This window comes from Pogoniulus pusillus, chromosome 2 (assembly GCF_015220805.1).
Source record: "Pogoniulus pusillus isolate bPogPus1 chromosome 2, bPogPus1.pri, whole genome shotgun sequence".
NCBI classification, from domain to species: Eukaryota; Metazoa; Chordata; class Aves; order Piciformes; family Lybiidae; genus Pogoniulus; species Pogoniulus pusillus.
The window spans coordinates 25,227,113-25,490,928 of record NC_087265.1 but is presented as its reverse complement, the minus strand read 5'-3'; the positions used below and the strand labels follow the sequence as shown (position 1 = coordinate 25,490,928).

The 263,816-nt window shown below is 44.5% G+C and overlaps 3 protein-coding genes across 5 annotated transcripts; 2 read left to right on the top strand and 1 right to left on the bottom strand.

Annotated features, from left to right (window-relative positions):
- The first annotated feature begins 57,390 nt into the window (after positions 1–57,390).
- Positions 57,391–118,906, top strand: LOC135187771 (signal transducer and activator of transcription 4-like). The gene is given in 30 exon segments (XM_064166788.1): positions 57,391–57,454; positions 60,417–60,545; positions 64,343–64,487; positions 80,708–80,806; positions 81,532–81,624; positions 91,800–91,878; positions 93,458–93,543; positions 95,396–95,547; positions 96,654–96,669; positions 96,671–96,770; positions 96,773–96,812; positions 97,857–97,949; positions 98,840–98,899; positions 100,241–100,258; positions 100,338–100,391; positions 100,393–100,433; positions 101,254–101,297; positions 104,398–104,485; positions 104,751–104,848; positions 108,678–108,813; positions 110,517–110,569; positions 111,868–111,962; positions 112,898–113,034; positions 114,055–114,246; positions 115,354–115,362; positions 116,038–116,064; positions 116,067–116,100; positions 116,567–116,610; positions 116,613–116,674; positions 118,418–118,906. Coding segments are annotated over 29 exon segments (2,250 nt in total). The 5' UTR covers positions 57,391–57,454; position 60,417; the 3' UTR covers positions 118,445–118,906.
- Positions 118,907–124,797: 5,891 nt separating this feature from the next.
- LOC135187326 (signal transducer and activator of transcription 1-alpha/beta-like) lies at positions 124,798–153,508 on the top strand. Its single transcript, XM_064165938.1, is given in 30 exon segments — positions 124,798–124,815; positions 125,665–125,709; positions 125,711–125,738; positions 125,741–125,825; positions 126,425–126,569; positions 128,101–128,171; positions 128,173–128,197; positions 128,369–128,428; positions 128,430–128,465; positions 129,354–129,432; positions 131,888–131,979; positions 132,558–132,709; positions 133,612–133,727; positions 133,730–133,769; positions 134,699–134,791; positions 135,209–135,268; positions 137,899–137,928; positions 138,012–138,105; positions 138,757–138,798; positions 139,272–139,355; positions 140,545–140,643; positions 141,123–141,258; positions 144,142–144,197; positions 145,291–145,385; positions 148,341–148,350; positions 148,352–148,481; positions 148,956–149,137; positions 149,694–149,773; positions 151,073–151,175; positions 151,794–153,508. Coding segments are annotated over 30 exon segments (2,310 nt in total). The 3' UTR covers positions 151,818–153,508.
- Positions 153,509–154,173: 665 nt separating this feature from the next.
- Positions 154,174–242,431, bottom strand: GLS (glutaminase). 3 transcript variants are annotated; one of them, XM_064158253.1, is made up of 18 exons: positions 242,034–242,424; positions 232,312–232,408; positions 231,744–231,865; positions 227,236–227,365; positions 226,276–226,355; positions 224,813–224,976; positions 213,544–213,602; positions 205,442–205,474; positions 204,331–204,389; positions 203,244–203,310; positions 202,666–202,716; positions 199,948–200,124; positions 196,934–197,065; positions 195,459–195,551; positions 161,496–161,557; positions 159,711–159,787; positions 159,540–159,603; positions 154,174–157,599 (listed from the first exon to the last, which is right to left on the bottom strand). In XM_064158253.1, exons 1-18 carry the CDS (start codon positions 242,366–242,368, stop codon positions 157,443–157,445), a joined length of 1,959 nt encoding a protein of 652 aa, XP_064014323.1. In that variant the 5' UTR covers positions 242,369–242,424; the 3' UTR covers positions 154,174–157,442. The 3 variants fall into 3 exon arrangements, with proteins under 3 accessions (XP_064014323.1, XP_064014331.1, XP_064014315.1); XM_064158245.1 differs by lacking the exons at positions 154,174–157,599; positions 159,540–159,603; positions 159,711–159,787; positions 161,496–161,557 and adding an exon at positions 191,445–194,631 and having other exon boundaries at positions 242,034–242,431; XM_064158261.1 differs by lacking the exons at positions 213,544–213,602; positions 224,813–224,976; positions 226,276–226,355; ... (2 more) ...; positions 232,312–232,408; positions 242,034–242,424 and adding exons at positions 207,043–207,092; positions 212,474–212,508.
- Positions 242,432–263,816: the final 21,385 nt, after the last annotated feature.

Below are 263,816 nucleotides of genomic sequence, written 5' to 3'. Positions count from 1 at the left end.
ATAACATCATGACTCTGTCCTTTCACCCCGTTCTCCATGCAAGGTAAGTGCTTTATGTTGGAGGTCGGAGACCGGTGCGGCGAGAGATCGGGGCACTGAGAGTCGACTCTGTGGCTTCTGCGCAGCAGTGCAATTTATTAGGGCGATACAGCGACCTTTATAGCCCCCAAAGGGGGTGTAGACAACCGACTTAGTTCAAGATTGGTACAAGTGGAGGGTACAGATTGGCTCCAGGTTAAGTGTAAGGCAGAGATAGGTTAACTTACAGTAAACACCTTAAGGATCCCACCCAGGGGGGGTGGCCAGAGTCAGCCCCCTGGGCTGTGCCCACCTCAGAGGCGGGCAGATTCCACCCCCTGACAGCTGTGCGTGGGTTGCTCATTGTTGCAGGCTCAGGCCCCTGGGAGCCTCAAGGCTCCAAGGACACTTCTCATCACAGGGTCTGATGTTTACCTTTCATGCTCCGCTGCGGGAGGAAGCTTCCCACAGTACCCCCTTCTTTTCTTTTGAGCAACCCATGTTTGATTTTAAACGAGCTGTGCTCAGTGGGAGCGCAGGTCAATGGTGCTAAAGTAAAGAGAATACATTTGTTAAGAATTTTGCTAGTGACAACAATCTGGCAAACCAGCCACCCAAGCTTAGCTAATGATCCCAAAAGCTATTTCTGCAAGCGACAGTGAGTCAAATGTTCAAAAACCCAAAAGTCCAGACGAACATCACAGCTTCTGGAGGGTGCAAGTCTGTCACGTCTTCATTAGCTCACTGTGGTAGCCGATGTTGTGGGCGAGCGAATTGTTCAGTATCTCTCCATAGCTTTAAGTTCACTTCATACTTCTCAGAGATCTTGATGTTCCCAGTGCAGTCCTCGGCTATGAGCTGCGTCTGACGATTGTGCTTAAGAACTACCAACCCCCAAATATAATACAAGAGTGCGTCTTAGATGTTGCTTTCAGGCTATTCTACTTAGGCCTTTTCCCACAGCTCTTGATTCACTTCAAGAATTTGGAGCAGTGTTTTTTCATCCCTTGCAGGGCCCTTGCAAGAGATAAAGAAATCACTTGCCATCTTATGCCAATTTTAAGTGGGCTCTGGCCTTCACCAAAGGGACCAGACCGAATCTATTCCATTAAGCTACAATCATTGAAGCTCATGAAAATACCCAAATTCATTAGCCAAGATCCAATGCCTTATAATCCAAATACTCATGATCATCATCTCTATGACTCTCCCAAGATCTTACCACAATTCTGCCATCTGAGCAAGATTTTCTGCTCACTTCATGAAAGGACAAATCAATCATATTCAAGTTGGTATCCACCTTAGGGCCTGTACAGACAGGTGATAAAGCATAATACGAACATATTCAATACCTAAGCTGATAAATCCACTGATCTTACTTGTATGATGTCCAAAAAAGGCTGTAGTGTTTCTCCATGCCTCTCTTCTTATTTTACTAGCTCCTCTTCCACCTCGCCCCCTTTTCCTCTTTTTTTTTTTTTTTTTTTTTTTTTTTTTTTTTTTTTTATAAAAGACAAAATTCTACATTTCTATACGTTAAAGAAAAAAAATAATCATATAACTATAATACTGTCTTAACTTACAAGCCTAGTAGAAAAGGAAAAGAAAAAAGGTGTGTGAGTGAGTGTGTAAAAGAGAATATGGTACCATATTATCCTTAGTATAGAAAAAGTGAATAGGGACTTATAAGTATAAAATATGATGCCTTACCATAGTATATCAGTATAATATCTATCAAAAGCTAATTATGTTCTATCATGATTGCCTAAGAATTACTGCATTATTAACATTATCCTAAAAATCCAACATTATTAATAAGTATCAGTACCTTATCTAACAAATGTCCAAAATACAAAATATATTACAATTAAGGTCAAAAACAACGGTAAAGTCCCAGAGTCCAACATAGTTATCAAGACCCCAGTCTATATCTAGAGAAATCAACCAGGCTGTGTTTGCTGTCTATCCGGCTGACTCGGCGGGGAGCTGCCCAGTTAGACTGCAGCGGAAGCAGGGGTTCCGTGGGTTGTTGTCTCGGCAGCCACGATTCCCTGCATCTGCGGATCGCAGTGCTGCCATTACGAGCTGTGTGTGCTTATCTAGAACTTGATCCATTTGGGTTGCAACAAATGTCTGCTGCTGGTTTGTAGGCATTCGAGCAACTTGCTCCAGCATATCATCCACTGAGGCCTCCCTAGGCAAAATGGACAACAGCTGCTTGGTCTTATTATTAGCATTCTCAAAAGCTAGGGTTCGAAAAAAGGCTTGTCTGGTTGCAGCATCTAACTCAGTGGCTGCTTCAACTGCAGCTGCTAGTCTATCAATGAAATGGTTATAGTCCTCACTCAAACCTTGCTTAACAGCGGTATAGCTAGGTGCTTTTGGCTCTGTAGGCACCATATTAAAAGCTGCTCTGGCAGTTGTCATGGATGCATGATGCCACTCAAAGGGATGACGTATCTGGGCATCCAGCGAGCTGAAAGCCCCTTTTCCCAGCAGTATATCTGCTTGAACATTGAGTAAGGGGTCGCCTAGTTGTCGTGGCTGCTCCACCACCTTCCTGCACTCATCGCGCCATGCCCTTTCCCACAACATAAACTGGGATGGTGTTAAAATCAGTCTCGCAACAGTCTCACAATCTGCTGGGCATAGCACATAGGCGGAGAAGATGTAATTCAGCAATTGCTTAGTCGGTTGTGAGTGTAAGCCATGGGAAGATACTGCTGTTTTCAACTGCATAAGCAGTTTCCAATCAAGAGCCGTGTGAGTGGCTCCTGGCTGTCCATCTGCGGTCCGTGCTGCCACAACTGGGAATGCTGCTGCACCTTCCAGAGCAGCAGCTGCCTCCCAATCACCTTGTAACAAGGCGTCGCGAATAACGGCACGCCACCGATGTTGTGGACCAACGGGTGTAAGCTGGAGAGTCTTCCCGGTGATCTCTGTAGCTTGTGGTGCCGCCAGGGGCTGGGCATTGCCAGAAGGCATTATTCTAAGTTTCTGTAAGTCGTCGGCAACATTGTCAATAGTGTCGTCGGCATCGGACTGTGAGGAGTCGCTAGCGTCCGAGTTAATCACAGGCGGCGGTTCCCGGGCTTGAGAGGAAGGACCGGCTTCCGTGGCGGAAGTCCAACTCGGGCCCGCTGCAGCCGGGGGGGCGGGTCGGAATGTAGCAAAAGGAGTTTGCGCCGGACGTGGCGAGATGGCAGCGGAAGCCGGGAGTGGGGAAAACGGACCACTGTAGGGCGGTGGCGCTGGGAGCAGGGGGGCAGACGGCTGCACCGGAACGGCAGGGATGTTTTGGGGAATTGGTGCCGCTGGCATCGGGGGTGCTGGTGGTTGCACTGGAACGGCAGGAACGTCGGGAACGTCTTGAGGCAGCGCAGGGTATAACGAAGGGTCCTGAGCCGGCGGCACCGGCTGCATTGGGACATCCTGCTGAGGCGGCGCTGGCTGCATTGGGACGTCCTGCTGAGGCAGCGCCGGCTGCTGGGGCGCTGCTGGCTGCGTCGGAGCGTTTGAAGTTGGCAGCGCCGGCTGCTGGGGCGCTGCTGGCTGCGTCGGAGCGTTTGAAGTTGGCAGCACCGGTTGCTGGGGCGCTGCTGGCTGCGTCGGAGCGTTTGGAGTTGGTAGCACCGGTTGCTTCGGCACTGCGGACAGCATCGGAACAGTAGATGCACTGGGGAGAGTCATCAAAGGCACCACCGTGCCTGGAGAAATTTTCAGGTCGGAAAAGAGAGAGCTAGCTGGGGTAACCATTGCCTCTAGTGGTCTCTCCCCCCGAGTGTCCAAGCCGTCAGCAAGCCGTGCTGCTGCTGTAGCTGCAAGGGTCTGTTCCAGTCTGTATTTCTTCAAGCAATTGATGACATCACGCCATTGCTTCTGTACGCTTTTGGCTGTTTTGTCACCGTCAATAGCCTGGTCAAAAATAGTATCGCCACAGCGGCGCCATTCAGATTCATCAAAAAGAGAGTCTGAAGTTTGAAAGTGTCCTCTTACTAGTCCATATGCTACTAAGGAAGTCAATTTTTTCTTTGACATGGAAACTCCTCGCTTTTCCAAAAAGTTCAAGAGGAGAGAAATTGCTACTTGTTTATCCAAAAGTGCTTGTGTGGTCGGTTCGCCAGCTCCCCAAAGGGAGTCACCAATACTTTGAAAAAACCGCGGAAGAAGGGAGGGGCGGCTGGGAGGTTCCATGGTAACGGCAAGGTTCCGTAAGCGCGCGGAAGAAGAGAGAAAAAAAGAAAAAGGAAGGAAGGAAGGGGGGGGGGGGGGGGGTGTGGGCGGTGCGTTTGCCTTCCGGCGGCAACTGCCCTGGGGGGATCTGACTATGCACGATCACTGCCCCCAGAAGTGCCCATCTATATGGTCACACCTGTCGTCACACCAGTTGCCGTTATTAAAATTTTTGCCCCCATATTTATGGGCGGCGACTCTTCTTTTTTTTTTTTTTTTTTTTCTTTTTTAATAAACGCCTATCTATATAGGCCGTCCGTATCGGCAGACACCTTTCCCTTGGTTAGTAACGGGTTTAACGAGGGGGAAGGAAAAAAGAAAAAAAAGAAAAAAAAAGGAAAAATAGAAAGAAAGAAAAAAAAGGAAAAAAGAGAGAAAAGAAAAAAAAAAGGAGACGTGTTTCCCCAGCAGGGGGTATAGTAGCGTCCGATCTCTTGCGTTTCCACCAGCTCCTTTTATGTGGAAGCCTCTATGTCCTTCGTGGCCGGAGGAGGCGGGGGGGGGGGGGGGGGGGGGAGCGGCCTGGCTGGCGGTAGTCTCGCGGCCCGGCGGTGGGGGGGGGAAGCGGCCTGGCGGTTCTCTCGCGGCCTGGAGGTGGGGGGGGAAGCGGCCCGGCGGTTCTCTCGCGGCCTGGAGGTGGGGGGGGAAGCGGCCTGGCGGTTCTCTTCGCGGCCTGGAGGTGGGGGGGGGAAGCGGCCCGGCGGTTCTCTCGCGGCCTGGAGGTGGGGGGGGAAGCGGCCCGGCGGTTCTCTCGCGGCCTGGAGGTGGGGGGGGAAGCGGCCTGGCGGTTCTCTCGCGGCCTGGAGGTGGGGGGGGAAGCGGCCTGGCGGTTCTCTTCGCGGCCTGGAGGTGGGGGGGGAAGGGGCCCGGCGGTTCTCTCGCGGCCTGGAGGTGGGGGGGGAAGCGGCCCGGCGGTTCTCTCGCGGCCTGGAGGTGGGGGGGGGAAGCGGCCTGGCGGTTCTCTTCGCGGCCTGGAGGTGGTAAGTGGCCCGGGGTGCGGGTCTTCCGTACCTGGAGTTGTCCGGAGGTTCAATCGGTGTGTTCGGGCGCCATCTGTTGGAGGTCGGAGACCGGTGCGGCGAGAGATCGGGGCACTGAGAGTCGACTCTGTGGCTTCTGCGCAGCAGTGCAATTTATTAGGGCGATACAGCGACCTTTATAGCCCCCAAAGGGGGTGTAGACAACCGACTTAGTTCAAGATTGGTACAAGTGGAGGGTACAGATTGGCTCCAGGTTAAGTGTAAGGCAGAGATAGGTTAACTTACAGTAAACACCTTAAGGATCCCACCCAGGGGGGGTGGCCAGAGTCAGCCCCCTGGGCTGTGCCCACCTCAGAGGCGGGCAGATTCCACCCCCTGACAGCTGTGCGTGGGTTGCTCATTGTTGCAGGCTCAGGCCCCTGGGAGCCTCAAGGCTCCAAGGACACTTCTCATCACAGGGTCTGATGTTTACCTTTCATGCTCCGCTGCGGGAGGAAGCTTCCCACACTTTACTCATGACTCAGCTTGTTGTTCCAGGACATAGTTATTGCATTCTTTCCCAACTAATGAAGAGGTCTGGGGGGAGTAATTCCCTTATACTCCAAATCTAAATGAAAACTAAATTCAAGATTTTAGAAGGAAAGCAGGTACTGTTCAGCCAATAATATTTCCCAACCCTGGTCCCAGAGCGGGACATAGCATCTCAAGACTGCAAACATTTAATGGAGAAAGTGTCAATTTCTCTCCACAGAGTGAAATAATCACAACTCATTACATATGACTCTCTACAACTCCCTGGGAGGAGGTTGGAGCCAGGTGTATGTCAGTCTACTCTCCCCAGCAACGAGTGATAGGATGAGAGAAAATAGCCTCACCTTCCACCTGGGGAGGTTTAAATTGCACGTTAGAATTAACTTCTTCACTGAAAGGGTTCTTGAGCACTGCAACAGCCTGCCAGGGAGATGGTTGAATCTTAATCCCTGGAGCTGTTTGAAGATGTAGAGATGTGGTGCTAAGGGACATGGTTTAGCACTGGCTTCAGGAGAGTTAGATAATGGTTGGAGTTGATCATCTTACAGGTCTTTTCCAACTGAAATGATTTTATGATTGCCATGAAAATACAAAATTTTCTACCCTGGGAGTTGAAATTCTGCTGCAAAGAGATGTGTCAACACAGGAATAAAGCAGTGTAACTTTCTTCCTTGGTCCTACAACCGTCTTCAAAAATTTTCATAGACTCATGGAGTGGTTTAGATTGGAAGGGACCTTGAAGATCACCTAGTTCCAACCTGCCTGCCATGGCTAGGGACACATTCCACTAAACCAGGTTGCTCAAGGCCATACTTTTCTCTACATTTACTGGATGGCCAAAATTATTACTGACAAAATCTGCAGTAAATTAAATGAATCTTCTAAAATAACACAAAAGCCATGCCTTGATCAGGCAGATACTGAGAATTTTCTTTCTCCTTTCTTTAAGTAAAATAATATAATCTAGACTACAGAAAGAACCAGGGATAATCAGTATTCATCATTTATTCAGGTCTCTTTTGAACATTAGATATTTAAGGGTAATTTCCAAGTACTAAATCATTCAAGATGCTTTCTTTAGCACATACACATCATGCTGAAAGGACATGACCAGAGGTTTCATTTGGCAACAGCCTACAGCAACTTCAGAGAGATAAAAGCCATGTGGCTGTATCCATCCCAGACTCACAGAAGCACAGACTCACCAGAAGCTCTGGCAGACATCTGCACACATCAGAGCACTTTAGGAACTACTTATTTACTTTTTTTTAAAGTGTTTTCTGCCCCTCCACTCCCTTTTTGTTCCTTAACCTTTCCACAGAGTGGATTTGTAGTTTCTTGATTACAGCCTTAAGGCTTCCTGCAGCATCACAAGCCAAGAAAGCCAGATACAAAACCAATGGTCAAATTAGCTATTGCTGTGACTGCAAGGGCAAAGCTGCTCCTGCTTAGACTGCTAAATGGTGAACCAAACACACAACAGTTCCTGGACTGTCTATGACAGTCCTTAGCAATTAGAGGAGCACTAGTTAATGCCTGGAGGTATCTCTCAGCCAACCTTGCTGAGAAAAGGAGTCAAAGAATAGCTGAGCCAGGCTCTTCAGAAAAGAAATGCAGAACTACTGTGGCCCATAATTTGTAGTGCTTATCAGGATTTGCAGCAAGGTGGGACAGTTGTCAAGCTTCAATTGTATTCATGGCTCTACAACGAGGTTGCCTCACTAGAAATACAGAAATACATCTGACACTGAATGGGAGGTAGAGATGTTCTCAAACACAGTTCATAGATTCACAGAATGGTGTATACTGGAAAGGACCTTGAAGATCATCTAGTTCCAACCACACTACCATGAACAGGGACACCTTCCACTAGACCAGGTTGCTCAAGGCCTCGTCCAACATGGTCCAGTCTCACACCACCCTCACTGTAAAGAATTTCTTCCTAAAATTCAGACTAAGTCTGCCCTCCTCGAGCTTAAAGCCATTGTCCTTTGTCTTATCACTCCAAGGCCTTGTAAAATGTCTCTTCTTGACCTTTGTGTAGACCACTTTCAGGTACTGGAAGGCCACTATAAAGTCTTCCCAGAGCCTCCTCTTCTCCAGGCTGAATAGCCCCAACTATCTCAGCCTGTCACCATAGGGGACATTCTCCATCCCTCTGATCATCTTAGTGGCCCTCATCTGGACCTGTTCCAGCAGCTCTATATCTCTCTTATGCTGGAGGCACCAGAACTGGGCACAGTAGTCCACGTGGAGGTCTCACAAGAGCAGTTAGTTGGCTGAACCATGCATTTAAATATCAGAGTTAACACATTAGTACTTAAACCATGTTGTTATTTGTAACCTAAAATTAGTTTTCAACAGTTTAAAAGAAAAAAAAAAAAAAAGCCAAAGCCAATTCTTGTTTTTCTTAATCTTTCTTCAGACACCAAAGGTAGCCACTGGTTGACATGATTTAATTATTTCATCTTTGTTTGAATATTCGGTTCTCATGTGTGAAGAGATTAATTATGTGAGATCAGACTACTCCTATTCATAAGTGAGAAGATGGACCCAGCAAGAATAACAATTCCCCAAAACTCCCACAAAACAATTCCCTAACAGAGCTGAAAACACACCTTAGATGTCCACTTTTCTAATCTCACAGTTAGCTCAAAGGCTGAGCTTAGCCTTTCTTTCTCTATACTCAGTGTGGAAATTCTGCACGGTCATAAAATGGTGCAGCTATATCTAATAAGGGGACCAAGTGCATACCAGAAGTCGTGGGAATAGACCCTGCAGCAGTTGCAACTGTTTTCCTATTCAAGCAAAAAAAACCCCTGAGTACTCCTAAGACAATGACAGAGAATTCCAGTACCTGAAGTGGGCTACAAGAAAGGCAGGGAGGGACTTTTTACAAGGGCTCGTAGTGGTAGGATGAGAGAGAAAGAACTGAAGCTGGAGGAGGGCAGATTTAGACTGGAGGTTAGGAAGAAATTCTTTACAGTCAGAGAGTTGAGATACTGAAACAAGTTGTCTAAGGAGGTGGTGGATATCTCCTCTCTGGAGGTGTTTGAGGCCGAGTTGGCTGATGCCTTGGGCAACACAGTCTAGTGGAAGGTGTCCCTGCCCAAGGCAGGAGGGCTGGAATTAGATGATCTTTATGGTCCCTTCCAACCTAAACCATTTTATGAATTTTATAGTAGCAGTCTCTGTCTCCTTTTCATAAAAATGGCCACAGGTTTGAGCTCCATCTTCATGCAAAAGAATGATTCAACAAACAAGCTGCCAGTAGTCCAGAGAACTCCAGTTTTGTGACTGGAAAACCAGAAAGCAAAGACTCAATATGAACACAGCTCATCCTTCACCCACTGTGGCAAATTAAACTGCATATAAGTCAGGATGAACAAGCAGTGGCTCTGTAGAGACACAGGCTGGAGTGCTCCTCAGGTGCTTGGGAAAACAGTCAGTGCTGAGACAGCTCAACTGCCTTCTCCCACTGTGGATCTTAGAGAGGATTTGTATTCCCACCTGTCAAAACACAGTTAGCTTTCAATTTTGTTTCCATTTTGCCAAAGAGGGACTTTGTCCTGTTATCCAGAGGCAGCAATATGCTTTCAATTAGCATGGTATTTTCCTCCTGTGCAGTGAAGACCTGCGTAAGATATCCTGAGGGGCTACAGCAAGAATGCAGGAGAAGAGGTCACCTCTTGAGAAATTTCACCCTCTGTGTTGATATTAAGCACAGGACATGGTCTGAGAAGTAGCATTCATTCTTTTCTGACTAATTCAGACTTGAAATCAGTTTGGTGTTCAACACATACTACCAAAGCCCACCAACACAACCCATACCTTTCATGCTAAAGGTCTTGTGACAGGCAAGAAGCCTGTGCTGTGGATATGGCTGAGCTCCAGCCTCCTGCCATCACACACTAGGCTCTAGCTAAAAGCTGAATGCTCTCTAGAGACATCAACATGTTCAGGCCTAGACCCCAGGTCTGAGGAGCAGCTGAGTATACTGGGGTTATTTAATCTGGAGAAGAGAAGGCTTGAGGGAGATCTCACTACCTACAACTCCCTGAAAGGAGGTTGTAGCAAGGTGGGGACATTCTCCCAGGTAATGAGCCATAGGACTAGAGGAAATGGCATCAAGTTGCATCAGGGGAGATTTAGCTTGGACATTATGAACACTTTCTTTATTGAAGGAGTGGTCAAGCACTGGAACAAGCTGCACAGGGAACTGGTGGAACCATCATCCCTGGAAGTGTTAAAAAATTATGTAGATGTGGCACTTAGGGACACAGTTTAGTGATGAATTTGGCAGTGTTGGGTTGATGGTTGGACTTGACAATCCTGGAGGTCTTTTCCAGCCTTAATGGTTCTATGACTCTACAAATTCAGCTTAATTCTTTGCTGGCTATCCACCAGTCTATGAATGGTAGCAACCATGAAAGCAGTATAAATAAGAAGTGCAGGATGGAAAAACTAAAGAACCCACAGAAACTAGATATTTATGGAAGTTCCCTCTTAATAATAAGGTCTGAGAGCCTTCCACTTCTTTTGCTAGCTAAAGAAAAGAGATCAGCTTCTCTAGGGCACACAAGGACACCTTTCCCTTCCAATTTAATTGCAAGAAAAGCCTGTGGAAGGTAACCCAGCAGTGAACAATGTGCATTGCCAGCACAAGGGTTCTTCCTATGTTCCCCAAATGTTAACGACTTCCTGGGGATTGTGCATGTCTAATGCACAGGGAAAGAGCAATTTCTTTGTTCTGCAGCTTCATTACGACATGGAGAACTCTTTAAGAGCACAATTTTTTGCCAACAAGGAGCAAATGATAAACATATGTATGTGGTGTGTTTCTGCTTCGCTCAGAGGTGAAGGCAGGGTTTCTAAGAGATGCTGCCTGCAACTTTCTTGGAGCAGAGCTCTTGAATCCTGTCCCTGCTACACCAGTGTGACCCAACCGCCAGTGTATTGAAAGAAGCAAGGCAACAGTGCTATAACCAGGGCCTCAGACAAACTTTTAGTTCTGTCTGGACAGAAACAGAACAAACAAATAAATGTTAACTTTCCTTTGCATTGCCCTATTAACTCCTCATCAATGCAGTTACTCAAGCTCTTCCATTCCCTGCCTGAATCCAAGAATATACTTCATTAAATGTCACCAGATTAATCACTAGTGTGTCAAAATGTAACTTACTGAACACTTCCAGCATTTACTGAGTGTGTAGTATTTAGCTCTTCACTGTGATTATTACCCTGTGCCATAGCCCAATTTTGTTCCTCAAACAGATGTGCAGGCCTGGGGCTGCGATTCTAACAAACTCTGGGTACTGTGCTCATTTCCAACACAGGGTGAAAGAAGTTACAAGGGAGAAGGACATAAATGAAAACCCTGTGCCAAGCCCTTTTGGGGGTATTACCCAGCAGACCACAACAGGTCTGAAAGCCACATTTCACGTGCATAAACAGAGACATTTCTATCTGACAACCCCTAAGCAAGCAGACTGGCTACTTGCTTTATGCAGCCCTGTACAAATATTAATTGAAACAATCTGTAGGACAAGTTATCTCTGAAGTAACTAAAGATATTCAGTTGACTTTGGACTAAGCTACCCAACAGCTCCCACCCAAAAACCCCACACTCATGAAAGAAAGTGATTTATTGTTATAACATAACATGTAACTAGAAAGGGCTAACACATGGCCTTATGGTTTCTTGATTACTCATTAGGAAAGCACAACTGAGAGAGAAAATAGCTAAGAAGCTGCTGCTTCATCTGTACAAATTGTCTGTGGGCAATGAAGCCCCTGCTTAAGGGATGAATTACTCCTCTTGCCTTAAAAAGTAAATGAAAGGGGTCTGAGAACACATCACTGCCCCAAGAGCCAGTGAGAATTAGATGTATTGTACTAAGTAGAGCACAAGGATTGTTCCTGACATGCATCTTAAAAATATTAGGAAACTGACGAGGGGAAAGGGTGGCTGCTTCTCTTCCTCATCGCATTTGCTTCTTAACACCCAATACAAAAAGGTCCATCGGGTCAGAATTATTTACTGTGTATGAAGTTCAACAAGTCCAAATGTCAGGTCCTGCACCTGGGTCACAATAACTGCCCGGTAAGTAACAGTCTTGGAGATATGTGGTTGAAAAGCTGCAAATGGGAGAGGGACCAGGGGGTATTAGTTGATAGTTGACTGAATATGAGTCAGCAGTTGGCCAAGAAAGCCAGTGGCATCCTGGCTTGTACTAGTAACATTGTGGCCAGCAGGCACAGGGAGGTGATCACCCCCTTGTGGGCAGCACTGGTGAGGCCACACTCAAGTACTGTGTTCAGTTCTGGGTCCCTCACTACAGGAAGGACACTGAGGTGCTGGAGGATGTCCAGAGAAGAGCAATGAGGCTGGTGGAGGGCCTGAAGTACCTGGCCCATGAGGAGTGTCTGAGGGAGCTGCGGTTGTTCAGTCTGGAGAAGAAGAGGCTGAGGGGAGACCTCATTGCTCTCTACAACCTGAAGGGAGGTTGGAGTGAGGAGGGGACAGCCTCTTCTCCTTGGTGACAAGTGACAAGACTAGAAGAAGAAATGGTTTCAAGCTGTGCCAGGGGAGGTTCAGGCTGGATGCTAGGAAACATTTTCTCACTGAAAGAGTTCTCAAACATTGGAATGGCCTGCCCAGGGCAGTGATGGAGTCACCATCTCTAGGCATGTTTAAGCAGCTTGTGGAGCTGGTGCTTAGGGACATGATTTAGTATTCACCCTTCAATGCTGAATCAAGGCTTGGATTAGATGATCATGGAGGTCTCCCCAACCAGATATATTCTGTGATTCTGTGGTGACAAGTCAACGATGTGTCGGCAAGGTCACAGGCTTCAGCAGGCTGATGAAATCCAGGAGCAGCAATGTAAAAAGGCAACAGAGGCAGATACTGCCCCACTTATCATTGTGAGGGAGTTGCTGTGATCTGATGAAAAGATGGACAAGCTGTATTTGCCACGGAGGAAGAATTGCTGTGGTAACTTTATCAAGACAACATACCAGGAAAGATACAAAAGTCTCCCAAAGGCTGGATTTTTTGTTTCAAACAAAGCTGATAGACTTCAAGTAAAACTACGTAGGCTATAATGAATGTTTTTGACTGCAGGGAGAAAAATGCATGGCTCGGTTCCAGAAACTGTCTCTGCCTACATAGAGAAGTAGGTCTGTGGGAGATCCTTATTCAGCACGTTTCCTACAAAAGACATTCATTTACATTTTGTTGTTTGAAGAGCTGGTAACTTGCTCCACGTGAGAAATTCCAACAGGCACAGGCTCCGAGGAATGAATGAAGGCCACGGAGACCACTGCACATTTCATACAGACCGTTACTCCCTTGAGATTTCAAAGCTTCTAAGGAAAAAGAATTGTTGGGAGTGTTCTTTTTTCAGAGCAGAGACTAGGATAGCAACCCTGATAAGTCTGCAGCTGCTCCTGATAGTGCACTATGAGAGGCATGAGGCCTTAATTGAACTTGGACGTAAGGAAGGATCTCTTTTAAAGGCTATCACTGTTAATGAACAACTCAGTCTTGTTCAAACATCCAGGCTGTGATGTGGGAAAGTAGCTGAGTTTATCATGTCCTTAATCTTTTGAACGGCCATATTTTTTTTTTCTAAGCATTGGTCAGGCCAAAAGGAAGGACGTGTTCAAGAAAAGACTGGATGAGGCACTTAATGCCATGGTCTAGTTGACTGGATGGGGCTGGGTGCTAGGTTGGACTGGATGATATTGGAGGTCTCTTCCAACCTGGTTGATTCTATGATTCTATTGACTGCTGGTGGCTGGACTTGAAGTCTGGACTTTAGATAGCAAAACGTTCAGGATTTGATGCAATTTTGCCTCAGGCACCTATGCTGAGCTTTTGACTCCCCTAAATCCAGAGACTAAAGGAAATGGTCCTGGAGTCTCAGTGGAAGACAGAAAGGTTCATTCTCATTGCAAAAGGCTCTTATTTTTTTGCTTCTGCATCTAAAAGCTAAAAAGAGATGCTGAATCTTTGTGCTGAAGATAATTGGACATACAAAGACAATCAGATGTATCAGTGTTAGCTACGGTTTGGCTATTCCTTATTCATTAAGAGCAGATGGTTCCAAATTAGAAGCCACATTGAAAGCCAGAAAATAAATACCACATCAGTTTTAAAAACAAACCTTCAGAAAACCAGTCTGCTCAGCTCATTGATGAGGTGAATTTATATAGGTTCCTTTTATCCTTTATTATTTTTTAATTGTTTTGCCATTGTTTATCCATTATTATTATGCCAGTAGCCTACAGCTGCAATATTGTTGCAAAAAAACATATAGGTGTTAGAGCATCCAGCTCTGGAGCCCTCAACACAGGAAGGACATGGACCAGATGGAGCAGGTCCAGAGAAGAGCCACAAAGGTGATCAGGGGACTGGAGCACCTCTGCTATGAGGACAGGCTAAGGGAGCTGGGATTGTGCAGCCTGGAGAAGAGGCTACAGAGAGACCTAATAGCAGCCTTGGTATTTTGTAGCCCTTTCTATGCTCATCTTTCTATTGCACTTACTTCTTCATAAACTTCAAAGATTCAACTGCAGTAATACTGAAAAAGTCAGTAATACAGATGCTGAGTGAGCCAGACAATAAGAGAGGAGCCTACTGTGCTAGTTTGAAGCAGGCTGGAATGTTTTGGTGACCTTGAATATCTCCAGGGATAGGACCTCAACTACCTCCCTGGGCAACCTGTTGCAGTGTTCCACCACCCTGCTTTTCTCTAATTTCAAACCATTGCCCCTCATCCTGTCACTGCAGACCTTTGGAAACAGTCCTTCTGTAGCCTTCTTGCAGGCCTCTTTCAGGTACTGGAGGGCTGCTATCAGGTCTCCCTGGAGTCTTCTCTAGGCTGAACATCTCAAACTCCCTCAGTCTGTCCTCGAAGGATAGGTGCTCCAGCCCCCTGATCATCTGTGCGGCCCTCCTTAACATAATTCTAAGCAGTTTGTAATTCTAACTAGGGAGCCAATGCTTACCTGTAATCTTCTCTCAAAAAAAAAGCCCAAAACAAAACAAGTAAAGCTAATCACTGATCTCAGATGTCACATTTTTTTCAGTCAGCACTTTAAAAGTAAACAATAAAAAAAGCCCCCTTTTTTTTTTTTTACAGAAAGAGAAATCTTACTCATCTGCTTGTGTCCTTCTAATCACCTGTACTAGGTCATCTTGAGCAGCATCTCTTTCCCCACCTCCACCCCTTCCTTATTAACCTGTTAGCTATTTCAAACATAACAGCAATCTGCAGTCACTCATTCTATTTGCACTAGGGATGTGTTAAATCTTATCCTCTTTCCTCGGTGTACTTGTTCTAAAAAAGAAGCAAACATTTAATATTCCAGCTCCACAGGATGCCAAACACAAACATATCCCCAGCAAACAGAGTAAGTTAGTCAGCAGAATAATTGCAAAGACAAGAATAAGATTACAAGCAAACATCATCTACAGCTGTAAATGCTGGCTCCAAGGCTTAGTATTCACCATCAGGTTTTCATGCTGGGTTTATTCTATTCCTTTCTCAAGGCAAGCAGATATTTTTTCCCAGTTATATGGATCTCTTTAAAATCTTTATCAAAGATCTGAATGAGGGAATTGAGTGCACTTCAGTAAGTTTGCAGATGACACTAAACTGGTGGGAGTGTTGACCTGCTTGAGGGTAGAAAGGCTCTGCAAAGTGATCCAGCCAGCCTGGATCAATGGGTTGAGATCAAGTGTTTGAGGTTTAACAAGGGCAAGTTCTGGGTCCTGCACTTGGGTCACAATGGCCCCATGCAATACTACAGGCTTGGGGCAGAGCGGCTGGAAAGCTGCTCAGCAAAAAAGGACCTGGGGGTGCTGGTTAACAGCCAGCTGAAAGTGAGCCAGCAGTGTGCTCAAGTGGCCAAGAAGGCCATCAGCATCCTGGCCTGGATCAGCAATCATGTGGCCAGCAAAAGTAGGGAAGTGACAACTTCCTCCTCCCAATGGAGCTTATGACCCTAGATTTTAGGTGTGAAGACTTTGATTGCTTCAGGGACCTGCTGGCCAAAGTATCATGGGATGAAGTCCTAGACGGAAGAAGGGCCCAGGACAGCTGGTCAGTATTCAAGGATCACCTCCTCTGTGTCCAGGACCAATGTATACCAACAAAGAGGAAGGCAGGGAAGAATGCTAGGAGGCCTGGCTGGCTGAGGAAATTGCTCCTGGCCACTCTGTCAAACAAAAACAAACTCCACAACAAGTGGAAGACAGGACAGCTGGAATGGGGGGGTATATAAGGAAGATGCCTGAGCAGCCAGAGATCTGCTTAGGAAAGCCAAGGCACAGTTTGAATTGAATCTAGCCAGGGAAGTCAAAATAAACACCAAGAATTTCTACAGGTATATTAATGGTAGAAAGAAGGCTAGGGAAGCTGTGGGACCACTCAGAAAGGAAACAGGTGAAATGGTCACGAGTGACATGGAAAAGGCTGAGGTTCTCAACAACCTGGGCAGCATTGAGTGCAGCCTCAGCAAGTCTGCTGATGACACCAAGCTGTATGGTTCAGCAGACACGCTGGAGGGAAGGGATCCATCCAGAGGGACCTGGACAGGCTGGAGAGGTAGGCACAAGCCAACTTCGTGAGGTTCAACAAGACCAAGTGCAAGGTCTTGCATCTGGGTTGAAGCAATTCCAAGCACAAATACAGGCTGAGCAGAGGGACTTGGGGGTTAGGGTGGATGAGAAGCTCAACATGAGCCAGCAGTGTGCATCTGCAGTCACAGAGGGTCAACTAGATCCTGGGCTGCATCAGGAGAAGTGTGCCCAGCAGGTGACTGTCCTCCTCTACTCCACTCTGCTGAGACCCCACCTGGAGTACTGCATCCAGTTCTGGAGCCCCCATTACAAGAGGGATGTGAACATGCTGGAGCATGTCCAGATAAGGGCCATGAGGATGATCAGAGGGCTGGAGCAGCCCTATGAGGACAGACTGAAAGAGTTGGGGCTGTGCAGGCTGGAGAAGAGGAGGCTCAAAGATGACTTTATTGTGGCCTTCCAGTATCTGAAGAGGGGCTCCAAAAAAGCTGGGGATGGACTTTTTAGGCTATCATGGAGTGACAGGACTAGGGGGAATGGAGCAAAGCTGGAGGTAGGTAGATTCAGACTAGAGGTGAGGAGGAAGTTGTTGAGCCTGAGAGTGGTGAGAGCCTGGAATGGGTTGCCCAGGGAGGTGGTTGAGGCCCCATCCCTGGAGGTGTTTAAGGCCAGGCTGGATGAGGCTCCGGCCAGCCTGATCTAGGGTAGGGTGTCCCTGCCCATGGCAGGGTGCTTGGAACTAGATGATTCTTGTGGTCCCTTCCAACTCTGATTGATTCTATGATTCTAAGTGACCATGCCCCTGTCTTCAGCACTGGTGAGACTGCACCTTGAATACTAGGTTCCATTTTGGGCCCCACACTACAAGGACACTGAGGTACTGGAAGGGCAACAAAGGTGGGGAAGGTATGGAGAACAGGTCTGGTAAGGAGAGGTTGAGGGAACTGGAGTTGTTTAGTCTGGAGAAGAGGAGGCTCAGGGGAGACCTCATTGTTCTCTGCAACTCCCTGGAAGGAGGCTGGAGTGAAGTGGGGGTTACTTCTCTATAGTATCAGATAGAACAAGAGGAAATGGCCTGAAATGCTGCTGGGGAGGTTTAGGAAAAAATTCTTTCCTGCAAGAGTGGTCAGGCATTGGAACAGGCTGCCTAGGGAGGTGGTGGAGTTTATCATCCCTGGAGGTGTTCAAGAAATGTGTGGACATGGCAGTTTGAGACATCGTTTGATGGCCATGGTGGTGTTAAGTTACAGGCTGGACTTGATGATCTCAGAAGTCCTTTCCAACTGAACCAATGTTATGTTTCTATAATTCTGTCTACTATGTACTACTTTTGCAGAGAGGAGAGAATATGAATCTGAAAGCCAGTCAAAACTAACACCAGATTCTGCATTACTTGTTTTAAGGATTGACACCTCCCCCCAAAAAAAAAAAGAAAAAGGACAGAAATCAGATGTGAACAGCCTGGGGAATTTCTGCTTTGGCAGAACTAGAGTAAAGCAGTAGCCAAGCACATTGCTACTGCCAGCCAGTCTTGGAAGTGTTCAGCCAGAAAAATCATAGCTTGCTTCGGTATAATCAAAACAGATGCTCAAAGGAGGCACTGTCAGGCTAAGTGAGGAAATTAGACAAAAAATATTTTAATAATCAATATGTCTTCAGAAGGGACTTTTTACAAGGGCTTGCTGTGATAGGACAGAGGGAATGGCTTTAAGCTTGAGGAGGGCAGATTTAGACTGGTGAGTAAGAAGAAATTATTTTCAATGAGAGTGGTGAGACACTGGAACAGGTTGCCCAGGGAGGTCATGGACGCCCCCTCCCTGGAGGTGTTCAAGGCCAGGTTGGATGAGGCTTTGAGCAGTCTTGTCTAGTGGAAGGTGTCCCTGCCCATGGCAGGGAGGTTGGAACTAGATGATCTTTAAGGTCCCTTCCAACCCAAACCACCCCATAAGCCTACAAATCAGGAGTGGGGAGAAATGGTACTTCTATGCTTTGAAACTAAATTGGGAAAATAAAAAACCCAACAACCCCACACAGTGGTAATTAGATGAGGACTCTCCCCCTTGCCCTAAGCCAGTCAGTTTGGACTAGCTCTGTACATTAAATCATAGGATAATGGATTCTACAGCCCTTCATTTTGCAGCCCTGTGTCTTTTTACAAACACAGAATGGTTTTGCAGAGGGCTGCAAGCCATCAGCCAAGGTCTGCACCAATGCATGCACTGCTATTTTCTTTAGAATGCTCTTTGACATTCTGATGTCATCGCTCAGTGTCGTGGAGGGGTATTCTGCCGCCTATGCCAATTTTGGCGGAGGGGAGAAATTAATTGGGGAGAGATAATATTCTGTAAAAATATATATTTATTAAGCTCAATATTCTGAACTCTCGCCACCCCCAACCACTGTATATTAATATTAAATTGACTCCACATGGTCATGAAAACACTCCAGGACCAATATCCACAGTAACTTGTTAATAACTAGCAAACTGTTCAAACTACAAACAGAGAGAGGATTTCTCCCCGCGGCAAATACTGTCTGGGGTCTATACGCTACTCACCCAGCAGAGTGAGATGGAAACTCTCTCTGCTCCATGGCAGAGACAATAGATACCACAGAGGCACCAAAGCATTCACCCACAACTCCCATTCATTAAGTGTGGGCTGAGATCAGTGGCCCCCTGGCCACCAGAATGACCAATCAGGTTGGCAGTCAGCCCAACCCTACCACAATAGGCAAAAGCCACTTGCCTGGACTTTCCCCAGATATGGGAATCACATGGGCCTACACCAGGCAGACACGAGCAGGGTGTGTGGGGGCCCACACAGCATGCTTACAAACACATTATACAACATAGACCCTAGGCAGACCAGACTTTGTGGCACCAGGCCTATTGTGCCCCTTTTATCCATTTAATGTGTTCACCTCTGATTTAGGCAGAAAAAAACATGTCCAGGCAAGGCAAGGCATAAGTAAGCTCACTTTCAGGCCCACAGGCCCTCCACAACACTCAGATGAGCAGACTTGTCACAAAATGGCAGAAGGATAGTGGCTGGAGGGACCTCTGGGGATCATCTAAAGCAGGGCCAGGGGAGCTCCCTTCAGCCTCCTCTTCTTCAGGCTAAACAACTCCAGTTCCCTCAGCCACTTGTGCTCCAGACCCTTCCCCAGCTGTGTTACCTTTCTCTGGACCCACTCCAGCAACTCTCCGTCCTTCTTGCACTGAGAGCCCCAAAACTGAACCAAATATTCAAGGTGCACCCTCACCAGTGCTGAGTACATGGGGACAATTGCTTCCCTGGTCCTGCTGGCCACACTATTGCTGATCCAGGCCAGGATGCTGTTGGCCCTCTTGGCCAGCTGGGCACACTACTGGTTCATATTAAGCAGGGTACAGTAACACCACCCAGTCTGCAAATCTGGTAGCCAGGCTATCTCTAGTGAGCTCATGGTTCATGAATATATAAGTCCATTAAAGCGCTTTCATTAATCCCTTATGCTTTCACTGTGTTTAAAACACATGCAGCTGAAATACCAAATTACACAACAGGCTTCTGCCAGGACTCCCTCCTGAGCCTCACTGGCTCAGGGAGAGAAAGGAATGACAAATTTGAACAATGTTAGTGAAAACTTTTGAGACAAACTAGGGCTAACTATTTTGGAGGACATGGTTATCATGATTAGCAATTTGAGTGAATAAATGATACAGCATGTTTGGATGCATTAATAAGAGTATGTCAAGCATCTCGAGGGAGGTTCTACTCTCCCTTTACTCATCCCTAATTAGACCACATCTGGAATGCTGTGTACAGTACTGTGCTTCCCAGTTCAAGAGGGAAAGGGAACTACTAAAGAGAGTTCAATGGAGAGCTGTCAGGATGGTTAACAGCCTCTCTTACAAACAAAGACTGAGAAAGCTGAGGCTGTGTAGTCTGGAGAAGAGAAGGCTGAAAAGGGACCTTATCATTGTCTGCAAATATCTGAAGGGTGGCCGTCAAGAGGCTGGAGCCAGTCACTTCAGTGATACTCAGTGATAGGATTAGGGGCAATGGACATAGATGTGCTAGTCTGAAGCTAGCTAGAATGTTTTGGTGAGAAGAACTAGATTACAGCTCTGAAAGGGAAACAACAGTGATGTCTATTTCACCCATAGGCTTGCTGAGAGATAGACGAGCAAGAATCCAAACATAGATAAAGGAGTTGCTCTCTTTCAGGGCTGGGGGCTGCATTTTTCTCTCAACCCTAACAGTAGAGAGGGGTGGGGGAAGGTGGAAGGGCGGTTGGGAGCCCCTCCTGGGGGCTGAAGTTTCTAGGAGGGCTGTTGTGTTTCTGTATTACCTTTCAACTTGTATATTTCTGTATGTAACTGTATATACTGTAAATATCTGCTTGTCTATTGTGCTAAGCTGTAAATATAAAGCTTCATTCAATTTCCAGAGCCAGATGAGTCTAGTCTGGGTGATTTACAAAGTGGGATGGGGGGGGGGGGGGGGGTGGGGAACACTCAAACCATCAGAATAGACTCAATCATAGGAAATTCCATCTCAACATGAGAAAAAAATGGTTTTACTGTGAGGGTGCTGGAGCCTTGGAGCAGGCTGCCCAGAGAGGTTGTGGAGTCTCCTCTGGAGATCTTCAAAACCCATGTGGATGCATTCCCTCAACACCAAGTCTCTGTCTTTCTGAAACACCTCCAGGGATGCAGATTCAACCACCTCTCTGGGCAGCCTATTCTAACATTTCAGAACCCTTTAGTTTCTTCTAATATCCAACCTAGACCTCCCCTGGTGCAACCTGCAGACATTTCCTGTCATCCTGTCACTTGTTATGCTCCTATCTTGTTCTCTCCAACACTGACAATTTTTTTTCCCAAGCTCTACTGAACCTTCAAACAGTGCATCCATGACAGTGAGCCCTGAAGCGTTGTGACAAACATTTACAAGAGCAAAGCCAATACACATTTCTGAATTGTAAAAGCAAGCAAGAAAAAATATTTTTCCTTTTCTAATAGAATCATAAGATGGTTTGGGTTAGAAGGGACTTTAAAGATCTAGTTCCACCTCCCTGTCATGGGCAGGTGTGCTAGTTTGAAGCAGGGTAGAATGTTTTGGTGAGGAGAACTAGATCATAGGCTGTGAAAGGAAAACAATGGTGATGTCTACTCCCCTCAGAGTCTTGCTGAAGAAGAAATGAAAACATTAGATAACACTCTCGCCATTTTGTCGCACTGTGCTTTGGGCTTCTAACTGAGCTGCATCTCCCTAACCTCACCTTTGCTTCTTAACCTCTTGGCCGAACCTCTATTCTTCCGTGCAAATAAGGTTGAGAGGGGCAGGGGGAAGGTGCAGGGTGGTTGAGAGCCCCTCCTGGGGACTCAGGTTTCTGGGAGGGGAGTTGTGTTTTCTGTATTACCTTTTACCTTGTATATTTCTGTCTATAACTGTATATACTGTAAATATCTGCTTGTATATTGTGCTAGCTGTAAATAAATAGCTTCATTTATATTCCCAGAGCCTGACTGAGACTAATCTGGGTGATTTTTAAAGTGGGAGGGGGTGGGTAACACCCAAACCATCACAGCAGGGACACCTCCTACTTGACCAGGCTGCCCAAGGGCTGCATCAAAAGCAGCATGGCCAGCAGGTTCAGAGAGACCATTCTGCTACTCTGCTCTGGCAAGACATCACCTGGATTGCTGTGTCCACCTCTGGAGCCCTCAAACACGAGAGACATGGACCTCCTGGAGTGGGTCCAGAGGAGGGCCACAAAGATGGTCAGAGGGCTAGAGCATCTCTCCTATGAAGACAGGCTGAAAGAATTAGGGTGGTTCAGCCTGGAGAACAGAAGACTCCAGGGATACCCTAATACTAACATTTCAATGTCTGAAGGTGACATATGGGAAGACTGGGGAAGGACTGTTTAGAAGGGTTGTGGTGACAGGATGAGGGGCAATGGTTTGAAACTGGAGCAGGGTGGATTGAGGATGGACATAAGGAAGAAGTTCTTTACAATGAGAGTGGTGAAGTACTGAAAGAGGTTGCCCAGGGATGTGGTTGAGGCCCCATTCTTAGAGATATTCAAGATTGGACTCATTGTGGTCCTGGTCAGCCTGATCTTGATGGAGGTGTCCTGCTGACTGCAGAGGGTTTGGACAATACAATCTTTGAGGGTCTCTTCCAACCCAGTTCAATCTGTGAATCCAACCTGGCTTTCAACACTTCCAGTCTTGGAGTCTCCACAGCTTCTCCAGGCAACTTGTTCAAATGCCTCATCACCTCATGTGGAAGAATTTCCTCCTTATGTCTAAGCCCAGCTTCCTCCAGCTTGAAGCCACAAAAATTAAAAATTCAATTCTTCTATTTTTCTTCCTTATTTTGCAAGATAAGGTTTAAATTATCTGCTCTGCTGGAAATACATCTGAGCATTGTGATGGTTTGGGCTCTTACCCGCCCCCTGTGATGGTTTGGGGGTTACCCCGCCCCCCCACACTTTTGAATTTGCCCCAGCTAACCCAGACGGACCCTGGGAATATAGATGAAGCAATTTATTTACAGCTAGCAGAATTTACAAGCAGCTATTTACAATATATACAGTTATATACAATTGTATACAGAAATATACAAAGGATAAACAATACAAAAGCACAACTCCCCTCCCAGAAACCTGAGTCCCCAGGAGGGGCTCTCAAACCACCCCAACACCTCCCCCCGGCCCTCTCAACCTTACCCCAGTTCTCAGGAAGAAGAGAGGTGCAGCCAAGAGGTTAGGGAGCAAGGTTAGTAGGAGCAGGGTTAATGAGATGTGACCAGGTCTAAGGCAAAAGCAAGAGTGAGAAACAAAATGGAGAAAAAGTCTTTCTTCTTCCCAGAGTTCTCAGCGAGACTGTGAGAGAAGTTGACATCAATTGTTTTTCATCTCACTGCCTGTTATCTAGTTCTGTTACCAAAACATTCCAGCTTGCTTCAAACTAGCACAATCCACCCCTGTCTACTTCGCTCAGAGCATCGCTGAGAATTATCCAATCTAATCTAAACCAATATTTACACTAAAACAATATATACAAGTTCAGTTCACACTTCAATCAGATGTAGGTGATTCAAAAGCTCAGAACAGGGACTCCCAGGTGATGTTGGGTTCGTGCTCACGTGCTGTAGATTCTATTGTAGATTCTCTCAGTGTTGGGCGCCGATGTTACCTAGAACAGAAAACTCCTAACAGCTTGAATTTAAACTCTCTCAGCTAGGGTTAAATTTCTCTGTGGAATACACTGGATTTCACCATTCTCCTGCATTACCCAGTAGGTATGACCAGGACCTTCAGCAGAAACCACCCCTCGGACAGGTTTCCCTTCGCCCGAAGGAGAAAATACCCAAACAGTTTTCCCTAACAGATTCTTCTCACGTACAACAGGAACTTTATCACCATCTACTGTTTGGACCAAATCTGATTGTGCAGGTCCTGCTCTATTTACTGAACCTCTACTATTTACCAACCAGGTAGCTTGTGCTACATGTTTGTCCCAGTTTTTTAGAGTTCCACCCCCCATGGCTTTGAGGGTGGTTTTCAGCAAACCATTGTAGCGTTCAATCTTCCCTGAAGCTGGTGCATAGTAGGGTATGTGATAGATCCATTCAATACCATGCTCTTTGGCCCAGTTTTTCACAAGATTATTCTTGAAATGAGTACCATTGTCTGACTCAATTCTCTCTGGAGTTCCATGTCTCCACAAGATTTGTCTCTCCAAACCAACAATGGTGTTACGTGCAGTAGCATGTGGAACTGGATAGGTTTCCAACCATCCGGTGCTGGCTTCTACCATCGTTAGCACATACTGCTTGCCAGAACGTGATCGAGGTAAAGTGATGTAGTCAATCTGCCAGGCTTCCCCATACTTGCACTTTGACCATCTCTCACCATACCATAAGGGCTTGATTCGCTTAGCCTGCTTAATAGCAGCACAAATGTCACAGTCATAGATGACTTGGGTGATAGCGTCCATGGACAAGTCAATTGACCTATCACGAGCCCATCGGTATGTTCCATCTCTGCCATGATGTCCAGATGAGTCATGGGCCCACCGAGCTAAGAACAGCTCACCTCGGTGTTTCCAATCAAGGTCAATGTCAAGTTCAGAGTTGGTATCAACTTGAGCAATCTTAGCAGCTTGGTCTGCCTTCTGGTTATGTTGATGTTCCTCAGTGGCTCTGCTCTTAGGCATGTGTGCATCTACGTGCCGCACCTTCACTGGAGTTTTCTCCAGCCGTGCATCAATGTCCTGCCATAGATCAGCACACCAAATAGGCTTTCCTTTCCTCTGCCAACCATTCTTCTTCCAGTCCTTCAGCCAACCCCATAGAGCATTGGCTACCATCCACGAGTCGGTGTAGAGGTAAAGGATAGGCCAATTCTCACGTTCAGCCACATCAAGAGCAAGTTGAACAGCTTTTACCTCAGTGAACTGACTGGATTCTCCTTCGCCATCTTTCGTTTCGGTAACTCTCCTGGTTGGACTCCAAACCGCTGACTTCCATATTCGCTTGCTCCCAACAAGACGACAGGAACCGTCTGTGAACAAAGCATAGTTCTTTTCCTGATCAGAGAGATCACCATAGGGAGGAGCTTCCTCAGCACGAGTTATTTTCTCCTCTGGAGGTTTGGAACAGTCTGTGCCTTCCGGCCAGTTGGTGATCACCTCCACCAGACCAGGTCGGTCAAGATTACCCATTCGTGCTCGTTGGGTTATCAAAGCCATCCATTTAGACCAGGTTGCATCTGTGGCATGATGCGGTGATGAACCTTTGCCTTTGAACATCCAGTTAAGAACTGGCAGTCTAGGAGCTAAAAGCAATTGTGACTCAGTTCCAATCACTTCAGAAGCTGCTTTCACTCCCTCATAGGCTGCTAGAATCTCTTTCTCAGTTGCAGTGTAATTTGTCTCTGAACCTCTGTAACAACGTCCCCAGAAACCAAGAGGACGACCACGTGTCTCATTTGGAGCTCTCTGCCAGAGACTCCAAGTTGGACCATTGTCACTGGCAGCCGTGTACAGAATGTTTTTAATGTCTGGACCAGATCTCACAGGTCCCAAGCCCACTGCATGGACTACTTCTCGTTTGATTTGATCAAAGGCTGCTTGCTGTTCAGGTCCCCACTCGAAATTGTTTCTCTTACGAGTCACATCATGCAGAGGTTTGACAATCTGACTGAAACCAGGAATGTGTAGTCTCCAAAATCCCACCACACCAAGAAAAGAAAGTGTGTCCTTCTTACTGGTGGGAACTGCCATAGTAGAGACTTTGTTGATCACATCCTGAGGAATGTAACGGCGACCATCCTGCCACCGCACTCCCAGAAACTGAATTTCTCTGGCAGGTCCTTTGACCTTGTCTCTCTTAATGGCAAAACCTGCTTGCAACAGAATGTCAATGATTTTGTTACCTTTCTCGAAGACTTCCTCAGCAGTTTGGCCCCACACAATGATGTCGTCGATGTACTGGATGTGCTCTGGAGCTTTACCTTTCTCCAGTGCATTGTGAATGACTGAGTGACAGATGGTTGAGCTGTGTTTCCACCCCTGAGGCAAACGATTGAACTGGTACTGGATTCCTCTCCAGGTGAATGCAAACTGAGGCCTGCACTCCTTTGCTATGGGAATAGAGAAGAAAGCATTAGCAATGTCTATGGTTGCATACCATTTAGCCTCCTTCGATTCCAACTCATACTGGAGTTCCAGCATGTCCGGCACAGCTGCACTCATGGGTGGCGTCACCTCGTTGAGGGCACGAAAGTCAACTGTCAGTCTCCAGTCGCCCGTAGGTTTGCGCACAGGCCAGATGGGACTGTTGAAAGGTGAATGAGCTTTCTCAATGACAGCCTGACTCTCCAATTGACGAATCAGCTGATGAATGGGCAACAAAGAGTCACGGTTAGTTCTGTACTGCCTATGATGAACAGTTTGAGTTGCAATTGGCACTTCCAGGTCCTCTATGTCATGATGTCCCACAACTGCAGATTCATCAGAAAGTTCAGGTCTAATAGACAATTTCAATTTATCATCCTCAATCTCTACAGATGCTATTCCAAAAGCCCATTTATGACCCTTAGGATCTTTGAAACAACCTTGTCTCAAAAAGTCAATTCCCAAAATGCAAGGCGCATCAGGACCAGTTACAATAGTATGTGTCTTCCACTCTTTACCAGTTAAACTGATCTCAGCCTGTACCTTAGTTAACTCTTGAGATCCACCAGTGATTCCAAAGATAGATATGGACTCTGTCCCTTTGCAATTAGATGGCAATAAAGTACACTGAGCACCTGTGTCAACTAAAGCCCTGTATTTCCGAACTCTTGAACTGCCAGGCCACCTAATGAATACATTCCAATAGATTCGGTTCTCTCCACTATCCCTTTCCTCCTCCTGGCTGGAGGCAGGGCACCCCTAATGCTGAACATGGCATGTGGGGTGTACACAATGATTGGTGTTGTTGTGAGAGGAACTGCAACTGTTGGAACAATTGCAGTTGCTCTCGGGAGCTGAAGAAGTGACAGCTACTTTCCTGGCATTATTGCCTCTGTTTCTGCCACTCTGCAGATCCCTGACCCTCTTTGAAAGAGCTGAAGTAGGTTTACCATCCCATTTGTTCATGTTCTCACCATATGTGTCACGCAGAAGTATCCACAGTGACGCACGTGATTGCTGCTGTCTGGGTGGAATTTGTCTCCTCCTGGGCTGGAATTGCCTTGCAGGAGGTGGGCGTCTGTTCCTGACTGCAGAAACATGCACCCATTCAGATGATGCAGGAATGGTATCCTTTACCAGATTGGTAATGTTTTTGAGATCCTCCTTCAGTTCTTTCATGGTATCTTTAATCTCTGTGGTCATAGTTTGTATGGCAGAGACTAGGCCAGAATGTGACAAGCTGTCCTCAATCTGCCTGAGCTGATCAGTGAATTCACCAACAGTGAAAGATCTTCCATTATCACTCCTTGCTAGGAACTTACTGGCCAAGATGTTAGCATAGGATGAAGGAGCAAGCTTAATCAGCTTCTTCATGAGACCTGTTCCCAAAGGAATATCGTCAGGCTCATGAGTGCCATGATCTCCATAAAGCACTTCCTTCACAGCAAACTCCTTCAGAAGCTTAATTCCCTGCTCAATGGTGTTCCACTTCTTGGCGGCCCATGGCAAATCATCTCGGGAAGGATATCTCATAGCCACAGCCAACAAAAGGCGTGTCCACAAGCTAACCCTACCAAGAGGACTTGCTAGGTGTTTGTCCACTCCACTCTCCTTAGTGAGTGGTCCCAGCTGCTTGGCAGACTTGTCTCCTACCTCCAGAGCATTAGCACCAATGCCACGGCATCTCACTAGCCAGCTTAGGATTGGCTCACCTGATTCCCTTGTGTATTCCTTCCTAACTTCCCTGACCTCTCTGAGTGGATCGTTGGAACCCTGGATGTCATCTTCCTCCTCCTCTTCCTGTTGTTCTGGTGGTGCCGGGCCTAACACAATCTTCCTCATAGCATTCCTAAACTCATTGGAACCATCCTCTCTCCTGGCAGCCAACCTCCCAGCGCTCCTCTCACTTGAGTATTGTTGTCTCAGCACATCTACAAGGTCTCGCAGACTAACTGCCTCCTCTTCCTCCTCTTGCTGCTGATCACCAGAGGTCCCATCTCTTACATCCTCCTGCGAACCACTCTTTGTCTTAGCTTTTGCCTTAGCAGGTGCCAGAAGGGCCTGAGCAGCAACAGACTTGGATGTGTCTGCTGGAGGATTTGAATCTTTAGGAGTCTGACTTGGAGGGTTTGAATCCTTAGGAGTCTGACCTGGAGCATTTGAATTATTGGAGGTCTGACTTGGAGCATTTGTATCCTTAGGGGTCTGACCTGGAGCTTGTGAGTTCAAATCTGCCTTGCTTTTAACAGGAGGATTTTGGTTCTGGTCTGCTGGCTGGGGGTTTGAATTGGCTGAGCTGGTGTCATTAGGATTTGGACTGACTGGGCTAGCGTTACCAGCACTAGTAGTATTATTAACATTAGTGGGATTATTTGCCTGTCCTCCTGGGATGCCTGCCAACCCTGACTTGTTTTCATTTTTGCTAGGAACATTCTGATTTTGGGTCCCTGCCTGTGCTCCTGAGGCTCCTGCTGAACTCTGCGGCTTGTTTTGGTTATCCTTATCATTGTTTACGTTAGTGGCGGGAACACTGGCTGTGTTCCCAGAACCTACAGAGGAGGGTGGAGAGGCTGGCAAGGGGGAAGCCGATAACTGTGTTCCCTTGTTTTGCTGTGAAAGAGACTGCTTCTGAGACACAGAATTTTCCCTAGCTCTTACAGAAGCTGGTTTTGAATTTTTCACCAATAATGCCAAAATTAATATGAATATCAAAATCATGAGGCAAATATTAAAAATTGTGAGAAGAAAAACAGTTTTACAAGAGCATGTGCCTATGCAAACAGTTGGAATTCCTGTCTTAGGCTGAATAACTCTCATTAGAGCCATATTTAAAGCAGAATTTCCATTGATTGTCACATTATTGACCAGAGCTCCTGTAATGTCCTTGGTAATATTCTCAGAGATATTAAAACCAGCATAACCAAGAATAAAATCACCCCAGCTCCAGAACATATCTGAAACCTTAGCTTTAGCCTTATTATAAGCCAGATCAATGAAATAAGCAACAATTTGACCTTTTAACCAACTAAATGCCAAGAAAACAAAACCAGACCAGAGCAATGCACCAACCAAATACAATAGCTGCTTGATTAGCTTCATCTTAATTCCCAGAGTTAATTTCCACTCACTCCAAAATATCTAGCCCCACGTTGGGAAAGCCAATTAAAAATGTGATGGTTTGGGGGTTACCCCGCCCCCCCACACTTTTGAATTTGCCCCAGCTAACCCAGACGGACCCTGGGAATATAGATGAAGCAATTTATTTACAGCTAGCAGAATTTACAAGCAGCTATTTACAATATATACAGTTATATACAATTGTATACAGAAATATACAAAGGATAAACAATACAAAAGCACAACTCCCCTCACAGAAACCTGAGTCCCCAGGAGGGGCTCTCAAACCACCCCAACACCTCCCCCCGGCCCTCTCAACCTTACCCCAGTTCTCAGGAAGAAGAGAGGTGCAGCCAAGAGGTTAGGGAGCAAGGTTAGTAGGAGCAGGGTTAATGAGATGTGACTAGGTCTAAGGCAAAAGCAAGAGTGAGAAACAAAATGGAGAAAAAGTCTTTCTTCTTCCCAGAGTTCTCAGCGAGACTGTGAGAGAAGTTGACATCAATTGTTTTTCATCTCACTGCCTGTTATCTAGTTCTGTTACCAAAACATTCCAGCTTGCTTCAAACTAGCACACCCCCCCACACTTTGTATTTGCCCCAGCTAACTCAGACGGACCCTGGGAATATAGATGAAGCAATTTATTTACAGCTAGCAGAATTTACAAGCTGCTATTTACAATATATACAGTTATATACAATTATATACAGAAATATACAAAGGATAAACAATACAAAAGCACAACTCCCCTCCCAGAAACCTGAGTCCCCAGGAGGGGCTTTCAAACCACCCCAACACCTCCCCCAGCCCTCTCAACCTTACCCCAGTTCTCAGGAAGAAGAGAGGTGCGGCCAAGAGGTTAGGGAGCAAGGTTAGTAGGAGCAAGGTTAATGAGATGTGACCAGGTCTGAAGGCAAAGGCAGAAGAAAAAAAAAAAAAAATGGAGAAAGTTTACTTCTTCTTCCCAGAGTTCTCAGCGTAACTGTGAGAGAAGGAGACACCATTGTTTTTCATTCCACTGCCTGTTATCAAGTTCTTTTACCAAAACATTCCAGCTTGCTTCTAACTAGCACAATCCACTCCTTGTCTACTTCACTCAGAGTATCGCTGAGAATTATCCAATCTAATCTAAACCAATATTTACACTAAAACAATATATACAAGTTCAGTTCACACATTAATCAGATGTAGGTGATTCAAAAGCTCAGAACAGGGACTCTCAGGTGATGTTGGGTTCGTGCTCACGTACTGTAGATTCTATCGTAGATTCTCTCAGTGTTGGGCACTGATGTTGCCTAGAACAGAAAACTCCTAACAGTTCCTATTACACACTCTGAATTTAAACTCTCTCAGCTAAGGTTAGATTTCTCTGTGGAATACACTGGATTTCACCATTCTCCTGCATTACCCAGTAGGTATGACCAGGACCTTCAGCAGAAACCACCCCTCGGACAGGTTTCCCTTTGCCCGAAGGAGAAAATACCCAAACAGTTTTCCCTAACAGATTCTTCTCATGTACAACAGGAACTTTATCACTGTCTACTGTTTGGACCAAATCTGATTGTGCAGGTCCTGCTCTGTTTACTGAACCTCTACTATTTACCAACCAGGTAGCTTCTGCTAAATGTTTGTCCCAGTTTTTCAGAGTTCCACCCCCCATGGCTTTTAGGGTGGTTTTCAGTAAACCGTTGTAGCGCTCAATCTTCCCTGAAGCTGGTGCATAGTAGGGTATGTGATAGATCCATTCAATACCATGCTCTTTGGCCCAGTTTTTCACAAGATTGTTCTTGAAATGAGTACCATTGTCTGACTCAATTCTCTCTGGAGTTCCATGTCTCCACAAGATTTGTCTCTCCAAACCAACAATGGTGTTACGTGCAGTAGCATGTGGAACTGGATAGGTCTCCAACCATCCAGTGCTGGCTTCTACCATCGTTAGCACATACTGCTTGTCAGAACGTGATCGAGGTAAAGTGATGTAGTCAATCTGCCAGGCTTCACCATACTTGTACTTTGACCATCTCTCACCATACCATAAGGGCTTGATTCGCTTAGCCTGCTTAATAGCAGCACAAATTCACAGTCATAGATGACTTGGGTGATAGCGTCCATGGACAAGTCAATTGACCTATCGCGAGCCCATCGGTATGTTCCATCTCTGCCTTGATGTCCAGATGAGTCATGGGCCCACTGAGCTAAGAACAGCTCACCTCGGTGTTTCCAATCAAGGTCGATGTCAAGATCAGAGTTGGTATCAGCTTGAGCAATCCTAGCAGCTTGGTCTGCCTTCTGGTTATGTTGATGTTCCTCAGTAGCTCTGCTCTTAGGCATGTGTGCATCTACATGCCGCGCCTTCACTGGAATTTTCTCCAGCCGTGCATCAATGTCCTGCCATAGATCAGCACACCAAATAGGCTTTCCTTTCCTCTGCCAACCATTCTTCTTCCAGTCCTTTAGCCAACCCCATAGAGCATTGGCTACCATCCATGAGTCGGTGTAGAGGTGAAGGATAGGCCAATTCTCACGTTCAGCCACATCAAGAGCAAGTTGAAAAGCTTTTACCTCAGCGAACTGACTGGATTCTCCTTCGCCATCTTTCGTTTCGGTAACTCTCCTGGTTGGACTCCAGACTGCTGACGTCCATATTCGCTTGTTCCCAACAAGACGACAGGAACCATCTGTGAACAAAGCATAGTTCTTTTCCTGATCAGAGAGATCACCATAGGGAGGAGCTTCCTCAGCACGAGTTATTTTCTCCTCCGGAGGTTTGGAACAGTCTGTGCCTTCCGGCCAGTTGGTGATCACCTCCACCAGACCAGGTCGATCAAGATTACCCATTCGCGCTCGCTGGGTTATCAAAGCCATCCATTTAGACCAGGTTGCATCTGTGGCATGATGTGGTGATGAACCTTTGCCTCTGAACATCCAGTTAAGAACTGGCAGTCTAGGCGCTAAAAGCAATTGTGACTCAGTTCCAATCACTTCAGAAGCTGCTTTCACTCCCTCATAGGCTGCTAGAATCTCTTTCTCAGTTGCAGTGTAATTTGTCTCTGAACCTCTGTAGCAATGTCCCCAGAAACCAAGTGGACGACCACGTGTCTCATTTGGAGCTCTCTGCCAAAGACTCCAAGTTGGACCATTTTCACTGGCAGACGTGTACAGAATGTTTTTAATGTCCAGACCAGATCTCACAGGTCCCAAGCCCACTGCATGGACTTTCTCGCTTAATTTGATCAAAGGCTGCTTGTTGTTCAAGTCCCCACTCGAAATTGTTTCTCTTTCGAGTCACATCATGCAGAGGTTTGACAATATGACTGAAACCAGGAATGTGTAGTCTCCAAAATCCCACCACACCAAGGAAAGAAAGTGTGTCCTTCTTACTGGTGGGAACTGCCATGGTAGAGACTTTGTTAATCACATCCTGAGGAATGTAACGGCGACCATCCTGCCACCGCACTCCTAGAAACTGAATTTCTTTGGCAGGTCCTTTGACCTTGTCTCTCTTAATGGCAAAACCTGCTTGCAACAGAATGTCGATGATTTTGCTCCTTTCTCGAAGACTTCCTCAGCAGTTTGGCCCCACACAATGATGTCGTCGATGTACTGGATGTGCTCTGGACCTTTACCTTTCTCCAGTGCATTGTGGATGACTGAGTGACAGATGGTTGAGCTGTGTTTCCACCCCTGAGGCAAATGGTTGAACTGGTACTGGATTCCTCTCCAGGTGAATGCAAACTGAGGCCTGCACTCCTTTGCTATGGGAATAGAGAAGAAAGCATTAGCAATGTCTATGGTTGCATACTATTTAGCCTCCTTCGATTCCAGCTCGTACTGGAGTTCCAGCATGTCCGGCACAGCTGCACTCATGGGTGGCGTCACCTCATTGAGCGCACGAAAGTCAACTGTCAGTCTCCAGTCGCCCGTAGGTTTATGCACAGGCCAGATGGGACTGTTGAAAGGTGAATGAGCTTTCTCGATGACAGCCTGACTCTCCAATTGATGAATCAGTTGATGAATGGGCAACAAAGAGTCACGGTTAGTTCTGTACTGCCTATGATGAACAGTTTGAGTTGCAATTGGCACTTCCAGGTCCTCTATGTCATGATGTCCCACAACTGCAGACTCATTAGAAAGTTCAGGTCTAATAGACAATTTCAATTTATCATCCTCAATCTCTACAGATGCTATTCCAAAAGCCCATTTGTGACCCTTAGGATCTTTGAAACAACCTTGTCTCAAAAAGTCAATTCCCAGAATGCAAGGCACATCAGGACCAGTTACAATAGTATGTGTCTTCCACTCTTTACCAGTTAAACTGATCTCAGCCTGTATCTTAGTTAACTCTTGAGATCCACCAGTGATTCCAAAGATAGAAACGGACTCTGTTCCTTTGCAATTAGATGGCAATAAAGTACACTGAGCACCTGTGTCAACTAAAGCCCTGTATTTCCGAACTCTTGAACTGCCAGGCCACCTAATGAATACATTCCAATAGATTCGGTTCTCTCCACTATCCCTTTCCTCCTCCTGGCTGGAGGCAGGGCACCCCTAATGCTGAACATGGCATGTAGGGTGTACACAATGATTGGTGTTGTTGTGAGAGGAACTGCAACTGTTGGAACAATTGCAGTTGCTCTCGGGAGCTGAAGAAGTGACAGCTACTTTCCTGGCATTATTGCCTCTGTTTCTGCCACTCTGCAGATCCCTGACTCTCTTTGAAAGAGCTGAAGTAGGTTTACCATCCCATTTGTTCATATTCTCCCCGTATGTGTCACGCAGAAGTATCCACAGTGACATGTGTGATTGCTGCTGTCTAGGTGGAATTTGTCTCCTCCTGGGCTGGAATTGCCTTGCAGGAGGTGGGTATCTGTTCCTGATCGCAGAAACATACACCCATTCAGATGATGCAGGAACGGTATCTTTTACCAGATTGGTAATGTTTTTGAGATCCTCCTTCAGTTCTTTCATGCTCTCTTTGATGCCATCTCTTATCTCTGTACCTAGAGTTTTTATGGCAGAGACTAGGCCAGATTGTGACAAGCTATCCTCTATCTGCCTGAGCTGGTCAGTGAATTCACCAACAGTGAAAGATCTTCCATTATCACTCCTTGCTAGAAACTTACTGGCCAAGATGTTAGCATAGGATGAAGGAGCAAGTTTAATCAGCTTCTTCATGAGACCTGTTCCCAAAGGAATATTGTCAGGCTCATGAGTACCATGATCTCCATAAAGCACTTCCTCCACAGCAAACTCCTTCAGAAGCTTAATTCCCTGCTCAACGGTGTTCCACTTCTTGGCAGCCCATGGCAAATCATCTTGGGAAGGATATCTCATAGCCACAGCCAACAAAAGGCGTGTCCACAAGCTAACCCTACCAAGAGGACTTGCTAGGTGTTTGTCCACTCCACTCTCCTTAGTGAGTGGTCCCAGCTGCTTGGCAGACTTGTCTCCTACCTCCAGAGCATTAGCACCAATTCCACGGCATCTCACTAGCCAGCTTAAGATTGGCTCACCTGATTCCCTTGTGTGTTCCTTCCTAACTTCCCTGACCTCTCTGAGTGGATCCTTGGAGCCCTGGATGTCATCTTCCACCTCCTCTTCCTGTTGTTGATCTGGTGGTACTGGGCCTAACAGAACCTTCCTCATAGCACTCTTAAACTCATTGGAACCATCCTCTCTCTTGGCAGCCAACCTCACAGCGCTCCTCTCATTTGAGTATTGTTGTCTCAGCACATCTACAAGGTCTCGCAGACTAACTATCTCCTCCTCCTCTCCTTGCTGATCACCAGAGGTCCCCTCTCTTACATCCTCCTGCGAACCACTCTTTGTCTTAGCTTTTGCCTTAGCAGGTGCCAGAAAGGCCTGAACAGCAACAGACTTGGACATATCTGCTGGAGGATTTGAATCATTAGGGGTCTGACCTGGAGCATTTGAATCATTAGGGGTCTGACCTGGAGCTTGTGAGTTCAAATCTGCCTTGCTTTTAACAGGAGGATTTTGGTTCTGGTCTGCTGGCTGGGGGTTCGAATTGGCTGAGCTGGTGTCATTAGGATTTGGACCGACTGAGCTAGCGTTACCAGCATTAGTAGTATTATTAGCATTAGTGGGAGTATTTGCCTGTCCTCCTGGGACTCCTGCCAAACTCTGTGGATTGTTGTCATTTTTGCTAGGAACATTCTGATTTTGGGTACTTGCCTGTCCTCCTGGGGCTCCTGCCAAACTCTGTGGATTGTTTTTGTTATCCTTATCATTGTTTATGTTACCAGCGGGAACACTGGCAGAATTCCCAGAACCTACCGAGGAGGGTGCAGACACTGCCTGGGGGGGAAGAAGATTGCTGAGAAACTGTTACTGAATTTGGTTTTGAGACAGAATTTTTCCTAGTTCTTACAGAAGCTGGTTTTGAATTTTTCACACATAATGCCAAAATTAATATGAAATTTAAAACTACAAGAGCCAGTATAATGCCCAGCAACCCTGCCATGCTCTGTTTCGAGTAGAAATCCTTGCAAGGATTTGGCATTTCAGTTTGGGGCTGGATGACCCTCATGAGAGCAGTAGATAAGGCAGACCCTCGATTGATTGTAACATTGTTGACAAAAACTCTTGGTATATCACTAGTAATATTCTCAGTGACATTAAAACCAGCATAACCAAGAATAAAATCATCCCAGCTCCAGAACATGTTTGAAAGCTTAGCTTTAGCCTTCTTAAAAACTACATGAAGCAAGAAATAACCAATTTGATCTTTGATCCAATTGTACACAAAAAACCAGAAAACAGGCCACACAATAATCCCCACCAAGTACAATAGCTGCTTGATTAGCTTCATCTTAATTCCCAGAGCTAATTTCCAATCACTCCAATATATCTAGCCCCACGTTGGGAAAGCCAATTGAAAATGTGATGGTTTGGGCTCTTACCCGCCCCCCCACACTTTGTATTTGCCCCAGCTAACTCAGACGGACCCTGGGAATATAGATGAAGCAATTTATTTACAGCTAGCAGAATTTACAAGCAGCTATTTACAATATATACAGTTATATACAATTATATACAGAAATATACAAAGGATAAACAATACAAAAGCACAACTCCCCTCCCAGAAACCTCATCCTTCTCATTCAGATTTGAGAGATTAACTCAGTTTCTACACTGTGTCAACAACCAATGGCTTGCAGTTGATGCTCACATGCACATGGAAGATCAGTGTCACTAGAATATCTGGAATAAGAACATTTAGTAAGACCCTGCCCTGCAGAAGTCTGAAATTTGTGTTTGAGATCTGCTGTATCAATTTACAGTTAATCCCAGGCTTACTCTCAGTGGGGCTCAGGTCACATTTTAATGGCCTTCAACAGCTGCACAGACATAACCCTCCCCTCCCCAAACCACCACACAACACACAAGTAGCCAACTATGAGGACAATCTAAACCCTGCTTTACACTCAAAATGCCACATTGAGTTACAAAAGGAAGAGATCACAATTTGTCTTTAACAAAAATAAGTGAAGTGGGAGGGAGCTCTTTCAAACTGGGATTGATGCATTCATCTAGCTATACCAAAGGGTCCTTTTGAGGTCCTGTTCAAATGCTGCTGCCCACATTCCAGAGGATTTGTGCTTTGCAGAGCTCCAGAGTGAGGAGAAGAGAGGGAGAAATCAGAAATCTCTCCAGAGCATCACACTTTGGTTACTGTTTAGTGCTGCTCTTTGTAGACTGATACAACCCTCTGACAGAGGTGTTGTTCCACCAGGAACCACGGGTGAGACAGGTAGGTTGCTGTCTTCTCTGCAGGTCTCTTAAATGTCTCACACTCTTATAAAATTCAGAATTTTGTAAGAGGCTCCTCACTATGCACCTTTTGGCATCTGTTTCCTCAAGAAATTCAGCACGTCTAAACCTTTCAAAGCACATCTCTCTGTTTAAAGGAACATATCATTTTGCAGGAACTCACATTTTCAGCATCTATCCCGAAGTGGAAAGTTACTAGAAGTTATCTTCAGTAAAGCGTATCTGACAATATATGTCAGAATCTCCTTCTGAAAATAACACCCCATGAAGGGTTTACTGCTGTATCTTGACCTGTTAGTTCCTGGACACAAGGATCTGACAAATGTTGGTAAGTCTGAAGGATGAGATGCCATCCAGAGGGACCTGGGCAGGCTGGAGAGATGGGCTGAGGATAACCTCATGAAGTTCAGTAAGGCAAAGTCCTGCACCTAGGTTGGGGCAATCCTTGATATCCGTACAGGCTTGGGGGAGGATGAGATTGAGAGCAGCCCTGCAGAAAAGGGCTTGGGGGTGCTGGTGGATAAGAAGCTGGACATAAGCCAGCAATGCACACTTCCAGCCCAGAAGGCAAATGGCATCCTGCACTGCATCAAAAGCCGAGTGGCCAGCAGGTTGAGAGGGTGATTCTACCACTCTGTTCTGCTCTGGTGAGACCTCACCTGGAACCAGCTCTGGAACCTTCAACACAGGAAGGACATGGACATGATGAAGCAAGTCCAGGGAAGGGCCATGAAAATGATCAGAGGGGTGGAACACTTCTGCTACGAGGACAGGCTAAGGGAGCTGGAGTTGTTCAGTCTGGAGAAGAGAAGGCTCCAGGGAGACCTAATAGCAGTTTTCCAGTACCTGAAGGGGGCTAACAAAAAGGCTGCAGAGGGACTGTTTACAAAGGTCTGCAGTGACAGGATGAGGGACAATGGCTTCAAACTAGAGAAGAGCAGATTTAGATATAGAAACAAGTTCTGCACCATGAGGGTGCAATAGGTTGCCCAGGGAGGTAGTTGAGGCCCCGTACCTGGAGATATTCAAAGTCAGGCTCAAAAGGGCTCTGAGTAACCTGATCTAGTGGAAGATGTCCCTGCTAACTGTAGAGGGTTGGACAAGATGACCTTTGGAAGTCCCTTCCAATCCAAACCATTCTATGATTCTATAATACACTAATTACCTACTGTAAGCACACAAAGCACTGCCTGAGAACTCACTCCATAGGCGTGACTAACCTAATGCACAGAGGAATGGGAGATAAAATCAGTGCTAACAAAATTCCATGGCCCCTGGAGAATGAGCTTTATTTCAGTGTTCATTTCTTAATTGTGTAAGTCAGGAGAGGATTGATGCACACCAGCAGGCAGCTGAGGTAACAGCACTGCAGCATGGTGGAGCTTGGAATAGACTTCTGGACATTATCCAGTCCAACCCACCCTGCTAAAGCAGGGTCACCCATAGCAGGTTGCACCTGACCATGGTGTCCAGGTGGGTTTTGAAAGTCTCCAGAGAAGGAGACTCCACAACCTCTCTGGGCAGCCTGCTACAGTGTTCCATCACCCTCAACAGCAAAGTCTTTCCTTAAGTTCAAGTGAAAACTCCTGCATTCTAGTTTGTGCTTATTGCACCTTGTCTTGTCACTGGGTACCACTGAAAAGAGCCCAGCCCCATCCTCCTGATTTTCACCCTTTAGCTATTGCTCAGCATTGATCAGATCCCCTCTCACCCTGCTATTCTGCATGCACAACATCCTCAGGGGTCTCAGCCTCTCTTTCTCACAAAGATGCTCCAGGTTCCCTCAGCATCTTTGTAGCCTCTGCTGGACTCTTTCTATTGAGTTCTCTGTGACTCTTAACTGGGGATCCCAGAACCTGATCCAGTCCTCCACTAGGGCAATGTAGATGGAAAGGAGAAGCTCCCTTGGCCTGCTGGTCATATTCTCCCTGATGCACCATTGGCCTTCTTTGCCATGAGGGCACAGGGATGTCCACCACAATACCAGGTCCTTCTCTGAAGAGCTGTCTCCCAGCAGGTCAGTCCCTAAACTGTACTGGTGCAGAAAGTTATTCCCCCCTGCGTGCAGGACCCTGCACTTGCCCTTGTTGAACTTCATTAGGTTGCACTCCACTCAGCTTGCCAGCCTGTCCAGGTTGAGATGGCAAGCAACAACTGATGAGTTTTGAAACAAGTATTACAACATTGAAAGGAGTCAGCAAAGCCATCATCACAGCAAGAGTTAAGAGCATTTGCTGTACATTACTGGTGGGAATAGTCTGGGAAACAGAAATAGTAGGCATCAGATCCCTTACAATGACTTCACTTTTTATTACCATATTTTTACAGGATATCCCAGTTAAGCCAGACAGCTTGTTTACAATAGGGCCCTGTTCAAGGACAGCTTAAAACTATTATACAGTACATACAGAAGGACAATACAGCCCCAGTACAAGCTACCAGCAGGCAATAAATCACGTCAAAGCTTCATGTTACACCTGATTAACTGCTTGGCTTCAGCACTACAACCTGTTCCAAGAAAGCTTGCTCCAGTGTAGTTAAGAGTTGTCAGGGAATTTATGTCATCATATGGCAAGTTACATCAAACAGTGCCCCAGTGTAGCACAAGCCGCAAGAGTGTGTGCACTTCACACCTGCAGTAGCCTCTGGAGCCATGTGTTCCTTAAAAAAGGGACTGCGTTTAGATGTCTCATTTACTAGGAGAAAGCAGATCACCTCTGTCCCAACAGGATCACCACTCTCTGAATTATGCTTCAGAAACACATCCAACCCTTTACCACTCAGGGGTCAGGCCATCCTCAACATGGCCACTGCAACTAGACTAAGTTTCCCAACACTTCCCCCTTGCATCTAGATTCTGCAAAATGGCCAATAAAGAAATAACCTTAGAAGACTGTAGGACTTAATTTTTCACTGAGGCTGCCACTGGACCAAACAGTGAAATATTTCTACCACCTGAGCACAAAGGAAACCTTGTTTCTGTGAAGCTCAAATTCAACTCTGGGCCACCAAAGAGGCAAACTGCCTAAGTATCCTAAGGCCCAAACATTGCCTCTCTGTCAAACAGGCAGGGCACTATGAAAGCCAAGCAATAGTCCCTACAGTCTGTGTTTCATACAACCACAGAATACAAGGTCATCTGGTGCAACCTGCCCAGGATGAGCAGGGACATGTTCAATTCAATCAGATTGCTCAGAGCCCCAGATAACCTGACCTGGAATGTTTCTTGGAATGGGGCATCTACCACCTCTCTGGGCGACCTGGGCCACTGTCTCATCACCTTTGGGGTAAAAAAATTCTTCCTTGTATCTAGTCTAAATCTCCCTCTTTTAATTTTAAATCATCAGCCTTTGCCCTGTCACAACAGGTCCTGCTAAAAACTCTGTCCCAGTGTTTCTGATAGGCCCTTTTAAGTCCTGAAAGGCCACAAGAAGGTCTCCTTGGGGCCAACCCAGGCCATTCTATGATTCTATGATTGTGTGATTTCTATATGGTTCTCCACACTTGCCCAGCTGAAGGGTTGTTGATTTTCTTTTTTAAGATTAATTGATTACCACTTTGTTTTTAAAGTATATTCTCATAATTATCTGTTCACTTAGCCAAGGTAAGCAACACTTCAGCTTTACCCTTGATTTCATAACCTAGTGAGCTGGTTTGTACTTCAAGCCAGTAAGGAGGACAATTTCTTGCATTTAGTATATGGCAACACACAGGGTGGACTGAGCACATGGATTCCTCCTCTTGCTTACTGAGCGAGGCAATTTCATATTTTAACAATCATATCACAGAGCACAATAAAACATTTTCTTCTAAAATTGAAGAATGAGCTTAATTAAAATAAGAACAAATCTTCTAAAAAATGGCAGCAGGACAGCAGGGTACACATATCTGGACTGAAAACCTCTTTATGTACTTTTTCTTCTCACTCCTAACAGCATTTCCACAGCTATCACAAGAAGAACGACTAACAAATGGCAAGGCTGATATTCCCTGTTAGAAGGTAATGAAAAGTCCTTCTGATTTTAGCGAGGAGTAAACCCCAAACTAAATACTAAGGCTATGGTGAAACAGACAGGCAAAGTCCTTTAGAAATCTAGATAGGGAAATGCAGATCAACCACCAGCTGCAGGGACTTTTAAAGCAGAGGAGAGCACCAGAACAGTATCCCTGTGGTGGACTTTAGACAAAAGCTCCTGTGGAACTGAGAGGCAAGAAAGAAACCAGATGTTCCCTGGCAAGGTGAAACATGAGCTCCAAGATCAGTGGATAGCAATCTGAAACTGGAACACATACAACAACATCTAGGAAGAACTTCCAGGTGCTGGCAGAAATGTCTAAGGATGGGTTAGCTGAGGCCAGCTTTTCAGAGAACTTCTGTCTCTGAATCTTGAGTGGTATAGGACTTGTCCTTACAGATGGCTCAGCTTCCAAGGACAGGACCAGAGCTGCCATGGTTTTCAATGCAAAGCTCACAGCTCCTTAGCTGGGGAAGGAAAAGAATGAAAAAAGGTGGGTAATAGGGAAGCAGCTCAGCCATCACTGAGCTCAGTGCCTCTAAGAGCCAGCAAGGCTGAACACAAGTGCTCACAGGGGTTAGCAAACTGCTCTCCAAACCTTTGGGAAAGATGTAACCAATGAGTTGTGCTGATATGGCTTGATGCTGCCCTGGGCAGCCTGATCTAGTTGGAGGTGCTCCTGTTAACTGCAGGGTAGTTGGACAAGACAACCTTTGAGAGTCTCTTGCAATCTGTGAATCTATGACACAAATCACTGAGCACAGCATACCAGTTCAGACACAACCTATGAGAACTTCTTTCTGGCTACAAGTCACACTGACTACTTGGCAGAAAGAGTGCTCACACTGCAGAAAGACGGCAAGATCCAGGAAAGTGCTCACCAGTGGCCACTACCATTTAGCTACTATTTGCATCCTGGTGCTGAACATTTTAATCATCTCTGGTCCGTAAACTACAAAATTAAGTAACTTTGCTTTTACTCAACTTGCTCATCTCCAGATAGTTTTATTTAATGGTGAGAAAAATCAGAGGGTCAGTTTTAACTAAGGTTTCAATGAGTTCAGCCCTTCCAAGTTCAAGGTGCAACTGAAAATGAGTGACTCAAGCTAGACATGCCCACTGCCTTACTCAGTTATCTCCAAATGGGTAAGTGGAAGCAGTGGCATCTGCCTGCACAGACCTGGTGACTAAGTGCAGGTATTATAAGTGGTTTTCTTTTCCCAGTCTTGCAAATCTTTGCCCAAGGCATCAAATTCCAGAGCCATGATGTGTTAACACCACCTTTCCTGTTGAGCTCTGCTCTACCATCATTCCATACTAGGTTTCCAAGAAGTTGTGTGCCTCTGGTAATTCAGCTTGCTTACAAGCGTAACACAAAATTGAACAGAAAGTGCTGTATCCCTTTCACATTTCCATGCAGTTCTCAAATGTACTTTCAAAAATGCCCCAGAGATACCCAGGGGAAATAAAGCAGCCCTGTGGATTGCTGCCTGAAATCATCAGTCAGATAGCTCAGGGCATTCAGTATTGTGATGAAAGAAAGGAAACAAGAAAAAGACATCAGCAGGCTTCACAACAATAACATGGTTTAGTAAATCCAACTCTTCCCCTTCTGCAGCAGAAAGTTTGACATCAGAAGGTGTAGAAATGAAGGTTGGGTTTCCTGACTTGGAAGTCCTTGCTGAGAATTTCAATATTATTCAGAATGTATGCCTTTGGCAGAAGGCTACCTGCCGGGTTCCTCAAAGTCCGTGCAGGAGACCAGCATGAGACGCTCACACATCAATATGGGTGGAAGCTGGAGCAGAGGAGGTTCCACATGAACATACGGAAAAAACTTTATGAGTCTGACAGCCCTGGAACAGGCTGCCCAAAGGGGTTGTGGAGCCTCCTTTTCTGGAGACATTCAAAACCCACTTGAATGCATTCCCATGTGACCTACTCTAGGTGATCCTGCACTGGCTGGGGGTTGGACTGAGTGATGAAGCTTCCTTCCAACCCCTAATGTTCTGTGATGCTGTAATTGGTAGGTGAGCATAGCTTGATGAAGCTCTGAAAACCAAGCCTTTGGGTTTCTTACTACTTCCTTTGCATTAAACAGTCACTTGATAGTAATTACACTTGAACAACGTAGCAGTAGGTTTTAGCATGTGCACTGCCATGGCATTGTTACTGCCTGCAGAGAACCAGCAGGATGAGTTATCAGACACTAGTCCTGACTATTATTCTTGTGCTGAAACTACACCTACAGGATTTCAGCATTGCAACAATTTGCACTTGCATCATCTTTTCCCTTATAAGAAAGCAACACAACTTGACCACTGTTTCTCCAAGCAACTCTTGCTCAATTTACATTTTATATATATATATATATATATATATATATATATATATATAAACAGATTTCTGCTACACCCTGTTTTGTCATGGCAGCCCTTAATTCCAGGTGATGAGCATATATGGGTGTCTGCTTATGACTCTCAGCTCCTGTTTTAAATGTGTGTTCCACAGATTCTTTCCATATAGTCCAGGTCAACGGGGAGGAAGCAGGAAAAACTGGATTGTTCACATTTCACAGAAAAGATTAAGGAAGCTATGTACAAGGAAAAAAATTGTGTCACTTCTAATCTTAGCAGGGTCCAAATCCTTCTTTTTCACATATTTGAGTTTTTTAGGGCTTGGAATCTTGAAATCCATGAGAGACCATTACGGGGAAGAAACTACAATGTGAACACTAGAACAATAATAAATAACCTGGAAATTTTCAGAGATTCATAGAATGGGTTGGAAAAAACTTCAAAGATCATCTAGTTCCAATCCCCCTGCCATGGGGGGACACAGTTTAGTACTGGCTTTGGGAGAGTTAGATCGTGGTTGGGCTCAATCATCTTACAGGTCTTTTCCAATCAAAGTGATTCTGTGATTGGCATGAAAATACAAAATTTTCTAGCTTGGGAGTTGAAATTCTCTTCCAAACAGATGCATCAACATAGGAATAAAGCAGTACAACTTTCCTCCATGGTCCTACCACTGCGCTTCAAAAGTTTTCATACTCATGGAATGGTTTAGGTTGGAAAGGACCTTGAAGATCATCTAGTTCCAACCCCCGTGCCATGGACAGAGACACCTTTCACTAGACCAGGTCACTTTCTCCTATTTAAACCAATAAGATGCCTGCCAACATTTCTAGCACTAAACCTGCCTAGTTTCACCTAATAGTCACTTGGTGGAGTCATATCCCCAGTATTTCCTTTGTTACATACCACATGTCTGCTTGTGAAGTCCAACAGAAAGCTGCAGAGTGGGTTGAGAGTAGTTCTGAAGGAAGAGATTTCACAGAATCACAGAATGTTTGGGTATACTGATTGATGAGAAGCTCACCAAGAACTGGCAGTGCCCTTATGCAGCCCAGAAGGCAGCCATGTGCTGGGCTGCATCAAGAGGCATGTGGCCAGCAGGTCAAGAGAGGGATTCTGCCCCTTTACTCCTCTCTTGTGAGACCCTATCTTGAATATTGCATCCAGTTCTGGTGTCTCCATCATAAGGACACAGAGCTGGTGGAGCAAGTCCAGAGGAGGGGCAAAAAGATGATCCATGGGCTGGAGCACCTCTACTACGAGGACAGGCTGAGAGAGCTGGTGTTGTTCAGCCTAGAGAAGAGCAGACTCCAGTGGGATCTCATAGCTGCCTTCCAACACCTGAAGGAAGCCTACAGGGAGGCTGGAGAGGGACTTTTCATAAGGGTGTCTAGTAACAAGACAAGGGGGAATATTTTTAAGCTGAGGGAGAGTAGGTTTAGATGGGATTGTAGGAAGAAAGTTCTTCCATTATGAGAGTGGTGAGACTCTGGAATAGTTTGCCCAGGGAAGTTGTGAATGCCCGCTCCCTGGAGCTGTACAAGGCCAGGTTGCATGAGGCCTTAGGCAACCAATTTTACCTGCCCTGCCCACAGTGGGGAGGTTGGAGTAGATGATCTCTAAGATTCCTTCCAACCTAAGCCATTCTATGATTCTGTAATTCTTTCTGGGATCCATGTGTCAGGGGACTGACAGAGTTGCACAGCTCCCCCTCAGAAAACCAAACCAAACCATCAACAGGGAAACAAACAACAGAACTAAGAAGTAAAGAACAATGACTGAAGTGATTTTTAAAGTCATCTGTACAGTATGAAACTTCCATAAGTCTGGCTACAGGTATGATGGGAAGGAATGATTCCAAGAAGGAAATGTTTAATGTAATAAAGCTCATTACATATTAATCTGATATTTTGGGCTTGCACAAATGATGCACCCCACTACCCTGAAGCATCTGTGTGGTTACCATCATGCATTTTTTCCCTCCAGGTCAAACAAACCTATATAATGGAGAGTAAGATATAAACACGAAAGAAGGAAAAAAAAAAAGGAACCCAAACCAGAAACCATCATGAGAAAAGTCTCCTTAGATATGATACCAAACCAGGAAATCAGATCCTAGAGCTAATGAAACATTTTACTAGAGTGAACAGACACAAACCTGACTGTTGAAGGAAGACCAAAAGGGCTTCAACAGCTTGAATCTTCTGGACTGCCTGCAGTGCCTTTTCCAGCCAGCACTCTCTTTAGCCTGTTTTCCGTATTTGGGAAGAATATTTACAGTTCATGGAAGAAAATACTAACCTCATGTTTTAATGGATAACAGCTCCTTGGATCGTCTGAATGTCAGTGCAAGACAGGACTTGCCCTCCAACATTCTGGAATTTAGCACACCTCATAACAGCTGCTACTTTGGATTAGTTTAAAGAGGTTTTCCATATTCCACCCAGCTGGCAGAAGGAGTGATGATTTCAAACTAAAATGGGGTAGATTTAGGTAAGACATTAGGAAGAAATTCTTCCCCATGAGGGTGGTGAGATGCTGGAACAAGCTGCCCAGGGAAGTTGTAGATAACCCCTTGGCAATGTTAAAGGCCAGGCTGGATGGAGTTTGGAGCAATGTGGTCTAGTGAAACACTCCCCATCCATGGCAGGAGGGTTAGAACTAGATGACCTTTAATATGCCTTCCAACCCAAACCATTCTATGATGCTATACTCTTCCAGTATTCTCTTCCTGTACCATGAGGTAGAGCTCAACTGTTTTTCTCAAGAGGATCTTTCTGAGTGGTAGCACAGTCATAGAATCATAGAATCATAGAATCAACCAGGTTGGAAGAGAACTCCAAGATCATCCAGTCCAACCTATCCCCCAGCCCTATCCAGTCAACTAGACCATGGCATTAAGTGCCTCATCCAGGCTTTTCTTGAACACCTCCAGGGATGGTGACTCCACCACCTCCCTGGGCAGCCCACTCAATGCCAATCACTCTCTCTGTGAAGAACTTCCTCCTAACATCCAGCCTATACTTCCCCCGGCACAACTTGAGTCCCCTTGTTCTGTTGCTGGTTGTCTGGGAGAAGAGACCAACCCCCACCTGGCTACAGCCTCCCTTCAGGTAGTTGTAGACAGCAATGAGGTCACCCCTGAGCCTCCTCTTCTCCAGGCTACACAACCCCAGCTCCCTCAGCCTCTCCTCATAGGGTTTGTGTTCCAGGCCCTTCACCAGCTTTGTTGCCCTTCTCTGGACATGCTCCAGCACCTCAACATCTCTCTTGAATTGAGGAGCCCAGAACTGGACACAGTACTCAAGCTGTGGCCTGACCAGTGTTGAGTACAGTCCTTTTTCTTTTACTCTTAATTTTGGTAATTTCATCAGGATAGCTCTTTTTAGCTTTCTACTTGCTACCTAGAACAACGTTAGCTTTTGGTAAAAAAAGGTACATGATAAAAACAGTCTTTGCTTTGGTGAACTCAAGCAATGAAACTACACTGCTTGAAAAAACGAATGCATTCATGCAACTCAAAACGCAGCCACCTTAGTCACCACACAACTCCTACAACAGCACACAACCTGCTCATTAAACCTATCAACACTTCTATCACTTCAGACTGAGGAAGGAGGAAAGGCTTTGAGACAGTGGCAAACTTTGTTGTCCCCTAGCTATAATCTGCTGAATTTGAGAACTGCCCTCACAACACCACCTATCAGGATTGTTCTTCTCATCAGCTGAGCATGGCCATGTAAGTCTGCACACAGAGATAATCCCTGTTGCTGAATATTCTTTTAATACTAAGAAATGTATTTTTATATTTTCAGACATATGGCTTGTAGTCATCGCTGATGGCACAGGAGCTGCCAAGAGGAGGAGATTCCCCACTTCCTCAGACAGGGCAGTCCTCAGAGATGCACTTAGACTTCTGGCTCCCACGATATCAAGAGATAGGGAGGGACACCTTCACCAGACCAGGTTGCTCAAGGCCTCATCTAACCTGGCCTTGAACACCTCCAGGGAGGGGGAATTCACAGCCTCCCTTTGTCATCCTGTTCCAGTATCTCACCACCCTCACAATTAGGAAGAATTTCTTCCTAATCTCCATTCTAAATCTGCCATCCTCAAACTTCAATCCATTCCCTCTCATCCTATCACTCCAAGCCACTGTAGAAAGCCCCTTCTTGGCTTTCTTGTAGCCCCCCTGCAGGTACTAGAAGGCTGCAATAAGGTCTCTCCAGAGCCTTCTTTCCTCCAGTCTGAAGAGCCCCAACTCTCACATCCTGAGATGTGAGGGAAGGTTCTCCATCCCTCTGATCATCTTTGTCCTCCTCTGGACCTGCTCCAGCAGTTCCATGTCCCTCTTATGCTAGGGGCAGCAGAACTGGATGCAGTACTCCAGGTGTGGTCTCAGGAGAGCAGTCAATCTGCTGGTCACACTGCTTCTGATGCAGCCCTGGTTGGGCAACACCCTTCAGTTGTCTGTTTTCTTTTTAGACCTTCAAGGAAATAAGTTACAAACCAGACCACACACTACAAAACACTACAACTTTCAATGATATCACATTTTTTGCCATCAGTCAAAGCCCTGCACCTACCAGTGCTGTGCCCACTCTGTGCATTCAAATGCAGCTTTATGTTATTTCCTTCCCAGGAAAAACACTTTAAACAACACATCGTGTAGCTTGCAAAACAAAGATAAAAACAATACCACAAGAGATATTAGCATCAGCTGAAGCGAGAATCTCTCGCTGAGTTCTCAGGAGTTGAGAGAACTCAGCAGTTTCTCTTTTGTTTGTTTTCCTTTTTTGGACAAAAGATAACGTTGGTGGTGCAAGTTATCAGCTATTGAAGCAGCACTTCTCAGTCTCTAGGTCACAAGTAGGTTTCAAACCTTCAAGCAGCAGTTTGAAAAACAACAACAGATAAAGTAAGATGGCTTTGAAAGACAGGCATCCATTCTCAGGTATGGAAAGGACTACACAAAATCAGCCCTGGAGAAATGACAATAACTCAGAAGCTTTGCCTCATTTTTGTGGTTGCAGATGGTAAACTACTGTGGCAGCACATCCCAATGCATTTGTTCATCAGTTTTTCCCCCAAACAAGATAAGCTATTCTCAGATCTCTTCCAACAACTTCAGGAGATTATATGACTAAAAAATACCTTGAAAAACACTGGTCTAGATGGCCTCAATAGCAGGGTTTCCTCTCTGAAAATCTCAAAAATTGCGGATTCTCACCAGGCAGATGCTGAACTAGAGATGTTATGATGTCTGGAAGCAGGAATCAAAGTCCAGTAAGAGCTGAGGGACTTTGTGGTTGGGCATAATGTTGCTTTCACTCCTAATCTGGATGAAGTCACACAGTTTTGGCTCTGGGAGAAAGTACTCCTCATCCTCCTTCTGTAATATTCCGAAGCACGATTGCTGGAGTCTGCTGGGAAAGAAAAAGAGACAATGTTTGGGTTCCCTCAGTCTGGTGAGGAAATTACACCAGGTCTTTGTGTCCTAATGAATGTTTTAAATACTGATTTACTGATCTATCTGCAAACCAGAGCATGGATTTTAAGGAGAGGGTGATGTTTCCAGCAGGAAGCCCTCCATGAGACTGGTGTGTGTTCTGTGTTGAAGCTTGTGCTCAGGGTCAGAGTAAAGAACTCCCTGGGTATTTCTGCATTTGCCCTTGTCAGACCTGTGTGTGCTGGGACAACATCCCAGCAAGCAGTCTTGTGTTAGACACAGCAGTGAATGAGTTAAATAAGGGCTTTTTCTCTTCCATCCTAAATGACTGGCAATGCAAATGCTCTAAAATTTAACCCATAAATCACAGAATTGTTTGGGTTGGAGGGGACCTTAAAGATCATCTAGTGCCCCTGCCATGGGAAGGGACACCTCCTATTAGTCCAGCTCACTCAAGGCCCCATTCAACCTGGCTTTCAACACTTCCAGGCTTGGAGCCTCCACAGCTTCTCTGGGCAAACTGTCCCAGTGTCTCACCACCCTCATGGGGAAGAACTTCCTCCTAACATCTATCTAAATAGAACTTCATAGAATCATAGACTCAACCAGGTTGGAAGAGACCTCCAAGATCATCCAGTCCAACCTATCACCCAGCCCTATCCAGTCAACTAGACCATGGCACTAAGTGCCTCATCCAGTCTTTTCTTGAAGACCTCCAGGGACGGTGCCTCCACCACCTCCCTGGGCAGCCCATTCCAATGCCAATCATCTCTGTGTGAAGAACTTCCTCCTAACATCCAGCCTAGACCTACCCTGGCACAACTTGAGACTGTGTCCCTTTGTTCTGTTGCTGGTTGCCTGGGAGAAGAGGCCACCCCCCACCTGGCTGCAATGTCCCTTCAGGTAGTTGTAGACAGTAATAAGATCACTTGTTCTGGTTTGAAACCATAACTCCTTGTCCTATCACTCCATGCCTTTGTAAATAGTCTCTCTCCAGCTCTTCTGTGACCCCCTTAATATACAAGAAGGTCTCTTAGTCAGTGTACAAGTTCGCATGGCAGGACCCCACATGGCACCGGTCTTCTTTCAAGAGAGCTGCACAGGCTTTTTTCTCCTTAAAGGAATACATCATTCCTAGAAAAAAAACACCTCACCAGACTATCCTAATCTTTCCTTTTGAGAGCCAGTATCTCCAAGTTTTCCTAGCATACACATTAAATCATCCCCCACAAAACTGTAAGTATGACATCAAGAGGTAGCACAATAAATAAGGCTTGCAGCAAGGCAACCTACCAGCTTTCCCAAGAGAACAATAACAGAAGTCCTGATGACCCAGCTTAACAGAATAACTTCTCACCTGGATCTTACTATAGAACCATAGAACTATTGAGGTTGGAAAAGGCCTCCAAGATCATCAAGTTCAACAGTTAACCAAGCACTGCCAAGTCACCACTAAAGCATGTCCCTAAGTGTCACAACTATGTGTTTTTTGGAACACTTTCAAAGATCATGATTCCACCATTTCCTGGGCAGCCACTCCAGGGCTTAACCTCTCTTTCAGGTAAGAAATTCTTCCTACTGTCCAGCCTAAACTTCCCCTAGTATAACTTGAGGCCATTTCCCCTCATCTTGTCACTCGTTAGTAGGAAGAAGAGACTGACTTCCAGATCACTACAACCTCCTGTCAGGGAGCTGGTGTTTCCCCAGCCTCATTTCCTCCAGACTAAACAACCCCAGCTCCCTCAGCTGCTCCTCATCAGACTTGTGCTCTATACCCTTCACTAGTTTCATTACTCTTTTTTGGACACTTCTATGAACTGGTACAGAAGTTCCTCTCCCCAGCAGTAGGGATGGCAATGGACATCTTTTAGAATCACGGAGTCTAATAGTTTAGGTTGTTAGGGACATCTTGTCCAATGCCCTCTGCAGCCAGCAGGGACATCCTCCACTACATCAGGTTGCCCAGTGCCTTGTCAAGCCTCACTTTCAATATCTCCAAGGATGAAGCCTCAACTACCTCCTTGGGCAACCTGTTGCAGTGTTCTACTATCCTCATGGTGCAGAACTTGTTCCTAAATCTGCTCTTCACTAATTTCAAAACACTGCTCCTTGTTCTATCCTGCAGACCTTTGTAAACAGTCCCTCTGCAGCCTTCTTGTAGCCCCTGTCAGGTACTGGAAGTCTGCTCTTAGGTTTCCCTGGAGTCTTCTTTTCTCCAGGCTGAACAACTCCAGCTCCCTCAGTCTGTCCTCATAGCAGAAGTGCTCCAACCCCCAATCATTTTCACAACCTTCCTCAGGATCTACTCCATTAGGTCCACGGCCATCCTGTATTGAAGACTACAATTCTGGATGCAGGTCTGGGCATAGGCAGAAGCCACAGCAAAAAGTCTAAGGAGGGATGCCCTCTATCTACAGGGTACTTGTCTAGACCTGCTCCTGCACTGCTGAGTGGTCACTTTACCTGCACCTGCCAAAAAAGCAAAGCTAGAGCCTTTAGTATCATAAGGCCACACTGCCACCAAACCTGAGCCCACCTCAGGGAAGAAAACTTTATTTTCTGTAATTCCTCATTTCTTGTTATTCTCTACATGGCATTTTTCTAGGCAGTACCATTATGAAGTTGGGTGAGATCTATATGGTAACTTCATATGGATGTATACATCTGCACACATGGTTCATTCATTACTGGAAAGGGAAAAAGACTGCTTTGCAGCAATTGAGAATAATCAAAGAGCCAGCCACCATTGCTAAGTCTAACAATCACTCTTAGAGATACACACAAACACAAAGCTGAGAGTTCTTTCCAGAGTTTAGAAGCACTTTGTGGAAACACCTCACTTCAGGACAACATCGCTGTTCCAGTCTTCTTCTCCAGATCCACCCGCACAACTGCTGATTTGTGCCATGCTGACTCAGAGGAACTACACTGTCAGCAAGAAAATTTCTCAGGATTATAGTTTTGGCCTGATTCACTGAGACCAGAAGTCTGTGTTCTGAATGCATGGTACGATGGGTTCAGACACAAGACATGCATAGCATGGACAAGCTCTAAGTCTCCTTTATGTAAAAGGTAGATGACACATACTCTAATCAAAGGCCACTCAGGGAGTAGATTGACTAGATGCCAAGTGTAAGAGATGATAATCTTGATTACAGGTTGGTCAGGCAGATCAAAGTAATAAATTGCCTTGTTGTTCCTAGAAACAACTTTGTGAACTTCTGATGAGATTATTACAATGTCCTGAATTCCCTCTCTATCACCTGAGACTTTTTCTTCCCCTTTAAACAGCCCACACAATTTAGATGTTTGGTTCTTGATCACTTCCTGTGAGCAGTGCTGAACCACTAGGGAAGTGGAATGAAATGGTACACAGTGAAGATTAACCTTGACCTGCCAAATTCAACAGCAGATTGAATTTTTCCTGGCTTGTCCTTATCTGTACTCTCCAGGGTTGCAACTTGCACTCTCATCACAGTGCAGTAACTCAGTGCGGCCGAAGAAACTCCTTCCCCTTCATGGGCTGCCCTAGGCTCTTTACTGCCTTGTCCCCAATTCTGCAAGTGTTGTTTCATCCTGTCCTGCCTTGCCAGTGTGCTTCATTGAACTGCTCCACTGTGAGCCACAACTCCTTGCTCCTAAGCTTCTCCTTTCAGGCCACGCAGCTGCCTACTTCACACACTTCTCACGTGTTAGCTCAGCAGGAATTCACCATGCAGCTATGCTGCATGCCTTAAGCCATCTCCTCAAGGATCCTGTCCATGTAGCCTTCATCCAGAACTTCCTCTTGAACTCACCTAAACCATCTCTTTCTTCTAATCTCACTCTTGCTCCACATCAGTTTCTCTCCAAATATCAGATCTTTCAGTGTGCTAACAGACACGACTGACCCTTCTTCCAAGAACATAGGGCTCAGCCATCCCTGAGCCTCTGGAGGGAACCTCTTAGCCCTTATCACCCAGACAGCATGTGCTGCTGCCCTACACCTTCTTTTCTCCCATGTGTGCTCCCCAAACAGTCTCTCACTCAGGCTGCCTTATCTTCCCATGCACATCTCAGGCCTTTTCACCCTCAGTCATACTTCACCCCCTTTAGCCATTCAACTCCAATGCTTTAGGACCTCCTTATTCTTCTCCTCTAAAGTGTACTTCCTTTCTACAGTCCCAAGTGAGCTTCAGTAAAGCTCCAGGGTTCCCCCCAAGACTCACTCTAACATCACAAGCAGCTCCACTCATTTTCCTGAATCTCTTGTTGTGATGATCACCCCCTGTTCTCCTGTCGCCACAGCCATGGCTTGTATCCAGCATACTGCACCCCCACAGCTGCTCTCCACGGTTCCACAGCTATTCTCCATCCAGCAACTGATCTGCCTTCATTGCTGTACTTTCCAAAAAAGAAGGGGGAGGAAGGAGGGAAGAAGGGAATAGGATCTTCCCAGAAACTGATCTCTGAACCTCAGATGAAGAATGACCTCTGATTACCCCAGGTTTGGGGAATGACACTTAACTGGCTTTTTTTTCCTCAGAGCCTCTTAAAGTAAGCCTGAACAGATATCTGCATCAGATAACAGGATGCATAGTATCATCTTAATAGCAACCACTCTACCACAAAGCCTCTTTTCTAGGTTAAACAGAGAACCAGCAAGTGAAAAGGGGCATTGGAAACCTGTTACTGTCTTATTTTGTTGGGCTGGTAGGAATTCCCTGTCTTCTGATCATTCCAGATGGCAGTGATGTAAGGATGCTCAGAGAAGGTGTACTTAAGCTAAAAAGACAAATAAATAGCCACCAATATTTATTTAAAGGCTATAGGGGAAAAAAGTACAGTGCAACAGTTCCCCCTACTGACAGCACAAAACCAATTTACTAATCAATGTTATTTCCTAGGGGGTCCTCAGATTATTACTTCAATGTCCTGATGCGGTTCTTACACAAGCTTGCCAAATCTGCTGCCTTTGAGAACGATGCAGAATCATCAGACAGTCGAGAAGATAATTTGATAAAACTCTATTTGATCCTTAAGGTTATGTATGGCTTATACAAAATGACAACCTGCAGTTGTGGTGGTGCAGACCCCTTGTGCTTTGTTGTGATGTCATGACCAGCCAACACTGTGTTCTTGTTCTGGCTACAAGTGCAGCAAGTTGGGATATCTGATACTTTCTTCTCCTGGTTGTGGTACAGTGAGTTAGGACAATTAGGCACTCCCTAATTGTACCTGAAATTCCAATTGTCTGGATGGTGGCCTGCCCTGGAAGATGTCAGAACATTCTGACAAGAACTGGAAATGTACTGGCCAAAGTCAATCATGTTGCAGTCCTAAGTGAGACCCTTTGAGCATTCTGGGATTGCAGCAGGCTGTAACCAAAGACCTCCCCTTGAGCTGAGATTCTTGTCAGGGTAGATTTACTTCCAAGAACAGATTTCACAAGGATTTCCATGACCATCCACTGAAGAAAAAAGGGTCAAAGATCTTCTGCTGACAAATGCTGATGAAGGAGAACCACAAGCAACTAACTACAATTACACTTCATGAGGTTTCACAGATCATTTGACACCAATAAATTACTGCAGCTTGCAAGGAGAGAAAAATCTCAATCATAGGCTAACCTCTATGTGTGTGTCTGTTTGTGTGCATGCAATTCTATTTCTTCATGGAGTGTTTTAGGTTGGGAGGGACCTTAAAGATCATCTGGTTCCAATCCCTCTGCCATGACCAGGGACACCTTTCACTAGAGCATCTTGCTCAAAGTGTCATCCAGCCTGGCCTTTAACACCTCCAGGGAGGGCATTCACAACCTCCCTGGGTGACCTGTTCCAGTGTCTCACTATAAAGAGTTTGTCCTTAATAACCAGTCTAAATCTGCCCTCCTCAGGCATAAAGCCATTCCCTCTCATCCTAACACCACAAGCCCCTTTAAAAAATCCTTACCTAGCTTTCTTATACGCCTTCTGCAGGTACTGGAAAGCTGCTCTAAGGTCTCCCCAGAGCCTTCTCTTCTACCAGACTGAACAACTTCACCTTCCTCAGCCTGGAGGCTCTCCAGCCTTCCAATCATCTTCATGACCTCCTCTGGACTCAGTCCAGCAGTTCCATGTCCCTCTTATATGAAGGGCATCAGAGGCATTTAAGAGACTTTGCCATAAGTCTCAGATGACCCTTGTCATTTTCAAGTCTTTATGTTACTGTGTTGAGTACAGAGCGATTCAATAACATTTGCTGATAATTGCCTGGTAAATATTGTGAAGAATCATATAACCTAACCTTGTGCTTTATCATAATAGTGCTAATAAAACTTAACTTGCCACTGCCTCAAAATCCTGTGGGATCCAAAATCACACATTCCTTAACAAACTGGCATAGTGACACGACAGTATCACACTTTGTATCTCATCAATTAAGCATAAACTGTCGACCAAGTCTGAGACTAATATTTGATCTAGACATACCAAAGTTCCACCAGGAGTTTAGAAAGCAAGAGAGGTCTACTCTGAACTTCATAATTCAGCAGAATGTTGCCCTTTACCCTTTTGCATCTCCAGTCTCTGTGTAAATCACAGAATCATAGAAAGGTTTGGCTAGGAAGGGACCTCCAAAGGTCATCTGGCCCAACCAACTTTGCAGTCAGCAGGGACATCCTCCACTACATCAGGTTGCCCAGCACCTTGTCAAGCCTCACCTTGAATATCTCCAAGGGTGGAGCCTCAATTACCTCCTTCTTGCAGCATTCTACCATCCTCATGGTGCAGAACTTGTTCCTAACATACAATCTATATCTGCTCTTCTCTAATTTCAAACCACTGGCCCCTGCCCTATCCTGCAGACCTTTGTAAACAGTCCCTCTGCAGCCTTCTTGTAGCCCCTCTCAGACTGCTACAGGCTGCTATTAGGTCTCCCTGGAGTCTTCTCCAGGCTGAACAATTCCAGCTCCCTCAGTCTGTCCTCATAGCAGAGGTGCTCCAACACCCTGATCACTTTCACAACTCTCCTTTGGACCCTTTCCATCATGTCCACAACCTTTCTGTGTTGAGGGCTCCATTCTAAATCAATTCTAATTCGATTTTCCTTTGTATGTTGCCTTCATGTAGCAAGTAACAGAGCAAATCTTGCAATCCAACTTCGCTAAATTGCACTTACACAAATTTGTATTAAAAACAGTTTTGTTGCTACCTTTGACAGTAATTATTTAAGCGATTTAAAACACTGATTTGTGATAAATTGCTGTAGTCAGCATAACCTAAAGCAAGATTCTGCAACATGTGACATAAGTGATTTGAAATGCTCATCTGTGGCAGCAGCCCTATGCAAAGCTAATAAGATGTGTCTGAGTGCAGGCATTCTGAATGAAACACCAGGACATCCATTGCAAAGCCAGAAATGTAAGTCAAGCACAGCTGGAGAGCTTCCTGTGTTGGCTGAAATCTAAAGGACAGATGGCAGGTCTGAGCGGAGACCTGACAAACTCTCCTTGTATTTGAGGACAAAGTGCAAGTCTGACATTGTCTGGTCCCCAGTTCCCAACACAATGCAGTGAAATATTGTCACTCTGCTCTAGTGTCATTTGATCCCTGAATTAAATCAGAAAGAACAGCTGCTTACAGAAGTAATGAGAATCTCATGAGATTAAATAAGGCCAAGTGCAAGGTCCTGCACCGAGGTCATGGCAATCACAGAATCCTCAATGGGTGATGATGAAGTTGAGAGCAGCCAGTTCTGCATAGAGAGACTTTGGGGTGCTGGTGGATGAGAAGCTGAAGATATGCCAGCAATCACAGAATCATCTAGGCTGGAAAAGTCCTCCAAGATCATGTGCAATTGCAGCCCAGAAGACTACTCACATCCTGGGCTGCATTGAAAGAAGCATGGTCAGCAGGTTGAGAGAGGTGACTCTGCCATTCTGCCCTGTTCTGGCGAGCCTTCACCTGAAGTGCTGTGTCCACCTCTGGAGTCCTCAACACAAGGACATGGATATGTTGGAGCAGGTCCTGAGGAGGGCCACAAGGATGATCAGAGGGCTGGAGAGCACCTCTGTTATAAGGACCCTCTGAGAGAGTCGGATCTGTTCAGCCTGGAAAAGACCCCAGAGAGACCTCACAGCTGCATTTCAGTAGCTGAAGAGGACCAACGAAGGCTGGGGAAGGACTGTTTAGAAGGGCTTGTAGGATGCAGGGCAACGGTTTAGAACTGGAGCAGGGTGGACGCAGGTTGGCCATAAGGAGCAAATTCTTTATAATGAGAGCGGTAAAATGCTGGAACAGGTTGCCCAGAGATGTGGTGGAGACCTCATCTCTGCAGACATTCAAGGCCAACCTTGACTAGGCCCTGACGTATTCGGAGGTGTCCCTGCCGAGTGCCGGGGAGCTGGACAAGAGCTTAGCGGACCACTTCCAGCACAGTGCAGTGCATGATTCTACGTAACAGCCATGACTTGTTTCGCCAACACCACCGCGCAGAGAACCCGGGGTGGGGAGTGAAGCTGACATGGCGCTGGGGTCTGCGCCGAGCCCAGAGCGCGCGCGGGGCGGCGGGGCGCTGCCGAGCCCGGGCTGACGCACAGGAAAGCCGCGGCCGCAGGCCCGGGGGCAGGCCCGGCATAAAGCGCGGGGCGCAGGGCGGGGCAGGAGGCAGCAGGCAGTCGCCGGGCAGCTGGGACCCGCCGCCGGGTGTAGCGTTCGGCCCTCAGCCGTCGGCGCAGGTAAGTGGAGCACATGGGAGAGCGGGGCGGGCCGGCGTTCAGAGAACCGGCGCAGCGGTTCTCTGCGGGAGAAAGGCCTCTTTAACGGTTGGCCAGAGAGAGGCTTGCAGAGTCACACATTGCATCGGTTTAGAAGACACCCTCAAAGGTTATCTTGTGCAACAACCCTGCAGTCAATGAGGACACCTCCAACTAGATCAGGCTGCCCAGGGCTACATCGAGTCTGGTCTTGAATGTCTCCAGGGATGGGGCCTCAACCACATCCCTGGGCAGTCTGTTCCACTATTTCACTACTCTCATCATAAAGAACCTCCTCCTGATGTCCAATCTAAATCTGTCCTGCTCATCTCAAACCGTTGCCCCTTGTCCTTTCACTATATATGCCCTTGTAAAAAGTCTCTTCCCCAGCCTTCCTGTGGGTCTCTTTTAGATACTGAAATGAAGTTCTATGGTCTCAGTGGAGCCTTTTCTTGTCCAGGCTGAAGAGCCCAAATTCTTTCATCCTGTATTTACAGGAGAGGTTCTACAGCACCCTGGTCATTTTTGTGGTCCTCCTCTCTCATGTGTCAGGAGCCGCAGAGCTGGATGTGGCACTGCAGGTGAGGTCTCGGCAGAGCAGAGTGGCAGAATCACCTCTCTCAGTGTGCTGGCCACGTTTCTTTTGTTGCATCACAGGCCCTTATGAGCACTGGCCTTCTGGGCTGCAAGTGCTCATAAGGTCTCTTCCAACCAAGTGATTGTGTGGATGCCAAAATATATCACAGCAAACATGTTGTAAAAATCCAATCTACAAGCCATGCCATGCAAGGATTTGTTTAGGCATGTGAGCATCCCTCCTGCATACACCCCTCATGGGTGCAGCCTGGACTAAATCTTGCTCTGTGGTTTTTCTTTAGATAATCATATAAAGTTTTCTTACTAATCTTTTAAGGATCTCATAGTCACCAGGGTTCACTGAAACTGCAATAATAATAAAAAGGGGAATCCCACTGGAAGTGGACAGGCTTTAAAAAAATGTTCATTTTCTTTATAAGCATGAGTTATTAATGCATTGTTATTTAGTTCCATGTATGCACTTCTAGAAATAAGATCTGTGGTAGTGTCTAACTATCACCATAGCAACAAAGACAGTGAAATTAACTCTTCCTAACTTACGGAAACAAATGTTCAGGCAATATTTTTTCTTCTTCAAATGGAAGCAATAAGGAGGAGAGATGTGTTGCTGGGCACATTTCCACTGACACTGTATGCAGTGTTCTTCATACCACACACAGAATTGTCCCATCCAGCGTTTGTTGAGGAGGAACTAAAACCTGCTGCTTTTACATTAGCATAAGGACTCTGCTACACCTTGAGATACTTCATCCTCTTTCTGTTTTTTTGTTGTGGTTTTTTTTTCCTCTGACTTCAGAAAATGCAGAGTGGACATAAGGAGGAAGTTCTTTACAAAAAGAGTGGTAAAATACTGGAGGAGGTTGCTCAGGGACATGGTTGAGGTGTGGCCCTGGGCAGCCTGCTGTAGTTGGAGGTGACCCTGCTGACTGCAGTGGGGTTGGACAAGATGGCCTTTGAAGGTTCCTTCCAACCTAATGCAATCTGTGAATCTGTGAAAATGGAAGACCACAGCAATAAATATGTGATATGTTCTCTCCTCCACGCTGTTGACATTGTGAAACTATGATTCAGAATTGGAAAAAGAGAAGCTGTTTACAAAAAGGTCAACATTCTGTAGAAATGTTCATTTTGATTTAATCTCTTTTTTTTTTTTTCAGGAAAAATGTCTGTCAGGCATGTTCAAACAGATGTAGTATTTTGACTTACTGCAGTGCAACCTTTAGTCCATAGCTGGATTTTGTGTGGTTTGCTAACACAAACATCCCAGCAAAAGGGAAGACAACCTCTACTACTGGATCATGATGTGGGCAGAGCCCACTTGAGGATGGAGGACCCCAGGATAGAGGGCCTCTTTTCTGTTCATCCAAATGGTCTGTCCTCAACCCTACTACTAACTTCTTATCCGAATGCCCCACCTAGAATTACAGCCTGGTGTAGCCTGCCCTGAGGCAATGTTTTATCTTCAGTCTTTCCTGCACTGAAAAAAGTAAACCACAAGGAGAAGGATATTTTCACCAGCAGGATTAATGGTAGTCTTACAGTGCAGCTCTCAGAAGAGCCATGCTCTAAGTGGAGAGAGAGTCACTCAGGCTGAGATGTCTGCAGAAAGCCTGCTCATCCAAAACAATCTCTTTAGCCCAAGGAGAGGAACAGGTATTCAAAGGCAATTCAGCCCACCTCAAATCAAGAACACCCAAGATTCTAACTCCAGCATCTCAGTCAAAACTTGAGAAAGTTATTTCAGTCAGGATTTCAGAGCCTCTCTCTTGTTTTTCAATGACTTTATACATCTTGTTTTCTTTTTGTACCTCAAATCACAGAATTGCATGACAATTGAAAATGGAAAGCATGTACTAGTTATGTGATCTAGGTTATAAAACAGGTGGCACTCTTAAAACAGAAGATGTGGGCCTCTGGGAACAGCACAATCATCAGTACCTTAAGGTGCAAATGGGAGTGGTATGAATTCACCAAGAGCAGCAATTTTGTTGCTTTCTACTCCTCCTCCTCTCTAAGAGTAGTTTTACTTGGATTTGAAGAGTGCAATCCCAAGCTACTTTTCTGGAAGGAAAGCCTGTGTAGATCTCCCTCTCATACAGTACCCCAAAACATTTGCATTAAGGAAGGATGTTGGCAGGGGTGCCCATTCAAGTAAAAAAAATGAGACTTCTTTTAATGGTCTTGCTCACTTTTCTGCTTCTTCCCTTTGACTTTAGCCAAGACAATAAACAGGAATATTGAAGGCTCTAATAAGAACTACAGTGAAAATAAGTGGTTTATACACTTTGGATTGATTAATTAATGTTCACCTTTCAATGACAATTGTGTTGAATCTTTCCTTTTACAGTATGTCCCAATGGAGTCAAGTTCAGCAACTGGAAATAAAGTTTTTGGAGCAGGTGGACCAGTTCTATGATGATAACTTCCCCATGGAAATCCGCCATCTACTAGCACAATGGATAGAAACCCAGGACTGGTAGGAAAAACTTTTCTTCCCTCTCATTTGATTTCTATCATGAGCAATTCTATCATCTGGCAGATTTTAGGGTCCTTATTTGTCAACTGTGCAGGCACCTACATGGTATTCCACTAGTTATGGATTTAGCCTGTTGAACTGAGTTTAAATTTAAGGAATGCCTGCAGATGAGGTTTCATTTGAACTTACTCCTAAACAGAAATCCAACAAAGCTTGAACACAGAAGGTTTCACCTCAACATGAGGAGAAACTTCTTTATGGTGAGGATGATGGAGCACTGAAACAGGCTGCCCAGAGAGGTTGTGGAGTCTCCTTCTCTGGAGACTTTCAAAACTGGCCTGGATGCATTCCTGTGCAGACTACCCTGTATGATCCTGGCTTGGCAGAGGGGTTGGACTCAATGATCTCTGGAGGTCACTTCCAAGCTCTCATGTTCTATGATTCTGTGAAAAATGGTTGAGTGAAGTAATGGTAATAGAGGTATCTCATAGGAAAAAAAAGAGAAAAAAGCTACTTTTCACTGGAAATGTTACACATTGACCTCTTGCAACATCAAATTATTCAGTTGTCTGAAACTGCACATAAAGCTGGATATATAATTTTGGGGAACAAGCCAGCTAGTTGCAGGAACTGTTCTCTAGAAGGTGAATTTAGGCACAAATTCACTGGAGAGTTATCTTCATAAAATTCAGAACTAAATGCCACTAACAATTTGTGTTAGTCATACCAGGAAGAGGCATCTGAATTTTTCCATCTAAATCCACAAGACTACTAGAGGACAAAACTCCACATTTGCTGAGGAATATAATCTGATATAGTTTCTAACTTAGTGTTTATGGGGCTGTAGCAGCACAAGAATGTTTTTCCCAAATTTAGCAGGAATATCTCAAGCATCTGCCACGTACAGAGCAAGGAAAGATAGTATCCCAAGGACAAGGGTACTGTGCAGTCCAAAGTGATAGAAGTGTTGATAGGTTTAATGAGCAGGTTGTGTGCTGTTGTGGGAGTTGTATGGTGACTAAGAGGTGGCTGCGTTTTGAGTTGCATGAATGCATTAGTTTTTTCAAGCAGTGTAGTTTCATTGCCTGAGTTCACCAAAGCAAAGACTGTTTTTATCATGTACCTTTCTTTACCAAAAGCTAATGTTGTTCTAGGTAGCAAGTAGAAAGCTAAAAAGAGCTATCCTGATGAAATTACCAAAATTAAGAGTAAAAGGAAAAGGACTGTACTCAACACTGGTCAGGCCACAGCTTGAGTACTGTGTCCAGTTCTGGGCTCCTCAATTCAAGAGAGATGTTGAGGTGCTGGAGCATGTCCAGAGAAGGGCAACAAAGCTGGTGAAGGGCCTGGAACACAAACCCTATGAGGAGAGGCTGAGGGAGCTGGGATTGTGTAGCCTGGAGAAGAGGAGGCTCAGGGGTGACCTCATTGCTGTCTACAACTACCTGAAGGGAGGCTGTAGCCAGGTGGGGGTTGGTCTCTTCTCCTAGACAACCAGTAACAGAACATGGGACACAGTGTCAAGTTGTGCCAGGGGAAGTATAGGCTGGATGTTAGGAGGAAGTTCTTCACAGAGAGAGTGATTGGCATTGAGTGGGCTGCCCAGGGAGGTGGTGGAGTCACCATCCCTGGAGGTGTTCAAGAAAAGACTGGATGAGGCATTTAGTGCCATGGTCTAGTTGATTGGATAGGGCTGGGTGATAGGTTGGACTGGATGATCTTGGAGTTCTCTTCCAACCTGGTCAATTCTGTGATTCTATACATACCCTTCACGATTGGCTTCAGAGTCTTCCTGTATTCCCAGATACTTTGGCCAGGCAAGGCTTATCTAGTACCTGTTGTAAGGATATCCATCTGCTGACTGGCCATCTGGCTGTTGCCTCATGGAGCAAGATATTACTGTTATTTTCCTCAGGGAAGACACTGATTTGGAATTCTCTCCTCTGCTAATCTGCCATTTTTGTGCAGTGTCTAAGAACATTCTCTTGTGGAAGTGGAGCCCAATGTCAACTCTGAAACTGGGCAGCAAATTTAGAAATTACATTTGTGACTAACAGCAAGAGGGACAGTCTGCACAAGCCCCATTTCCTCTGAGAAGTTAGCTAAGTTTAAGTTTTCACTGGACCAGAGACTAGAAAACCCTGCTTGTCTCCTCTCTGGCTGGCTCTATAGTCTGTGCTAAGAGCATCCTCACACTGTCTTTATAGATGAGTTCAGCCTGGAGAGGAGAAAGCTGCAGGGACACTGCACAGTAGTCTTCCAGTATTTGAAGGGGACCTACTGGAGAGGTAGGGAGGGACTTAGTACAAAGTCCTTGTAGTGACAGGACAAGGGGTAGTGCCTTCAAACTGGAGGAAGCTCAGTTTAGATTAGATATTGGGAAGAAACTCTTCCCCATGAAGTGCTGAGGCATTGGAACAGGTTAACCAGAGAAGCTGTAGAACCTCCAAGCCTGAAAGTGTTGAAAGGCAGGTTGGATGGGACTTTGAGCAATCTGGTCTAGCAGGAGGCATCCCTGCTCATGGCAGGAGGGTTGGAACTAGATGATCTTTAGGGTCCCTTCAACCCAAACCATTCTGTGGTTTTATGAACCATAGAACTATGAAAGTACCATAAAACTGGGAGGCATGGCTAATACAGCTGAAGGCTGTGTGGCCATCAGTGACACCTGGACAGACTGGAGAGCTGGGCACAGAGGAACCAAATGAGGTTCAACAAGGACAAGTTCATAGTCCTGTTCCTGGGGGGGACTAATAAACTGCACTAGTACAGGCTGGGAGGTGATCTGTTGGAGATCAGCCCTGTGGAGAGGGACCTGGGTGTGCTGGTGGATAACAAGTTATCCATGGGACAGCAATATGCCATTGTGGCCAGGAAGGCCAATAGGATCCTGGGATGCATTGAGAGTGTGTCCAGCAGATCAAGGGAGGTTCTCCTTCCCCTCTACTCTGCCCTGGTGAGATCCCATCTTGAGTACTGCATTCAGTTTTGGGCTTAAGAGAGTCCAATGGAGGTCTGCAAGGATGATTAGGGGACTGGAGCACTGCCTGATGAGGAGAGGCAGAAGGACCTGGGGCTTTCTAGTGTGGAGAGGAGAAGATTGAGAGGGGACTAAATAAATGTTTATAAGTATCTGAGGGCTGGGGGTAAGGAATGGCGGGGACAGGCTCTGCTGACTTGCTCCTTGTGATGGGACAAGGAGCAATGGATATAAGCTGCAGCACAGGAGGTTCCACCTCAACACAAGGGGAACTTCTTTCCTGTAAGGCTCACAGAACACTGGAACAGGCAGCCCAGAGAGGCTGTAGAGTCTCCTTCTCTGGAGCCTTTCAAGGCCTGTCTGGATGTGTTCTTGTGTGACCTGAGCTAGATTGTATGGTCCTGCTCTGGCAGGAGGGTTGGACTCGATGATCTCTTTGGGTTCTTTCCAACCCCTAACATCCTGTAATTATTCATGAACCACCTAACTATATGCATCACCACATCAGAGCATTGTAGAATGATGGAGGTTGGAAGCGATCTCTGGAGATCACCTAGACCAAACCCACTGTTAAAGCAGGCTCACCCAGAGCAGGCTGCAATATCCAGGTGGGTTTGGAATCTCTCCAGAGGAGACCCCACAGCCTGTCTGGGCAGCCTGCACCAGTGCTCCCTCACAGAAAAAGATTTTCCTTATACATTTAAAACCTGGGGTTTGCTATTTAGATTTCTGAATGGATTAGAATTCTCTGTAGAGACAGATTCACACATTTTATGAAATGTTAAACAGATTTGGTTCTCCTTCATTGATTCTTTAGGGAGGCTGCATCCAACAATGAAGCAATGGCAATGATCCTTTTACAGAACCTGCTCATACAAGTGGATGAACACCTAGACCGAGTTTCACAGGAGAAGAACCTTCTCTTAATACACAACCTGAAAAGAATCAGGAAGGTGCTGCAGGTGGGTTGTTACTTCAGGGGACAAATTGTATACTCTGACTGGTTTCTAAAGGTAGTGCTGAGCCTTTGCCAAACACAGTTTTATAAAATCATAGAATCACTTCTGCTGGAAAACACCTTTAAGATGATTGAGTCCAACCATGATCTAACTGCCAAGTTTGGTGCTAAACCATAGAATCTTAGAGTGTTAAAGATTGGAAGGGACGTCTAGAGATCACCAAGCCCAACTCCCCTGCCAAAGCAGGATCACCTAGGGCAGGCTGCACAGGAATGCATCCAGGTGGGTTTTGAAAGTCTCCGGGGGAAGAGACTCCACAACCTCTCTGGACAGTCTGTTCCAGGGCTCTGTCACCCTCACAGCAAAGATGTTTCTCCTCATGTTAAGGTGGAACCTCCTGTATTCCAGCTTGTACCTGCTCCCCCCCGACACTAGATATTTATAGACATTGATAAGGTCCCTTCTCAGCTTCTCTTCTCAAGACTAGACATAGAATCATAGAATGGCTCAGGTTGGAAGGGATCTCAGAGATCATTTTCTCCAACATCCCTGCCATGGACAGACATGCCTCTCAACTAGACTTGGTTGTCCAAGGCTGTGTCCAGTCTGGCCTTAAACACCCGCAGTGAGGAGGCATCCACAACTACTCTGGACACTGGAGACAGTGTCTCACCACTCTCGTACTGAAGAACTTCTTCCTAAGATCCAGTCTAAACCTACTTTTCCTCAGCTTAAAACTATTCCCCTTTGTCCTGTCACTAGACACCCTTATGAAAAGTCCCTCTCTGGCCTTCCTGTAGAGTCCCTTCAGGTATTGCAAGGCAGCTATAAGGTCGTCCCAACCCCAGTTCTCTCAGTCTTTATAGAAGAGATACTCCTTAATCATTCTCACATCCCTCACCACCACATCTCTGCCACTTTTAAAGTGGCAATCAACCACTTCCCTGGGAAACTTGTTCCAGTGGTTAAGAATTCTTTCACTGAAGAATTTTCTTCTAATATCCAACCTAAACCTCCACTGGTGCAACTTGAGGCCATTTCAGCTTGAAGCAGGTTTGTTCCTGTGCACAGCTCAGAGCTGTCTTGATTGCTGTAGACTTAAAGACCAAGCCTTCAACAAGCTAATTCAAAGTAATAATTCTATTACTTTGTGGAGCAATAATTGATGTTTTAATGCACACTGCTCAGATAAAAGCTCTATGACTTTTTAGCTCTGTGTATCTGCACTCTTAAAAATAATATAGATGTTCATGTTTATTACCATTGTAATTACCACCTTGCAGATATTTAATTATGGAGTGAAAAAAACCCACATATTTGTGGTTTAAAAAAAGCACCCTGAAAAAAAGGAAGCCCTGTAAATCACCAGCAAATTTGCTGCTTTATGCTTAGTTGGGATTATTTGTTCTGACAGGCTTAAAGGATTTTCCTTCGGGTTTCTGCAAAATGATATTTGAGTGGTTGAATATTTATGTTAAAAAATATTTATCTAAGGGAAGGATTCTCATAGTGCCACTTCATTAGTCACCTACTTCCTGACATCTCTCCATCTTCTGCACAAAACAGATAGGCATCTGAGTTTAATGAAAGTTTGTGGGGTTTTCTCTTCTTTGGTGGTGTTTTCCAGAAGTACTTCAGTGACAATTATATTCCTTGCAAATATATATATATATATATACACACACATGCACACATACAAGTCTGGAAAACCTTAGCATTACTTTGTTCTCTCTAAGGCTTTGTGTCTTTCTATCTTTATCCATGCTGGTGGCCTCTTAAAAGATACGACAATATTGCCATTTCCCCTTTTTCTTCTGCTGTTAGGCAGACAGTCTCACATGACTTAAAATTAAACCTGCCTTTTTTTTTTTTTATCTTTCTTGGTTTGTGTACCCACAAACTATCCACTACTCATAATTTCAGCACTGCTCCAACAGTAAATTTACTCAACTGCTTTGGGACTGAAGAGCAGAAAGGTTAATCCTGTTATTTCTGTCTTAGTTTTGACACTTTATCACAGTAGGGCTGAGACAGAGCTGTATCTCCTTAGAGAACTCCTTTACTAACAGCAGCACACAAATGGGAAAAGCATTTCAGGGCACTGAAACAAGCAATGCATTGGTGTATTCCTGGCTTAGAATATGGAGTGTTTACACAGAATCACAGTATTAGAAGTTGGAAGGGACCTGGAAATACTATCTAGTCTAACACCCCCTACCAGAGCAGGATCACCTAGAATAGGTTACACAAGAATGTATCCAGGCAGGCTTTGAATGTCTCCAGAGAAGGAGACTCCACCACCTCTCTGGGCAGCCTGTTCCAGGGCTCTGGCACCCTTACAATGAAAAGCTTTTTAGTTATGATCACATGGAACCTCTGCTCCATTGTCCCTTGCCTTATCATTGGGCATCACTGAGCAGAGTCTGTCTCTGTCCTCCTGACACTGCCCTTCACATCTTTATAAACATGAATGAGGTCACTTCTCAGTCTCCTCCAGGCTAAAGAGCCCCAGCTCCCTCAGCCTTTCTTCACAAGGGAGATGTTCCACTGCCTTCAGCATCTTTGTGGCTCTTTGCTGGACTCTTTCAACCAGTTCCCTCAGGTCCTTCTTGAACAGAGTGACCCAGAACTGGTCACAGTATTCCAGATATGGCCTCACAAGTAGATGTATGCTTATAACATCACAGTGTGCATGTGCAGAAGTACTGGGGCAGATTTACATATGGGCACTAGAACTCTCAAGTTTCCCACTTGAAAAGGAAGCTCTGGATGCTCTGTGAGATTTGGCACATGGAGACAAGGAAACAGCTCTTTAGGCACACGGGAGTTTACATAAAACCAGTGTGAAAATGGCCAGAATGAAAACGATTTTCTTTAAGTCTGGACTTGTTTGGAAAATATATTATGATGTGCTTCCTAGGGAGCACAAAAGGAAAGGAGGCTCACTCCAGAAAAGCAGGAGAAGAGGCCTTTTGATCGGCTTCTGATTAAGTGGTTTCTCAGGTGGCAAGAATCTGAGCCATGATTCCAGAGCAAGCTGAAAAGCTTAGGCATCCCCCTTACAGCTGTACAGCTGGTCAATTTACACTGATTACAGCAGCAGAGCTATCACAACAGCTGTTGTTTTATTCCCCTGGACAAAGCAAGAGTAAATTCCATGTGCAGTAGCCCAATCCATCATTTCACTTGACTGCTAACTCTGAAAAGAAGTTGTGAAGTACACTAGCCTACTTTCTCTGGCAGCCTGTTGGGCACTGGAAGGCTCCGACTTAGTAAGCTGTGTGAAGTAGCAAGCTCTCTCTGTTCCCTTGGGTAGCAAGGGTTTGTAGGTTTGCAGTCTAAAGCATTAAGAACTTCTTGAGAGGACATGTGTGATGCTGGAACTAGACTGCTGATTAAAAAGTTTGAAGCTTTACAGTAAAATGTTTCCAGATGAGCAAAAATAACCCCCATATATATATATAAAGAAAGCTGTATTCTTCACTAACCATGTTGGCCTCTCTCCATGATAAAAATACACCAATAACCTGTATTTAGATAAAAAAACTAGTTGTTTAGTTAGAAAACACATGCTCATCACCAGCTGCTGAACAGCACTTGCACTGTTAGAGCTTTCCCTGATCTCTTGTGACCCTCGGCAGTATCACCCACCATGTATTTTCATTTCCTGAGGGATTTCTGTAGGCTGGAGTAGAACTAGACTCTTGCTGTGTCGGGGCTTTTAAAATTATTTTAACTGTTAGAGGAGATCCAGAGGTGGAAATGAAGATGATGAGAGGGCTGAAGCACCTTTGCTTATGAAGACAAGCTGAGAGAGCTGGGGCTGTTGAGCCTGGAGATGAAAAGGTGTGCTGGCTTGAGGCTAATTGGAATACGTTAATGAGAGAAATTAGATCATTGGCTATGAAAATAAAATAATAGTGATGTCCATATTATCCAGGGAGACCTTAGGGCATCCTTCCAGTACCTGAAAGGGGCTACAGGAGAGTGGAGCAGAGATATTTTACAACATTGTAGAGACAGGATGAGTGGAATGGCTTCAAACTCGAAGAAGCTTGATTTCTAAAGAAATTTTTCCCTATGGCGATGATGAGACACTGGAACAAGTTGCTCAGAGAAGTTGTGAGGGCTCCAAGCCTTGAAGTGTTGAAAGTCAGGCTGGATGGGACTTTAAGCAACCTGTTCTAGCAGGAAGTGTCCCTGCCCATGGCAGGAGGGTTGAAACTAGATGTTCCTAAACGTCCCTTTCCAGCCAAACCATTCTGTGGTTCCTTATGGATGGTGTCTGCTGTAGTGTTTTTAATTCTGAGCATGCAAATCCTATTACTATGTGTTTTATTTTTTTAAATGTATGACTGATTGTATTTTATTGCTGAATATGTGAGAAGCTTGTAACTGGACATCCGGCTCCCCACACATAGATGTACTTGCAGATACCTGTTTCAATTTGAGCTACTCTGTGGCAGTTTCATGAGACAATGGCAGAAGAAGATGAGTGATACACACAGGATGGTGCCACAGCCCCTTCCGTCCCAACATACCACCTAGAGAAAGGGAGACTGGAAGAGTACACCATAAAACTAACAAGCTTTTTCACTGTCTAATGGAGGGCTGGGCTTATGAGTAGGAGAGGGAGCTACATCTGTCAACGTGTTTTCTGATGACTCTCTGAACAGTGTTGGTTTGATTAAGTTACCATGGTTGGTTACCATGAGCCCACCTTTATTTCGGCTTTGCTCTTTGGTGCAAGCAGTTCTTTGAAATTACACAACTCACTCCTCTTTCTTCCCCTCTATACCACACAGACCTGCAGACCTATCTACAGCATGCACACAGACACAACAAAAAGATGTTCAACTTCAGCATGTGATTTTGGAACAATGTTTTGTTTGTTCTTTGGAGCCAGATTGTGTTATCAGAGTAGGTGGTGATGGAAAGCAGCATTTCTCACTGAGTATGCAGAGTTGTGGGATAGGTTCCTAAATACTATGACGATAATAAAATCACACTCATTCTGAGCATGGTAGGTGTTGGAGGTGACATCTGGAGATCATCCACTCCAACCTCCCTGCTAAAGCAGGGTCACCCACAGTGGGTTGTCCAGGATCACAATGTCCAAGTGGGTTTGGAATCTCTCCAGAGAAGGAGACTCCACACCTTCTTCTCTGGGCACCCTGCTCCAGGTCTCCAGCACCTTTGCAGGAAAGAATTTTTCCCCTCATGTTTAGGTGGAATTCCCTGTGTTCCAGTTCATGTCCATTGCCTCTTGTCCTGTAGCTGGACACCACTGAAAAGAGCCTGGCCCCATCCTCTGCCCTTCAGCTATTGCTCAGCAATGAGAAAATCCCCTCAGGCTGCTATTCTCCAGGTTAAACATCCCCAAGTCGCTCAGCCTCTCCTCCTTAAAGAAATGCTTCAGGCCCCTAATGCAATTAGTGAACACACAAAAGTCACTGAAAAAGCATTCTGGAGTTCTTGACAAAGGGTAAAACTGGGTGACTAATGTAAGAAATACAACTAGATGGTTAATGAAGAGCAGCTTTAGAAGAGGAAGCTGTGCATATTTTACAAATAGCTTTGGCAGCTGTTTACTGGACAGCAAAGGGCTCATCGGGATCCAGATTCCTGGTGCTTCTACTGAATCTGGAGAGAATGATGCCTGAGTTACCAGCACCACAGTTGAGCACACCTCACCCTGAAAAAATCTCTCTGGGACTCATTTTTGTTATTAAATGGAGAAAATGTCCAAAGCAAGTAGGATGAGGCCCTGAGCACCCTGGTCTAGTGGAAGGTATCCCTGCCCATGGTAGAGGAGTTGGAACTAGATGATCTTTAAGGTCTCTTCCAATCCAAATCATTCTATGATGTTTCTGTGATTCACCTGAAATGTCTTGGCTTAAACATTTTAGTGGCTTCATGAAAATAATGATGGAAATAGTGAAAGAAATGAGAACTTGCCTGCCTCATACTCCCAGTATAAGGTGTTGGACCATCCTAAGTGTTGTGAAGGGCAAAGAGTAGAAGTCTTAACAGAAAGATGGGTCTGCCTTTAAGCCACAGGGATCACCATTAGAGAACTATGAAACACGTCACACTGCTAACATTCCAAAATGTTCTTCAGGGAAAAAGAAACACTAGTCAGCAAATGTACAGTTTGAGAAAGGAGTGCTGAAAAACTTAGTGAGGCAGCTGAGGTTTCTGCTAGCTCTCAGTAATTTGCTTGTCTGTTTCTTGCTTGTCTCTGAAGTATTGCTTCTCAACATGAATCTGATATAAATACACAGGCTATATTAAAATCAGTGGTTTAGGTTAAAATCCTTCATATTTACTTCTTACATGATTATTACTACTTCTCTAATCAGGAAATAGGATTCTTTTTTACAGCAGAACAGACTTTTGTTGCTGTGCTTTTTGATGTGAGACAGGACAGCACAGTCCTTTGCTAAGGTTAAATTCCCTGTCCATCTCACAAAACTCTTGCTTCCCCTAGTAGCAGTTCTAGAAAGGGACGAGGAGGAAAAATGTTTGGAGGGCGTGGGGGAAAAAAAAGGGAGGGAGGAACTGTGTCTGTGGTTCTTTCTCCTGCTTAAAACCTAGATGGAGAAAAGCAGAGGAGATTAGTCACAAGGAGATGGTATGTGCTGTTGCCATGACAACAAAACATAAAGGGCAGATGTTAAGCTCAGAAGAGCTGCCTAGCACTTCTAGGAACCAGACTGCAGATACAACGGTCTGCATGACCTTAGCCCATCAACAGTCACATCTTGGTTTTCAGAAGGAACGGTTGTAAATGATGGCCTGACTGGCCCTGATGTAAGCTCCTCTGCAATACATGAGTACCACAGAATCACAGAATTGTCAGGGTTGGGAGGGACCCCAAGGAGTATCTAGTTTTTACCCCTCCTGCCATGGGTAGGGACACCCTCCACTAGATCAGGTTGCCCAGAGCCACATCCAGCCTGGCCTTGAAAACTTCCAGAGATGGGCCTTCCACAACAGTTGGTGACATAGAGAGACAGGCACTGTTCCTATTTCTGACTGTGGTGGTTTAGGTGTTATCCACCCCCCCACACTTTAAGAAACACCCAGCTAACTCAGTCGGGCTCTGGGAATATAATTGAAGCTATTTATTTACAGCTAGCACAATGTACAAGCAGATATTTACAGTATATACACACAACTCCCCTCCTAGAAACCTGAGTCCCCAGGAGGGGCTCTCAACCACCCCTGCACCTTCCCCCTGCCCCTCTCAACCTTACCCCAGTCCTAAGGAAGAATAGAGGTTCAGCCAAGAGGTTAAGAAGCAAGGTTAGTGGCAGGAGATGTTAGGGAGATGCAGCTCAGTCAAAGCCCAGCCCAAAAGTGAAGACAAAATGGCGAAAGTGTTATCCAATGTTTACTTTCTTATTCCCATACCTCTCAGCGAGAGTGTGAGGGGAGTAGACATCACCATTGTTTTCCTTTTCATAGCCTATGATCTAGTTCTTTTCACCAAAACATTCTAGCCTGCTTCAAACTAGCACACTGACTCACATGCCGTAATCTTTGGTTAGGGGCAGTGTACCAGAAGAGTCAGGGCAGGAGAGGTTCAGAGCAGCCTCAGAATCAGAGATGGCCTCTGCACCTGTGTCCCACTGCTCCAGTTAGGAATGGTGCTGGCAGACAATTGCCTGTGGATTTCTGAGTAATCCAGTGGTGTTCATCTCAGGGATGTTCTTCCCCAAATACTGCAAGCTGGAAATTTGGAGCATTCAGCAGGTACCTTCTAGATGAGATGTAGTTCTGTGGGATTAGAGGCTGGGTTCAGATGAGCTCCCAGGAACTGGAGAGCCACTGGCTGCACCGTGATGGGCACATGACAGCTGTGTCAGGGAAAACACAGAAATTCCCAGAATTGTCCTACTCTCAGATCTTTGAAGCTCTCCTTTCTGCTGTATTCTTAGGATGACTTCTGAAAGCAATCCCTTGTGATTAACGGCAGCTTGCATCTGTGTCACATCCCTGTTCATAGGATTCAGAGGAAAATCTGATTACATCAATCTTCCTTTATAAAAACAAATTAACAGACATGAGGAATCAGAAGGGCTGCTCTGCTCATTTACCACTGAAGCCTGAGTGAATGAGCATAGTGTGTGCTCTGGGGAACAATTTGCTGTGAGTGATGTGTATTTATGATACCTGTTTGATACTCACAGCAGGTGAACTTTACCCATTCACCAGCCCTGCTGGAGCTTAAGATGAAGTGAAAGAGGGCAATGGGGGGTTTTGTGTACACATGTTAATACCTTGAGGTGTGCTTACAAAGGGAGAGGTCAGGCAGAATCACCTGATCTGCTGGGTCCCACCAACCAGTTACATCGAGACAAGATTTTAGAAGCACTGTAGTTACACTGTCGAGTTGGGAAATAATAGTTTAGTTTTGTTTCTTTCTCCTACACATCCCTACATTTTGATGGGGTGATTCACAGACTGCATTGGGTTGGTAGGGACCCTCAAAGGCCATCTTATCCACCGCCTCTGCAGTCAGCAGGGACACCTCCAACTAGAGCAGGCTACCTAGGGCCATATCAAGTCTGATGTTGAATGTCTCCAGGGATGGGGCACATCCCTGGGCAACCTGTTCCAGTATTTCGACATTCTCATTGTAAAGAACTTCCTCCTGATGTCCAACCTAAATCTGCCCTGCTCCATTTTCAAACAGTTGCCCCTCATCCTATCACTAACAGCCCTTCTAAACAGCCCCTCCCCAGCCTCCCTGTAGGTCCCCTTCAGATGCTGAAATGTAGCTATAAGGTCTCCCTGGAACTTTCTCTGAAAAAAAATGGAATAGCATCTGAAAGTGTCTTCTGGCATCTTAATCAACATATACTTCATCATGTCATTTCTTTTCATATGAACTTCACCCTCTTTCTAAGCAGTACAAACAAATAGCATCCTATGTAACACCATGCTCCTTAGGAGAGTCAGCCTGTGGTGCCTTCCTGGATTGTGCTTCAGGTCCTCAGCAAGGTTCCTGGTTATAGTGGCCAGTGTGTTTCCATCTGTAATGAGAACTAAGCCATTTTTGTGATTCTCCAGATAGAAGTAAAATGAACATACAGAACGATCTAAGACAGGCTGCATCAATGAGCTGAGGTCAATCATATAAGGTCCAACAAGTCCAAGTCCTCAATCACATTTGGGGCACAACAACCCTGTGAAAGCTTACAGGCTCGAGGCAGTGTGGTTGAAAAGCTGCCTGGTAGAAAAGGACCTGGGGGTGCCAGTTGACAGCTGGCTGAGCATGAGCCAATGGGTACTCAGGTGGACAAGAAGGCCACCAGCTGGCCTGGATCTGCAATAGTATGACCATCAAGATTAAGGCATGGATCATCCCCCTGCACTGGGCATTGGTGAGGCCACACCCTAAGTACTGGGTTCAGTTCAGGGCCCCTCACTGTAAGACTGACATTGAAGTGCTGGAGTGTGTCCGGAGGAGGGCAACAAAACTGGTGAAGGGTCTGGAGGACAGGTCTGGTGAGGAGCAGCTGAGAGAATCGGGGGTGTTTAGCCTGGAGAAAAGGAGGGTGCTTTACAGCTACCTGATGGGAGGTTGTATCAAGGTTAGGGCCAGTTTCTTCTCCCAGATAATAAGCAACAGAATGAGAAGAAACAGCCTCAAGTTGTGCCAGGGGAGGTTTAAGTATGACATTAGGAAAAAAATCTTCACCGACAGCATTGGAACAGGCTGCTGGGGAATTAGTGGAGTCATCATCCCTGGAAGTGTTCAACAAATGTGTAGATGTAGCACTTAGGGACCTAGTTTTGTGGTGTTGGGTAACAGCTGGACTCCATAATCTTGGAGGTCCTTTCCAACCTTAATGATTCTATGATATAAAGGGTTGGTGTTTTTTCAGATAATTGTTCACATAAGTCACTTACACCTCATGCAAGTACCAGAAAAGTACCTGTGTGAGGGACCCTGAGATTATTTGTTTCAGGACATTAAGGAAAATGGAGCAAATAGCATTAGATCTGAAATACAACATTCCAGCTGGTACTCAAGAAGCAACTCCTAACAAGCACTGTGCTGAGAATCAGTTCAAAGAATGGAAACAGACACATCGATGTTTGAGTTGCAGTTTCCTGTTCAGCATGCAACAGGGTAAGAAAGGAACAAAAGAAAGTTTCTAGTCCACCACAGAAGATCCATTTCAATGCGTTATTTACGTGCATTTAGAGCTCATCCATTTAGAGTTCAACAGGACAGCAAATTACAGCAGGAAATAGGTTTGTAACTAGCGTGTTCTATATAAATCAATTCAGATTGATTTTTCTTGAACATCTTGTCCCAAATGAGTTCTACAGTTCAACCTTTAAAGCTATTTACAAAGAGTGTTACTGTACAAATTGGAAACTCCTCACAGAAGTCTGCATGCTAATGCAGTTGATGGTCTGCTGTGAGTGATTGCAGGCTGGTGACTGCTAATAAAATGATTGCTACAAGGCTGATAGATGCTTATTTATCACAAGTAAAATATTTTGATTTCCTAGTTATTGTCTAAATAACACAACTGTAACAGTTTTTTTCTCAGCCTAGAGAAAGAAGGCTCCAGGGAGACCTTCGAGTTTCCTTCCAGTACTTGAAAGGGGCCTACAAGAAAGCCAGGAAGGGACTTTTTTTAAAAGAGCTTATAGTGATAGGATGAGAGGGAATGGATTGAACTTGAGGAGGGCAGATTTAGACTGGAGATTAGGAAGAAATTCTTTCCAGTGAGGGTGGTGAGACACTGGAACAGGTTGCCCAGGGAGGTTATGGATGCCCCCTCCCTGGAAGTGTTCAAGGCCACGCTGGACAGGATCTTGAGCAACCTGGGCTAGTGGAAGGTGTAGGGACACCATGGTAGGGGTTTGAAACTAGGTGATCTGTAAGGTTCCTTCCAAACCAAAGCATTTCTATGAATCTATGAATTGATAAGAGTTAACTTGGAAGCAGATGTAAAAATACAAGCAAACAAACTAAAGCGCCTCTTCTGGGTTCTGTTCATTCTGGAGTATTAAGGGCCCAGTTGCAGTCAAACGTCTGCCTGAGAGATTACTTAATAATACCCAGGTCTTTGCATCCAGAAGAGAGAGGAGGATTAAAAAAAAATCAATGCTCTCCTCTGCTATTTCACTCATTTTGAATAAGGAACGTTTTACTTATTCTGAAATAAATGTAATTTAAATAAAAAGCATAACTAAATTGTCTACCTTGCCAGCAGCACAGCTCAGCTGTCTGAGTCATGGGATGCCATCCAGAAGGATCACAGCAGGCTTGAGAAGTAGGCCAGTGGCCCAGTGGCACCTGCATGATGTTCAGCAAGCCAAAGTGCAAGATCCTGCATCTAGGTCGGCCAACCTCAGGCACCAATACAGGCTAGGTGCAGGTTGAGTTGAGATTAGACATGAAGAAAGAGACCTGTGGATGTTGATTGATGAGAAGCACACCAAGAGCTCATGCAGCCCAGCAGGCAAATCAGATCCTGTGCTGCATCAAGAGGAATGTGGCCAACAGAGCAAGAGAGAAGATTCTGCTCCTTTACTATTGTGAGACCCACCCCACCTCAAATGCTGCATCTAGATCTGGTGTCTCCATCATCATAAGGACACAGAACTGTTATCCTGAGACAAAAGAAGGCCACAAAGGTGATCAAAGGGCTAGAGCACCTCTGCTATGAGGACAGTTTGAGGGAGCTGGAGTTGTTCAGCCTGGAGTGGGACCTTAGAACTGCCTTCCAATACCTGAGGGAGGCCTACAGGAAAGCTGGAGAGGGACTTTGCATAGGGGTGTCTAGTGACAGGTCAAGGGGAAATGGTTTTAAGCTGAGGGAGAGTAGGTTTAGACTGGATCTTAGGAAGAAATTCTTTGGTATGAGGATGGTGAGATTTTGGAATAATAGGTTGCTTAGAGTGGCTGTGGATGCCCTCTCTTTGGTGTTGTTTAAGGCCAGATTGGATGAGGCCTTAGGCAACCAATTCTAGCTGAGATGCATCCCTGCCCATGGCAGGGAGGCTGGAGGAGATGATCTCTGAGATCACTTCCAACCCAACCCATTCTATGATTCTCTGACGAGATGTACAGACATAGGATGTATATTTTGTAACTATATCTCACCCTATCTGCTTAGAAATCTGCTGTCCCTACAGACTGTTCCTTGATTGATGTTACTGTCTGCTGGGAGACACTCAGCAGTGGAGCTTTGGGACAAACTGAGGGACAGAAAAATATATGTCTTCACAGCCCACTCATTGTTCTTTTAGAGCATTGCCTGTTGCAATATGTTTGCACATGCCCTAAAAAGTGTCCAATCTTTTGGAAGTTTTGCGTTACAAGATACAAGAAAAGCAAAACAACACAGCAGAGACTAAGAGAAAGACTCCCCACACATCAGTTACCTGAAACAATGAGGTTACCTTTAAGTTTTCTCATGTATTTTGAGAGGGAGAAAAGGAAATCTAAAAATAAACGTCTTAATGAGAGCAGTCTAAATAGTGTCACAGGTACTTCCTCTTAAGGACCTAGATACAGCAGAGCCATCTTTCTAGTAGAAAAAGGGGTTTTAAGGAAAGTATCAGTTAAGCACAGCTGTCTAAAAGCTTCCCAAGCACTTCACCTATCTCAGGGGCAATGGTTTGGAATTAGAGAAGAGCTGGTTTAGATGGGATGTTAGGAGAAAGTTCTTTACAATGAGAGTGGTTCAGCACTGGAACATGTTGCCCAGAGAGGTAGCTGAGGCCTCATCCTTGGAGATGTTCAAGGTCAGGCTTGATGGGGCTCTGGGTGAACTGATCTAGTTGAGGATGTCCGTGCTTACTGCAGGATCCCTTCCAACCCAAGTGAGTCTATGATCTATGATTCTGTATTTGTGTTCTGACACCTTCTTTGTTAGACTTTGAACCTGGATGTATCAACAAAGGTAGAAAACAAACCAAGGCAAAATGTTGTTTATCATACTTGAAGGTGAAAATAGGCAGTGAATGTGCATGGGTTTTTTCCACCCACACATTTCTTTGAGGCACACAACTATACCAAAGTCTGTGGGTTTGTTTTTTTTTTTTTTTATAAAATGCTAGACAAAAGGTGGTTTGTCTTTTTTTTCTCCTTTTTAATTAGATGAAAGATGAGATATCTGCTTCTCCAGAGAGATGCTGAGTAGCAGACTTAGTAAAATAAGTGTATCGCAAATGAGCAACAGGGAAGGAAATGGGGTTTTTTGCTTGACTTTGTACTCCTGTTTCCTATCTCTTGCTGTCTCAACTCCCTTCCATCAGCTTCTTTACATACTCATTTGGCTCCAACAAATATATCACCAGTCATACCAGTTAAGGGTTCCATGCCTTCTGCCACAAGAAGCTCCTAGCCAAGCTGGCAGCTCATGGTTTGGATCTGTGCTGGGTTAGGAACTGGCTGGATGGCAGAGCCCAGAGAGTGGTGGTGAATGGTGCCACATCCAGTTGGCAGCCAGTCACTAGTGGTGTTTCCCAGGGATCAGTGCTGGGCCCAGTCCTGTTCAATATCTTTATTGATGACTTGGATGAGGGGATTGAGTCCAGCATCAGTAAGTTTGCAGATGACACCAAGCTGGGAGCAGGTGTTGATCTGTTGGAAGGTAGGAGAGCCCTGCAGAGAGACCTGGACAGGCTGGATGGGTGGGCAGAGGCCAATGGGATGAGATTTAACAAGGCCAAGTGCAGGATTCTGCACTTTGGCCACAACAACCCCAAGCAGCGCTATAGGCTGGGGACTGAGTGGCTGGAGAGCAGCCAGGAGGAAAGGGACCTGGGGGTACTGGTAGATAGTAGGCTGAAGATGAGCCAGCAGTGTGCCCAGGTGGCCAGGAGAGTCAATGGCATCCTGGCCTGCATCAGGAACAGTGTGGCCAGTAGGACAAGGGAGGTTATTCTTCCCCTGTACTCAGCACTGGTCAGGCCACACCTTGAGTACTGTGTCCAGTTTTGGGCCCCTCAATTCAAGAAAGATGTTGAGGTGCTGGAGCATGTCCAGAGAAGGGCAACAAAGCTGGTGAAGGGCCTGGAACACAAACCCTATGAGGAGAGGCTGAGGGAGCTGGGGTTGTGTAGCCTGGAGAAGAGGAGGCTCAGGGGTGACCTCATTGCTGTCTACAACTACCTGAAGGGAGGCTGTAGCCAGGTGGGGGTTGGTCTCTTCTCCTAGACAACCAGTAACAGAACAAGGGGACTCAAGTTGTGCCGGGGGAAGTATAGGCTGGATGTTAGGAGGAAGTTCTTCACAGAGAGAGTGATTGGCATTGAGTGGGCTGCCCAGGGAGGTGGTGGAGTCACCATCCCTGGAGGTGTTCAAGAAAAGCCTGGATGAGGCACTTAATGCCATGGTCTAGTTGATTGGATAGGACTGGGTGATAGGTTGGACTGGATGATCTTGGAGTTCTCTTCCAACCTGGTTGACTCTATGATTCTAAGTAAAACTCTTACTGTATACAGTTAAAAGGCTCAAGCAGGTTTTTTCTAGCAGAAAAAAAAAAAAAAAAACCCACAGCTGATGGTTTTGATAGTTTAAAAAAAGAAAGAAAAAGAAAGAAAGAAAAAAACAGGAAAGCAAGGAAAACCCCCAAATTGGGAAGTGTTTTTTTCAGGATTAGAATGCTGAAGAAGAGAGTTCCAAGATGATCCTGGAGCTCTCTTCCAACCTGGTTGATTCTATGATTCTATGGTTCCACATTTTTTGCCTGCAGGAGGGCAAGTGGCACTTCTCTGTTGACCTGCTCAGTGTTTGCTCAAACAGAATCAAGCTGAACATTTGCAAGTACCAGGATCAAAATAGGTGCAGCTTACTTATTACTACAGCTTTAAGAGCTGGAGAAGGGAAAAAGAGTAAATTTCCACTTCTTGATTCAGGTGGTTTTGTCTTAATGAAACAAAAGAGAAAGAGTTTTAAAAAGTTTTGCATAAGAACAGTATCTAGAAATGCTGGGAAAGTCCCTAATACCTGGATTTTTTTGTGGGGTATTTTAAAACATCCTGCCATCAGAAGATTTTTTTTTCAAATGCTTTCTCTACATAAATACATTTTCCAGCTCCAAGGAAAGGGCTTTATTTCTCCCTCCATTTGTTAAATACCTTTTCTTTGACTCCTTTTTATCACAGGACAAAGACAAAATCCAAATACCCACCCTTAGAGTGCTCAAATTCTTCTGTTGAGCAGTGGTAAGCCACTGCTATATCCTCCTCAAGCTTCATAGTTTCAAATGCCCACAGATACCAACGTGTGGAGTTGTCTAGCCATCTGCATGGAAGGTGGGATCCTGTTTTACCAGAAAAAAATAACAGCAGCAAGCAGAAATTAGTAGTCATTAACTAAGGAATTAATACGCACACCAGTGGATTTAACACCAATCACCGATTGCTTTTGATGAGATCAAAGGAGGCACTTTAGGTGTGCACTGGTTATACTACAGGGCATGTGCTTTATTTGTCATGAGAAGACTTCAGAAGCCCTAGAAACCTTAGAAAGTTTCTTTTCTTTGTTGACCACACCATAGCAGTCAAAGCATCTCTAGAAGGGAACACTTTGTACATCAGTTATTGAATACGTACAAGAGCAGGGTGCACTTGTGGCCAAGAAGGCCGATGGGTTTCTGCAGTGCATTTGGAAGAGTGTGGCCAGCAGGTCAAGGGAGGTTCTTCTCCCCCTCTAATTTGCCCTAATGAGGCCACATTGGAGGAATGAGTGCCCAGTTCAAGAGAGACAGAAAACTACTGGGGAGTGTACAACGAAGGCTACAAAGATGCTGAATGGCCTGGAGCATCTCTCTGATGAGGAAAGACTGAGAGATCTGCAAAAGTGAAGACTGAGAGGGGATCTTATCAATGTCTTAAAGGTGGAGGGCAAGAGGATGGGTCCAGACTCTTTTCAGTGGTGCCCAGTGACAGGACAAGGGGCAACAGGCACAAACTGGAACACTGCAAATACCACCTAAACAGAAGGAGAAACTTCTTGCACTATTTCTGATCTAGGCCAGGATACTGATGGCCTTCTTGGGCATCTGGGCACATGCTGACTTACATTCAGCTGTCTGTTGTTTAACAATCCTCCCAACTAACAAAGGCTGAGAACAGTAGAGTCATCTTCCACTCACACCAAGCTCATGAACATATTGTGATTTCCAGACGGACACTCTGACTTCTGAATCCTTCCAAGTGACATTTATTTCTGCTTGCAGGGCAAATATCATGGGAATCCCATGCACATAGCAGTCATCATCTCAAACTGTTTGAGAGAAGAAAGAAGAATCCTGGCTGCAGCTAGCATGCCTGTACAGGTAATGAATTACATCTCATTCATCTGCTCTCGTGCTCTTAGGGCCAATTTCTGCCCTCTCATTCCACCAGAGTGTACAGGAGGAGTTGCCAAACGGTGCCCTTTAAGCTGATGTTTGTACTTCATTAATGGATCTGCTGCTGCAAACGTTGCTCCAAATGACATCTGTGTCACAGCTAATCTTCAAAGATTTTAATCTGTGGGAAAGGCTTTAAAGAGATTATTCTTTGCAAACCAGATGTGTGTGGTTTGATTATGCAATGCATCATTTAAAGATATTTCATCTGATAGGCTGAAAAGGCATTGATAGGTTTTGTGTAGTTTGAAGAAAGACACCTGAAATACACATTTAAAAAAAACTATTTGGGGGAAATTGTTACATGGTTAAAGCCTAGATAGAATTTTAGTCACCTGCTGATGAATGCATGTTCTTAGAGGGGTACTGTGGATCTTCTTCAGAACTCTACTCATCTGTGTTTCAGTTTCTTTAATTTACGAGGTGTTAAGTGCTTGCAGTATACCCACAGCCTTCCACCTTTTGCATTTGACAGTTCAAGCAGCAAGTTTTACATATCTGTGGAACCAAACAGATTAGTGTGTTTGCACCAGTCCACAGCTGGATGAAGACCAGCTTCAGAATTCCCTCCTTCTGCTAGAATTTGCAGTGCAGTTACTATCGCTTACTGTTATTACTCATCCACCCATTATCTGACCAATGCCTTCCAGGGGCCGCTGGAAAAATCTCTGCAGAACTCTGTGGTTTCAGAACGACAAAGAAATGTAGAACACAAGGTGTCAGCCATCAAGAACAGTGCTCAGGTATCATTTTTGTCCTGTTGGCTGTTTACACAGACATGGTTTTCATACTGACACACCTGAAAGATTCCAAGGGGACTGGAACATCTACTGTGATGAGAAGCTGAGAGGCGTGGAGCTGTATAGTAGAGCAGACTAAGAGGCATCTTCTCAATGTTGATCAATATCTAAAGGGCAGAGGATGTGGTTGGGCTCTTTTCAGTGGTGCCCAGTGACAGGACAAGGGGCACTGAGCACTAACTGGAGCACAGGAATTTCTGCCAAAATACAAGGGAAAACTTTCCTGTGAGGAAGCGCTGGACTAGGCTGCAACAGAGGTTGTGAAGTCTCTTTCTCTGGAGTGATTCTAAACCTGCCTGGACATTGCCATTTTGGGTAACCCCTGCTTTAGCAGGGAGAGTAGAGTAGATGATTCCCAGAGGTCCCTTGCAACCCTCACCATGCTGGGATTCTGTGAACTAGCACAAATGCTTCTGCTAACAAGCAGCACCAACCATTTTCCATTATCCTGAAGACCTGTGATGGTTTGGGGGTTACCCCACCCCCCCACACTTTGTAGGTACCCAGCTAACTCAGATGGACCCTGGGAATATAGATGAAGCAATTTATTTACAGCTAGCAGAATTTACAAGCAGCTATTTACAATATATACAGTTATATACAATTATATACAGAAATATACAAAGGATAAACAATACAAAAGCACAACTCCCCTCCCAGAAACCTGAGTCCCCAGGAGGGGCTCTCAAACCACCCCAACACCTCCCCCGGCCTCTCTCAACCTTACCCCAGTTCTCAGGAAGAAAAGAGGTGCAGCCAAGAGGTTAGGGAGCAAGGTTAGTAGGAGCAAGGTTAATGAGATGTGTCTCAGTCTAAGACAAAAGCAAGAGTGAGAAACAAAATGGACAAAGTTTACTTCTTCTTCCCAGAGCTCTCAGTGAGACTGTGAGAGAAGTTGACATCAATTGTTTTCATTTCACTGCCCGTTATCTAGTTCTTTTACCAAAACATTCCAGCTTGCTTCAAACTAGCACAATCCACCCCTTGTCTACTTCGCTCAGAGTATCGCTGAGAATTATCCAATCTAATCTAAACCAATATTTACACTAAAACAATATATACAAGTTCAGTTCACACTTCAATCAGATGTAGGTGATTCAAAAGCTCAGAACAGGGACTCTCAGGTGATATTGGGTTCGTGCTCACGTACTGTAGATTCTATCGTAGACTCTCTCAGTGTTGGGCGCCGATGTTACCTAGAATAGAAAACTCCTAACAGCTTGAATTTAAACTCTCTCAGCTAAGGTTAAATTTCTCTGTGGAATACACTGGATTTCACCATTCTCCTGCATTACCCAGTAGGTATGACCAGGACCTTCAGCAGAAACCACCCCTCGGACAGGTTTCCCTTCGCCCGAAGGAGAAAATACCCAAACAATTTTCCCTAACAGATTCTTCTCACGTACAACAGGAACTTTATCACCGTCTACTGTTTGGACCAAATCTGATTGTGCAGGTCCTGCTCTGTTTACTGAACCTCTACTATTTACCAACCAGGTAGCTTCTGCTAAATGTTTGTCCCAGTTTTTCAGAGTTCCACCCCTCATGGCTTTTAGGGTGGTTTTCAGCAAACCGTTGTAGCGCTCAATCTTCCCTGAAGCTGGTGCATAGTAGGGTATGTGATAGATCCATTCAATACCATGCTCTTTGGCCCAGTTTTTCACAAGATTGTTCTTGAAATGAGTACCATTGTCTGACTCGATTCTCTCTGGAGTTCCATGTCTCCACAAGATTTGTCTCTCCAAACCAACAATGGTGTTACGTGCAGTAGCATGTGGAACTGGATAGGTCTCCAACCATCCAGTGCTGGCTTCTACCATCGTTAGCACATACTGCTTGCCAGAACGTGATCGAGGTAAAGTTATGTAGTCAATCTGCCAGGCTTCACCATACTTGTACTTTGACCATCTCTCACCATACCATAAGGGCTTGATTCGCTTAGCCTGCTTAATAGCAGCACAAATGTCACAGTCATAGATGACTTGGGTGATAGCGTCCATGGACAAGTCAATTGACCTATCGCGAGCCCATCGGTATGTTCCATCTCTGCCTTGATGTCCAGATGAGTCGTGGGCCCACCGAGCTAAGAACAGCTCACCTCGGTGTTTCCAATCAAGGTCGATGTCAAGTTCAGAGTTGGTATCAGCTTGAGCAATCTTAGCAGCTTGGTCTGCCTTCTGGTTGTGTTGATGTTCCTCAGTGGCTCTGCTCTTAGGCATGTGTGCATCTACGTGCCGCACCTTCACTGGAATTTTCTCCAGCCGTGCATCAATGTCCTGCCATAGATCAGCACACCAAATAGGCTTTCCTTTCCTCTGCCAACCATTCTTCTTCCAGTCCTTCAGCCAACCCCATAGAGCATTGGCTACCATCCACGAGTCGGTGTAGAGGTAAAGGATAGGCCAATTCTCATGTTCAGCCACATCAAGAGCAAGTTGGACAGCTTTTACCTCAGCAAACTGATTGGATTCTCCTTCCCCATCTTTCGTTTCGGTAACTCTCCTGGTTGGACTCCAAACTGCTGACTTCCATATTCGCTTGTTCCCAACAAGACGACAGGAACCATCTGTGAACAAAGCATAGTTCTTTTCCTGATCAGAGAGATCACCATAGGGAGGAGCTTCCTCAGCACGAGTTATTTTCTCCTCTGGAGGTTTGGAACAGTCTGTGCCTTCCGGCCAGTTGGTGATCACCTCCACCAGACCAGGTCGATCAAGATTACCCATTCGTGCTCGTTGGGTTATCAAAGCCATCCATTTAGACCAGGTTGCATCTGTGGCATGATGTGGTGATGAACCTTTGCCTTTGAACATCCAGTTAAGAACTGGCAGTCTAGGCGCTAAAAGCAATTGTGACTCAGTTCCAATCACTTCAGAAGCTGCTTTCACTCCCTCATAGGCTGCTAGTATCTCTTTCTCAGTTGCAGTGTAATTTGTCTCTGAACCTCTGTAGCAACGTCCCCAGAAACCAAGTGGATGACCACGTGTCTCATTTGGAGCTCTCTGCCAAAGACTCCAAGTTGGACCATTGTCACTGGCAGCTGTGTACAGAATGTTCTTAATATCTGGACCAGATCTCACAGGTCCCAAGCCCACTGCACGGACTATTTCTCGCTTGATCTGATCAAAGGCTGCTTGTTGTTCAGGTCCCCACTCGAAATTGTTTCTCTTTCAAGTCACATCATGCAGAGGTTTGACAATATGACTGAAACCAGGAATGTGTAGTCTCCAAAATCCCACCACACCAAGGAAAGAAAGTGTGTCCTTCTTACTGGTGGGAACTGCCATGGTAGAGACTTTGTTAATCACATCCTGAGGAATGTAACGGCGACCATCCTGCCACCGCACTCCTAGAAACTGAATTTCTTTGGCAGGTCCTTTGACCTTGTCTCTCTTAATGGCAAAACCTGCTTGCAACAGAATGTCGATGATTTTGTTACCTTTCTCGAAGACTTCCTCAGCAGTTTGGCCCCACACAATGATGTCGTCGATGTACTGGATGTGCTCTGGAGCTTTACCTTTCTCCAGTGCATTGTGGATGACTGAGTGACAGATGGTTGAGCTGTGTTTCCACCCCTGAGGCAAATGGTTGAACTGGTACTGGATTCCTCTCCAGGTGAATGCAAACTGAGGCCTGCACTCCTTTGCTATGGGAATAGAGAAGAAAGCATTAGCAATGTCTATGGTTGCATACCATTTAGCCTCCTTCGATTCCAGCTCGTACTGGAGTTCCAGCATGTCCGGCACAGCTGCACTCATGGGTGGCGTCACCTCATTGAGCGCACGAAAGTCAACTGTCAGTCTCCAGTCGCCCGTAGGTTTGCGCACAGGCCAGATGGGACTGTTGAAAGGTGAATGAGCTTTCTCGATGACAGCCTGATTCTCCAATTGACGAATCAGCTGATGAATGGGCAACAAAGAGTCACGGTTAGTTCTGTACTGCCTATGATGAACAGTTTGAGTTGCAATTGGCACTTCCAGGTCCTCTATGTCATGATGTCCCACAACTGCAGATTGATCAGAAAGTTCAGGTCTAATAGACAATTTCAATTTATCATCCTCAATCTCTACAGATGCTATTCCAAAAGCCCATTTGTGACCCTTAGGATCTTTGAAACAACCTTGTCTCAAAAAGTCAATTCCCAGAATGCAAGGCGCATCAGGACCAGTTACAATAGTATGTGTCTTCCACTCTTTACCAGTTAAACTGATCTCAGCCTGTATCTTAGTTAACTCTTGAGATCCACCAGTGATTCCAAAAATAGAAATGGACTCTGTCCCTTTGCAATTAGATGGCAATAAAGTACACTGAGCACCTGTGTCAACTAAAGCCCTGTATTTCCGAACTCTTGAACTGCCAGGCCACCTAATGAATACATTCCAATAGATTCGGTTCTCTCCACTATCCCTTTCCTCCTCCTGGCTGGAGGCAGGGCACCCCTAATGCTGAACATGGCATGTAGGGTGTACACAATGATTGGTGTTGTTGTGAGAGGAACTGCAACTGTTGGAACAATTGCAGTTGCTCTCGGGAGCTGAAGAAGTGACAGCTACTTTCCTGGCATTATTGCCTCTGTTTCTGCCACTCTGCAGATCCCTGACTCTCTTTGAAAGAGCTGAAGTAGGATTACCATCCCATTTGTTCATGTTCTCCCCGTATGTGTCACGCAGAAGTATCCACAGTGACGCGTGTGATTGCTGCTGTCTAGGTGGAATTTGTCTCCTCCTGGGCTGGAATTGCCTTGCAGGAGGTGGGAGTCTGTTCCTGATGGCAGAAACATGCACCCATTCAGATGATGCAGGAATGGTATCCTTTACCAGATTGGAAACTGAGGTTGTAAGATCCTCCTTCAGTTCTTTCATGCCATTTCTAATGCCATTCTCAATGCTATCCTTCATCTCTGTAGTCATAGTCTTTATGGCACAGATTATACCAGAATGTGACAAGCTGTCCTCTATCTGCCTGAGCTGGTCAGTGGATTCACCAACAGTGAAAGACCTTCCATTATCACTCCTTGCTAGGAATTTACTGGCCAAGATGTTAGCATAGGATGAAGGAGCAAGCTTAATCAGCTTCTTCATGAGACCTGTTCCCAAAGGAATATCGTCAGGCTCATGAGTGCCATGATCTCCATAAAGCACTTCCTTCACAGCAAACTCCTTCAGAAGCTTAATTCCCTGCTCAATGGTGTTCCACTTCTTGGCAGCCCATGGCAAATCATCTTGGGAAGGATATCTCATAGCCACAGCCAACAAAAGGCGTGTCCACAAGCTAACCCTACCAAGAGGACTTGCTAGGTGTTTGTCCACTCCACTCTCCTTAGTGAGTGGTCCCAGCTGCTTGGCAGACTTGTCTCCTACCTGCAGGGCATTAGCACCAATGCCACGGCATCTCACTAGCCAGCTTAAGATTGGCTCACCTGATTCCCTTGTGTATTCCTTCCTAACTTCCCTGACCTCTCTGAGTGGATCTTTGGAGCCCTGGATGTCATCTTCCACCTCCTCTTCCTGTTGTTGATCTGGTGGTACTGGGCCTAACAGAACCTTCCTCATAGCACTCCTAAACTCATGGGAACCATCCTCTCTCTTGGCAGCTAACCTCACAGTGCTCCTCTCACTTGAGTATTGTTGTCTCAGCACATCTACAAGGTCTCGCAGACTAATTATCTCCTCCTCCTCCTCTTGCTGCTGATCACCAGAGGTCCCCTCTCTTACATCCTCTTGTGAACCGCTCTTTGTCTTAGCTTTTGCCTTAGCAGGTGCCAGAAGGGCCTGAGCAGCAACAGACTTGGATGTGTCTGCTGGAGGGTTTGAATCATTAAGAGTCTGACTTGGAGCATTTGGATCATTAGGGGTCTGACCTGGAGCTTGTGAGTTCAAATCTGCCTTGCTTTTAACAGGAGGATTTTGGTTCTGGTTTGCTGGCTGGGGGTTCGAATTGGCTGAGCTGGTGTCATTAGGATTTGGACTGACTGGGCTAGCATTACCAGCACTAGTAGGATTATTTGTCTGTCCTCCTGGGATGCCTGCCAACCCTGATGTGTTTTGATTGTTGCTAGGAACATTCTGATTTTGGGTACCTGTCTGTCCTCCTAGGGCTCCTGCCGAACTCTGTGGATTGTTGTTGTTTTTGTTATCCTTATCATTGTTTATGTTAGTGGCGGGAACATTGGCCGTGTTCCCAGCACTTGGAGAAGGAGGGGCAGAGGCTGGCAAGGGGGAAGCCGATAACTGTGTTCCCTTGTTTTGCTGTGAAAGAGCCTGCTTCTGAGACACAGAATTTTTCCTAGTTCTTACAGAAGCTGGTTTTGAATTTTTTCACACATAATGCCAAAATTAATATGAAATTTAAAACTACAAGAGCCAGTATAATGCCCAGCAACCTTGCCATGCTCTGTTTCGAGTAGAAATCCTTGCAGGGATTTGGTATTTCAGTTTGGGGCTGGATGACCCTCATGAGAGCAGTAGATAAAGCAGACTCTCGATTGATTGTAACATTATTGACAAAAACTCTTGTAATATCACTAGTAACATTCTCAGTGACACTAAAACCAGCATAACCAAGAATAAAATCACCCCAGCTCCAGAACATGTTTGAAAGCTTAACTTTAGCCTTCTTAAAAACTACATGAAGCAAGAAATAACCAATTTGATCTTTGATCCAGTTGTACACAAAAAAACAGAAAACAGGCCACACAAAAATCCCCACCAAGTACAATAGCTGCTTGATTAGCTTCATCTTAATTCCCAGAGCTAATTTCCAATCACTCAAAAATATCTAGCCCCACGTTGGGAAAGCCAATTAAAAAATGTGATGGTTTGGGCTCTTACCCGCCCCCCCCCACACTTTTGAATTTGCCCCAGCTAACTCAGACGGACCCTGGGAATATAGATGAAGCAATTTATTTACAGCTAGCAGAATTTACAAGCAGCTATTTACAATATATACAGTTATATACAATTATATACAGAAATATACAAAGGATAAACAATACAAAAGCACAACTCCCCTCCCAGAAACCTGAGTCCCCAGGAGGGGCTCTCAAACCACCCCAACACCTCCCCCGGCCCCTCTCAACCTTACCCCAGTTCTCAGGAAGAAGAGAGGTGCAGCCAAGAGGTTAGGGAGCAGGGTTAGAAGAGCAGAGGTTAATGAGATGTGTCTCGGTCTAAGACAAAAGCAAGAGTGAGAAACAAAATGGAGAAAGTTTACTTCTTCTTCCCAGAGCTCTCAGCGAGACTGTGAGAGAAGTTGACATCAATTGTTTTCATTTCACTGCCCGTTATCTAGTTCTTTTACCAAAACATCCCAGCTTGCTTCAAACTAGCACAAGACCTCAGCCCAGACTGCAGATCAGGGCATACCTGGGTCCTCAGGTTGTTACAGCTGGTCTGGGTTCAGTGGGAGAACTACATATATTAAAGCTATCACACCATCCTATGCAAGTTGCAGGAGGACTGCTTAGAGTAGTAAGAAGATACCTACTGTCTCTAGAAAGATGCAACATTCAGTAAACACATTTCTGCTACTTCACCTCTTTTAGTTAGATCAGCTCTATCACAGGACCACAGAAAGTTAGGGGTTGGAATGGACTTTGAAAGACTGTCAAGTTCAATGCGCCTGACAGAGCAGAATCACCTTGAGTAGGTCACACAGGAATGCATCCAGGCAGGTTTGAACATCTCCACAGAAGGGGACTTTCTGGCCAGCCTGTTCCAGGGCTCTGTCACCCTCACAGTGAAAAAGTTTTTCCTTAGGTTCATGTGGAACCTCCTCTGCTCCAGCTTGCAGCCATTGACCCTTGTCCTGTCACTGGACATCACTGAGCAGTGCCTGGCTCCATCTTCCCAATGCTCATCCTTCACATCTTTATAAACATGAATGAGGTCACCTCTCAGGCTGCTTCTCTCCAAACTAAAGAGCCCCAGCTCCCTCAGCCTTTCCTCACAATGGTGATGTTCCACTGCCTTCAGCATCTTTGTGGCTCTCTGCTGAACTCTTTCAAGCAGTATCTAGCCTTCATGACCTCTGAGTCACATAGCAAATCTTTGTAAAGCTGAGGAGCTACGTGACACAATTACATGTTCTGCAGATGGAAGGAGAGAAGAAGTCTGGCATCTGATTGTGACAATTCTCCTCAAGTTTCCCATACCATTGCAGGGCAGAGCTGGGCTGAGCCCAACCTGTACCTATGTCCCATAGATCCCTTGAAAGCTCAGTCAGAGAACACCTTCCTGATCAGTTCAAGGCAGGATGAGGATGGAGATGACATATAGCCTTTTTGCTATCCTAGCTCCACTTTCAGCTTTGCAGCAGTCTCAGTGAAGAAATTATATTTGAAATACCTGTCCACAAGCAATATCTATACTGCAGGTATGATGGAAAGAGGTCCTAGTGGCATTCTTTACCATTATCTCCCTATGTGGGGAAGAAGGCTTAGAGAGATGAAATCTTGAAAAGGATAAAGCTAGAAGAATGTGGTGTCAGATCTCTATCTGTGTATAAAGTTGTCGGATAAGAGCTGCAGAGCAAAAGCAGACAAAGCTGCAATCCAGCAGCCTGCCATGCTTTCTGCCTGTGTGGAGAAGCACAGCCATCCCTGAAGGACCAGTGAAAACTGAGGACAAGCTCTGAATGGAAGGGTTTTTTAAGCAGGTAATTAAGCTGAACACAGAAATTGGCTGTCTCCTTGTGTATGTAATTTCATAGCTGACATAATTTAAGCATTTAGTCTCCAGACTAAAGAGGAAACAAAAAAGGGTGCTCCTGTGCATCCTGACTTAGCAAACAATTTTATATATTTGCACAGACACTTAACAAGAACATCTGAGGGAGCTAAAAGAGATGGTTTATGAGTTGTTGGCAGAGCCAAGGCTTCCTATGAACAGCATAGAAATGGACCTTTGAAGTAAAAGACTTCATACAGCTTTATTTTCCTTCTTTTTATGTATTTTAGTTTTTGAATTATCACTGCTTGGATACTAGAAAACACCTTGGAAACTTTAGGCAGTACATATAGAAACTAAACCCTTGCAAAAAGCTGTAGCAGCAGAAGTGTTTAATTTCTTCACCCAAATTCTCAAGTAATTTTCTAAATAAAGTCTCTGGGCTCTGCTCCTGTCTCTGTCTCCACCTTTCTTGGCTTTGCATGCTCCATTCTGATTGCCACTGAAGTCAGTGCAAAATTCTTTACCACACTTTAAAGTTCCAAGAAGAGAGGTACATAATACTTGAATCACAGACCCATAGAATGCTTTGGGTTGGAAGGGACCACCAAAGGTCATCTAGTCCAACCTCTTCTGCAGTCAGAAAGGACATCCTCCACTATATCAGGCTGCTCAGAGTCTTGTCAAGACTCACCTTGAATATTTCCAGGGATTGCAGCCTCAACAACCTCCCTGGACATCCTATTTCTGTGTTCCAGCACCCTCATGGTGCAGAACCTGTTCCTAACATCCAATCTAAATCTACTCTAATTTCAAACCATTGCCCTCATCACTGCAGGCCTTTGTAAACAGTCCCTCTGCAGCCTTTTTGCAGCCCCCCTTCAGGTACTAGAGGGCTGCTATTGGGTCTCCCCAGAGCCTTCTCTTCTCCACGCTGAACAATCCCAGCTCCTTCAGCCTGTCCTCGGAGGAGATGTACTCCAGCCCCCTGATCATTTTTAATGACTCTCCTCTGGATCTACTCTGTCTTTCCTATGTTGAAGGCTCTAGAGCTGGACACAGTACTCCAGGTGAGCAGACTGGCAGTACCACTTCTGCAGGGCTGCTCTCTGTCTCATCATCCCCTAGCCTGTATTGACATTCAGAATTGTCCTGACCTATACTTAGGATTGCCCTAAATGATTTCAGTTTAGCTTAGGCCAAATGTCATCATTTCTACTTGCCTCTGTGTCACTTAACAATAGATATGAAGTGGTTAAGGTCCATCAACTACAGTTTGGCTGTGGCAGATAGTTGGCTCTCTGACCAAGTAAGGAGTCCCCAGAACTGCTGAGGGATTTTCAGACAGCAGGAAACGAAAATGCTACATTATGCATTTGTCTGTTACAAAACACACTGCTTTTATGCCACTGTGAACACCACAATAATTTCACTTTCTTTTCCCTGGGAAAGATGACTGACCAAGATGTCAAATACTTGGAAGACCTGCAAGAGGAATTTGACTTCAGGTATAAGACAATACAAAATTTAGGTAAGAGGTTTTATAAATTCTCTAGGGAATGTTTGATTCTACAGCTAGACCCCAGTACCAAGGGGTTTTATGGGTTACCCAAATAATATTTGGGATTAGTTTATATCAAAGCATAGTCTTGGAATATAATGACTTCTGGGGTTAGGATGGTGGAAAAGATCTTGTCAAGAAAGGATAGTTATTTTCACAGAATGGTTTGGGTAGGAAAGGATCTAGTTCCAGTCCTCCTGCCATGGGCTGGGATACCTCCTACTAGACCAGTTTGCTCAAGGCTGTACCCGACCTGGTTTTCAACACTACCACAGCTGGAGTCTCCACAACTTCTCTGAGCAGCCTGTTCAGGTGCCTCACCAAAACAGTGCCTCTATTTTCTATAGATAAGCTGCATAATGGCATGATAAGTAGTAATTTTCATAACTTAACCTCTTTTTTCCATTTCCTCACTTTTGACACAGACTTTCCTGGCCAGAATGGTTAAAAGCCTCATATTTCCCAGAGCAGAGTTGTGCTAAACTGGGTTTTTTTTAGCGTCTAACTTGGCTTTCTGTTCTTTTGTTTGACCACAGTGGTGATAACCATCTGGTAAGCTCTCTGAATGCATGTCTGGCTAGCCTATAATGATTGAGATCAGCACATGGCAACAGCCCTTGCATGATCTCTTTCAGAAAAGAAACAGGTCCACTGGTGTCTGCTCAGGTATCTTCATACTATCTTCCACCGATCATGCAAAGATCCTGGGCTTGAAATGTCTCAGTTCTTGAGTTCTCTGTGTTTAAAGCTGCAATCAGAATAAGTCAAACAGCCATGGTTTAATGAGCTACTGGTCACCAGGCCAAACAGAATTATGGACCACACCAATGACTGAAGCATGTCCCATTTGCAAAATAAAGTGACTTTCAGGGCTTAAAATGTCACTGTGTCAACAAACGCTATACAGAAGCAGAGCCAGCTTGCAGCACCTTACAACACCTGGTAGTAGTTTCTGTGTCCAAGCTAACAATCCTCCTCTTCCTCCATTGAATCTTCTACCCTAACATAATGGGAAGATGGCAATAGTTAGAGCTGAGCCGAGACACAGTTGGCACCAGTTTCTTTTTTGAAGGTAGCATGAAAAATGCGACATCAAAAGGTGGGGAATGTGAGAGCATGCAAAGAACTGCATATGAAAGAGCATGGGGCAAGTTTGGGGCAGCTTGAAGCTAAAGCCTGACCCAGAGAGGGCAGAACTACCCAGTGATCAGTATTCCATGCCCCTCCATGCCCTCAGCCAGATGTGTCCATTCACACCAAGTCCAAAAAGCTTTCATCTAACTGCTGACACCACAAGCATGTTTCAGTAGTACATAGATCAATCCTGATCCAGGCCAGATGTACATAATACACCACTGTGCACAAGTAAGAAATTTATAGGTGTCTACGTATTATCTGCAGTAGTACATCAGCTACAGACGCCTGCAGGTTTTTCACTGATGCATGTTGCAGTCTGGTAGTGGCTTTTCCCCTTCTCCCCTTACAAACATGTCCAAGTCCCACCACCACCACCCTCAATTATATACTGATTTTTTTTCATCCCCTGCAGAGCAGAGTGAGAAGAACAGCATCCTCATTAAACAGGAAATGTTGGCATTGCAGGCAATGCTCAATACTTTAGACTACAAGAGAAAGGTTAGTGACATGTTTTGTCTTTTGGGCTTTGCTTTCTTCCCTTATTCCCATGCCAATAGATTCATATAATAGTTTAGGTAGGAAGAGACCTTAAAGATCATCTAGTTCCAACCCCCTTGTCATGGAAGGGACACCTTCCACTAGACCAGGTTGCTCAAGGCCACATCCAACCTGGACTTGAAGACCTCCAGGGAGGGGGAATTCACAACATCCCTTTGGCAATGTGTTCCAGAGTCTCATCACTCTCACCGAAAAGAATTTCTTCCTAATCTCACGTCTAAATCTGCCCTCAAGCTTCAATCCATTCCCTATGTCCTATCATTACAAGCTCTTGTAAAAAGCCCCTTCCCAGCTTTCTTGTAGGCTGGAAGGCCACTCTGAGATCTCCCCAGGACCTTCTTTTCTCCAGGGTGAGCAGCCCCAACTCTCTCAGCCTGTCACCATAGGTGAGGTTTTTCAGCCCTCTGATCATATTTGTGTCCTCCTCTGGACCTGTTCCAGCAGTTCCATATCCCTCTTATGCTGGGGGCACCAGAACTGGATGCAGTACTGCAAATGGGGTCTCACAAGAGCAGAGCAGAGGGGCAGAATCACCTCCCTTGTCCTGCTGATCACAATCTTTTAAAATTCTACTCTCAGAAGAACAGAGAAATAATATAGGAGGTAAAATTCCACAGAAAGTCTGGCCAATGCTGACCTACAGCTGAGAAACTGGCAATTAACAGCTCAGTTAATCATGGATATGATTTTGCACACGTCAGAAGTGAGGTGAGGGCATCACTTTACTGAACATCTTATGTGCTTTGCTAAGTGGAGGACTCAGCTGTCAACTTGTAGCTTTTAAAGTAGATTAAAAATACTAAAATTAAACCTAACGTAGTAACTGCAAAGAAAGTAAAACAAACTCAACAACCCATCTGTAGTACCTTGCCCTCTTCAGCAACTGAGACTTGCAAATGTGATAAATACTCCCCTGGCCACTTCTTAGCTGGCACAGAAAGCAACACATTAAGGCAATTTGTTTGAGTCCATGTACTTCTTACAGTTAAAAGAAGTTAAGCAAACACACAGTGCACTGGATATGATGCAAAGCAAAAAGAGAACTTTTTGACACTTGACAGTGCTTGCAAGGGTCAGTTTCTTGCAGGTGTTATGCCCATAAAGAATCCAACAAACCTCCCTCCCACTCTCTAAAAAAGGAGTGAAGTTTCATTGTGGAAGAAGTCATAGAGATTCAGGATTCATTTCATAGAACCGTTAAGGTTGAAGACCTCCAAGATCATTGAGCCCAACTGTTAACCTACCCCTAAGCAACACATCTACATTGTTTTTTTAACATCTCCAGGGGATGGTGACTCCACTGCTGTACTGGGCATCCTGTTTGAGGGTTTAACCACTTTTTTAGTAAAGAAACCTTTCTTAATCTTCAACTTAAATCTCCCCTGGCACAACTTGAGGCTGTTTCCTCTCATCCTGTCAGCCATTACTAGGGAGAAAAGCTAATCTCCACCTCACTAAAACCTCCTTTCAGGTAGTTGTAGAGAGCAAAAAAGGTCTCCTATGAGCCTCCTTTTCTCTAGGCTAAACAGACTCAGTTTTCTCAGCCTCTCCACATACGACTTTTGCTCTAGACCCTTTGTTGTCCTTCCTTGAACATAATCCAGCAACTCAGTGTCTGTAGAGAGTACAATGGTGCTGAAACCAGTCACCTTCAAGTTAGAGCCTGACATGGTGGGGATAGTTACTTTCAAAATCATTGAAGAAGAAAACAGGAAATCAGCTCTTTGTGAGAGTTGGTGAATTTTGTGGCTGCTCCTTGTGGTCTAATTGTGACACCTTTCCTATTTTGCAGGAAGTACTCAGTAAAATAGGGCGTGTGATTCATGAAATCGATATGCTTATGAGCAACATGCTGACCGAAGAGCTGCTGGACTGGAAGAGAAGGCAGCAGATTGCCTGCATTGGGGGCCCTCTCCACGGTGGGCTAGATCAGCTCCAGAACTGGTAAACTTGTCTTCAGCTTGTGTTTCCACTGAAAACCACAGGAAGTCTGCTGCACATGAAACCGTTGTTCCTTTAGATCAGCTGCCCTGCTTGCCTTGCAGCAGCAGCAAATTCATTAGCAGCTAAGCAAGTAAATAACCAAAAATACAGGGTTTTTTTTGGTGGACAACACCTGCTGTTCAGAATGAAGAACATCACAATGAAATGCTGAGCCTGAGCAATGGCAATGGTTCATATTTTGATTTGACAGTTGTTCCAGATACTTGGTACATACCCACTCGGGAGTTTTGCTTGAGTAAGAACTGTTCTGACTGAGTTCGTCACTGTGGGAGTTCTGTCTAGGCAGGAGCTGGGTACACACTTTATGCTTTGACTCACTAGCTACCTCACTCCCCCAGACTTCAAACTACACAGGAATTGATTGACAGTGGTCTCCATGGTGGCAAGTGTAAAAAGTAAAAAGAAAATAAAAAGAAATAGCATTTTCTTTAAGAGAAACTGTAGGTTTGAATTAAAAAAGGGGGTTTTGGCCTTTTTGACATTTTTGTTTGGGTTTTTTTTCCTTCCCACTGAAGTTGGGGTTATTTTTCCAGTTATAAATAGCTTTAAAATGTGATTTTTGTACACATATAGCCTGTTAAACTGTTAGCAAGCCTGTTTCGATTTGATTTGCCATATTGGTGTTATCCTTCTTCAGCCTTGGTAACTTGCTCATTTTACATAAATACTATCCTTTTAAAAAGGATATTTTGCAGAAGTATTGAGCTTGCAGGAAATAATTAGGATTGTTATGAGTGCTCTGCATGTGAAATGTCAGGACCACATATAGATTTCTTCCAAATTATCACAGACAGTGTTGCTGTGCTATTGACAAAGTCTAGTGCATAAATAGGATCACTGAACATCATAGAATCATAGTTCCATTAGAAATAAAACAGATGTTTGCCTGATCTGTTTCTATAGTACTGTATAGAAAAGATGAGGCATGACTCTGGACAGAGCTAGGAAGCATCAGTGGTCCTGATTCTGATTTCCCTAAGCAAGAACTTCAGTAGCCATGATGTTCTAAGAAATGGGTTGCAAACGCTTCTTTTGTCTTGCTTTAGTTTTACGCTGTTGGCAAGAGAGTCTCTTTCAAGTTCGAAGGCAGCTAGAAAAACTGGATGAGCTCTTGACCAGACTGACCTACGATGGGGATCCCATTCCAGTGCAAAGACCTCAGCTGCTGAAAAAGTCAACTTTCTGCTCTACAATATTTTCCGGAAGTGCGTAAGCTGCTGTCAACGGCCATAACTTTACCTGAACTGGCAACAGTGAACTCACCAAATCCACAGTTTTCAGCAGGAGTTATCTACAGACTGCAGAGAAAGTTGTGTCTTTGTTATTTTTTTAACTAAAGCAGCAGGTGTTCATTTCTTCCTTGCCTTTCCTCTTCCCCACAAAGACTTTATTGCCTTCCCAATTCACCTCTCTATTAGAAGATAAAACACTGTTATCATTCTTCCTGCCATTTGTACTAGAGATTCACAGAATAGTTTGGGTTGGAAGGGACCTTAAAGATCATTTATGTCTAACCTCCCTGCCATGGACAGGGACACCTTCCACTACAGCAGGTTGCTCAAGGCTTCATCCAGTCTGGCCTTGAACTCCTCCTGGGTGGAGGCATCTATGGCTCCCTGGAAACCTGTTCCAGTGTCTCACCACCCTCACTGTAAAGACTTTCTTCCTAATATCCAGTCTAGATCTGCCTTCCTCAAGCGTCAATCCATTCCCCTTGTTATGTCACTCCATGCACTTGTAATAATTCCCTCTCCGGCTTTATTGTAGCCCCTTTCAGGTACTGGGAGGCTGTTATAAGGTCTCTCTGGAGCCTTTTTTCTCCAGGGAGAACAGTCCCAGCTCTCTCAATTCGTCCTCATCAGCCACTATCACACCATAAGTGACTATCTGAAAGGTCAGCTGGCCTTTTATTGAAAACACGATCATTGATTGTTTAATTTCATTGGAGCCAGGCTTGGTTGTAGTTTCATACTCTGTTTTATGGTTCTGATAAAGGTCTCTGTCTTCCAGACTTTTATCAAGCCCAATACTGTATGGCTATGGAATTTGGTTTGATTTTTCACATATTCCAAATATCTGCTTCTTACAAGAATAGTTCAACTCTAAGTTAGACTAGACATTCTCAGAACTGAGTGTTAGAAAACATACCTCTCACTTCAGCATCTGTACAGATACAATTCCTTCCCCCTCCCCCCAGTACAGCTGTTTCTGCATATTTCTAATCATCAGTTTCCCTTCTTCTCACACAGTTCTTTCGTGGTTGAAAGGCAGCCCTGCATGCCAACACATCCCCAGAGGCCAATGGTTCTTAAAACATTAATACAGTTCACTGTTAAATTAAGGTAAGAAAAGAAGATCTGCTCTAAACTCATTCCTGGGAGAATCTGGAGACCAAAGCAGCCCAGTTTGTGTTAGACATCCTTTTGAGTCCAGGGAGATTTTTGTGGAATGGGAATATATAGGCCACAGAATCTGTCACTCATAGTAATTGGCAATAAAGAGTAAATCAGGGTGAGGAAGAAAGATAGATTGTGGCCAACTGTCAGCATCTCCGGGCTTCTGTCTGTACTGAAGTCTTGTTTCAATAACTTTGCAAACTGAGTGAAACATGATCCATATCATGCAAGCCAACATCAGAATACTCAGAGCCACTTTTGCATCTAAGGAAAGAGAAGATTTTGCATCTTGGGGGGCTCTGGTGAATTGTTGACAAGTTAATTTTCTCTCACTAGCTCCTTGCTTGAGTTTATGAAAAGAGCCAAGACTGGGGAGGAACTCTCAAGTCATTCCCACCTCACAGCAGAAAGAACATGTGGAGGGTTTGGGGGAACAGAAGGGGTGAAGGGGGTACAGAAGGGAGTACACAGACACTTGCCATGCAGTCACAGACTGTACAAATCCACCTTGTAATTATTCCTTCTGTGTTCTCGTTTTAGCCATTCTCTCAAACACATACTAACTTTTCCACTTAACTCACAGGGAAAGCAGAACATCTGCCACTGGAACACTCCAGCTTCTCTTTCAGAGTATACAACCCTGTAAATATGATGTAATTGTGATGTACCCCTAAATAATGCCTATTAACCCTAAATAATGCCTGATAAGCCTAAACAAGGCCTAATCCATTTTCAGATTGTAATCATTTCAGGTATTTTAGTATGGAGCTACTGGTCTCTAATGTTTTCTGTTATTTTCTCTGCTAACACTCACTTTTACATTTTCTGTTTTGAAGGCTGCTGATTAAATTGCCAGAGCTGAACTACCAGATCAGAGTGAAAGCAACTATTGACAAGTAAGAAACTTGAAATCAAAGATATGCTCTCTCTCCCTACAGACACCACAGGTTTTCCAGTTGCTATCCTATCTCTAAAATCCAAACCCAGTTAAAATATGAGGGTAATGCTTTCCTTTTTTTTTTTTAATGTGGAAGATTCTGTATCTTTCTCTAAAATCAAACTTCTGTGTCTAATTGATATTACTGTGGTCTAACTGATAAGAAACTGGAGGCAATAAGGCCATTTTTGTTTCCAGGCTTAGATAAAATTCAGTCTGGAACAGTAGTTTTACACAAAAAAAACACCCTTTAAATCAAGCATTTATGGGATAGTTACCTTTGAAACACCACTTATCTCTACTTGCATTAATAGGCCCAGTACCTTGAGCAGCTGCTCCAAGTAGTACAAGAACCTTGTGCTTGAAAAGCTGGTGCTGGAATAAGTAACTATGGCAGCTTACAGATTTTTATCTCTTCCTGAAACTAAAGCTGCTACATAAACTTCTCCTTTTTAAGGCGCTTGGTTGTCCTTTGTGTTCCCATTATTCCTTAAAGCAGTCACAAGTGAACAGGACCCTCAGTTTCTTTGGCTGATGATAATTTCCTAATCAAAAAGCATCCCAAAGCCTATCTATGCTACAGCAGTGTTAATGCTGCCTGGAGTATTTCTGTTTGAGTTGATGCATCTTCTCTCAGCAAGGTTTATTACTCTGAGCAACACCCAGTACTGTAGAGCAAGCTTGGTTGCAAAAACGTCAGGCCACCTCAGCATGATTAAACACAGGGCAGAAGACTTTCTGTCAATGTATGTCTTCAAAATCAACAAGGCAATCCAAGTCCCCACCAACCATCATCGCCAGCCACAAGTACCACTGTCTCCTATCTCCCGGCTGCTGTGCTTCTGCTGCCCCCTAAAAACCACCTTGGCCACACAGATATAGATATGGCTCAAAAGAAGGAGAAAAACACCTGGTGAGGAAGAAGCAGGAGAGAAGCCAGCACTGTTTCTCTTAAAAGCTGCACACTGTGCACTTGTTCTCCCAGTAAACCATGGACTGTCTACACAGCCTTGTATTGTCCCAGAACCCAGGCATGGAGGCAGTTAGGAAGTGCTGCAGCTTTGAATACCCACAGATCATTCCCAGTGTAGGGAGACAACTGTTTAAAATATACTACTTGCATTTGGCCAGATGCAAAAGACGTAAGTGGACAGAAGACATTGCAGTTCTTTAGTTCAAACATTGCAGCTGGATTGGTAATAAAGTTTGACAAGTCAAAAACCTACCATCTCAAGATATTTCTCAGGACAAGTTTACCGACTTACAATCTGTCTCTTCCCCCTCCCCTCTTCTATTATAGGAATGTTTCAACTGTCAGGTAAGAAAATAAAATACCTTATTTCTTAAATTACCTAATCCAGTGTTACATGAGTACACAAGTGCAATGTCCTCTGCAGTAACCGTAGGTTCCTTCTGTGTGGAACACATGTGAAGGCAATGAACATGATGAATCTGCTATGGAAGCCTCTCAGTAGAATTTCGACATTTGGTAAGTTTGCTTTTTCCTCCTCTGATACCTTTTTTTTCCACTGAACCTTTTTGACTCTTGTACCTCTGGTACATCTTTGAAAATTATGCAAGGGAAACTGTGTTCCTGAGTCTGCACTTGTTTTCTTTGCCCTTGTTCAGAAAGTTTGGTCCTAGCACCTCTTCATCCCATTCAATACTTAGTCCATTCTGTAAGATGATCTATTTACACAGAAATGACAAAGCAAATCCTAATTAATGCCAGAAAAGACAAAGACTAATCACAGTGAGTTACACAGCTTCTCAGTAACTGATCTTTGTTTTAAAAAAACCAAACCAAACTCAAACCATACCACCATTGTAAGGGGGAAATACAGAGATTTGGATGCTTTAGATCTGGTTGAAATTAATGCCTGAGATAACTGTCCTTTTGAGAGACTATAGTACTGCTTCTAGAACTGCTCTCATAGCCCAGTGAGTTGTGCTTTCTGACTAGACTGCCTCAGCAGTGCTGGTTTGGGGGGCTTAACTGCAGATGCCATCTCCCATCACACTACCACCAGTGTAATTTTGCAAAAGGAGGTGGAGATTGATGGTCTTTAGTAGTATTGTATACTTTGCAAGCACCTTAATTAACACTTGGTTACATTCACTTAGTTTCTTAGAAGGTTCTTTAAAGTAGCAGAAGGCCAAACAGACTTTGCAAGGCATAGTCAGAGCCTTTGTTACAACATGTTTTGTATATATTGTAAATAAGACCTGGTTATACTCAGAACATTGTGGTTACAAATGTGGTTCTTCCTATGCACTTGCTTTGGCACATAAATACTGTTTTGTTTTATACAGCAACCCAAAGAATGAAGTCGAGTGCTGGAAGCAAAGGAAATGAGGTTTGTGTGTTTATTTTACATCTTTTTTTTTTAATTATTACTCTCACAGGTTGTTTTATTAAATCAAAGACCAAGCACATGTTGTTCAATTTTGAAATATTTTAGCCTGATAATAAATATAGGAACCAAATATATGATAAGTAGACTCACAGAGTGGCTCAGGTAGGAAAGGCACCTCAGAGATCATCTTATTCAATACAGTGGCCACAGGCAGGACACTTCTCAACTAGATTTGATTGCCCAAGGCCTTATTCATTTGGCCTTAAACACCTCCAGGGAGATCCACAGTCTCTCTGGGCAGCCCATTCCAGACTCACCAGCATTGTCCTGTTCTTTGTAAGATGCAGTTGTAAACCTACTCTCCTTCAGCTTAAAACCATCCCCCTCGTTCTGTCGCTAGATACCCTTGTGAAAGGTCCTCTTCCAGCTTTCCTGCAGGTTTCCTTCAGGTATGGGAAGGCAATTGTAAAGTGCTCCAGAGTCTTCTCTTCTCCAAGATGAACAATCCAGCTCCCTTAGCCTATTCTCATAGCAGAGGTGCCCCAGCCCTTGGATCACTTTATGGTTCTCCTTTGGACTCTCCTCTCAGCAACTCCATGTCCTTCTTAGGATGGGGGACAACAGAAATGGATGCAGTATTTGAGGTGTGGTCTCACCAGAGCAGAGTAAAGGGGCAGAATCCCCTCTCTTGCCCTGCTGGCCACACCCTCTGATGCGGCCCACACAGTTTGCCTTCTGGGCTGCGTGAGGGCACTGCTGGCTCTCAGTGAGCTTCCCATCAATTAACACCCCCAAGTCTCTTTCTTCATGGCTACTCCTCAACTCACTTTGCACCCAGGTCTGGATTTGTGCCTGGGATTGGCCCAACCTTGCAGAACCTTGCACTTTGGCTTGTTGAACCTTGTACAGTTGACACTGGCCCATTTCTTAAGCCTATCAACACCCTTCTGGATGAATCCCTTCCCTCAAGGGAGTCCTCACACTACACAGCTTGGTGTCATGAGGAAACTTGATGAGGGTGCACTCCATGCTACTGTCCCATGTTGCTGATAATATGTTAAACAGCACTGGACCTCAGGACAGACCCTGAGAAACTCCACTTGTTGTCCAATGAGAACCTCTCAGAAGGTACACATAGAAATTTTAATTGCATGCCTTACATTTCTGTATTTAAGGAGTTATAGTAGAAGGTAGGAGGCAGTAATATGAATTCTCTTTGGGGCCACCTTTTGGTCACTTGATTTTGATTAAAATAAGCTTTCTGTTGAACCAGTTCTTCCCTATAGAATGGTTCATTAAATATCTATTCTGTCGACTGACTTTACAGCAGAAGTAAGAGTATAACTATATTTGCATCAAAAGAGGTTTGCTTGCCTTAGCCAGGCCCAAAAAGTGTGGGTTGTGTACCGATACTGATCTGAATCTGGTCGTAGGTTCCCTCTCGTGTGGCACTGGGACTAGGACATGTTAGCCCCACCAAACCAGCAGCTGCTTTGCAATACCCAGGTTTCAGGGTGTGCGCAAACCACCTGGCACATAAGGTCAAAAGGTATTGCAAGTTCTTGGTTCTTAGCAGAGGAGTTTGCAGTCTTCTGCTGAGGATTGCTAAAGCCCCTACCTTCTGTCTTTGTATGGAAGCAGCAATCAGAAGTTTGGTGCTCATTTACAGAAATGCTTCAGGTTGGAAGGGACCTTTAAAGATCTAGGTCCAACCCACCCCACAGTGAGAAGGACACCTTCAACTAGAGGAGGTTGCTCAGAGCCCAGACATCTCTTGTTTCACCTACAATTGTCAAGCAGTAAGGAAATCTAGGAAGTGAAAAGCTGGAAATAGCCTTTAATCACACTCACACACACACAAAACAATCTTTGTGTGTGGAAATTCATGTCTGAAACACCAAGAATTGCTTTAAATATCACAGAAATCCCAACATGGTGAGGGTTGGGAAAGGGTGTCTGGGGATCACCTGGTCTAACTTCCCTTCTAAATGTTGTGGAGGCAGGGAATTAATGTGGCCGAGTCAGGAATTTTATACAAAACTAAGTTATTTTATTTTCCTGAAAACCTGCCCCCAGAACTATATACAGAAATTAATTTAGTTTTAATTACCAGATTCAGTTTTGTTGAGAAGATCTACAGGATGCCATCGATAATCTGACTATTTTGGAAGTCAGAAGTTGGAAAAGGCTTTAGCTATTAATGAATAGCGTTTCCCACTTAATAATAAAGCTGAGTCAAAATAACTCACAATCAGGCTGGTCCCTCAGCCTGTGCTCTCGCTCTCTTCTGATGCCATAGAAGAGTCATTAAGGGTCGTTTAGGTCTGCCACAAAGGACGTTAATGGCTGTAGCAGTCCTTTGGAGCGTTGGGCTCTTTCTGTATCCAGCCAGGCGAGGTCGGGGGTGGGGGGAGGGGGGGAGAGGAGTCTCAGGCAGGCATGAACGCTCAGGCAGGAACGAACTCCAAGGCAGGGAACCCAAAGGTGGGAAGTCCCCCAATATTTACTACCCTCCGTAGACAAAGAGCAGAGTTACCACTTCCTAGGTACGAAGAGCACAGCCAATTACAGCCCAATTCCAGCGCGGGCACTGCACGGGGCATCCTCGTGCTGGAAAGGGCCCCCTTGCTCTCCCCCTTAACACGCTGGCAGGGCGAGGCGGGGTGGGGAAACAGGCGGCTTTTCCTCTCCATTCAAGCCACAGAGGGAGAGGAATTTAGGGGTATGCAGGACTCCAGGACACTAAAGCAGGGTCACTCACAGCTGGTTTCCCAGGATCACAATGTCTAGGCAAGTTTGGAATCTCTCCAGAGGAGGAGACTCCACAGCCTCTCTGGCAGCCTGCTCCAGGCTCCAGCATCCTCACAGGAACAGAGTTTTCTCTTATGTTTGAGTGGAACTTCCTGTGTTCCAGTCTGTGGCCACTGTCCCTTGTTCCTGTGACTTCTGGACTAATGTGATGACACAGTTTAACAATTTCCTTCTTTTCCTGTTCTGCTTAGGTATTTCCTATGTGTTCTTTCAAAGTTGTTGAGTCTCAGCAGTCACTCAGTGTTAAATGTCACCAGGTATTCACTGCTGTAACCTCCTTCCTCCTCAGGGCCCTCACATGGTGACTGAGGAACTGCACTCCATCAGCTTCGAAACACAAGTGTGCCTGTATGGGCTGACCATAAATTTGGAAGTGAGTATTCTAGACAGATTTCTGGGGCAAGAATAAAAAGTTGGGTTGCCAGCAGCTTGTAGAAGCACTACCATGTTGGCCAGACCATGAGTCCATCATCTATCCTAGGGGCTATCTTCAGCAGTAGCTATGAGCAGATGCAAGATTTTTCAGAACTTCTGGACAGAATCAAGTGTTTTGGGAAGGAAAAGGTACTAAAACACTCAAGCATAACAAGGCACTAAGACTTTCAGCAGCAATTTACATACCACACTCATTCTTTCCATCAGACCAGCTCTTTGCTGTGGTGATGATTTCCAATGTCAGCCAACTTCCTAACGCGTGGGCTTCTATTATTTGGTACAACCTGTCAACCAATGACCCTCAGGTAGGTCTCAGTAGGCAAGTAGTCACTTTCTGCATTCTTACATTTCTGACTATATTTTTTTTAGAAAAAGGCTGTGTTTCCCCTCTTAAACAGGCCTTACTTTCTTCACATACACATCCCAGCACAGTGGAGTTGAAAAGAGACCGCTGGGGACCATTCAGTCTGTTACGGTAGGAGTGGATCCCTCCCCTAAAACTTATTGTAAATCTGCCCCAGAGAGCAAATTCAGCACAAGTCAGGATTTGGAAAGTCAGAAAATGAAGCTGCATTTTTACAATTAGACTGAATAAACAGTATCATAGAATCATATAATGGTTTAGGTTGGAAGGGACCTCAAAGATCATCTAGTTTCAACTCCCTGCCATAGGCAGGGATACCTCCCACTAGACAGTATAGACAAAAGAAAAGCCAAATAAACGATTACAGAATATAGCAACCTTAGAGGGAGTTGAAACAGTCTCCTCTCAGACTGGTTCATTTTGGCAGACATGCTCTCCAAGCCACTTCCCATTATTTACCAGAAGTCCTGGCTAACTGGGGAAGTGCCAATGGACTGGAGAGTAGCAAATGTAACACTATCTACAAGAAGGGCAGAAAGGAAGATCTGGGAAACTATAGACCTGTCAGTCTGACCTTGTTACCAGGGAAGGTCAGGGAGCAGCTCATCTCAAATGCCATCATATGTCATATAGACAACAACCAGGGGATCAAGCCAAGTCATCGTAATGATCCATGGATCATGAATCCATGATCATGGATTATGAGGACAGGTCCTGCTGACCAACCTGATCTCCATGTATGACAAGATCACCTGGCTACTGGTTGAGAGGAAGGCTGTTGATGTTGTATTCCTAGACTTTCAAAAAGCCTTTGATACTGTGCCCCACAAAATTCTTGTGACCAAATTGGCTGCTCTGGCTTGGCTGAGCAAACTGTCTCCTGATAAAGCACTGCTGGACAAGAGGGCCCAGAGAGTGGTGGCAGTGAAGTTGAATCCAGTTGGCAGCTGGGCACTAGTGTGATCCTCAGGATCTGTGTTGGGACCACTTCTTTTTAACATCTTTAGTAATGACCTTGATTCATGCATAGAGAGTGTCATTAGCTAGTTTGCAGATGACACCAGTTAGGTGGCAGTGTTGATTTGAATTAAGGTAGGAGAGGTTTCTACAGAGGGACTTGGATAGGCTGGATCAATGGGCAACATTATGGACTGAGTTCAACAAGGCCAAATGCTCAGGTCCTGCACTTGGCCACGACAACCCCAAGCAATGCTACAGTCTTGGGGCAGTGTGGCTGGAATGCTGCCTGGCAGAAAGGGATTCTGGGGGCTGTACTGGACAGGTAGCTGAATATGAGCCAGCAGTGGTGCCCAGGCAGCCAAGGAAGGCCAATGGCATCCTGGCTTGGATTAAAAATGCGGTGTCCAGCAGGACTAGGGAGGTGATTGTCCCCTTGGACTCAGCTCTGGTGAGGCCACACCTTGAGTATTGTGCTCAGTTTTTGGCACTGCATTACAAGAGAGATGTGGAGGTGCTGGAGCGGGGTCCAGGGAGGGCAAGAAAGCTGGGGAAGGGCCTGGAGAATAAATTTTATGAGGAGTGACTGAGGGAGTGTTGTGAAGGGGTATTGTTAGGGTTTTGGGGGGATTAAATATGAGGCCGAATTTAAAAGGGTTTTAAATAATTATTATTATATACACAAGGAATTCCCCTCCCATCCCCCAAAAACTTCAAAACTACTACAGCTAACCTACACAAGTTCTTTGTATGCGGTTGTGAAATTACCTTACAGAATGTCTATTTACAGCAGGAGTTAGGAATTCAGTAGAGGTTTGGAAAGGTTTGGATAGAGAGAGTCTTGTGGCATGAACGGCCATGGGTAAAATCTGAAAGTCTATGCTGCTTAAATCAAGGTTGCTCAGTTACTCACTGGCTGGAGTCATAGTCTCGGTGATCCCAAATATGTGCGGCAAAAGCCACTTATTGACCCTCGTGGATCTGAATAGTTCAGTTCAGGGTATTATTGGGGTGCGCTGTCTGAGAGACTCCACGGGCACGATTGAGCTGGGAACGACGGGCTGGAGAGGCAGCGATTGAGCTGGGAACGATGGGCTGGAGCGGCAGCTGGCTGGGAGCGCCTTGGCCGATTTTCCTGGGCTGGTGCGAAGTACCGTGGGCTGGAATGCAGCAGCAATGGTCCCCAAAACGGCAAAGCGGCTAGGAGCGGCGGGTGGAGGAGAGTGGCAGGAACACTGAATTGCCCCTTTTTATGAGATATGCGCCCGAGATTGATGGTCCTTGGCCACAATTCTGTCCAATAGAGTCTGGCAGCAGGCCAAAAACATGGGCTAAATAAGGTGAAATCCAGCGCTCCTGGTACCCCCAAATATGGAGGGGACTCAGGTGGATCCCCACCCTGGCGCATGAGCTTACCTTAACATGTTTACTTCAACCTTGCAAGCAGACAGGCCAGACTTGAAGGCACCAGGCTTATTGTGCGCCTTTGTCCCCCTTAATTTGTTTTCCCAGGTTTGGGCAGGACACCACCTTTCGGGGGGGACAACATGTCCAGGCAAGAATAGATTTGTAAACACGGCCATTTGGGCCTATGTGGCCCTCCACCACAGGGAGCTAGGGCTGGTTAGTGTGAACAGAGGAGGCTGAGGGGAGACCTCATTGCTGTCTACAACTACCTGAAGGGACATTGTGGAGAGGCTGGTGCTGGTCTCTTCTCGCAGGTAGTTGGAGACAGAACAAGGAGCATGGCCTCAAGCAGAGACTGGGTAGGGTTTAGATTGGGACATTAGGAAAAAGTTTCTCGTGGAGAGAGTGGTCAGAGACTAGAAGGAGCTGCCAGGGAGGTGGCTGAGTCACCACTCTGGATGCGTTTAAGAGTTGTTTGGGCGTGGTGCTTAGGGATATGGTTTAAGGTGAATCTTGTATAGGTTGGACTTGATGATCCTGAGGGGCTTTGCCAACCTGGATGTTTCTGTGATTCTGTGATTTCCAAACTGAACAGCCCCAGGACTCTCATCCTGTCATTGTCATAGATGTTCTGGTTCTCTTAGCACCTTTGTAGCCTCTGTTGGACTGTTGACTCCAGTAGTTTCCTGTCTTTCTCGAATTGGGGAGCCCAGAACTGGACACAATACTCCAGCTGTGGTCTCACTAGGGCAAAACAGAGCAGGAGGAGAACCTCTCTTGACCTGCTGGCCATGTTCTTCTGAATGCAGTGTAGGAACCCATTGGCTTTTTTGGCCACAAGAGCACAGGGCTCTCTTACAGTGAACTTTTTTGGCCACCAACACTGCCAGGTCCTTCTCTGCAGAGCTGCTTTCTAGGAGATCAACCCCTAAGCTGTACTAGTGCAGGGGATTATTCTTTCCCAGGTGCATGACTCTACATTTACCCTTCCTGAACTTCATGGGGTTCTCCATGGCCCAACTCTCCAGCCTGTCCAGGTGATCGATACACTGTTAACTACTTCACCTTGTGTGCTTTTATCTTTTGTTCCTTGCCCAGATATAAACCTATATGCATAATTAGCCTCCCTTTATGTAGGCTGAAGCAATAGTTCTTAAATTAAGGAAAGGTGAGAGCCCTTCTCCACAACTTTACAAGTTTGAATTTGTCTTTTTTGGATGCAGCTGACCAAAACTGTGCATGGCATAAACCAATTCTGCCAGTACAATTCAGAACTGTCAGAGTAAGTGTGTAGGTGGGTCTGTGATATACTGAAGTGCTCCTTGGATTCTGCTCAGGTGGCCTTTTACAGCCGGCAGCCTTTCATGGATGCTGACTCTCTAATCAAAGCCCTAATTCTCTTGCAGAATTTGTCTTTCTTCAACAATCCCCCTGCTGCCCCTTTAAGTCAGCTCTTGGAGGTACTGAGCTGGCAATTTTCTTCCTATGTTGGCCGTGGACTCAATTCTGAGCAGCTCAACATGCTGGCAGAGAAACTCATGGGTAAGTATGTGGAAATATACAGATATTTGTTTGTTTATTTTAGGCTCTTATATCTGTTAGTTACAGGTAATGACTAAGTGTGACCTGCACTTGCAAAGCTGACTTCAAAATTGCCACAGTGATGTTTTTTACTTTAAAGAAATGCACGCCTCAGCTTTTTCTAACCACAAAGTGATTCAACTTCTGACCTTCCAGGCTGCTAAACTGAAGAAAGAGAATATCAGAGTCACATCAAGCTATGATATTATTTTGTTTGTTTAGCAAGAAGTTATCTCATGCATCTGGAGACAAAAGGAAGTCTTTTTTGCTTGCTTATGGGGTTTGGTTTGGGGTTTTGTTTCATTTTAAGTATCCATCATGGATTGTTTTGTTCTGAGACCCGTGAATCGCTGCTGACAGCAGAGAGGTCCTGTAACTTCAGCAGAATTTGAAATATTGAATGCTTGCAACTGACCGCCCCACATAAGGGAGGGTGTGACAGTCTGGCAGTTTCCCACCCCCCTGTTCTTATGAGATCACCCAGACTAGACTCAGCCAGCTGGAAGTTAAGGAATAAAGCTTTATATTCACAGCTTAGCACAATATACAAGCAGATATTTACAATATATCACAAATATATACAGCTGTATACAGAAATATACAGGTTAAATGTAACACAGAAACACAACACCCCTTCCGGAAACCAGAGTCCCCAGGAGGAACTTCCAACCACCCTTCCACCTTCTTTCCACCCCTCTACCTTATCCTAGAGCTTGCCTTATGTGCAAGGTGAGCTGCGAGGGGTCAGTAAGGGGGGTTAGAAAGCAGAAGGATTAATTACACAGAAGCAGCCCAGGGAGACAGAGACACACACTCTGACAGACAGAGACACTGTGTCTTATCTGTGTTTGTGTTCTTGTTTTTATACATCTCAGCAAGCCTGTGAGTGATGTAGACATCACCACTGTTTTCTTTTCATAGCCTATAGTCTAATTGCTCTCACTCTAAAATATTCCAGTTTGTCTCAAACTAGCACAGAGGGACTGAAGAGAAAGCTGGCAGAAGAAAAGAAAGTTTTGTTTGTTTCTGGAGAATAAACAGTTCTAAAATATAATCTGAGCTGTAAAAATCTCCAAGCTGAGTGTGTAATGATACCTCTGCTATGGGGCAAGAACAGAAGTCAAAGGCTGGGGAGAATTTCTGGTTGCTTTCAAAGCTGGGAAGTGAAGACCGGTTGTCCTGGGTAACTCACTTTTCTGATGGTTTTTTTTTTGAGATGTCTTGCTTAGCGAAGGTAGTGGAATTGAGAGGTGCCACTGTAAATTACTAAGAGCTGGAAAGAAAAAGTAAATTGTCTTAAAATATGGAAGCTTAAGATGGACTTAAGTCCAAGAGAAGTGGCACTTGAGCTAAAAACTTAAACTGAGCACAGAATGTTGCAGAAAAAGCCCCAGGGTACTTTAGGCAAATATTCCCTGAACTACTGCTTCAAAAAAGAGAGAAAAATTGATCTGCAACCTTAACAACAAACCCCTTAGCATATCCTGCTCAATCTCTCTCCAAGTCTGGATCTACTTTTCCCCTAAACCTCCTCACTCCAACTGTACAGATATCAAGCAATATCTCTTTCAAAACTTAAGGAAAAAAAAAAGACTGATATGGTGGGTTTTGTTTGTTTTGTTTTGTTTTGTTTTGTTTTGTTTTGTTTTGTTTTGTTCTCTCAGGACAACAAGTCAGTTACAATGATTATCAGCTATCCTGGGCAAAGTTCTGCAAGGTACAGTTGCAAAAGTAAAACTAGATTCTTCTTCCTCTTCTTTCTCCTCAGGTCACATCTGTGTCTAACTTGTTTTCTTTGATGTTACTGATAAGAGTCCCAAGTGCCATATGTAGGACTTGTAACCCAGCAGAATCATACTTAGTATAAATATGTAGCTAGGAAGGTATTTCCAGAAGTTTAAAGTTTGAGCTAGGAGATCTGCTTAGTTACACTGCTACAGATATAGGAACTGTCATTATAGTGTGCCCTAAATATTTCTGTAAATCATAGAATTATCAAGTGGGTTGGGTTGGAAAGGATCTCCAAAGGTCATCCAGTCCAAGCCCCTTGCAGTCAGCAGGGACATCCTCCCCTAGATTAGGCTGCCCAGAGCCTTGTCAAGCCTGACTTTGAATATCCAGGGATGGGGACTCAACTACTTCCCTTGGGCAACCTGTTGCAGTGTTCTACCACACTCATAGTAAAGAACTTGTTCCTAACATCCAGTCTAAACCTGACGGAAGTTCCTTCTCATCATCTTTTCTCTCGAAATGTAACTTCATAAACAAGTGGAAACAACAAATGTGACCTTTTTTCCTTCAAAAATCACAGACTGATTTGGGTTAGAAGGGACCTTAAATATCATCTAGTTCCAAGCCACAGGGACACTTGCTACTAGACCAGATTGCTTAAGGCTACATCCAATCTGGCTTTCAACAATTCCAGGGTTGGAGCTTGCAAAAATGAGGTTTCCAAAACATTTCTTAAAAGCAAATAGTTTTATGTCAGACTGAGAGGCATTCCTCAAAACAGTTCTGTGTTGTCAGTCTTGCTTGAAAAAAATAGATTGTTCTTGAGAAACCAAGGTAACCATATCATGTGGATGTTGGGTAACAGTGGTCTCCAATAACTGAAGGGAACCTGCAAGAAAGCCGGAGAGGGGTTTTTCGTAAGGGTGTCTAGTGATAGTATAAAGGGGAATGGTTTTAAGCTGAAGGAGTGTAAGTTTAGTCTGGATCTTAGGAAGAAGTTCTTCAGTATGAGGTGGGTGAGACTCTGGAATGTATTGCCCATATGTTGTAGATGTCCCCTCCCTAGCAATGTTCAAGGCCAGGTTGCATGAGGCCTTGGGCAACCAAGTCTGGCCAAGAGGTATCCCTGCCTATGGCAGGAAGGTTGGAGTAGATATCTCTGAGGTCACTTCCAACCTGAGCCATTTTATGATTTTATGTTTCTGTATTGTCATTGTTATTGGTTTTAATAAATATTTTTCTTCTTTAAAACTACTTTAACCATTTTCAACCATTCTGTTCCAGGAACATTTGCCTGGAAAATCTTTTACCTTTTGGGTCTGGCTTGAAGCCATCTTGGACTTAATCAAGAAACACATTCTTCCTCTTTGGATTGATGGGTGAGAAACAAGGAAACTCTCACTGTTTTGCCTTTTGTCTAATTTCTTGTCTATGCAAGGGGTAATTTGCAAAGAGTTTAATGCTTCTGTCTCTCTCTTCCCATTTATAACTTCTGGGAACTTCGGCCAAAGGGAAACACCACTGAATCTCTTAGAAATGCAGGTTTAGATTTATCTAGCAGTTCTATGAGTGTACATACAGAGTACTATGAAAAAATTCATCACGCTTCATAGTCCTTGGAGATCAATGCTGTTTGTCATGTGAAACTTTTGCCATAGCTTCAACACCTTATGAATATTTTATAACCAGTCTTAAAACACCTCCAGATACACTGCACAGACTGAAGTCTCTGTTTACCTCCCTGTGCTAGTTTGAGGCTAGCTGGAATATTTTGTTGAGAAGAATTAGATCATAGGCTGTGAAAAGGAAACAATGGTGGTGTCTACTTCACTAACAGGCTTGCTGAGATGTAAAAAAACAAGAACATAAACATAGATAATGCAGTGTCTCTCTGCTGCAGCTGGTGCCTGTACTTTTCTCTCTAACCTTTCTGTGTAACTAATCCTCTGCTTTCTAACCCACCTGGCCGATCCACCAAACTCACCTTGCGTGTAAGGCAAAGTCTGGGATAAGGTGGAGGGGTGGAAAGAAGGTGGAAGGGTAGTTGGGAGCCCCTCCTGGAGACTGTGGTTTCTGGGAGGGCTGTTGTGTTTCTGTATCACTTTTAACTTGTCTATTTATGTATGTAGCTGTATACATTGTAAATATCTGCTTGTATATTGTGCTAAGCTGTAAATATAAAGTTTTGTTCCTTAGTTTCCAGCCAGCTGAGTCTGGGTGGTTTCATAAGAATGGGGGGGTGGGTAACACCCGAACTGTCACAGCCCCTCTCCAAAAAAAAAAAGTAAAGACATGATTCTCTGTTACACTTCAGGTACGTGATGGGATTTGTAAGCAAAGAGAAGGAGCGGATTTTGCTCAAAGACAAGACACCAGGAACGTTCCTGTTAAGGTTTAGTGAAAGCAACCTGGGTGGAATTACCTTTACTTGGGTGGATCAGTTAGAAAATGGTAAGTGTAATTAAAAAAACACAAAACCTCAACTCTGCAATACAGCTGTAACACAGGAGCCATGGTTTACTTGGTATGAAAGCAAAAGTCTTGTGTGTCATGTCTTAGTATGGTTTTGGCCAAGATACAAGTATCATGTTTACTGAAGCACAAACCAAAACTCTGAAAGTCTGCCTCCCAGTTCTTTGTATTAACTCTTTATTAGGAAGTGCACTTGCTTAGTGCAGGCTTTAGATTTCATAGAATTATTCAGGTTGGAAAACACCCTTGAGATCATCAGGTCCAACCATTTACCTACTCTGTGAAGTTCACCACTAAACCATATTGCTAAGCAGCACATCTAAACGACCTTTAAACACATCCAGAGATAGTGACTCTTCCATGGGCAGCATGGTCCAATGCTTGACTACTGCAGTGAAATTTTTTTCCTAATCTCCAGCCTAAACCTACCCTGGTGCAGCTTCTCTCCCCTTCTACCATTAATTACCTGTGAGAAGAGACCAGCACCTACCTCTCTACATGTGCCAGTTTGAGCTGATTTTCTAGCTCAGACACAGGGGAGAGGTGAACATTACAGAGATAGGCCATATAATGGCAACAATAGATAAGTTAATACAATTTCATTGGAGCATCAAGAGCTTTATGTCTAGAAGCACAGCTTGTTCTTTCCCCCTTGCTGGCTTCTGCTGCTTGAGCTATGCCTGCCTGCTATCTTCCCCTGCTGTTGTTTTGGCTGCTGCTTCTTTTGCTGCTTCACCACCGCTTGACCCCTTCCCCATCTTCTTTAAGGTTATTATATTTTTTCTCTCTAGTTGTTTATTTTCTCTTTATACTGTTAAACTATAAGAAGTACAATTTCATCTTTCCCTGACTTTCAAAAAAAAATAAATTGTGTTGTGGTGGATTTATTCTACTGGAAGAGGGATCCACCCTAACCCGGGACACTACATTGTCATTCGTTCCTAGTGCAGGTGGTCACCTAGCAGCTATCAGTGCTTATGGTGCCTCTGTGTTCTACAGGAGATGTAACATTTCACTCAGTGGAGCCCTACAACAAAGGACGCTTGTCTGCATTGCCGTTCGCTGACATACTGCGTGACTACAAGGTTATTATGGCAGACAACGTTCCTGAAAACCCTCTGAAGTATCTTTATCCAGACATTCCCAAAGATAAGGCCTTTGGCAAACACTACAGCTGTCAGCCAAGTGAAGGTTGGACTTCCTTCCCCTATTTACTCTTTCTGCAAAGCAGCTGCAAAGTCAAGAGGCAATTTGATGGATGTGGGGAGAGGAGGGAAAGAACAAATTAAGATGCGTCATTTAATCATCATCTTCAAGAGAACTGTTTTCATTGTGTGTCTGTCATTTAGCCTCATTCTGTAAATATAGGCCTAGCCTTAGAGGTTGCATTGGCAACAATTACAATGATATTTAAAGGAAAATAACAAGAGATCTTAGACTAGAAAAAGTAAAAAAGTAGTGTGATGGTTTGGGGGTTACCCCGCCCCCCCACACTTTTGAATTTGCCCCAGCTAACTCAGACGGACCCTGGGAATATAGATGAAGCAATTTATTTACAGCTAGCAGAATTTACAAGCAGCTATTTACAATATATACAGTTATATACAGTTATATACAGAAATATACAAAGGATAAACAATACAAAAGCACAACTCCCCTCCCAGAAACCTGAGTCCCCAGAAGGGGCTTTTAAACCTCCCCAACACCTCCCCCCACGGCACGCTCGAACATCTACCCAGTTCTCAGGAAGAGAGAGGTGCGGACAAGAGGTTAGGGAGCTAGGTTAGTAGGCGCAGGGTTAATGAGATGTGACCAGGTCTAAGCAAAAGCAAGAGTGAGAAACAAAATGGAGAAAAAGTCTTCTTCTTCCCAGAGCCTCTCAGCGAGACTGTGAGAGAAGCTGACATCATTGTTTTCATTTCACTGCTGTTATCTAGTTCTGTTACCAAAACATTCTAGCTTGCTTCAAACTAGCACAAGTAGATTTTCTCCTGACCAATACAACAAAACAAAAAAAAATCAATGCTTGAGTGTTCAAAAGAAATGAAACTAAAAAGTCATCTTGCTTATCAGCTTCATCATTGTCTTACATAAGCAGTGTAGCATGGTGTCTAATTTGAAGGAAATCTTGTCTTTTTCAAACATCTTGGAAGAGGCTGGTTTATTTCCTTTCACTTGGTTGAACCTCATAGCAAAGTGCCCTTTTTTTATGCTGCTTTTCCCCAACATACCTGAGCCAACCGCAAGTCATTATAGCAGACAATGTCCCCAAACCCCGGTGTCAACTACACTGGGAAGTACAAAAATGCTAGACAAGAATGGCTCCAAATAAGTTCAAGCCCATGTTCTTTCTTGTCCAAGTTACAAGTCAGGCCCTTTTTTAGATTAAATGTGCTATCTCTCAAAAAAAGAAAAAAAAAAAAAAAAAGCCTTCAAGCCTTGTTTGTTTGTTTTTTTCCCATTCTTCTGGACTGAAAAGTTTACAATGCCATTTGAATTCAAATTCCTACACCACTCAGAAATATTTGTGGCTACAAATGTTTTCCCTCTTCATTTAATTTTACCTAGTGCTCCAATCCTCAAAATACCCCAACCAAAACCCAACAAAAGTCATGCAAAAGACATAGCTGAAGCTGAACTTGTAGAGACGAGCTCCAAACAAGCATTTGCAGAACTGAAAGCAAGAGGCTCAGAAGCGCCAAGCTGTGGGATTGGATATTTCATTTTTAAGCCCTAAGGAGTTTTTCTCCATCATTCTGTGTTAGATTCCAAGATACCCACTCAGATCAAGGGAGCACTAAGAGCTGAACTCAAACATTCATCTCAGAATTCCCCAGATTTTTATGGCTTCTATTAAGCTAAACAGGGACAGTATATTTTGAACTTATGATGGTCTGCAGCACTTTAAGTAGATAACCAAGTTCAAATAGATAAAATTACTAGGCAATATTTAATATATTTATGTTTACACCTATCTCAAAGCCTCAGATGGGAGGGGAGGCAAAGGTTATTTCCTTCTGTATTTATCCCTGTCTCCAAATGTAAGTACTGCACATCAATTACTTGTTTTATTACCTTTACATATAATTTCAGCATTTTTTGTGCCTTCCCTTCTCCCATTCAAAATAATTGGGGACAGCAACACATGGTGTGTTTCTGTTTTGGCCAAGGAGTGCTGAAGACAGAAAGGGAGGAACTTACTTCTACTGTGCTTTTTCCTTTCATGTGGCAGAAGATTTGTTTAAATTGAATGCAAACTTCATATTACTCTGATCTGCTTGTCTCCTTTTTTTTTCTCCAGCAGCTCATATTACAGATTTCAGGTTTATCCTTGGTCCCATTTTCTCCATTTTTAAATGTATATGTAAGATTGGTGGCCTGTGCTAACAGGGCCACCAGCAAACCTGACTACAGGCTTCACTAACTTCATACACATTCACCATACTTTGCTGCCATGCATCAAATTACAGAGATGGAGATAAGATATTTTTGTGTCTTTTTTTTTTTAAAGCTTAAATGATTCTGCAGATCCACTCTCTCCATCAGATCTTCTTCCATGTCTCCAAGTGTTTATGCCGTGCTGAGAGAACACCTGAGTCCCACAGTGATTGAAACTGCTGTAAGTTGTGAACTTCTCATCTATAAGTTGACACTTAGCAAAAGGGACACATAAAACAGATGCTGGTTATAAAGTTGTTGCTTGTAGAACACTGAGAAAACTTAGAACTCTTTATCACTTGCTGTGTTACATTCTGAAAGGATGGTGCAGACATTTCCTATGCTACATGGGGCAGGATCCAGCAAGTTTCAACATCTTCAAAAGAGAACCTCCTTTGTTTAATAGTAAACTCTTAGTTTTCTGTGTCTTCAGTGATTTAATGACTTCTAATGGTCATGGATTTGAAAGCTCATCAATGTCCCTTTAAATGCCTCTCTGTAAACACTCTTCCTCACCCACAAACAGAACAATACTAAACCAAAATTCTGCCCCTGAATGGAAGCAGAGTTAAACTTGATAGACAAGTAGAGAGGTCTTAAATATACACTCACATTGAAGAGGAAGTCAAGAGCAAAACACCCTGTTTCATAGAATCATAGAATCAGTCAGAGTTGGAAGGGACCACAAGGATCATCTAGTTCCAACCCTCCTGCCCAGGGCAGGGACACCCTACCCTAGATCAGGCTGGTCAGAGCCCCATCCATCCTGGCCTTAAACACCTCCAGGGATGGGGCCTCAACCACCTCCCTTGGCAACCCATTCCAGGCTCTCACCACTCTCACGCTCAACAACTTCCTCGTCATGTCCACCTGAACCTACCCATCTCCAGCTTCGCTCCATTCCTGCTAGTCCTGTCACTCCTGATATCCTGAGAAGTCCTTCCCAGCTTTTTTGTAGGCCCCCTCTTCAGATACTGAAAGGCCACAATAAGGTCACCTTGGAGCCTCCTCTTCTCCAGACTGAACAGCCCCAACTCTTTTCAGTTCTTCACCTTTTTATCTGATGGCACTGAAAACAAACTAGTTCTTCAGCTAAAAATGAAACAGAAGCCTGAATAAAAATTCTACCACAAAAAAGCCTCCACACCCAAACAACTGAAAGGAGATTCAAACACAACTGTGATGTTATTTTTAAAGAGATTTAAGTGGTTAAGATTATTTAAGAGTCTAAGTGATTCAGTGCTGCTAGATGGTAGGTGAAATTATGAAAGCTCTTACTCAAAATGTTTTCAAGGTTTGATAGAAATTGAGGGAGAAAAGAGTTTTGGAAGATTTTTAAATAATTCCTTCCTTCCTTTTTCCACTCTATTTACTTTGCTAATGGAAATGAGGAAAATATGGGGGGGTTTATCATCCCAAATTTACACAGCTCTACCTGGTGAAGAACTGGCTAAGTATAGCAAGCAGACAACCTACATTATTAAATCAATGTTGTTTTCCTCTATTAGATGCCAGTAAAAAGTGCTGTGTGAGATGCAGAAAGCATCCAGCAGCTCAATAACTCAGTCTCAGCTTATACACTCTCTGCGGCCTTGCTGAGTTCCCTTCTGTTCTCCCCTCTCCAGATACCCCTACCCATCAGGAAAACAAGCCTGCAGTAAGAACCCTGCAGTACACATCTGTAGGCTGCAAGAACCACAAAAGTTCATTAAAAATGTAGATAATTTTTATTGCAGCTGTTTCCAAACAGTGTTTTCTAATTCTGTGTAGAACTAGAAACAGCCTCTTCAGATCCTAACTAGGATCACACTGTTCAAATAACACTGCAGTAACCTTTAGCCACAGGAGGTTTCACACTGCAGTGGGATTGTCTGCATGAACAGGAGTGGCTACCTGAGACTAATCTTTTCTTTTTCTCTTCTAGCTGAGTTCTCCTTACTCAACTGACTGAAGTTCACATACTGGATAACTGAGTAATCACATGAACACTGGATGGGTTAAAGATGAAGCAACTGAATTTTCTTCCCCATCATCTTGTAAATAAACATTTCCTGGAGAGCCATCACGGTTTTATTTCAAGCCCCTTTCTGTTATCAATGCCATGGTAAACCAGGGATCTTCTCCCTAGGGTTTACAAACTGCCTCCTGAAAGTCAGAAGTGCTGTCCTTGATGATAAAAGGTCAAATAATTTCTGCCTTTGGAAGGCCCAGCAGGGATAAATTTTACTTGCAGAATAAACATGCATAAAATTGGTGTAAATATGAAACTATGAATGTTTTACTTGGGAAAACTGCATCTAAAGAGAACTAAACACATTAATGTGTTTTGGGAAATTAGGGTTTATTATGTTATATAGTTTGTTTATTCATCAGCTTGTATACATTGGTTTAGCTTCTGTTTCAAAGCAAAGACTCATCCCCCTGAGTTTGACTGTCTCATAGATGTCTAGGGTTTGTTTTTTTTTTCCAAAGACAAACTGTCTGCAGCATAGATTTTCCAGCATAGATTTTTATCTGCCACACAGTAGAAGTTAAGAGAATCCAGTGTGGTGGGGGTTAGAAGGATCTTCTCTGGATCATGCAGTCCAATCCCCCTGATAAAGCAGGGTCACCCACACCACATAGGCCCACGATCACAAGATTTAGGTGGGTCTGGAATCCCTCTGGAGAAGGAGACTCACAACCTCTCTGGGTAGCCTGCTCCAGGCCTTCAGCACCTCACAGCAAAACAGTTTTTTCTCATGTTGAGATACAATCTCCTGTGTTCCAGCTTGTGCCTGTTGTCCCTTGTCCTATCACTGGGCACCCCTGAAAAGAGCCAGCCTCAACCTCTTGGTCCCTATCCGTTAGATATTGATCAGCATCAAAAAGATGCCCTCTCAGTCTGCTCTCTCCAAGCTAAATAGCCCAGGACTCTCAGCCTCTCTTTGTCAGTGATGCTCCAGTTCCCCCTGCATATCTGTAGCCCACCTCTGGACTCTCTCCAGTTCTCTCTCTCCTGTGAACTGAGGAGCCCAGCACTGGACCCAGTCCTCCAGATGTCACTTCACTTGGGCAAAGTAGACAAAGAGGAGGATGTTCCTCAACTTGCTGGTCACACTCTTAGTAATGTATCCTAGGATCCCATTGACTTCCTTGGCCACAAGCGCATGTTGCTAGCTAATGGTGAACTTGCTGTCCACCAGCACTGCAGATCCTTCTCTGCAGAGCTGTTTTCCAACAGGTCAATCCCTAACGTGTACTTGTACAGGGAGTTGTTCCTCCCCAGGTGCAGGACCCTTCACTTGCCCTCCTTAAACTTCATGAGGATCCTTTCCACCCAGCTCTCCAGTATGTCCAGTTCTCACTGTAGTTTCACAAGGTAGGCAAGCAAGGCTCAGAGAGAAGGGAATTAAAAAAAAGAAACAGACACAAATTATAGTGTCAAAAAGGTTATCTCCATTTTATCACTGATAGACAGGATAGTAACACTTTAATCCTTTCAAAAAAAGCCAAATCTATTTGTGCATGAAGTACTCAGACACTACAGCCAGTACTACAAAGAGAAAATCCTGATTTTGTTGTTTTGGGTTTTTTTTTCCCTCACATGAACCGTGAAAGCTCTGTTAACAGAATAATAAACAGGCCAGTCAACGGCCACTGCATTCTCTGGATGCAGGGTCATTTGAGATTTGATCCTTCTCTGCAGAACACATGGCCAACACATGCCACAAAATCACCTGAGCATTTACACTTTGCAGTCTTTTCATGTAGGTACAATTCAGACATCTGGGATGAAACTTGACCTGCTTGAATGAGTAACACATGCATTTGATTTTTGTTTCTCTTTTTCACTCACTCCTCTCACCCATGCTGTTGATGTTAGTTGAAAGTAATGGAATGGAAACAGAAACATGGAGTAGATTTTAAATTATCAAACATGTCTATTTCTTAACCTAGGTGTCATTTGGCCTAGGAAAGTGTCCTGTAGAAATTGCCAAAAACACAGAAGAGAGATTGTGTATACACCCAGTAACATCTGTAATTTATAGGGACCTAGGGATAATACAAGCAGATTTCGTCTTAAAATGGGATACTTGGACTTCTGCTGAGTTTTAAAGATACAGACAGATACAAGTCTTGCTGGTTTTTGTTGATATCACTCGGGAACTTACTAGCAGTGACACAGACTTCTACAAGCAGCAGAACCTCTCTGCTTGCATCAGCTATTGCATGTCTTTTGATTCTAATCTCATGATCTTAACTCAAACAAAATAGGGGCATCTTCTGCTTGGGACCATCTAAGCTTCATGAGAGTACTGTAAAAAAGGGGGCCAGACAGGGCACACGCATCACAGTCTTGGATCTCCTTCCTCCTTGCTCCCTGTGCAATGCAACTCAGAGTTTCAAATCTTGACTTGAACACAATGTATTTCTGGTTACTGAATAGCCTTGTGGATCGTGAAGTTTTAGGCTACTGTTTTAAAACAGATTTTCCATAGGTAGGTTTAACAGTTCATTGAAAGGCTTATTACTTTAAATTGGTTCACTTCTTAGAGGAACATTTGACTCTTTAGCCTTCAACTGTAAGATAAATGTATATAGCACAGCCTCTTTCTGTTACAACAGAACACTTCCCTTTCAGAACACAGAATCATTCTGGTTAGAAAAGACCTTTCATATTGAGTCCAGTCGTGATCTAACTGTTGCCAGTCTGGTGCTAAACCATGTCCCTCACACCACATCTATGTGTCTTTTAAACACCTCCATGGGGTGGGGATTCAGCCACATTCCTGGGAGCCTGTCCAGTGTTTTGATATGCCACTATGAATAAGTGCAGGAGTCTCTTGTAGAATGACTTAGGAGGAAAGGAAAGAAAATAAACAACACCCTGAAAGGGATGCCTCAAATGCTACCACAAGAAACAAGACATCCACTTTTAAAAGTACTTTTACTGTGCTTGTGCATTCACTGTTTTGACAGCAAAATCAAAAACACGTGAAAAAAAAAAACAAATCCTGTTGTGTGCTTTGTGTCCTGTCACACTGACATTAAAGATTCTAATTGCACAAATGTAAAGTTACCTCTGTTCTAGCTTGTCTTTATCCCAACATTTATATCCACTACGTCAGCAGCCATTTCATACCACAAAAGTTTACCAAGTGGACTTTCTATTTACTTGTTTCTTCCACGGACTAAGAATTGTCTCCTGTATCTGAGGAAAGCAGGGGATACAAAGGTTATCAAGAAGGGATCTAAGTATTCCTGGAGTCCTGAATTTTTGTTTTTCTCGTTTTTGTTGGCACTTCATACAAAACAAACTACATGTGTCCAAGTAGTAGTAGCAGTGTCCTACAAAAAAAAAAAAAAAAAAAAAACCAACTAAAAAACAAAAACCCACAAACAAAAACCCCAACAACCCCAAAAACCAAACCAAACAAAAAAACCACTATTAAAATAAAGGTGCCGGAATGACAATGAAGCCTCCTCATCGAAGGATATTCCCTGGGAAGAAAATTCTCAACTGGACAAAACTCTAGGAACAGCTAAAGCATGTTTCCCTAACTTGAACAAAATCTCCACTACGGTTCCCAAGCTAACAACTGTTTGGACATTCCTTTATCACACTTCCATTCTTTCCCACCCACGCACAGCAGCCAGCTGAGACAACGGTCACCCTCAGATCTCTGTGCCCCAGCTACTGCTTTCCGGGCCCTGTCTGAACTGGCCACGGAGCGTTTTCACTAGCAGCAGTTGGGAAAACCTGAGATTTTTCTTACTGCTGAGGTGGAAAGCATGTCCTATTGCTTATAGTTCAGAACTACTTTATACTTCCAATGCGTTCAACTTCCGATAAATCGTGACAGTGAGACGAGACAAAACAAGGCGCTGCTTTCCAAGTGGGGGAGAGCTAAGCCAGGTCAGCCATCAGTGCCACCATGTCAGGGGGCTGATACCAGCCGCCAGTCACCGCTCGGGACCCGGTGGCCCCTCTCACCGCTGAGGCCAACAGAAAAGGGAAAGGCGCAGCAGCTGTGACCAGACGTGCAGCCAGCCGAGGGGCAGGCTTGGGGCAGAGGACGAAGCGGCAAGGGCGGACAACAGAAGACTCCACTTTCGGCTTCCCTCAGCCGCCCTTATCCGGTTGCCCGCCGCCTTTCCCTGAAATCACGTGTGCGACTCGTCCTCCTCCCTTCCCCCCCTCCCCCCCCCCGCGCCTGCGCACTACGCCCCAAGGGGGCAGCCCGTTCCCTGAGGAGGCGGGGGCTGGCACCTACAGGGCACCTCCCGGGAGCTGCGTTGGGTGGCTGGAGAAGGCTGCCGATGCCGTAACCGACAGGTGAGAGGGGAAAACCGGCGCTGGGGAGATGCACGGTGGTGGCAGGTGGCTGCGTCTTAGGGGATCAGGCAGCGGGGTGAATGCCCCGTGTCACTAACCCATGGCACTCTTCGGAAAGGCCCTGGCTTGCTCTCCTTGGCTGGTGTCTGGAGGTAGTCCGCGGAGCTTTACGCTCCACTATGTTCCCTTCTGGGGCAACAGGAGTCATCTTTAAGGGTTTCTAATCTGACTGCTTGCGGGGACACCGTAACCGCGACATCTACCTCTCGAGCTTGTCTTTCACCTGTTACATATGCTCTAAAAAGTACTTCTCACAGGCTTTATTGCCTTCTCGACAGCGGCACGTTCTGTCGCAGGTCTCAGGCTTTTAATAACGCTGTCCCGCGGCTCCTGAGGGCCGGCAGAAACGGGCCTGACCCCGGGACGGTGGTCACCCTATGGCTCAGCTTGCCGCTGTCGCGCTGTTAGTATTTTCCTAACAGGTGTAACCTCTCTCTGTGTGATGTGTGGTTCTTCTACTTGCGAACTCCGTAGCAGTGGGCACCAGGTAGGGCACCAGGTAGGGCACCGATGCAGCCCTTTGGGGTGTTGGGCTGGGCGCCCCGCCTCTCAACGCGGTAGACTGAGGGTTGTGGGCGGGACAACCTGGAGCCGCGGCGCGCCCATTGGCCCAGGCGGCGAAGGCTGGGTTCTGATTGGCCCTGCCACCAACCGCCTGCTGGGGTATTTCTGGTCGCAAGCGAGGTTCGCGAATGCGGAGCTCGAGTAGAGGTTTGGCGTTCGGATAAGTGCGGGTGGTTCCAGCGGCTGCTCTGGGAGGAATCTCGAGGTAGAACGGTCTGTGGAGCTGTAGCAGTAGGGGGAAGAGTGTGAAGCCGCGGGCGGTAGGGCCGGCACTCCTGCGCTCTTTGCTCTCCTTGGCCTACGACCGCACGTTTAGACGCAGAGCACCCGGGAAAGCGGGAGGGACGTGAAGTACGGGGCTAAGTGCGTACTTAAGGGTTAGATGGAGATAAGTGCAGCCACAAAAAAGTCGAGTTTCCTTGTGGGAGAGACCCTTGAATGGGAATGGTATCGATGCACATACCCACCAACCGCAGGGCAAAGGTACCTTTGGGATGCGGCCCCGTCTGCCAATACCCAAGGGAAGGCAGAACAGCGAAACGGGCTTTCCATCTTGCAACCGCCGTCACTGGCAGGCTGAGCTCTGTATCCACTACTTGTTTTCTGATGCCTTTTCCACAGTAGGGGTGCCGACTTGCTGCTTTTTAGTGTTTCTTTGCATCCCTGCAGATTGCATTTGCTGTGTTGTCATATGGCTCTGTAACTGACGCTTTCCCTGGCTCTCTGCACCACTACTCAGTCCTTTCACAGCCTAGTTGCTTTAAGACACAGAAGACTGAAGTACATCTTTAAGCAATACAGGAAAAAAAACACACACAGCTTCATGCACTGAGAAATTCTTCAGCTTTAAGGCACAGGGAGATTAGAGTACATCTTTATTTACACAATACAGGAAAAAGTCCCAAATGGGCTAACTTCATGCATGGAGAAATTCTTCAGCTTTCTGCACCAATGTTGTATTTAACTGTGCCTTGTTCCACCACAGCATGCTCAAATACTAATGTTACCTGTAAGTTTAACCCCATGCACATAAAAGCCATCAAAACCCACACTTAGAGCATAATACCATTTTAGCTCTGATTTCTTCTCAGCATAGCGTATCTGCTCAGGAGCTGAGGGGAATGGCATATAAGCATATAAGGTTATGGCAGAAAGCCCTGAATAAGATATTCCTTTCACCCCAATGCTTCCATATTCCTTGGATAGGTCCTATCACCCTTCTGAAAAAAGACTTGCATCTCACCACCCATTGTGCTCAGTCTGAACTCTTCCTTGGGCATGCTTTACGTGCTGTTTCAACTGCAGAATCACAGAATATATCTGGTTGGAAGAGACATCAAAGATCGTCCAGTCCTGACAAGATGCTAGTCAGCAGTCCAGTGAGGAGTTAACTGGGTTGCAGCCAGAGACCATGTATCAGGCCAGTGTTGCAGAGCTGTTACTGTACAGCATGGCTTCTCTCAATCATATTCATTTAGGTAATTTGTGTCTGCTGCAAGGATTGATTAATTTAGCTTGAAATTTTTTTTGTGGGAACTAAGGCATGCAGTAGAAAATAAACCATCTCTCCAGTACTTCCCCATTTCATGTGACTGCAGCAGTCAAGTGAGGCTACAAATTACATCTGAAAATTGGTTCCCAGAGGTTTCCTTCTTTTTTTTCACTAATGGGGAGTACATGGTTAGGGTGAACCTTTTAGAATAGGGTAATCGGTTTGGCCTTAGTGATCCTGAGGATCTTTTCCATGTGAATGTTTCTGTGATCCTGTGATTTCCACAACAAAAGGTGGAATTCTGTTTACAAACTACAGCATCAAACAGGTTCTCATTCCTATATCCATATTAAACAAGAGAGTGGCAATGCACCAGTACTCTAAATGCTGTGAAAAGAGGTCCAAAGGAAGAAAGAGAGCATATTTTCTTAGGGTAGGCTGATAGAGCTTTGAGTTGCTTTCATGTAATAGCATGCTACTATCTTATTTTGCCTTTTTTTTTTTAATTAAGATAGCACAGAAACTGAATTCAGTCATAATGATCAGCTTTATAGATTTGTTAGAGATGAGAAGCAAATAGTGGTGTTTGCCAGAAGCTTTTCCCTTCCTATTCCTTTGCCATTGTTCCTGAAAACTGTAAAATGAGTGCTTTTCACCATTTCAAATACTATTTAAATGTTTCCACTGATTATTTTTTTTTTTAAGTACTTTTTTTCTTCTTTCCCCTCTCCTTAAGAATGACTCAGTGTATCAGCTGCAACAACTTGATTCCAAGTTTTTGGGAACAAGTCCACCAGCTGTACGATGACAGCTTCCTATGGAAATCAGGCAGTACCTGGCTCAATGGCTGGAAAACCAGATTGGTAGAGCACAGAAATTTGCCTTCTGGATGTGTGGGTAAGCAATCTTGTTTGTACATGCACGTTATAGGTGGTGAAATAATACTGGGGAAGCAAGCTGCTAGGTGAACTTTCATGGTAGGCAGTTCAGTAGCTGCATTGGTGCTGCTGTAGCTTGTGTTTCTGCACCTCTTCAAGGCTTTCTACAGGGACCTGACACCTGGAGTAACAATTGTACTGGCTCACATTTCCTCCTAGTTGGCCTGTGACAAAAGTGGCTGTTTTAAGACCAATGAATGGCTCCTTGGCACCTCAGCCTGTTTGCTCTTCACAGACTTTGAACCTGAGCCAAGATTTTTATGGGGTGTTTTTCTGATACAGTGCGCACATGCATCAATTTTAGCTTCCTGATGTGCATGGAATTAGTAAATCAAATTGCACAGTTGAGTGTGGCAAGGATAATACACAGGAAAACAACATTCTGCATCAAGGAAAGTAAGGACAATTGAGAGAAAGAGCTTGTGTTTTGAAGGTGATCCTTACTGCTTGCATATACTACATCTAGAATTAGGGGTCAAAATAAAGTGTTCCTTTGTGCATGTCTTGAATGCTGTCTTGAAAGTGTATTTAACATAACATGCCTTGAATTGTTTCCAGGGAACATGCAGCCAACAATGTGTCTTTTGCAACGGTGCTATTCCATGACCTGCTGTCACAGCTTGATGAGCAGTTTAGTAGATTCTTTGATAAAAACAACTTTTTGCTGCAGCACAACATAAGGAAAAGCAAGCGTAATCTTCAGGTATGCCTAGGGTTTATTCCTGTAGACTTGCTTGCTTTGCTTCACCAGTGCAATTGGGATGCCTCTGAGCAACCTTAAATGGACAAAAATCTTAAGCTAAAAGGCAGAATTCATAATTTTAATTGGCTACAGTTAGTTTTATTACCAGTACAGTTAGTTCTGAGAATTCTAGCAAAAAGATTTTTTTTTTGTCGTGTTTACATTCAGAGCCTTTACTCAAATGTTTTGCTTGTTCAATGTAGTTTCACTTGTCCAACCCCTTCCCCAGTCACTTTTCTCAGTAAGCTGCTGATGCAGAAGAAACACGAAAAATAGTTCTTTCATATAACTGCAGAACTGCAGACCTTAGCAAATGGACTTGTCATTAGACAGCAATTCTGTGCATCCTAGTGACAAAGAAAAGGGCTAAAACATTTTATGGGTGAATACCACAGTATCACCAAGGTTGGAAGAGACGTCACAGATCATCAGTCCAACCCTTTACCACAGAGATCAAGGCTAGACCATGGCACCAAGTGCCACGTCCAACCTTGCCTTGAACTGCCCCAGGGACTACGACTCCACCACCTCCCCGGGCAGCCCATTCCATGTCCCAATGACTCTCTCAGTGAAGAACTTCTCCTCACCTCGAGCCTAAATTTCCCCTGGCGCAGCCTGAGGCTGTGTCCTCTTGTTCTGGTGCTGGCCACCTGAGAGAAGAGAGTAACCTCCCCCTGGCCACAACCACCAGTGCAGAACATATCCTTAGTAGGCTTAATGAGTTGTGTTAGTATTCCCCTCCTTGTAGGGCTCTATGCCAGAGGATCTTCCTTAAAGTCACCTTCCCCACGTTTCACATACATAGCCTATTTCACATATACCTAGCTTCTCAGCAGAAGACAGTGACTAGAGGCCTGTTTTCTGAGGAGAAAACATAATCAGGCCGTACCTATGTGATAGCAACTGTAGATCAGCAGTGAAAGATGAGTCTAGAAGGAAGGCACGTACAGCTCAGCAGCCCCCTGGGTTGGTGTCATTCTAAGCAGAGCAAGACAGTACCAATCCAGAGCATATCTCTCTCAACTTTGCATGCCTGTAAGACAATAAAGTTAAGCTTATATCCAGCCATGACTATGTGGTGGGGAAGGGCAGGCAGCACCTCTCCTTTACATCACTGAACAAAAGCTGTACCTGTCCAGACTAGAACAATGGCCCTTCAAAACCAGCACTGTATGGGCAGAAGTGATGGAGATGGCTCAAGAGAGGATGAGCTCCTTAGGACTGTAGGGTAGTATGTCACCTTCCCTGGTAGTGGCCTCTGATCATTGTTTTGTGCTGAGTCCTATCTCTTCATGCACCAATGAACTAAAATAACACTCATCTGTGAGGCTGGTTGCAGCTGTCAAGCTCCCTGTAGTCTTAGAGCATGATATGACCTAATGCATGCCTCTCAGGGCCTCACTACAGTCACCCACTAATGTTTTTGACAGGCAGTTTACTGAAGGACGAGAAATTAGAGGGCTGAACTTTAACAGACTGTCTTTAATGCCAGGATAACTTCCAAGAAGACCCTGTACATATGGCAATGATTATTTACAACTGTCTGAAAGAAGAGAGAAAATCCTAACAGTGCCCAGCTGTCGAATCAGGTTAACAGTTTTGGGTTGTGATGGTTTGGGCTCTTACCCCCCCCCCCACACTTTGTATTTGCCCCAGCTAACTCAGACGGCCTCTGGGAATATAGATGAAGCAATTTATTTACAGCTAGCAGAATTTACACTGGTTTGACTTTGGTTGTTGTTTTGCTTCCTTCCCTCAAGATGGAAGTGGGGAGTGCACAGAACACTGTGATTGGGATGCTGGACAAACAGAAGGAGCTGGGATGCAAAAGTTAGGACTGTGAAAAAAAGTGTTACAGTAAGTACAACTAAAGTGCTGATGTTTGTTGATTCACGTGTTTGTTGAAAAGCTTCAGTACAGCAGATGGCCAAAAAAGGGTAATGGGTTTGGGTTTTAACATTGTTTTCAGTCAGTCAGCGGTGACAGAAAATAATCACGCTGTCGCAGAATGTTAGGGGGTGGAAATGACTTGAGAAGTCATCCAGTCCAACCCCGTGACATAGCAGGATCCACCTGGAGAGGTCATACAAGAATGTATCCAGGCAGGTTTTCAATGTCTCCAGAGAAGGTGACTCCACAGCCTCTCTGGGCAGCCTATTCCAGGTTTTTCCTTATGTTCACATGGAACCTTCTTTGCTCCAGCTTGCACCCATTGCCCCTTGTCCTGTCATTGGTCATCACTGAGGAGAGCCTGGCTTCATCCTCCTGACACTGCCCTTCACATCTTTATAAGCCTCCTCTTCTCCAAGTTAAAGAGCCCCAGCCCACTCAGCCTTTCCTCAGAAGGGAGCTGGGGTTGTTCAGCCTGGAGAAAAAAAGACTCCAGAGGGACCTGATAGCTGCTTTCCAATACCTGAAGGCTCTCCAATGCAGAAAGGCTGGAAAGAGACTTTATGTAAGGGTGTCTAGCGATAGGGTGAGAGGGAATAGTTTTAAAGAGGGGGAGAGTAGGTTTAGACTGGATCTTAGTTAGTAGCTCTTCTGTATGAGAGTGGTGAGACTCTGGAATAGGCTGCCTAGGAAGGCTGAGAGGTGTCCCTGCCCATGGCAGGGGGTAGGGATGGATGATCTGTGAGGCCCCTTCCAATCTGAGCCCTGCAATGGCTGAAGCAGTTTCCTCATCAGTAGCCTTGCATTATGTGGAAGTATTGAATAATTGTGGCCATTTTCGTTTGTGCCTTATAGGATGTGGAGCAAGACATCAAGACGTTAGAGGATATGCAAGATGAATATGACTTCAAATATAAAACTTTGCAGAACAGAGGTGAGTTACTTACGTAGGATACACCTTACTCTGTAGAGCTCAGAGTAAACTCTGCTGTCTTGCTTCAGGAAGCTAAACCTAACAACCTGCAGGCAAACCTACTGCTAATGTCCTTCTTTTATGAAATTTACTTTATGCTGAAACCTGAATTCCTGGATTCTCAGCATCCATCTGTTCTTACAAGAACAAAAAGAGCCTCTTTGTTAGTGCAGCAGTCTTTTATCTTTTACACTTAGAAACAGCAAGCCCTCTAGACTCTGCCTATTCAGCCATACACCTAATCATTAAGTTTAGGCTTCTCTTTGCATCTTGTGCTCCACAGGTGCCTTCCCTGCTCCATGTTTTGTAGACCCCTGTGTGTTAAGTGAAGCACATGCAACTATCCTGCACACTGTTTCAGTAGCATAGATTTGCCTTTTTTGACCACTTGTTTTACAGAGAACCTTCAGTTTCCAGTCTTGGGCTTGAACATTTGCAGATTAAAACATAAAGTTCTGTTTAAAAACTAAAAACAACAAAAAACCCAAACAAAACAACCCCAAACCAAGAAAACCTCACAACCTACTGCCCTCCAACTCTCCACGCTCAAGCATAAGTGTGTGTTCAGCAAGTAGAGGGAGGTTTCTTCTTGCCCTCTTACTCTGCCCTAGTTAGACCACATCTGGAATATTTGTGTACATTCTGGGGCTTCCTAGTTCAAGAGGGACAGGAGGCTACAGGGAGATAGTTCAGTGGAGATCTAAGAGGATGGTTAAGGGACTGAAGCATCTCTGGTTTGAGGGAAGGGACTGAGAGACCTGGGGCTGTTTAGTCTGAGAAGGAAAGGCTAAAAGTTGACCTTATCAGTGTCTACAAATACCTGGAGGGTGGCTGTCGGAAGAACGAAACCAGTCTCTTCAGTGACAGCCAGTGATAGAATGAGGGGGCAATGAATGTGAGCTCAATCACAGGAAATTCCATCTCAGCATGAGAAAAAACTTTACTGAGAGGGGGATGGAGCTGTGGAGCAGCCTGCCTGAGAGGTTGTTGAGTCTCCTTCTCTAGAGATCTTCAAAACCCACCTGCATCTGGTTCTTGTGTGGCCTGTCCTAAGTGGTCCTGCCTTGGCAGGGCGATTGGACTGGATGACCTCGGGAGATCCCTTCCAACTCCTATCTCCTTGCGGTTCCAAAACAAGTTGTCAGTTGACTATCCCTCGGAAGAGGGATGGGTACTGGAGAGAGCACTGAGCCCTGATCTTTGTACTTTAGGGCAGGTAGTGATTCTCTGAGGCAGACAGAACCTCCAACCTAAGGTCAGTAGGCAGCAGAGGTAGTGGCTGGGGCACCTGCTTAGGATATGTCAGCCCAGGCTGCCCTGAGGAAGCTGTAAACATCTGCCCTTGGACTGAGAGTTGACTTCTGTTGCCAGGTTAAGTAACACAAACAATTCATGTCGGCAGCATGAGAACAAACTGCTCAGCGTGGGTTTTTACATGATACAATCACAATTTGAAAGCAGCCTCTTGCTCTGAAAAACAAGCAAGCTCACATCTCAACTGCTCCACTGTGATAGAGTCTTTTCCTTGCATTAGTGCTAATTTTAGGCTGTCCTTTCCAAAGGGAAAGGAAGGAGGGGGAAAAAAATTTAGGAGAGTAGATATTGCCTACCTTAAGCTTTAAGGGATACTTCACTTGGCACTAGCCAGCAAGTCCCCCTTCTCCCCTCAGTGTTCCCCACCATACTTTGGTGTGCCAGTTGATGGAAAAGTCATCACGAGCCAGCAGTGGTTGCTTGCAGCCCAGAAGACAGCCACGTGCTGGGCTGCATCAAAAGCAGCAGGTTGAGAGAGCTGATTCTGCCCTTCTACTCTGCTTGGTGAGACCTCTGCTGCGGTACCATGTCCAGTTCTGGTGTCCCCAGCATAAGAGGGACATGGAACTGCTGGAGCACAGCCAGAAGTGGGCCGGAGAGATGATCAGAGGGCTGGAGAACCTCCCCTATGGGGGCAGGTTGAGAGTGCTGGGGCTCTTCAGCCTGGACTAGAGCAGGTTTAGGGGAGATTAAGAGTGGCCTTCCAGTACCTGAAGGGCACTTACAGGAAATCTGGGAAGGGACTTTTTGTAGGTGCTTGTAGTGATAGGATGAGAGGGAATGGCTTTAAGCTTGAGGAGAGCAGATTGAGGGTTTGATATTAGGAAAAAATCTTGACAGTGAGAGTGGTGAGACACTGGAACAGGTTTCCTAGGAAGGTGGTGGATGTCCCCTCCCTGAAGGTGTTTCAAGGCCAGGTCGGATGGGACCTTGAGCAGCCTGGTCTAGTGGAAAGTGTCCCTGCCCATGGCAGGGAGGTTGGAACTAGATGATCTTTTAGGTGTCTTCCAACCTAAACTATTCTGTGAACCCTGTCATCCCACAGCCATGAGCTGTTGCTCTCCCTTCAGCCTCGCCTTCACAATGTGAACTTACTTTACAGAGCACGAGTCCAATGGGATGTCGCAGGATGACTCTAAGAAAGAACACATGAATCTCAAGAAGATGTTCCTATCCCTTGACCTGAAGAGGTAGGTAATGCTTTGTTTTCTTTCAGAAGGCATCAAAACTTTATTTTGAAGACTTGGTCATTTTCATTGGGCTGACATAAATTGCATGAAAGAAAACTGCCAGTTGAACAAAGATTTCATCCTTTCCAGCCTGGCTGAACGATCTAGAACCTTGTCAACAACATTCTTCTTCTAGCAGCGTTTGTCACACTCTGTCAGGTGTCACAATGATGATTATGTTCATGAGGAAACGGTGATAAAAAACTGCAGCTCTGTTAGATTGTGATATGCTTACTCATCCTGCACTGCTGAGGTTTACAGCAAGCATTGGGCCATCCCTGATACACACCTGGGACACCCACAGATATGAGGCACTGGCTCTGCATGGTTCAGTGATGTTGAAGATGAGTTGTTCTCCACTCAATCCAGCAGTCACTCCAGCTGAAAAGATACAGGGTGCTTTAGAAAACATCCTCTGGTGTCAGAAACTTACTCTGAGGGTCCTCACAGAGGCTGGCAAGACAGGTGGCTCAGAAAAACCCAGTCCTACCTTGGCTAATGCAAAGTACTTTTAATAAGCAGAGTAATTTAATGTTCCTGCAGGAAGTGGTGAACAAGATAGTGCAGCTGCTGAACACCACAGAACACACACAGAGCGCTCTTATTAATGAGGAGCTGGTGGAGTGGAAACACAGACAACAGACTGCGTGCATTGGTGGCCCACCCAATGCTTGTCTTGACCAGCTGCAGAACTGGTAAGGCTCTAGTTGAGGGCTGTGTTGGACAGGAGCTTGCAGTGTTAGGAAGAAACACCCAACCTGTGAAATATCCCAGAAGACAGAGGGGATCTTCTTGGTGCTGATCTATAGCTAAAGGGCAATGAGCAAGAGGATGAGCCCAGGCTCTTTTCAGTGGTGCCCAGTGACAGGACAAGGGGCTATAGGCACAACTTGGAACACAGTAAATTCTACTTAAATGTGTAGGGATAGATGAGGGCAATGTCTTGAAACTGGAGCAGGGCAGATTTAGGTTGGGCATAAGAAAGAAGTTCTTTACAGTGAGAATTGTGAAATACTGGAAGGGGTCACTCAGGGATGTGGTTGAAGCCCTGTCCCTGGAGACATCCAAGATCAGACTTGATTTGGCCCTGGGCAGCCTGATCTAGTTAAAGATATTCTTGCTGACTGCAGAGTGGGTGTTGGACAAGATGACCTTTGAGGATCCTTTCCAACTCAATGCAATCTGTGAATGAGTTAAAACTTTGCTGTGAGGGGTGATGGAGGCCTGGGCAGGCTGTCCAGAGAGATTGTGGAGTCTCCTTCTTTGGAGAGATTCCAAACCCACCTGGACATTGTGATCCTGGATAACCTGCTGTGGGGTGACCCTTCTTCATCAGGGGGATTGGATTAGATGAACTCCAGAGGTGCCTTCCATCTCCTAACAGTCTGTGAACTGGTTAATGTGACACATTTTCATTCTGTCGCTTCATAAGGACATTTGATTTTTTTTTGTTTGTTTGTTTTATTACTTCATCACATTGCCAATGAGCAAGAAGTGTTTCTTTGTGCACTGCCTTAGGGACAGTCACCTGGCTGGTGTCCTCAGTGCTGTTACAACTCAAAACCGTGCTGAAAATGATAAGATTGTGTAATTGTAGGTTCACTGTTGTTGCTGAAAGCCTACAGCAAGTCCGCCAGCAGCTCAAAAAGCTTGAGGAACTGGAGCAGAAGTTTACCTATGAGCCTGATCCTATCACAAAAAACAAACAAGTTCTGCAGACAGAACCCACAGCCTTTTCAGACAGCTCATCCAGAGGTACTAGAAGACCCTTCTTGTCTGTTGTTTTGAGTGAATAAATGGATGAAGAGCACCTTCCCGCGTGCTCCGAGCATTTGCTGCATGCTAACTTCACATTTTCTGAGGTTTTCCCAAGTCTGTCACAAATACTGAGATCAGTGAACATTTTAGAGGTTTATCCTAGAGTTTCCACAGGCCTGCCCCATCTCTGTGCCATGCAAGGTACTGTAGCTGGAAGTTACCCAACACAAGACCAGAGTCCCAGCAGGCAAAAATATGGATGCTGCAGAAGACTTGAATCTAGCAGTTTAAGAGCAGGGGTATTAGATAGTCAATGACACTCTCTTCTGAGGGGTCTAGAATCCCCAGTTCCAGAGTCCCATTCAGTGCTTTGAAAACTGAGGAAGACACAGGCATTGATTTTTCAACAAAGCAAAGGCAGTGAGGACAAGCTGTAGAAACCCAGCCGATTAACTTCTGTGTGAGCTGCTCTTCAGTTACCTTGCCTGTGAGTATAGTGGAAGGAGAAGTCCTCCATGTTGCCCGAGACTTGGTAGCAGTAAAAATACTGCAGGATTTCTGTCTGGCACGATGCTGCACAAAAGGTGCCCAAGACAGCAACACTCCTCACTTACAGATGTAGCCAGCATAATGCGTTCAGGTGCTGTATGATTTCAGGGAATGCTGAGACAGCAACTCTGATTCCTCAAGCCATCAATGTCTTCAGGAAAAGCCAACCCTTGTGAAATCACTTTGGACTTGCAGTATTTCTATCCCCCTTGGTACAAGTGAAAGAAACCAACACACAGACCTCTGTAGTTTGAAACTGAATGAATAGAAGTGTACTTTCAGTAGTGCTGGTAAATCACCATGCTTTAAATTAAGTTCTCTTCTTCTGTAAGACAACCTTAGTAAATTCAAGTGCCTTTGATCTGTTCTTTCCATAGCTCCTTTGTGGTAGAGAGGCAGCCTTGCATGCCAACACATCCTCAGAGGCCTTTAGTCCTGAAGACAGGAGTTCAGTTTACTGTAAAACTGAGGTATGCTTCCCCTTTCCCCTTGTTTTCCGACAAGCTTTTCAAGGCTCAGCTTCCTATAGCTGAGGATTGTAGCTCAAGTGCTAAGGTCAGGAGGAGTGAAGGTGCTATGTTGAGGGGATACCTTCAAGCAAAGTTTAACATGTGCTTAGCTTTTACCCTTTAGTAAAAGTGGGGGGGTATTGACTATATAAACGTCATCCAAACAGGAGAAGACATGTGCAGATCACTTGGTCATGCAATATAATAACTCATTTGCCCATCTAGTTTCCTCTCTAAATGCTATCACATGTGAAACAAGCTTGGAGCCTGTATGTGATCATGTTGTGCAGCCTGAACATGCCTGTGCTAAGTAATGTGATAGAAGAGAAGCTGTCCTTTGCAACTGCAGTCATTGAAAACCTCAGTTTCTCTTTCCAGGTTGCTGGTGAAGTTGCAGGAGTTGAACTACAACTTGAAAGTGAAAGCTTTCTTTGATAAGTATGTTGCATTTTCCTCATCTCTGTGTATGCTAATCGTAAGCAGTCCCAGTGCACAGAAATCCCAAAGGCACCTGGAGTGCTGTCTCCACCTCTGAAGTCCTCAACACAGGAAGGGCATGGACCCAATGGAGCAGCTCCAGAGGAGGGCCACAGAGATGATCAGAGGGCTGGAGCACCTCTGATAAAAGGACAGGCTGAAGGAGCTGGAGTTCTGCCTGGAGAAGGCTCCAGGAAGACCTAATAGCAGCCTTCCAGTGCCTTTTGGAGGTCCCTTCCACCCAAACCATTCTATGACTTTAGGTTTTCAGTGTTGAGTTGGTCAGGAGCAGGTTGGTTCTCCATGGCAGCAGGTACATCAACCCTTTTGTCTTAGCTGTGGCCTTGCTCTAAATCTCTCTTTGCTGTTGGAGACACATCCCAAAATACAGATGGCTTCACTTTCTTAGCCCAAACTCAACTCGTGTGTGCTGAGGAGACTTTATGGCTGCCAATTCAGTATGGGCACCTGCACTGAAAAACCATTTCTGTTGCTGTTTCACTTAGGCTAAGACTAGGTGGAAACCACAGAACTGAACTGCACTGTTTACAGTCACATAATTCATTTGTGTCTTTAAAAATACCTTCTTTTATGGGTAGCCTCTAGTAGAGAATCTAGCTACAAAAATCATAGCCTGATAGGGGCTGGAAGGGGACCTCTGGAGATCATCTAGTCCAACTCTCCTGCTAATGCGTGGTCACCCAGGCTTATGCCCAGATGGATTTTGAAAGTCTCCAGAGGAGGCTATCCTAAAGCTGTCTTTGAATTACAGGTGTAAACAATCCAACACATGACATGATCACTGTGCGTGGCCAGCAGGGCAAGGGAGGTAATTCTGCCCCTTTGCTCTTGTCAGGCCCCACCCGGAGTACTCTGTATCGTTTGGAGCCCCCAACACAAGAAGGACATGGAACTGTTAGACTGAGTCCTGAGGAGGGCCATGAAGATGCTCAGAGGGCTGGAGCAGCTCTGCTATGAAGACAGGCTACTAGAGTTGGGGCTCTTCAACCTGGAGAAGGCTTGATGAGACCTTGGAGTGGCCTTCCAGTATCTGAAGGAGGCCTACAGGAAGGCTGGGGAGGGACTATTTACAAGATCTTGTAATGACAGGACAAGGGGTAATGGGTTTAAACTGGCAGAGGGGAGATTCAAGCTAGATGTTAGGAAAGGGTTCTTTACAGTGAGGGTGGTGAAACATTGGCACAGGTTGTCCAGGTAGCTTGTGGATGCTCCTTCCCTGGAGGTGTTCAAGGCCAGGTTGGATGAGGCCCTTGGGCAGCCTGTTCTAGTGGGAGGTGTCCCTGCCTATGGCAGGGGCTTGAAGCTAGGTCATCTTTGAGGTCTTTTCCAACCTAAACCATTCTGTGATCTCAATTAGTGAGGAGCTCGGAGCAATCTAAACTACCAGGTGTGCAGTTCTTTGTGAGCAGTATGACTCGGTTTGAATTTATAACTTCAAAGTCAGGAAAAGAAAGGTTACAGGGTCTCCAAAATGACAGTTGCTATGCTGAAGAAATCAGGTGAGCTTTTGTCTTCCCATTCAGGTCTTTAGGGAACATTCTGCTCACTTGAAACAGCTCTAGGCTTAAGAAACTTGCATGGAATGGAAAATGAAAGGAAACTCTTCTGTAGATGTGTGAGCGGTTGATAGGTGCACCAGAGACGAGGGAATTCCTTGGTTGGAAAAGACTCTAGGGTCACTGAATCCGACCATCAACCTGAGACCACCATGGCCATTAAACTACATCCCCAGGTGCCATGTGCATATGTCTCTTGAACACATCCCTGAGTAGCCTGTTCCAAAGCCTGACTGCTCTTGCAGGGAAGAAAGTTTTCCTAATACCCATCTAAACCTACTCTGGCAAAACTTCAGGCCATTTCCTTTTGTCCTATCACCTGACACTAGGGAGAAGAGACCAACTCTACCTCCTTTCAGGGAGCTGTGGAGAGCCTCCTGTTCTCTAGTCTAAATAACCCCAGTAAAATCCTGGGCTGTGGAGAAAATCAGTTGCTGCAGCACTTCAACATGTATGGTTTGAAAGCAGACTTACGACAATAGTATTGCATTTTTTCCCCCAGAACAAGATTTAAACACTGTGTAGTAAAAGAAGGGACTTTCTTTGCTCCTAAAGCCAAACTCAAGCCTCACTAAAGCAACCTGGTAATGACAGGATGAGGAGTAATGGGTTTAAACTGCAGAGAGGAGACTTAAACTGTATGTTAGGAAGAAGTTATTTCTGGTGAGGGTGGTGAAACATTGGAATGGGTTGCCCAGGAAGCTTGTGGATGTTCCCTCCCTGGAGGTGTTCAGGGACCAGGCTGGATGAGGCCTTGAGTGACCTGTTCTAGTGGGAGGTGTCCCTGCCTGTGGCAGGGAGTTTAAGCTAGATGATCTTTGAAGTCCCTTCCAGTCTAAACCATTGTATGATTCTGCTCTATGATTTTGTTTTGGCTGCTTGAAATGATTGCACAAGAGAGTTCACAGAAGCATTTTATCAGTTCTCAGTCAGCTACTCAAACAAACACATTTGCCTGTAGCAAGATCTTTGGAAGATTTTAATTTGTCTTTCTCCCCCTTCTTTTCTTTGCAGAGATATAAGTGAGAAGAACTCAGTCAAAGGGTATGTAGCATTAATGTCAATGCATTAGTGTTGGGATCTTTCAATGAATTTGAGACTCAATTCTTTTCTCTCTCTTTGTAAAGGTTCAGGAAATTCAATATTTTGGGAACAAGCACAAAAGTAATGAACATGGAAGAGTCTACTAATGGAAGTCTAGCAGCAGAATTTAGGCACTTGGTAGGAGATTCTTATGTTTTCCTTTATTTTTGGCACATCCATTTAATTGTATGGGTAGAGGGAGACAATTTTAAGAGGAACTGTGCCTGGAAGCACTGGTTTGGGCTTGTCAGAGGAAGGACCACAAGTAGAAAAGCTTGAAGTAGTTTAAAGAGCTTTGAGTCTGGAAAATCCAAGTTGTTAAGGTGTGGGTAGCCTTTAGAATAACATTTGATCTGCAGGATTGGGAAGTGGGTCAGATTCCTGTTGTAATGGTGGAACCAAAGGAAAAATGCAAACCCTGAGCATGGAGGTCTCCCTTCGTCCCTTCATTATGCAAGACAGACAACAGTCTGCAGTTCATTGCCCATTTCTAAGAATCCAGTATTTAATCTGATCCTTACTGATTGCACACTGCTTCTGCTCTTAGGAGGCCTCCTAGAGAAGACATCATAACAGTGCAATATCTATTTCCACAGATGAATAGTTTGTGAAAAAGGAGCAGTTACCTACAGTTTAATCCTTTGGCTTCTACAGCTTAGAACCAACGAGACTCAGACATGAGAGAAGCTGGTTTGCTTACAGCTGAGCATGTCAAACGTTTCCATCCTTTCCCACTTCCTTTTGTGGCTGAAGTAGCCAAGTGATAGGGTTGCTTTTGTTCATTTGCAGCAACTGAAAGAGCAGAAGAATGCAGGAAGCAGAACAAATGAGGTAAGCAGCATTAACTTGGTTTGCAAAGACTTTGCACAGAACTAAGGCAGCATTGGGGCATTTCACACATTCAGCCTCATGAAGAGAAACACAGGCAGACAGATCAATAGGAGAGATCAGTGTTTCCAGGAAATTCTCGCTCTAACAGGTGCATATAAGTGAGATCTGGTGCCAGAATGGTGTCACCCCGGGGTTCTCCCTGACCAGCACCCAGCTTTAATGAGACTTTTTCCAGCAGGGACAGATTTTCTGGTGATTTCTAGATAGAAGCAAAAAAGTAAGCAAATAAAGGGTGTCTAGATTTTTAACAACTAGCTTTAGGGAGTCAGCATTTTGACCTGCAAACTGTTCCTGAGATCTAGAGCAAGTAACATTGAGCAGAAAGGTTTTTCCCCCACGATAAATCTCCTTTTCTTACCCTTAAGCAATTTGGAGTACCTGAGAGGTTTTCTTTTGTTTTACTATTTTTAAAGGGCCCTCTCATTGTAACAGAAGAACTTCATTCTCTGAGTTTTGAGACACAGCTGTGCCAGCCTGGCTTGGTAATAGACCTAGAGGTATGTCTTGGATGAAGCAGAGGGACTTCAATTCCTGTTTATTGCTCACATTGACAATCCAAACTTTCTTGTTATTATAAATACTGGGCTATCAAGCACTTCAGTTATTTCAAGGTAGGTGAAGGACACTTTATAGGCACAGACAGGGAGAATGCTGTCAAATCTCTGAATAAGTAAGAGTAGATGTGTTTTACATAATGTCTGAGAACCAACCCCATGCTTTAAGCTCTCCAGGGATCAGTTTCCATTTATATCAGAAGTAATATACTGTGAACTCTGATTGCTATCAGTGCCATCGTGACTTGGCACTAAATGGAAGTCTTCATCAGACACAATCATCTAAGTCACAGCACAGATATAGGCTGGGTGAGGAGTGGCTTGAGAGCACTCTTCAGGAGAAGCACTTGAGGGTGTCAGTTGATGGAAAAATTCAACATGAGACAGCAGTAGTTGCTTGCAGCTGAGAAGGCAGTTGTGTGCTGGGCTGCATCAAAAGCAGTGAGAGCAGCAGGACAAGGAAGGGTATTCTGCCACTCTGAACTGCTCTTGTGAGACCACACCTGGAGTACTGTTTCCAGTTCTGGTGCCGCTCATCATAAGAACTACGGGAGCAGGTCCAGAGGAAGCCATGAAGATGATTAGAGGGCTGGAGAACCTCCCTTATGGGGACAGGCTGAGAGAACTGGGGCTGTTCAGCCTATAGTAGAGAAAGCTCCAGGGAGACCTGAAAGGGGCCTACATGGAAATGGACTTTTACAAGGGCTTGTAGTGATAGGACATGATGGAATGGATTGAAACTTGAGGAGGGCAGACTGTGGTTTGATATTAGGGAGGAACTCTTTCCAGTGAGGGGTGATGAGATGCTGGAACAGGTTGCCCAAGGAGGTGGTGGATGTCCCCTCCCAGGAGGTGTTCAAGGCCTTCAGCAGCCTGGTCTTGTGCACAGTGTCCCTGCCTGTGGCAGGGTGTGTGGAGCTAGGTGGTCTTCAACATCTATTCCAATGCAAACCATTCTGTGAATTTATGAAAGTCTGTCCAGTATTTTGTCATACTGACATTGTCTCCCTTGTATACAAACTTACTAAAAATAAAGGGAATTATAATGGAAGAGGCCTCTTGGTAGTCTAGAGGAGGACAGCAGCCAGGGGCACAGCATAATCTGATGTGTTTCGTTCTGTGTCCCTTTCAGACCACATCCCTTCCCATTGTTGTGATCTCAAACGTGAGCCAGCTTCCAAGTGGATGGGCTTCTATCTTATGGTTCAACATGCTGTCTACCGATCCCAAGGTATTGCCAACAACAAAGATGGTATCAGGAATGCTGTGTGGAATTGCCAGGCATTGTATACGAGCGTCTGCCGCATTTGTTCCAGGCAGATGACTCTTAATGGCTTTCAGATGTAGAGAGAGGGACAGTGACCTCCCCGTCCCTGAATGGGCAATGTTCGAAGCCCACAGGGCAGTATCTGTCATATTCAGTATGTATATGGTGAAAAGTCAAATATTCAAGAATTCAGATACAGTGAGTCAGCCAGGGAGTCTGTCCACTGGGAGAAGGCAGCTCCAAAGCAGAGTGTCAGAGCTGATTTTTCCATGCCAAGAGTACCTGTCAGAAGAGCAGGCTGCTTTGGCAGAGTTGGCCAAGCTGCCATCCCATCTTAAACTGTATTTTGTTTTGACAGCACACTCCTGTAATTACACAAGTAAATTCAAATGGTATTCCCAAATTCATGTTTATTAACTAGATGTTTTATTTTTCCTTTCTAGAACCTGTCCTTCTTTCTGAATCCACCTTGTGCAAAGTGGTCTGTCCTCTCTGAAGTTCTGAGCTGGCAGTTTTCTTCTGTAACAAAGAGAGGACTTAATGCAGATCAGCTGAGCATGCTGGGAGAGAAGCTACTTGGTATGGTCTGCTGCCATCACAGCTGCTTGTTTTATTGAAGCAAGTATACATCTTTGCTGCAATCTGTTTTAAGTTTGCATCTCCTCTCCTAGTTTGCCTTCGTATGGTATCGCTTTATTACAATGAGCTGTTCTCCAGCTTTCAGGGTGGTAGAATTTGCACGTGAAGGTCAATTTAAGAAAGATGTTGAGGTGCTTGAACGTGTCCAGAGAAGGGCATCAAGGCTAGTGAGGGGGCTGGAGCACAAATCCTACAAGGAGAGGCTGAGGGATCTGGGGTTCAGCCTGAAGAAGAGGATGGTCAGGGCAGACCTCATTGCTCTCTACAACCACCTGAAGGGAAGTTCTAGTCAGATGGGGGTTGGTCTCTTCTCCCAGGCACCCAGTGACAGAACAAGAGGACACAGCCTCAAACTGCACCAGGGCAGGTTTAGGCTGGATGTTAGGAAGATGTTCTTCACAGGAAGAATGATTGGCATTTGAATGGGCTGGCCAGGGTGGTGGTGTAGTCACCATCCCTGGAGGTGTCTAGGAGGAGTCTGCGTGTGGCACTTAGTGCCATGGTTTAGTTAATTAGAAGGATTAGGTGATAGGTTGGGCTCGATGCATTTAGAAGTCTTTTCCAACCTGGTTAATTCTGTTATTCTGTAACTGCAGTCATAATTTAGGGAGTTCTAGGGCTGCTTCTGCCTCTTTCTCTTATGCAAATCACAGAATGTCAGGGGCTGGAAGGGACATGGAAAGCTCATTCCAGTCCAACCCCCCTGCCAGAGCCCTGTACCAGATCACACAGGAATACAAGACACCACTTCTCTAAGAAAGGAGCTCCTCAGTTAATGCACATATAGCCAGATTGTTGCTTGGCATTTGTTTGTTTTTTCTTTAAATCCATCTTCATTAATTTTACCTTCAGGCATGCCCCAAACTAGTAGGGGTTTACTCTACCTGCATAAACAGTGTTTGCATGTTGGTGCTTCAACTAGGAGCCTGGTAAAGGAGATCAAATTAAACATCTTTCAGGTGAGAGCAAGGTATGCCCTTGTGGTCAAGAAGACCAATGCCATCCTCAGCTGTTTTAGAAAGGCTGTGGTCAGTAGGTCAAGAGAGGTTCTTCTCCCCCCTCTGCTCTGCCCTGGAGAGGCCACATCTGTAATATTGTGTCCAGTTCTGGGCTCCTCAGTTCAAGAAGGACCTCAGGAAACTGGTTGAAAGAGTCCAGCAAAGAGCCACAAAGATGCTGAACGCAGTGGAACATATTGTGAGGAGAGGCTGAAGAAAGTGGGGCTCTTTAGCTTGGAGCAGAGGAGATTGAGAGGTGACCTCATTCGTGTCTATAAAGATGTGAAGGGCAGTCAATGTCAGGAGGACAGAGCCAGCCTCTACTCAGTGACAGGCCAAGGGCCAGTGGGGTGCAAGCTGGGGCAGAGAAGGTTCCCCATGAACATAAGGAAAAACTTTTTCACTGTGAGGGTGACAGAGCTCTGGAGCAGGCTGCCCAGAGAGGCTGTGGAGTCTCCTCTGGAGACATTGAAAACCTGCCTGGTGTGTTCCCATGTGACCTACTCTAAGTGATCCTGCTCTGGCAGAGGGGGTGTTGGACTAGGTGATCTTTCAAGGTCACTTCCAACCCCTAACATTCTGTGATTCTGTGAGAGTGCATACTAGAAGCCTCTTCAGGCATGAGTTCTGTTCCCAAATTCCTTGCTTGTTTGCCTAACAGGCAGGGCACTTGGCACAGCTGGCACAGTAGACTCTCTAAAGTTACTGTTGCTTGAGTGTAGTGCACCAAGTCACAGGGAGCATTTAAAGTGATCTGACATTAGTGGGTCTAGGTGGCAAGCACAGCATTCCAGTCTCTAATTTCCTTCCTCCCATTGCCCCCAGACAAAATTCATAGTGATTTAATACATAACTTAGCAGAATTCTGCAAGGAGAGTAACTCTCTTAGTTTAATTGAGCATCCTGAAGACAGGGTGACCACTAAAATATTTTCTGTGGTCAACTTGCATGTCAGAACTTAGAGATTTTCTCAAGCTCTGCTAAGTGTAGGGATGCTATTTAAAGCTTAACCTCTATAGCTAGAAGTATCTCACTACTGAAAAAAAAACCACACAAAAAAAAATCCAGGTGGGTGAACATTGTAAGATCCCTTAGTGCAAGGGCACTTAACAGGGTGCTAGAATACAATTCACCTGCAGTTGTGATGTGAAAGCTCAGAGTCGTGGTGTCTAATAGCAGCAGCATCAGAAGCAAGCTCCCTAACCACATTTATTTTTAGAGATGAGAGAGAAGAGCAGCATCTTTCTGGTGTTGCTGAAATGCATAGCATGTTCTGCAGTGGCAAAGGATTTGGCTCCGAGCACACTTGGGGTCTGCAAAGCTCTAGCTGCTGTCATCACAAGATAGGACTTTATGGTTTGGATGTGGTTATGAAATGTCAACACAAAAAGAACGTGAGGTGAAATGATTGCAATGGGAATGAGATAAGTCTGTGGTTGAGACAGACCTAGGAGTCAGGAATTTCTGAGGCAAAAGACTGCAAGCCACCAGAATCACAACAGCAGCAGGCTTAATGCCAGAAAGATATTGTAGAGGTCCTACAAAAGAGCTTGAGGGTTGCAGTTGTGTTTTGCTGGAGAGGTGCAAGAAAAGTGTCAGAACAAATTGGTTCCAGTTACACAAAGTCTCTTTAAATATGTTTGGTCATTCTGATGCAGTGAACTTCTCCAGAGAGAAATTTTTCAAGCTCTCCCTGCACTAGCCATGAAAAATACAGCAAGCAGCCTTCCAGTTCTTGTGTGGCCCATGAAATCAAGAGTTGTAAATGAACACTCAGTGCTTGTCAACTGTAGTAACATAACTGAAGTCAATTTGTTCTCTTCAGGGCCAACAAGTGGAGGAGCTCATGATGGCCTCATTCCTTGGACAAGATTCTGCAAGGTATGAACACAGTTTAAAAAATGAGAAGGGAGCTTTGTCTTGATCTTGTGGGGCTTGTTTGGTGATTTGGGTTTTTTTGGGGTGTGTTTGGCTGGGGGATCCTTCTAGGGTGCTTGCTTTTTCAGTAGTATACCCTAATTATTCTGTAGCATACACGGTAGAGAGAGGTTTTGGTGAAAAGGTTAAAGTAGCTGCAGCAGCAGGAGAAGGGTTTATAATAGCAAGGAGCAGAGGAGTTTGAGGTTGCTTTTGAGCTATGTAAACTGTGTAGAAAAATGCATCTTTGAAGCACAGCCTCTTCATTGTTAGGAATGCAGCTGCTGTTAGTAGAGTAGTTCTTCATTTGTGTCAAAAACACCCCAGCAAGATGAGTGATTCTTCTCTTTTACAGTGAAGGGCACTTCATAGACACAGAGGCAACCAGATTAGGGTGAAGATTAGCAGAGGGGAGCCAAGAGGCTCAGCATGATGGCAGAAAGCCACATAGTGAGGTTTCATGACAGGACAGAAGAACCTTCCCCATTTTCTCTGGCTTTAGTCCCTCAACTGGTATAGCTAAGCAGGAGCAGACTCTGAGAAGAGAGCTACAAGCACTCAAGTTCATTAATGTGGGTGTCTCAGGAGGAACTGAAATCCAAGTCTGAGCAGAAAGTATCTGTAAGCTGTTCTGCCAGCCAGCCTGAGTGAAAACCCGCTGGAATTGTTTGGATGTCCAAGAGCTCCAGTAAGCACAGTGCCCAGGCAGCAACCTTTTCTCTGCTCATAGATCAGTGTCACTGCATGAGAAGTGATGGAGTGTGTTTGGGGGTGCTTTAGGCTCAGACAAACATTTCTCTCACGCTGCCTCTTGTCCTTCAGTGCATCCTTCATTCCCCCCAAAATACCTGTCCTTTTGGAGCAGAGAAACAGAAAAGGGAATTAAAATACCCAATCCATAAAAGATCATGGAGAGGGTGGGATAGAGCAGAAAAATGCAAGAACAAGTGGATGCTGGCAGGATTGAGAGTCTCCTTCCTCTCTGCTTAACAACTCACATTTCACTACCCCTGTTCACCCCCCTCCCACTCATGCTTTCCCTTATTGTAATTTTCAGGAAAATTTAAATGATAAAAACTTCCCCTTTTGGCTGTGGATTGAAGGAATCTTGGAGCTTATTAAGAAACACCTCCTGTGTCTCTGGAATGATGGGTAAGATGTCAGTGAAGTTAACCAAGACATGATCCTTGCCTTACACCTCTCACTTGGACTAACAGTTTGCATCCTCAGGTGGTGAGGTTGGGTGTGTCAGTTTGGGTCCAATGAAGTTGAACTTGCAACCAGAAACATGTGAGCAAAACTAAGGAAGCCTCTAATGAGGCATAGGAAGTTTAATGTAAACAGGAGGAGGAATTTTTCCCCTGCGAGGGTGCCAGAACACTGGAACAGGCTGCCCAGCAGTGTTGTGGAGTCTCCCTCTCTGGAGATACTCAAAACCCACCTGGATGCGTTCCTCTGTGATCTGGTATTGGTGATCCTGCTCTGGCAGAAGGGTTGGACTGGATGAGTTTTCGAGGTCCCTTCCAGCCTCTGACATTCTGTGATTCTGAGATTTGCTTACAGCAGGTGGCCAGGATGTCCCATTTAAGTCACAGAGCAGGGGCTATGAATGGTCAGATCAGTTATTTTACTTTCCTCTGCTACTGCTGTAAGTTGGTTCTTTACACACTCAAGAAGAGAGCCTGTTGTGTTTATCAGGGAAGGCTGAAGTACAAGTCCTAAGGTGAGCATCCATCCTCCAAAATAAACCCAGATGTTATTGTAGCTTTCTTTAGGTTGCAGCAGCCAGTCTCAGATTCTGTGTCTGCTGAAAGAGCTTTCACCCATTTCAGCAGAGCATGAAGCAGTAAGACTCTGGCCGATGGAAAACCAGCTGAGTTTGCCCTCTGATACTGGGGTAGGAAACTTGATTCTGGTAGTGCCAATTTCAGAAGGGATTTGTGCCAGGAAAAGGTTTTTAAGCAAAGGTCACAGTGAAATTTGGATTTAGCCACATGATGAAACTGCATCAACACCACACTCACAGGGGATCATCCTGGTTACCCACTAGTTTGCAGGATCTGAAACAGCTGTCCTGCTGCATTCTGCATCAGGCTTCAAATTCTTACCCTGAGCTCCAGATGAATTCTATCAAAGTCTTGCTTAAAACCTATGTATTTCTTAGCTAAGTGGACTCCAGTGCAGTGGAAAGTTTTGCCACCACTATTTGAAGCAGCGGAGATGCAGTTTCTGTCCTATTTGTTGTTCTACCTCAGCATGGCTCCTACAGGATCTTTTCATTTGTGCCTTTGGTTGTACACAGCTTCCAGCAGCATTAGTCATTGCTCTCAGGTAGGAGGTCAGGTGTTAGCAGAAAGAAGAGGTGAAGGTTCTTCAGCACAGGAAGGATGTGGACTTGATGGATTGGGTCCTGTGAAGATGATCAGGGTCTGGAGCATGTCTGCTGCAAGGGCTGAGGGTGCTGGGGTTGTTCAGCCTGGAGAAGAAAAGGCTCCAGGGAGATCTAATAGCACCTTCCAGTAACTGAAGGGGACTTGTGAGAAAGCTACAGAGGAACTATTTCCAAGGCCTGCAGTGACAGGACAAAGGGCAATGAAGTTTGAAATTCAAGAAGAGCAGACTTACACTGGATGTTAGGAACATGAACACGTTCTTTACCAGAAGGGTGGTAGAACACTGCCACAAGTTGCCCAGGGAGGTGGTTGAGGCCCCATCCGTGGAGATACTTGAGGTGAGGCTCGACAAGACTGTAAGCAACCTGATCTAGTGGAGGATGTCCCTACTGACTGCAGGGTGGTTGGACTAAATGACCTTTGGAGGTCCCTTCCAACCCAAAACGTTCTATGAAGTTAAATCCTGAATGTAGTAAACCCAGAGATTCAGTACTGTTAAATTCCCCCTTCCCTGTTGCTTTGGTTGGATAGTCGCAGATCTTTGTTTCCTAGAAAGACAAAAGAGGAAAACTGAAGGGAGAACTCGTGCCAGCTGCAAAGGTACAAGTGGGAAAGAGACCGAATTACAGTGTTGATTAGGATGGAGCCTCCCTTTGTAGTCAAAAGAAGTATGACAGCCTCAAAAACACTTGCCCTTTCTTCAGTGCAAAAGACTTTGATCATACATAAGGTATTTCCCACTGAACATTGGTGACTTAAACATTAAAATAAAAACAGTACAGGACAGCATCTAAAGTCCTAAGCAAAATCATCTTTGGATTTTGTGCAAAGTGCCCTCTCCCCAGCTGAATGCACAGGACAGTAGCACTTGTACTCAGAACTTAGTTATTCAGATTGCATTGGGTTGCAGGGGACCCTCAAAAGTCATCTTGTCCAACCGCCCTGCAGTGAACAGGGACACATTAGGCTGCCCAGGGCCACACAGGGCCTGATCTTATTGATGGAGTATTTTAGAATCAGGGTTGGAAGGGACATCAAGGATCATCTAGTTTCCAACTCCCCTGCCAATGCAGGGACACTTTCTACTAGATCAAGCTGGCCAGAGCCACATCCAGCCTGGTCTTAAAAACTTCCAGGGATGGGGCTTCCACCACCTCCCTGGGCAACCTGTTTTAGTGTCTCACCACCCTTATGGTGAACAATTTCTTCCTAATGTCTAATCTAAATCTGCCCTCCTCTAGTTTGGAACCATTATCCCCTAGTCCTGACACCCTAAAAAGTCCTCTCCAGCTTTCTTGTAGGCCCCTATCAGATACTGGAAGGTCACAATAAGGTCTCCTTGGAGCCTTTTCTTCTCCATACTGAATAACCCCGACTCTCTCAGCCTGTTCTCACAGGAGAGGTGCTTCAGCCTTCTGATCATCCTTGTAGCCCTATTTCGAGGATTAAGCAGCAGCACAAAGAAATTCTGCCTCCTTGTCTACACAATAACAATGCTGAGCATAGTGTGGTGATTCATGTCTTCCCCAGGGCAGCTCCAGCCTGGAGGCCTGCTGCTAGCTTTCCAGCTACTCACAGCACAGAGCCTTCTGTGAAGCTTTTAAAGTACTTAAGCTCTTAAGCAACAAAAGCTTTTCAGTTTTCCTAGCTAGCCCAACACAGCATAGATTTTTGTGTTGATGACTGAAATCAGCTTTTTGTCTTCCCACTGCAGCTGCATCATGGGGTTTCATCAGCAAGGAGAGAGAACGTGCTTTGCTGAAGGACCAGCAGCCAGGAACCTTCTTACTGAGGTTCAGTGAGAGCAGCAAAGAGGGAGCTATCACCTTTACCTGGGTAGAAGGATCTCAAAATGGTAAGTAATAATGAACATCGCTGGCTTCAAAAGAAGAAGCTTTTATGGTCTTCTCATTCACACTGAGAGACAATACAAGACCCTACCATAGGAGTCCTCATCCTTACAACAACAGGCCATGAGCAGTAGCAATACCTGAAGAGATCCCACAGGAAGGCTGGAGAGGGACTTTCCTTAAGGGTGTATAGCAAGAGGACAAGAAGGAATGTTGTTAAACTCAGGGAGAGTAAGTTAGACTGGATGTTAGGAAGAAGTTCTTCAGTGTGACGGTGAGACACTGGAATGGATTGATCAGAGAGACTCTGGATGCCTCCTCCCTGGAGGTATTTAAGGCCAGGCTGGATGACACCTTGAGCAACCTGCTCTAGTTGAGGGGTGTCCCTGCCCATGGCAAGGATTTGGAGTAGATGATCTGTAAGGTCCCTTCTAACTTGAGCCATTCAATGATAATAGTCACTGCTTCTCTCTTTGCAGAGCCCCAGTTCCATTCTGTAGAGCCATACACCAAGAAGGAGCTCTCTGCTGTCACCTTCCCTGATATCATCCGCAACTACAAAGTGATGGCAGCTGAAAACATTCCTGAAAACCCCCTGAGGTTCCTGTACCCAGATACACCCAAGGACAACGCCTTTGGCAAGTACTACTCCAGGCCAAAGGGAGGGTGAGTGCTGCACACAGCTCCTGCAGTCTGTGCTGTTTGTCCTTCAGATACTCGGGGGCCAAATCAGTTCTGTGACACACAAAGGGCAGCAGTTGGGACTGAATGTGTCGCAAGTCTGTGCCAGGCTTGAATGCTGCTGTGCCATGCTTGAGTGCTGCTCCCAGACACCTCAGCTGTAGTAGAGTAAGAAAAGGTCTGATTTTCAGAGGCACAACGTCCAGCTCAGTTGACAGTTGTCACTGAGCCTATCCTTCAGTTGTCACCACCACTTGGGTCTGACTCTCACACAGCTCTCATTCCGGCTGTGTGGGCCCAGCAGGATGTGTTACTTCAGGGGAAATTAGTTCCCCATTTTCTACAGGGCAAAAGCAGCAAATCTTGATTAAAAAGTGGAATAAATTCACCATTGTGCTGTCGTATGCATGAGATAAAGACTTGCAGTTTATGTAGGTCACAGGCTTTATTTTTAGTCCCCCCCCAAAAAAATGGCAATGTGAAGTAAACTTGCTAAAAGCCCAAGTTTTCTCCTTTTTTTTCCTTCTCTGCTCCTTGAAGCACCAGAACCAATGGATGTGGATGGTCCCAAGGGAAATGGCTACATCAAGACAGAGTTAATATCTGTGTCTGAAGTGTAAGTTTCCCAGAGCTGCTGGGTTTCTAGGAACTGGCTGTAACATTTTGGCTGTAGTTCTTCTGTCTTCACACTGCTTAAGGTATAGGTGCCATTGTCAAGTCTTTTCCTCTCTGACTGCACCAGCACAGTGCTGTGTGTGAAACACCCTTTTTTGGTTGAACAGACCAGAAATCTTGGGGGTGGTTGCACTTGCAAATCACTTCTTGAAAAGCAAGTTCTTAAAGACTCATGGGACTTGTCTGATTAGAGGGTAGCTCACTGACCAGCCCCAGTGTTCTGCTGCCTTTGCAGAGCATGGTGTGGTGTTCACAGACTGGGGCTTTATCACAAGGGACCTCCTTACTCACATGCAGTAGCCCAGCTGGACCTCACTTCTTCAGTGCTGTGCCCAACACTCTTTAATATGTTTACTGATGATCTGGACAAGGGAATTGAGTCCACCATCAGTAAGCTTGCAGATGACACCAAGTTGGGAGCAAGTGTCTATGTGTTGGAGGGTAGGAGGGCTTTGCAGAGGGACCCTGTCAGGCTGAACAGATGGGCACAGTCCAAGGGCATGAGAACTAAAAAGACTTTGGCCACAACAACCCAAGCTGGGGACAGAGTGGCTGGAGAGCAGCCAGGCAGAGAGGGACCTGGGGGTACTGGTTGACAGCAGCTTAACATGAGCCAGCAGTGTGCCCAGGTGGCCAAGAGAACCAATGGCATCCTGGCCTGTATCAGGGACAGTGGGGCCAGCAGGACCAGGGAAGTCTTTCTGCCCCTGTACTCGGCACTGGTTAGTACCTTGAGTACTATTCCAGTTCTGGGCCCCTCAATTTAAGAAAGATGTTGAGGTGCTTGAATATGTCCAGAGAAGGGCACCAAGGCTGGTGAGGGGGCTGTAGCACAGCCCTGTGAGGAGAGGCTGGGGGTGTTGAGCCTGGAGGAGGCTCAGGGGAGACCTCATCACTCTCTACATCTACCTAAAAGGAAGTTGTAGCCAGGGTTGGTTTCTTCTCCCAGACAAGCAGAACAAGAGGACACAGTCTCAAACTGCATCAGAGCAGGTTTAGGTTGGATGTTAGGAAGAAGTTCTTCACAGCAAGAGTGATTGGCATTGGAATGGGTTGCCCAGGGAGGTGGTGGGGTCATCATCCCTGGAGGTGTTTAAAGGACACTGGATGTGGCACTTAGTGCCATGGTTTAGTTTATTAGATGGTGTTGGGTGATAGGTTGATGATCTCAAAGGTCTTTTCCAACCCAGTTTTGTGATCCTGTAGTGATAGTTTGTCTCTGTTCTTTTTCTTCTGTTAGCCACCCTTCCAGGCTCCAGTCTCCAGAAAACTTGCTCCCCATGTCTCCTGAAGAATTTGACGAGGTGTCTCGGATGGTGGGCCCAGCAGAGATTGATACTGTGGTATGGGTCATAAAGCAGCCTTTTGTGGGAGGGTTGAGCCAGAAGGTGTCTTTTGCCTTTTCTTTTTTTCCCTCAAACACACATCACTTAAGCCAGCACTTCAGAATGTGGCTCTTCAAATGTGGAGGGAAAGTTGGGAAGCCAGAGTTAGACTGGGATGGCTCTCAGTTGTTCTCTCCACCTGTGCTGTAGAAGTGAAGAACAGGAGAGCAAAGCTTCCCATGTGGATCTTGTAGGGAAGGCAGGGAGTAAGGAAGGTTCTCTGTCTTTGCTCTGTTGCAGCAAAGCCACAGCTGGAGCCTTGTGTCCAGTACTGGGCCCCCCAGATCAAGACAGACAAGGAACAACTGGAGAGAGTCCAGTGGAGGCTACAAAGATGCTGAGGGGCCTGGAACATCTCTGTGAGGAGGAGAGGCTGAAAGACTTGGGGCTGTTTAGCTTGGAGAAGAGCAGATTGAGAGATCTTCTCAATGCTAATCAATATATATAAGGCCAGGGGTCAAGAGGATGAGGCTGGGCTCTTTTCAGTGACTCCTAGAGACAGGACATGAGGCACAAACTGGATGGCAGAAGTTTTCCTTAGCTTGTTTAATTAACATTTGACTTTTCTTCTTGCAGATGTGTTCAGCGTATTCAACTTAGAGGTTGAGCTTTTACTGCATCATTAGTACAGCTGATCAGCTTATGCATCCTGCTCTGCAGTCAAGGATTTGGTGATACCCTTCAATTCTTTAGTTTCTCAACCTGAAGTTCCAGCACAATTTTTTATCTAATGGGCATATAAACAGCAGGCTGAGCAGCCTCCTCACAGGCACGGGGGTTGGTATTTTTTTTCAGTTTAGATCTAAACAAGATCCCTGCCTTGAGGAGAGGAATGAGAAGTCATCAGCGAGAGCAGTGGGAAGAATCATTAAAGAATGGATGAAATTTAATGTTTGAAAGAGTTAGCTGTACACAGAGAGCTTCAAAGGGTTCTGTTCAGAATTCTTGCACCTCCTGCCTAACAATTTCTGAAGAACTTTCATAGCTTTGAACTTTCATCTACACCAGAGAGAAAAGGACCACTGCAGGTATTACGCCATGCTCAGTCTGTGTGCTGCCGAAGTTTATCCTGGTTTTGTCTCCTAAGGGCATGGGATACTGAGAGAACACCAGCCAGAAATGGTGCCTGCATGTTCATTTTGCAGAGGGTGTTTAGCACAATGTCTCATAAAGAATGCTTTTTAGGACATCACCGTAAAGGCTGCACTGGCACATGCTGAGCTTGCAGCTCAAACCATGTCCTAGCAAGCCTAAAGCCTGTGCAGGCTCTAGCAGCAGTATCAGACAAAACCAGAGCCTATTTTTAAGAGCAGAACAGGGGTTGGAGGACGTGGTTATTCACTGTAATTAATCTGCCCAGGTAAGGTGATGATGATCACTTTGTGGCTTTTACATGTCCCATTTAGGTTATACCAGGTGGAACAAACATGGATTGTCTCCTGCATTATGAACCAGGGCATGCATTTCACTGTTGACTGGAATACCTACAGCACCCTACTGGCTTTGGTAATGAAGTGAGCAACATTTAGACTGAGTAGTGGCTGTAGGATAATATAGCTGTAGTACAGACGTTCAGGATGAAGTTATGCTCTCACCAGAGGACAGGTTTGTTTCTCAGCATGTTTGTGAACAAAGAGGCAAAGGATGTCTTAAGCAGCTGGTCTCTTGGACTATGGACACCTACTGTCCTCTGCTGGCTCACTGGCATGTAGCCGAGAGGGCAACCTGCAGCACACTCATGCAGCATCTCCCCTATTCAAGTACATGATCTCTAGCCGGCCCTGCTTGAGCAGGAGAGGTGAACAAGATGGCCTCCTTAGCCTGTGTGTGACGCAGTGGCAGCTGCCACTGCAGCCTCTCACCCCCACTACTACCAGCTCTCGGTGCCTGGGAGGAACTGCAGAGCAGCTTCTCTACTGTTCAGAAATGCTTGACCTGTTCTCTGCAGCTCTCACTCAAACAAGTGGTTCTGTTTTTTAATACCTGATAGAGGATTCCTTGGCCATTTAAAATACATGGAGCTGACATTTTGGACCTTTCTATTATTTTTTGGCTACTTCCATTAGTCTGCCACCAGCTTATAGCTCATTTTCAGTGTGCTTGTGCAGCTGAAGAGGTGCAGCTGTGAAGTGTCAGGCAGTGCAGATGCTTTTACTTTACTGTATTGGTGCAGGTCAGTTACAGATTTCCTAGAAAGGAGGGGGGTGGTTTAATTCTTTTTATAACTGCTTGTATCATGTTATGGATTAATTCCTCCCCAACCAAACTTAAATAAACACAACTTAAATTTATACCTTTGAGTGGTTAAGAAGGATAACTGGTCTATAGCTGAACTTGGTGAGCTATTGAGACAGCCCCCCTGACTCCTATCTTTCACTGGGGCTATGAAATGACAGGATTCCTCATCTCCCATTTGGGAAAAACTGACAGTCCCCGCCCAGCCACAGGAATAAAAGGAAAGGGGGAGATGAAGTAGAGTAGGAATGAAGAGTAGGCAAGAGAAAGCCAGCGCCCTTGGCCAATCCACTTAAGGCTCCTAGCATTAACAAAAAGCAGACAGTGAAAGGACACAGCTCTAGAACAACAGGTTGCCATAAAGACAAAAAAGGCAAAAACCAGGTCAAAGCAATTCTGATTTCCTATAAGCTCTGCACAAAGGAAATAAGCAGCCATCCCCATGCCTGAAGCCTTCTTTCCACACCAAAAAGGTTAGAGGAGATTAGGAAGAATTTTTTTTACAGTGAGGGAGGGAGATGCTGGAACAGGTTGCCCAGGGAGATTGTGGATGCCCCCTCCCTGGAGGTGTTAGGACCAGGTTGGACGAGGCGTTCAGTAAGCTGGTCTAGTGGAAGGTGTCCCTGGCCATGACAGGGAGGTGGAATTAATTACATGGTTCTCAAGGCCCATTCCAACCCCACTGATAACCAATAAATCCCACCACAATCACCCATCAGCATCTTGGTATTTCCATTTATTATGCTGTAAAAAGCAACACTATCTGGATTTTTATTTCCTAAAATAAATAACTTTCTTTTTCAGAACCAGTACAGCTCAAGTTTAGATTCATTCATGGGAAACTGCTAGAAATACATTCATCACTGTCTAGTCCCCACAAGACAGAATCTAAAAGTCAAGCGATCAGCCCAGTCCGGTTACAATGACACTGCCAAGAAGTACAGTCACAGACAGCCCAACTCTGAAGCAGAACAAAAATGAGAATCAATGTGGTACGATACATTTTTTGTTCACAAAGGTGGGCTAATTAATGCTAGGACTATGACAGTATTGCTGAGTACAAAGCATTAAGTTAGCTGAAACAACTGGAGGCTGTGATATGGCAGGGAGCATACATGACAAAAAAAAAACCAAAAGAAGGGTGGGAGGGAAAAGTTTCTTTGGAGTGTTAAGAAAGGTGGCGGCCGAGAAGAGAACCAAAAGCTAGCAATGGTAGAAGCTAGGTGTGGGGAAGGATGAATAGCCAAACCAAGGTACTGCTACCAGCTTTACAGTCATAAATAACATCGGGTCTAAGCAGCTGCAGTGCTGGACTGGATGATGCTAAAATGATGCTTCTGGCTCACTGTGAGGAAATACTAAAACCAGCAAAAAGCAAAGGCTGGCAAAAAGCACTCAGTATGACTCACGAAAGGGTTAAGTTTAGCCAGGATCCTTAAGGTTAACTCAGAGAAAAATGCCTTCTTTTATCTTTAATATATAGGTACTTTAATATAATAGGTACTATATACCTATCTTAAAAAAACAAAACAAAAACACCAGCTGGAACACTGCAAATTTCAGTTAACTAAAGCTAAATCAGGTATTTTTCTGAGCAGCCAAAGGATGTACTTGAACAGGAAAAAAAACTACATATATGGACAAAGTCAGATTAGCATTGACATCCAGAATACTAAACTAGAGCCTATCTGAAAATGCTCCTCCACGCTAAAGCTGACAGAGAAAAATCTGTTTGGAATTTAGCTCAGGGTGCAGCAGAAAAGAGACCTGTGCTCTTCAGCTGTCAGAGTGGCTCAGTAGAGTACTGGAGCCCATTTTCTTCAGTTTTTTGCCTAGCAGTAAGGTAGCTGTGATACAGGACTTGAAAGGGTTGAAAGCCATCAGAAAAACAGCTGATCTTCAGCAAACAGAACAAAAACACAGAACCAGGAGCCACAACTCATCAACAAGAAGAGGGGGAGGAAAAGTGTTTGATAACCATGCCGGCAAGCTCTGAAATGCTGGTTTGGAGCTTTAGGCTTCCAAAACTCTCCCAGGATGTCTCCCTTATGATGAAGCTGTCCCTGTGCTGGTTTATCAAGCACTTCTCCATGTGGCTTATCCTCCTTGCAGGGAGGCAGTATGGCATGGCAATGAGAGACTGTACAGGACTCCAAGAGGAGGATCGTCAGCTAGACTGCCCTACTGGCTCCTCTCTAGACCTTAGTGTGCCCATTTGCAAAAGGAGGCTAACGTGGTTCAGATCATTAAAGTGCTTGGGCCGTTCTACAAAGAATTGGGGCACTGTTTTATCAGGCTTTGGTGCCTGAACACAGAAAAGTGGAACTCTGACTTGTACACTACATGCTAGGGTCAAAACAGCCATGCACACGCTCCTCAAGCACCATGTCCTTCGCCATGTGCTAAAAGCATTCGTGCCTAAAAACTCTTGTGCTCAAACTCTTGCCTATGTCCAACAACTCTGATGGTTTGTGAATATCCAACACTACAAAATGCTAAGTGGCTGCTCACTTCTGAGGTTTTACAGCAGAGGCAACTGCCCCTGGGATGAGGCAGCTGCCCCAACATTGCACTTCTACAGACAACAGATACCTAGACACCTGTGTTCCCCTTGACAGGGCTGGTTGCAGTGGTGGGGCAATAAATGCCACCCTTCACCACAAAAAGCATCTTCTACTTGTGCTCTGATACTGAGCAACTTGTTCTGCACCAGTGGAATCCCACTGGTGCAGTAATCCTTGCTCCCTGGGTTAATGATAGTGCAAGAAGAGAACGGACACAAAATGTGGCTTATTTCCTGCTCTGCTCATGCTGTCATTGGCTCTTTTGCTCCTTAAAGCTGTTTCACTCCACTTGTGTTCCTTACCCACAAGCCTTACGTTAGGTCAGATGTGCAGGTAATATTTGGTGTAGCACTTTGCCTTTAACAAACTTCCAACTCCCTTGCTGGTTCTTGTGGCAGCTGCGGAGCAGCAGCCCCGGGGAGGGGTCGCTGCAGCTTGTGAAGGCTGTAGTGTAGATAAACCTGCAAGGAACACGACTGCATCGAGGGGAAGCACCTGCGGCCCCCAGCCACAAGGGGAAGCACTTTAGCAGCTGAACAAGGAGGGAGGAGAGACAAAGGGAACTGAAATGCTTCAAAATCAAACACAAAACCCCACTAAACAGCCTGTGATGGCACAACTCACATTTCCTACACCATTTGGTCAAACAAACCTCAACACAGAATTCCCTGACAAAGACTCTTTCTAACTACAAGCCTACACCATTGACAAGTGTCACCTACAAGACTCTTGTGGATATTTATATTATGTAAACAAGATTGCATGGAAAGATTTTCAAGATTTGGGGTTGGTTTGGTTTTTGTTTCCCTCCCCCACCTCCAAAAGGTTAAGTGCAGATCCTTCACACGCTCTACCTAAATCTACATCGGCATCCTCAGCTTCTGAAGAACCTCACTGACACTCATACCTGACAGTATTCCAGCTCATCTTGGCCATACTGGAAACAGAGGGCTAGAGAAACAGAAAAACAAACAAAAAAACACTCAGCAGAAAAAAAGAAATAATTCCTGACCACAGACTAGAGTTGATAGAGAACACACCCCGAAAAAAAAAAAAAAAAAACACATAAAGAAGAAAACTAAAATAAATTAAGTAGCGCACAGTAAAGCCAACAACAGCTAAATATTGTTTTTCTACATCAATTCTATGCAGCATGAGGTAATATTGCTCACATTATGGAGGGAGATTCTTGGTTAGGTTTCTTTTTTTTTGTGGTTTGTTTTTTTTTTTTTGAGAGAGAGAGAGAGAGAGATTGGATTTGTCCTGTGCGTATAGAAACTCCTGTAACATAACACTGAAGTGACAGAGACTTCTAGAAAAGAGATATCACTATCAGATAGAAACACACACACGCTCTTCATGACTTAAGTCTACCACAATTAAAACAGGTGGGTGATCTGATTCTCAGGCTCGAGCTGCAGATGATTTATAACAAGCCATCCAGGTTCTTGTGAACCGTTCGGTTCTCCTTGCCCTCGCTGGCATCCTCCGATGGTGTGTATTGGACCTGATATTCCTGAAGGATTTTAAACACGTCGTGGTGGCCAAAATGTAAAGCTTCATCCATAGGAGTGTTGTTCCACCTGCGAGAAAGGTGAGAGAGGAAGGGTGGATGTTAGGGAAAATTATTTCTTCACTGAAAGTGTGGCCAAGTATTTGAATAGGCTGCTAAGGAAGGTGGTGGAGCTGCCATCCCTGGAGGTGTTCAAGAAGTGTGTAGATGTGGTGCTTCAGGATATAGTGTAGTGGTCAGGGGAGTTAGGTCATGGTTGGACTTGATCACAGAATCACCCAGAGATCATCCAATCAAACCTCCCTGCAGTCAGCAGGGACATCATCCACTAGAGCTCCCTTGTCAAGCCTGACCTTGAGTATCTCCAGGGTTTGGGCCTCAACTACCTCCCTGGGCACCCTGTTCCAGTGCTCTACCACCCTCATGGTGCAAAACTTGCTCCTAACATCCAATCTAAACCTGCTCTTCTCTCATTTCAAGCTATTGCCCCTCATCCTATCACTGCAGGCCTTTGGAAACAGTTCCTCTGTGACCTTCAGGTATTGGAAGGCTGCTATTGGATCTCCCAGAATCTTTCTCCAGGCTGAATAACCCCAGCTCCTTCAGCCTGCCCTTGCAGGAGAGGTGTTCCAGCCCCCAGTAATTTCTGTGGCTCTTAAAGGTCTTCTTTTCATAGAATGGTTTAAGTTGGAAGGGACCTCAAAGATCATCTAGTTCCAAACCCCTGCCATAGGCAGGGATACCTCCCACTAGAACAGGTCACTCAAGGCCACATCCAACCTGCCCTTGAACACCTCCAGGGAGGGAGCCACTACAAGGTCTCCTTGAAGCCTTCTCTTCTACAGGCTTTTCCAAGCTTAATGATTCTAGGATTCTATCAGCACCCAGGGACAAAAGCAGCAACCACCCAATTCTTTACATTCTGTGCTAATAATGAGGGGATACATGGACCACACACTGTGAAGTTAACAGACCACACCAAGTTCAGTAGCTAGAAAAGTACTTCACAGGAGTGAAGGAGAGTTAGACAAGCCAGAGAGTTGGGTGAAGAGGAGCCTAATGAAATTCTGCAAGGGCAAGTGTAGAGTTCTGCATGTGTGGAGAACCACCTCATGTATCAGTACAGGTTAGGGGCTGACATGCTCAAGAGCAGCTGTGGGGAAAATGACCTGGGAGTGGTGGTGGACAACAGGCTGACCAGGAGCTAACAATGTGCCCTTATGGCCAAGAAGGCCATTGGGCCCCTGGAATGCATCAAGAAGAATGCGAGCAGCAGGTCAATGGAGGTTCTCCCCTTCTACTCTGCCTTACTGAGGCCTCATCTGGAGTACTGGGGCCAGTTCTGGGCTCCCCAGTTCAAGAGAGACAAGGAACTACTGGAGATAGATAGTCCAAGGGAGAGTTACAAACATGCTGAGGAAACTGGAGCATCTTTGTGAGGAGAGGCTGAGACCTGAAGCCAATTAGCCTGGAGAAAAGCAGCCTGAGAGGAAATCTACTCAATGCTAAGCAATGGCTAAAGGGTGAGGGACAAGAGGATGGAGCCAGTCTCTCTTCAGTGGCACCCAGTGACAGCACAAGGAGAAGTGGACACAATCTGGAACTCAAGAGGTTCAACATAACACGGGGGAAAACTTCTTTGCTGTGAGGGTGTTGGATCTCTGGAGCAAGCTGCCCAGAAAGGTTGTGGAGTCTCCTCTGGAGAGTTTCCAAACCCACCTGAACATTGTGATCCTGGACAACCTGCTGTGGCTGACCCTGCTTTAGCAGAGTGGTTGGACTGGATGATCTCCAGAGGTCTGAGATTCTGTGAAGCTAGATATAACCTTTTAAATATTGATTTTAATGGCTTCAGCATTTTTTTGAAATCCCTGTTTGCTCTGCAGAACCTACAGAGAACCAGCAGGATCCTCTTCATTCTAATTCAGCTCAATATATTCCACTCCTATTTGATGGATACCTCTCCTCATGGGAGCTGAAGAGGTGCTACTCAAGCACCTTTGCACTTACCTGTCTTTGGGGAAAGGATTTACTTTGCATGCTTCCAGAAGGAATTTAACAACGTCCACGTGTCCTGCAAGAAAAGCAGGTCTGTGAGTGCAGACAGGGAGCAGAGATACCCTAAAGCAAGCTGACCACATCCCACAAGCAGACAGCAAACCACAGCCCAGGAGACATTACCTTCTGCAGCTGCTACATGCAGGGCAGTCCGTGAGTCATAGTCCCTTTGTTCCATATCCATTCCTGAGAGAGCAAATCTAACCACGAAAAAAAAAGACATATTTAAGTATTACTTAATTAGTACAAGTTACAAAGCCAGCATGAACCATGGCCCCACACCAAAGCAATGGCAACACTGCTGCCTGGGGATATAAATGGCAGCAAGAGCACACTGGGACTTTGGTTGTAGTGAAAGGGAGCCTTTATCCTCTGTTCTGGAGAACAGGTCTGGTGTGGAGCAGCTAAGGGAGCTGCAGTTGTTTAGCTTGGAGAAAAGGAGGCCAAGGGGAGACCTCATTGCCCTCAACAACTCCCTGAAAGGAGGTTGCAGTGAGGTGGGGGTTGGTCCCTTCTGCTTAGAAAGAAATGTCAGAATAAGAGGAAATGGCCTCAGCTTGCACAAGGGGAGGTTTAAGTTTAATGTGAAATTTCTTCACTGAAAGGGCTCTCAAACATTAGATGAGGCTCCCCAAGGAGTTGGTTGAATCCCCATACATGAAGGCATCTAAAAGAGGCAGAGATGTGGTGGAGGGATATGATTTAGCACCAGCCTTAGAAGAGTAAAATAATGATTAGATCTTTTCCAGTCAAAACAATTCTATGATTTCCTGACACTGACTCTATGATAAAAGATTATCAAGAGAAATAAAAAACATCTTTGCAGGAAACAACAGTTCACACCTCTGAATTTATACCAAGCTAAGGTGCAGGAAAGGATGTAAATTTGTCAGCTGAGGAAATCCATGGAGGACTCCCAAGTCTGGAAATCCTCAAAAACATTAAGATATTGGGTAAGTTCTCCCATTGTGCTGCAGTGCTCTGGGACAGCAGAGTTCTTAGAAGCACAGAACGGTTTGGGTTGGAAGTGATCTTAAAGATCATCTGGTTCCAACCACCCTGCCATGGGCAGGGAAACCTTCATGGGCAGGTTGCTCAAGGCCTCATCCAGCCCGGTGTTGAACACCTCCGGGGAAGGGACATCCACAACTTCCCTGGGCAACCTGTGCCAGTCTTATACCTCCCTCAATGTAAAAAATTTCTTCCTACTCTTCAGTCTAAATCTGTCCTCCTCAAGCTTCAATCCATTCCCTCTCGTCCTATCACTAAGAGCCCTTGTAAAAGGTCCCTTCCTGCCTTTCTTGTAGCTCCTTTCAGGTGCTGGAAGGCTGCTCTTAAGTATCCCCAGAGCCTTCTCTTCTCCAGGCTGAGCAGCCCCAACTCTCCCAGCCTGTCCCCATAGGAAAATTCTCTAGGCCTCTGATCATCTTCATGGCCTCTTCTGGACCTGCTCCAGCAGTTCCATGTGCCTCTTATGCAGCTCTCTGCTGGTCTCTCTCCAGCAGACTCCTGTCTCTCTCAAATTGGGCAGCCCAAAACTGGACACAGTATTCCAGGTGTGATCTCACCAGGGCAGAGTACAGGGGGAGAAGAGCCTCCCTAGATTGCTGGACACACTTCTCTTGATGCACCCCAGGATGTCATTCTCTCTCTTGCCCACAACAGTACATTGCTGAGGGCAGTGCATTTCCCCATGATCCACAGAAAGCAATGGGATTGCATGATAGCCTGAGGCTACACTTCGGGTGGTTAGATTTAGGGAGAGAGGGAGGTTGTTGTTTGGAGGTGAGTATACTCAATCTCCAGTGCAGCTGAATGCCCCAACCACCACTGTAGGGCATACTCAAAAGTAACCATCAGCAGCGAGTTCTCAACGAGCAGCATTCCCACACCCAAGCCCATGCTGACCTCCGGAGTGCAGAGACGTCCCCTGTGTAGGCAGCAAATAGCAGATTGATCACAGACTTCACCTGCAAAGAGAGATGCAGGACAGTTTATTTCACTTCCCTCCTCAATTAGAATCCAAATGGGAAGAAAACATCCAATCTTATAATGCCCAGTTGACCCAGTGCTTGTGATCTTGCTCTTTGTACCCTTTTCCCTGGCTGCATTTTGCAGCAGTGTAAAACACTGGAAGTGTTTGTTCCAGCTTGCTTTGCTATCAGGTCTGTCTTTCATAGAATGCCTCAGGTTAGAAGGGACCTCAGAGATATGTTTCAACCTCCCTGCCTCTTAACTAGTCTCAACCTAACCCGAAACAGCTCCAGGAAAGTGACATCCACAACCACTCTGAGCAACCATTTCCAGAGTCTCACCACCCTTGTACTGAAGAACTTTTTCCTAAGATCCAGTCTAAACCTACAGCTTCAAACCATTCCCCCTAGTCCTGTCTCTAGACACCCTTATGAGAAGTCCCTCTGCAGGCTTCCTGCAGGTATTGGAAGGCAGCTTTCCAAGGCTGAAGACACAAGGGCAGTAAAAGAACCATCAAAAGTGCCTTTCTACTCTCCAAGGGTAAAAGAATCCGAGTCTTGCCATATCGACAAACCACACTGCTCTCTTTCAAAGACAGTGGAATTAAAGACAGCATCACTTGGCACAGGTCATGGAAGCAGAAACATCTTGGAAGACAAACTCATGCTGGAAAAAGAAGGGGTTTAGTTTTGGGAGGGGTTCTTTGTGTCCTTTGGGATGGGATTTTTCTTGGTTTGGGTGTTGTTGTGGGGGCTTTATTTGGTTTGGGTTGTTGGGGGTGAGTGTGTTTTGGATTTTTTTGTTGTAGCTGCGGTGTGTTTTTTTCTTTGTTTTGTTGTTATCTTGTTTGGGATGTTTTTATTAGGCAAAATCTTTGTAATCAGGAAAGGAGAAATACTTCTCTGGTTTTGCTTTGTAGGACAGATTTTCCCAACTGATTTTTCCATCTAACATCAAAGATTTCTTCAAATAACCAGATTTTAAGCATTTCCATTACACCATAAGCCACTACAAGAAGAGCAAGGTTTTAATGCAGGCAGAAATTTTATCTTTTTAGATGAAATAACATAAGCTGCAGGTGAGCAGAGTTTCTCAGCTCTACTAGTTACACTAATAAAGAACAATACCCTTAGGCTACATCCATATCCCACACACATTTTTAACATGTCCTGGTGAAAACAACTCCACGAGCTTTAACAAGAGCCAAACCCAACAAGCTAAGAGAGTCTCAAGCTTCCCACACCAGTTTCCTTATCACCAAATTGATACAGCCACTTCTAGGCACCACTTTCACGTAGTTTCCAGTAAACCTTCCAGCTGCTGCCTGGCTTTTTGAGTCTACAAAGTTCTGCTGCTGCTAACACTCAAACAATAGAGACAGAGGAGAAAAGTGACCTTCTGCCACAAGGAGGAGAAACAAACAAAATGACCACCCAGCAGCAAGTCTCCCACAGATTTCTGCAAGAACACTGGCCTGTTTTCACAGAGCCACAGAGGAGCCAACATCTGCACCTCCTGTAAACCAAAGCAATGCAACTGCTTGTTGGATTTTACACCTCAAATATGCGCTGACACAAAGCACCAGGAGACAGAGCCAGGATGGAAACAGACACTCTCCCAGCACCAGTATCCACAGACTCATCCTGCAGCTCCTTTTTGGCTTGCTCAATGAGCTGCATGAGCCTAAGGAGCCTTACACAGCAAATGTGAGGCTTGCTTGGCAGGATCTGCAGGTCTCTACTACCTCTCATTATCTTCCAGGCCTCTCCTAAACTGGACCAGCTTCTGGGCTCACTCAGTACTGTCTCTGAAGCACCTGGGTCACCTTTAACCATGGCAAATCTGACATAATTTTGCTCTCTACATCTATTTGAAAGGAGGTTGTAGCCACGCGGGGGTTGGTCTCTTCTCCCAGGCAACTAGTGACAGAACAAGAAGACACAGCCTCAAGCTGCACCTGGGCAGGGTTAGGCTGGATGTTAGGAAGAAGTTCTACACAGAAAGAGTGACTGGCATTGGAATTGGCTGCCCAGGGAGGTGGTGGACTCACCATCTCTGGAAGTGTTTAAAAGGAGGCTGAAGCACTTAGTGCCATGGTTTAGTTGATTAGAAGGTGAGAGGCGACAGGCTGGACTCAATCTCAAAGGTCTTTTCCAACCTGGTTAATTCTGTGATCATCGCCCAGACATTTCTCACAAGCATTACAGGGGACAGGCCTGAAGTAACTCTGTAATTCTGAAAGACTTAAACATTAGCACAGGCTGCCCAGGTTGGTGGTTGAATCCCCATCCCTGGAGGTGTTTCAAAGAGGCAGAGATGTGGTGCTAAGGGACATGGTCTAGCACCAGACGTGGGAGGATTAGAAAATGGTTGAACTCAATCTTAAAGGTCTTTTCCAGCTGAAACAGCTGCTCCCATGATGATTTTTTGGTTTAAACCTTCTGAATCCCCACACCCAAAAAAAACCCAAACCACAAAAAACCCCCAAACAACCAACAACCCAAAATAAAAACAAAAAGCCAAACCAAAGAACAACAAAACCCAAGCAAGCAAAGAAACAAACACCCACCACCCCCCAAAAAAACTAAACCCAAAACAAAACAGCACATCAGACTGGGCTTTGCTGTGACTTCAGAACCAGTCTTCCATGAGTGAGCCCACCCACTACTACAGCCTTTGTCTCTACCCCCCACTCCTGGGCAGCTCTCCACAGGGATGCTGTGTCTCATCCTTTCAGCTTGCAGCTGTCATGGAAACAACATCACAAGATACAAGTGCGAATATCCAAGGGCACTCTCATTAGGCTTTCAAGAGTAAACCATCATTGTCACACCACAACATTAAACCTTCCTAAAAGAATCAGAGAGTGGCTCAGGTTGGAAGACACCTCGGATTCAAAAGGTAAAAAGGTTTTCTAGGCAAATGTTCCTGGAACAGAATGGTTTAAAATGGGTTTAAAGGAAAAAAAAACAAAACCAACAACCATAAAACACAAATAAAACACACATAAGAGACTCAGAGAATCATAGAATGGCTCAGGTTGGAAGGTACCTCAGAGATCATCTACTCCAACCCCACCATCCCATGGGCAGGGATGCCTCTCAACTAGACTTGGTTGCTCAAGGCCTCATCAAACCTGGCTTTGAACCTCCAGGGAGGGGGCATCCACAACCATTCTGGGCAACCTATTCCAGAGTCTCACCACTCTGATACTGAAAAGCTTCTTCCTAAGATCCAGTCCAAACCTGCTCTCCCTCAGCTTAAAACCATTCCCCCTTGTCCTTATGAAAACTCCCTCTGCAGCCTTCCTGCATGTTCCCTTCAGTTATTGGAAGGTACCTATAAGGTGCCTTTGGAGTCTTCTTTTCTCCAGGCTGAACTTGGCTCCCTCAGCCTATCCTCATAGCAGAGGTGCTCCAGCCCTTGGACCATCCTTGTGTCTCTCTGGACTTGCTCCAACAATTCCATGTCCTTCTTAGGCTAGGGGCAACAGAATTAGACAGAACATACATCTTGTATAGATCCTGGGCTATGGATTGCCTTGAAAAGCAGACATGGAAAGAGAACCTGGTTTGATAATCTCTAAATTTCATTGGGATGATTCAGGATTTTCCTTCTGAGAGAGCAGCTGAGCATTGCTCTGCTGCTGCCTGGTCAGTTATGCTTAGGCATTTCACATCCTACTGACTCCTCTCCCTTTTACCACAGCTAAGATGAGCAAAGGACATTATGCCCATACTAAAATCCACTTCTTAGGCAACTGATCATTTTGGCTGGGCTTCTTTATGCTTCTGGGAAATGCAAATGTCCATTAAAATAATAAAACGAAAATAACACCCATTCCTCCCTGCCAGAAAAAGTAACTTTCCAAGGGCAGCTAGGGCCAAGAATCCCTCTGGATTCAGCTGAAGCTTTTGCTAAGAAGCTACTTTCATTTCCTGTAACAATGTGACAAAATGTAGCTTGGAGGTCCCTGAGGGTTTCCAATAGGATAATCTTACAGATTCACAGATTGCATTGGGTTGGAAGAGACCCTCAAAGGTCACCTTGTCCAACCCCTTGCAGTCAGCAGGGACACCTCCAGCTAGATTTTGTTGTGTCTTACAGTGAACTGGGAGAGGTTAAAGCTGCTCCTTAGACCATGGAAATGGAAATACTGGTAACAAGAAACCTCTACTTAAACAATTAAGTTAAATTAATTAAACAATTGATAATCAGGATCCAGAGGAGAGCCAGAAAAATGATCAGGGGGCTGAAGAATCTCTCCTACAAGGACAGGCTGAGGGAGGTGGAGTTGTTCAGCCTGGAGAAGACTCCAGGGAAAACCTAATAGCAGCCTTCCAGTACCTGAAGGGGACCCACAAGGCAGCTGTGGAGGGACCATTTGCAGAGGCCTGCAGTGATATGACAAGGGGCAGCGGTTTGAAATTTGAGAAGAGCAGATTTAGATTGGATGTTAGGAACAAGTTCTGCACCATGATGGTGGTGGAGCACTGCAACAGGTTGCCCAGGGAGGGAGTTGAGGCCCCATCCCTGTTGATACTGGAAGTCAGGCTCAACAAGGCGGTGAGCAACCTGCTGTAGTGGAGGATGTTTCTGCTGAGTGCAGGGGTGCTGGACTAGATGACCTCTTGAAGTCCCTTCAAACCCAAAGCATTCTGATTCTAAGCAGTAATCTATTAAAGGCAGCAGCTAAGAGGTTCTCTGCCCTCAACTTCCACCCTGAAATATCAGATCTGCTGCAAAAAATCAAGTTCCAAATAATCTCTGAAGTGTGAGAAGCAAAGAGATGACTGTGAGGCATTTCACTACCAAAAAAAAAAATATTAGTGAAGAATCACAGAACCAGGTTGGAAAAGACCTTTGAAATCAAGTCCAAGCTATCACCTAACACCATCTAATGAACTAAAGCATGGCACCAAGTGCCTCATCCAGTCTCCTTTTAAGCACCTCCAGGGATGTGAGTCCACCACCTCCCTGGGCAGCCCATCCCAATGCCAATCACTCTCTGTGAAGAATCTCTCCTTACATCCATCCTGAAGCTGCCCTGGTGCAGTTTGAGGATGTGTCCTCTTGTTCTGTCCCTGGTTACCTGGGAGACGAGACCAACCTCCACCTGGCTACGACCTCCTTTCAGGTAGCTGTAGAGAGCAATAATGTCTCCCCTGAGCCTCCTCTTCTCTAAGCTGAGCTGCACCTATTTGACCTAAGCATGGCATAAGGGACAAAGCAACTGATTTCAGTCTTTGCAGACACTGTCGCTGAGAGTTTCATGATCGATATCCCACACTCACTACTGGTGTTTCTTTGTGAGTAAAGTTTCCCCCTCATCATCAGACACAGGAAAGGAACATTTACCTTCAGCCCCACAGCGAGGAACTCCCTTTTTCTACTGCACAGAATTCCTTAACAATGAATATTTGCCAACAGGAGGGATGGATCACAGAAAGTCGGGTTGCACAAGGGACCTTCAAGATCCTCTAGTTCCAAACCCTCTCCATGGGCAGGACAGCTTCTGCTAGACCAGGCTGCTCACGGCCCCATCCAGCCTGGCTTGGAGCCTTCACAACTTCTCTGGGCAACCTGTTCTAGGGCCTCAGCACCCTCACAGGGAAGAATTTCCTGCTAATGTATAAATCAAGCTTCTTCCAGTCTGAAGCCATTCCCCCCTCATCCTGTCACTCCATGCTGTTATAACAAGCCTCTCTTTAGCTGTCCTGTAGCACCTTTCAAATACTGGAAGGCTGCTAGAAGGTCTCTAAGACATGATTTGGATTAAATGCTACTACACAGCTACATACACACACAGAGCATCAAACCCAGAGAAGAGACTGTTCCATCTATTGTCAGATGGGAGATCAAACCTGGCTGCTCCATGCCAGAGGAACTTCCAGCTCTTGTCAGCTCACCAAAAATACAGAGCACCACTCAATTAGCTCTGACAGACCCCTCTTTGGACAGCCCTCTTTCCTGACTGTTGGATATATCCTCGTGATCCAGGTGGTGAAACCATCAAAGAAAGGCTCCTCAGGAACATTTATGCCACTCAACACTAAAGACCAGAAGTCTCAGCACACACACCTTACATTTCCACTTTCAGTTTAGCAGGTGTTAGAGCTGGATGAAGCTCAGATGGTTGAAGCTCAGTCTGGTTGCTGTTTCATTTTGTAGGTGGTCAAATGACCATGACTTCTAGAGGTCTTTTCCAACTAAATGTTCTGAACTTAGAATCACAGAATTCTTTCAAGCTGGAAAAGACCTCTAAGACCATCACGTCCAACTGTTAACCTAAGACCACCATGGCCATTAAACCATGTCCAGAAGTGCCATGTCCATACACTTTTGAACACCTCCAGGGGTGGTGACTCCACTACCTCTCTGGGCAGCCTGTTCCAGTGCTTGACTCATCTTGCAGGAAAGACACTGTTGCTAATCTCCAACCTAAACCTCCCCTGGCACAATTTCAGGCCATTTCCTTTCATCCCATCACCTGATACTAGGGAGAAGAGACCAACTCCCTTTTAGGGAGCAATGAGGTCTCCCTTCAGCCTCCTCCTCTCCAAGCTAAACAATCCCAGTTCCTCCAAGCTGCTTCTCAGAGGACTTGTTGTCGAGACTCTCTAGACTTGAGCAGCACAAGAAAGAAAAACCAAGACAACTGTTGCTGGAGAACTACACCAAGGTCAAGTGAAGGAAGAAACCACCCCAGGGTCAGAGCAGCAGAAAGACAGACCATTGTGGCAGACAAACTTGTAAGTGGGCAGAAGAGAAAAAAAAACAGCACCAAAATCCCAACAACACTGAAGTTAAGGGAAAACTGTGCACTGAAGTGACTCCCAGCTCCAGGCTTTCATACTGAAGTTTATTTAAGTATCTCCTAAACCTGATGTAGCTTAAAGTTTTGAGGAGGTAGAAGTTCTGAAGGGGTCTCCTCCAAGCAGCAGGGCTCAGATGTGAAGCCAGCTGAAAGCAGAGCTGCAAACACTGTCAAAGTATTTTGGTAAGAGTGGATAGTTTTGGGGCTGTTTCTCAACTTCTAGGTGCACTGTCCTGAAAAAAACTCATGAATAGGGAAGTTTAACTCTAGAATTTACATTCTGAAGGTACCTTCTGCAACTGGAGTTCTGACATCTAATTGATCTGAAAGGCTTGACCGAAGGTCCATCTAAACAGGAGGAGGAACTTCTTTAAGGGCACTGGAACAGGCTGCCTGCAAAGGTAGCAGAGCCTCCATCTCTGAAGAGAGATTCCAAAGCCACCTGGGTGTGTTGTTCTGTGACCTTCTGTAGGTGACCCTACTTTGGCAGGAGGGTTGGACTTGATTGCCAGAGATCCCTTCCAATGCCTGCCATTCTGTGTGGGGTGTTTGGAACCAAATAACCCTTCCTATATGAACAGCAGACTGAAATGCTGCCCATTTACACAGCCTTAGTCTCATGATGGCTAAAAGCAAATCCCCCTATGAGACTGAGAGAAGAATTACTTCTCTCTTGTGCTAGTTTGAAACAGGGTAGAACGTTTTGGTGAGAAGAACTAGATCATAGGCTGTGAAAGGAAAACAATGGTGATGTCTACTCCCCTCAGCGTCTTGCTGAAGAAGAAAGGAAAACATTAGATAACACTCTCGCCATTTTGTCACACTCTGCCTTGAGCTGCTGGCTGAGCAACATCTTACTCCCTAACCTCACTTTCCATTTGGACTAACCTTTGCTTCTTAACCTCTTGGCCAAACCTTTATTCTTCCTTAGGACTGGGTTAAGATAGGGAGGGGCAGGGGGAAGATGAGGAGTGGTTGAGAGCCCCTCCTGGGGATTCAGGCTTCTGGGAGGGGAGTTGTGATTTCTGTATATAATTGTATATACTGTAAATATCTGCTTGTATATTGTGTTAGCTGTAAATAAATAGCTTCATTTATATTCCCAGAGCTGGCTAAGACTAGTCTGGGTGAGTTCTAAAGTGCGGGGGCATGGGTAACACCCAAGCCATCACATATTTATTTGGCGCCCAACGTGGAGCAAATTCATTTTGAGTGACTGTTAATTAACTCTGGGAATCAGAATGAAGCTAATGAAGCAGCTATTTTACTTGGTGGGGGCTATTGTGTGGCCTATTTTCTGTTTTCTTGCATACAATTGGATCTAAGCCCAAATTGTTTATTTCTTTCTTAATGTAGCTTATAAGAAGGCTAAAGCTAAACTCACAACCATTTTCTGGTCCTGGGGTGATCTCATTCTTGGGTATGCTGGTCCTTAATGTCACTGAAAATTTTACCAGTAACATTAGAGGGGTATTTACCAATAATTTTACAGCAAATCAAAATTCTGCTTTATCTTCTGCATTAATGAGAGTAATTCACCCCAAAACTGAGATGCCAGACCCTTGTTCAGGATTTTGCTCATGTCAGACTACGGTGTTTCTGTTGGGTGTGATTTTAGGTCTTGTAATTTTGATTTTCATATTAATTCTGGCATTATGTGTGAAAAATTCAAATGCAATGCCTGTAAGAACTAGGAAGGTCTCTGTGTCCAAGACGAAAGGGACAGTGTCGCAAAAACAAAGCGATCCAAACCAAAACAAAGATAACTCAGGGCACAACAACCAGCTTCTTCCCAGCAAAATTCAGGGACAGCTACCACTACAGCTCCCTCTCCAGATTCTGGGAATGCTGCCAACACTCCTAGCGGGAATGATAACAAATCAGGATTGGCAGGCGTCCCAGGAGCACAGGCAAATACTCAAAGCCAGAATGTTCCCACTACTAATAATACTAGTAACACTAACTCAGCCAGTTTGAATCCCCAGCCAGCAGACCAGAACCCTGTTAGCTCTAAGGCAGATCTGAACTCAGAGACCTCAGGCCAGACCCCCACTGATTCAAACCCTCCAGCAGACATGCCAAAGTCTGTTGCTGTGCAAGTTTTTTTTTTTTGCACCTGCTAAAGCGAAAGCTAAGACACAGCATTTGACAAAGTGTGATTCAAAGGTGGACGTAAGAGAGGGGACCTCTGGTGAGCAAGAGGAGGAAGAGGCGGCATATAGTCTTCGGGACCTGGCGAACATGCTCAGATCCCAGTACTCTGATGAGAAGACCGCTGTGAGGTTGGCTGCCAAGAAAGAGGATGGTTCCAATGAGTTTAAGAATGCCCTTAGAAAAGTTCTGTTTCTAGGCCAGGGACATTCAGATCAACAAGAGGAAGAGGAGGAGGAGGATGACGTCCAGGACTCCAACGATCCTCTCAGAGAGGTCAGGGAAGTTAGGAAGGAATACTCAAGGGAATCAGGTGAACCAATCCTAAGCTGGCTAGTGAGATGCCGTAGCGTTGGTGCATATGCCCTGCAGGTAGGAGACAAGTCCGCCAAGCAGCTAGGACCACTGACTAAGGAGAGTGGAGTGGACAAATACCTAGCAAGTCCTCTTGGTAAGGTTAGGTTGTGGACACGCCTTCTGTTGGCTGTGGCTATGAGATATCCTTCCCAAGATGATTTGCCATGGGCTGCCAAGAAGTGGAACACCATTGAGCAGGGAATTAAGCTTCTGAAGGAGTTTGCTGTGAAGGAAGTGCTTTATGGAGATAATGGCACATATGAGCCTGATGACATTCCTCTTGGAACAGGTCTCATGAAGAAGCTGATTAAGCTTGCTCCTTCATCCTATGCTAACATCTTGGCCAGCGAGTTTCTATCAAGAAGTGATAATGGAAGGTCTTTCACTGTTGGTGAATTCACTGACCAGCTCAAGCAGACAGAGAACAGCTTGTCACATTCTGCCCTAGTATCTGCCATAAAAACTCTAGGTACAGAGATAAAAGATGGCATCAAAGATAGCATGAAAGAACTGAAGGACGATCTTAAAAACATTGCCAATTTGGTAAGGGATACTGTCCCTGCATCATCTGAATGGGTGCATGTTTCTGCAATCAGGAACAGATGCCCACCTCTTGCAAGGGAATTCCAGCCCAGAAGGGGACAAATTCCACCTAGACATCAGCAATCATGTGGGTCGCTGTGGGCAACTCTGCGTGACCAATATGGTGAGAACATGAACAAGTGGGATGGTAAACCTACTTCATCTCTTTCAAAGAGAGTCAGGGAACTGCAGAGTGGCAGAAACAGAGGCAGCAATGCCAGAAAAGTAGCTGTCACTTCTTCACCCCCCCAGACCAATTGCAATTTCTCTCACAACACCACCAATCATTGTGTACACCCCACATGCCATGTTCAGCATTAGGGGTGCCCTGCCGCCAGCCAGGAGGAGGAAAGGGATAGTGGAGAAAACCAAATCAATTGGAATGTATTCATTAGGTGGCCTGGCAGTTCAAAGGTTCGGAAATACAGGGCTTTAGTTGACACAGGTGCTCAGTGTACTTTATTGCCATCCAATTGTAAAGGGACAGAGTTTATATCTATTTTTGGAATCACTGGTGGATCTCAACAGGTAACTAAATTGCAGGCTGAGATCAGTTTAACTGGTAAAGAGTGGAAGAAACATACTATTGTAACTGGTCCTGATGCGCCTTACATTTTGGGAATTGACTTTTTGAGACAAGGTTGTTTCAAAGATCCTAAGGGTCACAAATGGGCTTTTGGAATAGCATCTGTAGAGATTGAGGATGATAAATTGAAATTGTCTATTAGACCTGAACTTTCAGATGTATCTGCAGTTGTGGGACATCATGACATAGAGGATCTGGAAGTGCCAATTGCTACTGAAACTGTTCATCATAGGCAGTACAGAACTAACTGTGACTCTTTGTTGCCCATTCATCAGCTGATTCATCAATTGGAGAGTCAGGCTGTCATTGAGAAAGCTCATTCACCTTTCAACAGTCTCATCTGGCCTGTGCATAAGCTTAATGGAGACTGGAGGCTGACAGTTGATTTTCGTGCGCTCAATGAGGTGACTCCACCCATGAGCGCAGCTGTGCCGGACATGCTGGAACTCCAGTACGAGCTGGAATCGAAGGAGGCTAAATGGTATGCTACCATAGACATTGCTAATGCTTTCTTCTCTATTCCCATAGCAAAGGAGTGCAGGCCTCAGTTTGCATTCACCTGGAAAGGAATCCAGTATCAGTTCAACCATTTGCCTCAGGGGTGGAAACACAGCTCAACCATCTGTCACTCAGTCATCCACAATGCACTGGAGAAAGGTAAAGCTCCAGAGCACATACAGTTCATCCACGACATCACTGTGTGGGGCCAAACTGCTGAGGAAGTCTTTGAGAAAGGTAACAAAATCATTGACATTCTGTTGCAAGCAGGTTTTGCCATTAAGAGAGACAAGGTCAAAGGACCTGCCAGAGAAATTCAGTTTCTGGGAGTGCGGTGGCAGGATGGCCGCCGTTACATTCCTCAGGATGTGATCAACAAAGTCTCCACCATGGCAGTTCCCACCAATAAGGAGGACACTATCTTTCTTGGGCGCAGTGGGATTTTGGAGACTACACATTCCTGGATTCAGCCAGATTGTGAAACCTCTGCACAATGTGACTTGTAAGAGAAACAATTTTGAGTGGGGACCTGAACAACAAGCAGCCTTTGATCAGGTCCGGACATTAAAAACATTCTGTACACAGCTGCCAGTGACAATGGTCCAACTTGAAGCCTTTGGCAGAGAGCTCCAAACGAGACACGTGGTCGTCCACTTGGTTTCTGGGGTTGTAGCTACAGAGGTTCTGAGGCAAATTACACCCCAACAGAGAAAGAAATACTAGCAGCCTATGAAGGAGTGAAAGCAGCTTCTGAAGTGATTGGAACTGAGTCACAATTGCTTTTAGCTCCTAGACTGCCAGTTCTAAACTGGATGTTCAAAGGCAAAGGTTCATCACCGCATCATGCCACAGATGCAACCTGGTCTAAATGGATGGCTTTGATAACCCAGCGAGCACGAATGGGTAATCTTGATCGACCTGGTCTGGTGGAGGTGATCAACAACTGGCTGGAAGGCACAGACTGTACCAAACCTCCAGAGGAGAAAATAACTCGTGCTGAGGAAGCTCCTCCCTATGGTGATCTCTCTGATCAGGAAAAGAACTATGCTTTGTTCACAGATGGTTCCTGTCATCTTGTTGGGAACAAGTAAAGATGGAAGTCAGCAGTCTGGAGTCCTACCAGGAGAGTTACCGAAGCAAGGGATGGAGAAGCAGAATCCAGTCGGTTCACTGAGGTAAAAGCTGTCCAACTTGCTCTTGATGTGGCTGAACGTGAAAATTGGCCTATCCTTTACCTCTACATCGACTCATGGATGGTAGCCAATGCTCTATGGGGTTGGCTGAAGGACTGGAAGAAGAATGGTTGGCAGAGGTAAGGAAAGCCTATTTGGTGTGCTGATCTATGGCAGGACATTGATGCACGGCTGGAGAAAATTCCAGTGAAGGTGCGGCACGTAGATGCACACATGCCCAAGAGCAGAGCCACTGAGGAATACCAACACAACCAGCAGGCAGACCAAGCTGCTAAGATTTCTCAAGTTGATGCCAACTCTGACCTTGACCTTGATTGGAAACACCGAGGTGAACTGTTCTTAGCTCAGTGGGCCCATGACTCATCTGCACATCAAGGCAGAGATGCAACATACCAATGGGCATGCGATAGGTCAATTGACTTGTCCTTGGACGCTATCACCCAAGTCATCTATGACTGTGACATTTGTGCTGCTATTAAGCATGCTAAGCGAATCAAGCCCTTATGGTATGGTGAGAGATGGTCAAAGTACAAGTATGGTGAAGCCTGGCAGATTGACTACATCACTTCACCTCGATCTCGTTCTGGCAAGCAGTATGTGCTACACAATGTTAGAGGCCAGCACCGGATGGCTGGAAACCTATCCAGTTCCACATGCTACTGCACGTAACACCATTCTTGGCTTGGAGAGACAGATCATGTGGAGACGTGGAACTCCAGAGAGAATCGAGTCAGACAATGGCACTCATTTCAAGAACAATCTTGTGAAAAACTGGGCCAAAGAGCACAGTATTGAGTGGATCTACCACATACCCTACTATGCACCAGCTTCAGGGAAGATTGAGCGCTACAACGGTTTGCTGAAGACCACCCTCAAAGCCATGGGGGGTGGAACTCTGAAAAACTGGGACAAACATTTAGCACAAGCTACCTGGTTGGTAAATAGTAGAGGTTCAGTAAACAGAGCAGGACCTCCACAATCAGACTTGGTCCAAACAGTAGACGGTGATAAAGTTCCTGTTGTACGTGAAAAGAATCTGTTAGGGAAAACTGTTTGGGTATTTTCTCCTTCGGGCGAAGGGAAACCTGTCCGAGGGGTGGTGTCTGCTGCAGGTCCTGGTCATACCTACTGGGTAATGCAGGAGAATGGTGAAATCCAGTGTATTCCACAGAGAAATCTAGCTTTAGCTCAGAGAGTCTAAATTCAGAGTGTATAATACAAGCTGTTAGGAGTTTTCTGTTCTAGGTACAATCGGCGTCCAACACAGAAAGAATCTACGGAACAATCTACAGTATGTGAGCATGAACCCAACGTCACCTGTGAGTCCCTGTTCTCATCTCACCTGTGAGGAGACAAACTGTTCTGAGCTTTTGAATCACCTACATCTGAGATAGCTGGAATGAAGTGTGAACTGAACTTGTAATATTCAATAATGTAAATATTAGTTTAGATTAGATCAGTTCTTAGCAATACTGTGAGTGAAGTAGACAGGGGTGGATTGTGCTACTTTGAAGCAGGGTAGAATGTTTTGGTGAGAAGAACTAGATCATAGGCTGTGAAAGGAAAACAATGGTGATGTCTACTCCCCTCAGAGTCTTGCTGAAGAAGAAAGGAAAACATTAGATAACACTCTCGCCATTTTGTCACACTCTGCCTTGAGCTGCTGGCTGAGCAACATCTTACTCCCTAACCTCACTTTCCATTTGGACTAACCTTTGCTTCTTAACCTCTTGGCCAACCTTTATTCTTCCTTAGGACTGGGGTAAGGTAGAGAGGGGCAGGGGGAAGGTGAGGGGTGGTTGAGAGCCCCTCCTGGGGACTCAGGTTTCTGGGAGGGGAGTTGTGTTTCCTGTATTACCTTTTACCTTGTATATTTCTGTATATAATTGTATATACTGTAAATATCTGCTTGTATATTGTGCTAGCTGTAAATAAGTAGCTTCATTTATATTCCCAGAGCCAGCTGAGACTAGTCTAGGTGAGTTCCAAAGTGTGTGGGGGGTGGGTAACACCCAAACCATCACATCTCTCCACACACCAGTTTAGAGGATTTGATTCTAATGCAGAACATGTGTAGCACTGCCTGGTAGAGGCTGGATGGACCTTTGGTGATCATCTGGTCCAACCCCCCCCTGCTAATGCAGGTATGTCTGGAGCAGGTTGTCCAAGATCACAATGCCCAGGTGGGTTTGGAATCTCCAGAGAAGGACATTCCACAACCTCTCTGGGCAGCCTGCTCCCGGGCTCCAGCACCCTCACACCAAAGAAGTTTTTTCTCATCCTGAGATGGAATTTCCTGTGATTCAGTTTATGCCCACTACCTCTCTTCCTATCACTGAAGAGAGACTGGCTCCATCCTCCTGACAGCCACCCTGCAGCCACTGCAGACATCGATAAGGTTCCCTCTCAGCCTTCTCTTCTCCTGACTAAACAGCCTCAGGTGTCTCAGTCTTCCAAACACTTCATGGAGAGCAAGCTGCTATCATTATCAGCAAAAAGATGGTAAACTGAGGCCAGGAGATGGAAATGAACTACTATAAACTTATGGGCAAACAAAGAGCGACCTGACACCTTCTGCCCACTGCCTCACAGTTACTATAAACCTTCCAGACCTCAGGTAGTAACTAAACCCAAGCAGCTGACCATACCAGCCCTGTGCTCTGTACTTGTCCCTGTGTCCCTGTCACAGATTTCATGCAGGTTGAAAAAGACCTCCAAGACAGAATCACAGAATCAAGGTTGGAAAAGCCTTTTGGGATCATCAAGTCCAATCTACCACCTAACACCTTCTAATTAACTAAACCATGGCACTAAGTGCCTTATCCAGTCTCCTATTAAACACCTCCAGGGATGGTGACTCCACCTCCTCGGGCAGCCCATTCCAATGCAAATCACTCTTGCTGTGAGGAAGTTTTTCTTAACATCCAGTCTGAACCTGCCCTGGCACAGATCAAAGCTGTGTCCCCTCATTCGGTCACTGGTTTCCTGGGACAAGAGACCAACCCCTACCTGGCTACAACCTCCTTTCAGGTAGCTGTAGAGTGCAATAAGGTCTCCCCTGCCCCTCCTTCTTCTCCAGGCTGAACAACTGCAGCCCTCTCAGCTGCTCTTCATAGGACTGTGCTTCAGCCCCCTCATCGGACGATCCAACCTGTTGCTACAGAGTTGTCTGTCCTGCACTGCTATGGCTGTGATGAGCTCCTGCTCTGTGAGGAGAGGGAAGCCAGACAGCTGTGCAGGCAAAGAAAATAAATCCTTTGGGAAAAAAAAATAATTTAGCTCAGAGCTGGATTAAATCCATGAGAAGCTCTTAGCTAAAAAGGTCACTGTATCTGGATTTTAATTTCCTGCTATGTCCTGCTTCCTGAGACCCCTCCCTCCCTTCATAATTTATTTGAAAACAGGACAGAATTTGCAGTCTAAGAAACTACTACTTACAACTTTACAGTTTCTATAGGTGGCTGAGGAATAGAGTCCAGCCTGAGAGGTTAAAATGCTGCTGCTGTAAAAGGCCACACAAACAAGGACAAACAAAGCAAGCTCCATCTTTCCAGTGCTCTTGACGTGGTATTTAGGGAACATGCCACAGGTTAGCCCTCCAAAAATAAAAAAAACATATGCTCAAAACATTGAGGGGGAAAAAAAAAGGGGGGTTGAGTGCATATGAGTTCTCAAGGATTTTCCCATATCTAAACTTTCCTATGCACCAGATCCAGTGTGCTGGCAGGAGACTTTCAAACACAACAGAGGGAGAAAAAGAGAAATAGCAGGGCTACCTGAAAACTAAAAGCCGCCGCTCTCTCAGCATCTGATTTTTGTGCTTAAAAAGGGACATTTAAAACAAGTTTCCTTTGGGGAATGATGCTGTTCCTGGCCAACTGGCTCAAAGAACAGAGTTTTAAACATTCCACTGCACAGCACAGAGGTGGGGATATAAACTTCAGTTCTTGGAATGGAGATAATCTAGGATATAAGTAAGCTTCAGCTCTTGCAGCTCAAGACCTCCCTAGCGACAAGTGACCATCATAGAGACCACAGGTTCTGATGCACTGGGATCTCAGAAAGCATCCCAGAGAAGCAAGAGTCCTTGTGCACAATACCCCAAGCCACTCAGGCTCCTGAGAGATGCTTCAAAGCTGTAGGAGAGCTGTACTGAAATAAGACTCAAGTTGTGCAGCTCTTCAGTGTAGAATGCATTCACAGAATGGCTGGGGTCAGAAAGGACCTTAAAGATTGTAGTTACAACTCCCCTGCCATGGGCAGGGACACGTTCCACTGGATCAGCTTGGTCAACGCCTCATCCAACCTGGCCCTGAACACCTCCGAGGAGGAAGCAGCCACCACCTCCGTGGGGAACACACTGCAGTGTCTCAGTGGCCTCACTGTGAAGAATGAGACTAAAGCTGTGCATTCTCTTTCACAGAAATCAGACCAAACTGTGGGGAAGTGCCAGTGAGGCACAGTTCTTCACACCACTCAAGGCCAGCAAGGCTGCAGCACAGCCAGTCTGCATTTATGGCATCTCAGCTACCTTCCTGTGGCCCTGCACAAACAGCCCAGGGCAAGGCAGCACCAAAGCCTGGCGGCCTGCTGACAGCCAGGAGGAAGGCTCAGCGACTGCCCCGACACGCTGAAGGCAGCTGGGTCACACTGACGTGCCGAATGCATGAGCAAAGGCTGGGCTTGCCAAGAGAGCCCAGGCTGAGATGGCCGCAGCTGTTACGTGCCGAGCTCCCGCACCCATTGTCGGCAGCGCTAATCCAGATCAGGCCTGGATTAACCCTGCAGAGTCAAAAATAGACGTTTAAGCTGCCTAAGGTGAGCGTGTGTCTAGCAAACCAAGATTACTGTTTCACAATGGGGGGAGAATGACTGCTAGAAACTCTTCCTATTCTCCTGACCTTTGCAAGCAGCCAAGTACTGACACACGAGGCAGGAGCAGAGCTTACCTGAGCTGAGAAGGACTGCACCAAGCACTGAAAGCCCCAAAATTCAGCTTCCTGGTAATGCTGCTCTGCCTTTCATGGACTCAGAATGGTCTGGGTCAGAAGGGACCTTAAAGGTCATCTGGTTCCAACCTTCCTGCCACAGGCATACCTTCCACTAGACCAGGTTGCTCAAGGCCTCATCCAGCCTGACCTTGAACATCTCCTGGCAGGGGGCATCCCTCACCTTCCTGGGCAACCTGTTCCAGAGTCTCAACACCCTCACTGTGAAGAATTTCTTCCTAATCTCCAGTCTAAATCTGCTCATCAAGTTTCCAATCCATTCCCTCTCATCCTATCACTAGAAGCCCTTGTAAAAAGTCCCCTCCTGGCTTTCTTGTAAGCCCCCTTCAGACACTGGAAGGCTGCTCTAAGGTTTCCCCAAAGCCTTCTTTTCTCCAAGTTGAACAGCACCAGTTCTCTCAGCCTATCCCCATAGGGAAGGTTCTCTAGCCTTCTGAACATCTTTGTGGCCTCCTCTGGATCTGTTCTAGCAGTTCCATGTTCCCCTCATGCTGGGGGCATGAGAACTAGACACATTACTCCAGATGGGGTCTCATGAGAGCAGAATCACCTCCCTCATCCCTCTTTTGGTGCAGTCCAGGATGCAGTTGCTTTCTGGACCAAATCCTACAGCTGGTCCTCTGCTTTTGTTGCCCTGAAATAAAGTGGAAGTTGGCACTTCAAGGTAAGGACAACATTGGACAGTCAAAACTAAGACTGATGCATAAACAAATACCCAAACAGAAAAGCAGGGGTTTGGCAAAAGCCCTTCAGTACTGCTCTGTCTGCCCACTGATGTTTGCTACAGCTGGTTTTCAGCCTGGCACAGAGCTCTGTAACAACCAGTGAAGGACTGAAACTGATGTTGCAATGCCCACAATGCCCATGACTATGTATTGCAAAATCACATAATGTTAGGAGTTGGAAGGGACCTCTAGAGATCACTGAGTCCAATACCCCTGCCAGAGCAGGATCACCTAAGATAGGTCACACAGGAACACATCCAGGTGAGTTTTGGATGTCTCCAGAAAATGAGACACCACAGTCTCTTTGGGCAACCTGTTCCAGGGCTCCGTCACCCTCACAGTGAAAAACTTTTTCCTTACGTTCACATAGACCCTCCTCTGCTCCAGCTCGCATTCATTGCGCCTCGTCACAGGATATTAGGGGTTGGAAGGGACCCAAAGAGATCATCGAGTCCAACCCCTCTACCAGAGCAGGACCATACAATCTATCTCAGGTCACAGAGGAATGCATCCAGACAGGCCTTGAAAGTCTCCAGAGAAAGGAGACTCCACAACCTCTCTGGGGAGCCTGTTCCAGTGCTCTAGGACCCTTCCAGTAAAAAAGTTCCCACTTGTGTTGAGGCGGAACCTCTTTTGCTGCAACTTATACCCATTGCTCCTTGTCCTATCACAGGGAGCAAGTGTGAAGAGTCTGTCATCCCCCACCCCAGCCAGCCTTCAGATACTTAGAAACATTTATCAGATCCCCTCTAAGTCTTCTTTTTTCCAGACTAAGCAGCCCCAGGTCCCTCAGCTTCTCCTCATAAGCCATGCCCTCCAGTCCCTTCATCATCCTCACAGCCCTCCGCTGGACCCTCTCCAGCAGATCCCCATCCCTCTTAAACTGGGGAGCCCAAAATTGAACACAGTATTCAAGATGAGGTCTCACCAGGGCAGAGTAGACGGGGAAGAGAACCTCCCTTGATCTGCTGGACACACTTCCTAATACACCCCAGGATCTCATTGGCCTTCTTGGCCACAAGGGCACACTGCTGTGCCATGGTTAACTTGTTATATCCAATCTCCTATTGTTGGACATCACTGAGCAGAGCCTGGCTCTGTCCTCCTGACACTGCCCTTCACATCTTTGTAAGAATGAAGTCACCTCTCAGATTCCTCCAAGCGAGAGCCCCAGCTCCCTCAGCCTTTCATCACAAGGGAGATCTTCTACTGCCTTCAGCATCCTTGTGGCTCTGCACTGGACTCTTTCAAGCAGTTCCCTGAGGTTCTTCTTGAACTGAGGGACCCAGAACTGGACACAATATTCCATATTTGGCCACATCAGTGCAGAACAGAGGGGCCGGAAAACCTCTCTCAGACTACTAATCACAGCAATGCACCCCAGGATGCCCCTGTCCTTCTTGGCATGGGGGCACATTGCTGGCTCATGGGCATCCTTCTATCCACCAGGACTCCCAGGTCCCTCTCCCCTGTGCTGCTCTCCCACTGGTCCTATACTGGTCCATAGGGTTGTTCTTTCCCAACTGCAAGGCTTTACACTTGCCCTGGTTGGATTTCATTCAATTTCTCCCTGCTCAACTCTCCAGCCTCTCCAGGTCTGTCTGAATGGCAGCACAGCCTTCAGGTGTGTCACCCACTCCTCCCAGGTTTTTGTCACCAGCAAACTTGTTGGTAGTGCCCTCTGTACCCTCATCCTGGTGGCTGACTAGTACTGGTCCCAGTACCAACCCCTGAAGGACTCCTCTAGACATAAGCCTCCAACTGGACTCTATCCCATTGACAACAAGTCTCTGAATTCTTTCCTTCAACCACTTGACATCCACCTCACCACCTACCATTCTTCCTCAATTTAGATGCAAAAATACTGTGGGAGATGGTACTGAACCACACCCACTGCTCTATCATCACCTATGCATCTGGTTATGCCCCCATAGCAGGCTATCAGGTTGGTTAAACGTGACTTCCCCTTGGTAAAACCCTGTCACACCTCCTGGGCAGAGATATTCAAGCACCATTTGCCAGTTGAGATGTCCATGTCTGTGCCCACTCATATGCCTGGTGCCAACAGATGCAGCCTGACAGGACACAACAGCTAAAGTGCTGTGTTTTAGACAGGGAATCCCAGATTAGTTTAGGTACCTCACTCAGGTGAGGGCTAGCCCTGAAGTGCTCGCAGAGCTTGCCTGTTGAGGTTCTCCCTGATTCTAGGGATGGACAGTCCACAAAGGCACTCTAAGAAGCCTATGGATTACACCACCTAACTCAACAAGAAACTACCGGTTAGATAATTTATCTAAATAGTTCTCATTTTGGCTTGAGTAAGAGCGACCAGCAGACCATAGCTGCCTCTACAGCAACACAGAGACATGGCACTTTGGGATATGGCTTAATGGCTGTAGTAGCTGGACTGCCTGAACTTAGAGGTCTTTTCCAACCAAAACAATTCTATGACTCTCTGGCTCTGACAGAGCCTCTGGCCCTGACTTTAACTGAACATAAGACTTACAAAACATTTATGGAGTTAGAATTCCTCAGGAATTCCTTTGTTCTCATTACACAACAAACCATTAGAGGATATGGCAATAAATTAATGTAGATGCCTGCACAGAGCAGTGAAGTACAGAAACATCTGAAAATGCAAACAAGCTGTTCCATAAAGCTTTTTTTTCCTCCTTCAAGACTTTCCTCCCCCACCTCCTTCACTATTTTCTGCACTACTGACCCTTGTTTCCTCATGTTGAGGGGAGTGCATAAATAACTCTAGAATCTGCCTAGATTTACTCTTCTGTGCTTTGAAACTAACACAGAAAACAAATATTCTTTTTCTTCTTTTTTGATTGGTTGGGGTTTCTTTTTTTTCCCCTTTCCCTTCTCTAGCCCACTTCCTGACTCATCATCTCTCCTTTCTTTTCCTCTAGATGGTGTAAGCTCCTCTTTCCAGCTTGGAGACAGAAAACGATCTCCAGCTCCTTCAGTTTTACAAGCTACAGATGCAGCATTTATTTTTGGAGTCAAAGCTGCAACAGTGACTTTGAAAGCTGCTACCACAGGTGTTATTTCTGGAGGCTTGCTGGTGGAATTAACCTGAAAATGCATCTTGCACAGCAATTATTCACACTGCTTGTGTGGCTGGGAGAAAACCAAGCCTCAGAAACACTTCTTTGTCCCTCAGTTACTGCCTCACAGTTCTAAGCAGCCATGTTCTGACACAATTTATGTGTCGACTGAAAGCAGCTTCTCTTCTCCCATGAATTCTGTCTAGGCCACAGCCACAAGAGAGGTTGTGTTTCAGGTATATATACCTAAAGCAGCTTTAAACCACCTATGCTGCTACTATAGCTGCAGAAAACCTCAGGCAGGCTAGCAACGCAGGCTCACAGAAGAGCTCCTCAGTCTCTCCTTGCCCAGATGGGATTGCAACACAGTTCTAACAGCCTGCGGTCTGTAACCACTTGGATGAGTTACTCACATTTAGGACCACAACAAAGAGTCTCCTCAGTGCTCTGCAACCTACCTACAGACCCTTCCTGCAGCTGCATAGCTGAGCTGGTCAAACAGAAATACAACTAACTCATTATCTTAAAATCATAGAATAAGGTTGGGTTGGAAGAATCTCAAAGCTCATCCAGTCCAGCCCTCAACCCAGCACTGAAGGGTCAACACTAAATTGTGTCCCTAGGCACCAGCTTCACAGGCTGCTTGAACACCTCCAGGGATGGCAACCCCACCACTGCCCTAGGCAGACTGTTCCAATGTTTGAGAACCTTTTCAGTGAAGAAATATTTCCTAATATCCAGCCTAAATCTCCCCTGGTGCAGCTTGAAACCATTTTCTCTAGTACTGTTGCTTGCCACCAAGGAGAAGAGGCTGCCTCCTCCTCACTCCGACCTCCTTTCAGGTAGCTGTAGAGAGCAGTTAGATCTCCCTGAAGCCTCCTCTTCTCCAGAGTGAACAACCCCAGCTCCCTCAGCAGCTCCTCACAGGCCATGTGCTCCAGGCCCTTCACCTCGTTGCCCTTCTCTGGATATGCTCCAGCACTTCAATGCCCATCCTGTAGTGAGAGCCCCAGAACTGAACTTAGTAGTCAAGGTGTGGCCTCACCCGTGCTGAGCACAGGAGGATTATCACCTCCCTGTCCCCGCTGGTCACAGTGTTTCTAATACAAGCCAGGATGCCATTGGTTTTCTTGCCCACCTGGGCACACTGCTGACTCATATTCAGTTGACTACCAAACCAGTTTCCCAGGACCCTCTCCACACTGTTTTAGAAAGAGGGGATATAGCTGATTTTTCCATTAATTTCTATTTTAAAATGCTACAAACATGCTGGATAATTCTGCAAGATGAAAGGGTTTTATGACCCTTAAATTACTGATCTCATCACACAGCAGGACAGATGCTGAGGGCAATGAACTGCTCCTTAAGGAAATGTGTGAGAGAATTCCTGAAGGGCCAGAACTGCAGTTTCTACCTCTCACCACAGCATCAGGCTGGGCACTGGACAGAGGAAGAAGGGAGGTGGGGAAAAAATACGACGAGACAGATGTTACTGTTTGCCTACAAATACGTCAACTGCAGGAAAACAGAGTTTCAAAGTCAATCTTTTAGACTAAAGCCGGTCATTTTCTTCTCCTGACTTGATACATTTTTTGGAATTGGCTGGTACATACTGAACAAAAAATTAACCCTGCAGTCCTGAAAGGGACAATGAGAACTTGAGTGTTGACCAGGTTCAATTAAGACACAGGAGCACTCTTTGCTAAATGAGCTATTGCTAGCAGTTTGATCTAAGTACTTGTCACAGAAGCTCTGCACATAGGTTAAGATAAGAAACAATTAAACCAAACAAACGCCACACTGAAGACTTCTTTTTGTCAGTAGGAACAAAATTAGAATAAAAATAAATCATAAGCCCTTTTCCTTCATCCTAAGCACAACTGTCACTCTCCTCTCCTGGAAAATATATAGGCTGAAATCCCAAAAGGCAAAGGGCAGCATTCCTGGTGGTGAAGGCTGAGCAGAGATGGTTTCCCCCTCTCTCTTTCCACCTACTCATCTACCAGTTTCAAATGGATTTCTGCCATTCACACTTCCTTCACATTCATATCTTTTACAGGCCAAAAAGTCTAAAGTGCTAGATTATGCCACCTAAAACTGCAACTATTCAGACGATCACCACTGCATTTTTGCAGTAAACCAAGTCTCTTTGCACATCTCTGCCTTAAGTCTTTTTTTTTTTTTTTTTTCAGAGTACTTCAAATTCACCTCCTCCAACACCAACAATGGCCATGGAACGGATAGGAATTGCTGGGAAGAGTCTGTCGCACTGATACTCCTCAGCACAACATCTCTCTATCTCTGAAAAGAATAATTCATCTTAAATACTAACAAGCAGGAGGTGTAAGCTCTTCAAAGAGTAAAAAAGAACACCAAACCCAAAACTCCTTTAACTCATACAGCAAAAAGCTCAGAGATGATTACATTTAATTCTTCCAATTTTGAGACAATAAGTGAGACTTAGGAATTAAAAACATTTAAGACACTTCCAATCCAGTCAATAAATGCAGAAGTGATAGTCTGCCTTCCTCTGGGGATTTGCTCAAGTGCCTGAAAGACACTAAGGCACAGGCTGAAGCTGTCCTTGAAGCTGGCCAGTTAGAGAGGCAGAGACCTTATTTCATGACAACAAGCACTGAATTTGCAATAGCTTCTTATTTCTGACTCCAGCCACTAATCCCTTTTAAAGTGTTAGTAAAGAGATTCTGCTTAAATTACAACTAAGACTATGCAATTAACATGCATTAAGAGTTATGGAATTAAACAGTGTTGACTAGATGAAGTGAAACTTCTACTTACCTTCAGTAAGTGTGATTCTCAGAAAGACCACGCCCATCTATTCCGCTCCTGAGATGCGCAAAACCCCACAGGATGAGCTGAGCCCAGTTTGGCCAGCCACGTTTCCCAAATCCCACCACTGCCTCCCTCAGAAGATGCCAACACTGACTTCAGAACTTGAGTCCCAGAGGTGGGAAGCGGATCACATAAACCAAAGTTTAAATGATGCCTGCAAACAAGTCTCTTCCCCAAAAATCAGGGTATTCAAAATCATGGCATCACAGACTGCATTGGGTTGGAAAGGACCCTCAAAGGTTGTCTTGTTCAACCATCCTGCAGTCAGCAGGGGCACCTCTAAGCACATCAAGGCTGATCTTAGGTGTCTTCAAGGATGGGGCCTCAACCACATCGCTGGGAGGCCTGTTTATAAGGGCTTGTGGTGATAGGATGAAGGCTGATGGTTTGAAAGCAGAGCTGGGCAAACTTAGGCTGGACATCAAGAAGAAGTTCTTTGCAATGAGAATAGTGAAACAGTGGACTAGGTTGTCCAGGGATGCAGTTGAAGCTCCATCCCTGGAAACACTCAAGAACAGACTCAATTTGTTCCTGGGCAACCTGCTCTAGTTGAAAGTGTCCCTGCTCACTGCAGAGGGTTGGACAAGATGACCTTTGAGGGTCCCTTCCAACCCAATGTAATCTGTGAATCTGTCAAAATGACTGCAAGTTCCAAAAAGGTAAAAAAAAAATTCTTGCAGTAACCTGTTCCAGGGATCTTAAGGCTGACCATTTCACGATACTGATTTAGGTATATCCCGATCAGTCTCCTCCTAGACAGACCCCCCTGCAAACGGTTTAACAGCAGAAATGCAGACAAATACACAGAAATCCTAACAAGAGCAATAAGCACTGACCACTTGGCACCAGATGCAGGCAAAAAGACCACAAGAGCCTTTGAAGTAGCTGGATACAGACATTACTAACACTGCAAGATATAAGACCAAAGGCCTGGGATCAAGGCTAAGTCACAGGGACAAACAGAATGCTGATGGGTGCTTTAGAGCCACAAGCTGTGTTAAGCAGGACATAATGCAGTCAGGAGAGGACAAAAGAATGTCTGGCTTTTCCAGGGCCTATTGACTAGGACTGATATCCACACACAACCAGCTTTCCAGGCTCTAAGGGACTTCCCAGTTTCTGGATGACAGTTTATTCTTACAGGAGTCAGAGGTGGAATTATTCTGAAAAATAAAGGAGGGTGTTCTCAAAAGGTATTTACTGGAAATTGCAAGGACTGAGTACACTTGGAGGCTGAAAGCAGAATAAGAGAAATTTCACCAGCAACATGCCTTCAGCTTTTGCAGGGAGGGCTGTTTCTAAACTATGAGGAACAAGTTTCTAGCAACTGTCTTCTAATTTTTAGATTATTTATTCAGTACTTGCTTTTTTTGCATCAGAAACATTTATTAGCTTAAACAGATCTCTTGCCTCCATGGTTTTACCTTCAAACTCTGAAAACTCTGGTCTCCTGAGACTTCACCTGCAGTACTGTATCCAGTCCTGGGGCCCACAGCATAAAAGGGGCATGGAGCTGCTGAAGAGTGTCCAGAGGAGAGCCATGCAGATGATCAGAGGGTCCTGATGCCCCATGGGGACAGGCTGAGTGAGTTAGGGCTGTCCAGCCTGCAGAACAGAAGGTTTTAGGGAGGCCTCACAGCAGCCTTCCAGTACCTGAAAGTCACCTACGAGGCAGTGAGGAAGGGAGGTCTAACAAGAGCTTGTAGGACAAGAAGTAATGGATTGACACTTGAGGAGGGCAGATTTAGACTGGAAATTAGGAAGAAGTTCTTTCCAGTGAGAGTGGTGAGATACTGGCACAGGTTGCCCAGGGAGGTGGTGGTGGATGCCCCTTTTCTGGAAGTGTTCAAGGCCAGGCTGGATGAGGCCTTGGTCTAGTGGAAAGTGTCCCTGCCCATGGTAGGGAGGTTGGAACTGGGTGATCTTTAAGGTCCCTTCCAACCTGAACCATTCTCTGAATCTGTGAAAACAGTTACATCCCATCAGCCTTTGGTACACAGAGCAAAACATGCTCTGCTTGTTTTATCTTGCTTCTCCACATCCTCAGTCATAACTCTTAATCCTCTTCTGCAATGGCCTGCATGGAGGTTTTTTTTCCACACATTTGATTAGAAAGTTTATTCTTAGACCAAGATTGCATTTTAATTAGATGCCTTGAAACAATTACAGGCTGGAGAAGTTTAAGAGCCCTTAAAAAGTATGAAATGCATTTCCCATAAGGAAAGCCAAAGCTACACATATAACCAAAACCAGGTCTAATAGTCTTGTCCCTCCTCCCCCCAAGTGATACTGAATGACTAATTCCTGAGCAAACAATAAAGTTGCTTGCCTCAAGGAAAAAGCTGGACTAGTGAATGACATCAACAGGAAGCAAGCAACATTATCTCTTCCTATCACTCCAGTTGGGTCCTCAGTTCATTGTTTTGATAAGCCCTCTGATCACAAAGGTTCTAACAGCAACATGCTGTCCTTCAGCAAATAACATACTCCATGTTTGCAGTCAGCCTGATATGCTTTCATAGGAAAAAAAGGCACTATGGCACTTTCACATTCCTAATTCTCTTCATTTTCAATGATATAAAAGAAAAAAAATTGGGATGCAGTGGAAAATCCAGCAGAAAATCCAGCAAGATTGAAAACATTAGTTATTGCTTAACAAAAGCCTTGTATTTACCTGTGCCACTTCTAGGCCTCCCTAAAGGCCAACAGATTTCCATCATGCATAGTGGAAAGGCAGAAATCACCATCATAAGCTGCAGAAAGGGAAAACTTCAGTTGAAGTTAAGAAAAAAAATCCCTTCCTGGAAGTGGTAAAGCACTGGGACAGGTTACCCCAGTGAGATGACAGAAACTCTACCCTTGGAGGTTTTCAACACCTGATCAGCAAAGTTCCTGAGCAACATGACCTAACTGATACCAGATCCTGCTTTATGGATTAGATCATCTCCAGAGATTCCTTTCAAGCTCTATGACCTTAAGGTTTCATTCTTAGGTTGCTTCATCACTAGACTCCTCACACAAATGAGGTATAATCACCACATCCAGCTAAGTAAAACTGCCCTGATTTAAGAAAAGGTACAGAATGAAGAGAAAATTCATATGGTAAGTGCACACCTGCTGTCTGGCAACTCAAGTTAGCACTTAGCTGTTAAAGAACTTTCCAAGGAGGCTAACAGATATTTGTTGACTGCATTAGCAAAGCAATTACTTAAAATTTTCTGACTAGTCAAACAGCGTCAAACAAGAAGCAAATTCAAGCCATTTCACTGGAAACTCAAGATGCCAGATTAACAGCACTGCAAACAAAAGGAGGGAAAAAAGCACTTTCTCTGAAGCCTGAACAAGTAACAATTAAATTCATTCATGACTTCGAGTGAAGTCTAATCTGTAACAGGAGAAGAGCTACCAACTACCCATAATTTACAACATTCAAGTGCCAATTAACCGGAGATGATCTGCTATAACTGATCAGATAAAGGGGTCAGAAGAAATCAGGGAAGAAGTTATGCAGAAGACAGCTTTCAACTTCTGCAAGCATCAGGAAAGCACAAGATGATACTACAGAAGGCATCAGCTAGGTGAGTCAGCTAGGTCAAAGGCAAGGCAGAGTAGCAGCTAAAGCAGGAAGCTTTAGATACACTCCCTTGCATGACTGCTCTTGAGTGAAATCCAGTAAAGAACGTATGGCTGCAGCATTTCTGGATATAGAAAAGCCTTTTGGAATTCCTTCCTTTCCCTCTTGTCCTTCTTTTAACACTGTTTTCTCATGAGCCTCCCCTCACCAGCCTCCCACTTCCTCATAAGTGTGGAGATGTTATAGAGTCTTTTTTTCCTCTGACTCCGCATGGGTACAGTTACCTTTAACACCTGGCTCTAGGTCATGCATCCACGTCAGCTTCATTAAGTTCTCTTTAAACTACTTAAACTGGTGTGAAATCCCCGCAGCTATTACATACCGAAGTCACTGAACTACTTGCAGGGAAGTGCCACTCTCAAACCTGGCAAAACCTTTTACATGCCAAGTGTTCAAGCGACAGCAAGAGCCTACATAAAGACATGCCAGAGACTGTGGGAGAATTCTCCCGCAGCAGGACATGAGCTGGTAAACATGAGAACTCGTGCTGGGAAGTGTCCTTGAGCCACTGCTGGCTCAGGAAGCTAAGCTGTGGACGGTGAGCAACCCACGCACACCTGCAGGGGGCTGAGCCTGCCAGCCGCCTGGGGTGGACACCGCAGGTTGTTCTGACACAAGGCAACCTTACACATAACTCTGAGCCAATATGTACTGTCCACTTTTGCCAACCCCAGGCTGATTGTGCACACCTTTTTCTGAGTACTATATAAGCTGCACTGCTCTAATAAAGTTGTACTGTACTGCACTGCTAAGCTGCTGAGTCGACTGGTCAGTACCCTGATCTCACCTGCACCAGCGTCATGCTGACTGCAAGAGACCAAATGAATTCCTACTCACACAAGGAAACAGAATTCCTGGTTTGCAGACAATATACTCTAGGAGGAGGAGACAGTAAACTGGAACCTGCACTTACTCAAAGTAGGTAGCTTCATCATTTAGACTGCAAACAACTCAACAGACCAGGGCACAAGTTCCTGAAAGAAAATGGGGATGTGCATGGCCCATCCTTTCACAGCTCCCAGACCTGAGTTCTCTAGACTGAACCAGAAGTGCAGAGCAGACAAGATACTAGCATGATAAAGAAATAAATGAGCTCTAGTTATGATTTCTACCTGATTTAAAACCTTCAGCCATCCCTGTAACCACTACAGAGATCTGTGACACTGAAATTCCTCAAAGAGACTCTGCACTGAAGACAAATTATTAGGTGTATTGAATTATCCCAGTAGGAACTCTACAGAAAAAAATCTCTTCAGTAGAGTAATGGATTTGGAGATCCCACCAGAAAACTACAGAAATATTTAAAGAAAATATAAGAAGAAAAAAAAAGGCAGCAAAAGCCTACAAACAATGTTTGGGACACCAAAACATGATATATATAACTTCTGAAGCTTCTGACTACTTTGTTCACAACTGACTACTGTGCATCAATGACATGTCTGTATCAGGAGAAAGAAGAGCGAAAAACCAACACAGTTTGTTCCCCTCTCCTGCCCTTTTTATTCACCTACTCACCCACTGGTCCTTTGACACAAGTATACAATGAAAACCAAAACACAGGGGCCAAAATAATTCTGGAGTAAATCAGCTGTGGTTCTCACCCCATCTACTATTCTCCTACCTTTCCTTGTCTTGATGACTTTCAAAGAAAAAAACTCCTTTGATATCTGATGTTCTATGTATCTAAAAGCCTGTGGCTGACTTTAAATACATAGTACACGAAATTCAGGTTAATAAACCAATCCACAGGAAAGCTAAATGGATAGTTAGAGCCATCCTCATTAAAGATGACAAGATGCCTTTGAACCATCACATAATAAATCTATCTACTATTTAGTACCTCAGGTACATTTTCAGAGAAAAACAAGCAAGCCTGTGACAAAGGGCAAGTACTTGGCCAGGAACCTGGATTCAACTAACCCTTGTTCACAGCCCACGGTTGCTACTAGAAGGATGTGGGTTTTGGACCATCTTTCTTGCTGTGTGACTGATTACAAGCTGTATCTTTCACTACTTAATGCTCAGATCAATAGTTACTATTCTGGCACTTGTACTACTGGCTGCATAGTTTGGTAGTGACTACAACATTACCTTCACACCCCCACAGACCCATGGTACCTTTAAGATCCGTGACGTTTCTATTAGAAAAGCCATGGTGAGAAAGATTTGCCAAGTTAATTTTTGCTTTTAGCTTTCTAAGTAAACAGTTCAGAAAGAAAAATCCTTAGATCATTGTACAAAATGTTTAAGACCTCTTCAAATTTTCATTGACTGGTTTAAGTCAATCTGCTTATTCCACTTCCTTACCCAGAGCTTTTTTTTTAAGATTGAAGCACTCGCTATCTCACCCAAGTCTCAAAAACATGTTTGAACCAAGCTGTTCTCCATTGAGAAGGGACAAAAAAAATACAATTAAAAAAAATCAGCTTAAAATAAATTTATTAATCAATACAAAAATAAGCATGCTGGAAATAGAGATACACAAATAACATACAATGCAAACGAAAAATGGAAAACGAGACAGGAAACTTAACAACTGAGCCAAAAAAAGGTACAACACAAAGGCTAAAACTAAAACTCTAAAAAGCATTTACATTTCTAATGAAATGTTAATGATGCTGATAAAGGCAAAAAAACCCCAAAACCAAACAAACAGCTAAAATGCTTGAATATCAAGAATTGCTATTACTGGAGCACAGGTGAACACTAAAACCATTGCAGACTTCAAACATCCAGTGACTACCCTCTGTCACCACCTTCCCTCAGACTTGCATGGGCAAGGGCATGGGCAAGTCCTCAGGGCAGACCTAACTGTGGTCCCAGCCAGTTGTGCGCTCTGCCTTCAACAACAGCCCTCTTGAAGATGTGGCAGGTCAGAACGAGGACCTGTGAGCATAGGCAAGTTACACAAAAATTGGTCCAAAGCAGTCTCCTTGCTTCCTGATCCCTTCTAAGTAGAGGCTTCAATAGCATGCATTACAGAACTGTACTATATATTATCTACCTGAAGTAAAGATCATGTAAACTGTACCCTAAATATTCTTGTTATGCTTACTAAAGGTCTAGCAGTTTCCTTAGTTTTTAATTTCCCATGCAGGACTTGCCTCTACCACAAGTTGTGTGTAACTGAAACAAATCTGATCAAGATTTGACTTTTCAAGGTGAAAGCCAGATGGAATACATCTTCAACCATGGGGTTAGAATTAGCTTCAAAAGGGGCTAAAACGTCAGAAAAATAAACGTGTAGAATTAGATCAAGCAAATCCTGAATCATTCATTTTCTCTTCCTACTTATATCAGCAATTTAAGTACCAACATCTCTCTCAATACTAGCAGCACACATTCTTTTCCCTCTTACAACTGAGGGTATTTCAGGTGAAGGAATGTAGGTGCGTAGGATCTGAGTACTTATGTCTCCAACTCCTGATTTACTGTAAAATCCTCTAACAGGTCAAGTATTTTTGTAACTCAAGCCTTTAACTTTACTACTTTTACTTCCAAGAAGTGACAAATCTGATCTTACTATCAGCTATTACTTGGCAATCTATGTCTGACATTTACTACTGACATCTACACAATGTCTGACGTTTATTGTTGACATCTGCACCACAGACTAGCCTCTTCATCCCAGCTGGACTGCAAACTAATGCTCTGTATTGTTTTCACTTAAACGTTTTAATTCTAGGCTTCAAAGACAGGAAGCCCATCCTTTCACTGCTAGATGAAGATTATTCAGGCTTTAGTCAGCTGATTTCAAATGTTTATGCCAAAGTAACAACACCTAAACACAGTAGTTAAGAACAACTTGCTCTCTCAGCTTTGCTTTTTAACTCGAACATGCAGATGGGTCAAAACAGGGACAGGAAAAAACTAACTTCCCCTTTATGCAAAATTCGCTCCCCTTGGAGCTTTAGGCAAACTAAAAAGGGAGAGTAGCCCGGGGGAAAGGGCAGGGAGAAGGGGTGGAGGTGCTACTAAAAGAATTCCCTCTCGTTGTCTCTTAAAAAACCCTCAGCTAGTGCCATTTACTACTTGGGTGAGTACTCCCCAGTTCTATAACCAGGACTCTGCATGACGTGTATGGGGTGAGGGGTCAGATCTACCAAATCATCTGCAAATGTAGACAGTGGACAACTTTATGGAGCGCCAATTTCTGAAGATTTTTAGCATCATAAAGAAACTAATAGCTGCAAGTAGCAAGAATTTAGCAAGTCTGCTCCCTCTGCCCAGCACTGTCAGTTGAGCCTGTTTGAAGCTTATACAGCACCAGGTCAAGCTGCACCCTGCTTGAGAAACTCAAAAACCCACGAAATTATGCAGGGAACAGATGCAGCTGCCTGTAAAAGAATGCAAGTTCTGTTCCTTAGCCAGCTGACAGAGGTGCAAACTCCCTACCATTTTCTAAAGGAGCAATTAATGATAACTTTGTAGAAATTTGCTCATGTGCAAACAAATGAAGCCTCTTATCCTACAGGCGAACGTGCACACACGAGCAGCCAGAAAATAAGTTAATTGTAAACAGTTTTAATAAGCTTTACCTATCTGCCTCACACTGGAGATATTTCCTGCTCCCTGCGTGGTTACCGCTCTAACCGCAAACTTGCTTACATTCCTCTCGAGGGTGGAGCACTGCAGTTTCAGTAAGGCAGACTTCTGAGTCACAGCTACCAGCTGACAGCACAAGCAGCTAGCTAGGCACTCTAAATCCTTTGGTATGAAATCTTTTTGCTGCATTTAGTTAACCTGTGAGCAAGGCAGGTTAACTCTCTCAGACCTGCCTAAGTTACTCTGCTTTTTTACTTAAATGTTAGCATTAATTATTATTAAAGATCTGATGAAAAAGCAAACTCTTGGCTAGCATGACACATCCAAAGGATTAATTTCTGTTCAAAGCAATCCAAAAGCTCTCATTAACAACAAAATAAAAAGGATCTGTTAATAAGATGACACAGAACCTATCTCCACTTCATATACAATTATTTAGGAACTCATCAATCTGTCATCTTTTGCTTTAAAATGTGAAGTAAAATAGCAGAATTCTTTTGTCTTTACATGCTGACCCTGACAAGAGGCCATATTTAGAGTTCTTTGCTTAGGTGTAAAGTTATTGACTTAAGTTCCCAGAGATAGACAAAAAGAAACAGATATACACCAAAGTGGCATATCTTGAAAATAATCACCTTTACCTTATGGAGAAAAGAAAAAAAAATGTGTTTTAAGTAACTACAAAAACCCAAGTGAACGGGGTTTGGGTTTCATTGTCTGCATGTGCTTCCCTCTCCCTCCCCCAGCCCCCAGCCTTGAACTTTGACAAGTCTTTTTTTTGGTATAAGCAAACAGAATTTTACACACAACAAATATAGAAATGAAACACCAGGCAAACAATATTCCAAACAGAAGTTTAAATCTAGAGATGCTGGAGGGTATTTTAAAAATGATTTAAGGAAAGCAGAACTCATTGTTTAGTTCTGCTCTCCCCGACCTTCCATTCTATACACTACGGTTCTGGAGATGTCCTCGTTTGATTCGGGTGACACTTTTTTCCATACTGTTTCTTTTAAAGCAAGTTCTTGCTGGAGATTCTCATAGTCCATTGGTCCAAAGGAATGCTAGTTGTTCAAGCAACATACATTATTTATTAGTGTTTTTGAAGGAGAAAAATAAAAAAACCATACTTGCAGTCAATGCTAACAGACTCACCTCTTCATATCAACTGTTATTGTCTCTTTTCCAGTTACAAAAAAAAAAAAAAATCAGACTCCAAGTGGGGTTGGTTTTTAGCCATACACATGCAAATAGAAGCACCCTAAAAATCATTCCACTGCCTCTTCTCCTATTGAAATCTTCATCTCTTATTTAAAACATTGAGGAAAACCTCTTTGCTTTTATTCCCCTTATCTCAAGCACCCTTACACTTTTTCTCTCTGTAGCTAGAGTGGATTCAGCTCCTTCCCAGAGAGTGCTTACATCACTTCCTTAGCCACGGGCACTTGCCTACAGTACTGTAACACCCAAATCCACAGCAGGTTTGTGCTCTCAGGGATATCACCGTGAAAAAATGCCAACTGTACACCTCAGGCCTTGCAGCACAGAACAGAAAGGCTGAGCCCACCAGCTGCTCAGAGCTTTAGCGAAGCCAACCAGGAGAGTAAAGCTCTTTGCAGCTGTTAGACACTACAGATTTAGTCTAGCCAGGGAGATGAGCTGCACAAAATGGAGTTACTAAGCTAATGTGGAAGTGGACTACACAAAACCCTGTCAGCGTGCAGGGACACAGCCAGGAAGTGTCCACTAGTGATGCAGACTAACTAGCTCCTACCTGAAAGCTTTGATGCAGTACACGCCATTGAGCAGTTTCACATTTAGAGAAGAACTTTCCACGCTGTTTGTGGAGGTCTACAAGCCATGCTCACGCTAAAGAGAGACAGCAACTTACCCGCTGATCGCCACCTTCTCTGCGAGGATCAAGCTTTTTTGCAAAGTGCCTCAAATTATCGTAGTTATGGAAGTTGCACAAGGAAACCAGATCCTGCAAATGTTTGCACAACATATGATGTTATTTGCTGTGATAAATGCACACAAGGTTAGCATCATACCACCACTTACAGCTTTTATCTTCTCCTAGTAACTTAGATCAGTAACAAGAGTAGCTTATATAATAAATTGGCACCAGTACAGCTCTAAGAGCATAATATAGAATCTCAGACAATCTTAGGGGTTGGAAGGAACCTCTGGAGGTCACTGAGTCCAATCTTCCTGCTAAAGCAGGATCACCTAGGGCAGGCCACACAGGAATGCACCCAGGTGGGTTTTGAAAGTCTCAGAAAAGGAGACTCAAAAAGCTCTCTGGACAGCCTGCTCCAGGGCTCCAGCACCTTCACCATAAAGAAGTGTCTCCTCGTGTTGAGGTGGAACATCCTGTGTTGAGGTTCCATCTTGTACCTGTTGTTCCTTGTCCTATCATTCACAACACCATTAAGGATTAGCCATGACTCAGGTGTAGGACATTTCATTTTGATTTGTTGAACCTCATGCAGTTTGCAGTGGCCCATTTCTCAAGGCTGTTACGATCCTTCTGGATAGCATCTCTTCCCTCAAGGGAGCTCACCACAGCACACAGCTGGGTGTCATCAGCAAAGGTTGCCCAGAGGGGTTGTGGATATCCCCTCTCTGGAAATGCTTAAGGCCATACTGGATGAGGCCTTGAGCAACCAAGTCTAGTTGAGAGGCCTCCCTGTCCATGGCATGGGGGTTGCATTAGATGATCTCTGAGGTCTCTTCCAACCTAAGCCATTCTATGACTTTTTTTAGCCATTACTAAGTGCTCTACAAAATCTCTCCTGCTTCTAGGCCACAGCCCTTTCAAAAAAAAAAAAAAAAAAAAAGAGATGAAGCTAGGAAGGTCTTCCTCAACAACTGGGCCTGATCTCTGAAGATGTTTTATGCCAGCTTGTTTATAAAAACTGGTTTAGAAAATATATCAGGATAGCAACATTCCATTAGAATCTTCCTCCTTTGAAGAGCTGCACTTCCAATGTTTTGAGTATTTTTCACTTTACAAACAGAGAGAAAAAGAGGTCTATAAATAGGACTCTACACCTTCTAAGGCTGTGTACAAGAGATCAGCTCTTTGATTTTTTCAAAGTGCTCCTCTTCAAAGCTTTCCCACAACAAATCTCTCCAGTGTTTCTGACATCATGTTTTCTTAGTGCTCACTGAGATAAATTCTTGGTTACTCCTGCAATGCAGTGTCTCACCTCAGCCTTTCATCCTTGGATCACATGAAACTTGCTACGTATGGAAGAGTAATAACTCATTAATTTAGACAGCTCAGTAAACAACAGCTGCAAAAGGAAAAACAAAACCAAAACTAAAACAAAAGAACTCCCAACTAAAGGCAATGCTGCTTACATGACAAAAGTGAATTCCTTTAACACTGTTGCCCATCTTGTCCAAAGGAGGTGACCAGCACATCAAGCCCATGACATTAGGAACAACCAGAAGAATCCCACCAGCAACTCCGGATTTTGCAGGAAGACCAACCTGTGAAATAACCAGAGAATTACTGCCCTCTGCAAACATTCCTCACTGCTGTAACACCATCTGTTAGCAGTTCACTGAAGGCCATTACAGAAAATGCAGATCTGGAAAGCATTTTAACATGGTAAAGCATTATTACCTACCTCTTTTTACATAGACAATAACTTGAGCACAGTTGGTGGCAATCTGAGGTACACAACTGTGGAGTTATTTGCTCTCAGTAATACATGGTAAGTAATACAGTGAAAAAGAGAATTTCAAGTAATTATGACTAAGTGCTCAGCTCTGGAGCCCCCTACAAAAGAGAGACATGGACCTGGTGAAGCAGAGGAGAGCCACAAAGATGATCAGAGGGTTGGGGGACCTCTCCCATGAAGACAGTCTTTATAAAGAGTTGGGGCTGCTTAGTCTGGAGAAGGCTCTGGGGAGGCCTTATAGGTGCATCTCAATATTTGAACAGGACCTAGAAGGCAGCTGGGGAGGGACTGTTTAGGAAAGGTTGTAGCAAAAAGATGAAGGGCAATGGTTTGAAACCGGAGCATGGCAGACTTGGGTTGGACAGAAGAAAGAAGTTCTTTTACAACAGGAGTGATGAAATACTGCAACAGGTTGCCCAGGGACGTGGTTGAGGCTCTGTCCCTGGCAATATTCAAGATCAGACTTGATGTGTCCCTCAGCAATCTGCTCTAGTTGAAGGTGTCCCAACTGACTGCAGCAGGGGTGGACAAGATGACCTTTGAGAGTCCCTTCCAATCCAATGCAATCTGTAAAGAAGTAGTAGACAAGCAGATCTCTAATGTTTCTAAATAAGCTAATAGTACAAATCTACATACATAAAAATCACCTTGACTGGAAAAGGTGAAAAACAAAACCTCAAAAGAGTCTGTCCATGAAAGCACACAATAACCTCCTTATTTACAAGCTGGATAAAAATAATGCTTTTCTCTAGTAGGACCTAACATGTCTCATATCTCAGAATGTTAGGAGTGGAAAGGGACCTCAAAAGATCATCCAGTCCGATCCTCCTGTCAGAGCAGAATTACCTGGAGTAGGTCACACAGGAACACATCCAGGCAGGTTTCAAATGCCTCCAGAGAAGGAGACTCCACAACCTCTCTGGCAGCCTGCTCCAGTGTTTCAGCATCCTCACAGGGAAAAGGCTTTTTCCTTATGTTCACAGAGAACCTCTTGTGCTGCAGCTTGTACCCATTGGACATCACTGAGCAGAACATGGCTCTGTCCTATGGGCACTCACCCTTCACATCCTTATAAACACAAATGAGGTCACCTCTTGGGTCATCTCCCAGCTAAAGAGCCTCAGCTCCCTCAGCCTTTCCTCACAGATATTCTACTCCCTTCAGCATCTTTATGGCTCTGCTGGACTGTTTCAAGCAGTTTCCCGAGGTCCTTCTTGAACTGAGGGGCCCAGAACTGTACACAATATTCCAGATGTGACCTCTCCAGGGCAGAGTAGAGGGGCAGGAGAACCTCTTTGGACCTAACCACAACCCTTCTAATCCATCCCACGATGCCATTGGCCTTCTGGGCCACAAGGGCACATTGCTGACTCATTGTCATCTTTCAGCCCACCAGGCTCCTCAGGTCCCTTTCCCCTCTGTCACTCTTCAACAGGTCAATAGCACCCCAACCCATATCCTTACAGCTCTCTAAGCAGTAACCTTTAGGTCACACAAAGCACCACAACGAATTTTACTCTGTGCAATATGCAAAAACTTAAAACGCTAAACTCAAAATACTGAAAACAACCAAGATGTAGTACATCTTGCAATGCTTTCATGCAAGAATCACACTGTTGGGAAACAGAAGCATGGTACATGTGTTATGCATTGTAAAAGTGGCTGTTGTACAAGGACACATCATGAGCAGAGTTAGCGAGGCAAAAGCAACCGTCTACAAAAGCCTTCTGCTGTTCCTTACTCCCATTTAACAGGACTTTTTCAGTTATGCTGTCCAGTTACATCTTAATCACAGAAACCTGAAGGCTGGATAAGACCCTCAGGATCACCAAAGCCAAATAATATCCATACTTTACAAGGTTCACCCTAAACTGTATCTCCAGGCACCACATCCTAATGACTTTTAAACTCATCCAGGGGCAGTGACTACACCAGCTCCTTGGGCAGTCCATTCCAATGCCTGACCACTCTCGCTGGCAAAAAAGTATTTCCTAATGTCTAGTCTAAACCTACCCAGTTGCGGCTTGAGGCCATTTCCCCTTGTTCTATCACTACTTACCTGTGAGAAGAGACCAGCAACAGCCTCTCCACAATGTACTTTCAGATAGCTGTAGACAGGGATGAGGTCCCCCCTCAGTCTCCTCTTTTTCACACTAGCCAGCACCAGCTCCTCAAGATTTCCAGCTCCTTCCCCAGCTTTGTTACCCTCCTCTACATTTGCTCCAGCACCTCCACATCCTTCTTATAATGAGGTGCCCAAAACTGACCACAACAGTCGAGGTGTGGGGTCACCAGAGCAGAGTACAAGGAGACAATCACCTCCCTACTCGTGCTGGACAAAGCATTTCTAATACAAGACAGGATGACACTGGTTTTCTTGGCCATCCGGGCACACTACTTGCTTATACTCAGTTGCTTGTAACAGTTGACCTGTTTCTCTCAGGAACAGCTTTTCCTAAAGAACAGCATTTATGTTCTGACATAATAAGGATTCCCAAATGTGAAGTGGCTAGAAGGTATGGTATAATAGTAAAGACATGAATCCCTTTGAAGTTTTCACCACGTGGTGTGTTCAATTTCCAAACAATTCTTATAGCAACCTCTCCTCCACAAGCAAGCAAGCCCTAGAACAAGGAAAACTGATTAAACTTTCTGGTTACCTAGAACTAATATCTGAAAGCTACTTACATGGAAGGCAAATTGCCCTGAGAAGTCATACATGCCACAGGAATGCATTAAACTCAAGGTATTCCGGACTGCTTCAGGACTCAGCACTCTTTCACCAGTGATTGGGCAAAAGCCACCATTGGCCAGGGTTGCTGCCATCACACTTGCAGATTCACATGTTACTTCTATTGAGCAAAGCTTATAAGAAAGAGAAAGAGATTATAAGAACTTGTACTTCTAGCACAGCAAGGCCGACTACAGCAGGCTCAACAATATATCTCTACAGAAATAACATCTTTTAAAATAACCTGCAGCATAGCATTCATTACAGATGATGCCAGGAGCATCAATTAATATGGTCTGAATCTTCCTACTATAAAGATCCCAGGGACACTGTAAGCCCTCTTAATACTTTGGGTCAGTACTTTTTAAGGGCTAGTGTCTCTGATTCCTCCCCCAACCCTCCCATTATGTTCCTTTGAGAGGTAGATGTGTGGGAAACAATCTCAGTATTTTGCATCTGGCTTAAAAATGGCAAAAGCCACAAAATGACTGTTTGGGTTCTTTTCCCCACTTGGAGTTTATTTTATGTGGTGGGTTGTTTTAAAGCCTTAGAAGACCCCACACGTTATTAAAAACATGTTTGAAAGCTGCAAACTCTAGCACATGCAAGTCTTTTCCTGCTGCTGCAGCCTTATTTCACCTTTCTCTCACATATACACCAGATATTTATGATACAACCACACCATAACTTCTCCCAGGATCCCTGCTTCAGTACAGACTATACATACTTTGGTGACACATCAGGAAATGTGATATGATGCCATCACCTGATACTGCCTCATTTCTGCAGAAACCAAAAGATAAATTGGTTTCAACCTGAAATGCTACTCTGCAAAGTAAACAACTTAGTGCTTGCATTCTTGCTTTTGCCAAACAGTCATTACATGATACTTCATGAAGTTACCTAAGCCAAGTTTGCATGAGTGGTTACTACCTGGAATTCTTATTTTCCGGGTGCCAAACTCAATACATCCTAGTCCAATCAACTGGAGTTGCAAATCAAGAGATTGTCAGAGACGCATCTAAAATGGCAACTGTGTTTTAAACATAGGAAGTAATACATAATATCACCTGCTTGGAAAGAAAAAGTCTTTCTAGCTTCTCATTTTGTACCTTGGTTCTCTAAAAATGAGAATAATCCATCCTCACTTTACAGGGATTACAGGAAAAGAAGTTTATTCCTGTTCAGAAATTTCCCAATGACACAAGGGAGGAAGAATCACTAGAGAAAACCCAAAGAAATAACTAAGTCACTGAAGTAGCATCTGAGTAGTGATGGGGGATAATCCTTTGAGAGTGAGAAGAAAGCAGAATTGCTGCCCTTTTTGGGAGTATGGAGTGAAAAGGGGATCTTGCAGGGGGACACAAATTAAAAAAAAAAAAGACATGCAGTCAGGAAAATAGAGATCATAATGCATGAATATGAGGCCAAATTAAGTCACAACAGAAAAGCTGTTTGATGCATTTCTGAACTTTTTCACCAGCTTTGCACTCAGCACATCAGGAATTGAGGCAGTCGGGTAGGAAATGTTTCAAAGACACATTTAAACAGCAAAGGCAAATAAATCAGCAGCCCTGTTCATAGAATCATACCATAGGTGTTCCTTCTCTAGCAGTGGAGTTAGACTTGATGATCTTTCACGGTCCCTGCAGAGCCCTAACATTCTGTGATACAATCACAGAATGGCTCAGGTTAGAAAGGACCTCAGAGATCATCTACTCCAACCCTCCTGCCATAGGCTTGGGACAATTCTCAACTAGACTTGGTTGTTCTGGAATAACAACTTCAGAACAGACTATTAGCTAATTTCTAGTTTCCAACTCAACAAGAGGATTCCTGGGGCTAATCAGCAAGTATACCTTACTTCACAAAGAGTCGTTTGAGCAGGTGCATCCCAAAGAACTCAGACAGAACTTGCATTAACAAAAATTCTGTCATTTGCATAAGCGAGAGCAAGTCCCATGAATCAAATTCAGATTCATTCTGAGAACTAAGGTCTAGATTTTTCTTTAGACTATCCCAGACAGACTGTACCAATAAGACAACTTGAACTGCCTCTTGGGAACTCCATGCAGCAGAGCTGACTCAGTTGTGAACTTTTTAATAGCAGGAAACCTTTACTGAGGAAATAACCTCACACTTGACAGATTCTGACTTTGTGACAGTTGCAAATAATTTACTGACAGTTTAAAAACAAAAATATGGGGGGGAGGAGGGAAATGCATGTGACTAGATTCTGTTATACCCATAAACATTGAATTAAAGGTAGATTTTCACATTATTTCATTTATGCCACTACCCTCAAGCTTACAATATGAGCATGCATATTCCTTTTTTAGCTACACACTGACTTTAAAGTACTTCACAGTACAATAAATGGCAGCCACTCAAAGAAGCAGTATTTTGTCAAACTCACTAGAGTAACAGAAGACATTAAGCTTCTGACTACTAGTGCTTTAAAAATCATTCCTTGTAAAGACACCTAAGCACATCACCAAAAAAAGGCAAATCTCCACACATGAAATATACATTGGGTATTCCCAGAATTTAACAGTAGCTGACAAGTTTTAACTATAAACTATTAAACCCTTGACATCTATATGAATAAATCAGCTTCTACAGCTTGCAGCAGTAATTCTAAGACTGTAATGAGTCTCAACTTTAAAGTCAGTTACCTGAAAATAGAAGTCTAGTATAGCAACCATATCTGTGCCTTCAGGAAAGCACTGAGGAAGGAAAATAAAGAGAGTCTTTAGGTTCAACTATTTTTTTCCCCCACTATCACTTTCAGAGACAAAGATATATTCTTGTCAGCATAATAAGCATTTGGCAGATTTAAAATTATTTATGTAAATTCCACAAGTGGAAATATTCAATCAGATCAGATTTAAAAGTAACACAGTGCAGGGAATTCAGTAAGTTAGCTATTCAAGTTATTTTTCACTCCAGTTTTCAACAGCTTTAAATCAGCAACCTGCAAAATGCAGCTAGGAGTTTTCTAAAGTCAGCTACACAGCACAGGTAATCCCTTTCAAGACCAAGAAAATAAATTACCATGGCTATGATGCAGAAAACAGATCTCAGGCATTCAAGTGGTGCAAATATTGCACTTCTTAAATTACAGTATTTTGAGTAACAGTATGAGATTAATTGGAGCAATTTATGGCCTATTGTACATTAAATCAATTCAAAATCTTCACAGACTATGAAAAAAATCCCATCACACAAAGCACAAGAAACAAAAGGGACCAACCTTTTTCTCTTTCAAGTAATAGCCAATTGCAAAGTTTCTATCTCCGCTCTCCCTTTCAGACTGGAACCTTAAGATGAAAAAAAAAAAAAGTTAAAGAAAAGGACAAGGGAACACATCAAACCTTCCCCAAAACACCAAACTTCAGAGATGTGCAGCATGTAATTTAATTAAATTGCAAGGAAAAGATACTTTTGAAGACAAACATACTTCTAATGAAAAATAATTCGAAGTCTGGAGCACCTCTCCTACAAGGACAGACTGAGGGAACTGGAGTTTTGATGCCCAATGATAGGACAAGAGGCAATGGGTGCAATTTGGAGCACAGGAGGTCGCACGTGAACGCAAGGAAAAGCTTTGAGGGTGACAGAGCCCTGGACCAGGCTGCTCAGAGAAATTGTGGAGTCTCCATCTCTGGAGACATTCCAAACCTGCATGGAGGAATTCCTGTGTCACCTACTCTAGGTGATCCTAGGCTGGCAGGGGGGCTGGACTGGGTGATCTTTTGAGGTCACTTCCAACACTTACCATTCTGTTAACAAGGCTCAGGAAAAACATCAGCTCTCTCACTCTTTCTGCACATGTATGCCAACTAGTAACCTGGAAGCAACTCTGCTCTATGGAATTTTCATGACTTTTCCAGTGCTGTTCTCAAGAGTTTTTGGAATCATATACATTGAGTTAATGAGCGGAATTGTTCTGGGAAAGAATTTAAAAGTGCAAAGTAAAGAAGTACAGGGACTCCCAATGGTATAAGGTGTGCTTTCTAAACATTTGATATGCATCCATCAACATGCAGAGTTTAATTTTTAATCTGAATGCCAGGAAGCTTACAGCTCTCACTGCCTCAGCACCAAGACCAAACAATGATAACTAAAAGACAGGTAAGCAACCCTTTTATGTGAGATTTAGCCATGCTGATGTCAGAGATGTGCACAACTCCAGGTCTTGTAAATTTTAAGTCAAAGACACTCTCTAATATGAGGGATGAAATGGTGATTTAAATGTAAGTAACTAAACTTTGCCAGTGTGCCAGCTACCAGCTGAGGCATTTTCCACCTAACTCATGAAGTAAATCAACAATACTTACGTAGCATTACTAAATCCAACATACTCATTACCAGCCATCTTATTCATGAACTGCATCACCTATTTAGAGACAGAGAGGGAAGAAAAGCATGCTAACATTCTCAGACATGAAAACGCTGTCCATCCAGACTCATTCTAAATCTTGTAACACAATTTTACCAATATACCCAAAAAGCCACTAAATGTTTAAATAAGAAAAAGATAAAACATCTGACATATCTATGAATATTCTAGAGAGATGGGATGTTATCCAGAAGGCCCTGGACAAGCTGAGAGACAGGCACAGGAGAACCTCATCAGGCTCAACAAGATCCCTGCACCTGGGTCAGAACAATCCTCATTAGCAATACAGGCTGGCATATGAGATAGAAAGCAGCCCTACTGAAAAGGACTTGAGAGTTCTCATAGATGACAAGCTGGACATGAGCCAGCAAGGTGCACACTTGCAGCCTGCAAGGCAAATTGCATCCTGGGCTGCATCAAAAGTGGTGTGGCCAGCAGATGAAGAGAGGTGATTCTGTCACTCTGCTCTGCTGAGACCTCACCTGGAGTACTGCAGCCAGGCTCCAGAGCCCTCTACAAAGGAAGGACATGGACCTCAAGGAAAGGGTCCAGAAGAAGGCCACAAAAATGACTCGGAGGATGCTACAAGGACAGACTAAAGGAGCTGGGGTTGTTCAGCTTGGAGAAGGATCCAGGAAGACCTAACAGCAGCCTTCCGGTTTCCAAAGGGGGCCCACAAGAATGCTGCAGAGGGACTGTTTCAAATGGCCTGTACGGATAGGACAAGGGGCAGTGGTTTAATATTAGAGAAGAGCTGATTTAAGATTGTTAGGAACAAGTTCTGCACCATGACGGTGGTGGAACACTAATGGATTACCCAAGGAGTTAGTTGAGGCCCCATCTCTGTAGAGATTCACGGTTCTGAGCAATCTGCTCTAGTGGAGGATGTCCCTACTCACTGCAGGAGGAGTTGACTACATGACTTTTGGAGGCCTCTTCCAACCCAAACGATTCTATGGTTCTATGAAATCACTACAGTTCCCTTGCAATTCCTTTGCTCTCCAGACTTTTACCCCAAACTTAGCTCAAAAGGAAAAAGATGAACTTACATAGTCAAATTTTTCTGCGTTATTTGCTCCTTGCTGCAAGGAAAGAAAAAATAATTTATAAAAATTGTTCACATAAGAAAGGAGTTAGTTCACTTAACAGGATTAGGATTTTTAATGCATGTAACTAAGGTATGAAGCTAATTACAGTACTACAATCATTTTGCATATTAATGAAAATATTAAGGTGTTACATAAGTACATCTTTAATTATAATTTAAATTAAATAATCCTCTAGCAGTCTTATCAAACACCTATATGTTGGCAATGGGTGTAAACTGGAAAAGGTAATGCTTTAAGTGCTCTCTATTCAACTTAAGGTGTTTGGCATAAGTAAATCTAGCAAAAAAAAAAAAAAACCCACCAAAAAAACAAACCCAAACCCACAAGAGTAACTACAATTAGGATAATGGTAATAAAAAGCACTAATTTTTTCATGGATTAGTAACACAAAAGCATTCTTATATTACCAACAGTGCTAAGCACAGGGAAGTTCAGGCTACTGAAATTAAAAATTATTTCCATGGCTAGCACCTAGCCTAAGAATTTAAAGACTTAAAATAAGCTGTTACCCCTAACTATGAAAAGAATTGCATTTAATCAAAAAGACTTGATTTTATTCATATCTGAGTCATGTCTTACCTATTAAAAAAATTAAACTGAAAAATAAGATTTTCACATCCCAGAGTACATCACTGTGTTAACAAGGCCAGGAAAATAATCATCTAAAGCAAATTTCGTAAGAACACTAGTGAAAATTCTGAGGGTTAGTTTGCTTGGTGGTTTTGGGGAGAAGGAAGGGTGTTATTCTAGGGATTTTTTTCCTTTTTTTTAAACCCCTCTCTGTTTAAGAACATTCTCAAATTTAATATCTGCCAGTTAAAGGCATATTAATTCCTAACAGGTCTCCCACAGGTGACCTTCCACAGATTCCTATCTCAAGACACTGAAAGAAGGGCAGGTGGTGAAAAAAAAACCATCACAAAAACAGTGCACGGTCGACTGGGGGAAGCTGTTAATTTTTGGAAGCATCACGTACACAAGTGGAAACAACGTCTCTGCAGGGGATAGTGTTAGAAATAATTCTGAAGATAACTCTACTTAGGTAGCAAGACTCTCATTTAACATCTCTCAAACAATTCCAGACGCTACTTGCATTGCATTTCATGTGGGGATGGGGAAGGAAGTGACAAAAAACTGAAGCTTCCTATCAGCCAGCATTTAACTTAATGAAATGCATTAAAGGCAGTCTCATTTCCCACTCTGTATGTGGATTAGAGCATTGCAGATAATCTTTGAAGCCCATGCATCAGCTCATCTACAACAGGATGTGCAGTCATACACATATGATCACTAGCTGAAAGGAACACCACCACACTGTTTGGTCACAATGATGTACAAGTGCTTATCTTATGCTTAAAGACTAATAACCTTACTCTTAAAGGCAATCATCTCTAGCTACTTTGCAATAAAAGAAAAAAAAAAAAAAGGCCACCATACATTTCAGCAGAATGTTCCTGTATAATATACCAGAACACAACTCTTAAAAATTTTAACTCCAAATCTGTTCAATGAAAAAAAAAATAATTAAAAGAAGAAATTACCAACTTCATTGAACTGTTGCAGTTGTCAAAATATTCCATAGATCCTAATGCTGGAAAATATGTAACAACATTTAAACCACAAAAACCTTTTCAACCTTTCAAATGCACAATGAACATCGGGGTTTTTTTTTGTCCCTGGGAAAGTGGGTCAGCATTAGTTATGGGATGCTGCATTGATAGTTGTATGGTTAGACACGTATAATAAATTGAAACAAGTTCTTTGGTTAAAAACAAAACCAAAAAGAAAGAGGGAGAAAGAGATCATGCTGTTGGCAAAAATACAAATACATAATATGTCACTTTATTTTTTTTTCCCCCAGTTGAAAAAAAAAATTCCTAGCCCTTCAACAAAAGCCTGCTTTTACTAGCAGCATATAAAGTCACTGGGCAAAAGACTCGATGCACATTTATTTTCCACATCAACTTGCTGTAAAAAAAGGTTTTTCAAGTTCACATCTAATCTCTCCTTTTGGGAAGAAAATCTTGTATGTGCTAACTCAGATGATTCCACACACTTGTATAGGTACTTTATAGCTAACACAAAAGCATTGTTGCTTAAACTCTGCTGTTACTCAACCTCAAAAAAAAAAATCCAGTTACTTAAATATCTGAAACTCAAGCATTCTACTGTTACATAAATACCTAAAATATTTGCCTAAGTAATCATAGGACCAATGCCTCAATAGACATTTAACATAACATGGAGATAAACCAGAAAACTTTGCTTCCATACACATGACCAATCCCCCCCTGCCATTAGTTTCCCTCATTTTCAGCTAGGTAGGTAGCACGAGGTAGACTGCTCCTGCTAAACAGCTTAAGAGATACAGAAGCAACACACAATATCAAATTGATATGCGAATACCAAATAATACATTCATAATACAACAAGGAACTTCCCCTTAGTAATTTAAGTAAGAGGCAAGGAAACTTCTGTTCCTGCACAAGTGTGTCTTATTTTGAGCTGGACTGTACAAGCTTATGAGGTTGGGGGCAGCGTAAAAGCAGTTCCTCAAAAGCATTTCTCTTCAGCTCAGATGAAATTAATCTGCCTAGAACATCAAAGCTCCATGCACTAACTCCACAAACAATTAGAACATTTACTGGAGCACATGTTCATATACACACTTCCTGCAGACATGCTTGTGTGTATATACAGATGGAGAAATGCTCCTACAGGAGCACAAAATGAAACTGAAAATGTTAAGACTGAAGCATTTCGCTAGGCAGAAAATTCAAACTTGCAGAAGACAGCTCAGAACTATTTTGTGAGTGCTTAAAACCACGATGGACACTAGGGCTGTCAATCAGAAATCTGAATTTTTTGACTGTCAGGTTTTAGTGACCTTCCCCTTCTTTTAAAACAGAACAAAAGGTATTTTTATTATTTGTATTTCTAAGTTGCAAAGGTTGCACCTTTAATTGCATGCAGCAAAGAAGAGACTCATGGATACTTACCAGAGCTTGCCACGACAAAAGTAAGCAAAATTTTTTACAGAAGTAGTGAATGTCAGCCACTTTTCATTCATCAACACTCAGTGGTCATCCATAAGCTCTTAACCATATGTCTCTTGTTAGAATAATCTGTCAGTTTGAATCTAAGCAAGTTAATAAAAACAGCTGGAGCATGAGTGGTTAATCATATTATTTTATAATAGACAATTGTTTAAAACCTAAACTTGTGGATATTTTAATTTTAAAGAATTGGTGTCCTGACTGCTTGGTGTGCCATTTTTAGATGGTAAAAGGCAGTATTTAAGCCGTTGAGAGCAATATTGATACCACTTAGAATACACATAAGAATTATTTTTGTGTCCTTCGGGTTTTAAACTCTCACAGACGTGGCCACTGGAGACATGTCATTTCAGATATCACTGCTGTGTATTTTATGTCAAACAGCATCCAGTACATTTGAGTTACAACAAAAAGCGAGTGCAGAACAACGTGAACAGAGGTTCTAGTCAAAATTAGTTCGTCCAAAATTAATAACCCAGGAGAAGAAGAAACATCACCAAAATAAAGACAAGTACCCAGCAGGGATGATCACAATGCCAACAAATGACTTGAAGTGGTATGCATGTACATTTACACTGTGCTTGTAAGTGGAGTGGGTAGCATAGAGCAATTAAGTTAAAACTCTGCTATTTATTCTAGCTATACTGTTAAATAAACCAAATAAATCATGCACTTTCCCCATCCCTCAAGTATTAGATTGTAACTGGGGGCAAGCTTCCTATTAACGGTACCCTAACAGCAAACCAATGCTTGGCACAGCTAGACAGGTTTTTCCATCACTCTCTAAATTACTTACATTATCAGATCATATATCACTTCTATGATTCATATATAAGTTATATATATGATTTAGATACATATTTATAATCATAGAATGGTTTAGGTTGGAAGGGACCTCAAAGATCATCTAGTTCCCACCCCCTGCCATAGACAGGGACATCCCCCACTAGAACAGGTTGCTCAAGGCCTCATTCAACCTAGCCTTGAATAACCTCCAGGGAGAGAGCATCCACAACTTCTCTGGGCAACCTGTTCCAGTGTCTCACCATCCTCACTGGAAAGAACTTCCTTCTAACACCTAGTTTAAATCTCCCCCCTTAGATCTCTCCTCTGCCAGCTCAAAATGATCTTAAGCATACCAGCAACACCTCTTTGTTTCATATCAAAAGGAAAAGCTTTCATAGAATTGTTTTTTTCAGAGTTAGCAAAATCACCACTCTGTATACCAAGTTTTCTGCAAGGACTATGAACATTGCTGTCTTCACCACCCCCCTCCCAAGCTGTCTAAATGTCTCCCACACTGATTCATCACCACAGAATATCTCTCTTCCTCTGGCACTGAAGCCTGTAACTGTTGTCTGAGTTCCTGAGTGCTGCTGTCAGCACTGGTAGGAGTTAAATATGCTTTCATTTGCCCAAACCTTTGCACTAGGAAAGCTTTTATCTACAGATGGAATCTTGAAGCATACAATAAAAATTACTTAAGATTAATCCCTTGTCCTCTAGTGATTCTTCCACAGCCATCTGCCTTCTGCATATTTCATTCTGATCCTGTCCTCATCATCTCATCTGCACATCTAATGTGTTATCCTCCCCAGTCAGATAAGATATGTGCAAGTGGGCACTTGGTGACACAACCACTGATACTCCTGCAGTTGACAAGCCTTGAGAATGGAATTTGAGGTTTAAGAAAAAACACATTAAAGCATTAAAATCTATTCACACCACAGGCAACAAAGACTTTTCCCAGTCAATGTGATAGGCAGAAAGCTCTGTGGTTACAGAGCACGGAATCTGTACTAAAGCTGTACAGGAGCTGAACCTTCTTACCTCAAGGACCTCTGCATTTCCCTGGAGAAACAGAAGAATTTACCATTTTATCGGATGTTACCTGCCCACAGACTCCTTTAACTGCCACTACAATTTTCTTTTTGATAACAATTATTTGAAAACTGTTCTAACTGTGCAATTTCTGTAACTAGCAATTAAAGGCAAATTTTTTTACAAACACAGGAAAAGGTCCTTAGGGATTTTGAAGATTCATGGAATGATTTGGCTTGGAAGAGACTTTCAAGATCATGAGTTCCAACCCCCCTGACACGAGTAGGGACACTTTCCACCAGATGAGGTTGCTCAAGGCCTCATACAATCTGATCTAGGAATACCTCCAGAGAGGGAGCATCCACAACCTCTCTGGGCAACCTGTTTCAGTGTCTCACCACCCTCATTGGAAAGAATTTTTTCCTAATCTCCAGTCTAAATCTGCCCTCCTCAAGCTTCAATCCATTCCCCCTCATCCTGTCACTACAAGCCCTTGTAAAAAGTCCATTCTCAGCTTTCCTTAGGCTTCTTTCAGGTACCAACGGGCTGCTATAAGGTCTCCTCAGAGCCTTTTTTTCTCCAGGATGCAGAGCCCCAGCTCTCTCAGCCTATCCCCATAAGAGAGGTGCTCCAGCTCTCTAACCATTTCTGCAGCCCTCTTCTGGACCCTTTCCTTCATTAAAACTGGCCCACAGGATGGATGTCCCTTGCTAAAGCATTTTTATTGTAGATATGCTTTAAACTGCTGAACAATGTGAGAAGTGTAATGCAAGTACAGCTGGAACAGAGCCAAGAGTTAAGGCACCAAAATGTAAATACATCAGAATTCCACACATGTAAAAAGTAGAGAATCATTTAAGCTGGTGGAAGCAAGATATAGTCATGCCTAAGTATGTCAAAACATACAACTCGACACACACAAAGGCTTTACTATTATCAGTAAGAACAACTAAAGATAACATTACACTTTAGATCTATGCTCTGTTCCAAAGTATGTTATAGCAAATTTGCAAGGCAGTCAGCATTGGGTGTGTGATGCTAAGGATCCTTCTCCCTCCTCAAAATGTTAACATATTCCACATGATCACTCCATGCATTGTTCCTCTTCCATGCATAATGCAAACCTGTAATGCATGCTAACAGCTGTAAACTTAGTTCAGTGGATGTAGACTTTGAATGACTCCTGGTATTGATTTCTCAGAGGAAAATAAAATGATGACTATCAAAGGAAGCAAAAGCATTAACACTGAAATACAGCAACAAGCCCTCTGTAACTATTAACAAGCATGAGATAACTCTGGCCTCTATGACAAATTAAACTATGCTTAACAATCCCTTGGTTTTATTGGACTCACACAGTCTTCAAAATATGCAAGTAAATAAACAGAATGAATGTAGAGAAACTGAGGACAAAGCATGGGTTAACGAAGCCACTTTTGGAAAACAAGTTTTAGATCAGCTCAGATATAAATTAATCACTGAATAGTTAGTAGGAATGTTGTTAAATTGAAGATTTTAATCGTTATTTCACAGAAAACACAATTATGACATCACTTTGTACCTGTGACCCTCTTTGTAATTTTTTTTGAGTGAATTTTGTTGGGTTATTCAAATGGTAAATGGTATCTTAGGTTATTTTCTGTACTGCTTCACTAACATTTGAATCACATTGAAAACAAATAATGGCATATGATAAATAAGAGAGGTGTCTATTAGGCGTGCAATTACCACATGCAAAAAGGTTAGTGCAGTGCAATATTCTTCATAAGAACACTACAGCAAATAAAGAAGAAAAAAAACCCAAACCAAACCACTCAGCAAAAACAATCCCCCAACCTTCTAACAAGGATCACAATTGCATGCAGTCAAACAACGCAGGTTATCTACTCAGGGGCACATCATGTATCCAGAACTAAGTGCCTTCTGCAAAGAGGCACATGCTTGGCATTTGCCTTAGGACCAGTAGTTGTAGTAGGAACTAACATTTTGACATTTCAGACAAATGTATTAAGTCAGATGGTAAAATTCACTGTAATCCAAGTGAATTTCAACACTCAACCTTTTAAAAAATAAAATAAAAGGTGAATGAATTTACCTGTCATACTTAAGGCCATTTTCTTTCACCTACAGCTATTAAAGATAAATGTCTTTAAGCAGGAGTTCTTACACCTTCTTTAAATATAAAATAACAGAAAAGCATGATCTAAGTAAATTTAAAATAAACAATTTGGAAATAGGAGACAGGAAGCACACTACAGCTAACTGGAGTTTGAAATATAACCAAGAAAAAGGCTGTAAACAAGATTTGTAGACCTATGAAGTAACAGCATTAAGTGTTCTACTTCAAAACTCCAGGGGAATGACATGTTCCCCAGGATTCTAAGCAGGTTCCCTTAAGGAAAAACAATATATATATACATACATATATATATATTTTGTACAGTAGCTACGAGAAAAAGACAGAAAATAGAAACACCTGGCAAACATTAGCATTACATGGAATTGATGTCATTTACAACTTCAAGACTAAGGAAAAATAAAATACAGCTTTCCAAGAGTCTTAAGATGCCAAGCCATTATTCAACTATGGTTTACTCAGCAGAATACGAGTAATTGTTTCCAAACACCTTTATTGAAAGAAACACACTCACCACCCCACCAGAAACTATGGAATAGAGAAGTTACACATCATTTACATGTACAGTACGTTAAGAGCAGACAAATTTGGTGAATTTAGTTGCACTGCTCCTGTACAAATTACAATCCCTTCCATTTCTTCTGCACAGAAAGAAATACTCTTGTAACTTCATGCCCTTTAAGAGCATTAGACATTCAGAAACTTAATTCTGAGTGCCATAAAGTGTATTCCCAAGGATGTACTCCTAGCGTCTAACAAGCAGGAGGCAATTCTCTCTCGAGAATATCAAGTATTGTGTAGTTAAAGGAAACAGAACTAAAAATGCTGAGGCAAAAAAGAGGCTTTCAGCTGCATTCCTCACTTTTTTCAGCTACTTGTTTCCAAAAACATCAGAGCTCGTCTACCTGCTAATGAGTAAACTGCCATTGGATATTGCACACAGAAAACAGAAACAGTTCTTAATCTGTACAAGACACTCTCTACATTCTGTTGAAACACCAAAAGAAACTGAAAATAGATTTTTTTACCTTGATTAAAGATGTGATCACAATTGCTCCAGCATTCACCATAGGGTTATGAGGCCTGTCTGTGAAAGAAATGTTTTGATTACAAATATAGCCTGAGACAAAACCAGTGTGTAAATCACAGAAACCATAGGATGGCTCAAGTTGGAGACCTCAGAGAGCATCCACTTCAACACCTCCCACCAAGGGCAGGAATGCCTCTCAACTAGACTTGGCTGCTCAAGGCCTCATCCAATCTGGCTTTGAACATCTCCAGGGAGGGGACATCCACAACCACTCTGGGCAATCTATTCCACAGTCTCACCACCCTTGTACAGAACAACTTCCTCCCAAGATCCACTCTAAATCTCCTCTCCCTCATCTTAAAACCATTCCCCCTTGTCCTTATGAAAACTTCCTCTCCAGCCTTCCTGCAGGTTCCCTTCAGGTATTCAAAGGCACCTCTAAGTCGCCTTGGATTGTTCTCCAGGCTGAACAACCCCAGCTCCCTCAGACTATCCTAAGTGTTCCAGCTCCCTCAGACTATCCGAAGTGTTCCAGCCCTTGGATCACATTCATGCCTCTCCTCTGAACTCACTCCCGCAGTTCCATGTCCTTCTTATGCTGGGGACAGCAGAACTGGATGCAGGATTCCAGGTGGGGTGTCACAGGAACAGAGTACAGGGAAGAATTACCTCTCTTGAGGTGATATTTATCTATGGCTTAAAGCTATGATTACGGAATAGAATCTTAAATCAAGAGTACAGCAATCCTACATTAGAACACTTTTTGTAATTTTCAGCCAAGTTCTTTACAAGCTAGAACACACTTGGCCTAATTAACAGTCCAATATAATAATTTCTTTGGCATCACTTCCTTTCAGCAAAATTGTGAACCCTCTCCAGCATTCCAAGATTTTAATCAATCTGACATTTGGAAGCGGAACAACCCCAAAAGGAATTCCCAGTTTTTCCTCCAAGTTATCAAATCTCAGCTACTTTAAGGGGGTTCAAACAGGCCCTTTAAAAAAAACATACACATAACTAAACACAAATTCCAGCTCTCCAAAATCCTTATTGCTGTACATGAATACAAAATCATGATTCTTTTTAAGGATCAGAGGTTTCTTTTAGAGGATCCAAAACAAATTACTCATCCTCACTAGAATTTAATTCGCTTTATAATTGACTTGCATGTACCTGTTACACTAAAGTTTTTCTTTTCAGCACTGATTTCTGTACTATTTTTGCATTCCCAGTCTCTCCTTTTTCCAATAAAGCTTTCCTTATCATCTGTCTTTCTTTTCTCCAAACACAAGTTTTCATTCATCAATATCTACCTGCTAGAGTTATTTTATTTTTAGCTAACATTTCTGTTGTGGCTTTTAACTAGAATGTTGAGTTTTGACGGTTCTGGTGTCTGAAAACCTCAACTAATTCTCAAGATGTTAATATAGTGACTGGTGGGAATTCTTTATTTCCACACCAAATCTTAAAACAATATTAATTTGAGGAAAAAATACAACACAAAAATAAATGCTATGAAGTATTCATTATTTTTATACATCTCACACAAACATGGGCACTAAAAGAAACTTGAGATGATTGCCTTTAAAGACAAGTCTGATATTTATACAACATGAACACATGTTTTCCTCTGAAAGTTACAGTGGTCATTGTCAGCGGCGCTTAACCATCTCTGACTCTCAAATCACCTCTCACAGAATGTTACAGGTTGGAAAGTGACCTCCAGAGACTGAGTCCAACACCCCAACCAAAGCAGGATCACCCAGGGCCGGTCACCTATGAATGCATCCAGGCAGGTTTTGACAGTCCCAGAAGGAGACTCCACTTCTCTGGGGAGCCTGTTCCAGTGCTCTGTCACCCTCATAGCAAAGTGTCTCTCTGTGTTGAGGTGGAACCTCCTGTGTTCTAGCTTGTACCTGGTTGTTCCTTGTCCTATTACTGGGCATCAGCGAAAAGAGCCTGGCATTTTCATCTTGGCACCCACCCCTCAGGTATTTGTAGACATTGATAAGATCCCCTCTCAGCCTTCTCAAGACTAAACAGCCCCAGATCAGTCTTTCTTCACAAGAGAGATGTTCAAGTTCCTCAATCATAGTTCTCTGTTGGACTCTATTCAGTACATTTCAAGTTCCTTTCAGTAATTTTCAAGATAAATTTGAAAGAATTAAGCTGTTGTTAGTGGAAAGGTAAGACCAGTGTCTTCTGCCCAAAAAAAGGAAAAGCTACTGAAAAGAAAAACTGAATGTTGATAGACTGGTTTTAAAGTTGTTACTGCCATTCCTTCTCTCTCTGAAACAGGCTCACAAATTGCTATGATTTCTTAGATTCACATAATGGTTTGGGTTAGAAGAGAGCTTGAAGATCACCTACCTCCAACCCCATTGGCATGGATATGGACACTTCCGTTAGATCAGGTTGTCCAAGGCTTTATACAACCTGACATTGAACATGTCCAGTGAAGGGGTGTCCACAACCTTCCTGGGCAACCTGTTTCGGGGTCTCACCATCCTCCCTGGAAAGAATTTCTTCCTAAACTCCAGTCTAAATCTGCCCTCCTCAAGCTTAAAGGCACTGCCCCTCATTCTATCACTACAAGCCCTTATAAAACATCCCTTTCCAGCTTTCTTGTAGCCCACTTCAGGTACTGGAAGGCTGCTATAAGGTCTCACTAGAGTCTTTTTTCCTCCAGGCTGAGCAGCCCCAGCTCTCTCAGCCTGCCCCCATAGGGAAGGTGCTCCAGATCTCTGATCATTTTGTGGTCATTTGATTGTACTTAAAATCCACCTACATGGAATGTCCTGTTCTACTCATGTGCCAATGGCACAAGCAACCTGGGTCAAATATAGCTGACACTTCACGAAAACCTGAATCTGAGGAGGAAAAACAGCATTTCCATAGCTTCCTAACTCAGCCTCTGCATAGGGAACAAAAATGTCAACACTAGTCAAAAGGTGTTGAAAGTCTTATGATTCATCTCAGACTGCTGGACAGAAAAGAGTATCTGGAGGTCATCTCCTCTACCCTCCCACTCAAAGCAAGGCTGTTGCCAAGGTTGCATCAGGTCAGTTACGCCTTTACCTGGCTAAGCATTTAAAACTTAAACATGGCAAATCCCTTACCTCTCCAGCAAAGCCACTCTTCCTATAGGAGACATTTACCCTAACATCCAACCTGTACCTCCAAAGCCACAGTGTGGAGCCACTGGCCCTTGTTATAATTACCTGCTACTACCAAAGAACTACGCAAATTTTCATAGAATCATGGAATTGCTTTGGTTGGAAAAGCTCTCCAAGATTGAGTCCAACTAACACCACCATGACTATTAAACCACCCTCCCAAATGCCATGTGCACACATTCCTTGAATGTCTCTGGGGATGATGATTCCATCACTTCCCTAGGCAGCCTGTTCCAACGCCTCACTACTCTTTCAACAAAGAAAATTTTCCTAATCTCCAATCTTAACCTGTTCTGGCACAATTTCAGGCCATTTCCTCTCGTTTTATCACTTGTTGCTAGGAACAAGAGACCAGCCCTCACCTGGCTTCAAGCCTGACCTGGAGAATTTCCAGGGACGGAATCTCCACTATGTCCATGAGCTATGTGCTGTAGCATCTCACCACTGTCACGGTACAGAATTTCTTTCTAACATCCAATCTGAATCTGCTCTTCTCTAATTTCAAACCATTTTCCTATCCCTGCAGCCTTTAGGTATTGGAAGGCTGCTATTACATCTCCCCAGAGTCTTCTCTTCTCTAGGCTGAGCAATCCCAGCTCCCACAGCTTGTTCTTGTAGAGAGGAGCTCAGCTCCCTGACCAACTTCACAGCCCTCCTATGAACTTACTCCATCCTTCCTGTGTTAAGGGCTCCAGAGTTGGACACAATACTCCAGGTGAGGTCTCACCAGAGCAGAGTAAAGTGGCAGAATCATCTCTTTCAATCTGCTGGCCACACCTCTATGTGCTACCCTTGCAAGAAGAAGAGCAAAACCTTCTAACAAAATGGAACATTGGCTTTCCTGAATGTGCTTCTGAAATTAAGCTGTGTTTTGGTCCCCCCTTGAGAAGTCAGCAAGGAACAACCACTGTGGGAGACTTAACATCTGAAGGAATTACAGCAGGCAAGCTCATCACACACAGAAGCTCTTCAATAAGAGTCATTCCTACTGCTGCCTAATCACAGAGCTGAGCAGAACACCTTCCACTAATCCACTGCTACCTCATCTAAGCAGAATAAACTGTTGGGGTATCTAGGTCCACAGAAAGCAGCTTCCCCTATTATCAGCAGCAGATAATGCTCTCCAAATATTTCCTAGGCATAGATATCTGTAATTGGCTAACAACCCTTTTATCTCATCACAATAGCTACAGGCTTCCTAGAGAGGTGGTTGACGCCCCAAGCCTCTCAGTTACATTCAAGAGTCATTTGGATTTTAATAACATGTTTGGACTTTAGGCTAGCCCTGATGTCATCAGGCAGCTGGTCTTGATAATCACCGCAGGTCCCTTCCAACTGCTGTAGTCTATTCTACAATGAAGAATCATGGAAGCATTTCAATTGGAAAAGACCTTTAAGATCACTGAGTGAAACCAATTTCCTAATTCTATCAGGTCTGGTACTAAACTATATCCTTCAGCACCGCACCTCTGCCTCTTTAAAACAATCTCTCCATAGAGATAAGACACACTGTCCAGGATGGCTCAGCAAAATCTTACACTCTGAAAGATACCCACTCCTTTGTTTCACAGCAATAATACTGCTGTCAATAATATTTCTATTCCCAAGTACTCATCTCTTTGAGTGCATAGGTCCTGATATTACATTATCGTTTTAAGGGAAGGCATACACAGTTCTCCTCTAAAGCAGCAGAAACTACTGAGGTACCTCATAGTGGATGCCAGCAGCAAAGGAATTATGTAAGGGCAGTGGTCAACAGCTCAATGTCCAGATGGAGATGGGTGACAAGTGGTGTCCCTCAAGGGTACAGCACTGCTCACAGTGCTGTACGTCTTCATCAGTACTATGCACAGCAAGACTGAGGGCATCCTCAGCAAGTCTGCAGATGATTCCAAGCTAAGTGATGCAGTTGATAACACTGAAGGACAGGATGCCATCCAGAGGGACCTGGACAGGCTGCAAAGCTGGGCTGAGGAAATTCTCATGAGATTCAATTAAGCAAAGTGCAAGGTCCTGCACCTAGACTGGGGCAATCCTGGAGGATGATGAAATTGAGAGTAACCCTGCAGAAAAGGACCTGGAGGTGCTGCTGCATGAGAAGCTGGACATGAGCCAACAGTGTGTACTTGCAGACTGGAAGGCCACTTGCATCCTGGGCTGCATCAAAAGCAGCACAACCAGCAGATTGGCAGAATCACCTATCAGTCTGCTCTGGTGAGACCTCACCTGGACTACTGCATCCAGCTCTGGAATTCTCAGCACAGGAAGGACATGGACCTCATGAAGAGGGTCCAGAGGAGGGCCACAAAGATAATCAGGAGATTGGCGCACTTCTACCAAGGCAGGCTGAAGAAGCTGGGGTTGTTCAGCCTGGAGAAGAGAAGGCCCTGGGGGGATCTTATAGCAGCCTTTCAGTACCAGAAGGGGGCCTGGAGGAAGGCTACAGAGGGACTGTTTATAAAGACTTGTAGTGATAGGACAAGGAGCAATGGTTTGAAATTAGAGAAGAGTAGATGTAGGCTGGACATAAGAAAGGTGTTCTTCACAACGAGGGTGATGAAACATTGAACAGGTTGGCCAGGGCAGCAGTTGAGGCCCCATCCCTGGAAATATTCAAGGTCAGGCTCATAAAGGCCCTGAGCAACCTGATCTAGTGGAGGATGTCCTTGCTGACTGCAGCAGGTTTGGACTAGATGACCTTTGGAGGTCACTTACAACCCAAACCAGTGTATGATATTGATACTGTAATTGCAACAGTTTGCCAAAGAGTTGAAAAAAAATTACTAATACTTAAGGAAGAGATATCAAACTCTGCAAAGCTGACACACATCACTAACCAAAACACACACATCACTCTCCATGTACAACAAAGGTAATCATCTGCTAAGATTAAAAAAAAATAATTTTATGCAGCTTATCTGCAAGTCTCATTCTATTTTTGAGTAAATTCATGATTTCATCTGTAATGAAAAGCACAAGTCATAATAACTCTGTCACTTTAACTGGGGTGCCCTGATTAAGCCTAACACCGATTCTCCTGGGTAAACAACCCACCTGACAGCCTATGAATAGTAAACACATTCCTCACCGGTACTGTTTTTCTTGTGGGAAGGAAATACTTGTCTGGAACAGCCCTTTAAATATACTGCAAGTCTCTATAACAGGTAATTTGTTACCTGAAATTCTCTCCACTGGCTACTACTGGTAAAAAAACTTTTTTACTACCTCAAAACTGCTTGACAATTAGCATGATGGCTCTAGCAAGCTGCCATGCAAATATGCCATATGCAAACTAGACCCTTCTCCTAATCAGCTCCAGTTACAGTGCTTTTCCTTTCTTGGTCTTCTGAACAGTTGTACAAGAAACAGACTTTGTCACTGGCCTTAGACAGCTATTTAGTCTGGATATTAGGAGAAACCTCTTCACTCCAAGGGTTCTCAAATACTGGAACAAGCTCCCCAGGGAGGTGGTTGAATCCCCATCCCTGGAGGTGTTAAAAGGCAGAGATGTGGTGCTGAGGGATATGGTTTAGCACCAGACTTTACTAAGTAGTAGAGTTAGATCATTGTTGGACTCATTGGTCTTAAAGGTCTTTTCCAACCAAAACTATGCTATGACAAAATCCTTCAGCAGAAAAAACATTTTCCTGGCAATCCCTCATCTATCTGCAGTGTGATATTTATTACTTAACTAAGTTCCACAAACAGTGATGTTACTGGACCAGTACTGGCTGGGGACTAACCTGTCACAGAGCAACATACGGGAAAGGGACCTGGGGGTCCCTGTGGGGGACAGAATGATGACCATGAGCCAGCAATGTGCCCTCATGACCAAGAAGGCCAGGTGGCATCCTGGGGTGGATTAGAAGGGCTGTGTTAGTAGGCAGAGCACCTCTCCTGTGAAGACAGTCTGAAAGAACCGGGGCCGTTCAGCCTGGAGAAGACTCTGTGGAGACTTTAGAGCTGTGTTTCACTATCTGAATGGGGCCTACAGGAGGGTTGGAGGGGGATTTTTTCACAAGGGCTTGTAGTGATGAGGGGCAGTGGCTTGAAACTGCAGCAGGGTAGATTTAGTTTGGACATCAGAATGAAGTTCTTTAGCATGAGAGTGATGAAATACTTGGAACAGGTTGTCCTGGGCAGCCTGCTCCAATTGAAGGTGTCCCTGCTAACTGCAGGGGGTTGGACAAGATGACTTTGGAGGGTCCCTTCCCTTTCTCTCCTTGTAACTGAAATGCCCCATGTACTAAGCTTCTACTTTGTTTTAGTCTTTTGTTTAAGGACTGTTGAGGTAAGAGGACACTCAAATTAGTTCTAAACACAGTTTTCTCATGACAGTTATACTCACCCACTTAAAAATTAAGATTTATATCATGTGAATTGCTCTTTTAATTTAACGCATGCTTTAAGCAATCCCAATTCTCTTACTGCATAGCAGTCTTACAAACACTTCTAATTCAACTGTGACATAATCAAAGACCACAGCCTAGCAATTCATCTTCTTTCATAGTTCTATCTTTTAAGTAGCAGTAAAAAGAAGAAAATAATTACTATATGTTCTGCCATTTCATTAAAAATACAACCCCTAAGAAACAGTATCAATCTAAAAAAAAACAAACAATTTTTAGCCCTATCAAGACTTTTATGATGTGAAAGCTTTCTAAGGACACAAAAAGCAGTCCTCTTCACACTGTACATTTGAGTTGGAGAAACTATGAAAACAAAAACAAGACAGCAAGGCTGCAAGTTTGGAAAGCTGATTTTCGAGTATGTACTGAATAAAATCCTGTGTCATTAATGTATTATATTATGGATATTTAAGTCAGAATTCAACACAGTCCTCGACGCAAAATATCATCTGAGCCTTATGCTGTTAATTAAATATTAATTGCAGTACCATGGCAACAGAAACATTGTCTGCTGTCTCACTGAGAAAGATCTGCTAGAAGAAACATTTGTCTCAGAGATAACATCCAGTATTTCCTACATGAGTCATCGTTTGCAGATTTTTGGCATCACAATTTTAAAAATAACATTTTCATGCCTGAGAATTAATATAATATGAAACAAAAATAATCAGTTTAGCATAATCTGTGGGAATCATAGAATCCTTTAGGCTGGAAAAGGTCTTTAAGATCATCAAATTCAACCATTAACACAACACTACCGAGTCTGCTGCTAAATCCTGCCCCTAAGCACCACGTCTACATGTCTTTTAAACATCCACAAGGACGGTGATTTCACCACTTCCCAGAGCAGACTGTTCCAGAGTTTGACAGCCTTTCAGTGAAGATATTTTTCCTAACACCAAATTCAAGCTTCTCCTGGCACAATCTGAGGCTGTCTCCTCTCATCCTGTCACTTGTTACTAGGAAGAAGAGACCAACACCCACCACACTAAAACTACCTGAAGGGAGGTTGTAAAGAGTAAGAAGGCCTCCCCTCAGTCTCCTTTTCTCCAGACTACACAACCCCAGTTCCCAGAGCTGCTTCTCACCAGACCTGCTCTCTAGGCCCTTTTCAGCTTTGCTGATCTTCTCTGGACACACTCTAGCACCTCAATGTCCTTCTTGTTGTGAGGGGCCAAAAACTGAACCTGTATTGAAGGTGTGGCCCTACCAGTACAGTGGGACAATCACCTCTCTGATCTTCCTGGCAACACTATTGCTGGTCCAAGCCAAGATACTACTGTCCTTCTTGGGCACCTGGGGCCACAGTGGCTCAAATTCAGATGACTGTTGTCTTTTTGCACTGGGCAGCTTTCCAGCCACTCTCGTCCAACCCTGTAATGAAGGTGACCTCATTCATGTTGATACATATGTAAAAGGCAAACGTCAAGAGAATGGAGTCAGGCTCATTTTGCCGATGCCTAATGACAAGACAAGGGTCAATGGGTGGAATTAGAAGCAAAGGAAGTTCCATGTAAACATTAGAATTCTTTTCCTGTGAGGGCAACAGAACATCAGAACAGGCTGCCATGGGGGGTTCTGGAGTCTCCCTCTTTGAAGATATTCAAGACCCATTCCTGTGTGATTTGGTATAGGTGATCCTGATCTGGCAAGGGGCTTGGACCAGATGATCTTTCAAGGTCTACTCCAGCCCCTAACCTTCTGTGATTATGTACCATTGCACAGGTTTGTTGTGACCCAAGATACGCCAAATTTTGCCCTCTAGAGACTAGGCAGTGATACTCTTTGGCACCAGCAGCTGCTTCGCAGAAGGCCATGCAGGGAAGTGATAGATGTTTCTTAAATCTGATTTATCACCTTTGATTCTTTCACCATTTCATAGCAGACACGCTTGAGGAACACTTGCTACCAACTCAGCTGAAGAAATACACATTTCAAATGCCTCCATCAAAGTTATTTGAAGTTTTTCCCCCGTAGCTGCGTAACAACCAAATAGAACAGAATAAAAGGGCCTACAATAAACATGAGAAGAAACTTTTTACAGGGCCTGTAGGGACAGGACAAGAGGGAATCGACTGAAGCTGAAGGAAGGCAGATTTAGGCTGGAGATTACAAAGAAATTCTTCCCAGTGTTGAGGGTGGTGAGACCTTGGAACAGGTTGTCCAGCAAGGTTTGCAAATTGTCACCTCCCTAAAAGTGTTCAAGATCAGGTTGGATGGGGCTTTGAGGAACCTGGTTTAGTGGGAGGTGTCCCTGCCCATGGCAGAGGGGTTGGAACTAGATGATTTTTAAGGTCCCCACAACTTAAAACCACTATGAATCTATGAAAATATCTTTTACTACCATTCTAAATTAAGCAAAAATGAATGAGAAAGCCCTACCTTGCTGATGGCAATATATTTTGGGATATTGCCTAATAATAAGACTAAAGAGGATACAGTAAAATGAAAAGACTGAAAAAAAAACCCAAACAAACTGTGTAGCTTCCGTCATGATTTTCTAAACTGGAGGTGAGGAAGGCTGTGGATGTAGTCTATCTGGACTTCAGCAAGGCCTCTGACAGTCTGCCACAGCAAACTCCTGGCCAAGCTGGATGCCTTTGGCTTGGACAGGGGCACTCTGTACTGGGTTCAGAACTAGCTGGATAACCAGGCCCAGAGAGTGGTGGTGAATGGAGCCACATCCAGTTGGCAGCTGTCACTAGTGGTGTGCCCCTGGGACCAGTGCTGGGCCTGGTCCTGTTTAATATCTTCACTGATGATCTGGATGAGGGGATTGAGTCACCATCAGTAAGTTTGTAGACAACACCAAGTTGGGAGCATGTTTGGATCTGCTAGAGGGCAGGAGGGCTCTGCAGAGGGACCTGGACAGGCTGGATAGATGGGCGGAGTCCAGTGCCAGGAGTTTTAACACAGCCAAGTGTCAGGTTCTGCACTTTGGCCACAACCACCCCATGCTACAGGCTGGGGACAGAGTGGCTGGAGAGCAGCCAGGCAGAGAGGGACCTGGGGGTACCGGTGGTCAACAGTTGACTGAACATGAGTCAGCAGTGTGCCCAGGTGGCCAAGAAGACAGATAGCATCCTGGTCTGTGTCAGGAATAATGTGGCTGGCAGGACCAGGGAGGTCCTTGTGCCCCCGTACTTGGCACTGGTTAGGCCACACCTTGCGTGTTGTGTCCAGTTCTGGGCCACTCAATTTAAGAAAGATGTTGAGGTGCTGGAATATGTCCAGAGAAGGGCAATGAGGCTGGTGAGGGGGCTAGAGCACAGCCCTGTGAGAAGTGGCTAGAGGTGTTCAGCCTGGAGAAAAGCAGGCTCAGAGGAGACCTCATTGCTGTCTACAACTACTTGAAAGGAGGCTGTAGCTGGTTGGGGGTTGGTCTCTTCTCCCAGGCAACCACTGACAGAACAAGAGGACATAGCCTCAAACTGTGCCAGTGCAGGTTTAGGCTGGACATTAGGAAGAAATTCTTCATGGAAAGACTGGCATTGGAATGGGCTGCCCAGGGAGGTGGTGGAGTCACCATCCTTGGAGGTGTTTTAAAGGAGACCAGATGAGGCACTTAACACCATGGTTTAGTTAATTAATAGGGTTAGGTGATAGTTTGGACTTGATGATCCTAGAGGTCTTTTCCAACCTAGTTAATTGATTTGTGTGACCAAGTGTCTGTATCTCTTACCATCTTCATTCAGGAACAATTTGTTGAATCTTAATCCACTGGGCTCTTTGCCAACGTATCTGTGCACATATTCTGTCCCAAGATCATTAACAGCAATAGCATATTTCAGAGGCTTTACACAAGACTGAAGACAAAATGGAACTTTGGTATCACCAACGGAATGCCTGGGAAAAACACAGATGAAGAGGTTTGAAACCTCCTGTTTGAGTGTTAAATGCTTCATCTAGTCTTCAATATACTGTCTACTAATGAAAATGCCCCCAAATCCATAAGAACAGTATTATTAAGTGTTTTAAAGAACTATGTTTAAAGGTTTTGCCAATGGCCTTCATAAACTAAGTATAACAAAGTCAGCTGCTGAGGTAACAAAATAAATAAAAGCAACTTCAGAAACAGGTTTGTACCAGAGCAAAACAAAAAACAATCACCTCAGACCTCTAGTATCACACTTTTCCTACTCAATCACAAACCACATACGCAGCACAGTACAGAGTACAGCTGACCTGAATACAGCCACTGTACAGATTTATGTCTATATAAACAAAGATGAGATCCAATTAGATTTTGCAATTTGAGGGTAGTAATTCAGTAACTGTATTTACATTCCTTTGGATAATGGCATAGATATTTTATTACAATTACTAAATGACTTTGGAAAGTTTACTTCCAACATGTAAGTCAGATTGCATCAAAGAATGACTCATGAATGCAACATCTGCTTCATGTAGAGCAAAAGGCTCCAAGCAATCACTGGGCCTGATGGCAAAAATAAAAGTGTATTTGCTGCTTTTCTTTGCACAAATGTAAGGAAGTTTCAGAAACCAGGTCAGCTAGATGGTGTGAGATACTCCTTTACATTTAGCCTGAGAACTATCTCTGCCACACTAAGTTACAAAGAATGAAAAAAATGAAAGTAAGATCACTAACTATATCCAAGACCTACATACATACTTAGAGAAGAAAGTTTAGTAAACCTGAAAAGCAAAATCACATTAAGTTCTGTTCATTTTCCGTTTTCTTTTTGGAGAACATGGATCTGAATTTTCTGGTGGTGTGCAGCAATTGTATAATAATGCTACAGTAACAACATTAAAATGCAGAAAACACAATGTACTCTGAGATATAAGCAAAGAAAACTCTTCAACTTCCAAAGATCAGAATTATGTAAGCACAGTCTCTATCCTGTCCTCTGATAATCACAATTATTTACACATACTGATTTTAAATCGTAAGAGTTTTACTTGTAGTATTTACAAACATTATTTAAGCAATATTTCATAACAGTAGCATAATAATACAGCTTAAACAGAGAAGCTGAAGAAGTTGATGACCAACCAAGTAGATTTTACTTCTTAAACAACTCCAGTAAAGGTTTTTATTTATTAAACCATGAGATATCATGAAGTGTGGTACGTGTCAGTTCACACAACTGAAATAGCAAATTCCAAAAGTTAAAAACATACCTCTGTCCATCCACTGTGCAAAGTGAGACACCCCACAAATCAGGGCTGAACTTGGCCAGTTGTGGAATATAGTCAGCAACCTGTTACAATGTGAAAGAGAGAAGAGAGACATTACAACATCTGAAACATTGAACTGTATATTAACACATGTTAGTTAAATGTCTGTGGAAAGTACAAACAAGAGAGAACAGAATGATTCCACTAATAATCACCTGACAGATCTAAAACTGCACTACAAACTATTATATTCAGTAGATCATTATCAAGTAAAGCCTGTTTTCAAAATACAAATTTCAGCATGTTCTAAGAATCTCTGTTCTGTGATATGGCATGTTTAGCATTTCTGAATCATACATTCATAGAATGGTTTGGGTTGGAAGTGACCTCAAAGATCATCTAGTTCCAACTCCCCTTCCATAGGCAGGGACACCTTCCACTAGAGTGGATTGTGCAAGGCCTTGAACACCTCCATGGGAGGGAGCATCCACAGCGTCTCTGGGCAACCTCTTCCTCACTGTAAAGAATTTCTTCATAGTATCCAGTCTAAATAATGTAAAATTTTAGCTTGTAAAGAAGTTCAGGGGGTTTCAACTTTCATTACTAACGTGAGTACAATGTTGACTATTATTTCTGTCACACAGCCTAGCTAGCTGTGTAGATAAGCAGAATTCTTTTATAGGCTAAGTTTAATAAGACAAATTATATGGCAGTTTCATAGTTGACATTAACAACAAAGAGAAAGAGTAACACCGTAAGACTGTTAAAGAGCTGTGTTTCTAACACAGTTTGCAAGTTGCAGGCATAAATGAACCTCCAAAACTGTTTTATCCAGTTATCAGTTTGACATTTTATTAGAAAACAGACAAATAATAAAACCACAAACTGCCTACTTAAAAGTATGTAGTTGGTTAGTACCAAGAAATCTACACAACTTTGCAGCTGAATTTACAAGCAGGTTACCTTTCCTCCAGATTGTTTTTTAGCACTTTCATACAGCTCATCAATATGTGAAGTAAATGACATGAAATCTGGAATGACAAACTTCCTCCTGAAAGCTTGAGTGAGCAACACAATATTACTTTGTACACACCTGCAAGAAGTTAAAGAGTTTATTAGTGCACTGATGAAGGAGTCACAAAAATACCCTAAATAGTCTAATATTGTTACTTGAGTCACTTGAAGTTATATGCCTATGAGAACAGGTCTTTATGAGAAAGATTTCTCAAAATCACAAAATGTTAGGGGTTGGAAGGGACCTCCAGAGATCATTCAACTCCCATGCAGTCAGCAGGGACATCCTCCACTAGATCAGGTTGCTCAGAGCCTTGTAGACCTCCAGAGAAGGGGCTTCAAGTGCCTCCCTAGGCAATGTATTCCAATGTTCCACCACCCTCGTGGTAAAGAACCTGTTCCTAACATCCAATCTAAATCTGATCTTCCACTCCAGTGAGAACAAAACCCCATGGAAATACTTGGTAACAACTTCTAAACTGAGGGGAAGTGAGCAGTAGTGCAAGTCTCTTGCTTCAGACTACCAGCAGTCAAGGAATTTTTGCTGCCTTTTAACCCAAACACACCCTGTAAACAGCAACCTATCTGGAACATTTTAAAAGCTCAAGAAGTAAAAAGGAAAGGGCTTCTCTAGGAGAAACAGAAGAATGAAAGGATCAGAACACAGGATGCTAAAAGTGGTCTGTCTGTAGAGGGATGAGCAGGAGCAAGGCTGGGAGTTGAGAGCTGGGATCACATCAGTTGAAATATGACCTAATGAAGGCTATCAATCACCCTATCCCAAGGAGAGGAAAAAAACAGGAGGGTTATCATCAAATACTTTCATTAACACTGCTTTCTGGCATCCTTGACAAAAGCAGAAACATCGATAGCACTAACACTACACAGGAGATCAGATCCTTCCAGTGAAGACTCATTTGGAAAAGTAGAAAACTGATTTGCAGCAAAGCATTTTCATTTCAAATAATCCTATTATTAACAGTCATTATCAGTTCAGAATGAAGATACATGAAGATCACTGAAAGACAGAATTATCTTCCTTTTGAATACCCCTTCCTTCCATCAAACCTTCAGTCTGAACTCCTTTGTACTTAGGAGGCTTCATCTCAAATTCAACTGACAGCCATTTCAAATGCTCGTAGGGACTACTTTCCAAAAGTGAAAAGAGAAGTTCCTATTGTAGACACACCTTCAGAATTGCTTTGTGTGTATTACACTTGTTAGTCTATGTTAAAACTGCGATTGAGTTGGGTTTGCAACAATATGTCTTGCTTCTCCTCTCCTTTTTTCCTGTACTTTGCAAAAAAAGTCCTATTTGGTTTTGTACCCAGAAGCCTCCAATTACATTTAAGGACATCAGCTACTTCTACAAGAACCTCTTGCTCTCAGGCTTCTGCCAGGGTCAGTGCCTGGCATTCCTTAAGCCAGGCAAATCATATCACTCCACAGAATAACTTATATACACAGGTTTAATTGACCTGGAGGAGTATTCAGAATGATTATTGCATAGACAAAATAAAGGGGGTCTTCTATCTCCAGCTAAACCAGCAGTAGTATTTTCAGAGGACATGACCCTTGAGAGCCTCTGATCTTCTGTAACTGACATCTCCTCCCCACTGCAACTTCTCTCTTCTTTAGGTTTCAGGTAACCCTTCCAAGACTAAATGGTCTCAGGCTCAGAAGCAGAGCAGCAGGAAAAGACCACAGGGAGGAATTTAAGTAAATTAATATGTTGACAAATGGAAACCTTTCTATAGTCAAATTTTACCATCAACTTAGTCCTCATCTCCCATATACCTTAGTAATTTTCAAGATAGGTACACTAAAAATCTCCTACCTCAAATTCTTCCAGTTCTCCAAACTTTAATGACCTTATCCTAAAAAGTACATTTTTGCCAAATGCCAACCCAAGCACTTTCTCTCCCATTTGAAACCAAGCCTTTTCAAACTATAAAACCTCCCTGATACACGGGGTTTGGGGAGATTATGGTGCAAATCTTTTCTGTATTAACCTTCAGTGACTTGTACAACCTCAAAGTGGCAGGTAGGGAAGGTGGGGGGTTGTTGAAGCTGAATCTTTGGTCTCTAGAATAAAGCATTATTTTTCTTAACTTATCAAGTTGTTACATCCCTCCATTCTTCTTTAAGTTCTGGCTTGGATTACTGATTATTGCTTCCCTGCACAAAGTAGTCTAAACTCTCACAGTCGTGAAGAACTGCTTGGCTATCAATACAGCTGCACAGACACTAATTTTACCCCTGTTTAAAATGTTACAGTATAAGCATTAGAGAAAGGAATTTGAAATCTAGCTTTCAGCTAGCAAGACTACATCTGTAAGAAGCGTTCAACATATTTAGACACTTTAGAGGGAAAAAAAGTGACATTATTTTGACAACTAGGGTATTAATACTATAACACAGAAGAAGCCCTCTGCATCTTTCTGTCAAAAGCTTTCTAATCACTCCAACAGGATGGAAATAATTATTAATAGCTGGGTTAAGCATATCTAAAAATGAAAGTTTTCCTGAGGATTTGCTAACTAGACTGAGTGAGCAGCCCAGCTGCTTGGCAGCAAACCAAGATCCAGCAACAGATTGTCAGGTTTAGGCTTAGAACAGAATATATCCAGAGTGCTGCTTCCTATATGTACATCAGAGATGTGACTTGCAAGACCACGCTTTTGAGACAACAGATGGACAGACAGCACCTTGTGTCAAAAGCTATGCCTAAAAAGCCACTCCGAAAAAGAACTGGGTTTAAACCATAGAGCTTTGTTACATAAGTAGCTCCCATCTCATTCAGGGGCACACAATTTCTAAAATAGCTCAGTTCCTGCCTCAGGCCTTTCCACCACACCCTCACAACAAAATACTGCTGGTTAAGAAACAGTATTTTGCAAATCTTCTAGTTTTCTGTTTGGAAGACGCTTGCAAGTTAAAGGAAAAGCTAAACAGGGTATGAAGATGTCTTACAATTATAAGGTTTTTTCCTACAAATTAGCTACAATTTCACAGAAGCAATCCAAAATATAGGACATGTCAAAATGTGCACACCTCATGAAGATTAGTGTATACGATCTTCTGTATCTGTTAAGTTGCCTAAGTTTCATCTAATAGTGGTTAAACAGTACTAATAGTACTTTATTTAGTACCTTAGGTGGAGTACCACAAAAATAGAAAGCTAAAAAGCATGCCGAGGTGCTTCAGTACACAGACTGTTCTCAGCAAGGAATCATTTACACTGCAATGACCAAGTGTGGTGTTATAGATATCACATGAAGCCCTAATTCAAGAAATTTGTCAAGCATCTACTCTTCAGTGTGCACCAGTGAAGCCCTCAACTCAAGAAACACTGGAGAGGAAATATTCAGGCCTCAAGCTGTTCTGCCTTTCTGAATTTTTATTTAAGTGGACAGCACCAAAAAGGCAGACATTTTCACAATAAATCAATTTCAGTCAAATGTTTAACACCACTAAAAAGGGATTGAAACTTCTGTTAAAAACAATACAGGTGCCCAAGTGAACACGTTTTACAGGTTTTTCATGCTGAACTTGTTTTATCTTGTCAAGCTTATACTATCATTGTTCCACATCACTTACTCAAGATGCTTTATTTGATCTCAAACTCTACCGGCTTCTACATTTAGGGAACTGAAACTTTTACACAGGAGGGAACCATGCGAGCTTTTTACAGGTTATCATAGTAACAACTGTTCTCTTAATACAGAGCATCAAATACAGAGACATGATGTAGAACACCCTCTAATCTTGATATTTAGAATCACAGAATCATTGAGGTGGAAAAAGATCACCAAGATCATCAACTCCATCAAGCCAGCACTACCAAGTCCATCTTAAGCCACATCCCTCAGGACCACATCTCTTTTTTTGAACACTTCCAAGGAAAGTGATTCCATTACTTCTCTCTGGGCAGCCTGGAATGTACTTAGCCACTGAGATAGCCCCAACAATGCTTACGTTCTTCAGCTAACTGACCAGATTTCTCTGTACAAAAACAGCACTAAAACACAGCACATATTTCTCTTCCAAAACAGAGCCCACAGATCTGTTCTCATCTTTACATTCCTTACAGCTTTACTTCATTTTATTTTTCACATACTCATTCTTGTATGAACCATATACCTCCTCTGAACATCTCACTACACAAGCAGTGAGAGAGTGTTAGGTACTCCAGGCCACATCAATTCATTTATTTGGCATCTGACCAAGAGCTGCAGCCCAGGGTCAGATACACAAGCAAACGACATTGATGCGTTAAACTCTTGTGGAGATCAATTTGTCTGCTGCATGAAATGAGAGGACAAACTCATATGAAAACAGCTTCAGTAGGAGGGTGTTTGACTCATATCCCTTGTTCTCTCCTAGGGCAGCAGTCAATCACACACAGACAACATTCATTCGCAAGGATACAATTAGGTTATTGACAGAAAGTTTACTTTTTGAAAAGGTCTTTGTCCAGCATAACTCCATCTGAAGTTGTCTGAAGGGTCAGTCTTAACATATCCATGCACTCCTTCAACCGAGGGTCAGATGTACGTAATCCTGTAGATTTGAGTGCCTATTAGAATAAACCAATAATTACGGACATGAATAAAAAAGTGCTGTTAAAAACAAGTTCTCATTTTTCAAGATATTGGATGTCTGCCACTGCACTATCAACACTTGAGATTTTCTTTTTTTTTTTTTTTTACATCAATTCTTTTTGCCATTTTGGCAAGGATTAATGTAATTTGAAATCCAGAGTGGTCCAACTACATTTTACCACCCATCCCTGCGCAGAGACAAACGCTTTCAAGTACACTCTTTTGCACAACAAAGAAATTAATAACAATAGTAGGCATTCATTCTCTTACTTTAATTATAGCGTTGGGGTAAAAACACACAGTGACATTCCTTGCTGCATTTAAGCACATGTAACAGAAATCTTTTGCTTTGTTATCTTTAATGGTAAAAAAACCTTGCAGTCGTTAACTTCCATACAGCATTCTGTAACAGTGAACTTACAGTTATAAATTTATGAACTGGTATTTTCTCTTGTCCTTCTGCAATGGTATAGAAAAGTAGATCTTCTAAGCTAGGAAGAAGACCTTGCTTCACTTTACTGGAAAAAGAAAACAACAAAAACCCCACACATAGATTAGATTAGTGTGTACTTTTATTTACACCCATTTTTGCATTATTCACAAGGAAACACATTTTCAATACTAAGGTAACTACTGCCATTAATTTTTAAAAACACTTCTAGCAGTTAATTCAAAGTCTGCTTAGGTAGGGAAAAAAGGGTAATATTTAAAGCAGTACACACATACTTTACAATAGCAAACACTGACTGCAACAGAGTCATGCATTTTCCTGATGTATGTTTATTGCTAAGGTTATATTTAGAAGTTTTTGGAGCAGATTCAGCACATTTCCCTCTTGATGTTAGGGAGGATAGACATGTGACTTGTACAGAATATAAAGTGTGTAGATTACTAAGAAGACCCACGTGCCTCGTAAAGCTCTACGAACAGAGTGACCCAATGGTCTCACAGGCCAGAGAAAGGTATAACGAATGGGTAAAGTCTTTGAAATCAGACTGTTTTGAGGAACTCCTAGGAGAAGTCTTTGTCGTTCTAGAAGCTTACGTAAGCCACATCAATTACAGCGAAAGCAAGCAAAGCTACCTGCAGCACAACACAGCAACCTGAATCAGCTCAGGCATCAGAAGAAGCAACTCTCATTGTGCCTATTTGGCACCAGCAGTGTAGTTCATAGAATGGTTTGGAAGGGATATCCAAAGGTCATCTGGCCCAGTCCCCTTGCACTCAGTAGGTGCATCCTCAACTAGATCAGGTTACCCTGTTAAGCCTCACCTTGAGTATCTCCAGGGATGGGGCCTAAACTACCTCTCTGAGCAACCTACTGCAGTATTCCATCATCCTCATGGTGAAGAACTTTCTCCAATCTAAATATGCTCTTCTCTAATTTTAAACTATTACCCTCACCCTATCACTCCAGGGCCTTGTAAACAGTCTATCTGCAACCTTTTCAGATACTGAAAGGCTGCTATCAGGTCTTCCCAGAGCCTTCTATTCTCCATCTGAAATGGTCACTATGATTATCATAGTAAATTCACTGGCTCTCTAAGCAGTCCACATGGGAACTTTTACTCTGAGACAGGCTTCCTGCATGCTTGCGGTAAGCAAAATGTGAGGGAAACCTAACAGACTAAGCACTAAGCAATCAAGATTCCTTCTAAGAGAAAATGCTAGAACACTGACAACTTGCCCTCAAAGCCTTTGGAAGGTCTCTGTCAGTTTAACCTCTGTTTTGCCTTTCCCTGGTATTCCAAAGCACCCTGCTGCAAGCAGAAGCACACTTTTTCCCCTGCAGTATAAGATCACAGCGTACAGCTAGAACATAGACTATGAGACTGCTAGGGGCAGCAAAAGACTCTGGATCAATGCTTTTTCGCTCCCTGAAATGCTTAGATTTGTTTCTAACCAAGTCAGTTTAGAGAAAGCCCATGTTCTCATGTTTGACAAGCAAAAAATAAATAAAACCAAAGGAGTTACCTGGTAAATGAAGACATGAACTAAAATGCAGAGTGGGCAGTCTTACTTAATTCTAGCCATTGATTTTAAAGCTCAGGTTTTTAATCTAATAATGTTGGTAACATTTTGCTCCTATAATGTCAAATATAGAGGTTATTGCCCAAACTAGAATGTTTGGTAGCAACTGATTTAATTTTTATACATGCATGTATAAGAAGAATGTCTAAATTCTAGTTGAGAAAGTTTTCACAAGGCAAGCCATTACTGTAGTTTCAGTACTCAGGGTTACAACCACAAAAGTAAAACGCAATGACGCAGAGGCCTCAGGTAGGCCAAAGCAGTCTCACAGACTGACATTCCATCCTCCCTCCTCTCCCGAAAGAGGCTTTACCCCAGCTCAAGAACAGGTCAGATTTACTATTATGCTTTATAAAAATCTGATTATATTCAAATATACTTTCAACTTTAAGACAACGTTCATATTGCTCTTGCTGCCTCTCTCCCTTCCCCTTAACCAGTGTTGAAAAGCAGTAGTAGGAAAAAAAAAAAATTCTCATTTTGCAATATATTTAAAACACTGTACTTCCAAACTAAGAACAGAAGACAGCTTTGTAAGCCAACACAACTTTCCTTGTCTTCCAGCATGGATTTTTTTTTCTTCAGATGACGCTGGCTGACTAATATACAGAAAGGCTGGCAATTCAGCTGAGACAAACGTTTGCAACTACCTCAAGCAAATTACTGAACACCCTTTTTCCTGTCTTCTACACAGCACATTGTGCTTTCAATCTTTCAAGAACACTGCACCCAGTCAGGACACCAGAATTACCAACACACCAACTGAAGCTTCATCCTGCATCTAACCTTGGCAGCCACATACCTTTTAAAACCCCTCCTGATCTACACCACTGTGTTTTCCCCATTTACACACAGAATTTAACTAAACTCCTCAAAATAGTAAGATTTGGTGTTTTAAGGCATGTGTCTGCTACAACTCATTACTGGATTGCAAAAGGTCTGACAGAGGAAACTTCTGTATTTCACTCCCAACAAAACAAGACAGGAAACACACTGAGAAGTAGGGCTCAGTCTCTCTTCCCAGGCAACCAGCAACAAAACAAGAGGACACAGTCTCAAAGTTGTGCCAGGGGAGGTGTAGGCTTGATATTAAAAAGGAAGTTCTTCAGAGAGAGAGTGATTTGCCATTGGAATGGGCTGCCCAGGGGGGTGGTGGAGTCGCCATCCCTGGAGGTGTTCAAAAAAAGATTGTATGAGGCACTTAGTGCCATGGTCTAGTTGATTGGATAGGGCTGGATGATAGGTTGAACTGGATGATCTTGGAGCTCTCTTCCAACCTGGTTGATTCTATGATATTTTAACTGATTATCTATTTCATTACAAGTTTCAGAGATATTATTCAGACTCTTAGAGATGTTCCAAATGTGAAAATTCTATCTGGAAGAGTGTCCTGGTTTGAACTTCAGTGTTGTTGATTCTATGATTCTAAGGGTTGTGACTTCTCTGCTCAGTCCTGGCCCTTTTCTTCAGCTCAGGGCACATCTGCACAGTGGCTGCTGCTGGCAGTGAGAACGCTGATGGGGAGAGCTACTGCCAAGGGCTGGGCTGCAGACCAAGGGCACTGCTGAATCTTGTGCCCCATGCTGGGGTGCAGACTAAAAGCCCACACCTTCAGGGAGAAAGTAACAGGGCAGGTGGCCTTAAACTGGCCAACAAGAGATTCCACCCTATGGAGAGCATCCTCAAGATAAAGCTGAGGGACCACCACAGTCAAGCCTCTACTTCAATGGCCAGTGCCCCAAAAGGGTTCTCTCTCTTCAATCCAAATCCCTGAGTTCCTCAATCCAGTTCCAGTATGCAGCTCCCAAATCTAGTTCTCATCTGCCACTAAATCCAGTCTGTAACTTCTGTCACAGTATCAGTGGTGACTGACTAACTGCCATCAGGGACTGGTTTCAATACTGGTTCTTATATATTTGATCTTATTATTTTAATCAAATCTGGTCTTGTTTCTTTCCCACCCCATCCGTCTCTCTCCCTTATTCCATTTGGGATGGCAGAGGGCTTCACAGAGAGCCTCTGCCACTTGTCTAGTGGCCAGCCCAGCCCTAACCCTTGACAGATAGTATCAATAAAGCCTTCAGACATTTGACCAAGGCTTTTACCTGCCTCTGTCTATGAATTTGTGCTGTCACAGCACAAATTCTCTCGACATTGTTTTCGTATCTTTCACATCTACTGCTGTTCAGTATTGGGTCAGCCAGCCCAAGTGAAGAGTGGGTCTGCACTGATGGCCAAAGCAGAGAGAGCGGCATTCGATATATTTATAGAAAATTGCTCTTTGTCAAATAGTCCATCTTTTGATGAAGTTTATTGGCTAAATAGAGGCAGAAAGGCTTGCTCTGCAGTTATCAGGTCAGTGATGTGAGTAACTGATGTTTGCTTAACCTAAAAGCCACGTTTTGGTACCATGAGCGCACTTAGCAAGATAGCACTGTTCAGCATATGGTAAAAAAGCTGTTTTTCAAGTCAAGGCACTTGCAGTTTCCACAGTCAAATTAAAGTGGAAATTCCAGTTTATTCTAATAATGACTTTTGATACTTAATTCCCTTCCTAAAAAAAAAAAAAAAGAAGAAATTAAGCAGCAGAGTCTTACATAACTAGACTCCTTCAGCAGTACTCTAACCTGTACACCAAAATCCTGGCAGATGACTACATTCTTTTTTTTAATTATATTTAAATTTAAAAAAACCCAGGAATTCCAAGCATAAGGACTTTGTGCTCCATACAAATTCCTTCCTTCAGCTCTTCCTTTAGCATCAGAATGATGCTTACAGCAGATTCCAGCAAGAGTTTCATTTTAATGAAAGCCAAAGTATAATTTCTACAATATAAAAGAGATTAAATTACAAATATGGTGAAATGCTCCTGCTCTGGACTTCAACAAGACGTAAGTGGCAAATGCAGAACAGGATTCACAGAACAACAAGAGCTAAACAGCTGTAATATTACTAATCATCATTTTAGGCTTTTTATTAACTATAAGACACAAGTCCTAAAAACATGAAGTCACCACTGACACAGCTCCTAAGAGGTCTCTACTGGGACTACTATTGTTTTATATCTTAATCAATGACACATTGGGATCAAATGCACCTTCAGCAAGTTTGCAGATGACACCAAGCTGTCCTACCCTAGGGACAGAATGACATCCAGAGGGACCTGGACAAGCTTGAGAAGTTGGCCTGCATGTATCTCATGAGGTTCAACAAGGCCAGGTGTCAAGTCCTGCACCCAGGAGACAACCCTTGGTATCAATACAGACTAGGGGTTGACGTGATAATGAGCAGGCCTGCAGAGGAGGACTTGGGGATGCTGGTGGAGGAAAAGCAGGACAGGAACCAACAACATGACCTCACAACCCAGAAGCCAACCATGTTCTGGGCTGTATCCAAAGCAGCACCAGCAGCAGGTCGGGGGGGGTGGGATTTTGCCCCTCTGCTTTGGTGAAACCTCACCTGGAGTACTGTGTCCAGATCCGAAGCCCTCAGCACAAGGACACAGAATTACTGGAACAAGTCCAGAAGAGGCCACAAAAATTATCTGAGGGCTGGGGCACCTCTGCTACGAGGACCATTTGAGTGAGTTGGGGTTGTTCGGGATGGAGAAGAGAAGATTCCAGGGGGACCTTATTGTGGACTTTCAGTTATTAAAGGGGACTAATCAGAAAGGTGGGGTCAAATCTTTAGCAGGGCCTGTGTGACAGGTGAGACGCTGGCCTGGGTTGCAGAGAGAGTTGACAGAGGTACCAACCCTGGAAAGATTCCAGTTCAGGTAGGATGGGGCTCTGAACAGTCTGCTTGGTTTAGGATATCCCTGCTCACTGAGGGGGAACTGTAGTAGTTAAAGGTCTTTTCCATTCCAGAGCATTCTACAGTTCTATGAAAGCTGCAAGGGCTGCAACACAGTTAGTAGCTACTCTATCTAAACCAGGCATCATGAAGAAGTTGTCACCATACTACAGCTAACTGATCTCCAAGTAAGAGATGCAAACACCTGTCGAGACACTAAACTACTTTCTGTCCACTCACACAGTTAGACACTGATCCCATTAACAGCGGTGAGTAACCATTTACCCAAGAGCATACCAAGACTCAGACAAAACAACGTATTTCTAAATTAAGATCTAGGCTATCTATGATATGGTTTAGCAGCTACCAAAGTGTTCATGGCAAAAATAAAGTGCTGCTGCTTCAAAACCTGAGCCTCTAAGTTGTGAAAGGTCTACTGGAAATGTACTTCTTACGGTTTCTTGCATCTGTGAGAATTACAGCCACACTCCAACAGCTGTAACAGCAAAGATGAACCACTGCCTGGTGGCCATAAAGTTATCTCTCTGGAATCTAGCCTGGGTGCAAAAGGAAAGCTAATATTAAAAGGCCTCTGCAATTTACAAATACTAAGATAAATTAGGGTTTAATCCTACTACTGTCCAGTGTACTATGTAAGAACAACACACACTTATACTGAAAGTTTTTCGCTCTGTACGGTTCTATTTAAAGTTGAAGTAAAAACTATTAAATATTACACAAGATTAGAAATTAGGACTGGGTTGGGTTATCATGTTTTAATTATTTAGACACGAACATAGGATGTGATTGCATTTTAATCAACGGTCTTCATTAATCAAAATTACTGGTCTGTGATCACTCTCAAGTTAAGATCAAATATTTTCCTTTTCCAAAGTTCAAGCTCAGGTATTTTTCACTTTCAAAATAAATTTAGTTTCAGGTGAACACAGAGAGTGAAGGCTGCAAAGAAGGGATAAGGAGGTGAAAGGAGATGTATGGAAGACAATCTGGTTATGCAACGTGCTCCTAGTTATTTCATCAGCCACAGACCTCAGAATTTATTCCCTCCACAAGGAATTAAACTGTCTGAAATCTCTAGTCTTTGCACAAAACATTTTAGGTTTTCATTTGTAACTCTGTACATAAAGACTGTTAGGCAAGCAAATAAGCAAGAACAACTTAGTGCCACTTTTTGACACTGTACATTATTCCATTATTCCTGTATCTTAGAACCTTACAGCCAAATAGAAAAAAATTAAACTAATCCCCCAAAACAAACAAAAGGAAAGGCAAAAAGGACAATTATCTGCACTGACTTAGCCCAGTCATTGAATTCGTTCATAGATCTGCCTCAGGAAGAGCTTCACTTTTCTTAAGAATTATGATTTCCACACACGATATATCAGTTGCACATGTTTAAAGATTTGCATCATTCTGCCTTAAAAAAAAGCAAGAACAAAAGTATACAGCAGACTGGCTAACATACCACCAGGAATTCCTGCACAGCCTGAACGGAAAAGAACGTTTCCACCTTTTTCCTTATTCATAGCTGTTTTCTCTTCCTTATTCATTTTGCAGTTAAGGATCAAAGAGCAGGCATTTGACTTTCTGTGCTAGTTTGAAGCTAGCTAGAATATTTTGGTGAAAAAAAATAGATTATAGGCTGTGAAAAGGAAACAAAGGTGATGTCTACTTCACTCACAGGCCTGCTGAGATGTACAAAAATAACAACACAAATGGGTAACAGAGTTGCGCTCTCTCTCTAGGTCTGGCTGCACGCACTTCTCTAACTTGCTGCCTAACTAATCCGTCTGCTTCCTAACCCCCCTGGCTGATTCTCCAAACTCATCTTGAGCACAAGGCAAAGCCTGGGATAAGGTAGAGGGGTGGAAGGGAAGTGGAAGGGTGGTTGGGAGCCCCTCCTGGGGACTGAGGTTTCTGGAAGGGATGTTGTGTTTCTGTATTACTTTTTAACCTGTATATTTCTGTATATAGCTGTGTATACTGTAAATATCTGCTTGTGTATTGTGCTAAACTGTAAATATAAGGTTTCATTATTTAATTTCCAGCAGCTGAGTCTAGTCTGGGTGATTTTCTTAAGGGGGGGGGGGGGGGGGAGGGGGGGAGGTAACACCCAAACCATCACAATCTTTTAAATACATTATTTTGGCAAAAGTCAAAAACATTAGAAATGTCTAACTGGTTTGTGGCTACAGGCGCAGTGGATATCATAGGGTTTACCTGCCTGTGCTACTGCTGGAAGCTGTTAGAAAAGCTGTTTCAGAAAAATGTTACCTCTTTAAACAGAAACTGTTTTCAAATCACCTTTTCAACATCCCCCAAACCCCCTCTACAGGAGGTATATTGGTATTTCCCAAGTTTTTAAATGGTACTGTCTTTATTCCTCATTGAAAACAAAAGTGCAACCTTTACAAACCACACCTACTTGAGCCAGAGATGGATCATTTCTCATTTCTAAATACTACGTATTGAGCTAATTCAAAGAGAAGACTTCATATATGTTGATCAATAGTATAATAATTATAATACACACCTGTTTGTATATTTTAGATGGTTATATAACCTGACATGCATGCATTTTTAAAGCAGTTTGATAGCAGAAATTACAAGTGTGTCTTGAAAGAAAACTAGATACTACTGAAACAAAAGGCTTGTGCCAAGCTGAGCAGCTATCACATTCAGTGGGAAAAGGAAAGAACAAGATAGCTTCTTCCCTGCTTGCCATGTTGAAGGATTACAAGTTCATGCTAAAAAATAAAAGGCAGCACAAAACAACAACAGGAAAAAAAAACGCCACACAAAACACAACAAAACCAAACCAAAAAAGCAGAACTATTAACAAGCTAAGGGCTGAAGTCTTCCTGACTGGCCCTGTGGAATCTCTTCCAGACTTCCTCTTAGCATTAGGCTATGAGAGACTTGGCTCAATGTTCAAACAAGGTACTCCATTCTTGGCCATGCTTCATCTGTCTTCTGCCGTTCTCACCTAGGTAATAAGCATAACAAAGCCTGGGAAAGTGGCGTGGATTTTAATTATGCCACTCTATAAGCAGTGTAAAGAAGGTACATGGGCTGCCCACAGAAATCCAAGGGGCACATTCCATATGCACACAAAGGAGATGAGGCTCCAGGAGAGGTTTGTAGTGAAACTGTTGAATTTCTTGTAAAAGACTATCAAAGATATAAGCTGCCCAGGTTCCAACAATCAATGGGCAAATTGTCAAGATGGGGGGCGGGAGGGAGGAAATGAACAACAGTTTTTCAAGACCTGCATAATGCCGAGGACTAGGACAGCAGAGCTTTATGAAGAACCATCAATCCATACACTTCACCATCATACTCTATTCCCAGTATTCAGCACTGGCCATTACCTGGGACACAAAGTGGAGCTCATCTACCTGTCCCTGACCTACTTTTAAAAGAGTATTTCAAGTTCCGAGTGAATGCACATTAACTTCATAACCATATACAATTATTCTATTACCTGCATGTACCTTTGTCACTTATGGACCTCTTGGCACAGAACCATGTTCTGCAGCACCTATCAACACTTGCACACACCACTAATGGACGATAATATCTATCCTTAACTGCATTAGATATAGGTGTAGAGACGATAGCACTGCAAAACTTCCAACACAGAGCTACACATCACCTATATTGCCTTTAATAATTAATGTAAAATGACACAGCTTTCACTTTCTCTGGAAAAACAATGCTTTATGCAAGCAAGTAACTAGGACAAAACCAATGACACACTAATACATGCTCTTTTCAGCGAGCCAGCACACAAGTACCACTCCCCGCCATATAGCCCCAATCAAGTGGAAGCTAAGGGCGCGGACGGGATCACAAGCAGTGGTGAGGGCAGCCCCGAGAAGCACACATGGCGCGTGGGGAGCCCACGCCACACGTCTGCGCTTCCCTCCCCCTCCCAGCCCGCATTCCACGACCCACCGTACCACTCTCGGGATAGGCCGCCTCACACCAAGGCCCCGGGAGGGTGGCCCGACCACCCACCCAGAGGAAAGCGGCCCCCGGGCCTGCTCCTACAGACCGAAGCCCACAGCGCTAGGACGCCGACATCCCGCGGGAGAATCGGCGATGCCTGGGCTCAGAAGCGACCCGACCCTCGCACCTGCCGAGGAAGCAGCCCGCCGATTCCCGAGCCCCGCCCGGGGCGGCGTGGCCCGTCCCCCTTCCGCAGACACAACGCGTGTGAGGGAAAAGCGGCACTCAGATGGCGCCTCCGCATCCCCCACCGCCCGGCCCGGCCCCGCCGCCCCCCTTCAGACTCACTTATCCCCGCCGCCGCCTCCGACCAGCTCCTTGCCGCCGCCGTGGTTATTGTTGTGGCCGCTATCTGCGGGGGGCTCGCCGGGGGTCGGCGACGGTGCCTGCGACCCCTTTCCCGGTTCCTCCAAGGCTCCCTCCGAGCGAGTACATAAACCCCGCGCCGAAGGTGGTGGCGTCGCCAAACCCGGGCCGCGTCGAGAAGCGGGCAAGCCCGCGCCGAAGGCTGCCAGCGGGGGCGGCAGGCGCCTAGAACCGGCGGCGGGACCCGTCCTGCCGGTCCCAGGTGGGCCGAGCAGCAGCAGCTCCCGCAGCAGCGCCGAGCGCCACAGCCGCATCATGCTGCGCCACTTCCCTCCGCCGACTGCCCCAACGCGGCGGCCTGCGGCGCCGCTCGCGTCCTGCCGCGCCCTCCCCACCCGCACATCTCATTGGCGGTAGACGCGTAACTGTCAGAGAAGCAGCGTGTTCATTGGCCAACTGAGATGTCACTCTCAGAGGGCCTAGCCTCCACACCCTCCCTCGCCGGCGCGGGACCGACTGAGCCGCTCGCAGGCTCGCTACTGTCTGGGCGCGCACGGCCGGCGGGGCGGGAGCAGCGCCCCCCACTGGACGGACGCGTTGCAGGGGCCGGACGGTGGCCGTTCGCGGAGCTAGGGCCGGGGTTGGGGCTGGGGTCGGGGTGGGAGTCGGGGCCGTGGTCGGGGCTGCCGCAGCCACCACCGGGGTCGGCCCGCCCTTCCAGACGCCTCCATTTTCTGAGGCTTCAGAGAAGGGGAAAGTTTGAGTAATCGCTGCGCCCACGCCGGCAGCGCGAGAGAGCCCCGGGCCGTGACCCAGTGGCGGTGGTGGGGAAGGGGTGCAGAGTGAGGCCGGCGCCTGTGGGGTGGAACCGGGCGCGCCCAGGCCTGTCCCCCGGCTGCGGAGCGTGTAGAGGAGTAAGGAACGGGCAAGGCTGCAGCGATGTCTGATTGCGGTTGGCATGAATACTAACGATTTCTAAACATTTTCTGGTTTAAACTATCGAGTTCCACACCTCTGCCGGGATAGGGAGAGAAAGTGAGGGCAAGACGGTCCCATCCTGGAGCCGCCCTGGGTGGCACAGTGGTGTCCCCATCAGAGACAGTAAGAGAAGGCTGCAAAGATGGGAGTACGTCAGAAATGCCCTCAGTGGGTTCCCAAAACCTTTTGGCCACGTGCTGCTGTCCATGTCCACATCTACTGCTGGGTTTCCATCATGTGCTTGGACTTCGGTGAAGTCCTTGACACTGTTTCCCACAGCACCCTCCTGGAGAAACTGGCTGTACATAGCTTGGATGGGTGGATGCTTCACTGGGTTAAGGATGGCCAGGCCCAGAGAGTGGTGGGGAACGGAGTTAAATCTAGTTAGTGACCAGTCACAAGAAGTGATCCTCCCCCTCTAATCTGCACTGGTGAGACTCCACCTGGAGTACTGCATCCAGTTCTGGAGCCTCCATTACAAGAGGGATATGGATGTGCTGGAAGGTGTCCACAGAAGAGCCATGAGGATAATCAGAGGGCTGGAGCACCTCTCCTATGAGGAGAGACTGAAAGAGTTGGGGCTGTTCAGTCTGGAGAGAAGAAGGCTCTGAGGTGGTGACCTTATTGTGAGCTTTAAATATCTTAAGGGGGTCTACAAGAAAGCTAAGGAGGGACTTTTTAGGATGTCAGGTAGTGATAGGACTAAGGGGAATGGAACAAAGCTAGAAATGGGTAGATTCACACTGGATATTAGGCAGAACTTCCTCACCATGATGGGGGGGAGACCCTGGAACAGGTTGCCTAGGGCCATGGTTGAAGCCCCATCCCTGGAGGTGTTTAAGGCCAGGCTGGATGAGGCTCTAGACAGCCTGATCTAGTATGAGGTGTCCCTGCCCATGGCAGGGGAGTTGAAACGAGATGATCCTTGTGGTCCCTTCCAACTCTGACTGATTCTATGATTCTAACTGTTCCCCAGGGATCAGTGCTGGGGACAATTATCTTTAATATCCCGGTCAATGATCTGAATGATGGAATTGTGTGCACCCTCATTAAGTCTGCACATTGCAGACTAAATTGGTGGGAGTGTTGTTCTTCTTGAGGGGAGAAAGGGTCTGCGAAGGGATCTGGCCAGTCTGGATTGATGGGCTGAGGCCAATTGTATGAGGTTTAACAAAGCCAAGTGCTGGGTCCTGCACTTGGTTTACCACAATCCCATGAATGCCAGAGGCTTGAAAAGTGGCTGGAAAGCTGCCTGGCAGAAAAGGATCTGAGGGTGAGTGTGACAGAACACTGGAAGAGGCTGCTCAGGGAAGTTGTGGAGTCTCTCTCTCTGGAGATGTTCAAAACTTGCCTGGACATGTTCCTGTGTGATCTGGTATAGGTGATCCTGCTCCAGCAGTGAGGCTGGACTGGATGAGCTTTCAAGGTCCCTTCCAGCCCCTGACATTCTGTGATTCTATGTTGGGCCAGCTGAAGATGAGCCAGCAGTGTGCTTAGATAATTAAGAAGGCCACCAGCATCCTGGGTTGGATCAACAATGTTGTGGCCAGCAGGAGTAGGGAAGTGATCATGCCCTTGTACTCAGCACTGGTGAGGCCACACCTGGAACACCAGATTCACTTTTGGCCTGACTGCCAGAAGGACATTGAGATGCTGGAGCAGGTCCACAGAAGGGCAGCAAAGGTGGGGAAGGGTCTGGAGAACAAGTCCTATAAGAAATGACTAAGGGAACTGGGGTTGTTTAGTTTGGGGAAGAGGAGGCCGGGGGAGACCTCATTGCTCTCTAACTCTGAAAGGAGGTTGGAGTGAGGAGGGAGTTGGTCTCTTTTCCCTAGTATCAGGTGACAGAATGAGAGAAAATGGTCTCAAATTGCACTAGGGGAGATTTAGATGCATATTAGGAGAATTTTTTTTCCTGCAAGAGTGGTCAGGCATTAGAACAGTGTTCCTGGGGAGGTGGTGGAGTCTCTGTCCCTGAAGATGTTAAAAAAAATGTGGCCATGGCACTTCAGAATGTGGTTTAATGGGCATGCTGGTGTTAGGTCAGTGGTGGGCCTCAATGATCTTAGAGGTCTTTTCCAACCAAAACAATTCTATAATTCTATAAAAGTTCAGTTGTGGACCCCATTCTCAAAGCTTCCTGTGGAGAGCCCAGCCAGACAACAACCAGATGAGGAGTGAACGACCTGGACACCTAGATGAATTGGGTGGAGTTGTTCTATGTGTCATTAAAAGTTGAATCAGAGCATGAAAATTGTGTTCCTGCTCATCTACAATTCCCAGCTGTAGATGAGCCAACCCATAGTAATTCAATGCCAAGGCCAAAGTGGGAAGAGTAGCAGAAAATAACTACAGGACTTCAGCATGAGGTGTAAATGTCATTTCTTACATGTACCTTAATCTTCTGTCATAGCATCCCAGTGTGCTGCTTGCCTCTATGCAGAATCTTGGAGGTCATGGCTTTTGCAGTTACTTGATGGAACTCTTTGCCCACATAGAATCATGGAATTATTTTGGATGGAAGAGGCTTTTAAGACATTGAGTCCAACCATTAGCCCAATGCTGCCAAGTCTACCACTAAATGACGTTCCTAAATAACACATCTACATGGCTTTTAAATTTCTCTGGGGCTGGTGACTCTACCAACTCCCTGGACAGCCTGATCTAGAGCTTGACAACTCTTTTACTGAAGAAATTTTTCCTAATATCCAACTTCAGCCTCCCTTGGTGCAACCTGAGGCTATTTGCTCTTGTTCTGTCACTTTTTATGTGAGAGAAGACACCAACACTCATCTGGTTTCAACCTCCTTTCAGGCACTTGTAGAGTTAGGTCTCCCTTCAACCTCCTCTTCTCCAGACTAAACAGCCCCAGCTCCCTCAGCTGCTCCTCGCAAGACTTGTGCTCCAGACCCTTCATCAGCTTACTTGTCTTTCTCTGGATATGCTCCAGCACCTCAGTGTCATCCTTGTAGCGAGGAGTCCAAAACTGAACCCAGTATTTAAGGTATGGCCTCACTAGTGCTGAGTATGTGGGATCAATCTCTTCCCTGGTCCTGCTGGCAACAAGCCAGCAATAGCCAATTGTTTAACTGGTCTTAGATGAGTGCAAATCTAAGTTAGTAAATGGTGTCCATTATGGGTAGCAGGAGAAGAGAGCTATAGGAAACTGGCCTTAGAGAACCCTGCCAAACACAGAGGGGGCCTTGTTACCTGTTGCCCATGTGCTCCAAGTTTGAACTAACAGATATTCTGAGTGGCCTTTGCTTGTATTTACACCACAGTGCAAGTGCCAGCAAGTGCCCTACACTAATAAATTGTCACAGCAGCTGTGAGGGGGTTTGGAAGCAGATTTAAAGATACTTGATAATTTGTGCCTATAAGATGAGCCTCAGCTCATGTTTTTTCCCTCCCCCTGAACAATGAAACTGGCAATACCAGCGTGGGATGTGTAATCCTGTGCTGCAGCTACTTCACATACCAAAATGTTTGCATACTTTACATAAAAATATGCAAAGTACCCACAGTTCAGACATAATTTTTTACATTACCTATCATACTTCCTGGAAATAATTCTGGATTGCCATGTGATGCGACTTTTTGGCAAGCTGTCTGCACATCTTTGTCAGTGATATGGGCAGAGGATTGTGGCACCTGCAGCAAGTTTGAGGATGGCACCGAGCTGTGTGGCCAGGCTCACACACTGAAGAGAAAGGATGGCATCCAAAGGAACTGGAACAGGCTTAAGAGGTGGGCACAAGCCAACCTCGTGAGGTTCAGCAAGGACAGGTGCCTGGATCAGGGCAATCCCAAGCACAAATACAATCTGGCAAGGAGTAGCTCAAGAGCAGTCTTGAGGGTGTCAGTTGATGATAAACTCAACATGAGCCAGCAATGGTCACTGGCAGCCCATCAGACAGCTGTGTGCTGGGCTGCATCAAAAGCAATGAGAGCAGCAGGACAAGGGAGGGGATTCTGTCTCTCTGCTGTGGTGAGACCCTGCCTGAAGTACCATACCTGATTCTGGTGCCCCCAGCGTTAGAGAGAGATTGAATTGCTAGACCATAGGAGGCCACAAAGATGGTCAGAGGGCTGGAGAACCTCCCCTTTGGGGACAGGTTGCAAGAGTTTGGGCTGTTCAGCCTGCAGAAAAGTAAGCTCTGGGGTCACCTTAGAGCAGCCTTCAAGTATGTGAAAGGGGCTACAAGAAAGCTTTGAAGGGACTTTTTACAAGGCCTTGTAGATAGAATAAGAAGGAATGGATTGAAGCTTGAGGAGGGCAGATTGAGAGTGGAGTTTAGGAAGAAATTCTTTCCAGCGAGGGTGGTGAGACACTGGAACAGATTGCCAAGGGAAGTCATGGATATCCCCTCCCTGGAACTGTTCAAGGCCAGGCTGGATGAGGCCTTGAGCAACCTGGTCTAGTGGAAGGCATTCATGCCTGTGTCAGTGGCCATGGAGCTAGCTAGATGATCTTTAAAGTCCTTTTCAACCTAAACCATTGTATGAATGTGTGAAGAGCTGCCTCTTTTATCCTGCCGTTCAATAATAGTTCTCATTTGTTAAGCTCCATTACCTAAAATAAAGGCAGGCTCTCAGGACCTTTTCTCTCTACTTGCTGTAAGTGCAAAGACAAGCGGTTCTCTTCCAGTCCATGTGTTGTCTCACTCACTGAACACCCTCTTCTGCAGATGCACTATTCCCCATTGCCTGTAAGTGCTGAGGTGGTATTTTGAGTGGAACAGCTGTGCCTTTTCACAGGCCAAATGACCCAGTTCAAAAACTTCTTTAATTCATCTCTGGTACTGTTGAAGGGAAAGGCAGAGGGAGAATGCCAGATGTAATGACCTCGATCTTACAGTGCTGTTGTTTCTGTTCAGAAATAAGGTTGCGGGAAGGAAAAAAAAAGTCCTACACTAGTAAAAATATTTGTCTTTCATAACAGCACCCTGAGTTACACATTCTTGACCCTCCATGAACTCTTTTGTTTTACTCATTTCCTTTTCTCTCTTTTATTTTGCCTCAGATGCTGTTGCCTTGTTCCTTTATTTAACCTGTTACTATCTCCTTCACGTCAGTAATCTCATATATGCAAGTATTCCTCAACAAAGTTTTTATTAAAACTCTCTTGGAAAAATTAATTCTCCACTTCTCTTTCCCTGGAATTTCCCTTTTCTACATTTTTATATCCACAAGGCAGATCATCGTTCTCAGCATGGACCTACAAATACCCAGCTCAGGAACAATGCAAAATGACAAATATAGCTTCAGATTCACAAAGTTCAAGGGCAATAGTGACTCATCCCCTATTCTGAGAAGTTTTACAGCATATTTCAGGCCATCACTCGTAGTTCTTGCTATGACTAAGCCTAAGAAGTTTCACCCAGTGATTCTTTCCTCTTCCAAAGACACAGGTGTACTAGGGAGTCTTAATTTAGAGATGGAAATATTTTACTTTTCAAATCGGCCATTAAAACAAAGGTAGTAAAAATGAGACCAGAAATACACCCATTTCCTTGAGAAAAGTCTTTAAACCTGTTAAACAGGTTCTGTTTTTTGTTTGGATCCAGGTATTTAATATCTTTGTCCATGACACAGCAGAATCAAGGGCACCTTCAGCAAATTCACAGATGACACCAAGCTGAGCAGTGCAGCTGACATGCCTGAGGGACAGGATGTCATGCAGAGGGACCTGGACAAGCTCAAGAAGTTGGCCTGTGTGAACTTCATAAGGTTCAACAAGGCCAAGTGCAAGGTTCTGCACCTGAGTCAGGGCATTTCCTGATATTAGTATGAGCTGGTGGGTGATGGCCTTAAGAACAGCCCTGTAGAGAAAGACTTGGGGTACTGGTGGATGAAAAGCTTTAAATGAGCCAACAGTGTGTACACACAGCCAGAAGCCATATGTGACCTGGTCTGAATCCAAATCAGCTTGGACAGAAGGTTGAAGAAGGTGTTTGTGCCACTGTGCTTTGGTGAGCTGTCACTTCGAGTGTCCAACTCTGGAGCCCTCGACACAAGAAGGACACAAAACTGTTAGAGCAGGTGCAGAGTAGGCCACAAAAATGATCCAAAGGCTGGAGCACTTCTACTGCAAAGGCAGGCTGAGAGAATTGGGCATGTTCAGCCTGGGGAAGTAAAGACTCCAGAGGAACCTAACTGTGGCCTGTCAGTACTTAAAGGAGTCTACCAGAATGATGGAGACAGACCTTTCAGCAGGCTCTGTTGACAAGGGCTGATCATAAAATCATAGAATCAGTCAGGGTTGGAAGGGATCACAAGGATCATCTCATTTCAACTCCCCTGCCATGGGCAGGGACACCTCACACTAGATCAGGCTGTCTAGAGCCTCATCCAGCCTGGCCTTAAACACGTCCAGGGATGGGGCTTCAACATGGGCAACCTGTTCCAGGGTCTCCCCCCCATCATGGTGAGGAACCTCTGCCTAATATCCAGTGTGAATCTACCCATTTCTAGCTTTGTTCCATTCCCCTTAGTCCTATCACTACCTGACATCCTAAAAAGTCCCTCCTTAGCTTTCTTGTAGACCCCCTTAAGATATTTAAAGCTCACAATAAGGTCACCACCTCAGAGCCTTCTCTTCTCCAAAATGAACAGCCCCAACTCCCTCAGTCTCTCCTCATAGGAGAGATGCTCCAGCCCTCTGATCATCCTCGTGGCCCTTCTCTGGACTCGTGATTGCTTTGAAACTAAAAGACTAGATACAAAGAAGAATGTTTTTTACAATGAGGGTGGTGAATGTTGTTGGATCTTAGGAAACACTTGCTCACAGCAAGGGTGAGAAGGCAGTGGAATGGGCTGCCCAGGGAGGTGGTGGAGTCGCTCATCTCTGGAGGTCTTTAAGAAAAGAGTGGATGTGGTGCTTGGTGGCATGGTTTAGCTGATGTCATGGTGTTAGGTTATTAGCAGGGCTTGATGATCTCAGAGGTCTTTTCCAACCTCAGTAATTCTGTGAAACACTGGCCCAGGTTGCCCAGAGAGGTGGTAGAAGCCCCATCCCTGGTTGAGTTGGCTGGGGCTCTGAGCAACTTGCTCCAGGTGAAGATGTCCCTCCTCACTGTGGAGAGGTTGGATGAAATGACCTTTAAATGTCTCTTCCAACCCAAACCATTTTATGATCCTATGATAAGCCAGGTTTTTCTATACCTTAGCAAGACTCTCTTGCACAGAGTGGTGTTAACTATCTCTCTCTTTGGAGAAGGCAGCCCATCTGCAGCATGGACCTGCTAGAGTGGTTCCAGAGGAGAGCCACGAGGGTGACTGGGGGCTGGAACAGCTCTGCTACAAGGACAGGCTGAGGGAGGTGTGGTTGTTCAGCCTGGAGAAGAGAAAGCTCCAGAGAGACTTAATAGCAGCCTGCCAGTACCTGAAGGGCTACAAGAAGGCTGCAGACAAACTACTTACAAAAGCCTGCAGGATAGGACAAGGAGCAATGGATTGAAATTAGAGAAGAGCAGATTTAGATTGGATGTTAGGAGAAGTTCTGCACCAGGAGGGTGGTTGAGCACTAGAAGTGGTTGCTCAGGGAGGGAGTTGAGGTCCCATCTCTGGAGATATTCCAGGTCAGGCTCTACAAAGCTCTCAGCAACCTGATCTAGTGGAGGACATCCCTGCCAACTGCAGGGGGGCTGGACTTTGAAGGTCCCTTCCAACCCAAACCATTCTATAATGCTGTGATAGCTTTAAAATCCAACCAGCAAGAAAATATTCAGAGGATAACTCATCTGGAAGGTAATAGTTGAGGGAGTGTCCTCAAATGATAAGCAACAGCAAAAATTCAAAGCAATATTCCCCATATAGTGCCATCAGTGAGACTACAGATAATTTCTCATCATTCCAATTCCAGAGAAATAAGGTCAGTGAGGAAATAATCCAAAGTAAAGCAACAAGAATATCTGAGGCATTTGTTGAGACTGATATAAAGAGAGACTGTGAATGCCTGGGACAGTCCTAGAATGACTAAAAGCCAATATGTGCTATTTTATAGTGTATAGGGCAGAGCAAGCAAATAACAGAAGTAGATTTGCTGAGGGTGGTCTGCAGAGACAGGCACATTTTTTCTCCATTATTCTTTTTGTTAACTCATTTCCTTTTGTCTTCATCAGTGAAACACAACCATTGCTCCCCATCCACAGTACCAGTTATAGCAGTTTTCAGATGCGAAATTCTTCACATGTCACAGGATCACAGAATGTTAGGGGTTGGAAGGGACATCCAGAGATCATGGAGTCCAACCCCCTTGCCAGAGCAGGACTATAGAATCTAGCTCAGGTCGCACAGGAATGCATCCAGACAGGGCTGGAAAGTCTCCAGAGAAGGAGACCCCATGACCTCTCTGGGCAGCCTGCTCCAGTGCTCTGTGACCCTTACAGTAAAGAAATTCTTCCTCATGTTGAGGTGGAACTTCCTGTGCTGTAGTTTATAACTTTTACCCCTTGTCCTATCACAAGGCATGACTGAGAAGAGTTTGTCCCCTCCCTCTTGACCCCCAGCTCTCAGATATTTATAAACATTGATGAGATCCCCTCTAAGTCTTTTCTTCACCATACCAAAAAGATTCGCCATCAGAAGCCAACAGCTTACCTACCGGAGAAGCATCCTGTACTGCATCCAGCACTGCTGCATGTTATTTGTGCTATAATATACTGAAGTCACAGTTAACAAATCCCATACATTCCACCCACAAGCATATTTGATCCTTAATTCTGATGACACCTGCCAAAGTGCAATCCAGCTCTCAGTAGCAGAGCAGGCCAGGGTGTGGGAGAAAACTTGGATCTTCTGTTCTTGTTTCCTGTCCTCCAATACTAACCTTGTATGATAGTTTGAGGCTAATTGGAATATTTTACTGAGACAAATTAAATCCTTAACTGTGAGAAGAAAGAAAAAAACCACACCAGTACCCTATATCACTCATTCTTCTGCTGAGAAGCATAACTAGTCAAAATATAGATAAGACACTACTCACACACTGCTCAGTTCTCACTTGTGCTCCTTCTCTCTGGTGGTCTGTGTGGTTGCATCTGCCTTAACTCTTTAATCCAACCTAACCCTTTTTCCTCTAACCTCCTTGTCATCTTTTTGATATCTCACCTCAGATTTCTCCAGATTCATCACATGAGATATATGGGGATTTATCTGGTCATTTCTGAAGGATGGGGAAGAGGGGGAAGAGGGGAGGAGGTTTGGGTTGGAAGCCTCTTGGTAATCTGATTGTTTTGTGAAGGATTTTGTGTTTCTTTATTACTTTTAACATAGATATATATATGTAAATATTTGTGTATATATCTGCTTATAAATTGTTCTAAGCTGTAAATATAACTTCATTCCTTAACCTCCATCCGTCTAGGTCTAGTCTGGGTGATTTCATTGTGTAGAGGGGCAGGTAACTCTCAAACTATCACACCTCGGAAACTTTGTTCTAGCAAATAGAAACAAGCAGCAACGCTCTCTGACTGCTCCATCGTGCTCCAGATATCTGTGCTGGTTGTGCCTGAGAGCACCTGGGAGCTCAGGGGCGTCTATGAACTCATGTCTAGCTGCTTCTGAGAATATGAAGCTATTGCCTGTATTTAAGTGAAGGTCAGAGCACTTAGGCTGACCACAAGCTGGGTCATTACCATCTGTGTGTGCCACCCCAGCCCTAAAGTGATGGAGATGACCGTGTGCTGTAGCTACACCTCTTTCCAAGCTGGTTGCTTTCAGGTCTGAATTCCAGCACTCTGAGAAAAGGCATGTGGAGAGATGCAGTCTTTCAAGCAAAGACCCACAAGAGAATCTCATTTAATGGTCCTATGTAGAGAAAACTTTTTTTCGTACATATGGTCTTGCCCTTTTACAGACTGAGGTTGAAATTCCTCATGACCACATAGAAGCTGAAACTTGTGAGGATACCCAGACCTAGAGAAAAAGGGAAAAAACACCCCAGACAAAGAACAAAAAACAAACCCAAGGTAAAATCAAGCAAGCAAAATAAGCAGTTTAATAATAAATAAATTAAAAAAAAACAAACAGTTTAATAATCTCCAGTCTCCAGAAGGCTCCTCTGTAGTACACAGAGACCACTCTGAGGGAGTGCAGCAGCCCAAACAAAACCCCTGACACTTCTGAAATGGCAAACTAAGGAGCAAAACCACAAGGTTCTTTCAGCCCACATATTTTTGGCAGGCTCTCATTTCCGCTACCACACAGAGGACAGAGGAACAGCTGCTTCAGGTGATGCAGGGCTCAAACATCCTTTGCAGCCACCACGTGTTGCAGGTCTCCTTGCAAGTTAGAATCTTAGAATCACAAAATGGTTTAGGTTGGAAAGGCCCTCAAAGATCATCTAGTTCCAACCTCCCACCATAGGCAGGGACACCTCCCACTAGAACAGGTCACTCAAGGCCTCATCCAATGTAGTCTTGAACACCACCAGGGAGGGAACATCCGCAGCCTCCCTGGACAGCCTGCTCCAGTGTCTTACCATCCTCACTGAAACAAACTTCTTCCTAACATCCTCTACCAGTTTAAACCCATTATTCCTCATCCTGTCATTGCAAGACTTTGTAAATAGTCCCTCCCCAGCCTTCCTGTAGGTCCCCTTCAGATACTGGAAGGCCACTCCAAGGTCTCCTCAAAGCCTTCTCTTCTCCAGGCTATAGAGCCTCAACTCTGGTAGCCTGTCCTCATAGCAGAGCTGCTCCAGTCCTCTGATCATCTTTGTGGCCTCCTCTGGACTCACTCTAACAATTCAATGTCCTTCTTGTGTTGGGGGCTCCAGAACTGCACACAGTACTCCAGGTGGGGTCCCACAAGAGCAGAGTAAAGGGGGAGGATCACCTCCCTTGCCCTGCTGGCCACACTGCTCTTCAGCCCAGGACACACTGGCTGTCTGGTTTGCACAACTGTTGAGTCTCTGTTGACTCAGAAACAAACAGTTGTAGAAAGACTAATGGGAAAACATCTGATTTTTTTTCAATGTTACATCTTGAAGGATGTAACATTGAAGGACAAAGGCAGAGAAGCAGAGCAAAGGAGGTTTTCTTGGTGCCAGTGGGTGAGCTAACAGGTTGCTGGTGTCTGCAGCCACTCTGCCAAGGGCACACAACACACCAGCAACACTCCAAGGGTGTTTAGTATTTAGGCAAAGACTTTTGAACAGGTCCACAGCAGCAGACCAGCAGGGACTGAAGATCTGCAAAGCTGAATTCAGAGATTTAAAAAATGGAGCAATCAAAGCCAGACTGGATGAGGCCTTGAGCTGCCAAGTCTGGTTGAGAGGTATCCCTGCCCATGGCAAGGGGGTTGGAGTAGGCGATCTCTGAGGTCTTTTCCAACTTCAGCCATTCTATGAGTCTATGATTCTATGAATCATGGTTTTAAATTAGTGCTTAAATGTGTCCATGTTCATCCTAACTTCAGCAAAGACAAATATGCAAAATTCTTGTGAGGTATTTTTGGTGCATTTGGAATGTTTGTGGAAGCACAAGATTTTTGTTTCCTTCATTAACTGCTGTCACAGAATATCTTCCCATCACCTTGGACATTAGAAAGGAGTTCTTTACTATGAGGGTGCTGGAACACTGGAACAGATTGCCCAGGAAGGGAGTTCAGGCCCCATCCCTGGAGATATTCCAAGTCAGGTTTGACAAGGCTCTGAGCAACCTGATCAAGTGGAGGAGGCCCCTGCTGACTGCAGGGGGGTTGGACTAGGCAACTTTTAAATGTCCTTTCCAACCCAATGCATTCTCTGATTCTATGTAAATGCTCCATCTTTTCAGACAGATCTTGAAACAACTCTCACTGAAGTGAGGACTTGATGGAAAAAAAAACCATGAAAGAAAGAACAGAATCTTTACTTTTTAAATAGTATTTTTATCTCTCAGTATAGTTACCATAGCAGTATTATACCCAATGATATGGGCTCCAGCCTTGGCTGACTGGGTTGTGCTGCTGAATGTTCTGAGTGTTTCTAACATGACTGATCTCCGGTGGTGAACTCACTTGTTCTCACGTGCATGCCATGGCTTGTCACCCCCTCAGTTCTCCTGAGACAACTTTTGAACTGAGTCACGCTGCAAACTGCACCAGTGAAGCAACCTGGGTTAAAAATTGATGAGTGATGATTCTCCTCTCTGAGAAGGAGGAATTTCACATAATAAATCTGAGCAAGGTGTCTGGAGAAGCTTTGAGCTAGATGTGCCATGGGATGGCTCAAAGGAAGAGCAGTAGTTAAGAAATGTTGATCATTTCCTTTCTATCTCTCTCTGCTCTTGACCTTGTAACACAGCAAAGGGATGTTGTCAGACAAGAGGCCCCACAACCTTCCTGTCACAGGCCACTGTAGCCTCTGTTGGACTCTCTCCATCAGTTCTCTGTCTCTCTTGAACTTGGGAGCCCAGTCCTCCAGATGTGAGAGGTCTGGAACACAAGCCCTATGAGAAGAGGCTGAGGGAGCTGGGGTTGTTTAGCCTGGAGAAGAGGAGGCTCAGGGCAGAGCTCATTGCTGTCTACAACTACCTGAAGGGAGGTTGTAGCCAGGTGGGGGTTGGTCTCTTCTCCAAGGCAACTACCAATAGAACAAGGGGACAGAGTCTCAAGTTGTGCTGGGGGAAGTATAGGCTGGATATTAGGAGGAAGTTCTTCACAGAGAGAGTGATTTGCCATTGGAATGGGCTGCCCAGGGAGGTGGTAGAGTCACTGTTCCTGGAGGTGTTCAAGAGAAGACTGGATGAGGCATTTACTGCCATAGTCTAGATGACTGGTTAGGGCTGGGTGCTAGGTTGGACTGGATGATCTTGGAGGTCTCTTCCAACCTGGTTGGTTCTATGATTCCATGATTTTTAACCTGCGAGCAAGTGCCTGGATATTTGGAATATTTAGATAAAGTTTCATTTGGTGCCTTGATTGATGAGCGGACCTTCAGACATATAGATGTCCTTTTAACAAAGCACGAAGCCAAACCAGTTGTCTGTCTGGGTAACACAGTCACATTGAGTGGCTGAGGGAGCTGGGATCATTTAGTCTGGAGGACATCATTGCTCTCTACAGCTCCCTGAGAGGAGGCTGGAGAGAGGTGGGTGTTAGTCCCTCTTATCTCAAGTGCCTAGTGACAAGAGGAAACAGTCTCAAATTGCACCAGGGGATATTTAGATTGGATATTGGGAAAAATCTGTTTCCCAAAAGAGTGGTCAAACATTGGAAGAGGCTTCCCAGGGCGGTGGTGTAGTCAGCATCCCTGGAGATGTTACAAAAAACCAAACATGTGGACGCGGCACTTTGGGACATGATCATGGTAGTGCTGACTTACGGGTTCATGAAGGGGAGATCCTGCTTAACAAACGTGATCTTCTGTCACAAGGTCACCTGATTAGCCCATGAGGGAAAGGCTGTGGATGTTGTTTATCTGGACTTTGGTATATCTTTTGACACCATTTCCCACAGCAGCCTCCTGCAGAAACTGGCTGCTTATGGCTTGGATGGACAGGGGCTGCTCTGGGGGAAGAACTGGCTGGCTGGGCCCAAAGAGTGGTGGGAAATGGTGTTAAATCCACTTGGTGGCCAGTCACAAGAGGCATTCCCCTGGGATCAGTGCTAGGGCCCTTTAATATCGTTATTAAAGATCTGGAGAAGGGGACTGAGTGCACCCTCTGTAAATTTGTGTATGAAACTAAATTGGTGGGAGTGTTGGTCTGCTTGAGGGTAGGAAGGCTCTGTAAAGGGCTCTGGCCAGGATTTTAGGATGAAATACAAGCAGCTCTAATATTAGTAGAACATCCCTTATTCTGCCACATACTTGCACTTATTTTAACTGTGTAATACCCTACAGTAATCACTCAAGTCATGAGCCTTTAACTATGTAATACCCTACAGTAATCACTGGTGTCATCATGAGCCTACTTTGAAGAACAAATCTAATAGTGTCTACCAGTGGCCCATTTGATTTTTGGTCTTCTAACATGATGCATTAAACTTAAGTCTCATTAGACACTTGAGGACTGGGTCTGCTAAAACAAAGTCTCAGCAATAAGACTAGAACCAGACTGTGTTTGGAAGAATATTTGGGGCTAAAAAGACTTTGAGAAAACAAAAGAAAAAATTAGCTATGTGGAGTATTTTTGGGCAGGAGGCAAGCAGAACAGACCCATGTAATTACTCATGTATCTATGGTTAGGAAACCATCGCCTAGGCACCTTCTCATTTCCTCTCCAGCTCTGACTTACTGCATTGTGTTTGTAGCATAGCTCTCAACTTAGAGCACGTATCATCCCATTCAGTCATCTTTAATCAAGGAGTCCATCTAGTTTATTTTTTGTCCTTTTGTGACATGTGTTGTGATGCAGTTCTAGTGCTCGGTTTACTACAGAATCACAGAATCTTTGAGGCTGGAAAAGATCTCTGAGACCACCAAGTCTAGCCTATAACCTAACACTATGACATCAGCTAAACCATGCCACCAAGTGCCACATCCAATCTTTTCTTAAAGACCTCCAGAGATGGTGACTCCACCACCTCCCTGGGCAGTCCGTTCCAGTGCCTATCTCACCTTGTATCTTCCTGCAAGTTTTTGCTCTGTCTTCTAAGTTGTATCTCATTGCCATGTAGCCTCTATACTTTTATAGAGAAAGCATAACCTAAAAGAAATAGTTTAAATAGGGACTCATTTTGTCCTTCTGTATGTGTTAGTTGTCTTGTTTAATATGTCAGCATATTTTATTGCTATTAAATGTGAAATTCAGAGTTGAAAAAGCATAAGCAGTGGAATGTGTTGTCTCTTTACACAACAGTATGATTAAAGGGAATGGTAATAGCTGCTCCACATGGTTTACATAATCTACCTTGTTGTAGGACTGAATCCATTCTACCCTTTGAAATAAAAAGTAATTCTTAAACTCCCAGTAGTTGTTAATGATTAGTGGAAGTGGAAATAATCAATCAAAATCCACATGCCAGTGAGTAATAACCTTCAACAAACATCTTGAATCTACAGATTATCCCCTTCATTCTAATAGCTAACAGGGAAAAGGTTAATGTACGTCTCAATAAAATTTTGCCTAACAAGAACCATTAACTTATGAAGTTAATGAACTGGAACATCCACCAGCTGCATCCCATGACCGAGTGTTTGGGGAAGGATGTGTGCGGTGGAATGCTGCTGATCACGTCCTGAGAAGTTGTCCCAGTTCTGGATGCGCAATGCAGCCCAGCTGAGAGACATTCAGCTCTGCTCAGCGTTTCCACTGGCTTGAGTGGTTGTTGTGAAAAAGAAAACCATGAGGAATGGTGCTCTTCCCACACAGTAGTTCTGAAAAAAGATTGCTAACATGGATTTTTCTTCCCTGAATAGATTGCACACAACTGGCCCTGACACCCTCTTGCAAATGGTACAGGGAGGAGAGAATGAGTGAGCATAGAATCACAGAACCGAAGAGGTTGGAAGGGACCTCTAGAGATCATCGAGTCCAAACCCCCTGCGAAGGCAGAATCACCTAGGGTAGTCTGCACAGGAATGCATCCAGGCAGGTTTTGAAAGTCTCCAGAGAAAGATACTCCACAACCTCTCTAGGCAGCCTGTTGCAGGGCTCTGTCACCCTCACCTCATGTTGTGGTGAAACTTTCTGTGTTCCACTTTATAGCTGTTGCTCCTTGTCTTATTTCTGCAGACCACTGAAAAGAGATTGGCCCCCATCCACTTGACACTTGGGAGCTGGACTCAATGATCTCTTTGGGTCCCTTCCAACCCCTAACATCCTGTGATCCTGTGACACCCACTCCTCAGCACCTTGAGGGCCATTACAGCTCTGCTTACAAGTATACAGAGGATAGAAACAATGTTTAGGGAGCATTTGTTGTTATCTCAAGACTTACATCTCAAAAATTGGAAGACCAACACATTAGTGAAATGAAAGGTGGTCACTTGTTGCATACCCAGAGGTGCCTGCCCTTGTGTAGCCACTGGAAGGCTGTCACCTAGCTGGACAATCATGAACCAAATTCTAAGTACTGTTGAAAATCAGCACGGGGAATGCTGTGCTGCAAAAAGAGCAGCAACAGCAGAGCAGACTGGCTTCAGGTCACCCATAGCAAGATAAAGCTAGTTTCTCTATATCCCTGCTATCTACTGGTCTTCTGAGTGCAAGGGCATGGGTAACACGCAGCTATGCCCTGAAGTTACAGGTGTAACCTTTGAATGCATGTTTCAGAGTTCAGCATTAAACTCAGCCTGCTTATTCCAGCTGGAACCTGAACTGCTTAACCTTCAGCTCCCTGGGCTTTTGGATTGGGCCTGCGAGCAAATGGAGAAGGCTATTTCCAGAAGGTCTAGAAGCCTGTTACACATTATCTCAAAGCTGAGTGTGCAGACAGATGGCAGAATGCCAAAAAGATGTCCTAGGAAACAGTCTGCTGGATTGAGTATGTTAAAAGGCCAGGTCTTGCCCAAAGAGAGGGGTTGGGAAGGCGCAGGAGATGCTAAGCTTCTGGTGGAGACAGTAAGAGTGAGGTGCTTGAAATTCTTTGGCCATGCCAAGCCCAGAGAGGTCAAGAAGCTGTAGCAGATAGTGGGATTCTGCTGAAGACAATAAGAAAACAAGGTGCTTGGGATTTTTTAGACATGAGCTGCAGGAGTATGAAATTATTCTTGACCACTTCTCTTCCTCCTTAAAGGGATTTATCTAATAGAGTTATGAAAGCAGAAAAGCAATCACAAGGCACAAGGCGTTTTTAACCAAGCTGATTGGTTTTGCTTTTGTGCAAAGCCCCTGTGATCTGTGCTCCATAAGAGATTCTCTGGAGAAATGCTGCCATATTCTACTAAACAAAAACCAAAAACCAAAACCAAAAAACCAACCAACCAAACAACAACACAACCCCCCACCAAAAAAAAAACAAACAACCCAAAAAAAAACCCAAAACCAAAACCCAGAACCCTTGTCAGTTGATGATCCAGCAATATGCAGTTGCAGCTCAGAAGGCAACCATGTCCTGGGCTGCATCAAAAGCAGTGTGACCAGCAAGACAAGGGAGGTGATTCAGCTCCTCTACTCTGCTCTTGTGAGACCCCCACCTTCAATACTGCATCCAGTTCTGGTGTCCTCAGCATAGGAGAGAAGACATGGAGGTGTTCAGGGTCAGGGTGGATGAGGCCTTGAGCAAGCTGGGCTAATGGAAGGTATCCTTGCCCATGGCATGGGGGTTGGAACTAGATAATCTTGAAGGTTCCTTCCAACCTAAACCATTCTATGAATCAATGAACCTATCAATCTTTAAGTGCAAGCTTAAAGAAGAGCACCCATGTCTAGAGATGTTTCTATTTTCAGTCGGCACATAACTCACTCTCATTGTTTGGGTTCTTTTCCATTTTCACTCTCATTAGCACAGCAGATTGTGCACAACTCGCGTGGGAAAGATGTCTTTCCCTGGCATTTTCTTCACCCTCAGTAGAGCTGGCTACCACACAGGCAAATTTTAGTGGCACTGCGAATCTGTTCAGCTTTTGTGCAACACGAGGCAGCACACAGGAGCCCTGCTTCTGGCACAGACACAACCATCAGTGTTCTGCATGCTGCCCAGGACACTGGGGAAGATGGACATGGGGGGAAGGGGGAACACCACGGTGGGGAGGGGAAAGTGGACACTGTGATGTGCGTGGGGGAAGGTGGACACCATTGGGGGGGTGAAGGTGGACACCATTGGTGGGATGAAGGTAGACACCATTGAGGGGGGAAAGGTGGACAACATGGGTGCAGGTGGAAGGTGGACAGCATGGCATGTGTGTGGGGAAGGTGGGCAGCATGGAGTGTGGGAGGGAAGGTGGATACCACTGGGAGGGGAAGGTAGATTCCATTGTGGGGGAAGGTGGACATCATGAAGGGGGAGTTGGAGAAGGACACCATGGTGAGGGTAGAAGAGAGTTGGAGCTGGTGTCATGAGCAAGTAGGAGCAGAAATTGTTTAGCAAATAGCCAAGCAGAAAGAAAAGCTTCTCCTTTTGTAGTTGTCTTTCAGGGCTAAACCTTGCTTAAAACAAGTGTTTCGAGAACCACAGAAAAATCAATGCAAACCAAGAAAAAACAAACAAACGAACTATGAAGGGAGCCTTTAACTGCCTTTTCTGTGGAGAAGAAGTTCACCTTTCACAAAAGCTGGAGGAACAGATGTTAATGTGTTCCCAGGCAAGTCAAATCTGAAAGGAAATGAATCATTATCAAAGGAATGGGAATGATTGGAAGCAGCTGGATGCTGGACTTTGCTGGCTCTTCCTGGCAAATCCCTGCAAAGTGAAGCTTCAGCGTCACTTTCATTCACTTCATGCTGTAGGCTGGCATCTGTGGCCACGCTAGAATACTTGAAGATTACCTTAGGGAAAGTGCAGATGCTCTCCTAATCCCATGTGGAAGCCATGACAGAGTGCAAACCCCACGTTACACACAGAGTCACTTCTCTGACTCAGTGGAAAGGATTTCATGGATACCTGTGGCAGTGCAGGGTCAGACACAGAGAGGATACACAAGCAAGCGTGGATCAGTCTGTAACACCACAGATATGACCTGTTCAGGCACTTGAAATAAGAGTTGCTGGCATGTTTCCATGCTGCTGGGCAGCCTTCCTGTGTGCAGGACTGATGAACTCATGCAGCACTTTGGCTCTCAACTCTGAGGATTAAACCAGATGAGACCTCCTTTCAGTATTCCCAGCTGTCCATGTACCTGTGCTATATGCCTGGCTCCCCCTCACTGCAAAAACCTCCTTCCTAGATGCTGCTGGAAGAGTGGGATGATCATCCCCACCTCACAGCCATCCTTTGGATCCTGGCTGATGGCCATCAGCACTTCCAAGGAGCTGAAGACAAATGAAGTGAGGGCTTCCAGTTGTCTGATAGTGCCACAAATTCGCAGAGCAAGCTTTCCCTGCCCTAGCAAGGGTGCGTGACAAAGGCGACTGCAATGCTATAGCTGTATCAACACGGAGGCAATGTCTGGTGTCTGGAAAGCATTTACAGTAGCAGGGATGGCGTTCTCAATCACTTGCATTTTCAGATGTGCTAAATCATCCTAAGAGTTCTGACAGAGGGAAAGTTGATATTATTTTTTTCATCTGGATGTGACACTCCCCCCACCCCATGCTTCTTTCAGTACTCAGTCTCTGATGAGAGGGACTACCAGCAGTCAAGTGCTTCATCGGATACTTCAGGACATGCAGCAGACATTAGCCATGACAATAACAAAGTACAAGTTATCTTAAGCAAGCTGGGCTGTGCTCTCCGACTGGCTCCAAGCCCCAGCTCCCAAGGTCACATAGCAGACATTTCATCCTGTGAGTCATCCTCTAGTGCTGCATATGTCCAGCGTAACTCATGTGCTTGGGCAGCACCAAGGGGAAGTCCTTCTCTTTTCTTGCTGCCCAGAGTCAGCACTGCCCTACAGAGCACACGAGATGGTGAAGCCACCAAAAGACAACTTGGTATGTTTTGCTATTCACCATCACCTCCTAGGGTGGCAGCACCAGACAAGATTCATAGCACAAACATTAGAGAGCTGTCTGGTGAGGAAGTATGTATCAACAGCCACAATACACCTACTTACCTGCGAGTTAACCTAAACCTCCCCTGGCACAACTTGACGCTATTTGCTCTCATCCTCCTGCTTGTTACCTAGGAGAAGAAACCAACTCCATCTGGCTGCAACCTCTTTTCAGATAGTTGGAGATAGTGAGAAGGTCTCCCCTCAGCCTCCTTTTCTCTGGACTAAACAACCTCAGTTCCTTCATGCTGCTCATGCCACATTTGGAAGGAAATTGCACATTTGGAAGAGAGACTGCCTTGCTGCAGTATGCAACAGCACCTGGAATGTAGGAGGATGACTTGGGGGTGTCAGCTGGTAAAAAAATCAACGTGAGCCTGCAACGGTCACTGGCAGCCCAGACAGCAACTGTGTGCTGGGCTGCAACAAAAGCAGTGAGAGAATTAGGACAGAGAGGGGATTCTGCCCTTTTACTCTGCTCTAGTGAGACCTCACCTGCAGTACTGCATCCAGTTCTGATGCCTCCAGCATAAAAGGGACATGGCACTGCTGGAGTGTGTCCAGAGGTGATCAGAGGGCTAGAACACCTCCCTATAGGAACAGGCTAAGAGAGTTGGGGTTTTTCAGTCTGGAGACTCCACGGAGGCCTTACAGCAACCTTACACTACCTGAAGGGGGCCTACAAGAAAGCTGGGGAGGACTTTTTACAAGGGTTTGTAGTGATAGGATGAGACAGAATTGATTGGAGCTTGAGGAGGGTGGATTTAGACTGGCAATTAGGCAGAAATTCTTGACAGTGAGAGTGATGAGGCACTGGAAGAGGTTGCCCAGGGAAGTGGTGGATGCCAATTCGTGTTCAAGGCCAGGTTCAGTGAAGCCTTGAGCAACCTGATTTAGTGGAAGATGTCCTCCTGGCCATAGTGGGGAGTTTGGAGCTAGATGATCTTGAATTTCCCTTCCAACCTAACCTATTCTATGAATCTATGAACCTGTGTAATTTCTCAATGTACAGACAATGAAAGGCTTAGGTTAACAGGCAGGTAGTTATAAGCAGAATATAGTGACAGAGGTCAGACACATTGCATTTTTCCCAGAGGCAGAAAGGAATGGCCATGGTAGTTGAGCCAGTCAGATGTTTCAGATGGGTAGTCCAAAAGGATTTTTTCCTGAAGAGCAGAGCAAGCAAAAGTTTTTTCTTCTGTCAGGGTGAAGTGTTGGTTTCCCACCAACTAGTAGCTCAAGAGCAGCTGAGATTTTAATTCTGCAGT

Excerpts from the sequence above, each read along its gene's own strand:
- GLS (XM_064158253.1), bottom strand. The coding sequence starts at position 242,368 with ATGATGCGGCTGTGGCGCTCGGCGCTGCTGCGGGAGCTGCTGCTGCTC. Across the intron at positions 226,356-227,235 it reads AAAAACAATCTGGAGGAAAG|GTTGCTGACTATATTCCACA; the intron begins GTAACCTGCTTG and ends ACATTGTAACAG. Across the intron at positions 159,604-159,710 it reads GCATGTAGCAGCTGCAGAAG|GACACGTGGACGTTGTTAAA; the intron begins GTAATGTCTCCT and ends CTTTTCTTGCAG.